The 288,358-nt window shown below is 42.1% G+C and overlaps 2 protein-coding genes, 1 non-coding gene and 1 pseudogene across 3 annotated transcripts; 2 read left to right on the plus strand and 2 right to left on the minus strand.

Moving 5' to 3' along the window:
• Nucleotides 1–11,909: 11,909 nt before the first annotated feature.
• VSNL1 (visinin like 1) lies at nucleotides 11,910–146,212 on the minus strand. The gene is made up of 4 exons (XM_075555819.1): nucleotides 145,989–146,212; nucleotides 77,256–77,422; nucleotides 19,365–19,580; nucleotides 11,910–12,873 (listed from the first exon to the last, which is right to left on the minus strand). The coding sequence occupies exons 2-4, from the start codon at nucleotides 77,415–77,417 to the stop codon at nucleotides 12,676–12,678; spliced, it is 576 nt and encodes a 191-aa protein (XP_075411934.1). The 5' UTR covers nucleotides 77,418–77,422; nucleotides 145,989–146,212; the 3' UTR covers nucleotides 11,910–12,675.
• A 17,237-nt stretch (nucleotides 146,213–163,449) lies between these two features.
• LOC142455833 (small nucleolar RNA SNORA4) lies at nucleotides 163,450–163,603 on the minus strand (annotated as a pseudogene).
• A 14,156-nt stretch (nucleotides 163,604–177,759) lies between these two features.
• Nucleotides 177,760–183,583, plus strand: RAD51AP2 (RAD51 associated protein 2). The gene is given in 3 exon segments (XM_075557264.1): nucleotides 177,760–181,003; nucleotides 181,728–181,811; nucleotides 183,408–183,583. Coding segments are annotated over 3 exon segments (3,504 nt in total).
• Nucleotides 183,584–188,090: 4,507 nt separating this feature from the next.
• On the plus strand, nucleotides 188,091–188,223 carry LOC142455817 (small nucleolar RNA SNORA31). Its single transcript, XR_012785940.1, has one exon. It is a non-coding gene; the product is annotated as a small nucleolar RNA SNORA31 (small nucleolar RNA).
• The last annotated feature ends 100,135 nt before the right edge of the window (nucleotides 188,224–288,358 follow it).

Below are 288,358 nucleotides of genomic sequence, written 5' to 3' on the forward strand. Positions count from 1 at the left end.
CTAGCACTAAGTGTTAGAACAAATATTGATGAAACTGAAGGAGGCAGTATTTTAACAGTATTTTCAGAGCCAGGCATTTGTAGAGTTAAAAGTAGGGTTTTTTTTAAGTGGGAGCAGGAAGGTCGGACTTGCCATGTGGGCAGAGTAAAGAAAGAAGATGGCCAAAAACATGCTTTCTAATTTAAAAATACACAGAAGGAGAAAAACATGACCGTTTTACACACTCACCCACCGACCTTAGAAAATCTGACTTTGAAGTTACATTCTCAGGTCATCTGTATCGAAACTACTTTAAAATGTGTGTGGCTTTTCAAATACACTGAATAGACATAGAAAATGCGTTGTCGTCATTTTGGTGTCTGGGCTTTTGTGATGGTATTGGGTGTTGTCGATAATGCAGGGTAGAAAGTGCCGCCTCAGGAGTCCCTGGGGCCCTGTTGAATGGAAAAAAGTGCTCATGTTGCTTTGATTTTAACTTTCAGAAGCAAAAAAAATTTTTTCATTTAATATCCTAATGAGTAGTAATAAGAATAAAATAAAAGTTATTATCCTTTAAACATATGTCTAACTCACAAAGAACAGGCTCTAGATGTCCTAATGTCATGCTTGATAAATCGGGGGAGGTAGTAACGCAGTGTCACCTGCGCGTGACATACGCCTAACTTCTCCAGTCCCTGGCCTGCTCTCGGGTGTAGCTACTACTGCATTGAATCATGAAGTCCCAGAACACATGCAAGAGTTCTTTGACCTTTTTTAAAAAAAATCATTTTATTGGGGGCTCGTACAACTCACCACAATCCAACTGCTCTTCCTGGGGTTAGCAGTTGCACACTGATCCCACAGTGCCGCCAGAGCTGCTTTCTTGGAACTCCTAAAACTCTTCCCGCCTTACATCATGGGGCGGAAATTATTAGAGTAAGTAATCTCAACAGAGCAGAGGCAAGGAGTTTTAGTAAACGAAAATACAAACCATGTGTTTACCCAAACTGACAACACGCGCTAATGACTCAGGCATTGTCTTAAAAATGATTTCCAAGTTTCTACATCTTCAATCCTGTATACCTCTTTTTTTTGGCGGGGGGTGCATGGCTTTAAGACAAGTGACTGAGTTGTTTATAGCAGGAGACAACACCACTTAAATTCTGTGTAAGAAACTTAGTGCTGGGACTCATGAACTGGATGGTAAATGTGGAAGACTGATGGAAACGAAGTGGCTCGTGTCCCATTAGAAGTTCTGAGTACCAATGAGACGCAGCAAGGAAGGTGGAGAGTTTATATCATGTAAAGAGGTAATCCGATTTATGATGACCTTGAATATGGCAAGGATCATGAGATGGTAAGGGAGTAGAGAGAGTCAACTGGACCACAACTAACTGCAGGGATGCTTGCTCTGACCCACCCAATGGCTTTCAGAACTGGCTTGCGATTCGCCGTCCTTAGGCAGTTACTGATGTTTCATGAGGAGCCCTAGTGGAATAGCGAGCGGTAACTCATTGGACCGCAGTGCTCAAGGTTGAAGCCACCAGTCAGCTCCACGGAGAACAGAGTGCCAGTCTGGTAAACCCACAGGGCAGCTCCGTGTGCGCTGCCCGAGAGGGCTGCTGTGAGTCGGCGGCAGCTCTAACAGGCTTTTAACGTTTCATAGCTTGAGCAACTGTGTGAGTTGGAGAGGTATCAAAACTATATTTAGCAGGGAAAGTTTAAAGAGTGGTGATGTGTAATGTGTGTATGAATTAGTTATTTCTTTGAGTCAGTCAGAATGAATACTTTCTTAAATACATGTTCTATACCAACTAGCCTCAAATCCCTTTCACTCACCGTGCTCCCCTACCACCCCCATGTAGGCCTGTGCTCCAGTCTTCAGGAGCTAGGTTTTACAAATAGAGTACCAGGCCTTTCTTGTGAAGGTAACATTGGTAAAAGCCTATTAAATTTGGCCACAGCATCTGTGAAGATTTCAGGGATTAAAGGCACCATGAGAATATTTGCTATATAATCGTAGCAAGATTTTTTGTGTGTGCCTAATTTCCCTTCATGTATGAATGTGATTGCATTAGAACAATTCCATTCTGCCACATTAATAGCATTAGGAATGTACTGCAGTGAGCAACACCATCTCCCATCAAGTAGCTTATAGTCAAGTTGCTCATTGACTTTCAAGACGATTTGACTCACAGTTCCTCTGGGTGGGTTGGAATTTCCAGTCTTTGAGGGAGCAGTGGGAAGCATACCAGAGCATGTGTGCCATGCAGTGGGACCCTAAAGTCCACCACCCTGAGATGGAGGTAAGGAGACAGACAACCACCCTGTCTGATTTCAGGTCCTGGGGATTTCCCTGAAGACCAAAACAGGGTAAGCAGTTGAGGCTGGAGAGGAAGACTCCAGAGGGGAGGCCTGAAACAACCGAGAAGGAGCTGTGGGGAGTTAGATAGGGAACAGATTCCTGGCAGAAGAAAGGGGTGCATGGGTTTCGAGGTAAAGAACAAACTGTCCAAGAACCGTAAGGCCAGTGCGGATCAATTTACTGAGCAAAAGGGAACGAACATCGTGGGTAGGAGATAGGTCCAAAGACCGGGGAAGCAGGATCATATGGGTCCCTAAAAGCAGGTAAGCAGGTTTCAGACTTGGCCTGAAGCACGCTTAGAAAGCAGTCCCTGTGGCCGCTGGGCTACTCCCTTGGGGTGCGTGGGCAGATACAGTCCGGCCTTTGCAGTGGTCCAGTATCAGGCCAGGGTGATGTCGGACTGGAATACAAACCCAGCAGGACTGCTGATGATAGTTCTTGTGAGAGGTATCCAGGCTAACGTCAAAGGATGCTGGGTCCTAATACACTGGATGATGTTAAGAGAGAATGGGGGAAAGGTGCTGATGGGGGTGGTGGGGGCGGGGAGGAGGGGCTGGAACAGCTCAGATTTGAAATGCAACGTTTAAGATGCCTGTCTGGACTTCCTTGGGAAAATGATGGATAAAACCTTTACACGGATGAGTGTAAGCACTTGAAAAAGGTGAGTCTAGAGATTAAGATCTCGCCTACCAAAGACTGGGAGAAATCCAAATTGCATGTCTGAAATATTTCAGAGACTTAATTGCTTCAAGAAAATTGCTAAGGGAAATAGCATTTTATTTAGAAACTTAATTGACTGTCAGTTTCTGCTCGATCCCTACACACGATTTCTTATCAGGCTCTCTGAAGCCATCTATTTTAAGTCTCAAAACTTTCTTGACATGGTTTCTAACAAGATGGAGAAAATATTCAACTGGCTGCCTTAAGAAAATAGTTACTATAGTTTTGGAAACTCCTGGCAGTTCCAACCTGTCCTAAAAGGGCACTATGAGTCAAATACTTCTACCCACTTGATTCTAACTACCCAGTAGGACAGGGTGGCACTGCCCCTGTAGATTTCTAAGACTAACTCTACATGAGTAGAAAGTCTTGCCTGTCTCCTGAAAGCTGTTGGTGGTTTCAAACCGCCGACTTTGAGGTTAGCTGTTAGCAGCCCAACACAAACCCACTAAACCATCTGGGCTCGCTGCTTTCGAGTTGACTCATACTGACCCCACAGGACAGGGTAGAACTGCTAGGGGTTTCTGAGGCTGTAACTTTACAGGAGTAGAAAACCCAACCTTTCTCCTCGGAGCAGCTGGTGGTTTCAAACTGCTGACCTTGCAGCCAGCTAGCAGCCCAACTCGTAACCCCTACAACACCAGGGCCAGGGCTCCTCAGTGGACAGGAGACAATCAATTAACTTGACCACCAAAATAGCGGCTGAGTTCAAGCGCGAACCAGTGGCCATCTGTATGATTGCTGGATGCCTGCTCTTGGCAGAGATCATTAGAGCTAGCTGGGTATTGAAGTCCGTGAAGGGACTGGCTGCTGAGGAATGTTTTTAAATGGACTCAATTGAAAGACCTGCGTTCGCTCGTGGGAAAATTCCATGATATTTTCATTCCATTTTCTCGCCAACGTAAATGGGAAACAAAGCAAGCCCACCGACATGGGGTCTCCGAGGCTGTAAATCTTTACCAGAGCTGATTGCCCTCTCTTTCTCCGGAAGGGTTGGTGGGTTTGTACCACTGACCCCCACCCCCTGCAGCCCAGGGCTTCCCAACAGAGCTACCGGGATTATTTTTAAGAAGTACCGTCATAATCCTTGACAGCCGGCTCCGCATCACAGTCCTTGTATTTATTTCCTTCCCTGTGGCAGATTGCATTTTCCAAAGATGGCCACCATAAAGCAGCAGCTAACCGGAAGTTCAGTGACCCGGTCCCACCAGCCCTCGACAGGAGAGAGATGTGGCAGCCCTACAGATGCCCCGCCGTGGAGGCAGACTGGACAGCTCCGCTCTGGCCTCCGGGGGAATAGCAGTCGGACCGACTCGCTGGCAGTGAGTGTGGCTTGATGCTTTGGGGTGCCAGAACGTTGCCTGGGAACTCTAACCCCCTTTTAAATCTGGATAGATTTCGAAATTACTTACAGAAGGCTGCAGAATTGATTGTGTGGCTTCTAAGACCGGGTCAGAAAAGGCACATAGTTGTCCATCATTCCCTCGGGGATCCTCTTCTGCCCTGGAAGCATTCTGACAGTGAGGCAGCCTAAACTAACCTGAGTGGAAACGCTTCAGGAGGCCCCAAAGGTCCACCAAGAGGGAAAGATGGGTAGTCAGTACTCAGCTGTCAGCCCACCATGGTGGTCAGGGTCCCCTGTCCCCACATGAACGACTCCAAGCTGGAAGTGCCCCACCACAGACCCACAGATATCATGAGAGATCACTGTCGTCGTTTTAAAATTACGGCATGCTGGGAGGATGTGTTGCGTGGCACTTGTACCCGGAAGAGATTTGAGTATATGGCAGTTGTTAGTAGGTGCCCTTAAGCCACTTCCAACTTGGAGAGCCTCTGGGGGACAGAGTGAAACTGCCTGGCCCCACACCGTCTTCCTACCACCGCCAGGATTGAACTCACTACTGCAGTCACCAGCAAGCCATCTCACTTTCTTATGTCAACTCGATACTCCCAGGTGAAGGTCGGGGGCGCCCCACTTATCAATCAGGTAACAGCTGGTGACACATCCTGCAGGTGTGACCTGTTATAGAAGAGAGAGCCTAAGCAGAGCCGATGTCTCTCTTGCCCTTTTCCTTCTGCTGGTGCTGGCTTCTGCACTGGGTTTGCCCAGCTCCTGCCATGTCTCTTGCCAAGCCCAAGAGCTGTCAGCAGATTGCGGACTTGGCATTCATTTGGCCGACCTCAGATTCATTCACCTCTGCATCCACCCACCTGTGGCCCTCCTGCGTCTCATCCTGCTTCCTGTCCATCAGCTTCCGGAGCCACACAAGTCAAGAAGCCTTCAGCTCACCTCTCATGGACACACTGAATTCACCTACCCCCACAACTGCGTACGCCATTTCTTCATGTAACTTTCTTTCTGTGTGGCACACATGCTCACATCACTGGTTTAGTTCTCTAGGGAAACCCAACCGAGCACACCGCAGGTGGTGTCTTTCTCGGGGACCGCTTCCTCCTGAGAACAGGTTGAAAGCCAGGATAGTTGTCTTGCAATCAATCCTCCCTCTAAGAAGCAAGCATTCTGGCTCTACTCCTAAGACAGACTGGTGTGTTGTGGCAGTCCACGGCATACCGTGCAAGTTTTTTCACGACCACTCAAATGCATCGATTATTCGCTGGTCTTCTATATCCATTGCTCAGCTTTTGCACGCATGTGCAGCCATTGAAAATACCATGATTTGGGTCATGAACACCTTGGTCCTCAAAGGGATATTTTGGCTTTTTAACGTTTTAAAGAAGTCTTTACATGTTGTTTGATTTCTGGACTGCGGCTTCCCTGGGCCTTCATTGTAGATCCGGGTAAGATGAAGGCTTTCACAACGCTGATCCTTTCACTGCCTTTCATGATCTTGTTTACTGGTTCCGTTGCGAGGATTTTTGTTTTTCCTTACATGGGGGTATAATCCGTACCGGAGCCTTTGACCTTCATTAGTAAGTGCTTCAAGTGCACTTCATTTTCAGTGCTCCACATTGTGTCCTCTGCAGATCACAGTTTATTGATAAGCCTTCTTCCAATCTTGATGACGTACGCTTCTTCATGCAGCCCCGTCTCTGGAATTATATGCTCAGCATACAGATTGAATGAGTATGATGAAACGATACAACCCCAACACATACCTTCCTTGATTATAAACCACGTGGTCCCCTTGTTCTCCTTAAATAACTGTCACTGGATGTGCAAGTTCCTCATGAGCCTGGTTAAGCATTCTAGAATTCCCATTCTCCACAAAGCTATGGATAAGTTGTCACGATTCACACAGTTGTATGCCTACACACAGTTCACAAAACACAAGTACACATCGTCCTGGTTTCCTTGCTTTCCATCAAGATTTCAGTCATATTCCTCAGTCCACACCCTCTTCTCAATCCAGCTTGAATTCCTGGCACTCCCCTGTCTACTGGGGCAAGCAACTAGATGAAGCAAATTGTAATACAGATATAAGCCAGGTGGCACTGACTGGAAGACCTTCGAGGAGATTGCCCAGGAAGCCCAAAGGGGGTGCAGCCGAAGTGTCCAGAGCGTCAAGAATGTTTTCGGTGAGGCCGAAGGAAGGAAGGAAAGTGTAATTCCAAGTTGGCCTGCTGTAGGCGGAGCTTGGCTCATGTAAGCAGATTGCCAACGTTCCAAGCAAAAATGAAGACTCCTCACATTAAGCCTCATCAAGCCTAACGAGGTTGTGAAGGGCAGGCAATTTAGAGATTTAAAATGGGGGGTGATAAGGACACGAGGTGACTGGCTTACAAACTCTTAGAAGGGTGAAAAAAACCCAAAAAGATTTGGAGAGGGGAAGTTAATCCTTCAGTACGAAAGGGACCAAAGCCAGAAGGTGGCCTGCAGAGCTGCGAATCATCCAGTGTGGCTCTAACTCCCACCCTCTGGTAAGAAGGTGGGGGAGATACTGGTCCAATTCACCTGTGAGCAATTACAACCAGGATTCCCTGGAGCGCCGTCCTGCTGTGGATAAAATGAGCCCTCTGAGAAACAGGAGGGAGGGATTTCACTACTGCGAGAGCCAGGAGCGGAGTGGATCCTCTGGAACCCGAGATCCCTGCGCAGTGAACCTCCTGGATCCAGATGACAACTAGACTTTCGGAGGAGCAGCAGCAGGACCAGGAGCCGGCCCGTGGGAAGCTCAGCGGAGTGGGTGTGTGCAGGAGGCTGACCTGTGGAGGCGGGCCTCTGGGCGCTTGATGCAAGGAGCCGGATGTGCTGACCCAGGGCCTTGAACTGAATGCGTTTCGGTTGGGACAGCAGCAGAGTGGTTTGCCCCTTTGGGCCATTTGTTAGCAGGCCAGAACGAACTTCGTAATGTGTCCTGAGAAACCACTCAATGCTGAGCATTCCTCACTGGCACTGCAGCTTGTTAACGCTCTTCATAAACCCCTTCGTCCTGCAGGGGGTGAACTCGGGGAATTACACTCGGAAACTGATGAAGACGCAACATAACCGAAAGGAGCGAAGACTGCTCCGTGTGGCTGGATGCTTGGCAGCACTGCCACCTGTGAGAACCCAAAGGATCGGGCGTGGACCTAATGGACCAGGAGATCAAGCCAAGGAGATTTCCCAGTTGAATATGGAACGCGTCTCGACATTTTTCTTGATGCCTAAAATGATAGGGAAGCAGGTAAGTGTAAGGACATCTTGATTCCCAGGCTGACTTCCAAATGGCAAATGATTTTCAAGTTGAGAAGTGGCTTCTATGTAAAAATTGAATCCAGGGTCAGACTATAAGAACCTTTAGAATAGTGGTTCTCAACCTTCCTAATGCTGCGTCTCTTTATCACAGTTCCTCACATTGTGGTGACCCCGTATGTGGGCAGACCCGCCTGGAGACGGATAGAGGAGCGCTGTTTCGGTTCCTAAGACCATCAGAAAGAGGGCCTTAGGTGACCCCCGTGAAAGGGGCGACCCACAAGTTGAGAACCACTGCTGTAGCAGCTGTAAGGCAGCACCTTTCAGAAAGACGAGAAAAGGCCTTCTGCTAAGAGCGCGCCTTGCAAATCTTCTCCTTTGAATAACAGGCCTCCCCAAAGTAGAATATTTTCACATCGACCTTATAGTCCGCTCCTGTCTGACAATGGACACATGTACAGTGATACCTAAGAGTCCTGGTTAGGTGTTGGCCTGCTAGCACCCAGCTCATCAGTTCAAGGCTACCAGCTATCTCCGTGGGAGAAAGAAGAGGCTTTTGCATCATCTCCAACCTCGCCGGCTAGTTCTCCCGTGTCCTATAGGATAGCTGTGGGGGGGCATCAATCAATGGCAGTGAGGGGTAGTGCAGGCTGACACACCAGAAGCCCACGAGGATTTAAAAATAATATCCGCTTCGACTGATAGGGCCAGAGACACGACAAAAATAAATAAGTCTCTGGACTCCTAAACTTGTATGGGTAAGCTGAGAAAGCGACTCAGCCCTGAGCACCGACTGCTCATTTTATACAAAAAGGAACAAAGTTCAGAAGCCAAGCCCTCACCAGGGAGCAGGCCAGGTGGTCCGGACTACATTTCCGACCTGCTATGGACAAGGGACTGCCCTGCGGTTTCTGAGTCTGCCCTGTTGTGAAAAGAGTCGCCTGTAATTATAATTCAGCTTACCTGTTCCACCATTGTGTGCTGAGGGGAGAGGGCAGGAAGATAAACTAGTCACAGGTCTCACTGGCTTCTGAATTACAAACAATCGTGATCGGATAAAAGAAATAGTGCTGTGCTGGACGCAGCTTGTTCGGAGTGTTCTTCGCGGGGGACCTGGATGCTCAAGTCTTCTACTAAAGCCCTTGCAGTCATATTTCTTTGGGGCTCCTAGGGAGCGGTGAATATATGGTACAGAGGGTTGCTGAGCGTCCATCAGCCTTTGATGGCTGGGAGGAAGGGCTGGGAATTGTGACCAGAGGGTAGGCTGTGTTGTCCAAAGATGGTCACAGCGATGTTTTCCCTGCATTGTCTTTCTAGAACCTTGGCAGACCCCATCCAGAGATGGAATATCATTCCCCCTCTTGAAGATTTGTGACTTGCTTGTGACCAGAAACACTGAGGAAACTTCTGGCTTCTCTGAAGGAATACTTGTGCTAAAATCTGGAACTACCAGGTAAGTCACATCACCGCTCGGAGGTCAGCATGTTGTGAAGTCCACACTAGTGCCCCCTTCCCACCCCCCACTCCTAGGAGAAGTCCTGAGACGACAGGAAGAAAGCGATGCCCACTCGACCTCCTGTGCTCTTAGGCCTGTTTCAGCTCCAGCTAAAACTGCAACATCATGAATGCCCATCAGGCCACAAAGATACAGGCGATCCCTGCACAAGTGCTCGTCCCATGAAATCGATCACTACGTTCTACGGTGGGTTTCTATGGAGACATAGTACCTGGTCCTGTCCCATTCATACCCAAGTCGAAGTAAACCATTCCGTGATGCTGTCTTGAATGGCATGCATCCTTAGAGAGCATGTTTGCTTTGTGAGAATGCATTCTCCGTTCTATGTTACTGTGTAATAGTGTGTCTCCCCTGCCCACTGATGGCGTTCACACGTCAGTGTCACTGTGTGCACATCAATCTGTTGTTGCCAGCCTGTGTGTCATGTGCCTGAAGATATGTTTGCATAGTTTACTTTCCCACCTCTAACCTCAGGAGCCTTGGTGGCTCAGTGAATTACTCCAAGGTCTGAAGTTCAAACCTACCAAATGGTCCTCAGGAGAAATAGGAGGCTTTCTGCTCCCATAAAGTTTCAGAGCCTCAGATGTCCTAGGGAATCATTGTATTTTGCCCTTCTGGATTACTCCAAATTGAAATCGATTCAAGGGCAGTGAGTTGTTATCCCCTAACAAAGAACCATGAGATCATTCCCAACACTCACAAGGACCAGGAGCTGCCGAGGGCACCTTGGGCCATGTCCTTGATGACTGAGTTAGTTAGTTTATTGTGCCAACCTGGCCGGTGAACACGTGGGATTAATTGAAGGGTGGAGAGATAAATAACTCAGTGAGACTCGCCTTTCTAGTTCTTCGGTCTCTTGCTTTGTGATGGTTGCACCAGGGTGCAGCTGCCTTAGCAGTTCCCTGCTACAGCTTGCAAGGCTGACTTCCTGCAAGACATCCCCAAGGAAAAGCTTCATGGACGTACCCTGATGCAGCCTTGGGTGCTGGAGCAGATGCATGGAGACCCCTGTCAGCGCTGAGATGCTTACACATTCACTGACTTGGCTTTCCTCCTGCAGCCGGCATTGTTGTGTCTGTTTTGTGAGATGGAGGAGGACTTTGTGGATTGGTGTTGGACATGTGGGTTGGATGTGTGGGTTTTGGCAGCACTGGGGTCGGTTGTTTTCTTGATGTGTACTTAATCTTTACATCAAACTCTTATACATGAGTTGCTGTGGATTTCTTTCTCTAAAGTACTCAGACTAACACAGTGACCCTGTGTGGGGCAGCATACCCAGGGGTAGAAATGGTGGGTTAGGGACCATGTGTATACTTATACTAACTACTAATAGCTGTATCAGCATATGGAACTAGGGAAGAATATTTATGTACACATTGCCACTGCGGTGCCCTCTCACTCCCTGCCACTCAGCCCGCTGTGCTTCCTGTCTTCTTTCTTACAACTTAATGTTTGTGTTTGTTTATTTACGATCTACCCCCCCCCACACACACACACACGCCAGAATGTTGGGTGCATAATGCATGCTAGGTAATCAATGAAGGTTTGTGACGAAGGAAGTGATCAGATCCTGAGCAGATGCCATTCTGAAGGGACTCCAAGGGCACCCCACCCCCACCCCACCCCTCTATCCAAGTAGAGAAGGAGAGAGTCCTGGGGGGCATTGACGCTCCCCGATCTTCTCTTCCTTGCATCTTAGGCTTTTCCATCATGCCAACTCCGCGAGCCCAGGGTTTAAGGTCACCAAGACCTTCCATGACCACCGGGGCTGTGCTCCCTGAGTTGGAGCTTGGGTTCTGTGATTCAGGTACCACTAAGGCAGGAAGTGTTTGTGGTGAATCGTGTTTGGTCATGGCTTCTTGCCGAATGAATGACCGGAATCATTAGGGCCGGATCCCTGGTCTCATCTCATGCCAAAACAGACAAAGGAGATGTCATTAGCGAGAAAGCAGCACTCCGTTAAAAGTACCAGAATGCATAATTATGGCACATTTGTTGTCTGATATAATAGTTAATAGCCTAATTTAAATCATGCAGAGATTTCAATGAAGTGAAATTAAAAATCCAATTGCCCTCTAACCACATTTGGGGTGCTCCATTGTCTCATGCAGTCAGTGGTCAGAGCAGAGGGAACACATTCCCCTCATCTCAGCAAATTCTCTCGGTTAATACTCTGTAAAGAATCTGAACTTCCCCAGGGAGGGAGGTTTTGAAAATACAAACCTTGGTTTGGGAACAAACAAGTCGTCTTTCCTTCAGGTTTCTTCACCAAAGTCTATACTCGTCTATAAACTGAGTTTTCCAGCACATTTTAAATGCAGTTTTTATGGTAAAATTAGGTACCTTGTCTGATATTCGGGCCAGCTTATACTCGAGTATATACGGTAAGTTGTCCTAAATAAGTCTGTCTTCAGAAGGAGGGCGTGTGATGTTTTATTTAAATGTCACATGCTAACTGTCCCATGTCGTCACTCTTGTGTGAACCATGCTGGAGAGCCAGAAAGCCTCTGCGTCTCATTTCCTTTCTTTGCCACCAAATTTGTCAAATTCCAAAGTTGTGTGTTTTAAGGATAGATTTAGTATATTGTTAAAAGCAACCCTTGATAATTATGAACACCTGTCGTACACTTCAAATTACACAATAAGAGTTGGGGGGGATGTCAAATGTTATAAATTTATTTGAGATATATATATATTACAGCCTCTTTGGGAGCCTCTGAAAATTCAAGCAGAAATCAATACATCACCATCTTACTTTTCCCCCCACTTCCAATAAATAATATCTTTGTGTATATGTATTGATAGATAGATTTAATTAGTCATTTTAGCAGGGTTTTAAGGTTTTATACTGCATTCATCCAACACAGCTCTTTCCAGATTGATAGGATGCAAATGAGGTAAGAATTAAGGCAAACCTAAAAGGCATGCAAATGTACATTTCTAGTCACAGCTAATACAAGCTCTCGGGTGTGGACCAGACCCAGGAGCCAAGGGCCCCTCTGTGCCCAGCACTATTGTACAGGAGCATGGTGACGCAGCTGAGCAGTTACATGACTGGGGAGGCTCGGTGCCCACTAACAGTATGGCATCAAGGAGACACGAGCATTAGCAAAACATGAACAAGAAATCAGAAAACTTTTTGCAGCACATTTCTGCCCAGGATTTGGAGAAAGAGGGTTGGTTTTGTTTTGTGTTTTTAAATGAAACGATCTTACACATCACATTGTGGCAGGTTGTTTGTTTGTTTTATAACATATGCTTTTAAAATTCATTAGCAAATGACATTCTCATGCACACAGTGTTTCAAACACAAGAAGCAAGTCCATTTATAGGTAGTCCAAGCATATTGTGGTGTGTGTGTGTGTGTGTGTGTATGTGTGTGTGTGTGTGTGTATGTGTGTATAGCTGCAGACTGAATGGAACATTGAGACGTTTTGTGAAGTCCGTAGCAGTGACCTCAGCTCACTTCTGAATGTCACACTGCAGAAGTAATACAATGGAAGGATCGCTCTTTGCAGCTTCTTTGAATTCATCCAGGGTGATCTGGTCGTCTTTGTTCTTATCCATCTTGCTGAAAATCTTGTCCACTCGCTGTTCCGGGGTGAGCCCGTCCTCATTCATTTTCATCATGATGACTGTCCCCACCATTTTGTAGATGGCCTGGGGGGGGGGGCAAGAACATTATGCACAGGAGCATCAGAGACCCAGTACGACAGACAACTCATCTGGCTTCCCTGTTGCATCACTAGATCCTGATCATCTTCCAAGCCTCAGCAGACAGGGCAGCTCTAGAACGGTCTCTTCTCCCCTGAGGAAGGTCACTCTCTGGGCTGCCAGCCCCCGAAGCACCCCATCTCACTGCACTCATAAGAAGACACCTCATAGGTTTTTTTTTTTAGAATAACTGGTTTGGCATCCCCAGTAGAGTGTGTTGTATGAAGCTGAGAGTTAATGGGTCTTTTGCTCACCCCTAAAACTTCGGAGGTTTGGCCCAGTACCCGGCACATAGTAGGGCTTCAGTCACAATCTGTTGAATGGGGATAAAAATCCCCTGAATGTGCTTGGGTGGTAGAAGCAAGAGGAGCCGGTCTCCTGAGGTGCTGATGAGAGGCGAGGGTGGAGAGAGGGAAACAATTAGACCATCAAGGCCTCCTCTGTTGTGATCAAGGATCTACATGTAGTTGGAAGGACTCCTTGAAGGATGTTAAATAAGAGAGGGATTAGTCAAATATGTGTTTCAGCCTTGTGTCCAATTAGATACACAGGCGTTTTGAATGACCCCTCCCACCCCAGGTTTCTGCCTAGAGGAAGTGGGCGGACAGAGTAGCCTGGCCGAGCGATGAAGACGAATGGAGTCGATTCGGGACGGGTTCGGAGAGAACATGGCGAGTTCCCTTTTGACCACTTGTCGTTGGCGGAGCAGAGGACAGGCCATGAGCACTCTGAAAGAAGCAGACCATGGAAATGTCCAGTTTGTGGGACACAAGCAGATAGGGTCCACGTTGACCCTCTGTGGAGGGCAGGGACTAAGCACAAAACCTGGAACTCAGTCAAAAAGACCAGCGGAGCACCTGTCTGTCAACTGCCCCTTGAAAGGGGAACAATCCCCGGGATTACACGAGACAAGGCTAGAAAGCCAGCCAGTAATGCGGACACACGAATTACACAGCCCGAGTAATAAGACCCGCAAGCCCGAGAGGCCCGACTCTCGCCAAGCAACTCCTGGTAGTCTCCTTTATCCTCAGGCTCTGGGTGATGGGAATGGGAACACCCTTGACCACTAACCGAAGAGTCAAGGCTTAGTCCACACGGAAACTCCGGAAGACAGTCTGGGTGCTGCACTCCACACTGTCAGGGCTTCAAAGCCCTGCGATACGACTACCTGAAAAGAGGTCTTTGGTGATTGACTTGCAAAGCAGCTGGCTCTGTAAGATTTATTGTGACCAAATCACAATAAAAAGAGAAAAAAAAAACCCACCAAACCCTCTGCTCTAGAGTTAGACATGCATGGGCTGCCACGAGCAAGAACTGACTCAAGATCCTGACATGAGGCAGGGTTGTCAGGGGCTGGACCAGGACAATAGTCCAGATGCCGCCTATATGCTCTCAATGCCATCTCAGGCCATGGCCACACCAAACTCAGAAGTCAACATGTACAGCCCCCCCCCCCAATCTAAGGAATCCCTCTCGGCACTATGGGGAGCTTTAGCAGGTTCTCAAACATTCAGTATTATCCCCTCTGAAAATCAAACCCGTTACTGTACATGCTTTCCTGAGCCGCTTAAATGAGGCCTTGAGGAGCTACCATGATGCCTCTGCTCGGCATGTCCCTCCGGGGGCCAGTGACCCAGGGAGGGAAATGACATGCCAAGGAGAGGAAGCCAGGCCTGGGGTGCTCTTCTTCCTGCGACCCGTTCTCAGACAGGTCAGTCTCATTCTCCTAAAAGACCTCCCTCAATGGAGTTACAAGGAAACCTTTGCCCTTCTCACCTCCCCCTGGCCCCTCCCTTGTTATCTCTATTGTCGCCGCCAGTTTACTCAACGGGACACTCTCCTTCCTGGCCGGGGAGCCCCTCTAGGGACCGCCCAGGTGCCTGTTCATGTGTGTCTCCCAGCACCTTCAAGCTAGAGGAGTTTAAAAGGGGATCCCTCTGGAGGGCATCGAGAGGAGAAGGTGGCTTGCATGCCGTGAGATGACCTAGGCCTTGAAGGGTGTGAGGACTTGGACACAGGGTCAGGTGACAGGATTCCAAGCGACAAGAATGATAGGTAGACCATGGCCCTGTGGTGGATGTGCAGGGGTGAGGAGTCAGTGGCGGTACACACTGCTAGTGCTAACGCCAGCTGGGTCAGCTGGCTGCCCACGGACCATGGTCCCTGCTTGTTCCATTAGCAGAGAAACCATCTTAAGGACTTTAAGCACGGGGCTGGCAGTGGCTGTATCACTTCAAGAGTATTGCTCTGTGGACCATGAACCAGGTGGCTCCGAGGTGGGGAGCTTGGTTGCCGGGATGAAAGCAATGGTGCAGGTGACAAGGGGCCAGAACCTAGTGACAATGATGGAGGTAGAGGCACAGAAACTGTACCAAGAAGAGGCACAAGGAGGAAAGGGGCAGAACCCAGGGTGGGCTGATCCGCTGGTGAGACACTGAGTTGCATGGATGATGCTTCCAAGGGGAAATATCTGACAGAACACTGAAGGGATAAGACAGAGCCCCAAGACGTAGCTGCCATGTATTGCAAACTACTCTGAGAGTCCTAAATATGTTACACACCATCTCACATCATCATCACCCCAGACTGGTGGGATAGGTATTTCTGATCCTTATTTGCTTTTCATGAAAACATGGCAGCTTGTGTGCTCAAAGTCCGTGCCACAGGTGGACCCTTAAGGCTCCCCAGTCGTGGTGGGCGGCCTTGCCGGGGACCCCTCTTCCCTCTGCAAACGGGGATACTGGGCAAATAATGAGGCAGCGGCTGCTGGCAGACTTCAAAACTGGGCATGAAGCACTGTGGTGCCTGAGAGAAGAGAATCACTTCAGAATGCTCAGAGCAGGGACCTCCCCCCTCCCCGCAGCTTTCTGCCTGACCGCAGTGCAAGGAGGGGGAGCCCAACAGGGGTCTTGTGGACGGAAGCAGACAAAACCCAACGTTTGGGAAAGCTGAGTTCGCTAGCACTGGCGGAGCAGACGGGCGGGGAGCAAGCAGGAGGGAAGGAGCGCAAGGAGCCTGTGTCTGGGGCTGGAGACAGGATGGTGTGTGCCCGGGCGAAACTCCATGGTGGGGCTTCTGAGCAGGATGCTGAGCATGTCCTGGAGTTCGCACCGGGGGTGGGGGTGGGGGGTTAGGGGGGGGGGGTTGGGGGGGCACCTTCTCGTTCAGCTCGGCTCCCCTGGGGCGGTTTCATGGGTTAGCTGGGGCACTCACAGAAGGACGACTGCCCTGTTTCTCCTCCCGTCCAAGCAAACCTCCAGGAAGGAGTTCTGTAGACCGCATTCCTCTCAGGCTGCTGCAGGGATTGCTCCCACGACCACTCCCCCCATTGTAAGGAGTCCCGGCCTGGTGCAAGCATCGCACAGGCCCAGTTGCTAACCACAAGGTTGCTGACAAAAGTCCACCCAGAGGTACCTTGGAAGAAAGGCCTGGAGATCTACTGCTGACAAACCAGCTCTTGAAAGTGAAGTGAAACACAAGTCTACTCTGACATACAGCGGGGTCACCATGAGTCAGAGTGGGCTTGCGGCCAACTGGTTTACTCCCCTGGAACGAACCAACTTGGTTAGTTTGAATGGTCTTCAGGTTCTTAGATTTAATGGTCAAATACTGCTGCTAATTTTACCTCCTCTAGCCTTAGTAGTACTTAACAAAACTGTATGCTCCCTTCTCCTTTGAAACATTTCTAGTCTCTCTCTCTCTGTCTGTCTCTCTCTCTCTGGCACGCAGGCTCTCTGTCCCTGGCTTCTAAACACTACGATCTCTAGTGTTCAGTGCTCTGGAAAGGTCTATTGTTACCAGCTCATTGGTTCAACTTCTCTCCTGTCCTTGGACTACGCACCTGAGTGATTTCCAGCACAAATGGGGGTAAGAAGCATTCAAGGTCCCACCAGTCAGAATGCACAGACCTCACTGGGAACTCAGTGGAGACCCTGGCCTGGCCGCACCTCTGTGACAGGACTGACGAAGCCTAAGGTCCGGTGAGTCTAGCTGTACCCTAACAAAGCCCAAAAGTCAAGCTCAGCCACACACCACTTACCAGCCTGTAATGTCAAATTTCAGCACTCTTCACAGGCAGCAACATGTAGCTGCTGTACTGTCACCTCGTTCAGCGTGTAGGAGGCAAACAGGACATCATGCAACAACATGCCAGAGGCAGGAGGAGGTGACCATCCCCAGGTGAAGAGGCAGGCACAAGGGCCTCGCTGGAGGATCCCCTCTCGGAATGGAGAGCGGAAGAGCAAGTTGAACCAGGTATATCCTCAAGGAAGAGGGAAAGAAACACAGCCCCTGGGGTGGCTGGCAGCCGGCCTGGCAAAATTCTCCAGCGGAAGAGATATGGCTTTATAGCATTTCTGTCACCAAAATGGAATGAGGTAAAAATACGACTGTTTCCGTGAACGTGTTGGATTGCAGACACGGCACTTTCTGAGCTGCACGAGATGAAACATCCCCTCCTGGCTGAGAGAAGTGGCCACTGCTCTTTACAGACGACAGCCTCAGTCTCAATCGAGTCTGCCTTCCTTCCGGACCAGGTGTCCTGAGCTACCCCATCACGGAATGGTTCTCATGCTGAGAACACCCGGCTTCCTTGACCCTCCCCACCTTACCCTACGCCACCTCAGACCAATGGCCACTAAGTTGACTCCAACTCGTGGCGAGCCTATGGTGTCAGAGTAACACTGAGCTCCGTAAGGTTTTCGGTTACCGCCAGGCCTTTCTTCTGAGGGGCTCCCGGGGGTGCCAGTCTCACATAAGAACATGTTCACTGTTTGTATAACCCAGGGACTCCAACCAGGGACTCCAAGCCCAAATCCTGTCATCAGCCCTTTCTCACATCCTCCTACCGACCCCCCAGCACTGGAGAGCACTAAGGACGTTGGAAACACTCAGCACGCATCAGCTGCAGGGTGTTCTTGGGGGTCTCCGGCTGAAGGACACAGTCAAAGGGTGGAGGAGAATTTGGGGATGGACTGGTGATCACGGGGAAATGGCAGGCAGGCAGAGGAACACTGTCTAGGACAAGCCTCTCATAGGAAAGCCACAGGGACTTTGGTCAGAGTCCAGTGGCGTGTGGCCGATGGACCAAGGGGTCAAGAGCGAGGAGCAGACCATGGGTGCCGAAATTGTATACGGTAGCTCTTCTCAGCAGCTGCTTGGAAGCATGTGCTTGACTGAAGGAAATGCAAATAAATGCAAAAATATTAGTTTCCGAGGCACGGGCACCCGGGGGGTGGGTAGCTATTTACACATCAGGGTGTTCGCTGCAGGTTTCGCTGTTACTCAGGGGAAAGATGATGCTGTCTGCCCCTGTAGAGGTTTCCCATCCAAGACGCCCCCCCCCCCCCACTGCCATACAAGGGTCAAAAGTCCCTCAGTAGCAGGGGGTTAGGCATGCTTGGGTGCTTAATCCGAGCGGAGCTGACTGGGTTGGGGAGAGGGAGGAGGAGGAGGAGGAGGAAAAAGGTCTTTCCCAGAGGTAGTCGGGAAGGGAGAAGTCCTGTGCAGGACGTGGGGGGTAGAGGGCTTGCTCGTTTGTTTGTTTGTTCTAATTGCTTGGGCTTTGGGACCCCCTTCCCCAAGTCTCCGCCCTTCACAGCGACTCTGGGCCAGAACACCGAGCTCTCAGCTCACTTCTTTTCTCAGCGGTTGAAGCCAGGGCTGGTCACATGCCCTCAGCGTCCCACCAAAGGCAAGCCATGGACTCGAGTGCCCGCCCCAGGCTGCAGGCACTATTCTCCGAGGCGACAGCAGGGGGCAGCATGGATGAGATCATTTGGGGCAGCAGGGAATAAACCTCCACAGGAGCTGGCTGGGCACTGCTAGATAGGGTGTGAGGGCAGGGCGGTGTGGCCCGAAGCTAAGCACGGGCCAACATGAAGAGAGACAGTGGGCCCAGGACAGGAAGCGGAAGAGGACCAGGCATTAGAAGCAAGTCAAGAAGGCGCCATTTTCTGGAGACTGGATGTGGTGAATTCAGAGCAACGGGACACAGGAGGGCTGGGCCATGACCTAGAATGGAGCCTGTGAGCTGTTCCTCACCCCACAGCCTCTCCAGGGCCAAGCTGGTCTGGAGGGGAGGATGACGGAGACCACCGCAAAGGGAGGCTAAACCAGAACCAGGAGAATGGGATCCCCCATCCATAGAGGCCAAGATCTCACTGGGGCTACCGGGCAGCTTCAAACACCCACTGTCAGTTGTCAGTAAGGGGCCAATCGTCAGCTTCTGCGCCTTCCCAAGGCTGCACTGGAGTGGGGATGGGGGGCAGAGAGAGGAATACAGAAGGGTGCAGGAGCTGGTGTGAAACTAGCATGGATCTCGCCATGGGCCCAGAAGAGGAGGCCCTGAGGAGGAAACTGCTGTGTGGAATTTGCACCTCCGGGCCGCCCACCACCCAGGTCTGGGGTTCACGCCGGTTGCCCCGACCCCACCTCACCTCGATGATCTCCAGCATCTCCACACGTGTGATCTTGCCGTCGCCGTCCAGGTCGTACATGTTGAAGGCCCAGTTGAGCTTCTGCTCGAAGCTGCCCCGGGAGGTGATGGACAGGGCGCAGATGAACTCTCGGAAGTCGATGGTGCCGTCGCCGTTCTTGTCGAAGGTCCGGAACGCGTGCTGGGCAAACTTGGAGGCGTCGCCGTACGGGAAGAACTGCAAGGCAGAAACACACACGTCCGGCGTCAGGTGGGGAACGAGTCGGAGGCCCCTCTGCAAACATTCCTGGAAACAATAGAAGGCTGTGCACTTGCCCAGCGTGCCTATAGACATGACAGTGGGGCAGGCGCCCCCTCGGGCACTGTTAGGGGTGTGTGCGGTGCTCACCGTGTGCGCACACACAGGCACCTCACCCAGGCTGGGGACCCCAGGCTTTGGGGCCTGGTTGGGCCTGGGATCCGGGCAAGCAGACTGACTGAGAGACCTGTTGGTGCTCCCAGTGTGTGGCTTCTCAGGGCACCCTCTGCCAAGGACCAGGGCTGAGGCCAAGGGCAGAATCCTCTCCCCACACCGGCTGCTGCTGCATGAGCTTCCATCGCGTTGACTGGAGAGCCCAGGTCTACCAAGCCTGCCCCCCAACCCACACACATACACCCCACCCCAGCGCCCTTTCCAACACACATTCACTGGCCTCTGCGGGAAGCTCCGCTCTGACTTCTTTTGACGGGAACCTTTTCTTTTACAGAGCGGACCTTTGAAACCCATTAAACATAGAACAGGATGGAGGTTATTTTGGGGAGACATAAAGGGATTTCTCACAGAGCCAAGAGTCGCCATGGGAACTGTGAGAGGTGCAGAATGGAAACAAGAAAGACACATGGGGAGGTAGGGCCATGGAGAACGGCACCTGGTGGCAGCGGTCTAACCCAGTCACCAGCCACAGGAAGGGGAACATAATTGGGATGGAGGAGCAGCTGGCTACTGATATCAAAGCCACAGCCAGCCTCCTCTCCTCCCAGAGCACGTGTCTCTTCTGTAGGGCTCAAGCATGGAGTCCTTGGGTGGACTCAGGTGTTCTAATATGTCCACTAGGCCACCAGGTGGTTCTAATACACTGCCTTCTGTCTGGCCCAGCAAAGACAGACTATTTATTTTTTTGGTAAAGGGCAGGTAAACAAAACAAACTGCCCAAACAAGGAATACTGAAGTCCTGCTTTCAGGAAGGGAAGGTCTATGGGCGCCTTGGGTGAACTAGCTCAGCAGACTCAGGATCTATAGCAGGTGACAGCACATGCCCTCTGAGGTCCTGATTATTGTGTGTGTGTGTGTGCTCTGCTGCTTGCTAAGTAGCCCAGGCAGGCTGGCCCCAGACGTGGACTGGTGGGTGGCCCCGCTGGACAGGCCTCCATTGGGAGCTGCCCACTTGAACTTCCTCACTAGGCATTTGTTCCCTGCTGAACTTTGTAGAGAGAGAAGCCCCTGCCCACCGCCCGGGCACCTGGAAGCTTACTGTTGTTGGACCCCATAAAAACTCTCTGTCCCATGAAAACTCCACTGCCCTGGAGTCCATTTTGACTCAGAGGATCCTTGGGGGGACAGGAGAAGGGCCTCTTGTGGTTTCCAAAGCTGTGATCTCGGTGAGAGCAGATAAGCCTTGTCTTTCTCCTGGGAAGCAGTCAGTGGGTACGAGCTGCTGCCCTTGCAGTCAGACTCATCACCTATGACGGCAGCAGCACCCCCATAAGATGGAGTCAACTCTGACTGATCGCAGCAGAGGTGACAGCGTGGACCTGCCCCCATAGGTTTCCCTAGAGCAGTGGTTCTGAACCTTCCTCATGCCGACACCCTTTAATACAGTTCCTCATGTTGTGGTGACACCCAACCATAAAATTATTTTCATTGCTACCTCATAACTATGTTTGCTATTATTATGAATCGTACTGTACACAGGATGTATTAGGCAACCTCTGCGAAAGGGTCGTTCAACCCCCAAAGGGGTCGTGACCCACTGGTTAACAACTGCTGCCCTAGGCCATGATCTTTTAGGAATACAGACTGCCAGGTCTTCACCCCAGCAGCCCCTGGGGCATTCCAGTTGCTGATCTTGCAATGAGCCCTTGGGAAGGTCAACAATTGCCTCCAGAAGTAAAATGGGTTTTCCAAGTAAGGACTCAATGCAGGAGACCTAGAGGAGAGATGGTGTTCTGGGAGGCGGGAAGGCTGGCTGAGGATTTGATGTCAGTAGCAGCCAGCTCCTCCATCCCAAATCTGTTCTGCTTCCTGCAGCGGTGAAACACCTGAGCCCAACTCCCTGTCTCAAACCAGCAACAAGCATTTGGTCATCTGAGAGAACACGAATGGGAAAACCATTTAAAAAAAAATGAAAGTACCTTCTCCTTTATTGCCTTATTCCCTGCACGCATTATTTCTCTCCGCCATCCCCGTTTCATTATTCATTAGAATTCTCTGGGGCCTCTTTTGTACCAGGCCCTATGTTGGGCCCAGGGAACACAGGACAGTGTTAAGGGGGAAAGACCACTGCATGGACGCTGGCTGTGATTTCTGGTGAGAATGAGCCAGTGGGCAGTGGCTCCTGGAGATCAGAAAATGAACGATTCCGAGCAGGGGGCACAGAGGTCAAAGCACCACCCACTGTCACGGGCAGAGTTTGACTCAGGGCAGCTCCAGGGAGAGCTCTGCTCTGGTGGGTTTCCAAAGGCTGTAACCCTACCCTAAGGAGCCCTGGTGGGTAGGGCTTACACACTGGACTGTTACCCACACGTTCAGAAAGACGAGGCTCTCTAAGGGCTGCCGCCTTGATCACTCCATAAAGGGGTGCTGTGAGTCAGAATCAATTCGCAGCGGTGGGTTTCACCTTACTCCGGGGGATACATATGGTTAATGGTAAGGGGTGGCAGTGGTGTGCAAAGCCTAAAGGGTGGCGGTTTGAGGCTACAGACAAGAAACCCCCCTCCCCCGCCCCCCGCACAGCAGTTACAGCTGGGGGTGGCCACGAGTCCGAAATGACTGGATGGTTTTGATTTTTTAGATTTTATGGTTAGTCAACTCAAACCAAGCTCACTGCGCGTCAGTGCTGATTCCTAGTGAGCCCCAGCCCCGGGGATGTCCGAGACTGTAACTGTTTACAGGAGTAGAAAGACCAGTCTGGCTCACAGAGCAGCTGGTGGTTTTGAACTGCTGGCCACGAGGATGGCAGCCCAATGAGTAAGCACTACGCCACCAGCGATCAGTAACTGAGTGAAACCATTCACGCCACCCAGGGGAGTACCAGTCAGGGGAGGGTGGAAGGAAAAGTCTCCCTTCCTCATTGCCCTGACCCCCATCTCTCTTATCCACCTGAGTACCGGAGGATGGTGTGCTTGAGCAATTTTGAAACTTTCAAAAATGGACAGGTTTTAATTCTGTGCACGAAGATGAAGGCTGCTCCCCAGTGCATCCACCGGCCTTGTGGGCAGTGGGTTTGGCTGGGCTGGTGCCAACACAGGCTTCTCTGGCCTCAGAGCTGAGCAGCCCCGCTGGGCCAAGGCCCAGCTCTTGGCAGGACTGCGTGTCCACCAGACTCTCTGCGTGCAGTGACATGAGGCCACTGGAAAATGGTCGGTCTCCACTCATTTAAACGGGTTTCTGGCAATGTAAGTTTTACTTATCCCCCGAATCACAGCATCCTTTTAAGTTTAGAGCCATCTGGCTTAAAAAAAAAATCTGAAAGGCCCTAGCCACCTTAGACAGCCTGTTCAAAGATCAGTTTATATCTAAAAGCCCTTGGGGAGAGGGCCGAGTGATGGTGAATTTTGAGATCTCAAAGTTACGTTGGCCGTACAGAGGATGCGCTGGTTTTACAGCCTCCCCGTTTGCCTCCCAAGAATGGCTGGAGCGCAAGTCCATGTGCACCTCTCTGCGGGGCCTGCTTCCGCTAGAAAATGCACCCTGTGCGGTTCGGAGGGCTGTTTGTCTAAGCACTCTTTGGCTAAAAATAAACTCCACTCTGAATGGATCGCCACAGAAATCGGAGCCACGCTCCTTTCCTCCAGTCGCTTAGAAAGAAGTGAGGGTCTTGAACTCACATTGTCCTCGTTCAAAGGCCTGGAGACCAGCGGAAATGGTGCCGCTCCGACACTCTCTTGATTGCTCTCTCTGATGCACGTGGGGCCTGATACGGTTTTCAACATTTTCTATTTTGTCTTGTTTTTCATAGTGGGGTTGTCACAGATGTATTTTGTCATTGGGGGTGACCCCCTTAAATTTTGGTTACCAGTTTTCTGTTTTTCACTCTATGAAACCCAGAGTTGATGAACCTATAGCGACAGCAAGTAGAAGTAGGGTTCCTGGGGGTACAGTGGAGGGCGGGGCTAAAGGAGTTCACGAAGGAAGAGAATGTTTTGAAACCGATTGTGGTAGCAATTGTGATTGTACAAGACTGCTTCCTGTGATTGAACGATGGGATGATAGGTTATCGGTGTTCATCCCAATAAAATGGTTTTGGAAAAAAGTAAAAGGTTACCCAAGGGGGGGAATATTTATTTTTTAGTTCAATATATTTTACTTTAATTTGTGCTTGTATTAAATGCTGACACAGAATCACTTTTATGTAGCTGTGATTGTCTAAAACAAAGACAGAAAGAAAAAAATATAGAGGTTTAAAAATATGTACATGCCTTTCACGTATTATATATTGGGCAATGTGTTCTATAGTTTTACTTGTTGGAAAGCAGAGACACATCGGCGACAAGCTTTAGAAATGGTATTCTGTGATTTAATATATAGCTGGTTTTCAACACACATCCAGCCTTTCTGCCTCGTCCGTAACCTCATCACCTCACTTGGGATTCTTGCTGTAGCCTCCTGGTTACCACCTGCCTTTGGTCTCCTCCAAGTTCAATACCCAGAGACAGAGTCATCTTCTGGAACTGTCTCTTTGCTGAAACACTCAGTGGAATAAAACCCCTCTTGCTCAGTTCTACTCCTTTCCTGTCATTGAAAGAGAAGCCATCTGCTCCGCAATAGCTCCGCACACATGTCCCACCGTCAGCTACTCTCAACCACACCAGCCTCAAACATCCTGTCTCCTGCATGGTCTGGCTGCTCTTGGACCTCAGATCTCACAGGCTCCTTTAACTAAGAGCATGAGTTCTGAACATCCACCTTGCTGTACACATCTTTAACCTACTCACAGGGGTTCCGGGGCGATGGAGCTGTGCTCCCTGTGCCACATAAGTGCCCCTTGCTTTATATTCCACAACCTTCTCTCTCTCTCTCTCTCTCTCTCTCTCTCTCTCTCTCTCTCTCTCTCTCTCTCTCTCTCTCTCTCTCTCTCTCTCTCTCCATGTCATCACTGCACTGAATATTGGTCTGGCTCTGGTATCCACAGTCTTTGTAACTCCCACCAAACAACTGGGTAGAAGCATGCAAATAGGGTCTTTGAGATAAATATGAAGGCATTGGCCAGTTTTGCCATTCTGTTGGGTATAAAGGGTGTCATTCTAGAAGCACGCCAGGAGAATCCCACTTCCAAGAACGAAGAGCCATGAACAGAACACATCCAAGGTTCCTAGGTGGAGAACAGGAAGGGGTGACAGAGGCCATGTGACAGAGCAAGAGGCTTCTCAGCCCACGACATGAGTCAAGCTGTGTGTCTTTGGGTAGGAATCTGGCTTGCAGAAGTGGGGTGCCCTTTGGGCTTTTATTGGTACTCAAGGAGCTTTGTAACACTTGTGAGGTGGTTAGTTTATTGTGCCAACCTGGCGGATAAACACGTGTGGGGTTAATTGAAGGGCGGAGGGAAAAATGGCTCCATGAGCCTCACCTTTCGAGTTCTCGGCTTTCTTGCTTTGTGATAGTTGGATGGCCAGTTCCCTGCTTTAGCTGGCAAGACTCACTTCCTGCAAGACATCCCTGAGGAGAAACCACATGGACCTACCCTGATGCATGCCTGGGTGCTGGAGCACCCATGTGGAGACCCTGGCCAGCGCTGAGATGTTTACACATCCACTGACTTGGTTTTCCTCCTACAGTTGGCATCATTGAATGTGTTTTGTGAGATGGAGGAGGACTTTGTGGATTCGTGTCGGACTTATGGGTTAATGTTGGATGTGTGGGCTTGGGTAGCACTGGGTTGTGATATTTTCTTGATGGGCACCTACCCTTTATATAAAACTCTTATATATATGAGTTTCTGTGGACAGACACAAAAACTGTACCCTTAAGAGTTCCTGATCCTGACTTGTAACCTGTTAGTGTTCTTAATGAACCCCATAATCATGAGTATTCTCTGTGAGTTCTGGGTGGTCACTGTAATGGATTATTGAACCCAGGAGCTAAGTAGAAGGTCCTGGGAGAGATGGTTGGGATCAGGATAGAATTAAAGATGGTGGCGGGTGGAGACATGCTTGGGAGAATTGGCCTTAGGATGGTGTAGCCTTGGATCCTCTTTCCTCTTTGTGAAGCTGGAAGAGGTCAAGCATGGGCCCGACTCCATTTCCCCATTGGCCAATCACAAAGTCCACCTTTCCTTGACGCTCAGCTTAAAGACTTCCGTGAACACTTGCACTGGTTTCTTGACGGGAGTAAATCACTGCCTCTGGTATGAAGGTCTTGGCCTTTTGCTGGGCTTATTTCTGTAGGACCCTTTCCAGACGCTCTGCCTCAGACGACAGTCATTCTGATACATATCGCTGTCCCCTTGGGGTTCCGTACAGTCTGCAACAGCTGTCCATCCCTGCACCCCACAGATGGTAGCTTAGCATCTTCCCAAAGAGAAGCTCAAGAAATTCCTGGTGAGCCCAGGGTCCGCGACCCACACCGTTTTCTGTTTGCCATTAAGACACTTCTTTAAGCAACCCGTTCTCAATTGTAAAATGGGACCTCTATTCAACCTATGCTTCAGTGAAGAAAAAAAAAGGATCTTCAACATGATCTAACTGTGATTAAAAATATGAAATATTACTACTTAACATGCAGTGAAGTGAAATGACTTCTCTATCCGTAGTCTTTGTAACACACCGTAGGTGTGCGAAACGCGAGTGCAGGGGACTGGTCAGTTTTGCCATTCCACCGGGTGTCAGAGAGCCCTCTGAGAAGCAGGAGCTGAGAGAGCACTCCAAGATCATCAAGAGAGAAGAGCCTCCATGGAGCGCATTGCAGAGCCATCTGAAGTGGCAGAGGCAGCAGAGGCCACAGTGAGCGAGCTCACGGGACAGCAGAGGAGCCGCGCTAAAATCCCTGGGACCGTGAGCCAGCACACCTTAGTGCTCAAAGGGACACTTTAACTCTTTAACACTTACAAGAGGGGGTTTGCGGTAGATTTACTCAATGTAATAAGCCTTTTGGTTTCTTGACTGCTGCTTCCTTGAGCGTTGATTGTGGATCCAAGTTAATGGAAATCCTTGACCATTTCCACATTTTCTCTATTTGCCATGATGTTGGCTACTGGTCCAGGTACAAGGAAACACTTTTATCTTTTTGAATTAATTTGCAATTCACAGTGAAGTCTGTGCTCTTTGGTCTTCATCACCAAGTGGCTCAAGTCCCCTGACTCTCAGCAAGCCAAATGGTGTCCTCTGCTGTCACAGGTTGTCGAGGATCCCAGGCAGGACTCTTCTTCAGATCATCCGGCATTGCTGCATTACCACCGGATACAGGCTGATCAGGTGTGGTGGAAGGGTACAACCCTGAGAAGCATCTTCCTGGTTTTAAATCTTGCAGTGTTCCCTTGCTCTCTGACCAAGCAGAGAACAGTAGGGCTAAAGCAAATCTTGCTGAAGGGTTGAACGTGAAGGGCATTTTCAGTGCCAATGCAAGGTCACCAGGTAAACCAAGGCTGCTGCTTTGGACATGTATTATAGTCTAGCCAGCTCTGTCAGGCACAACTTCCTGTGATGATGGAACTTGTGGTAGTTACATAATCTGTTGTCAATTTGAGACTATTAAGAGTGAAGGGGTGGAGGTTAGTCTTGGAATCAGGTCGCAGCTTGATGACTTCATTTGGAGGCACTAGAAAGATAAAAGCTCACTGGAGGTGGGACACAGGCTTACTCCCTGTGAGACATTCCTACGGACAAGACACATGGAGCTATGCTAGAGCCCTGGAGCTGCAGGAGCCACATGGAGAACCCTGCCAGCACTGAGGTGCTTCCACTGCCACTGGATCCACAAGAATTTCCACCCACTGGCCTGCGATCTTCCTGCATTCAGGCATCATTGCATGTTTTGCGTGAGTCTGAAGAGGAATTTATATAGTGGTATTGGACATATGGGCTCATATTGGACTTATGGACTTGATATGGACCAGGCTTGGATGTTTCTCAATGTGCAATTGCTTTTTTGTCTAAAACTCTTTCTTAGACACATATGAGTGGCCATGACTTTGTTCCTCTAGTCAACCCTGACTGACACAGAAGTATTGTCCAAAATGATAGCCATTAGCCGTTCATGGCTGTTGAACCACGGAAACACTCCCAGTATGACCGAGGAGCTTCAGGTTTTAGGACAATGTACTTCCCACGTGAATGTGGAACCTGCCCCCCCCCCCCATGGAAGGCCTCAGTGAGCGACATCATCCATGTGCAGCCCACAGCCCGGCACAGTCTTCCTGGTGAGTGGGTATTAGCAGCCCCTGCTCAGAGATAAGGAAATGCAGACTCAGGAGGATCCAGAAGACTCTTATGCAAATTCTCTTTCCACCAGCACCATGCAAACCTGCTGCAATGTTATGCAACAAGGCAGTAGGGACAGTTCACTCACAAAGCAGTCCGAATGCTGTGATTAGGGAAACAGACTTCCGAGGGTGTCTGGGTGCCTGGGTGTATGAGACAGAGAGAGAGAGAGAGAGAGAGAGAGAGAGAGAGAGAGAGAGAGAGAGAGAGAGAGAGAAAGAGAAGAGGGTTTGTGTGGAGGTGGGGTTTGTGTACAGGTTTGTCCCAGGACCCACCCCAGTGGCTGATGTCCCGGGTAGGGAGGGAGCTGCTTTGGATGGAGAATAGGCTCTCAGGGCTCCACCCAAGCTCTAGATCCGGAATAGATTTGTCCATTCCTCTGCCCAAAATAGAGCTCATGGGGGGATCAAAGATCTATTCTGGGACAGCTCCAGGCTCACAGCTCTGCAGAACCCCCGGGAAGCATCGCCTTTTAAATGTTCTCACTCTGGTCACTGCTGTGTTCTCTGTGTCAGAGCTTATTGAGGAAACGGATCAAGCCCCATCCGACCTTCCCTGGCTTCAGGAGGGAGGAGAATCCAACTCTACACCAGCTCCCGCTGATGGCCTCAGGCAGAACTCAGACAGGTAGGTCTCCATTTGCCGTCCTTTGTTTGCCTTATTCTGACACCAACTGTCCCTCCCAGGCAGTCTACTCACCTGCTGGGTTCGATCACCTGTTTACAGTGGCCGCACGGGACTAAGACACTCAGAATTATGGGGTTAATTAGGGAACGTAACAGTTTACCGCAAGCCAGGGCCAAGAACACACTCATTTGGTTTCAGCAGTGTCTCTACTCAGTTAGCAGCCAAAATGTCTCTCTGGTCTTCAGCCCGTCGGCCACACAGTCCCTTGGCCTGCCACTCAGCCTCACCACGGCGTGGCTCATCTCTCTTGGAGGTCATGGGACTCTCTCTTCCAGTGTCTGAGATGGCTCTCTCCGACCCAGGGGATTAGAAAACCTGACCAATCCCTGAGCTAGAGGCCTCACTGCATGTCGTAAGGGGGCCGCGTGGAGGAGGAGACCTGGCGAGGGGAGTACAGAGCAGGCCGAGGGAAGGCAATACATGGATGAAGGATATGCCCTTGGAGTGATGACAGCAGTGTCGCGACCTGAAGCCATCTGTTGTTTTCCTGGTTGGCAAGCAAAACGTCAAGACGATGGACGATGAGGGGCTAGCTAGGCTTGCTCTTCACTTAGGATGCAGGTTTTGTCAAAACCGTTGTTGGTGCCCCTATGACATGTCTCCAGAGCAACGAGCCGTCTGTTCTACCAGGAAGAATGTGGTCTCTGGTCCCTGGATGGTTTGCTATATGACCGGTGTGCGGGAATGTCTCTGGATGCAGTTTTCAACCAGAACGAACTGGCTGGGAAGATGGGTGAAGGCGGGACCTCATAGTGGTTCTCTGATGAGCCGAATACCACTGTCACGAAAATGTTAAGTTTAAAGGACCTTTTTTTTATTGTTATTGTACGGTCCATCCAGTCAATTAAAAAAATTTTTTTTTTCCATTTTGTTAGGGGCTCATACAACTTTTATCACAATCCATACATATACATACATCAATTGTGTAAAGCACATCCCGTACATTCTTTGCCCTAATGATTTTCAAAGCATTTGCTCTCCACTTAAGCCCTTTGCATCAGGTCCTCTTTTTTTCCCCTCCCTCCCCGCTTTCCCCTCCCTCACGAGCCCTTGATAATCTATAGATTGTTATTTTGTCATATCTTGCCCTATCCAGCGCCCCCCCCCCCTTCCCTGCTGTCCATCTCCCAGGGAGGAGGTCACATGTGGATCCCTGTAATCAGTTCCCCCTTTCCAACCCACTCACTTTCTACTCTCCCAACATTGCCCCTCACACCCCTGGTCCTGAAGGTATCGTCCATCCTGGATTCCCTGTGCCTCCAGCTCCCATATGCACCAGTGTACAACCTCTGCCCCATTGAGTCCTGCAAGGTAGAATTCAGATCATGGTAGTTGGGGGGAGGAAGCATCCAGGATCTGGGGGAAAGCTGTGTTCTTCATCAGTACTACATCGCACCCTGACTGACCCATCTCCTCTCCTAAACCCCTATATGAGGGGATCTCCAGTGGCCGACAAATGAGCCTTGGGTCTCCACTCTGCACTTCCCCCTTTATTCACTATGGCATATATATATATATATACATACACACACACACATATATACACATATTCTTTTTTTTTTTTGCATGATGCCTTATACCTGGTCCCTTTGGCACTTCGTGATTGCACAGGCTGGTGTGCTTCTTCCCTGTGGGCTTTAATGCTTCTGAGCTAGATGGCCGCTTGTTCACCTTCAAGCCTTTAAGACCCCAGACACTATCTCTTTAGATAGCCGGGCACCATCATCTTTCTTCGCCACATTTGCTTATGCACCCGTTTGTCTTCAGCGATCGTATCATGGAGGTGTGCAGCCAATGATATGATTTTTTGTTCTTTGATGCCTGATAACTGATCCCTTCAGGACCACCCGATCACACAGGCTGGTGTGTTCTTCCATGTGGGCCTTGTTGCTTCTGAGCTAGATGGCCGCTTGTTCACCTTCAAGCCTTTAAGACCCCAGACACTATCTCTTTTGATAGCCGGGCACCATCAGCTTTCTTCATCACATTTACTTGTTCACCCGCTTTGGCTTCAGCAGTTGTGTTGGGAGGGTAAAGGACCTTTCTTCCATTGAAGAAATTCTTGGGAACCCTTTGAGGACAGATTTGGTTGCAGCAGGGGGTGGGGGGTGGGGAATCCCAAGAGAAGAAGGTGGCAGGAGAATCAGAAAGGGTGTAGGACTCCAGCCCTTCGAGGAGAGGGGTGAAGCCCCAGGAGCGGACTGACAGGAACGTGAGCTGGCCCTCCAAGTGAGAGAACGAGTGCAGCGGGAGGCACATGAGGCTGGGCTCCTGAGAGCCTTGCGGAAGATAAACTGGCAAGAGCGGTGGACTGGCGAAGACTTACAGCCTGCTGAAGGAAGGGCAGCTCTTGGCTCATCCGTCCTTGACGAAGACGAAAGTTCATTGCCACGGAGGAAGGAAAGAGACGGTCCCGAGGAGTGATAATCTGCAGAGTCCACTACTCGACCTCCCAGTGCAGGGACCTGAAGGAAAGGTTGGCTGCGTGCTCCTCAGCGGTGTGTACGTTTAAACCCTGTGAGCTCGACTGGACAGAAATCATCCCTTAAGCACAGACCTCCTGGCCATGCACTAGTCTGGCAGAGACTGATGGTCCAACGCTGTCGCTTTAGACACTTGGTGTCATGAGCGATGCCATTGTACGTGCAGTACTTACTGTGAGTTGCCTTTGGGGGTCCTCAGCAACCATTGACGGAAATGCCCCCCTTTCCTTATTCCTTTTTCACTACAGTGAGCCGACCCTCGTCCTGGAGGGCTAGGTTTTCAATTCTCTGTGTGATTACTACCACCAACAAAAGATGCCACATTCTCGTTGCTGAGAGGGAAATCGCATTAAGTCCTAAGAGAGGCACTTACTGAGGAATTTCCAGTGTCCAGGGAGTGAGCTTACAACGGTCAGGTTGAGATTGAAGCCGGAGGCCTGAAAGGTTCTCGGGCTTCTGAGAAATCTTCATGGGAGACAAATGGGTCACCATAACCTAACATGTGGTAAGGATCCCACGGCTCTGTAGGGCCAACCTACACCTCCATTGCTGCTATATCTGCATGGTTTGCTTTCCCCTTTCCGTCTAGGGAACAGTGTATGTTCAATGCACTTGGTTTTAGAGTATGTGAGCTGTCGGGTGTTTACCCACCTTTTTCTTAAAAGAGAGAGAGAGATCTTTCATTTAAAAACAAAGCAAAACAGTTACTGTCTAATCAACTCCAACTCAGGACCACCCTGGGTGTGTCAGAGTAGAACTCTGCCCCTTAAGGGGTGGGGGTGGGGGTTCAATGGCTGGTTTATCAAGTAGATCCACAAGTCTTATTCCCAAGGCACTTCTGAATGGATGCAAACCTCAGCTCATGAACTCTCCCCTCATGAACTCTGCCCCGTCCAGGAACTTTGAGCCAGGAATAGGATCCTTCTTTCCTTGGCCTCCCCAGCGGCCTAGTTAACGTTACCCATTCCCAGGCCTCTCCAGTCCAGCCTCCCCATAATTCCAGAGGGAACTTTTCAAACCCAGGTTTGATCATGTCCATCTTCCCAGACTCACCAACAGACCCCAGGTCGGATCGCCTGCCTCTCATTTCCTGCTCCTTCCTCTCCCATCTATCACTGGACCTCCATCTTTACGTACCATGGACCCATCACAGTGCTATTTGGCTACAGTCGTGGGGCTTTTGCCTGTGTGGACCCTCGGTCTGCAGTTCCCTTCCTGTTCTGTTCTTGGCCCAGTTAACTCTCGATGACTCTTCAGAATAAGAATCAGATCCACTGCTTCCTCCCGCCAACTACCATGATCCAAATTCTACTGTGCAGGACTCAATGGGGCAGAGGTTGTACACTGGTGCATATGGAAGCTGGAGGCACAGGGAATCCAGGGTGGATGATACCTTCAGGACCAGGGGTGTGAGGGGCGAGGCTGAGAGAGTGGAGGGTGAGTGGGTTGGAAAGGGGGAACTGATTACAAGGATCCACATGTGACCTCCTCCCTGGGAGAGGGACGGCAGAGAAGGGGGGGAAGGGAGACTCCGGATAGGGCAAGATATGACAAAATAACAATCTATAAATTATCAAGGGCTCATGAGGGAGTGGGGAATGGGGAGGGATGGGGGAAAAAAAGAGGACCTGATGCAAAGGGCTTAAGTGGAGAGTAAATGCTTTGAAAATGATTAGGGCAAAGAATGTACGGATGTGCTTTATATAATTGATGTACGGATTGTGATAAGAGTTGTATGAGCCCCTAATAAAATATTTTAAAAAAATCAGATCCACTCAGTCTTCATTTTCTCAGAAAAGCCTTCTCGTAGAATCTAGATCACAATGCAGCCTTCCTTGCTAACATTTATCACAATTCGGAAGAAATGTTGACAAGATGGCTTGTTTAATATCTGTTTCTCACAGTGAACTGTAATTCAATGAGGCCGAGGAAGGGCTGCGTTTCGCCTACCACTCTAATCTCTCATGCCTGGTATGGAGCCAGGTACTCAGGAAATGCTCAAAAAATATATATATCTGCTGAAAGAACAAGTGAGCCAGCACAGCAGTTCCATGGGTAGATGTTGGGTAGGCAGTAGCATATCCCCCCAGTGACCAGTAAACAGGTTAGAATGTGTTCTGGGGGTGGCCTCAAGTCAGCTATAGCTAAAGAAAGCTTATCATTTGTTCTTAAGCCTCTTCATTCCTATTACTACTTTTGCTGATAATTCACAAGGGGTGAGTCATCTTCAGAGCAGTACAGGCACTTGGTCACGTGGGCGGGAAATGGAAAGAGACATTTCCCCTTAATTAGAAGTGGTGCGTCCCAAACCTGTTTCCTGCCAAACCATTCATTCAACAGATCCTGGCAGAAGCTTGCTCAGGGCCTACCTCGAAGCTGAGCTCTGGGTGAGTAGGAGGAGGGGCGGGCGAGGGAGGCATCGCAGAATAAGAAGATCCAACTATCGCACTCAAGCAGATGTATTACATCAAAGGTAGATGCAGCCCAGCATGCAATGGCCTTCCATAGGGCATGCTCACAGTGTGTCATCCCATAGTGGTCACCCTTGATCCTGAGGTGACTGCCTAGAGCCACTTGTTGTTATTGCTATCGTTCATTGTCCTCGAGTGGATTTAGATGCCTGGTGACCCCAGGTGTTCTTGGCTGTAGTCTTAGTGGAAATAGAGTGATAGGTCTTTTCCTCTGGGGGTCTGCTGGTTGGGTTCAAACCACTTGCTTCTAGGTTTGCATCAAGCACTATGTAGATATGTTTGATCCTTCACTCCTTCTCTAGGGGAACATATTGGCTCCCTATAGTTAATGTTCCCTAAGCCCTGCTGTTGTTACTGCCAGTCAACCATTATTAGTTCATGCTATGTCTATAACAGCATCTATCTGAAAAGAAAATTTATCTTGATTTCACATCCGAAGTGAAGAGGGACCTCTTCTGCCCCTTGGAGCAAAGCAAACACCTTTCACTTATGTTTTAGACCAAGTTTTTTTGTGTACATATTACATCCTCCATCCCTGGAGAAGGACATCCTGCTTGGTCAAGTAGCGTCAGGGAAAGGGAGGAATCTCCTCAATGTTCCTCTTCCTCCATGGAAAAGAAGATAAAGGCAGTAGAAATCTAGACACCCCACAAATCCCCAAATCTTCTTCACATTAGCATAGACTCACATCTACTTTGAGGGAAGGGCTGCATCTGGTTATTTCCTGTCCCCTGGCAGTTACCATATATACTCCAGTATAAGCAGACCCGAATATAAGCCGAGGCAACTAAGATTACCACAAAAACTGCATTAAAAATGTGCTGGAAAACTCGGCTTCTACACGAGTATGTAAGGTAACAGATTAGGATCTAGTCTATAGTAGGCGCAGTGTTAGCATGGCGCAGGATCGGGCAATGTTACATTCCTTACACATCAGGTGGCCATGAGTTGACGACACCTCTCTAGCAATGAACAACAGAAACACCCACGTGCAGTAGGCGATGGCCCCCGGAGGAGCAAATGGCAAAGGACTTGGCTGCGAACCCAAACGCTGGGTTTTGAGTTCACAATGGGCACCTTGGAAGTAAGACCTCGTGGTCTACTTGCGAAACATCTGGCACGAGAATCTGATGGAGCACAGTCCTGCTGGGGCACCCAGGGGATGGTCAGGAGCGCGAACAGCTCAGCGACTGACTTTTACACATTTTTATTACAGCGCTAAAGTAGGGGCTTGGGAAAGAGGCCCATGATAGGTCTCTGTGAATTAGAGTTGATGCCGCTGGCTTGGGTGGGGGCTGCACGCTTTGTAAACACTGCTTGGATTAGAGGAGATGCAGGGAGCAATGCGTTACAGGGGAAAGGACGCTGATCGAGTGGCAGATGTCTGAGTGGGAAAAGAGCCATCTTAGGAGCGACAGGGAGGGGTAAAGTAATAGCTTATGTAAAGCATTCTATACGCTGCCAGGCACACACAACCAAAAAAGAACCAAACCCACTGCATTTCCAATTCATATCCACCCGAGAAAAAGCTCCCAAGGCTGTAAACCTGTATAGATAGAGGCAGACAGGCTCACGTTTCTCCATGGGCGAGGCTAGTGGGTTTGAATGGCCAATCTTGTGTGTGGCAGCTCAATGCACTTAAAAACAAACCAACAACGCGGTAACTTGTCCAGGTCCCTAGGTGGTGCCTACGGTTTGTGTTCAACTGGTACCCTAAAGGTTGCCCGTTCAAACCCACCCACCAGCTGACCCACTGCCATCGAGTTGATTTCTATGCATAGCAATCCTACAGGGCAGAGTAGTCGGGCTCGCTAGGGTTTCTGAGGCTATACAACTTGACGGGAGTAGATCGCCTCATCTCTTGGGAAGATCGGCTGGTAGGTTTGAACCATCAACCTTGCAGTTAGCAACGCAAGGTGCAACCAACAAGAAAGCCCTATGGCGTAGCCCTGCGGCTCCCATCAAGGTGTCCTGCCTCCGGAAACTATCGGGAAGTTCTGCTCAGAAATACAAGCTTGCGGTCAGTCGGCCTCCACTAGATGGCAATGAGTTTTTAATTTAAAAACTTTTTTTCCTCATTCCACGTGTTTTAATTTAATTCCGACAGCAGCCCTATGACGCAGGCTTCAGGGATGAGGACACTTAGGCGCAGAGAAGTGAAGTCATAGTCTCAAGGCCACCACAGGAAAAGGCAGAGCTGAGAGGAGAATGTGGGACAGGAGGCTCTCCCAGAGATGTGTCACCTGGCGGAGGGTGCTTCTTCTGACCTGTCGTTCCAAAGGCCAGTACCACACACCAGGGTGGACACTTCGGGGGTGGCCACAATGACCTGAACCAGATCTGACCCAGCCGAATCCCATCAACAGATAAGTAGGCACTTTCACATTTTGCCTGCCCTTGCTCCCAGCAGTCCTGGCACTTCCCCACCGCCCACGCCCCCATCCGTTGGGGATGCTCCTTCCTGGCGCACAGCCCTCCCTGCAGGCTCCAGAGGGCAGCAGGCACCCCTCCTGGTCCAGCCCCAAAGGTACTGTCTCAGAAGGGCCCTCCAGAGGGGCCGCGCACCCCTGCCTCGCTGCCCAACTCCCTCACGTGGACCCTTCCGCTCCCCGGGAGGGAATGTGCGTTTGCCACAGGCGCAGGAGACATACTCAACTGGTTGCTAAGCAGCTGGTGCACGCTGCGCTGTGTGGCAGGAAAGCCTCATGGTGACAAAAACAAAGCCTCCTGTGCCCAGACTCTCATGTGTTTAAAGCAGCGGAGGGGGAAGGGGGTCCCTAAGATTCCCACCGCCCACTCAAGCGCAGCTGCCAGCCAAGGCCCCACGGGTGGAACCAGCAGAATCGTGATTCCAAGCTTCTGAGCCCCAAGGGGTTAGGAGGCTGGGGACAGGAGGGGCACATAGACAGCTGTCCCTCAGCGATTTGACTTGGGGAGCCAGGTAACTTGTCTCCACCTTCCCAGCTGTGCTCCCAGAGAAACAAAACCTAAGAAATACACAAAACGGACGCGTGTTCCTCCTTCCCCAACTCTTATTGGAGAACCTCTTCTTGCCCAGTGAATTCCACATTTCACATGCTGGAGAAATGACCGAGAAAAGGGGCAGGGAGGGGCCCCTTGAGACCATGCCTAGGACTGAGTGTTTACCCCTTTTCATAGCAAGGCCTTTGCTCTGACTTGGGGAGATGTCACACGTTAGAAGTCTTGTTTCCTTTTACCCTGGGTAAGGAGTGTAGAAAGAAAAAACAAAACACAAACCCACTGCCGTGGAACAACGGTCCTGACTCATTGCAGCTCTCCAGGACAGAGTAGAATTGTTCCTCAGGGGACCTGAGCTGTGAATCTTTCCTGAGGCAGACAGATTTCGTGTTCAAATAAAAGAGAGAAAGAAACCAGACCAGACACACTGCCATTGAATGTAACTCCAACTCACACACTTTGTAGGACCGAGTGGAAGCACTCCTTTGGGCCTCCTAGCGAAGGCTTTATCTCTTTAGAGGAGCCAAAAGCCTCTTCTTTCTCCCTCGGAGAAGCTGATAGGCTCTAACTGCCGACCTTGTGGTTAACAGCATAATACGGAGCCCACTACCCCACCATGGCTCCTTTGTGTTCAAAAGCCACTCAAGTAAAAGAGCTGTGGTGAGGAGAGACGGAAGCCCTATTCACCCCTCCTCCACTGAACTACTCTCAGACATCTGCTTCCACTCTTGCCAGGACCCCTTCATAATTTGTGGGGCTCGGTGCAAAATGAAAAGACCGGGCATGTGCTGCCAAGATTACAAAGGACAGTGGTGTCAGAAGGTCAAGTAAGTATGGGGCCCTGTTGGAGGGCCTGGGCCCTATACCCACAAAGCCCCAGTCTTGTTTCCATGTAGCTCAGAATGAGCATGTGCACATCTGCTCTTGTCAGCACTCTACCGAAAGGTTTGTTCACCCTGCACTCCCATAATCCCGTGCGGCAAGCCACCCAGCTTAGTGCAGTCACCCAGGCTTGCAGGCCCTGGATCCTGCAAACCTCCGCAGCTTCATCTCTTACCACCACCCCTCCCCCAGGTCCCTTGGGCACTCCGAGCCCACACTGACGTCCATATTGAAGACTGTGCGTAGGGGCCCTGTGAACTCTGCCCAGACACTCCCTGGGCCAGGAATTCTCCTTCTCCGCATTCTCGGCTCAAAAGCAAAAAGAAAACGCACTGCTTTTAAGACAATTCTGATCACTCAGCTCCAGGGTCATCTCCCGTGAGCTATCTTCCCAGACTGCTCTTTCCTTTCCAGCTCCAAAACTCTCGCTTTCCCTCTCCCTGTAAGAGATAGTCATGTCTCTTCTGAGTCATTTCAGTGCCTGGCATTGATAGACTTCGGACTTATCACCTCTCCTGTAATTCTGTTTGTCTATCTGTCTGACAACTTGCCTGTGAGGTCCCCAGAGAAGGGTCCTACCTGACTCATGTATATTCCTAGTGCCTGTGGCACGTGAGGGAGCCAGACATGGTGCAGGGACGCCCTGGGCGAAGGTGCTACCCAAATTCTGTTGGTTAGTTCTGTGGAGCATCCTTCTACTCTGACACACGTGAGGCCATTTGAAATGGGCTCACGGACACCTGCTTTAGTGCCTGGAGCACAGTGGGTGCGGAAAACGTAATTCTCGACCAACGTCCTGGGTGAGGGAGGCCCTCCATCGGGCTGTCTTATACAGTTATCTTCTTGCTTTCAATATTAATCAATCATGAGATATTTGCACCTCCTAATGCCTGCATTCTTCCATAGGTTCTTCTCCAGAGGGGGACTTTTTCTTTTTTTAAATTAATAAATCTTTTTATTGGGGCTCATAAAACTCTTATCACAATCCATACATACATCAATTGAGCAAAGCACCCTTATACATTCGTTGCCCTTGTCATTCTCAAAATTCGCCTTCCACTTGGGTTCCTGGAATCAGCTCATATTCCTTTTTTTCCCCTTCCTCTTCCCTCCCCGCTCCCCCTTTCCCCCTGGTCCCTTAATAGTTTATAAATAATTATTTTATCTTATCTTACACTGCCCGACATCTCCCCTCACCTGCCTCCCCATTGCCCATCTCCCAGAGAGGACGTTACACACAGATCTCCAAGATCGGTTCTCCCTTTCTACACCCCCTTCCCTCCTGGTGTCGCCACTCCTACCGCTGAGGGGTTTGTCCATCCTAGATTCCCTGTGTTTCCAGATCCCTACTGCACCGCTGTACATCCTCTGGTATAACCAGGTCCGCAAGGTAGAATTGGGGTCATGATAATTGGGAGGGAGGAGGAGTTCAGGAACTAGAGGAAGGTTTTGAGTTTCATTGTTGCTACACTGAATCCTGAGTGACTCATCTCCTCCCCACTACCCCTCTGCAAGTGATGTCCAGCTGTCTACAGATGGGCATCGGGTCCCCATCACGCACTCCCCCTCATTCACGGTGATGTGATTCCCATCACCACCTCCCGCCTTTGTTGTTTGAGACCTGGTGTCCAGAGGGGAACTTTTCAACATGTCTTTTAAAGAGGTTCATTGTTAATATATTTTCAAAATCACTTGTATTCTCATTTAAGCACAGTGTTGTGGTCACTGGGTAGGTCTGATCGTGTCAGAATTGACACGAGAGAACCCGTGTGATAGAGTAGAACTGATCTAAAGGGTTTTCAAGGCACCCCCCCCATGTTAACTCTATAGATAAAATGCATTATTTAAAAGAATATTTAAGAACACGGCAATTGAAGAATACATATCCCAAAACCTACAGCCCAGAGAGAGCTAGCACTGCTGGTGAATATTTTTGCAGACATCCATTAAACAAGCATGTATTGAACACGTGACTATGTCTCATGCTTTGGCTATATAATAGGAACCCATAAAAACCAATGAAAACTCTTACTTTCATATTTGAAAAACAACAATCAAACTCATTGCTGTTGACTCAATCCTGCTCAGCGACCGTGTAGGCCAAGGAGAACGCTGTGTGTTTATGGAAGTAGAAAGCCTCATCTTTTTCCCGAGGAGCTGGTTGTGGTTTCAAACTGCTAACCTTGTGGTTAGCAGCCCAATGCATAACCAATACACCACTGGGCTCCTTACCTTCACATTACCCCTTTTTTCTTTAACTTCGAACTTGTCCTCGAATAAATGTTTCCTTTTGATCTTTTACTGGAAATATGTTCACCCAGAGGAATTTTAGAATAATTAAGGTCAACTTTGAGCTTTTTCATTCATTTACGGAGAATTGGTATCTTAGAAATGTGCAGGCTTCCTATTCAAGAAGGGAGGAGCCCTGGTGGTGTGTGGTTATGCGTTGGGTTGCGAGCCACATGGTTGGCAGTTCAAAACCACCAGAAGGTCCTCAGGCTGGGCTTTCTACTCACATCTCCAGTCACAGGAAAGACCTGAAAACAGGTCAGTGAAGATGCAAAGAGAACTCCCAGAGAACGGGGAACTACATCGGGGGGTTCTGTACCTTCAGACTGTGAGTCCCACATCGAAGGTAGGCCCTGCCTTGGAGTTTCGAAGTAGAGACAAGAAGAGCTGATGCCTTCTAACTGTGGGGTTGCAGGTATCAAAGCAAATGGCAGAAGGAGGGAGCCAAGAGAAGCTGGGTGTCCTCTACCAGCTGAAAGCCGCGAGAGCATAGCCCCTGACTGCCGGCTCTTCTAAGATCCTGCAGGCGGAGGCTGAGTTCTGGTGTTCAGCTCAGAATCCAGTCTGCCTCTAGACTCTAGCCAGAATTCAGAGCCTTCTCTGGCCAACCTTTCTACACCCAAGGGCATTAGGTGAAGGGAATGACGGCCTCCCTTTGTACCTCAGAGTCTGCCCAAGGTGCTGCGAGGTTTCTAACTTCTCTTCAGGACTGTCAAGCAAGGAGACCGCATGCCAGCAGTCTGAAGCCCACACTTTGATGACCACAGCCCTCCATTCCCGGGGACAAACACTTCCCATGACCCCTGCCCTTAACCAGCATCCGTGCCATTGACGGGGACTTTTCTAAGACAGATATCTCACAATGCTACTTTTCTCTTCACCCTTTTATTCCTCCCTTGCTTAGAAAAAGCAATGTCAACTCCTTAGCATGGCATCCACGAGCCGACCTCTTGTCACACCCCGCTCCTCCCCCACTATGCACCAGACATCATGAGTGATGTGTTTCCTTCAAATCCCCCACATGTTTGCTAATTGAATATGTTAGCTATGCCATGTGGGCCAGAGATGGTGCTGGACTTAGAAGAACACACTCAGGAATAACGTGCAGTTCTTGTCCCCAGAAACTCAGTCTCTTAGGCTTTGTCCAAGCTAGAATCTCTATGCTCTGTTAGATAGATAATCTCATTACGGAAAGCCTCAAGGTTCAGTGGCTAAACACGTGGCTGCCAATTAAAAGGTTGGTGGTTCAAATCCACCATTGGCTCTAAGGGGAAAATAAAAGGCTTGGCCATCTGTTTCTATAAAGATGACCCCTGGGAACCCCACAAGGCAGTTCTACTCTGTCACGTGAAGTTAGTCACATGCCCTTAGTTGGAATTGACAGCATTCAGCAACATCTCTTCATTGCTCTCTCTTAACCTTTTATTTGATGGTGGAGCCATTGTTCAAGCCCACCAGCCAGCCCTCGGGATCAAGCTAGGGTGTCTGCTCCCGTGAGGGTTTGCAAAGCCTTGGGTGTCTCATGCAGAGTTGCTATGAGTAGGAATCAACTCACAGGCAGTGGGATTGGTTTGGACTCTTTTGTTACAACTTGTAACTGTTTTAGGGTACTTTTCTATTGTGCCTTGTGAGGTCACATAGTAAAGGGTAAAAACCATTTCTTGTCTACCTTTGGGTCCCTCAAAGCACAAAGCATCTTGTGTCAGTCGGGTAGACTAGAGAAACAAATTCACAGACACACTCCCATGTATAGGAAAGAGCTTTATCTACAAGAGTAATTGAATATTGAGAAAACACCCCAGCCCAGTAAAGATCTAGTCCTTGAGTCCGATATTAGCCCATATGTCTATACCAATCTATAGTCTTCAGACTCATGAAACACATGCAATGACACCAAATGCAGGAAGATCACAGGCCAGTGAGTTGCAAGTCTTGTGGATCCAGTGGCATTGTAAGCATCTCAGTGCTGGTAGGGGTCTCCACGTGGCTCTTTCAGTTCCCAAGGGCCCGGGGTCTGTCAGCATAGTGCATGTATCTTGTCAGTGGAGCCGAGAGGCAGTGAGCCATGAGAGAGTGTGTCTCCTACCTCCAAGGAGGAAAATACAGGAAATCCCAGAATCCTCAGGGGAAGGCCATGCCCATACAGAGGCTTCATTGGCTATAACCTGATTGACAGACTAGACTCCACCCACCTCTTCACTCTTAATCCTCTCAAGTCCCAAATTGACACCAGATTATGTAACTACCACACACTGAGTAGGTACCTCACTGAATGAATAAGCAGGAGCAGTGAAGCAGTGAGCCTCTGTCTACATGTAAATAGGAGTCCCTGGGTGGTACAAAGCATAAACATGCTTGGCTGCTAACCAAAATTGGGAGCTTCCAGCCCACCTAGAGGTGCCTTGGAAGAAAGGCCTGGTGATCTATCTGGAGATAGACCATTGACAACTCTTTGGAATCCCGTTCTGCTCTGATGAAAATCCGGTTGTCATCAAGAGGTGGAGTGGACTCTGTGGCCCCTGGGTTTGTCAGTGCTCTGAGACCCGGTAGTGGACTCGGAGGGTTTGAGATGTGCCTGTCTTCTCCCCGAGCCTGCCTGATGCAGCTCTCCATCGCAGGGTGTCGTGGAAGGGAGAAGGGCTTGGAATCCGAGGGCCCTGGCCTGCCTTCTGGCCACTAGACTCTTTGGATCTGGTGGGGTTGAGATGGGTGGGGAGCTGCTGGGACAGACCAAGGCCATGGACAAGTTCGTTCCTCTATTGCTCGCCCCACGCTGAGTCTCGCTGGCAAGTATGTGGAGCTCAGTCGGCCCTGGCTGTGGTGAGAGTCAGTTGGAAGTGGGGCTGGCTTGTAAGAGTCGTCATTCTTAACTGTATCAATATGTAAGTGAATTTTTCCAGTGCCGCTCCTATGAATTCATGTGAAAACTCTAGCTGGTGAAACAGACCCCACCCCCATGTCCTGAGGTTGTTGGAGTCAGGGTCAGCCCCCAACTAGCCAATGGACAATAAACTGGATAAGAAGATCAGCGCAGGCACAGGCTAACTAACCCCTCACCTCGTTCAGCCACAAGATAGCTTTCTTTTCTATATTTTCTTCCTGCTCCAGGACAGAAGCTAGTCAGTAGTAGAGGAGAGAGGAGTGGCGTGTTCAGGCTGATCCTTGACGTCATCCCACCCACTCCCGGCCTCTGACTCTAGAAGATGTGAAACGGCACTGCACACAGCCTAGCTCATGCTGTGGGGACGGAAGGAGGGTTCTGAATTGGGTGTGACTTGGAATCCTGTAAAGCAGCACTTCTCAACTTGTGGGTCACGACCCTTTGGGGGGTGTCGAATGACTCTTTCACAGGGGTCTCCCGATTCATAACAGTAAAAAAATGACAGTTATGAAGTAGCACCAAAAATAATTTTATGGTTGGGGGGTCACCACCACATGAGGGACTGTATGAAAGGGTCACGGCATTAGAAAGGTTGAGAACCACTGCTGTGAAGGTATAGGGCTTGAGGCTTAAGTACCTGAAAGGAGAGACTCATCTAACAATTGGAAGTGACTGTGAATTTGTGGGAACTTGCCAAGATGCTATCAAAACAAAGGCTACTCAGGGCAAGGCAGTTCACCATATACTGGTTGCTAAGCCACTTCCCAAATACCATACCACTGACATCCAGTTGATTCTGACTCATATCGATCTGATATTGGATTTCTAAGATGGTAAATCTCTATGGGAGTAGAGAGCCTGATGTTTCTGCCATGGAGCGACTGGTGGGTTTGAACTGCTGATCTTTTAGTTAGCAGCTCAATGGCTTGGTGGCAACATATGTTAAGCACTGGACTGCTAACCCATAGGCTGGTGGTTTGGAACCACTGCTGCTGTGTAGGGGTAATAAAATGAGGCAATCTAATTCCATAAAGATCTACAGCCTCAGAAATCCTACGGAGTTCCATCATGAGGGTTGGTACCAGACAATCTTGGGTTTGGATCTTTGGTGTGGGGGTAATCGAAGTCCCGGGAGGCACAATAGTTAGGCACTCAACTACTAACCAAAGGGTTGTGTCACCCACCCAGGGGTCTCAGGAGCATTTGGCGTCTCATATGTCACAGTCTTAAACACCGTGGCTCAGTACTCTGCACACACAAGGTCACCATGAGTTGGAATTAACGCATCAGATTTTGTGGAATTACAGGAGGAAAAAATATTCCACATTTACACACCAAGGAAAACTCTTTTGTAAATCTAGTTACCAGTATTGACTCCCACACAATGATCCCTACTGTGATGATGTCCTTTTAATTGAGCACCTGTGTGCCAAGCACTGTAATAGGCATTTAACATACACTCATTTAATTATACATTTACATATTATTTGACATAATTGACTTACTGTTGATGACATAACAAATTACTATACCTCAATCTTCATGGCTGACAACAACCCAAATACATGGTCTTACCGTTCTGATGGTCATAAGCTTGACCCAAGTCTCCTTGGGCAGGCAGGGCTCCACCTCCTTCTGGATGCTCTAGAGGAGAATCTATTGACTTGCCTTTTTTAGATTCCACCTATATTCCTTCATCTAAGTTCTTTCTTCCACCTCCAAAGCTGGAGAGCTAAGTCCTTCCCACATGACACCACTCTGAACTTCCCCCTACCTCCTCCTTCTCCTGTGAGACATGTGTGATGGCATTAGACCCACTGGATAACCCAAAGAATGTCCTGATTCGAAGCTAATCAGCAACCATGGTTCATCAGCTTTGCCGCATCATATACTATTACTTACAGGTTCTGGGCATTCCGAAGGAAGCATCATGGGGGTGGGGGTGGGCTGGCATTCTTTTGCCTATCACATTTGTTATCGCACACATGTGACAGAGATAAAGTGACTCACTCAAGATTACCCTGCTAAAAGCTGTCAACCTGTTGACAGTCAGACAAATAGGCTCTGCTCATATCAAGCCCTGAAAGCATTGGGCCTGATAGTCATCCCTGGCTTTTCTCCCAGAAACCAGCATGGGACTTGTGTCTTCCTTTCCCTTAGAGTTGCTTCATGGACATTGATTTTGCTGATCAGCTTCTTTGTCCTGGTGGCAGTCTCCCACTCCAGAAAGTTCTAGTGCAGGATTTCGGTTGGTTGGTGGCCTATCAATTTGGCTTGTGGACATAGCGGCTCTGGTAATGCTGTTGGGTAAGCATCTGACTGCTAACTGCATGGTGGGTAGTTCAAACTCACCAACTGCCAGCGAGATTATCTGCTCCCTTCAAGATGTACAGCCTTGCAAACCCTGCACACAGAGTCACTGTGAATGGGAACAGAGCGTTGGCTTTCCTGTTTCATAGAGCTATGCATTTATTGTTAAGTATTATTTCACTGAAGTAATCAGCTGTGTACTGTAAATGACATGACAGGCATTCAGTATTTGGTTGGAGAGACTCTTCACTTATTCTCTCTCCACCGGAGCCAACCGGATGCCCCAGCAGTTAACTGTTCTACGAAGATAAGTAACAGTAGAGTTACTAGGTCTCTCGTTCCTGGAAGTACAGATTGAGGCCAAACAAAACATGCTTAACACGCCTCTGTGGTCAGCTTCCTGCAGACAAGTTCTCTCGGGGATACACTTGCCACAGTCTCATTGGGATGCCATTACAATTGTTTATTTTTAAGGTCCGTTTTGTGCTGTGGAGGAGGGGAAGCACGATGATGAGATCAGACGTTAAAAGAAAAACTTGAACAAAACTCGAGCTTTGAAACCTTGATGCTTTGAAGCAAATTTTCAGACACGCCGCCCCACATAAAACTCTGGCATTTCAGACGGGTCAGTTATTGTTTAGGGATGGTGGAGAAGACCTCAAAGATGAACTCGGAGAGGTCAGCTCCGAAGGTTACCGCAGCTGTTTCCTGAGACTTCAAAGGGTCCACCTTCACAGATTGTCTCGAAGGACACAGGAGATCTTGGGGTCTCATTATGAAGAAGTGATAAGAAAATGGAAGACTGCACTTGGTGAGAAAAAGGCCACGAAAGTTAGGCCAAGGAACCCCCCACCCCCAACCCCCCATCATAACAGTGCACCTGCTCAGTCATCACAGGTAACAAGGGCTGTCCTCTGGGAATGACACTGAGGAACCTTACCCTGCAGCCCTGATCTTGTCCTTCCAGACTTCCTTTTGTTCTCACTGCAAAGGGGCCACGGCCCTCCTCGAGGTTGATGTGGTGTAAGTCAAAGCATGAAGGGTGGGGGTGAGAGGTGAGAGAGAGAAATGCGGCCTCGGAAGCGTGCAGACCGAGGTGGAGGCTGTCGGGCAAGAAGAGCTGCACGTTTGGGTGTTTTTGTTTGAAAAGGTTTCACGGTGTTGTGTGTTGTAGCAACACCTTTGGACTTATCCTCATATTCATTTCTTAGGTGTGCTAGAAGTTGTCCCGGTATTGTTTGTATTTTCCCCCGCTGTGGTATTAGTACCATACTTGTTTTAATTACTGTAGCTATACAAACGTTTTCATCTCACCCACTTGCTTAAAAGGTAGTTGGTCTTAGCTATTTATTCTTTCTTTTTTCTCCTACTTATTCTTTCACGTGCACCTCAGAATAATTTTAAATGGGTGTTTAATCCCATCTGAGAATCATTAATTAGAGGAGAATTGACATTCGTATAAAAGCTACCCTGCTAGTTTTCACGTAAGTCTTTTTGTGTGTGTCTCTTAAAAAAGATGTCTTCTTGTAAGCCCCGTACCTTGTTTTCTTAAAGTTGATTCTCTCTCTCTCTCTCTCTCTCTCTCTCTATATATATATATATATATATATATATATATAGATTACTTTATTGGAGACTCTTACATTTCTTATAACAATCCATCGCATCAAGCATATTTGCACATATGTTGCCATCACTGTTTTCTAAACATTTACTGTCTATTTGAGCCCTTGGTATTAATTCCAGGTAGTTCTTATGAGGCCAGTACTGGTTCCAAAAAACAAACCTTAAACAAACAAACAAAAACCAAATAGCAGACCTTTCTCAAATGAACAATCATTCTTCAGTTATTAGGTAGGAAAGGGTTGTTTTTTTTCTCGCTTAGATGCTGCTGCTATTATTAAATGCATCTGGTCAGATGATGATATTTCTTCTTACATGCTGACACAATAAGCGGTGTGTACAGCTTTTCTAATGACCTTCTATCCGTCAGTTCCGCTTGCTGTGGTGAATGATTGCTGTCCTATGCACTAACTGTGGTTTACACGGACTTAGTGATGAGCTTTACACCTAGGCTCCGAGGTGGGACTGCACTAGATTGAGAGCTGAATGACAGACTGGAAGCTGCTTAGGAAGCCTGTGTGTTTATCTCCTTCTGAATAAGGGAAGGGGAGGGGCTGAGCAGAAAGACCGAGGACAAATTTCCCTCTTTCAGTATGGCTCTTCAGGGATTTCTCAGCAACACAGAAGAATCCATCCAGAAATCTCTCCAAGCTTCTACTTTGCACAAGCCTGCCTGTTAAGTGGGGTTTGCGCTACAGTGAGATGCAGGCTAGTGCTGCAAGCCAGCGATCCTTCATCAGAAAGCACCCTGGCCGGCAGAGTGGTTAAGTGCCTGGCTGCCAACAGAAAGGCGAGTGCTTCCGACCTGTCAGTGGTTCTGTGGGAGAAACGTTGGAGATCTCTTTCCATGAAGGTTACAGCCCACGAAATCCTAGGGAGCAGCCTGACTGACCCATGGGGACCACCTGGGGCCGCTAGGAGTTGGACACTGACTCGTTGGTGACAACAGCATGTTGTCCTTCCGCTGGTTCCCCCTGGTCTACAAAAATGACCAGGTTGCTCATGACTCACCATCAAGTAGCACAGATCTATTAGAATTTTCCAATCAATGTGCCTCATTCTGCTCATTAAGCTTTTGATCACACAAATATCCTCTTATGGTTTCATTATCTTTGAGTAAGAGAGAATTTAAATTACATTCCCGAGAAATCATGTGAGATTCAAACTGGCCTTCCCAAGTGAGTTTAAATTTAACATTTTCATTCTACTTTTCCACCCCTCACCCCACCTCTGAAATGAGCAGGATTTACTGTCTGTGATTTCTAACACAAACACGTGTGGATCTTTGCTGTTTTTTTGGTCTTGTTTTGACCATACATTCTTTTGGATCTCTGCGCCTTGGAATTTGTGGGTGAAATCACTAGCTAAAAGGCAATTGTGACAATAATACAGGTAGATATGGATGCTGGTATGTGCATGGAAAGGCATATATGAGTAAATGCATGTGCATGTATAGATGTATGTGTAAGCACATGTATTTAGATCTGTTTGTGGGTGCCGCACGTATATCCACATACATAACAAAACACATAGGAGGGAAAATGTTGGAAGCCCCCCAGACAGATCTAAACAACTGGTAGGATTTATTTCCTGGCTCAAGGGCCTTAGGACCATAGTTTCTCAGGGAACAGGTGAGTGGCCTGGCACCGTACAAGTCACAAAGATCATGTCTACATTTGAGGTTGGTGAGGAGCATCTGGGGTCTTCAAGGTTTGTAAGTGACCATCTAAGATATAAATACCGATACCTACTTGCTTGGAGCAGAAAAGAATGATGGACAACATAGATTAAAGAAGAAACCCATCCAGGAGACTAACAGCCCACACAAAGGACCACCTCTTCTGAGACCAGAAGAGCTAGATGGTGCCGGGCTATCAGTGCCAACTGCTCTGCCTGGGGGCGTGATCACAGTATGGAAGAAAACTGTAGCACAAAACTCAAATTCCTAAGGAGGCCAGACCTACTGAACTGAAGGAGACTCGAGGAACTCTTGAGAGTATCACTGTAGATAACTTGTGAGCACGGGACAGAAGCATCACCCATGAGTCATGTGCTTCTTCAAGCAATTGGCTATTTGAAACTCCAAGGCAGAAGTCACAAAGCCGGGGGGGGGGGGGGGGGGGGGGGGAAGGGAAGGGAAACCAATAAATGGAAACACAAAAAGCAGCAAAGAAACAATGAGAATGCTGACACAATGTGAAAATTGTAACAAAGTGTATGGAAAATTTGTATAGCAATTGTTCAAAGGGAACCTAATTTGTTGGGTAACTTTTCACCTAAAGCACATTAAAATATTATTTTAAAAAAGAGACAATCGTGGGTGTGAAAATCTCTAATGCTAATACCACCAATAGCATGTCGCTCCCCTTCTCCCTCCCACTCACAGGGCAGTAGGGATGGTGCCATTTTAGGGATGGTGGCCCCTTCGGCTGATTTGGGAGGAAAGGAAGCTAGGGCCTCTGCCGACCTTCCATCCTGAAAAGCCTTCCACACAGAGCAGTTCTGGAAGAGAAGCTTGTCCTTGCACCACCCAAATGACCTCCGCAGTGGCCTACCGGCCTTTGTCACCACCCCCTTGCCCAAACAAAGCCTACCAACAAGTGCTGACAGAAAGAACCACTTAAAAGGAAACTCCATGGAGCTGCCTGACTCAAAACCCTTCCGTTATTTCCCACCCCTTCCTAGACTATTGAACTTGGGGATTGGCCCCTGCGTGCCTCTCCAGCAGTGCCCTCCCTACCTGATGGGCACCGGGTCTCCTAGCAAAATGAGCTGCCTGTGCTTCCCGTTAGGCACATGGGTGAAGAGAGAAAGCCATTCTAGCTGCCTGCTTTGTGCTCAGTGAAACGACCGCATTGCCCTCATTTGTCAGGTGGGACATGCACACCTGGAGAGGTAGTGAAGTGACCACTGGGTTGGGAGTCGTGACTGTGGGTTCTGATAATGTCGGTGACTGGCTTCTTGGCTTGCCTGCAGAGAGATGGTGTCTTCTAAAAATGCAGAGGAGAAAATCTGCCTAACTGAGCATGCTCAGGTCCAATACCCAACCCCCTCCACCAAAGCACTCTTCGAAGCAGAGGATGCTGGGACTCAGGGCCTTGGGAACTTCTACATAAGATTTGCCTTGTGCCCTCTAAAATACCTAAAATACCTCCCTTCATAATTGAAGCATGGCTACAATGACCCTATTTATATGCAAATAACTTCTCTTATGTGTAAATGCACTAGGCTGTCCCTCACACGTATGTAAACGTCAGGCTAATTTTCTAACAACAATGTGTTTTCAACAAGGCATAATGGCACTTAGACAACATCTCCCAGGGAGAGGGAGTGGTTGGCAAACAAACAGTGAGGGTGGGGGTGCTGTTATTTGGGTTCAGAAAACAACACCCCAGTGCTTACCATTTGTTTGAAGCAGTGGTAGAATTTTTTGCCTCCTATGAGAGAAACTCAGGTTCTATCCTCAGGCAGCAAACCTGACCCGTCTGTGATGCTATGATGATGAACACGTTTTTCAGACTATGGTGGGCTAGGAAGAAAGGCCTGCTGATCTACTTCTGACAGTCAGTCAATGAAAGCCCAATGGGTCTTAATGGTTCTATCCTCAGCCCGTCATGGGGAAGGCCCAGTGCTATGGCTGTTGTACACAATGTCACCTGAGTCGGGGGCTGACACGATGGTGACAAGAACACCACCACTAGCTGGCTAACACAGGAACTGTTTCTCAGTCTTTGAGTAAAATGGTTACGTAGTCTGAGAAGATAGACCACAGGGATCCTCTGCTATGCTGGATTCACTAGCATGTGGGCTACTTGGATTGAGATGTACGAAGAAAGAAGAAACACAGATTCTGGATTCAGAAAGGCCTGGGTAGAATTCTACTTCTAACACTTAATTGTGTGGCTTTGGCAAGTAGCTTCACCGTTTTGAGCCTTAGTTGTCTCCTCTGTCAAACTGGGGTGATGGGGATGTCCTTCTCCCTCCAGAGTCTTGCACGGAGGCAGTGAGACAGCCTGAGGAAGTACTGGACACCACGGAGCAATGCAGGAAGCATGTAGGATAAGCTGTCGTGTCACCCTGACCATCAAGCTCTCTTGAAAACCTCTGCCATTTACCAGAACTCAATTCATTGCAGCCAGTGACATTTTTACTCTTTAAGACTTTACATAAGCTTTGGGACGCAGATTTAATGAGTGCAACACTTTGATTTAACTGCTGCTTCCATAAGCATCAATTGTGGATCCAGGTAAAATGAAATCCTTGACATGTTTTCTTTCTTTACGAGGATGTCATCTATGGGTCCAGTTGTGAGAGTGTCGTGTGGTGGTACTGCGTTGCTGAAAGAATTGTTGTTATTACTCAAACAGCAATGCTGCACCTGGGTATAGTAGAATGACATGCTCAACGCTGCACACATCCCAGTCCCTAGGACCATTGAATACATTCTTTTACATGGCCAAAGGGAATTGGCAGCTGTGACTAAGGATGGAGGAGTTTATCCTGAATTCCCTGGGTGGTTCCAATGTAAATCCAAAGGGGATTGTGACAATGGAATTAGAGGCACAGAGAGATTTGAAGATGCTACAGTGTTGGTTATGAAGATGGAGGGATAAGTCATGAGACAAGAAACGCTGGCAGCCGCTAAAAACTGGAAAAGGGAGGGGAATGGATGTTCCCTTAGAGAAACCAGATCCTGTCAACACCTTGGATGTAGGTCAGTGAAACCCATTTGAACTCCTCCTCCCTAGCGTTATAAGATAATACATTTATATTGTTTCAATTCACCAAGAGACCTCGGAATTAACTACCTACGGAGATCAGGATGGGGTTTGAGGACATGTTTGCGTGTGCAGCGCTTTGGATCCAAAGTCTTCTTGTAAAGCCCTTTCCATCCTCTGAGCTCAGCTTTCTTCTTTTTTTGTGTGTGTGTGTGTGTGTGTGGGGGGGTGAACACGGATTGTCTAGGATGTCCCCTGAGCATCCCTCTAACAATTGTGAGATTGAGTTCATGGACAATCACCACCTTGGAGTCAAGAGCAGGGTCGAACTACAGAGTGGTCCAGCTGACAGCTATTTCGCAGTGTACCTGAACACCAGCCTTTCCCACTACAAGGTCAAGCCCCACACCACAGCAGTTCTCTGTGATATGCATAATCCCCATCCTTTCTCAGAGAAGAGTCCTCTTACAATGCAAATGGGTTAGGAGAACGGACAATGAGTCCATCCCTCTGAAGTCTGTCCATAGAGGGACTCACTGACGCTGACCTTTGGGCGTTGCTTCCGGTTTGGTTTCCCAGGGACCATAGATAGCATACTGGTAACACATTGGGTTGCCATCTATAAGGTCAGCAGTTTGAAACCACCGGCTGTTCCATGGGAGAAAGATGGGGATTTCTCCTCCCGTAAAGAGTTACAGTCTTGGAAACTGACAGGGGCAGTTCTACTACAGGATTGCTACGAGTGGTCATCAACTCAATGGCAGCGAGTTTGGTTTTTGGTTTAAGTCTTTATACACTGCTACTGGTTGAAATGAACTCTGAGGCCCAGTTAGCTCAAAGCCAGGAGGACTTCCTTAAATCCATCCTACTAGTGAGTTACCTTTCTAAAGAATGTGCAACTAGTTCCTGACCTTGAGGAGCACACTAGGGAAGGCGGGTTTACACACAAAAGTAACTACAATCCAGGTTTGCACTGAGCCGGTCATTCTCAGCCAAGCCTGCGTCTCTAGAACACAAACCCGCTTCCAGCCATGCCAGCCTCGTGCCACCATCTACTGCTCCACGAATCAGCGAGGCATGTTTGCAGAAGAACGTTTACGATACTAAAAGCCACACACTGCTCAATCCCTTCTTTGCAGGATTTGCCACAGAGATGCAGAGACGGGTCATGGAGCTGCAGCGTTGAAGGGACAAGTCGGCACTAGGCCACTTTAAAAAACTTTAACCTAAATAAAGTCACCAATATTCTCAGGATGAGTTCATTAATTAAACACGAGAGCTCAACAGGGGCCACTGAGCTGGCTGCGTGGCCACCTGGAATCACGGGGAGCATGTCGCCTGCTGAGCTTTCCTCCTCTGACCATGTTCACAGTATGTGAGTGCCTTGTTCCTGTCACGACTGCCTTCTGCGGGAGATGGCCACATGTCGAGAACACAGTTGGAGTTCAATATGAAAAACGATTGTTGACTGTGAGCAATCCGTACTAGTGAGTTCTCGGAGGCATGGAGCGAGAAAGGATGTGGCAGTAATTGAGTTCCTTAGTCGATGTGGTTGGTCACCTCCCCAAAGCACCTCAAATTTCCTTCCTGAAACAACTCTGCAGCGACCCCAGTCCCACGCAGTAGATGACGGATGACTAGACTGAAACGCATCATGGACATACTCCCCAGCCCGCTTGTCCTGGTTATGCAATCTAGTGTAGGCTAAAGAGACAGAAGACAAAGCCAGCTGCGGTGGGCAGGTAGGAAACCCTTGGATATTGTGTTAGGTTGGGTTCTCCTGCGAAGCAAAATCAATGACGCTTGTGCTTGTTGTAGATAGAAATTCAGATCAAGAAATGGCTTATACAGTTGTAGAAATCGGTCACTCAGTCTGGTTCTAATCAGGCTTCTCCTGACTTATAGAAGCTGATGAACAGGAAAGCAAGATGACGAAGCAGAGGCAGCCAGGGGTCATGGGCTGGTGGATAGAGGCCCAACGTTGGCCAAATGAATCCTCTGTTGGTAGTCTCTTTACAGTGCCTGGGATCAGCCAGTGCCGCAACAGGCACTGACGACCCAGCAGAAGGCGAAGGGCCAGAGAGGATGTGAGGTCTCTCTGATATAAGAAGTTGTAGTCCTCAGGCTCCAGCCCAGTTGGTGGCAAGGCTCCTTACTCCGGCATGTCTGGTTGACATCACATCATCTCTCACCATCACAGATCTATTGTGATTCCTGATCAGAAGAGTCTGATACAATCAAGCCCCCTTTCTGTTTCTCTGTCCGACTTGAAGGGTGCTGGGGGGCTCAGAGCCACCGTAGTAATCTTGCACCTCTGACGGAAAGTAATTCTGGACCTCTAAATCTCTCAGAAATACAGTCCAACTCTATACCATTGCTTATTGCCAAATGTCTTTTTATGCGAGGAAAATAAACTCGTGTCTGTTAAGTCACTGCTGAAATTTCTGTGACTGGTAGTCAAGTGGCTTAGACAGTTCCACAGCAGGCACAGGGAGCCGTAGGAAGGGCTCGTGGTGGTTATTTAAGGTAAGGGGAGGGGTAAGCATGACGGCCCCTCTCCAGTTTACCAGTCCCCGGAGGAAGACACCATGCAGACAGAGACAGAGGAAAGGCTGTATTGCATTTATTCAGAAAACCAGAAAGGGGCCAGCTCTCTTTCTGCCTAGTGTTCCACGATGGATGTTTCTTTCATTTCATGATGTACCCTGTACACAATAGGCTTTTAAGGAGAGGTAGGACCACAGTAGAAGTTCCAGGTGAGGAAAATGAAGTTGGCGTTCATTCCGTAAGGCATAAGGAGAACATAAGCAGACCCAAGGGAAACCTTCTCTCCCTCTGAAAAGAAATGGGAGCGACGAAGACATATCGGTGGTAACTTCTTAAACGCAGGCCCCATGCTAGGTCCCGCTTCATGAGATCATTCTCGTTTTACAGATGAGGGAGCAGACTCACTCAGAATTGGATGCTAGTCCTAGCTGATCTCCAAACCCTTCGGCTTTGCGGGGTGGGGGTGGGGGGTAACCCCAGCAGGTCTTCCTGCTGCCAAGTGCAAATATTCAAACTGCCTTGGAGGCAAGGCATAATTCAACAGAGAGAGCTCAGAGAGGATCTTATGACTGGGGTGGATCCTGCTTCGAAAACAAATACATTGGACCCAATCCTAAGGGATAAACACCCCCTTTGGTGCTGGCCAAAGCTGAGTGAGCGAGGCAGGGACAAATTGGCAATGGGCATGGCAAAAATGAGGGACAGGACAAGAAAGCCAAGGAAGTGCCATGGGGAGCCCATCAGCCTCCCCTGCTGACGGTTAAGCAAAGGCACTTCCAACCCTCTTGGGAACATGACAGTTGGCAAAACCCAGATAGAGGGGTAATTATGCTGTCATGGGCACTCTGGTGCTAAGGGGGAGGGAGTTCTGCCAACAGGAATCATCGTGAATATGTAATTGGCTGAACATTATGAAGCCAATGCTTTCCCTAAAGGGGAAGTCTGTGAACAAGGAAGCGTGATTTTTAATATCCTGCCCAAGATCTTACAACAAGAAAGGTGTGGAAAGGGCCATCAAGCTTCAGCATGCCCTCAGCACTCTCCCAGAGAGGCTCTGCTCTGCTAGACCCAAACCCACTGCCAGTGAGTGGATTCTGACTCGCAGGGGCCCCGGCGCATCGTGCCGGAGACTGTCTGTCTTTATGAAGCAGGCGGCCTCAGCTTTCTCCAGGGGGAGGAATGGCTCGTGGGTTGGAACCTCTGACCTTGTGGTTAGAAGTCTAAGGCTGAAACCACAGCACCACCAGGTCTCCTGACTTAGATAGAAAAGCTTCCTGAGATGATGCCTTCTCCCAAGTCCTTATGCTGAAATCCTGCCCTGATTCAGAGCTCACCCCGACTCCTACATGTGTCCCTGTTCCCACCCCTCTTTCCCAATCGTTGGAGAGTTCCCTCTTAGAGAGAAGGGCGTGCCCTGTGCCTTACAGATGTACAGATGCAGCTCGCTCCGCCCTGGTGTTCTTTGGATCACACAGAGCCAGTGAAATGGCTGAAGCGACTGACGTTTCTGCCGCATCTGCTCAGGGAGGACGCTTTCAGTGTTTGGTTGGAATGGAGCGTGTTCAACACAGAGGGATTATGGGGTGGAGATGACTCAGTCTCGGCGACACTGCCGATCTTTTATCTCAGACACTGTTCTAATACACGCATTACATAAGCCCTTGCTGAGAGGTCACTGCTGCAGCGCCTGCTTGCACAGCTTTGCCTCTGAGCACCCGAGAGGGAAGACTAGCGTCCCGAGCAGGAACCCCGGCCTCCTGGGATAGAGAGAGAGGGGAGAGGGGACGCCAGCACCAGGGGGAGTGGGGATTTGGAGAGCAGGGAAGGAACTGGCAAGTGGGGATAAAGGAGGAGGGACGGGCCTCGGGAGTGAAGGGAGAGACGTGTGGAGTGGCGATTTAGCATCACTCGGTTATGAGGACCTCAAAGCATGGTTTGCTGTCTCGGTCATCTTGGTGTCCCAAGAGGTAGATTCTTTGTGTTCCCCTGGCCCCTTCGGCAGGTGACCTGGAACTGGCTGTCAATTTATCTTCTTAGTGAGTGTATCTGGGGTGACCCATTCGGTAACTTGAGGACTAAGCCGTAGGCCTGGCTTAGAGAAGAGCTTTGGAAATCCTTGTTGAGTGAATGAATAAACTGCAGACCAGGTCAATCCATCTTCTGGGAAAGGAAACTGTCGATACGACAGAGCTCTCTGTTCACCCTCAACGTCGTGAAAATACCCCGGGGAAACTTGGGGTGCACTTAAGTCAACTTGTAGCTCATTGATACTGGTCTCATCCCCTTTGCATGGAATGGAATTATTGAAATGGAAAGGGGAGGAGGAGTCCCATTGCTGTCATTGTTGTGAGGTGACCCTATGCAAAACAGAGCAAAACATGGCACGGTCTTATGCCATCTTTTTAGCTGTTTCTAAGCCTGAGTCCCTTGTTGCAGCCACGTTGTCAACTCATCTCCTTGCGGGCCTTCCTATTGTTTGCTGCCCTTCCACATTACTAAGCCTGATGTCCTTCTCCAGGGACTGGCCTCTCCCGACAACATGGCCGGAGTATGTAAGATGAGGTCTGGCCATTCTTGCCTCCAAGGAGCACTCTGGACCAACTTCTTCCAAAGCAGATTGGTTTGTCCTTTTAAAAGTTCTAGGTATTTTCAATATCCTTCTCCAGCATCAAAACGCAAGTTCATCGATTCTTCTATGGTCTTTCTATTCAATGTCCAACTTTCACACGCATATGAGGCAGCGGAAAATACCATGGCTTAGGTCCGGTGCACCTTAGTCCTCAAAGTAACCTCTTCTCTTTTCGACACTCTAAAAAGATCTTGTGCAGCAGATTTACCTAATGCAACTTGTCTTGATCTCTGGACCATTGCTTCCATGAGCACTGACGATGAGCCCCATTAGGCGGGTGCCAATAAAAGCATGCATCCTCCTGTGATTAAGAACTGCTCTCTTAGATTCTTTTTGTTTCCCTGGCCTCTTCTTGAGCTGACCTCAATCAAGCTGTTGATTGATCTTTGTAGTGAGTGTATCTAGGGTGACCCATTCGGTCAAGTTTAGTGGGGGCGGAATGCCCGCTTGAATCTTCCTGGTTACTGGAGCCATTACGCAGGGGCTCTCCCTCCTGTCCCACCGGGCCTGTGATGGGAAGTTCAGGGAAGGAAGAGGACTCCGCATGAGAGAGCACTTTGGAAGGGGAGCTATTGCCCAGCAGTTTTGCTGGTTAGTCCTCCTCACCACCCACAGGGAGCACACAGGGGCCAAGCATCTCCTGGGGACACCCTCTTCTTCTTTTCTCAGGTCTGAGGGGCTGGAGCCCCCAACCAAGAAGTCTATATCTTGAAAAGCTCCTTGTTACAGAAGCTACCTGGTATATGGAAACTGCTATGCAATTGTCAGTGAGTTGGAATTAACAGTAGAATTTTCATGTATTTGCAAATACGATTCTCATTATTGTTAGTATTATTTTTAAATACTGATTCCAAGGGGAATCCTACAGCATCTGATGGACACATCATAGGATAATAAATATTTGCTCCCTCTTTCTCTCTGACAACTTGCACAAAACCAAAAAGACCAAAGTCACTCCCATTGAGTTGATGGCCCAATAGTGACCCTGTAGGACAGGGGAGAATTGCCCTTGTGAGTTTCTGAGACTGACTGGTTACAGGGGTAGAAAGTCCTGTCTTTTTCCTGAGGAGCAGCAGGTGGTTTCCAACTTCTGACCCTGCAGTTAGCAGCCCAAGGCATAACCACTATGCCAACCAGGGCTCTTCGCTGACACTAGGACCAGAAAAATGTCACAACTGCTTGCATTATTGAAAGGTTTTTATCTTTGCTGGAAAGGGGGCCGCCAGTGCTGGCATCGGGATCAAAGCATCAGCGCTCAGGGCCTTGAGCTGTGGCTCTCACTTGGCCTGAGCTCAGAGGGAGAGTCCTTGGAAACAGACAGCGGCGACGCAGAACCAAGCTCCCGGCAGCCGGATGCTTCCCGTCTCCTATCACGAACACATTGTGATCTAACCTCACGCTCTCGGTTCCCGGCAGAGCTGTTCTGAGAAAGGGTCGGAAGGAGGGCGCCCTGCCAACGTGCTTGTTTCCATTAGATTGTGGATGTATTTTTAGAATAACGGAGAAATATCTAGGAACTTGTCTCGCCAGATGAGTTTTGTGGACTCGGATGGAGGAAGTGCTAAATCCTAGCAAGATCAAAAATTCAAAAGGTTGCAAATTCTTTATGCTGTCAAGAGTCACTTCTTATCATCTCCCCCTGATTCACTGTTAAGATGTGCCTCCGGTATGATTTCTTCCGGGAAGCCTCTCTAGAACCTTTTCCGAGGACTGACCACCTTTCCAGTGCTTGCATCCAGCACCACGCTTCCCTACGACTGTATCATCCGGTCCAGTTTTCTCAATGTCGTCCACCTCCATGGAGCGCCTTGAGGGCAGGTTCCATGGCTCCTGGTTCACATCCATATCCAGTTCTTCATTCAACGCTTGAGTAGAGCAGAAGCTCAGAATGTGTGATGAATACACAGATGGTTGGGTGGCTGGATGAAATAATAAACCCTGAAGCTCATCCGGCAGCTACAACAAACATCTCACTGTGAGTCTCATTACAGGTCCCAGCCACAATCCCTCAATGTCTCTTAATAATTCCTAGTTACAGGTCCCTCGTTTGATGCTGTGGTTTTTCTAATGCCTCCATGGGTGCACTTGTTATGTAATATCCAAGTCAGGCGTCTTTGCTGAGAAACTGGGGCAGGGAGAGAAAAAGAAGTACTGATCATGGAGTGCAAACCCAGCCAGCAGCTCACATGGGCTCCCGGGTGGGAATGGAGAGGATAGAGCGCTCTCCCACCCTATCAAGTTAGAGACACGAGCCTCCCATGTCATAGAAATAAACCCCAATTGTCTGCATCATTTGAAGAAACCTATCAGTGGGGCCATTTTAGTCAACTGTTTATCCTGTTTGGATAAAGTTACCATGAGACCCCAGTACCTCCACAGAACAAAGCCCTGGAGAGGCTGTCAGAATAGGCAAATGGGGTATGCTGACCCCCATCACTCTTAATTAAGCAGAATCACACACAATGTGAGTCCATTCTTGCTTGCCAAAGCCTCAGATCCTTGCCATGGAGAAGCCCAAATAATTGAATGTTGTGCACCATCAAAGTAGAAGAAAGGTTTCTGGCAGAAAGGAGTCCACCGCAAGCAGATGCACTGGACAGAAATGACTGGCTATCCGCCATTAACTTGTCTCCTCTCCTGCCTTAATAATGAGCTTTTCAGGGGGGCAGAAGGCCCCTCCACATCAAGGTGATTGTCTCTTTACCCCTCGCAGCGAGGTGCTGCCCTGAGACTCAGTTCTGATGTTTGCAATTTCTGGGTCTTGTCCTTAAAAGAAGGGCATGCTCCTCCACCTTTTCTTCTTCCTCTTAGCAGATATGGAGTGAGCTGCTTGGGGTCAATGCGGACCAGGACAACATCCTAGAAGGGTCACCAGGAAAGGAGGAGTCCAAGTCCCTGATGAGTGGCAGAAAAGAACCCGTTTGGACAGTCCAGTACAAAAATGACCATCTGTCATGCTTCAAACATGTGGCCGTCACACTCAGCTGAGCAGATCCCTAACTACCACTCCCATGTCCATGAACTGTATCTGTGCATGGGTCTGTGGGGATGTGAGGGGACTTCACAGCGCCCCTACAAACAGAAGGAATCAAGAGACCCTGCCATCTTCCCACCAGCTTTTCGAAGCCCTCTCATGAACGCTGACCTTCATCAAGTTGATCCTGACTCACAGCGACCCCAGGTGTACAGCGTGGAGCGTTTCCAGAAAACACACCACAAGCCTTGTCTACGGAAATTGCTTCAGTACGGGTTTACACCTGCAAGCTTTGGGCTCATCATCAAACATTTAATGAATTGCACCTCTCTAGGGTAGACGAAGTAAGGTTGCCAATGAAATTCATGTAGGACAGTCCCTGCTACCGTCAAAGAGTAAGAGGGTGCATGGTTGTGATGGAAAACATGTCTCAGTGCAAATTTCCTGGACTTTTCCCCATCAGTGTAGTTTTTTCCATGTTGTTAAAGCTTCTTCCTAATAAGTCCCTATGAAAACCTGTGTCCTTCTGGAAAAATATATCAAGATTACCCATTTGGAATCACACAAGGAGCCTCACCATAACCTTCAGAGCTTACCATATGCCTTGGAATTAAGTAGCCAGTAGATCTCCTTGAATGACACTATTCTGATTGAATGGTTTTTTTGAAAGCTTACTAATGATGTCATGAGACTAAGGCAAGTGCATTACTGAGAGTCCTTCCACAGATCACAGAAATGTGTTTAAATGCATTTTATTGGCATCTACCCCTGTATGTATTAATTGGAATACTTTTAGACATATCTATATGTATATATATAAACATATATCACACAGATTATCTGCAATACAGTCATATGTTCTCTATAAGAAAACTATAAATTCAATGATGTTTCTGTCCTTCAAAGGACAATAAACATACATTAACACATATCCCTAATACCAGATGGCAAGAAATCTTCAGCATCCTTGAAATCTTGGGGGAAAAACATGGTAAAAGAGACTCTGAGGAAAATAGTGACTACTGCCTGATATCCATATATCTATATTTATATGACCCAAACTCTAGTTACCCAGAGCAACACTTCCTCCTCCAGTCTGGTCACCAAGATCTTTGGGTGCAGGTAGCTGATGTTTCCCACTTCACTTGTGATGCTCTCACCGTGTCCTCACCCTGAAAGCGGAGTGGACAGCAGTCCCCACCCTTTTTTTTCACCTCCTAAGGCTGGACTGTTGTTTCTTGTTGGTCTTGTCTTCCGCAATTTCTCCAAAGCTGGCTTGATTCTCCTCTAGCGAGTTACCCTGGCAACGCAGCTCTGTCATCTTGAAAGATGTCTCCGGGCACCAGCATCTAGTCTCGTAAGAGAAGTGACTGGAGCTGAGTCCTGAAGCCACAACATATTCATGCAAATGCGATGTCACCATTTATCATGCTCCTGGTAGACAGGTCACATTTTGGTTAAAAATCAGCCTTTCCTTGATCTACTGGGACACTTTCTGAGAGAGCAGACACCACTGTCTCTTTTCAGAGACAATTTATGTCTTTTCTGGCCTCCTTACAATTTCCCCTCCCAAAAAGAAAATCCTTTCTGTTTTCACATTTTTCTCTGACAGTCTCACTACAAGCTCAACGGTCAGCAGATGAATTGTCAAGCCTTCAGGTAGCCCCTTTACTGGCCATTTGAGGTTTACATTTGATCCTTTCATTTTGTCTTTGGGAAAACAGCTCAGTCAGTCTCTTTTGCTAGTAAGTGCCTCACATAATAATAATAATAATAAACAATCATTTTTAAATGACTTCACTCCAAGAGTGGAGATGCTATGTTGTTCCATAATGGTATAGTCTTCTCATTTAAACTATCTACATGAAAATGGTTCGGGTGAAACTATAAAATGTTTCGTGTTCTCTTAGAATTGAATTTCAATTGAATTGAAGTTTGTAGCTAAACTTTTGCTCACTAATACGCTCTTTCAAGCCATTGACATGACTTGTATCGATTTTTATTATTGAAATTAAGTTATTGATTTTATTATTATTAGAGATGAATAAGATGTAGTCCCTGCACTTGCAGGCAGTTGAACCAAGGAGCAGACACGATGGCGAGTGAGCTAGTGGGCAGGGACCTTGGTGGGCAGTTAGCAGAGCAGGAATGTAGGGACAGCTCCCTTTGCCTCCTAGGATCTTGGCACTGGGAGGAGCTTACTTCAGAGGTCCTCTTGTGTGACGCCCTCGTTCTACAGAGAGAGACATTCAGGCTCTGCTTGCTTCTGTGACTCATCTTCTACGATGCATCCCCTCATCCCCTCTGCTCCACCATACCGAGTTCTTTTCTGTCCCAAGAACATGGAATTCATCCCATAACTGTTTTGGCAGCATATTTTATTCCCTGCTATTATTAAAGAACAAGCAGGAGCTGGAAGGATTGAAAGTGCTCACTGAGCCTTTTAATCAAGTGTTCTGAGAAGGCGGAAAGGCAGGTATCACTAACCCCTCTCAGTCAGCTGAGGCCCTGTGACCCACAGAGGTCTGTACGTTGCCCAGAACACCCCAACTTATAACCAGGAGAGTGCTGACCACGCAGGGCCTCCTGACTCTTGGATCCTTTGTGTAGAGTAGAATGCTTTCTGTCGCCAGAACCAGAGATCCAAGTAGGGGCGGCCTGCTCCACAAAGTGCTCATTCGCCAGCACCACAGGAGTGTTCCACCCAGCTCAGGGCTATGACCGGGGTCTAGCTTTGTTCCATCTTTTCACTTTACCATGTTCCTCCTGGAAGCCCAGCTCCACTCCCCGTCAAAGAGAGCCACAACGGCTCCATGCACCACGCGCAGACACGACCCAAGTGAGCGTGCTTGCCTTTTGAAGAGAGCAGAAATCTCTCCTGGAATTCCCCTCATCTCCACGGCAGACATTTTGTCAGGTCCTTTTGGACCAGGATTGGTCATGATCTAGATACAAGATAGAATGGGAAAGTGCGCATCTGGGATTTTCGCTTCTATGGTGGAAGGCAGACCATTGCCAGGGAGGAGAGAGGTGTGGGGAGAGCAGAGGGGTGTGGGTAGCCACTTGGTTTAATCCAGTCACTCCTCCGCCAGTGCTGGGTAATGACCCATGTGATCTTTTAATGTGTGGTCTTTGATTCTGCTTGACTAGGAAGCCATCGTGCCTCTTGGTGGGCAGGAGGCCACAACCTTCTACACACCATTAGCTCATCTTGGGTTTGTTCCTGCCTCTGCTTCAGCACTGTCAACAAGAGTCCCCAACACGGGAAAGGTAGACACTCTCAGACCCTCTGCCTCTTTGGGCCTCGCGATGACTCTGGGAAATATATAAGGCAGACCCATTCCATGGGTCCGATGGGAAAATCTGGGTGCAGAGAGGCAGAGTGAGTTGTCCACAGTCAAACACCAGGTGAGGGGCACAATGCGCCTTTGGGTCTCATGCTTCATCCAATCCCTTACACTGAAACAGACTCATACTAGCCACTGTCACACCATCTTGTTGACTGCTCAATGACCTGCCTCCTGTCCCCTCCCATCTCGGAAAGCCCCACTCGTGATTGATTTTAGAATGTCCTCTCCTGGTCTCCAGATCAGAACATTGTAATTAATAATATTATTCCTTTTGGTGTTATAACCAGGTTGTTATAATCAATGCTGTACCCCATTACACTCACTAACTCTAAAGAATATCAACGTTAGTTTTGTTTTCTGCTTCTGTCTGTGCTTGCTTAAGTCTTAGACAGATGAGAGATGAATATTTGCCTTTAAAGGTGGACGGGAATGTCCCCATGGGACTGCAGTCAAAGAATGGCTTTTAGATTCTAGCCATCCGGTTATAACCGAATAAAGACTCTTGGACATGATCGAGACATTGTAGTGGCTCTCATTCATTTGAAGTCGCAGCAATACCCCATCCCGACACAGAAGCACATGGGCATTTATCTGTGTTTTGGGGATACAAAGCGTAGATGACAATGTGTGGCTAAGGATCACCTGAGATTTTGAAGCAAGGATCTAAATAAAGCGTCTGACTGCGAATGGAAAGACTGACAGTTCAAATCTATTCAGAGGCACTTTGAAAGGCGGCAACTCTGGCCAGGGCTCTGGGGCACAGGTCTACTCTGCCGCCTGGAATCGACTCCCGGGCACTACTGTGGGCTAATCAGGAGCACTGACAATAGAGCCGCCGCCCCCGCCTGGTTTTAAATGTTGTGTGGGAAAGCTATGCTCTGTCTCAGTGTCTAAAATGAGGGAACATCATGAAGTCTGGCTCCTACACGGTTTTGAGAATTAAAATGAGTTAATCTATGCTGAGTGACTGGAAATGTGTCTGACACACGATATAAAGCCCTCGATTAATGTTACTTATTATTATCATCCACCTATCAGTCATGCATCCATCTAGTGCTCCGTTCATTTATTCCAGGATCCGAGAGGCTGGGTTTTCTATTGTGAAGCAGAACCAGCCCCCTCTACCACCTCCAGCTCCTGTGAGTGACAATTTCCCTGGAGCCGACAGTAAACTTGAAGAAGGCACAGAGTGGAACAGAGCACGCCCCTGCTCCCAATACCTCCTGTTCAGGATGCTTTGGTGACTCTTGTGCAGGTTGTCTCCAACGGGGGATCCTGGCCCCTTTGATCAGCCTGCAGAGGGCGCTGCGCACATGCTTCAAACACCCTGCAAGAGCGCCTGGGGGAGAAGTCCTCTTGGCTGTCTTTCTCACCAGGGAGTGTAACACCCTCCAAGCTGTTACTGTCTGCTGCAGAGGAGCTCTGGGAGGGGAAGGCTTGTCCCTCTCCTGGTTCCTCCCACCTCCATGGCAGGAAGGATTCCTCTGACACCTGAGCCTGGGGTCCCGCTTTCTCCTCTTCCCTCCTTTCCACACGTAAGCAGCAGTGGGCAGCAGGAAGGAGTGCTGGGGAAGGCTGGGAACCACAATGCACTGGAATAAACCCAGACACATCCTGTCTCCCAAGAGAAGAACGGCCTGGGAGCAGGTGCTACCTGAAGGCTACGTAGAGACGGAGCTCTCTCGCAGGGTACAGAGAGAGCACAAGGCCAGCATCCTCAGCGGCACCTAGGCCAGCCTGCCTCTAGGGCTGCAGGAATAAAGATCGCTACTGTACGCGGACGAGTAGTGCCCCTTCTTCCGAGTTTCTGACCACCCAGAAGCTCAGGATGTAATGGTACTTGAAAGCACTTTTTGTAAATGCTCTCAGTGTAAGAGTGAATAATACTGAAGCTCTCGTGTGGCAGCCTGTCAATTCTGACTCCTAGAGACCACGGACGACAGAGCACATATGCCCCTGTGGTTTCTCAGACCGGAAGCAGAAAGCCTCATCTTTTTCCTGTAGAACGGCTGGTGGTTTCGAACTGCTGATCTTGTTGTTAGCAGTCCAACACGAACCCCCCTATACTACCAAGAAGGGGGTGTATGTCAACAATTCCAATGGCCAATGAGTTGCTTCTGGCTCATGGTGACCCCATGAGAATCCGAGGTAGCACTGCGCTAGATTACCAGACTTGTCTTCTCCGGAGCTTGCTGGATGACTTGAACTGTCACCCTTTCCTGGAGTAGCTGAGTTCAAGCGAATTTTTGCTCATAGACACCTACACAGGTGTAGAGTGAACCTCGAATCCAATATGACTGGTGTCCTGATAATAAAAGATGCTTCGACACCGAGTCTCAGACACATGGGGAAGAAGGTCACGGGAAGACGGAGGTCCAGATGCCTCCTTCAACCAAAGAGCACCAAGGGTGGCCAGAAACCAGCAGCAGCTAGAAGGGCCACAGTAGGCCTTTTCCGGAGAACCTTCAGAGTTAGCTCACAGTAGGTGTTTTCCTGAGAACCTTCAGAGCTAGCTCAGCTCTGTGGAATAACCTGCCCAAGAGCTCTCTACTGGCATCATTTCGAACAGATGTAACTGATACTCCAGGACTGCTCTTTCCACCAAAGCAGCTGCCTTTTCCACTATCCGTTTGCACACATTCAAAGCAGCTCTCTGTGCCTGAGAGGAACTAGGATACAAGCCCTCAGTGTAGATTTACAGAATGCCGCCTCACATCCTGAGCCCCTTTGTGACTAAAAAATAGATAGACAAAAGCACTGGACTGCATCTGCCTTGTACCACTCCAAGAAATAACCCATTGGCCTCAGATTCCACACCAAGACCTGTTGAATTACTTTCCAAGGGAAGGGATTCCTTCTGCAGAAGAAGGGTGTGGGGCACCAACTGCATGGGCATTGCCTGGAAGGGCCAGGCCCCAGCCGGTCTTCACAGGGACAGCCAGTGTTACCGTTCTCACCCGGAAAGGCTTGGTAAAGCTGGCTCTTTCCTAGCACACCGCGACCAGTTCCTCTCTGTGGAAAGCAGCAGGAAACAAAGGCGTCCTCCTTCAGAAAGGGGGAGGCTCAGAGCAGGCAGTTTGGCTGGGAAGCAACGTAGGGTGCTAGACCAGGACGGAGGTCATGGGTGGGGAGTCTGCTTTGGTGGTGGTAGGGGGAGGTGGGGATAACAGAGTAGATGGACCATTTGAAGGACAATTCTGACATGTCCTGAGCAGATTCTTGCCTGCCTCCTGCTCTTCATGTTTAGACCACCTGCCCGTGAGTGTTTTACCCTCTCTCTGTCTCCTAAAATCCTCCCAGAGGCCTGAGCCCCAATGAGGGGAAGCACTGGGGAGGGGCTACTGTGAAAACCAGCAGCTCATTCCATCGGGTAAATTGCTTTAAAGAGAATATCAAGCCAGGCCACCCCATGGACACCTAATACATCTGGACGGATGATGACTGGAGAGAACAAACAATGGCTATGTTTTGTATAAAGTCACCATCTCTTGGCACTGTCGCAACATTCAGGACTTTGAGGATTCTTCTGGCATCTGGTGCCTCCTGTGATCCAGCTCCATTCACAGCTCCAATCTTCTTTTAACCCTGATTCTTTCTTCCATGGCTGTCTGACATCTCAGCCAACAGAACTGCTTGCTCTGCCCTCCTGCCTCCATGCCCAATCCTCCCCCCCGCCACCCCCATCTTTGGCCCTGGCTTCTGTCTTCTCTCCAGTTTTGGAGCACCATCCCCGCAACTGCTATTTATATTTCAGGGAATCTTCGCATCTTCAGTGAAGATTTTTATGTAAAAATCCCCAGCTGTTAGAGTACCTTGCACCTTCCTGGGGGTGGAGGTGGGGGTGGGGAAGCTCTTTGTCTTATTGTGTACGACCAAGAACTTAGTTCAGACAGCCTGTATCTCTGGCTTCTGGGAAATAACCCTTCGGATTCTTCAGCAATCAAGGTGCCCTTTTGTTTTCTAAACCAGCTGGGCAGCACTGACCAAAAACTCAGTGGCTATCGAGTTGATGACGCATGGCTACCCTACAAGAAAGAGCAGAAGGCCCCTTGAGGTGGCCAACGCTACAGTCATTATGGAAGCAGACAGCCACAGCTTTCTCCCTCGGGGGAGCTGGTTGGTTTGCACTTTAACCCCTTTACGAAGGTGTAAAAATAGGAGGGGCTGGCCAAGCCCCTCAGAAAGGGAGGGAGGCAAGATGGGAGCAAGGGTACCTATTCATTGATTTTGGCATATGTATTAAGACCCTACTCATGCACACTCATTGGGGTGACAGCGACTTACAAGGAGCCTTAAATCCTGGAACTTACTCACTTTAAGGCTTCCCCAGATTGGTAACAAACTCTGTATAGGAGAGGGTGTGGCAAGTCCTTGGGGACAACGGACACCCCACGCTGGGAACAATCCCAGGCCTTTCCTGATGTGTCTCTACACTTGTGCCTTTTCTGGGTATAACTGTGGGTAACTAACTTTAAGTAAGCCTTTGTGAATTTTTGTGAGTCCTATAGAGAATTACAGAGTCCACATATGAAGACCGACTTATATTGGACAAGTTAATTCAGAGACAGACCTCACAGACAGGCTTAAGGATAGAATCCTAACGTTATGAATCCGCTCCAGGGGGCTGGTGGACAGTCAAAAGCGGCACAGGCAGTTGATGAAGAAGAATCGAGTCCATATAGCTTGTCCCCTAGTCCCAGGAGCTAGAGGAAGAGAGACAAGCTGCTGGTGTGAAGTGCAGGGAGCTGTGCAGCCTCCTGAGCCTACAGATGGTGTCGGATGCCCCTCTCTGGGGAGGTCTGGGAAGTCTCATCTAACTCAGGGAGGTTAGCATGGCGAGTGCTGCAGGAGGAGTTGGCAAAGAGGGTCATAGGGAAGTGAAAAGGCAGAGCCATCTCAAGATAGCAATTGGATTCAGGCTGATTCTTACCAGATAAAAGTGGGGTTTGCCTCTTTGTTGTGCACTTAGGCTGCTAACCACAAGGTCAGCAGTTTGAAACCACCAGCCACACCTTAGGAGAAAGGAAAGGTTTTTCTACGCTTATAAAGCTTTACAGTCTAGGACACCTTCAGGGGCAATTCTGATCCAGTCTACCAAGTTAATATGAGTCGGAATTGACTTGATGGCAGAGAGTTTCGAGTATCTTTGAGGTATTTACATAGATTGCTATACTTTCTTTTAAATTGTTGGTCCTCTAAAGAAGTATGAGGCAAAAAACCCCACCAAAAATAAATAATAAATAAATAAGTATGAGGCTCTGATTCAAATAACACACCCCCACAGCTTTTGCCTAATGACTTGTTATACAGACATCACTTAGCTGTTGTTGATGGTGGATGACTGCTAATAGCTTTTCTGGATTACTATTTATAAAGTGATTCCCCATATAGCTAATGAGGCCCTTGGACATTTCAGATACACAGACTTAAGTCTATTTTAAGACTGACCTCCCCCACGTCTCTCCCAGTTATGACAGAGCCAAGTCTCATTTCTGACAGGAAAGCAGACTCAGAGCTCCGTGCAGGATCAGATTCACAGCAAAGTCAGCGGAGATGCAATGATGGGACCACAAGTTCCCCTGACAACCTTCAGAGAGAAGCCTTCAAAGGGGACATCAGAGAGAATCATCAATAATGCAGAGGGCTTTCGGCAGCCAGACGCTCATTGGGCTACAGGAGAGGAGGGTGGCAAAGACTCGCACACCAAGGGGAGACAGTCTGCCCCAGCGACAACGCAAGGTGGTCTGAGATGCCAAATCCAATTTCATTTCACAGATGGCAAAGGGTCAGGGAAAGTCAATAATGAAAAGCAACTTTCTATTTAGAGATCCAGGACAGAGTTTATGTCTTCAAGGCCAGTCCTGTGATGGAAATGAGGCCTTCTTTCCTCTTTGGTTCTATTTCCAATTTGTAATGGCTCGTTCTTCTAATAAACAGGAGAATAAGACTACTCCCCCCCCCTCCTTGTAAGCCCCTATGTGGTAGTTACATAATCTTGTATGAACTTGATAATACTAAGAATGAAGGGGTGGCGCTTAGCTTGTCAATCAGGTCACAGCTTGATGACTTCATTTGGAGGTGCAACGGAGATAAATAGCTCACTGGAGGCCAGACACTCTCTCTCTCTCAGACATTCCTGTTGACAAGTACATGGAGCAACAATGATGCAGCCAGAGCCCTGGAGCTGGAGGAGCCACGTGGAGACGCACGCCAGTACTGAGATGCTTCCCCCACCACTGGATTCCCAAGACTTTCCACCCACTGGTCTGTGATCTTCCTGCACTCAGTGTCCTTGCACGTGCGTGAACCTGAAGAGGAACTTATACACTGGCTGATATCGGACTTATGGACTTGAGCTGGATTGGGATGGGGTGTTTTCTCAATATACAATTACTCTTTATAGAAAGCTCGTTCTTAGACACATATGCGTGACCGTGAATTTGTTTCTTTAGTCCACCCAGACTAACACCCTACAAGCAGACTGTTGAGTAATTAAGTGAGGCAAATGATTAATGAGCTTGGCTGTTAACAGAGACTTGAGGTTGGAGGTCACACGGAGACAGTCTGGACAAAATGCTTGACAACTTACTCCCCCCAAATTAGTCATTGACAACTTTCTGGAGCAGGGTGAGTGGAGCCTAACGCAGCCCAAACCCATTGCTCTGGAAAATTCTATTCTGTATTACTACATAGCCTTGTCATGAGTTTGAGTCAATTGGACAGCAACCGGTTGGGTGTTTGATTTGAGTCAGGCTGGGGCAGGCATAGGAAACAACTCTTGGAATGTTTATTGGAGAAAGCAAGGAACGGACCAGGCTGGACAACATCCTCTGCCCCCAACACACCCCCCTGCAGGATTCCGTTCCTAACCTTATCCTGAGGACAAAGAAGTGTCTTCTAATAGCAGTCCTTTGGGGTGTCATAACTAGTGGCCATTGGTGTCCCTCTAACTGACCACTTGCCCTCTCCTGGGAAAGTAAAATCCCAAGGTGCGAGAGCCATCCCAGATCATTCCACACCCTTTCCGACAGGGGAAGGTTATCACTGTTCACCCCACTGCGGTGAGAGCTAGGTTTCCCACACAAGCTAGCCTGGGAGCTCGCTCCTCCCCGAGGCAATCTCACTGGCATGAACGAACTTCCTCTGGAGAGCTTCACTTTGAACTTTCTTTCCCCAGAACTGTGAGTTTACTGTCATCTTCTCCTCAAGATTTTAGAATCCTGCTCTGGATTTCCACATTAATTCAAATTGAAGTGCAGTTACTACGCTCATGTTGGCAAACATCCCGAATGGAAATGAATTCCCGGGTTCTCACTAAAACTTGCAGACGTCCTCGCCCGCTCAATCAGGATGACATTTTCTATCTTATGTAATGTCTGTTTCCCTAAGGAATGAAAATGCTTCCGTATATAGCGCTGCCCAACAGATTTCTAATAACACCTATTCCTAAATTCCTGTTATTAACAAGTCTAATCTGAATCCCTGAAAACCCATCCTTCAGAAATCTTTTTGTCTGAGCCAAGGGTTTTATTTTCAAAGTGGATTCGAATCAGATGTTGAGAAGAGATAATAGCCCTGTCTGTCACAATGGCTTTTGATAAAATGTTTGATGGGAAGCAAACTCTCGATGCCACAGTCTGAGAGCTAGGGCTGCGTCGCTTCCAGAAACCCTCTCAGGCCCCGACGCCTGAGAGCAAGCAGCTACACCTGGGCAATTGTTCGCTGTGCAGAAAGGATTGTCACTCCCACCCCTGGTGGCGCAGGGGGTTACATGTTGGGCTGCTAATTACAATTCAAACCCACCAGCCCCTTTACCGGAGAGATGCGGCATCCTAGTCTCCTAAAGAGTCACAGTCTCAGAAACCCAGAGAGCCACTTCTCCCCTTTCCTATAGGAAATTGTTACGGGGGTGAGATCTTTCTGCTGATATGTTGCTGTTAGGGAAGAAAGGCAGGCTTTCTATACCCGTAAAGAGTTCAGTCTCTGAAACTCAGAGGGGATGTTCTACCCTATTCTGTAGGGTCTGTATCGGGTGGCTATGAGTAGGCCTTGACCGGTGGCAGCGAGAGTTACACGTAGCTCTTGTGACTGAAGCACACTGCACTCAGAAAGTACCTGCAGGAGTGCACAGCTCTCTGAAGGGAGCAGAAATGATTCTCCCTAGTGAGGAAGTGAGAAAAGCTTACAGAAAATCTGTGCTTAAAGGGGTCCAAACTAAGGTCATGGGAACTCAGAGGAAGAAGAGGCTCTTCGGACTTTGAGAGTTGAGATGGTCAAGGAAGACTTCTTAGGAAAAGAAGGGTGGCCGGGATGGAGCACCAAGATCACATTCACTGCCTTCTGCTTTCCTATAAAGCACACAATGGAAATGATCGGCTGCCGAAAGGGGGACAAAGAACTCAAGAGGCACAGAAAGGTACAGAGAACTATCAGAAATTCAGGCCAGTTTTGGAAGAGGATGTAGAATATCATTGCCAATATCAGATTGAATATGAAGGAAAACAGAGAATTCCAGAGAGATCATCATCTGTGTTTTCCTGACTTATGCAAAGGCATTCAACTTTGTGGGTCATACCTAATTATGGATAACATTAGAGAAAATGGACATTCCAGAGCAGTTAACTCTGCTCCTCTGGACCCAAAACATAGACCAAGAGGCAGTCATTTGAGCAGAACAAGGAGAGAGATGCTGTATAGTTTAAAATCAGAAAAAGCTTGTCATCGTTGTCTACTTTCACCAATTTAAGTTGAATTATATGAGGAATGCAGCATCCAGATTAGTGGGATACTCATGACTGCGATATGCAAATGACCCTTCACTTACTCAAAGTAAAAGGGCTGCATAATTGATAACTAGAATAGATTACAGTTTTCAGTATATATTATACATCAACATACAACCGGAGCAATGAGCAACAGGATGAAAATCAGAAACAAGATTGAAGTTGTCCGGAGTTAATTCCGCTGGGGTTCACTGTCTAGCACATGCACTGGTGGAACTACCCAGGGGCGGACGATGTCCACCTCACAGATGTCGTCTATTGCAAGGCTGAACGACTGCTCAAATACGTAGAAGTCCACTAAACTATACCATGGGTTCCATACTTCCGGAATGACTAGTCGGTCCAGGAAAGTACGCTGATATTTCTGAGGGACGAAACATTTTCATTTTCCCCTTTAGTTTCAGTAATGTCTGTTTCCCATCTCGGTGAAGACATCTTCAGGTTTCATCCCTGGTTTTCATGGCTGTTACATAATTCGGCGCCTGGACCCTGAGTCGGCAGGATGTGTGTGATGCTCGGAGCTTCTGGTCTTGAGAAGGAGGGCCTGAAGGAGTTCACGGCCTCTTTCAACCCAAGACCACAGAGAAGGCTCATCATTCTACTTCAAGGAAGACAACAGGCAGTGGATTCCAATGGAGACGACGCACAGCTGTGTGATCTCGTGAGAGCTAGCCTATTCTGTTCTTTAATGCGCATCAGCTGTTTACTCTTTGCTATGAGGTTGGGAAAATTGTCTTTTCTTGGGTCTCAGTTTACACACTTTTAAGCGGAGATCTAGGGAAGGAGTACCTTTCCATTTCAGATACATAGTGACTTCTAACGCTGCCTTGCATGGGGGATGCCAAAGGGCCTCCGCATTACTCTCCGCCAGCCATCCTCCTCAGAACGGGACTCTCCTGGAGTTAGAAGCAGCTTGGTGCACCAACCTCACAGGAGGGCGGGCGCAGGCAGCCTTGCAGCCTCAAGCGCCATAGTGAAAACGAAGGGAACTGCGGAAAGTGCGTCTTCACCGGAGAAGGATCGTCTTGCTGAATATTTGCATTTCGCAGGAGTGAAAGAAATTGTTCCTATTTCCATAGGGTCCTATTACATAACCCACACCTTTGCCGGTTTCTCCCTTCTCAGCCTATAAAACTGCTCGCTCCTTCCTTCTTTCCTTCCTTCCTTCCTTCCTTCCTTCCTTCCTTGCTTCCTTCCTTGCTTCCTTCCTTCCTTCCTTGCTTCCTGGCCTATGTACATGGAACATGGCCTCTGTGGCTCTCCTTTCTGTATGTCCTTAGACAATTGGAAAACAGACGAACACTGTCCACTTTCTGGCGCTTTGACTCAAGAGCACAGGCCAGGCAGACACGGATGGTTGCTAAGAGGCTGAAAGATGAGGCGGCCAGGAATAGAAACTCAATCCAGAAAGTCACATAGCCTCTGCTCGAAACAAAAGTTCGTTTCTTCATTTCTGGGCTGTGGTGGTGAGGTGAAGGGCCGGGTGCTTGTGACGCTCATACGGCCACTGGGACATGCAGTGCTAAGGCACGCACAGTGTTTACATGGTCCCCCATGTGGAGGTCAGTGTTTTCGCAGCGCCAATATTGCCAGTATATACATGAAAACCTCATTTCCTGCATTTCAGCTCTTGCTTCAAAGGAAAACGCCTCCCATTTTAAACACAAAGCAAGGAATTCGGCACACAGAACTCTCTCAAACACAGAGTGACAGCTTGCATGACCTTTGGAAATATCAACATGGCACTGACAAATTTCATTTGTGTCGACTCTCCTACAGGCAGAGAGTGAAGATGGTTTTGAGGGGCAGGCTGATTTCTGGGCGATACAATGGCAGAATATATGACTTTGAAAACTATAAAGAGAGGTTTAATAATCTGGGAAATACAACCTCACTTCTTTGAATAGGCAATTTGTATGCATTGAGAAATAGGTGCATTTCTTAGCATTTCCATATAAAAGATCTCGACACTTAATAACTAAGCATTCTAATCATCTTAGAAAGTCACATGACGTTATCAAATGCACATATGCAACGATATGTGTGCCTGGCATGCACTCAAGAACACAGCGTCACAAACACCTGTGGGGGATTTCAAGGACACAGCACTGGCTAGCCATCATCCTGGGGCACTGGCACCCATCAGTGGTCAAGGCAGGACCTGTTCCTTTATTGACTGAGTTGCTTGGTCAGGTTTTAAGGAGACACTCAGCACAGGAAAAGCCACCACCCAAGTGCGGTCATGAACTTGAAAACAATATACAGCTTACCTATTCCATGTTCTGTCTCTTCCCCAGGGGCCTCCTTCAGGCTAAATTCTATGTTCCTCATGGCTTTGTTTTTATTGCCTTTAGTTATAAGCCTATAAATGTTATTTTCACCTTATTTGTATTTAATTGAAAATAGTTTGGGGCACATCTTTTGCACTTCATGTTTTACTGTTACCGTACTTAATCATTTCAACTACTGCATAGCTCTTTATTGTGGGAATAGACCACCAATTTCTTTTCTTTTTGATTGTGTTTGAATGTTTACACTACAAATTAGATTCAGTAATTCATGTGCAAATTGCTTGGTAGCACTGGCTACAGTCCCTGCAATATGTCAACATGCTCATCATTGCCACCTACCTGCCCTGATCCTGTCCCTCCAGTTTCCTTGCCTTCTTCTCTTTGTTTTGGTACAAATGTTGACTGTTCGGTCTCATATAGTTGATTCCTCATGGAATAATTGTTTATTTTATAGACTAATCTACTAATCTGGGAGTGATTTCAGCTCCAGGTTAAAAAGGTCTATTTAAAAGAACAATGGTCTTAGGGATTCCACTAGTCTCTATCAGTACAGTGAGTCTGGTCTTTTCTTTTTAATGAATTGGATTTTTGACTACATTTTGCTCCCACCCTTACTGGGACCGTGTGCTGTGTTTCTGGTTAGAACAGTTGGTAGTTGTAGTCGGGCACCATCTACTTCTGGTTTGGGGCTAGAAGAATATGTGGTTTACATTGGCCAGGAGTCCACTTGACCAATTTCTCCTAAGAATTTTTGGTTTCCTTCACTTTTCTTCATTCCAGACAGGAAGAGACCAGTAGTTGTATTTTATATGGCTGCTCACAGGCTTTATATGGCCAGTAGTTGTATTTTATATGGCTACTCACAGGCTTTTACTCACTGTTAAACACACTAAGATGCAGACCATTAGCTTTGTGAACTAAGTTATGCCAATTGACTTAGTTGTCCTATGTGACTATGACCCTGAGCCTTCAAACATAGTAGCTCAATTCCTCAAAGTGGGATGGACTACGAAGTGCCCATTACTGTGTCCTGTATATGTTATATATACATGAAGCACATATACTCATGAGTGTACCCTCTTACTCCTTCCCACATCCATATAGTTTATACCTTATTGGTTTGCTATTCCTGTTATTGCAGAATTGTGCTGTCGTATGGATTGTAGCTTTGCCTTATTCCTGGTACTGCTCAGTGTCTTACTGTTGGTCAAGTTGCATTGGCCTCCCCATATTGTAAACTGGCTAGTCATCAACAGAATCATCATGTATCTACTAGCTAGTAAAAGACCACCCTCCTTCCCCTCCTCTTCCTGGTAACCATAAAAGACAAACAAATGTTGTTTCTTTGTGTATTCCTATTATTGTGACAGTTTATAAAAGTGGGCTCATGCAATATTTGCCTTTTGTGTGTGACTTATTTCCTCCTTGGCATAATATCCTCTAGATTAGTTCATGTTATGAGATGCTTCATGAACTGAGCATTATTGTTATCAATGCATAGCATTGCGTTGTACGTATGTACAACAATTTGTCTATCCACTCAATCACTGATGGGCACTTAGGTTGTTTCCACCTTTTGCTATTAAAAACGCTATTACAATGAGCACGGGTATGCATACATTCATTTGTGTCATTACTTTTGTATCGTTAGGGTATAGGTATCCGGCAGGGAGACCATTGGATCTCAAGGTAGTTCCAGTTCTAGGTTTTTGAGAAAGCACCATGCCGTGTTCCACAGTGGTTGTACCATTTTGCAATCAAACCAATAGTACATACATTCTAATCTCCCTACAATCTCATGAGCACTTGCTGTCTATTTTTATCATTGTCATTTTCACTGGCGTGAGATGGTATGTCATTGTGGTTTTGATTTTTGTATCTTTGTAGAGGCTAATGATGCATGCGTCTCTCTTCGTGTGTTGGTCAGCTGCCGGAATATTTTCTCTGTAGTATCTGCTCATATGCTTGTCGTTTTGTTGTGGAGTTACTGGAGTTTTCTATAGAGGTTAGACCCTGTCAGCTGTGCTTTTACCAGATTCTCCCCAATCTGTAGGTTCTCTTCTTTTACTCTTTGGGGAAACCATAAGGATGAGCATACGTATTTAATTTTCAGGAGGTTCCAATTATCTAGTTATCTTCTACACGTGTGCATTTCTAGTTGTGCTTGATCCAAAAATGAGAACCCCTCGCTTCACCCTTCTTTATAATTCCAGGAACTTTGTAAGTTTAGTTTGACCAGTTAGAACTTTGATACATGGAGTGTATTTGTGTGTACAGTGTGAGGTATGGATCCTCTATCATTTTGTTTATTTATTTTGCAAATAGATTTCCACTTTTACTAGTACCATTTGTTACGAAGTCTCTCCACGGTTTCTCTGACACTCTCTTTGATGAGCATTTGGGTCATTTTCAAGTTTCCCAATTGTAAACAGTACAGCTATGCACATTCTTATACAAGTTCCTTCTTGCATGTGAGCAAGAGTGTCATAGAAATGTTGAACTTTAAGAGAGCATAACAATGCTCAACAAGCTATGCAATCCCCTCCCCTCCCACATATGGCTGCTTATATTGCTCAAAGGGACACTTGCTACAATTAAACGAGGAAAGCAATATTTTCTATTTTTAATATTAGTGATAAAGTGTACTCCTTCCACAAGTGTAGGCAAAATGAAATATCGTATAGCGTGCCAAATCTAGAACCAACACAACTTGTAAATTCACACAAACAGAAACAATGCCATTGCAAGCTAATGTTGGCCTTTTAAGGCCTGGCTTTATTTTAATACCGGGGGCTGGGTGGGGGTGGGGTTAGCTAACACACTGCTGGGCTTGCAATGCGGACACTGATACCCAGATATCCCAGAACACCCTTCCAAATGGGTTGGTGTGGACATTTGGGATCTTATCAACAGCTGGGAGGGCATTTCATGGGCAAAGGCCCTCATGCACGCTTTCTCTCTAGCTGATAGAGATGCAGACACTTTGAACAAGCCAAACCCCATTGCCACTGAGCCAGTACAGACACACAGCAGCCCTGCAGGACAGAGTTTCACCAGAGGCCGTCATCCTCCGGACTGTGTTCTGATGTAACAATCGCTCTTGTGTTAACTCTAAAATCAAAATGGTTTGGCTGATCTCTGCAGCAAAGCTCATCCATGTGACTTTTGTGAATGTCCATGTTTCTCCTGTGGGTGGAAACCCGCCAGAGTTCCAATAAATCGGTTACTTACTTAGAGTTATCCTTCCATGTGAAACTACATTTCTTGACGACGACTTTCCCTACCCCGAGGGAAAGGCAAAAGAGATGGAGAAACCACCTACCTTCACGTAGAGCTGCTGGAACTCCTCCAGGTTCAGCCGCCCACTGGGGCAGTCCTTGAGGAAGCCCTTGTACCATTGCTTGAGCTCGTGCTCGTTGAACTCGGTGCTTTTCACCAGGTCCTCCATCACTTCAGGGGCCAGTTTGCTGTTCTGCTTCCCCATTCTGCCTGGAGAGAAGCAAATGAATGCAATTAGCTCCGTGGCTGTGATCAGTTCCAACCTGATGAAGAGCCAAGTGGGAGTTCTGAGCAGTCCTTGGTTGGCAATCCCTCAACTGTGTCTGATCAAAGCCTCCCCACGTTCGCTTCCTGCTCCTTGAACTTCTGGTGGAGGATGAGAATGACTGGCAGTTCAAAGGCTGGAGAGCTCATCCTCTGGACCCATTTTCCACATGGCGTTGATGCCCAGATGGAGAGGCAAGCATCTCTTTTCATACCCTTCCTATAAAGTAAATGGACATGCTTTCTGCTTCCCCTTGTACGAGTTACAACACATTGACACCTCCTGCACAGGCCCCCGGTTCTACTTGCCATTCACAAAGATATGAAATGAGATGATTAATAAGAAATATAGTTTTCTAGCCAAGGGATATGAAAATGACTTGGAAAATCTGATCAGCCGCGGGCTCTTGGTTGATCTAGATCTGATGCTGCAGTTTTGTTTAGAAATGAAAACATATTGTTTATTGTTGATTAGTCATATCAATTCATTCTACTCTCTCCTCTCACTTTTTTTTACAACATCCTGTAATGTGGCCTTCAGAGTTGACAAACTATTTGTGTCTTTTTATTTTTAGTGAGCATCAGATGACACAATTCCAGGCTACTCTTAAGACTGAAAATAAGTAAGAATCGAAGCACAAAGAAGAACTTTACTTACACTCATTGCGTCCTAGGTTGTATTGCCAACAGCACAGGAGCGTGTGGGGGAAAGAGTTTCGGGTTCGAAGTCATCCCTGATTTTGCCATTTAGTAAGTGTGTTACCCAGGCTATAGTAATGGATTTCTTTATGCTTCCATGTCTTTAACAATAAAGCAGACTAGGATAATAGAGCTACTTCAGCTTTACTTTGATGCCTAATTAAGAAACAAGTAGACAATAAAGACTAAAAAGAACACTCAGACATGAAAATAGTTGTATTAGTACAGAGGAATAAAGAATTTTAAAAAATGTTGCCTTTGTTGATAATAGTAAAAAGAAGAATTGAAACAAATTAATTGCTAATTGATTACAGATGCTCTGTTGAAGTTGAAAACGGACAAGACTGTTAGATTGAGGACAGCGCCAGAAGCTTTTACAATCTTGTCAGAGGAGACTAAAGGATGGCGGGCAGGGCCCGTGTCCAAAGAGGCCCTTGAGGGAGTGGGGACACCAATGAGAAGCTTCTATTGGCCGTGGCCATTTCCACTGCCAACTGTGAGATCATTCGGCATTTCAAAACTAATTTGCCGCAGGCACTATGTTCTGTAGGCACTCCGCTGGAAGACTGAGCTCGGTTTTGAAGAATGTACCCACGTGGCCTCAGTCCTTCCATGGGCTTGAGGCACAAATTCTCTCCCAGGCTGTAGGCAAGTCTACACGTGAAATAGCCAGAAAGGCAATCTCATCACATACTTTCTTATTAAGACTTTTTCATCTTGTCCTGAAAAAAGATCCCACACCCTTTGTCAGCAACCTGCCCTGACATTGAACAATTCTTTCACGGAAATGAAACCAAACCCCTCCTGCCACTTCTCGGGCGAGCTCTTGCCTGGGCACGGTTTCAGCGGCCATTTTCTTGCCTGGTTCTTCTGTTTGAGACCAGAAGCAGAGGAAAAGCAACGAGGCCATTCTCATCAAGCACCTCCGCATAGTCTTGCTCTTACTTTCGAGTTCCAAGACTCTGATTAGCTAGCATTCTCTTCATTCTAATTTATTCTAATTCATTCATTTCTCTTCATTCTAATTCATTCCACAGCGGGATGTGGAAATCAGAGGGCACTCAGGTGTGCGGTTTAAGGAATCTGGGTAGGAAAACTGCCATTCTGGATTATCCTGGTACCGAAAGATATTTATACAAGTGGCCCAGTCCTTCATTTTGTTCTCTTCAGTGGAGGTGCGCACACTTTGAAGATGAATTAGTAAACGATAATCTCCCCCAGTAAGTGTTTCAAACCCTTGCTGATGAAAATGCAAAACTGCAGCCATCAGTATGGATGGCACTCAATGTAAAAAAACCCAAATCCTCACAATTGGACCAATAGACAACATCACAATAAACACAAAAGATGGAAGTTGTCAAGGATTGCGTTTTGCTTGGATCCACATTCAATGCTCATGGAAGCAGCAGTCAAGAAATCCAACAACACATCGCATTGGACAAGCCCACTGCACAAAACCCCCGTACAGTGTTGAAGTGCAAGGAGGTCACTTGGAGGACTAAAGCGTGCCTGACTCAAGCCAGGTTACTTTCGAGTTCCTCACATGCAGGTGAAAATTGGACAATGAATAAGGAAAACCTTGGAAAAATGAATGGATTTGAATTATGGTGTTGGGGAAGAATATTGAAAGTATCGTGGGCTGACAGAAGAACAAGCAAGTCTATCTTGGAAGACGTACGACCAGAATGTTCTTTAGAAGTGAGGATGGCCAGGCTTGTCTCAAATAACTTATCAGGAGAGGCTAGATCTTGGGGGGTGGGGGGACCCTTATGCTTGGCAAATGGAGGATTAGCAGAGTAGAGGATGATCCTTAATCATATGGATGGACACAGTGGCTGCAGCAATGGGCCCAAACATAGCAACAATGGGGAGGAGATGTTTGGTTCTGTCGTACAAAGGGTTGCTATGAGTCAAAATTGACTCGATGGCGTCAATCATCCTTAACAACAACAGCCTAACCTAATAATGATAGCTACTGAATAGTGACTTTTAGATATGGGCTGGGCATGTACTCAGAACGTCACCACTTTATCTCTATCCCATCTGACAACTCAGCAGTAAGGGTTATGGCTACCAGTGAATAGAGTTGAGGCTGAGTGCTTCGGCCGCTGGCACAAGATCATACAACTAAAGACTGGCTAAGGTGCAATTTGAACCTGTATCCATAAGACTTCAAAGCACCACGATAGACAAGAGGGTGGAAGGCATTTCAGGAGAAGGAACAGAAAGAGCAAAAGCATGGAAGTTTGAGAAAATTGAGTCAGTGCTACTAAGCTGTGAAAGAATGGATAAAAGAGATGTCGTTTACTCTGCCAGGCTGGCTACCTTATTTGAAAAACAAAACAAAACAAAAGAAGGCTAGATTTACCGAAATCCCCAAATTCAGAAGTGAGGTGGTATTATTGGGAAAAGAGATGATGAGGTGATAGAAAACCACCTTTCCTAAGTGCCTGGAGAAGCTCAGCAACGTTTCAGCTTCTCCGCGGAGCAAAAGAGCTGAGATGAATGTCTTGGTTCCAATTGACTGAAAAGCGGGTGGCCTTTCACACACACGGGAAAGGATGTCAAGACCATGAACCACAGTTTTGGAGACTCAGGTGTATTACCCCGTGCTTCTTGGTTGTGGTTCATGGTTAGCACCATTGCTCAGGTGTGCCTGGTAATGGGTGACTCATGCAGAAAATCCAGTTCTGGCCTGGATCACCGTGGCACTGCCCTGCCTCCATTGGGTCTCGCCTAGATTCATAAACCCCACCCTCCAGCCTCCATGAACTCGAACCTGCTTGAGTGAGGCTTCTGAAATACAAACCTCATTGTCTGGTGCGCCCCTTAAAACCCTCAGTAGTTGCCTGCTGTGGACAGGACACATGCATATCCCCATCTCAGCTAGAAGTCCCGCCAACGCACTATCTTCTTTCTATTCCATCCATCTGGCTTTCCACTCCCCATGCTAGGAAAAAGCAAGTACTTTACAGAGCCCGGTATTGGACTTCTTCCCTCCAGCATCGTCCGCTCAGGCTGCTTTCTTTCCCTTGAATGGCCTCCTCCTCTCTCTGCTCAGCAAACTTCTTGCCCTTCTTCAGTCTCAACCCACCACCTTTGGCACGAAGCCTTAAAAGATTTCCCAAGGCCGTCTTGGACCCCTAAGAATCTGACTCACAGTCTTCCAAGATCACTGTTCATTTCTCTGTTGCACTGGTTTCTGGAAGGAAGGGACTGCCTTTCACTTCTCTTTGCATCCCTGTTTTGAACATGATGCAGACTCAGTGCTCAACAAACACTTTTTTTGAATAAATGAGGGACACTGAGCCACTCTGAAATGGGTGCTTTGTCATTGGCCTTCGTCAAGTTATGGTATTGTCTATGTTTCTTTCAGGGACAACCAGCCTCACAATAATCTACACATAGGATGGAGGCAGCCGACAGAAGGAAGGCCCGCTCCCCTGGATGTCGGTAATTTGTCTGTGGCACTAAAGTTTCAATACTTTGACGGTGGTCCCGTCATCTTGGATCAGTATCCACGGTGGTGCTTAGTAGCATCTGACAAATGAGTGAAGCTTCCTATGGGTTGACACGATCCACTTATATTCCTTTTGTTCCGTAACCACAGTGACCTAGGTCAGGTAGTATCTGTCAGGCAGAGGGACAGAATGTCGGGGTGGGGAGGGCGGGTCAAAATGACAAAGCTCATGACATCCCTAATAAGAAGATCCAGTGACATAATGTGAAAGAAATTCATCCCAGTGACATAATGTGAAAGAAATTCATCCCAGATCCGTCCCTAACATGCGCGGTGATTTTGTGTCTGATGCTTTACTTGTAAAATAAGTGAATTGAATGAGATGCTCTGTAAGGTCTCCCCAACTCTGTCATTCACTACTTCATACCCCAGGTTTTGTGAGTACGAAACACAGACTTCAGTTTGGCTTGTCTCACAAGTGTCAGTGCTTGCTGCCTCTGGGCCCCTGTTGGGACTTGAATGAGTGTGACTGAAGATGGGAGGCGACGGAAACCTGAGTGTATTACTTTAAGCTGGGTGCTAAGCACTCAGATTAGGAGCATGTCCCGCTCCGCAGGAAAGAATTTCCCCACAGCTGGAGCTGCCGTTCTCCTCTCTCTTCCTCTAGGGCTGCCGTGAGTCAGAATCAACTCGAAGGGAGTGTGTTTGGGGTGAAGTTTCTGCGATTTGTTTTGATTTTTTTTTTAGTTGCCAAACAACTACTTTACAGAAACCCTTGAGTAAATCACTTCTCCCCAAACTCTGGGATCCTAGCGGCACTGAAGTAATCGGAAGAGATGGCCTCCCGTTTGGCTCATGCTTAGACACCCACCTGGAAGGCCCTTCTTTTCCTTAGCACCTGTCTCAATTTCACCCTGCGTGCAGAACTCAGTTCCAATTCTTAACCGTCTCCACCAGTTTTCACTGCTCTCTCTTCCCTTTGTACTCGATGTTATGGGTTTTTTTTTGTGTGTGTGTCAGTAATGACCCCTGGCCTGCTAACTGAAGTGGGCAGAAACCATCTGGAAATTCACTCCAACAAGCGCTTCTATGCATCTCCACGAGAAGGGTCCATACTGGGCATGGTGCGCTGGGAATAGATGGCATGCTTCCAACCTTGAAGGGCTTAAAATGAGATGCAGGAGACCTTCCCAACCCTCAGAACAAGGCACGATGAAACGAATGGTCACAGCAGAAAGCACGAGGGACAGTGGCACACTCCCATCTGATCAGGCATGTGTCCCCTGTCCCTGGGCTCCAGATGGAATAACGCAGGCAGCGTTTCCCAAGCTCACCTAATGATAGGGGTCACCTTTGGTTCTGCTGCTAAAAAATGCAGATTCACTGGACACTTCCCTCGACATTAATTTTGGTAGGTCTTAGGCAGGGCTGGGAAGATGTACCATGCAACTCAGGTAAATATGATCAGCAGTTAATTGGGGAAACATTGATGCAAAGCATCAATAAAGTGTTAAAACAGGCATTTTAAGGAAAAAACACCCCAAACAACATTGAGCATATCACAAGTTCTCTCTCATCCCCCGCCGATCCCAACTCCACATCCATGCATCTCTGATACGGTTTTGGGGTCCTTTTTATTGGAATTGACTACCATCAAGACTTTAAAAATCAAACAAATGAAAAAAAAATCAAATGAAAGTTTAAAAATGTTTCAAGCACTTTAGTTTTAAGTTTGGCATCCCTGAGTAGCACAGATAAGCACTTAACAACTGTGCTAGTTAGGTTTTGAGTCAACTTGGTGGGACCAAGATTCTCAGTAGTTTGGCAGTTGAGCCTCGCCCCCGACCCCCCACTTCCCTTGGTGTGACCTAATAATGTACTCAATTTCCTGATGGGATCTGCTGTGAGCAAGCAAGCCATTGGACGAGGATTAGAGAGGAGCACAGCCTCCTTTCTCAGGTCACAGCTCGGATGCAATTGAACGGAAGCGTCCTCAGAGGTGTGGGTACTCCTATTTAAGCAGAAGCTGTGGGAAGACTTGACCTTCTTGCCAGGCTGAATACCCCATAGCCTCATCAACCTCTGATTCTTTGGACCTGAGCCAATGGCCTACCATATTACCTGCCTGTCTTGGAAGCTGTTATTGGCCTACTTTGGATACATTCGACTGCGCAGCAGTAACCTGACCAGTGAGCTTTGGATTCATTCACTTTTGCCTCCATCTGCCTGTGATCATCCTGCTCTTGCTTAATTTTCCTGCTTCCTGGTCTGTCAGCCTCCGCAGCTACATGAGTCAAGTAAAGCATCCAGCTTAACAATAGACCCACAGACTTGAACCAGATTGAACTCAACAAATTCTATACCATGGTGTGAGCCATTTTCTTGATATAAATGTCTATCTATGTATCTATCTATGTATCTATCTATCTATCTATCTATCATTGATCTATCATTGATCTGTCTATCATCTATCAATATCATTGGTTTTGCTTCGCTCAAGCAGGGCTTTGTAAACTTTTTACACACAGCACGAGCAAGCACTGCCTGAAACACCTTGAATGCTTTCCTCTTTGATTTTGAATTAATTTTTGGGTATTGCATGCTCAGAAATCTTTTCTGGTTGCGAAATCTTACAATCCCCACCTTTATTTACCCCATGTGCTTACCCAACTCAGCTTATGATGCTTTCCTCTAGAGCAGCAGTTCTCAACGTGTGGGGTGTGACCCCTTTGGGGAGGCTCAAATGACCCTTTCATAGGGGTTGCCCAATTCATCACAGTGGCAAAATTTAAATTATAAGGTAGTAACAAAAATAATTTTATGGTTGGGGGTGGTCACCACCACACTAGGAACTGTATGAAAGGGTCGCAGCATTAGGAAGGTTGAGGGCCACTGCTCTAGAGAACCCAGGCTAACACAGATACCAGCCAAAACGTTAGAAGCGTGAGCCCACCCAGAGGTAACTCAGGAGAGAGGCCTGGCAATCTGCTTTCAAATGGTCACAGTCATGAACACCCTATGGAGTACAATTCTACTCTGAACTCAAGGGGTTTCCAGGAGTCAGAATTGACTTGATGACAATTGGTCTGGCTTTCGGTTTTAGGCTGGAGAGTTTGAGGTACAGGATGATTAGGAGTTCTCCCAGACCAGCTGGGCAACAGAGCCAGAACCCTCTCTTCTGACCCAGCTCAGCGGTCTCATCTACGAGGCATGTTTACAAAAACAAGAGATCTCTGTGAAAGGATGTTGAAGCAAAACCCATCCCCACTCCGCCTGGAGTCTGTAAACAAATGACATTAGACTGCTGGTTTCCAGAGACTGTTAAAAACAGCCCTGAAAACTATGCCTCCAACTTGCCCGAGCACATTTGGTATAGTTTTGTTTTCCAATGAAGGCAAGTAACTAACAGCCTGGCTCTTTCTGCCCCTTTGTCCTTCACCCTCTGCGCTGTCAAGTACTTACACGCCCCCAGTGGCATTCCCCAGGGGGCCGGGATACGGTTGATCACAGGTTGGTGTTTCACCCTCTCCCTGGGGACCAGAGCAGCTTCAGGAAAGAAGAGAAATCCTTTCTCACAGCGTTCCCTGATGACATTACCTCAAAACCAGAGCCCTGTGGGATTAGAGCAGAGGTTCTGGACCACAAGCATGACACAGGTGGGGGGATACCGATTGCATCCTCAAGAGATGCAATCCTTGATCCATAATAAATGAGGAAACATGTTTTGATGGTAGTGGCATTGTTAGGGCAGGTGGCAGGGCTCAAGTTCAAGAAAATACCAGAAATACAAGAAGGCGAGAGCAGAAACGAACCCCAGGGACCAATCGTCTCATCCACCCTTTGTTTTCTAGAACAGGCCCGAGGCAGTTAAGAGACTTTCGCCAAGGAACGTAGCACTTGGTAACAGAGCCAAGAGGCAGGCTGAGCAATGCTGAGACTCTTGAGCCTCATCAATAAGATTCAGGGGCTGCTCCAGTGCTCAGGCCTTTGGCCCCTGGGCAGCAAGATAGGCGGAAGGTTCTGCAGGATTGGGAAGAGCCATCTCTACAGGTCAGGTGTGGAGAGTGGCCTCTTGCCCTGGACCAGCCACCGCTCTGCTCCACAGATGCTTCTACTCGAGTCTTCACCAGGCTGCCCTTCTATCTAGCTCAGAGGCTGAGAACAGCGGGGTAGGGCGGGGTAAGGGCTTTCCTGGACGACCCAGCCTTGACCCTGAGTCCTTGGAGCTAAGTGCATGGCCCCAGGTTCAAACTGGTCTGGAAACTTGAAGGCTGAAACCAGGGCTCTGATCTACATGACGACAAAATGGCTTGAGCGTCCCTCAGGGGTCTGACTCAGCTGCCGCCGCCCTCTGTTTCCTTCTCCAAGGCACAAGAGCCTTTCCTCAGAACCCGGACATGTGACTGTGACCAAAGGCACACTAGGTGACCAGGAGCTAGTCTTTAATTCTGGAAGAAATCCTATCCAGACTCCGTTTCTCTTTCACCCCATTTGTGGGTTTCCCTCTTTTTCCCATCAGAAATCTCACATAGATTCGGTTCAGAGAGAAAAAAAATTGTACAAGTGTGAGGCTCGGTGTTAACTCTTGTTCCTGCTACGTCTGTGGCGCAGGCCTCTTGGTCACTTGCATAGCCCCTTGGGGTGCCCGTTTCTTTGTGTGCTAAGAGGAAATGATGGGATGTGCTCACAGGGTGGCTATGAGGATAGATGAGATAATATATTGAGTCCCTTCCAACACTGCCTTCCTCTTAGCAGGTGTTCACCAAACACTATTATTATCCTCCTCACGGGATCCGACAACTGGCCTGCCAGAAGAGAGAAAAACAAAACAAGCCGAATTTAAAGATTCATCCTCCCCCGAGATACCAGTCGCCAAATCTGGGAGATTCTAATTCTTGTGTATAAGGAGGCCTCAAGAAGTTTGTGAAAGATCCCATTACTTTTACTTCAACATTTCCACAAACATTTTGAAGGAGCCTCATGCCACTGCCCTAACTCTCCTCAATCTGAGCATAACAAACAAACAAACAACAAAACACTTGTCACAATGTTGATTTCAAGTCAAGGCCACCTCCACCTCATATGTTGCAGAATAAAACTTAGCTCCATAGGATTTGCAAGGGAGTGACCTTTCAAAAGCAGATCCTCCGGTCTTTCTTCCAAGGTGCTTTGTCAATTCAAACCACTCATCTGGAGATTAGGTGACAAGTTGGGCTGCCAACCAACAAGGCCGGCAGTTCAAAACTACCAGCTCACTGAAGGAGAAGGATGAGACTTTTGACGCCGATGAACTGCTGCAGTCTCGGAAACGCACAGGGGCAGTTCTATTGATGTGGATTGGAATCAACTCGATGGCAGTGAGTGAGTTCTCTTTAGGTTAGTCAGGTGCCTAACGATTTGTTCCACCCAGAGACTCTGAGTATGTAACCGCCCCCCTATTTGAAAATATTCCAGTGTCTCCCTTTGTCCCTCTCTGGACAAAGCTTAATTTCCTTTGAATTACACATAAGGTCTTCTCTGCTATTTTGCCCTCATGATTCTGATTGTACTACCCTGCTAGCTCATCTGCTCTCTCCATTTCTCTGCCTGCTCAATACTTAGCCACTTACCGTATATACTCGTGTATGAGCCAAGTTTTTCAGCACATTAAAAAAAATCATCTTATTGAGGGCTTGTACAATTCATCACAATCCATACATACATCCATTGTGTCAAGCACTTTTATATATTTGTTTCCCTCATCATTTCTCAAAATGCTTGCTTTCTACTTGAGCCCTTGGTATCAGGTCCTCATTTTCCCCCTTCCCTCCTCTCCCCCATGAACCCTTGATAATTTATAAATTATTATTATTTTATCATATCTTATACCGTCTGACATTTCCCTTTACCCACCTCTCCGCTGTCCATCCCCCAGGGAGGAGGTTATATGTGGATCCTTATAACTTGTTCCCCCTTTCTCCCTCACCTTCCCTCCACCCTCCCAGTATCGCCACTCTCACCACTGGTCCTGAGGGATTAATCTGTCCCACATTCCCTGTGTTTCCACTCCTATCTGTACCAGTGTATATCCTCTGGTCCAGACGGATTTGTAAGGTAGAATTGGGATCATGATAGTTGGAGGTGGGGTGGGGGGAGGGAAGCATTCAAGAACTAGAAGAACATTGTATGTTTCATCATTGCTACGCTGCACCCTGACTGGCTCATCTCCTCCCCATGACCCTTCTGCAAGGCGATAACCAATTGCCCACAGATGAGCCCTGGGTCCCCACTCTGCACTCCCCCTCATTCACAATGCTATGATTTTTTTCCAGCATATTTTTAATGAAGTTTTTGTGGTAAAATTAGGTGCCTCGATCACGAGGTGACAAAGGGACCAGGTATAAGGCATGATGCAAAAAAAAAAAGAATATGTATGTATATATATATATATATATATATATATATGCCATAGTGAATGAAGGGTGAAGTGCAGATTGGAGACCCAAGGCCCATTTGTCGGCCACTGGAGATCCCCTCATAGAGGGGTTTAGAAGAGGAGATGGGTCAGTCAGGGTGCGAGGTAGTACCGATGAAGAACACAGCTTTCCCCCAGATCCTGGATGCTTCCTCCCCCCAACTACCATGATCTGAATTCTACCTTGTAGGGCTGGATAGGGCAGAGGTTGTGCACTGGTGCATATGGGAGCTGAAGGCACAGGGAATCCAGGGTGGACGATACCTCCAGGACCAGGGGTGTGAGGGGCGATGCTGGGAGAGTGGAGGGTGAGTGGGTTGGAAAGGGGGAATTGATTAAAAGGATCCACATGTGACCTCCTCCCTGGGAGAGGGACGGCAGAGAAGGGGGGGAAGGGAGACTCCGGATAGGGCAAGATATGACAAAATAACAATCTATAAAATATCAAGGGCTCATGAGGGAGGGGGGAGCGGGGAGGGAGGGGAAAAAAAAGAGGACCTGATGCAAAGGGCTTAAGTGGAGAGCAAATGCTTTGAAAATGATGAGGGCAAAGAATGTACAGATATGCTTTATACAATTGATGTATGTCTATGTATGGATTGTGATAAGAGTTGTATGAGCCCCTAATAAAATGTAAAAAAAAAATTAAGTGCCTCAGCTGATGTTCGGGTCAGCTTATACTCGAGTATATACAGTAACTGGATTCATCTCAGGACCACCCTCAAAGAGAAGCCTTCTCTAGTTTCCAGAAGGGCAAGGGATGTTGTCCTCTGCACTGGTGTGGTGCGTTGGGCTAACCTCAACCATGGCTCTGCCGAGAGTATAATAAAAAATAATGTTCGCGTGTGTGCTGCTCCCACCAAACGCTGACTCCTTGAAAGGGCAAACCTCATTCGACTCATCGTTGCACCACCGAGTGGAGCGCTGTGCCTGGTTCAGGGAAGCAGAACCCTGCTGATTCTGAAACATGGGGAACTGCGCTGTAGCCCTGTTGATTCTCTCTCCACCTGAAACAAGAGCATTCTCGGAGGCCCCATGGGCCCAGCCCAGCATCAATCCACTCCCCTGGCACATCCCGTCTCTGACAGTTCTGTGTATTCCTGAAAATGGACTTCTGTGAAAGGAAGGAAGTAGGCCGTTGCAGGCAGCGTCTGAGCCAGACTTCGATCTGTGAGGTAGCGTAGGGGGGCTTTCATTGGTCACCACAGCCTTCTGTCCAGCAGATTGTCTTCTGGGCTGTGCTACCAAGTCCCAGTGGGAGAGGACCTGGGCCCTCGTCTCAGGGCAGCGGTGAGCTGCGGAGAGAGCAGCTCACCCCCGGAGCGCCTACATCACCTGCAGGTCCTGGGCCCAGCCATGAAAGAACCTGGGGCCTCAGCTGTGCACCCCCTCCCCGTGCTCTCCGAGGGAGGACTTCCAGCCAGCAGGGGCGGGGCTCATCCAAGCGTCTGCAGTGGGTGGTAGAATCAGCACTAATACTGGATTTCCTAGCCCTTGCCCGGTGCGCCGTCTGCTTTGAGCACAGTTTGTGCCGAGCGTGTTCCTAAACTGTGCTCTCTAAATTATGGGAATTCATGCGACTCTAAGTTACGTGAACTCATGTGTCTTAAGTATGTTGTTGGCGCTGGCTGTCTTTGGCTCAAGTCCAGCTCAGAGTGATTCCAACTCAGACAGTGGGGTTGCCCCAGAGGGTCTCCTAGATTGTGATCTCTATGGAAGCAGATTGGTAGGGCTTTCCGGTGAGGAGCAACTCCTGGATTTGAACTGCCGAGCATGCGACCACTGCAGCACAGGGCTCCTGTCTTAAAAGCAGAGGACCAGCGCTAAAGGAATAACATGATCTACTTCAAGGAACATGATGTTCTGAATTCATTCATTCAGCAAGCTGCCTCTTGCGCTCCACCTTGCCTACGTGCATTCATCTGCCTGCCCAGGTATTTCTACACAGAACATACCATCCCCAAGGGAATTAGTGTTCTTCCCTTGCTCCCCCGACTCTAAACCCCTTTTCTTCCACTGCTTCTCTTTGGACAAATAACTTCATTATGACCCTATAATAGGAGCCCTGGTGATTTCGTGGGTTATGAGTTGGGCTGCTTACCACAAGGTCAGCAGTTTGAAACCACCAGAGAGAAAGTTACCAAAAGCAGGACGCACACAGAGAAAAACAAAACTCATGGCCATTGAGTTGATACTGACTCACAGTAACCCTACAGCGCAGGGTAGAGCTGTCCCTGTGTACTTAAGAAAAATCAGCCCAATATTCATGACAAGGATTACATGTTTTCATTAGGAATGTAAAAAGAGACGCCCATGTATGACAGCATAAGCCGCAGTGAAGGCATTAGGCAAAGGCGAGGCTCCAGGAATTGATGGAATACCAACGGAGATGTCTCAACAAGCTGAAGCAGCCCTGGAAATGCTCCCTCATTGATGCACAAAATTTGGAAGACAGCTACTTGGCCAACTACCTGGAAGAGATCCATATTTGTACTCAATCCAATGAGAGATAACCCAACAGAGTTCTAAAAGTATAGGGTAATTTCATTACTATCACATGTAAATAACATTTTGCTGAAGATCACACAATGGTCGCAGTCGTGCATTGACAGGGAACAACCAGAGGTTCAGGCCAGATTCAGAAGATAACTTGGAACAAGGGATATCACTGCTGATGTCAGATGCATCTTGGCTGCAAGCAGAGAATTTCAGATTGATGTCTACCTGTGTTTCGTTGACTATGCAAAGGCTTGGGACAGTGTGGACCCTAACAGTCCGGGCATAGCCTTGGGAAGAAGGGGAATTCGAGGACACTTTTTGTGTTCATGTGGAAACCGTACATAGATCAAGAAGCGTGCTTTAAAACAGGAAAGGTGAGCATCAGTGTTGCATTCTTTCACCATACTCATTCGAACTATATGCTGAGCAAATAATCCGAGAAGTTGGGGTCTATGAAGAAGAATGTGGCATCAGGATTGGAGAAGGGCGCCTGTGATATGAAGCTGACATGACCTTGCTAGGTGAACATGAGAAAGACTTGAAGCCCTGACTGATGGAGATCAACGCTTGCAGCTGTCGGGATTACAACTCAATGTAAAGAAAATAAAAATCCTCACAGTCGGACTAATAGATATCACCAGGATAAATGGAAGATCAAAACTGTTGAGGATTTCATCTTGCATGGCTCCACAATCAATCCACATGGAGGCTGCAGTCAGGAATTCAATCAACGCACTGCATGGGGGCCATCTGGTGCGCAAGAGCTCTTGAACATGTTGAAAGCAATGATATTCCTTTGAGTACATCCTGACAAAATTCGTGGTATTTTCAATCGCCTCACATACAAGAGAGGTTGGATAATGAATAAGGAAGATGGAAGAAGAACTGATGCATTTGTATTATGGTGCTGGCAAAGAATATTGAAGGCACCTCGGTCTCCCCAAAGAACAAACAAATCTGTTTAGAAGAAGTATAGCCAGAATGCTCCTTAGAAGCAAGGGGAGTGAGACTTTGTCTCACAGAGTATGGACATGCTATCAGAAGAGAACAAATGTCCAAACCGAATTCACTGGCATCGGGTCAATCCTGACTCAGAAGTGACTCTGTGGGTCTCTGACCCTGATTTTTATGGGAGTAGAAAGCCTCCTCTTTATGCAGCAGAGCTGCTGGTGGTTTCAAACTGCCAACCTTGCAGTTAGCAGTCTGCCAGGGCTCCTTCAGGTGAGATCAGTCTCTCCCGACACTTGGTAAAGTCAAGCAGCAGCACAAAAGAGGAAGACTCGTGACAAGCTGGACTGGCACAGGGACTACAAAAGAACACTAGCGAGGATGGTGGGCCACCTGGCCGTGCGCTGCTTTGTCACCAACTTGACGGCCCCTAACAATCACGTATAGCACCGCTTCTGAGTGCTTAAGGGTGAGTCTAGAGCTGTCTGATTGGTGAAATCCAGAGGAAAGGTTGCTGTGAGAATATAGGAGAGTTCCAAGAACAGTAGCATCTCGGGGTTAACAATCTAGTTAATAGTAATTTATCTGATGGGAAAGCCCACAATCCTGAGACCCTAGACTGGAACTCTTGACCACCAAGCCAGCTGATGAGATCCATATAGCCTTAGGAAAAGTTTCTAAGGCCCACCCTAAAATCTGTGTAGATTTTCTGCGCTTTGATTGGTTTATGGGAATCATACCTTTCGTGAGAGCACAGAGGCACTTTGAAAATTGTAAAATTGTTCCTTACTCTTAGTGAGTGCACTCTCCAGGATGTCTCAAGAGAGAAAATGAGAGCCGGGTACATGGAAAAGAGATGGCTTTGTAGGCAGGGATGAAAGGAGAGAGGGAGTCTGGAAGACACGGTAAGAGCAGAAACAACTCCTGCTGATGAACAGCTTGCAGCAAGAAGTAGCTGAAGGCTAGGTTGCTGGGTAGAAGGAGAAAGGAAACCGAGTGGCCCTTGGGGGGAGCTTTGGGAGCAGGTGGAGAGGACATATTTACCAAAGGTCGCTAGAAGAGGTTTCTGTCTTTGTTGTGCTTCCAGCTCTGAATTTTGCTGACCCCGTCCTTGCTGGGTCTTTGTAAGGGATCCAGCAAGGCTGGAACAAAGCACTTTATTGTGGCATATGAAAAATATCTTGGCTGAAAGGGACAATGCCAAGGCTAGGAGGTCTAAAATTAGACCTTCCGGTTCTGTTTGAGTTGGCAGGCATGAGCACAGGCTGCTAACGTGGTATCCTCCACCCAGCCCTCTCACCGCCGGGGCCTTCTGAGAGCACAGGTGACATGTGCTGAAGGAGAGGAGGTGCTGTGCTTCAGGCGCCCTGCGGGCACGACAGATGCTCTGAGCCCGGGTCACTGACACCTGGAGCAATGCTGAGCAGTGTTCATTCTGAAGGGGCATGAGTCCATAGCAGCTAATTTGCATATTAAGATACAACCATCTAGATTCTTCCCTTTCAGTGATTGGCCTGCCATACTGAAAGGGAAAGGAAGCTTCAAAAGAGGTCATAACTTGGAATTTGACCTTTACCTACGGCGTCACCACCTCACCTGTGAACTCCCTGCAGCAGCCCGAGAAACAAGTCTACCACGAGGCTGCGGTGAGCTGAGACACCTGGTTGTGGTCCTTCTCTGAGCTGTTGCTTTTGGGAAAGCTGCTGACGTGTTCTTCCTCTGTTAACATTACATGGAGTATATTATTCCCCCAGAAGTTGAAATGAAATAGCAAATTTACATGGCCATTCTTTTAGGAGTAAAAACAATAGCTGATGCTATTGTCTCCAGTACCCACTATGCCCTGATGGCTTACCTTGCTTCATCTGTACAACAATTTTAAGATGTCGATGCCACCATGTCTTTATTTATGTTTGAGAAAACTAAAGCTAAGAGAGTTGAAGAAGCCTGGCCATCAGGAAAATATTGGGGTTTGAACCTTGGGGTGTTCATAGACAATGCCAGCTTTCTCAAAGTTTATTCAAGGAGACAGAGACAGACAGTGTTTTCCAGGGCAAAAACTGACGTTCGGTGCCAGGATGCCTCTGTCTTCTTCTTGCCAGGTGCTTCGGTCGGTATGTACTTATTTCCTTAGGCGAGCAAGTTCAGGTCCAGAGAGGTTTGGACAGCTCTCTCACATTGCCTGCCTTTCTTCCCAGTGGGTTGGGAGGACCTGGGATGCTAAGCAGAAAGGCAACATGAAAGGAACAGGGGCTATTTATTCTGGAGAGCCATAGACTCAAGAGAGGAAATTTGAGCTCTCCTCAGATAAGTAAAAGATTTATTGGCATAAAAATAGAAATATAGATCAGCATAATGGAATGGAGAGTCTAGAAATAGATCCAGCAATGCATAAGCACTTAATGAATGATCAAAGAAGCCTTTCTGAATAAGAGGGAGGGGAAATATAATTTTTCAAGTGACACTATGGCTCCTGGATAGCAATTTGGTGAAAAAGGTAGAACAGAGTAGCACCACATGCCACCTTTAAACAAATCAATACCATTTAAAACAAAGACTTCAGAATAAAATATTAAATAAATAAAACTTTAAAAATATTTTAGATAAAACATTAATAGCTCTGGGTATGTATATATTCACATACAAATAAAATATGAATCATCGAGGAAAACCAGACTCAAAAGAGATGAATTATCAAAGAGTATGAATATGTCATTCATATCAAAGCAAACACAAAGAGTAAACACATTCAGAGAAACGTGTCATATTTAACCTATTTATTAAGGTCAAGATTGGCTTTCAATTATAAAAGCAAAGGTAGAAATAATAAAAGATAAGATTGCTACATAGAATTACATAAATATTGACAGTTTAAAAAGCCTAAGTATAACAGTTTTTTTCAAAAAGGAAAAAAATATCAGCAACATAAATGAATTTTATCTATTAAAAGTATTTAGGAGCTGATACCAAGGGCTCAATGGAAAGTAAATGTCTAGAAAAGAATGAAGGCAACGTATGTACAAACATGCCTGATTGAATCGATGGATGGATTGTGATAAGTTGTATGAGTCTCCAATAAAATGATTTTTAAAAATGAATGGGAAGAGGATTATGTTAGAAAATTGAGGACAGGGCATGAACAGGAATTCACAAAATATGAAATATAAATGGCCAAGTTCAATCCTAAAAAAGGGTTGACACAACACTCTAGAAAATATTAGAAATTAAGAACTGTCAACATTCTTGATTTTAGTTGAGGATAGCTTAAGATATAATCCAAGAGAAAAATTTATATCGGAATAAGTTTATTGCAGTTTCATTGAATAGTAGTAAAAACTCCAGAACCAATGTCATTTCCCTAGGGAAATAGGGAGGTAAATTAGCTCATGGAATAGACAGTTATGAATATCATGTTTTAACCTAGCAAATTATCTATGATATGCTAAGTGAAAAAGAAACCCACAGAAATACAGAATTGAATACATGCTCCCATTTCAACTATATAGTATTTTTAAAATGAAGTAATTTGTTTTCTTCTATAAGAAGAAAATATTTCAGACTATGTTCAAAGTGCGTGCTTTGTATCAGGATACAGAAATGAATAAGACACTGTTCATTTTCTAAGGAAATTACTGACCCAATGGGAGAGGCAAATACTATGGAAAAAAATTAAACACACATTACAATATGTATGAAAGGGCCTTCCAAGAGTTAGATAATGGACTTCAACACTCATTTCCAATAAAATCACTCAATCAAATAAGAATAGGAGGAAAATTCCTCAACATAATAAAATCCATATATGAAAATCCAACTACCGGTATTACACAAAGTCGGGGTAAACTGAAAACATTTCCTTGCAAACAGGAAAGAGACACAGGTATCCCTTTAACACCACTTTTATACAATATTTTTACTGGAAGTCTTTGGACAACAGGAAGAGATAGAGACCTCAAGGACTCCACAAAAAGACTGTTGAAAGCAAGTGAGAGAGTTGGTAAAGTAGCAGAACATGAAATTAACACACAGAAATCAATCAGCTTCGTATCTATAAGTGAAGAGAGAGCCATAAAAGACATCAAGAAGACAATACCATTTATAATGCCACACAAAAGACGGAACACTTAGGAAGAAACCTAACCAAATAAACATAGGGCCTGCACAAGGAAAACGACAGACTATTACAACAAACCAAAGGAGACCCACACAAATGGTAGAATGTTCTGGATAGGAAGACTGGATATTATGAAAATGTCAACACCCCCTAAGGCAATCTACAAATAACATGCAATTCCAGTTCATATTCTAAGCTCATTCTTTAAAGAACATGAAAAACTACTTATGGAGAGGTTAAGAGGCCCAGGATAAGCAAAATACTTCTCAAAAAGAACAAAAAGAGGTCTTGCACTATCCGACCTTAAAACCTACTACTGTCATGGTAGTCAAAACAGCTTGGCACTGGTGCAATGATAGCCACAAAGACCAAGAAAGAAAACTCAGAAATAAAAGCATCCACCTACAGGGAACTGAATTTTGACTGAGTTTAAAAAAAGAATGAAAGGGGCAAGGGACACCCTATTCAACCAATGGTGCTGGAATAACTGAATCTCCGTCCGCAGAACAATGACCAGGACCCATACCTCGCCACACACGCAAAAATGAACTTAAATGGATTCAAGACTTAAATGTAAATCCAAAAGCTATACGGATCATCGAGAGAGAAACTTGAGAACAATTTAAGGGCCCTGGTGCAGGGCATCCACGAACTACCAAATATAATAAAGGAAGCACACACAGTGGACGACAACGTAGCTGACTGGGACCTATTTTAATAGAAGACCCTTGTGCACATCGTGCAGCTTCAGCAGAAGAATAGAACAAGAGTCCAGGGTTGGGAGAAAACATTTAGCACCAACACAATGGACCAGGAACTAAGTACCAAAACCGATTGAATTCTCCAATACCTCAATAAGAAAAATACAATCAAATTAAGTTGGGTAAAGGACATGAACAGGCAATTCACAAGGAACTACGCTCAGATAGCTAACAAACACATGAACAAATGCTCACAATCACTAGCCATCTGAGAGCTGCAAACCAAAACAATGATGAGAAATCACCTTACACCCACAATGATCTCCCAATTGAGCAACAAAACTGAAAGTAAGACATGGTGGAGAGGGGCTGGAACACTTATACAATGCTGGTGGGCTTGTAAGCATGTGCAACCATTGTGAAAAGTGATTAAGACACTCCATAAAACAACTGGGGGTAAAAATACCATGCGATATTGCAGGGCACATATCCTAAAGAAGTAAGCGATAGAACAGGAGCAGACGTATGCTCTTCCATGTTCATTGTAGCACAGTTAACAATCGCAAGAAGTTGGAAACAACCTAAATGCCCATCAGAAGAAGAATGAATAAAGAAACTGGTGTATACACAATGGAATACTATACGTGTGCCCCCAAAACCGTTAAGAAACCATGAAACACCCATGACTTGGGTGGACTTGGAAACCATCGTCCCGAGTGAAGTTAGTACATCATCAAAGGGGAAATATTGTATGAGTCCACTACTGTCAGGAAAAAAACTAAGACAAAGGCAGGCTTCTGCTCTCAGGTCATGTAATCTTCTAATCCAGTCTCCCAAGCAATGAGGTGGCGAGTCCGTCTAGTGCCCATGAACCATATGTCAGACCCCCTTAAGTGTGCATCTTAAAAACCATGTCACACCCCTTCATATGTACATCTTGAAGACCGTATCACTGCAGCCGAAGTCAGTTTCTCAAGATGGGAGGAGAAGGAGGAGATCATTCCGTCGCTGCCATACAACTTTGTGTTAAAGTCACCCCAAATCAACAGACACAATTAGAGTGATAAGCGACCCTTACTGGAAGTTCAAGTCAAGAAGGGGGCGGGTGGGAATGTCCCCGCATGTCTCAGAGAAGGCCAAGACCCTCTGTTGGTGGAGCACCCTCCTGTTGCGGAAAAACCAAACCAATCAAAACGCTTAACAATATTTACATAGACCCCAAGGGGAGAACACGCCTGCCACTGTGTTCCTAATCGGACACTTTGACCTAATTCCAATTCAGCTCTTTTTGACTCACACCATGCCCAGGGGCACGGCAGTGGAAGATGGGGAGGGGTGCCGGGGGTTTGCGGAGAACTAAACGCAATGAGTATGAGAAGAAAATGTTCTGAGATCCGTTGTGATGATTGCTCGGCTCTTCTGAATAAGATTGAATTATTACATATGATATATGGAGTACATGCCAATAAAAATGATTATTAAAAAAGATATGGAATGATTCCATAATCTTTTTGAAGTCACCTCATATCCCTGTAATGTACAGAGGCGCCCCGATGGCCCAGTGGTTAAAGGTCTAACTGCAAGGTTGGTTGTTCAAAGTCAGCAATTGCTCTGTAGGAGAAAGATGTCACTGTCTGCTTCTACAAAGATTAGCGACTTGGGAAATCATATGGGTTTCCCATATGATTCTAGAGATTCTCATATATGAATCCCTTATGATTCTAAAGAAACATAAGGCATTGGAAGACATAGAGTGAAACTGTGGTGCTACTGTCTGATATGGTTGCTATGAGTTAGAGTCTACGTGGCAGTAGGGGTTTGGTTTGGTTTTATATTGTTCAAGTTTCTATGACAACACATTGGTGTTGACGGTGGAGATCACCTCTGGATTTACATACAACTATTTAAAATTAAAAGTGTCATAGTAAAATTGCATTAATCTTCCCTATTATGTTGAAGGACATTTGGTGGTACAATGGTTACACACTTGACAGCTAACCAAAAAATCTCTTGTTCAAACCCATCAGCTAGAGCAGTGGTTCCCAACCTTCCTCAGGCCGCGACCCTTTCATACAGTTCCTCATGTGGTGGTGACCCCCAACCATAACATTATTTTCGTTGCTACTTCATAACTGTAATTTTGATACTGTTATGAATTTGGAGATCCTTGTGAAAGGGTCATTGGACCCCCCCCCCAGAGGGGTCGCGACCCACAGGTTGAAAACTGCTGAGCTAGAAGAAGACCCGGTCCCTTAAAAGACTGCAGCTAAGGAGGCATGGGGCAGGTTTACTCTGTCATATGGGCAGCTTTGAATTAGAATGGACTTCACAGCATCCAACAACCGGTAGTTCTTGCGTTTTGTGCAAATAATAGATGTCACCTTAGTTCATTTCCTTATAGGATTTGTCATTACCTGAGGAATCTGAAATTTTTTCTCTGCTTGCCTTCCAGCTTGTGAGGTGGCCAGAAATAGTTTTAAATTCCCCATTCCTTTAGCTAATCAAAAGAAAGGGTGAGTCCTTGGGTAGCTCCTTCACTAGTTCTGTATTTAGTGAAATAAGGAAGTCGTCCAGAAGTAGCAAGACTTTTCTCTCCCAGAGATCAACAGTCTCAAGCGGGGAGACTGGGTGGAGTGTAAATGATTGGGTATCTTATTGATGGACCCAAGGAAGATATTTTTTCTTAAATTATTGAACAATAATATAAACAATATTTGATTGCTGTTTGAAAGAACCAACTTTTAAAACACACTAGGGATTTTCCATTGGAGAATTAAACTCTGATCAAGAAAGGCAAAGGTAAATGTTAAATGTGTTACTTCTAGAGGATGGCACGTTCTGAAAATGTTCGGGGGTGGAGACTTCTGAAACTGTGATACAGGAAGGGGGTTGGTCTTCAGGAAAGAACACAGTGGCCCAGAAAGGAGCTTGTCACAGGGGTGGCAGGGCTAGAAGAGCTGTCATTGGGTCTAAGAATGAGGAGAACTCATTTTCAGAAACAAAGAAAAATGTTCAATTAACCAAGCTCTGCTGATCCTTTCATGAAATGTAAAAATAAGGGAAAGATCTAAAGAAACCAGTAATTGACTGGCTGTGAATCAGTTATAACTTAAAGAATGATGTTAAGTGGTTTAAAAGTCTAAGTCAAGTAGAACCACTAGGGACATGATAGACAAGCACAAGCACAGTACATCGCCTACTTGATATTAGAGTTAGCTTGATGGCAGGACAGTTCTTGAGAGCCACATTTGACCATCCATACCAATCCAAAGCAGAATCCTCGGATCTCTAAACTGGAAAGGAGCACGGAGATTCTAAATCTCGATTATTCTTTCCATTACTAGATGAAGAAGCGAGGCCTAGAAAGGACATGGTTTCTTTCTTTCCCCCTTTATTTTAGAAGAATAGAGAGAGCCTAAGTGGCAGATCTCGTTCCAAAAACAAGGTTCCAACCCAATGTTCTCTACAAACGCAGTCTTCACCCAGAATCTGTCTGCAAAAACATCCAAGAGGCAGCAGAAGAAATAGGCTTACTCATCTTCAAAAGAAACATAAGAAATTGGAAGACATAGTTGGCAGGGCCTCCTTTTTGTCCCAATGAATCAAGGGCGAATCAAGTTTGTAAACCGAGTCAGAAATGTGGGATTCGGCCTATGTGCCTCCATTCCCCTCAGGTTGTTCCCGTCATTCCAAGCTGTCACAGATCCTATCATTTCTAACCACGGATTCAACTTCTTTCGATCTCAATTGACCTTATCTTACCTTAGACATAGCTTTTTCTATTTTTTATGTTTTACAACTATCAGGCTCCCTTCCTGCCTGTAATCTTTACCATTTATTCACTTTATTATTCACATGGCTGCCATACTTACTTTACTAGAAAACATAGTCCTCTACGAGCACTTCTAGTCTCCAATTTAACCCTTCAATATGTTCCTGTTGCTTTCAAAAGGTCAAGTTTCATATTGTGAGGTGGGTTTTATGCCAACTTGCCAGGGGGTTGGCATTGAGGCTGGGCATTCCCCCATGCTGTGGTCTGTGTTATGCAACCAACTCCAGGATGGGATCTGCTGTGAGCAGCCAAGCAGTTGTAAGATTAGGGGGGAGTACAGCCCCTTACTCAGGTCGCAGCCCTGATGCAAATGAAAGGCACCGTAATTTCCTTATGGCTGTAGGCTACTTCCTATATAAATAGAAAGTTTGCTTGGTTTTTGCTCTGTCTGGATCCTGCATCTGGCTTGCAACTTCTGGTTCTTTGGACTTGCCCTACTGCCTTCTTTGGGCCTACCATACTGCCTGCTAATGCTAGGAGTCATCATCAGCCTGTCATTTGGCCTATCATGTGACCTGCTGACCTTAGATCAATCTCCCTCTGCAGCCTGTGGTGTTCCTACTGATCCTGGATTCATCGCCCCAAAGTTACTTGAGACAGGAGAAGCCTTCAACCTAACATGTGACCCACAGACTTGAAACAGGACTGCAGTTACCTGTTCCTATAACTGCATGAGCCACGTCTTTGATATAAATCTGTCTCTCATACACATGGTGTTGTTTCTCTAGAGAACCCAGTCAAATACATTTCTCCCTGCCATTGAGTGCGCCACGATCTTGTTGAGTCTGCCTCTCCAGTTTCCTTTTTTCTACTACTTTCACTACAAACTCCCACCCACACTCATACTTACACTTTCCAGAATGTTCCATTCTGAGACCTCTGGGAAAACACTAGGCATTTTAAAAGGATGGATGAAATGAACAAATAAATGCCATTCAGGATGAGCATTGAGCTGCACTAAAACATCACAAAAAGGGTTTAATAAAGATATTTTTAACGATACTGATTTATTTGCTAGTTAATCCTCTCTAGAAGCCCTGGTAGTGCTGTCAGGTAAACTTTGGACTGCTAACCTCAGGTTAGTTGTTAAAACTCACCAGGTGCTCCTTGAGAGTAAGTTGAGGCTGTTTGATCGTGTAAAGATTTATGGCCTCAGAAACCAAATGCAGGTCACTATGAGTCAGAATCAATTCAATGGAAAGGGGTTTGATCTGGGGTTTATCCCTAATTTTAAGTCCTAAATTATGTGCTTAGCTGCTAATATAAATTCTGGCAGGTAGAACCTACCCAGGTATTCGGCAGGAAAAAGACCTGTTAACCTGCTTTATAAAGATTAAAACTCAGAAAACAAAACCCACTGCCATCGAATCAATTCGGACTCACAGAAGCCCTGTAGACAGGGTAGAGTCACCTCTGTTGCCTTCTGAGACTGTAACTCTTCATGGGAGTAGAAAGACTTGTATTTTCCCCTTATGGAGATTATAGGCAAGAGAATTCTATGGGGCAGTTCTATTCTGTCACCTGAAGTTTCCATGAGTCAGAATCGATTCAATGGCAACCAACATAATCTGACGGTCTATGCAGGTGGGTGCTATGTGTATCGTGTTGCCTGTCATTTTTTTAGTGTTTATTAGTTGAATAAATACATGCCTGGATTAACTGATTATGCTTAGAAATTTGCATGGATGTTATGGAAGGACAGAGAAGGAGTCAATCAATTATATTTAGGAGAGCTAAATAATGTTCCACAGGTGAAGCAACCTTTGTAAGAGATGAACAGGGGTTTTAGGCAGAAATTACAGATTCAAGGAGGTCCGTGGGCTGGGACCACAGCTGGATAGAGGCTGGAAGCAGGATAACCTGGCAGAAAAGATGTCATTGGCGCTCGATCAAAATGCCAGCACTAATCCTTACCATCTGTATGGCTTTACCAAGCTAGTTATCCTTCTAGCTGACTTAAAAGAAGCTGTGGATTGGTAATTGCCCAGGGGACGGGCAGGGGAGGAGGCCTGTGATGGGGCCTGAGGAGCTAACCACAATGAGGACCAGAAGAAAATGTTCTGAAATACATGGTGACAATGGCTGCATAATGCTTCTTAATTGAATCGAAGGATTAAGTCACATGATATGTGAAGTATATGCTAATAAAATGATTTAAAAATAATAAATTAATGATATTGAGAAAAAGTGTGGAAGCAATAGAGAATATATAAATATAATTGTGAGATAATATAGAAGAGGACTGAATATTAGCAGCAGAGAGTAAGAAGCTATCCTTCTTCCCCCTCACACTTATTAGAGTTAATTCTTTTGCTAAGGAAAAGTAGTTTGGGGCTTCATCGGCCACTTTTTATAATTAGAGAACCTCTGTCTGATCCAAACCTAAAAGCCTCTCCAAAGATTACTTGGTGAGCAACCAGCTCTTGCCTATGTAGCTCCTTTACCCTGCTGCGCACATTAAACCAGCAGAGAATAAATGTTTGGCTTCAACTCAGATGAAAATGGAATGAGAAGAAATACTTTTGGCAGTAAGTTTCTACTCCATATGTACATCTTTCTAATATTACCTCCGTAGGGATAGCAGATAATCTGTTATCCAAGTAGGATATCTTTGAGAGTGAAAAGTAAGTATTATTAGTTACACCAAGATAATACGGCATCAATCCGGACTGCTCTAGGAAAACTGGGGGTTCTGTTTTATTTCCCCTCTAACTTTACTTCGATCACTCTTCCCTTCCTTTGCTGGTTCACCAGGCAGACTCATGGCCATTTCTTAGTAATGACAGCTTTGATACCTAATATATGAACATGTTAATCTCAGATGCCAATTCAAAGAGGCTGTCTCTGCCGTACTGGTTGAAAGGAAGGTCAGAGATGCTACAGTTAGTAGGGTTCTTCATTACTGCCAACCTCATAAGGAAAAACATTTGTTTATTTCCAAACAGCCTAAAATTGGGAGCTATGATGTTGTTTAAGAAGAAGTATGATTGATTAAGTTAACTTAGATCCAGGCAGTATCCTAGGACTCAGAAAGAAGTGAGATTTGGTTTCCATGCAAACTTACCTAAACCAACTGTAGCTAAAATTGAGACGTCTAGTGAGTGTTTTGGATCTTTAAAAATTGTAAATCAATGTCTTCCTATGATGCTATTGCAGAATGGTGTCTTTTTTGGGGGGTGGTAACAGATGGAGTGGAGGCTTTTATAAAACAAGGTTGAACAATATAGAGACACAGATTAATTTTGGGTAAATTAGTCTTGTTCTTTGGGAAATTGACTTTCCTACGGCTCAGTTTCTAACCTGCAAAATTATGATACTATGACCTGACTGGAAGCTTTTGTGAAATTAAAGGAAGCATAAAAAACAACACAGATACAAACACTGAGATACAGTAGATGCTCTGTAAACACTCTAGACTTTTATGGCTTATCTTAACTTATCCAGAATGAATTGATGGATACATGTCATTGCATTTTGAAGAAGTTTTGAAAGCATACTGATGTATAGATAATGAGTGTGAATACCCAAATATGGTAAGTCCTTGGTATTAATAGGTATAATTTAAAATTTCATTTAGTCGCTCATAGGTCTTAAAACCCATTCAATGGACATGATTTATAAGGCTCTTGTAATATGAATTCCAGAATGTTTGATGTACAGCTGGTGTATTGGAGTAAAGCACCCAGTTAATGAATGATTCTAACCTAGCATTGGCACCTCACTGGCTGGGCCAACAGAATTTTACTTTCTCATAGTCGGAGGATAGAAGTCTGAATTCAGGGTGTCCACGGGGCCATGGCCCGACTTTCTCTGAATGCTTTAGGGGAAAATCCTTCCTTTCATCTTCTAGCTTCGTTGAGGCCCATGGTTGCTTGGCTTATGATGCTGTAACTCCAACTTCCTCCATCATTACAGGGTGGTGTTCCAAGTGCACCTGTCTGCTACTCTTCTCTTTTTCTAAAGACACATTGGATTAGGGCTCATCCTACTGTGACATCAAGTTAACTGAGTGCATCAACAACGATCCTATTCCAAACAAGATAATATTCATAGGCACTGAAGGGTTAGGCCTTAAATGTATCATTTTGGGCAACACAATTAGCCTAAAAAAGTGTCTGTTCTTTTTTATGCAGACCAATTTGAAGGAATTGGTAAGGATGTACTTAAAGATGAAGGAAACCAAGACTGAAATAATGACATGGATAGCAGATAAATGATAAGGAATGAAACATGCAAAACAAGTTAGTAAATCGAAATACTTATTCATTTTTAGAAATAACGCTTAGAAACATTTTTTTCTGAGAAAAATAAGTCCATTTCAAAAGTGTGGGGTACAGCCCCCACAATTGAATGGGTCCAAGGGGAGGTTTTGTAATTGAGGGGTAAAATTAAAAAAAACGCCAGACAAGCTAAAGCATGTAAGTGCTCACCTCCGAGACTGCCGTGACTTCAGGAGCCAGGTCTGCACAGAGCGAGAATATATTTCCAACCCAGGCTTACATACACTGAGGGGCATGCAAGCTCCCCTAATTACAGGTAACCACATAGTTAACAAAGTGGGCTGTGCCCTAACCCTGAAGGTCCCTGAGTATATTGGAGGAGTAACCTAACACCATTGCCAGCAGAAAAGGGCGAGTGGCTGTCTTCAGAGCCTGGAGAACAATCAGCCATGTGCTTGTAAGAGGTAACTTTAAGGGAGCACTATTATGGGAGAATAGAATGGGGAATAATATTAATTATGAGAATGTGATTGGGACTCACACCCAACTCACAAGGGTGAAGGCCTCCCTCCACCCCAGCAACCCAGAGTACCAAGCTTCTTAATATATGAGAATAAAGGATTCATCCGTGTACACTCTCCTCCCACTCTCTGCTCCCCACACAAAAGGATAAGATTTGTATAGTCTCACTGTTGATGAAAGCACATGTATAGAAACTGAAGATTATTATTTTTTAGATTTATTTTAATTTATTATTAATTGGGAGCTAATACATACATTATATCATTCCATAGTTAAATCACATGAAGCAGTGTTGTACAATTGCTACCACAATCAGTTGCCAAACATTCTCTTTCTTCCTGAACTCCTTGACTTCATCTCCCCTTTACCATCCCCACCTAGGTTTATAAGGGAGGAAAAGAGAGACAAATGGAAGTTTTTGTTTAAGGAGCTTTGTGTATAAACACAAATTAATGGTGATGGAATTAGTTGGGAAAGGGTAGAGAGAAAGGCTCACAACATGATGGATATAATTAATGAAATAATCAATGCCAAAGAGTTATTTATACATGTAGCAATTATTGAATTTGCAAATGTTATGTTGTGCACTTTTTCATCACAATAATAACATTAAAAAAATAATTGAGGACTAAAAACATTATGTAAAAAACCTCGAACAGCATCGATATGGATGATCCCAACCTCCAAACGTGCTGCCATTGAGTCGAGACAGACTCAGAGTGACCCTATAGGAGAGGACGTTTTGGAGCTAAAATATTCTTTGTTCAGGAAACAGATTAAAATATTGATTAACCCTTAGAATGCATTTCGCATGTATATTAAAAATATAATAAAATAACAAAAATAATGGAAATAAAATACATTACTTTCATATCAGTAGCAAAGAGGAATAACTAAACCTTAATTCAACAGACAACAGAAAAGGGAACCAAAAATAAAAATTAAAAGAAAACCCTAGTAAATTAAAAATATATAAAATAAGAAGGTATAAATCTAAATAGGCTCATACTAGTAATAACAACTCGTGTTAACTCAATTAAAATCAGACATTAAATGATAATGATCTTTAGAATGAATTATTTAAAAAAGCTAGCCATATGCCATTGACTAGAAACTAAAGAAAGGTACAGACTAATCTAATTTATGAAAAGAGAGCAAAATACTTTAGAAAATAGCTAGTTGAATTTGGAAATGTAATATCACGATCCAGTAGGATTTATTCCTAGAATTCAAAGATGATACATATTACAAAATCTATGGCTGGTTTAAAAGAAAACTCTCAGTTTATTAGTAGTAAAACTAGAACAGGCTGACATAATTAAGTAAATTCAGATGCATTTGTTTCATTAAAAAAGAAAGAAAAGTCTGATCAGTACAGCTCTTATCGATACAACAAAACTACCAACTTATAGTAGGTTAAAATGAGAAATATGACTTGAATGGTTAAAACCTTGTCACTCAATCTCAAACACTTGATCTAGTTTTCAATATTATCTGTTTTATTTTTTTTCATATTGAAGTTTATCTCTGATGTAGTTTGTCCTTGTAGGTAGCCTTCTTGAATCTTTGTTGTGTATTTTTCTGTTTCAGGCATGTGAAATCCAGGATTGGCATGAGAGTGAGATCTAATTTGGAGACCTCTATAGGTCTCGAACCTGTAGAGACAGCAAGTAGAATAAGGGTTCCTGGGGGGTTGGGGGGAAGGGGGGTAAAGGGGAGCTGATACCAAGGAGTTCAAGAAGGAAGAGAATGTTTTGAAACGGATTGTGGTAGCAATTGTAGAACACTGCTTGATGCTATTCAACTATGGAATGGTATGTTGTCAGGATTAGCTCTTAATAAAATGGCTTTTGGGGAAAAAAGACCAAGTTAAAAAATAAGATGAGAGAGAGAAAAAGAGATGTAGTAAAAGACTTGAAAGAAGAGAGAAAGTTGATAAAGCATTAGTTGAGGTTATGATGTTTTATGGAGAAAAGACAGAAAATTCTCACAAGTAGTAGGACAATTCAGAGAGTTTGGTACATATCAAGATCATCATATGTAAACATATTTTTCTTATCTAGGGGCAAATACCACATGAAAAATTTTAGTGAGTGAGATACTTAATATGAATTATATGTAACATGAAAAGGTATTTAGGAATAAACCTCATAAGATTTCTGGAGAAAATTATAGAACTCAACTGGAACAGAAATTAAAATTATACAAATTAAAAATAAACCATTGTTAGTTCACTAATTCTCTCTTCATTAATGTAACCACGCAATTAAATTCTATTAAAACCTCAAAAGTATTTCTCATGAATTTTATTGATAAAGCTATCTTAATCATATGAAACAAGCAAGGATCAAGAATATTTATAACATGTTTATAGAAGAACCAGGTAAGGGTTCTGCTTTACCAAATATCTCTGCTTATTTTAAAGCTCTAGTGATTAAGACAGTCTTGTGCTGATGCAAGCATACAGAAATAAGACCATATGATTTAATAATATTAGGACTTTACCTCTGGCAGTGATGCATAATAAAACATCAGAGAAAAAAGTCAACTCAATAAAATCAGATCTCACTCTCATACCAAATACAATAATATATTTCAGATGATAGAAAACGCAATGCATGCATATCATAGCAAATGATTGGTAAATCTGGCTCCTGCAAAATTTAAAATTTTTCTTTTAAGACATTATCAACCATAAGCAAGGTTTAATTAATGACAGGTAAAGGGAGAATATCAATTATATATAACTATATATATATAATTATATATATAGTTATATATATATGGAATTATATTCAGAATCTATAAAGAATTCCAAATGAATGAGAAAGAGACAAAGCATATGAATAGATCATTGCTACAGTAATAAGGAAATGGAAAATTACGAAGTAACATTTTTTTCCATCAGTTTAAAAACTATGTCCTAAAAATGCTGATGCCAAGTAGTTACAAAATGTGAAAAAGTAGGAACTCTTTCTACCATACTGCTGGCAGGAACAAAACTGGTATATCTTCTTTGGAAAATAATTTGGTAACATTTAAGACAACAGGTGATGCATATAGTGGCATAAAAAGCTCATCACTCAATAGCCGCGAAAAGGTTGCTGGGCCAAATACCTAGAAGGGAGCCAGAAGACGGGCTTGGTAGTCTGTCTCAGAAAGGTCACAGACTCACGCACCCACACGGAGCACTCTACTCTGCACCCACGGGGTCACTGACTCAAAGCAGCTAAGGACATGTGGAGATGCAGGGTAGCCACTCCCGTTGAACATGTGCACGGGGCCTTCAAAACGTTTGCAGGAAAGTCTCATTATCTTTTCATTCAGGTTCTCCAAGAACTTTTGGAAGACCTCCCACTGATGTCAGAGAACCCTCGCTCTTTTATCCATGGAGATTGAAAAAGCCAAAAAAAAAAAAAAAAAGACAACAGACTAAATATATGCCACGTGGGCAGACATTTTTAAATTGTGGTGTAGTTGTGTTATTAAATCACATACATAGTAGTTAACATTAATGTAAATGTGAGTATAACTGAATGATCTAAAAAGTAGTGTTTGAGAAGAAAAACACTAGTGTTGGAGAAGGACATGACAGTATGTCACTATCTACTTGATCTAAAAAATAGCACTAAAATACTCTACAGATACAAATATTTATGCAAGAATACCAATTTTCATGAGAAAATGCATGCCAAGGACATCAGAGTGATTGCTTATAGGAGGAAGGGAGGAATGTCGAATGAGGCCGAGAAGACAAATGAAGGCAATTTCACAATACGAGAAGGCCATATTTGCAAGTTCTGAGTGGTAAGTCAATGTAGACTCATCATCTCACGCAGGCAGTCCCTAGGGCAGGAACCTCCAACTTGTGTATAACCCTTTGAAGTCTAGTTTACTAAAAATCTGAAGCGCTTCCAATGGTCACAATGATAAACATGTGCTGCTTTTCAAGCACATCAACACACTATTATCATCACCGCGATTATTCTATTAAAGATGTTTCCATGTCCTTTGAATTATTTCTTTGTGTATATTATTATTATAATAAATCATTTTATTGGGGGCTCTTACAGCTCTTATAACAACCCATACATCAACTATATCAAGCACATTTATGTACAAATGTACTTTAATTTCTTTTTTGATATATACAAAGTACACTATCTCAGACAAACATTTCACAACCCAAAGTCAGATACAAACCATACCTAATTATTCCAACATATATACAAATTACACACACAGACAGATTTAGTCGAAGAACTCACACCCGCGCCAGAATCGGCCTGTAATCAAAGGCTTGGGTGCCAGCAATGATTGAAGATAATCCTATTTTCCTCTAGCTCTGGTCAGAGAGTAATCAAGCTCATTGAAAAGGGAAAAACGGTGCCATGACGCTAAGCATTTTACAGACCAATTTAAAGCATGTCTAACTTACATGGAGGGGGAAAGCACACTTCTCTGACACTTCATTGGGAATGCGCAAATGGTTTCTTTTATGTGATATACAAATTGGACATCACAGAGCCGTTTAGAAATTCGAGGTAGCTCTCACAGTCTTATAGCTGCTTTTTTGTTCTCCAATTGCACACACAGGTGATTGCTTAAAGGCAGTGGTTCTCAACCTTTAATGCTGCACCCCTTTTAAACAGTTCCTGATGTGTGCTGACCCCCCCAACCATAAAATTATGTCATTGCTACTTCCTAACTGTAATTTTGCTACTGTTATGAATCATAATGTAAATATCTGATAGGCACGGTGTATTTTCATTGTTACAAACTGAACATACTTAAAGCACAGTGATTAATCACAAAACAATATGTGATTATAGGTTGTGAAATATTTATTTCTAATGACAAATAAATGAAATTTTGTCTTGAAGCATGGTGTCACCTGAGAAACAGTCTTAATATAACAACAGTAAACGACATTGCTACATTTTGTGACAGTGTGCGTAAAAAGCCAATGTCAGTGTGAAGGTTGAGATAGAGCTGTGTTCCTAAGACCATCGGAAATATGTGCTTTCCGATGGTCTTAGGCAACCCCTGTGAAGGGTCGTTCGACCCCCAAAGGGGTCACAACCCACAGGTTGAGAACCGCTGTTTTAAGATATTCATTCATTCATTTTGGTGTATTATAATTACTTGTTTACCTGCCTGACTCCAGTTAACAATTGGAATACTTTGAGGATAGAGACCCTGCCTTATTCAGTAATGCCCAGCTACATAAGGGCATTCAATACGTCATTTTTCAAAAATGATTTAAGAAACTTTCAATTTTCATCTTTGAATAGGGAGATGATATCCACTGTAATGGTTACATTTTATGTCAACTTATGTCAACGTGTGCGAAAGGAGGGGCGGCATCCAATATATCAATCTACCTGATGATGCCTGCTTCAGGGTGTGGCCTTTTTAAAGAGAGACACAGAATTTCTCTCTCCCCTGGTCTTTGACTTCCTACTTGACTAAGTATAAAACTTGGCCCATCATCCTGTGATCTCCCAACTTCCTGCTTCATGTAAGGGCGACTGCGTGAGTCTGGACTTGAGCTGGATTGGGTTCAGTGGCTTTCTTGATATAAAGTTCATTCTTATAGCTATTTGAGTATCACTGATGAGTCACTGGTTTGTTTCTCGAAAACCTCAGCCCAACACATAGCAATGAACGAAAGTTTTGTCCAGCCGCTTGCAACATTCTGATCTTTGGACGTTCTGAGACAGAATCAGTAAAATTGGAATAAGAAGAATTCTTTCAATCGTCTGGTTTTCTGCATTGTCCCAAGCACAGATACTGAGTATGTAATCGCTGGCGGTTGCCGCTGTTGGTGGTTTTGCTCCATCCTGAGCACAAATGTTGGAATGATTTCCTAAGGGCCACTCATTGAGCATCCTCATGAGATAGTGTAATAAAAGTCCACTTAATGATAAATATGCATTTCGTTGCCAAAATAGAACATAATCCTTGGCCAACCACCTATGTGTGGTTCCTTTTAGCTCATAGGCTCTGGGTAAGAGCTCAAGGAGGTAGAGAAGAGGTTGCCAGGTCTCCTATGAAAAACTTATACTCAACACCCAGGACACAGCAAGTTAAAACAACAATTAAAAAAACCCTACTCTTTCTATTTATTTTTAAATCCTCTTTCCAGTTTCTTTTATTTCATTATATTTTACTGTATGTCATATATTTTCTAAAACTAACTGAAACTGTTCTAAAGGAAGGAAGAACGCAATAGAAAACAAATGTGTGCGTCTAGAAAAATACTTGATGTTATTAAATAAATTGTTTTTTTAAAGTCATGTAGAAAAGCAAGATGGTATATGCTATCTTTAATGTAATCACAACTATGTAAACGAAAAGTAGGCACATACAAAAAAGACCAAAAAGAAATTTGCGAAACCAGTCTCGGTAATTAAATTTGAAAATCAGGCTGATGATTTTAGTATCTCTCAAATTCTTTATTATCGGCAATACTGTCCTACACTTTTTGAAAATAGGACTTATAAATTTAAATGGTACGCAGCCATTCAAAGGTCAAATGTTTCGCAATCGCCTTTATAATCAATATGTTCATTAGAAGCTGTCTAGCCTGACTTAAACTGATCCAGCTTGAAGGGTGAGCCTGTGCTCTTCAATTCACTATCAATCAGAGAGTCCGATTGGAGCAGATCGTCCTGAAGACCAGCACAGACTCCACACTCCAGGTGACTGAGATTACAAACAGCTCACGCTCTGAAGTCGAGCAACTTTGCAGTGGTGACAGGATCAAACACCTTATTCAGCAGCTCAAAGTCTCGCTGTTCTCTTCTGTTGAAAGGGGTTGTCGGCTGAACTTGAAATCAGGCAAATTTATGTATGGTCCTGAGTTATGTTTGACATTGTTATGAAGCAGTTTGTTCCTTTTCCTCTATGCCCAATGTAGTAGACTATCAGTAATGACTACATTCCATCTGCTTTTAGCTGAAATAGCCCTACTCATACTTCATGCTCAGGCAAGTAGTATTATATACGGTTCTTCTGGCAGAAAAGGCCTAAAGATTAAACCAAAATTAGGGCATTTGTCCAAAAAGTGGAACAACACAGGTAGCAAGAGACGAGGGAATTAACTAGTTGGGAAAAAACAAAGCAAAAGCAAACCTGTTACCATGAAGCAGACTTGAACTCCCCCCCGAAGAAGTCCCTGCCATCAAGCCGGTTCCGACTCATAGCAACCCTAAAGGACAGAGTGGAAATGCCCCTGTGCGCTCCTGAGACTGGAACTCGCTTCAGGAGTAGAGAGCCTTTTCTTTCTCCCGAGGAGGGGCTGGGGGTTTGACCTGATGACTTTATGGTTAGCAACCCAAAATGTAACCCACTACAGCTCAAACTGCCTTACCGATGCGCCGTCACCGTGTAAAGCCTCAAGTTACTGAACCTAGGGCCAGACTTGTAAGTGAACAGAAAGAGCACCTGTCTATATGAGCTCATTGCCCTGTCCGAGATGCCACCATTAGGAAGCTGCATTCATTGTTCTAATTTCTAAATAAAATGGAATTTTAAAAGAGACCATAGTACCATTAGCTCTACTGTTTGTTTTATTTCAAAGAAAAATATTTATGATCACCTGCAAGACAAAATTTGGTCCATGGACTGCTGGGGTGAAGTCACAAGATGGGAAAGCCTTTAAGTTATTGAGAAGTGTTTGGATTGGATACCTGTAGCCCTGGCAAGTCGGACTAGTGTGGGACTGTGAACTGCAAGGTCAGAACTTAAAACATGCCAATACTCCATAGGAGAATGGCGAGTCCGGCTGCTCCCATAAAGGTTTGCAGCCTAGTCGAGCATAGGTCAAGCTATGAAACGGAATCAACTCATTGGCAGTGGCTTTGGTTTGTTGTATCTGAATACATATGAACACTAAGGCTGGGAAACAGAATAACGGGCCTCTCTATATCATCACATAATTATCTATTTGTCTGTTGAAGCTACTGCTAAAACAAAGTAGTGGATTCATTTCTCATTCACTGCTGAATTTATGGTAGCTGGCAGTTCACACACTCGGCTACTAACCAAAAGGTCGGCAAGGTTGCAGGTTGGAGCCCTCAGAAGAAAGGCCTGCATTCTAGTTCTGAAAAGCAGCCACGGAAACCGGTGGCGGACAGTTCTAGTCTGGAATCACCGGCCCAGCATGAGTTAGAGTTGACTCAGCAGCAACTGGTGGGGGCAGACTCGGCTTGGCATGGTCTTTCACTCAACTAATAATAAAATGACAACTACGGATCTTAGTGAACGGAAAAGGCTGTGGATGCTACGCAAACATCCTAGACGTGCACATTGTTGGAAAAGCTTGAAAGCACTGCCCTTGACCAAGTTCAGAGCTCTGAGGAAACCTCATGAGAAAGGGCCAGTCCATTGCCTGGGGGGATGTCAGCCCTTGTTGGCTGGCCCAGAGCATTTGGCGAGTCCCATTTTTATCCTGTGAGTGTTCCTGTTTAGAACGATCCAGGGTGATTCCTTTTCTGGGCAAACTTCTGAACGGTGGTGTTGACTATCACAAAAAGAAAACACAAGAGGTATAGATCCTCCATCGCAAAGAGCCATGCCACCAAATACCCAGTTGTCCACAAACACAGTCTCTCTCTCTGTTACCCATGTTCTCCCCACCTTTACAGAGTGATCACTACCCTGTTTCCCTGAAAATAAGACAGTGTCTTATATTAATTTTTGCTCCCAAAGATGTGCTAGGTCTTATTTTCAGGGGATATCTTATTTTTCCATGAAGAAGAATATGGTACGCATTTATTGCTTATTTTTTTATTAAAAGAGACCTTGAACTTCCTGTCTGTTCCGGCTGCGCTGCGGCCAACAGTGAGCTTCATGGTGGTGCAGAGTCCAAAGTTATAGTAGCTTGGGGGGGGGGGGAGGCTTATTTTCGGAGGATGCCTGACATTTCAGCGAGAGACAAAAGTGTACGTGGGTCTTATTTTCAGGGGATGTTTTACTTTCAGGGAAACACAGTACCTGCATATCGCCCAGACATGTGCACTTCTCTGAGTCTGTGCTGCCTCGCTCCAGCCCAAGCCAATGTCCCCTCCCTTTCACCTGAACAGCTGAACCTGCCTCCCCAATGGGTCTGTTTCACGCCTAGCTCCTTCCTAGTGTCCTTCTTTGGAGGGACCTTTTTGAAATGCAAGCAATCAAGCCTTTAATAGTGTCTTACTCACCCTTTGGCTGCAGTTCAAACCTGGAACCTACTTGCTACCTCGCTTCAGTCTCATCGACTACCATTGACGCAAGTCCTTTCTAGAAGTTCCAGGCGCTCCCCATGATCTCTCAAGCGCAGCCCTTTGCCTGTCTGGAATACCCTTTCTGGCCTCACTGACTTCTACCTTGACGTAAGATCTCAGCACAAATGTCACTTTCTCTCTGTTCCAGATTCCTTGGACTCAGTTGTTCTCTTTGTTACAATGCCCACTTGACCGTATTTTTATTTTCTGTCTAGGCTCATCCGTGTGTAGCCATCCGTTTGTTCTGCCTTTCCTGCCTTACGGAAGTTCCACAAGGACAAGAGGCACATCTATCCTGTTTTATTTTTTTAACTTCCAAATTATTCCAGTACAGTGGTTCTCAACCTGCCTAATGACGTCACTATGTAATACAGTTCCTCATGTGTGGTGACCCTCCAACCGGAACATTATTTTTGTCGCTACTTCATCACTGTAATTCTGCTACTGTTATGAATCAGGCAACCCCTGTGAAAGGGTCATTCGACCCCCAAAGGGGTCACAACTCACAGGTTGAGAACCGCTGATCTAGAACGAGAATTGGCACTTACTAGGCACTCAATTAGTATCTGTTTTGGTTGGGACTACTGAGGTGGACTGTCATATTCTCCCTGAAGAAATTTTGAGGCCAAAAGATGCAGCTTGAGAAATCTCTTGAACCTAGATTCACTCATTTCTAAACTTTCTTAGTGCACAGTCTAGTCTTCTTGTAATGACTTCTATCATGGTGTATGTAGTCTGCTTTGTATTGTTATTATGATTATCTGAATCTTGGATATATGCTAGCACTGTGTCCCAGAAGATATAGAAATTACCAGAATACAGCAATACTCTTGATGTCTTGAGGACTTTTTTTGATATAATGTAGTTTATCATTTTTTTAAAATAAAATATGTCTATTCTTATACAGTCACTCCTCTGTATTATGGTGGTTTATGGTATTTCAAATACCAGTAGGGTCACCCACAGGAGTAGTTTTGAATGGAGCTTCCAGAATAAGAAAGTCTAAGAAAGATCTGACGATCTACATCTGAAAACAAATTGGCCAAGGCAAACCTTATGAATATCAACAGACTATTGTCTGGCAGAGTACCAGAAGATGAGCTCTGTATGTTGGAAAGTACTCAGATTATGACTGCAGAAAAGCTGTTACCTCAGATTAGAGTCAGCCTTCATGACATAGCTGCAGTAAAGCTTTGGGGACCTCTATTTGTTACTGCAGCACAGTTCATGACAAGAAAGAGCTGCAAATAGCCATTCATAATCAGAACATGGAGTATATGGAGTATAAATCTAGACAATTTAGAAGTTGTCAAAAATAGAATATAATGTTAGAAGAGTGATATCCTAGGTACTAGTGAGCTGAAATAACTCATATTGGCCATTTTGATTCAGATAACCAGAGGGTTGACGCTTCTGGGAAAGACAAACTGGCAAGAATTGGTGAATCTATGCTGGAGTGAAAGGCCTTCATATGGCGCTTCTACCCAAGTCTCTGTAACTCCCACCAGCTGATTGGGTAGGACGAGGGCACAGTTAACAGGAATAGAAGGCATTGGCTACTTTTCATTACCAGTGACCCTCCCTTCCCCAGCTATAAGGAGGAGCCACCTTTGAAGTGGGAGCTAAAAAGAGGAATCCCTGAGGACCTGTTGGAAGAGCATGTTCAAGACCTCTGTCTGAAGTGGTTGAGGCCACCCAAACCAGACACATCACAGATTGTAGCAAGGAGCAGCGCCAAGGCTATGGGGTACCTTCTTATCTGGCCCAAGGTTATGGAACTGTGGGACAGAGTGACAGGTAGGCTGGATTCCTGACACATGGAGGCAAAAGCCAAGGGACTACAAGGCTACAGACTGAGAGCTGGAGAGAGATTGAACTACCACATGGCTAAGAGTCTGAGAACTGCAGAGACTTGGCTACTAAGAAGATCAATGACTGTATCCCTATCATTTGCTAATTCTGACTTGTGTTACCTATTAACTCCCCTAATACACCCTCCTAATTGTGAGTATTTTCTTTGAGTTCTGTGTGATCATTGTAACATGTTATTGAACCCATCACAGATGTAGAATTTCATGAGAGGAATGATTGGTGTTAGAATAGTCATGAAGGATGGGGAATGCAGGCAGGTCTGATTCTTGCTTTGTGGGAACAGGGAAGCCAGAAGAGGTCAGGGACAGCTACCTTGACTGCCATTTACTGCAGTGACGTTCATTGTGAAAGAAGACCATTTCAGGGTGTATTTGGAAGTACAATGCTGTCATTGATATCTATAAGCCTACAAGGAATCCCAGTTTAATAAAACTATATTATTCAAATTTGTGTACCAACCACTAATACCAAACAGGAAGACATTAGTTTCCATCAACTTCTGCAGTCTGAAATTGATCAAACCTGTAATCAAAATGTGTTGATATATGCTGGTCATTGGAATAGGGCATCTGGAAACAAAGAACTGGAGCTCTCCAGTTGGGAAAAAGGCAGTAATGATAGAAATAATGCTCATAAAAGAGTTTTGCAAAACCAATGACCTATTTCATTGGAAATATACTCTTTCAACAACAAAATGGGTAACTATTCAAATGGGCCTTACTAGATGGAATACACAGGAACCAAATAAATTACATCTGTAAAGAGAGACAATGGAGAAAATCGATATAATCATTGAAAATAAAGTCAAGGAACCTCTGGGGAACAGGCTATCAATTTCTCATATGCAGGTTAAAATTGTAACTAAAAATTATATGAAGTCCAAAAGAATCAAAGTATGACCTCAAGTATATGACACCAGCTCAAGAATAGATTTGATCTACTGAACACCAAAAGAGTTGTAGGACAACATCAAGAATAGAACACACAAAGAAAGCATGGGTCCTTCAACAGACCGGAAAGAACACAATGGATGACAAAAGACAGACTAAAGCGTACGATGAAATATGCAAAGAACCGGAGCTAGAAATCAGAAGGGAAAACATACTTACCAATCCTCAAGCTGAAAATTTGAAGAAAAAATACAAGCCTTGAGATGAAATGTTGAAGGATTCTTTGGATCAAATATTGAATAATCCAGAAAGCATCAAAAGAAGATGGGAGAGATACACAGAGTCACGGTACCGAAAGGAACTGGTAAATATTCAATCATTTTAGGAGATAGCATATGATTAAAAAACAGATGGAAGCGAAGGAAGAAATCCAGGTTGTATTGATGGCATTGAGGAGAAATAAGGACCCAAGAATTGACAAAATGCCAATTGAGGTATTTCAACAAATGGATTCACTCTTCTCTTGAACTGTGTTCTTGGCTACCTAATTTTGAATTCTGTGGTCTACCAAATAAATATTAACACTATATTAAACAATAAGAAACCCTAATGAGATTATAACTGTAATAGCTATACAAAATATATGTGTAGTTGTGTATACAATTTTAAATTAAATATCTCTGAAAATTCTGTTTTCCCATTTTTACTTATATTTTCTGTTCTTCAATTAAGTTTTATAGCTACCATCCATAGGCACTTGGCCTTTCTTATAATTTTTAAACAAATAAATGTTTTAGCATTTTGGTTGCTATTGTGCATATAGCATTTTTTCCCCAATATCTATTTCTGAGTGCTTTAAAAATATATCATTCATAGAGTTTCCAAGTCAGATTTTATTAATTTTTATATTTACTTGAGTATTTGGATTTTGTACATAGATAATCACCTTAAAACTGATCATTTAATCTCTTTTAAGTTCACTCAAATTATTTAATTTTTATATAATGTTTTTGCATAAATAAAAAATCATAGAAGTCTTTAATCATTCTGGGAGTAGACAGAGCATAAATATATGATGAAACTATAGATATTCTTGATAAAACTGACTTGGGGTGGGGGGAGGTAGGGAGGTAAGGAAGTGGTGTTAACAAACACAGGGACAAGGGAACAACATGGGACCCAAAATGGTAGTGAGGGGGGAGTGGCAGGCCTGGTGGGGAATGATCAAGGGTAAGATTGCGTAGAGAAGAGGTATAGCTGTAGCTCAGGTGGGGACGGAGCATGGTAGTAGGGCAGGAGGAAAGTCAAGGGAGATGGAGGAAAGAGCTAGGAGTCAAGGGGCATTTATGGAGGTCTAGACAAAGACATGTACATGCAAATATATATATATATATATATATATATATATATATATATATATATATATATGGATGGGGAAATAGATCTATGTGTCTATATTTATAGTTTTAGTATTAAGGTGGCAGAAGGACCTTGGGCCTCTACTCAAGCACTCCCTCAATGCATGAATACTTTCTTTTATTAAATTGGCACTCTACGATGCTCACCCTCCTGACACAACTACTGAAGCCAAAGCGGGTGAACAAGTAAATGTGGTGAAGAAAGCTGATGGTGCCCGGCTATCAAAAGAGATAGTGTCTGGAGTCTTAAAGGCTTGAAAATAAACAAGCGGCCATCTAGCTCAGAAGCAACAAAGCCCACATGGAAGAACACACCAGCCTGTGTGATTGCGTGGTCCCGAAGGGATCAGTTACCAGGCATCAAAGAACAAAATATCATATCATTGACTGCACACCTCCATGATAGGATCGCCGAAGACAAACGGGTGCTTAAGCAAACGTGGAGAAGAAAGCTGATGGTGCCCGGCTATCGAAAGAGATAGTGTCTGGGGTCTTAAAGGCTTGAAGGTGAACAAGCGGCCATCTAGCTCAGAAGCAATAAAGTCCACGTGGAAGAAGCACACCAGTCTGTGCGATCACAAGATGCCAAAGGGACCAGGTATAAGGCATCACCATAGTGAATGAAGGGGGAAGTGCAGAGTGGAGACCCAAGGCTCATTTGTCAGCCACTGGAGATCCCCTCACAGAGGGGTTTAGGAGAGGAGATGGGTCAGTTAGGGTGTGATGTAGTACGGATGAAGAACACAGCTTCCCCCCAGATCCTGGATGCTTCCTCCCCGCAACTACAATGATCCGAATTCTACCTTGCAGGACTGGATAGGGCAGAGGTTGTGCACTGGTGCATATGGGAGCTGGAGGCACAGGGAATCCAGGGTGGATGATACCTTCAGGACCATGGGTGTGAGGGGCGATGCTGGGAGAGTGGAGGGTGAGTGGGTTGGAAAGGGGGAACCGATTACAAGGATCCACATGTGACCTCCTTCCTGGGAGATGGACGGCAGAGAAGGGGGGGAAGGGAGACTTCAGATAGGGAAAGATATGACAAAATAAGAATCTATAAATTATCAAGGGCTCATGAGGGAGGGGGGAGCAAGGAGGGAGGGGAAAAAAAGAGGACCTGATGCAAAGGGCTTAAGTGGAGAGCAAATGCTTTGAAAATGATTAGGGCAAAGAATGTACGGATGTGCTTTATGCAATTGATGTATGTATATGTATGGATTGTGATAAGAGTTGTATGAGCCCCTAATAAAATATTTTTTAAAAAAAACAACTGACTCCCTGTTAGATTTTTGTCCTATAACATATATACTTCAAGATTCTGGCAAGAAAATGTACGAGATGCATAGATCTCAGTCTGTGATCGAGGTACAGCTGCAGAGATATTCGAGGTATTCTGGTAGGCCCTCATTCATTTAACATGTGATAAAAACAAAGGCTCCCAAAGAAATATGTGAGCAAGATAGCAAAGTCCAAGAAAAAAACAGTAAGATTTCGTGACTCCTGGTACAATGTTTATTGTAAAAAAATATGCTTGACTTAAACCTTTCAAACGTAATTTTGTCTCTGCCTGGGGTAGTATCCTGTCATTGCCACTTACTGGCTATGTGACCATGACCATGTCACTTACTGAGCCTCTGTTTCCTTGTCTGTGTAACACAAATACTTACATTAAGAGCTAGCAAGGAATCGTGTAATAACATCAGCCTAAATTAGCCATTTGCAGTAGTACAAGTGTTATCATTCAAATAATCATTACTGCTACTGCTGAAGGTCAGGCACAAGATTTATTACTTAATCATCTCAATAATAAAGCCACATAGGTATCACCATGTAATTTCATGGGCAGACTGGTTCATAAAAGTTGGAATACGTCATGACAGAACTAATCTGGAAACTAGGCCTGATGTTAATATCTACAATGTTTTCCATGGTACCATGCTCCTGTTAATTGATAATGACTCATTAACACTGGCTAACACAGATTGTGGTGCCTCCAATATTAGAGTTGCTTCTTGGTAAACAACCTGCTGATTCCCAAAAGGGTAGCGGCTTTTCCTTTTCAGCTCTAGTTCTTGAGAAATAGAACATATCCTATATACCGCTCTTCTCTCTTCTTGCCCGTAAAAAAATCAGGATATTTTAGTGGACTGCAAGCTCGCCTGAAGTAAAGGAAGTACACGCCAGGTTTAGTTCAGGCAGTTTATACTAAATATTTAGGTACTAAAATAATTGATTTGTACTAAATATTTAGGTCAAGTTATACTTCACATGGTGCCCTTTGTTAGAAAACTACATTTGAATAGTGAAAATTACATGAACTTGGATTTCCCCCAAGAATCACTTCTTCTTTATTAGGAACTGAAATTGTTATCCAAAAAAAGGGCCAGAAATAAGAATTACTTTACAATAAATAAAGAGTACAGATATGTAATGGGTTACGTATGTGACTGGTCACCACAGGTCAGCTGTTCAAGCTCACCAGATGTTCTTTGAGGGAAAGATTAGATTTCTGCTTCCATGAAGATTTACAGCCTTAGAAACCCACCAGAGAAGTTCCACTTTTTCCTAAAGTCATAATCAACCTACTCTTAGTGGATTTGGTACAATGAACAGAGACAGGTGTTCTGAAATCTAAAATGGGTCTGCTCCAATGGGCGTTCAAATTCCTTTATTCAAATTAAAATGTTCCCATCTTGTTAGAAGATGGCACAACTTCTCCACCCATGCATGGAAATTCTTAAAAGATAGTTTCTCTTATAAAGAAGTTTGCAGTCAACCTCATCTCTGAAACATTTAGCATGAATTATCCACTGACTTGTGTATATTTAAATGGTTCTGAAATGTTCACTGCATCTTTTGAAGAAAAATTCAGATTTTTGAAATATTTATGGAATATTTTGCAATGAAATTTTACATTTTCTACCTCTAAATGGCCCGCATACCTTTCTTATAGGTTCCTTTGCAAGTTTCTTTTTTATTTTTCCCTCTTCTCAAGTTGTAGTATACAATGTGTAGTCTCTGTATATATTGGCTCCCATACCAAAAAGAAAAACCTGCTTCCATTTAATAATAGACTGTAACTCACAGTGACTCTATTGGACATAGAGAGAGCTGCCCCTTTGGGTTTCCAAACCTTTAAGGGCAGCAGAGTGACTGGTGTGTATGAACCACTGACCTTATGCTTGGCAACTCAATGAGGAACCAACTAGTCTCCACACAGCTTCCCCCCGAAGTCCCTTAATACCTAATTCTTTTCCAAGTAGTTCTTACCTTTGTAGTCTACTCCTATAATTTGTGGATCTGAAGTCTTCTCATATTTAAAATGTGGATGATAAATTCATAGATTAGTGTAACTCAATAGCTGAAAACATTGTGGCATACTCTATCTAAGAAACTAGAATGGATGCAGTCTACCCAATGTCATTTTCTGAATTAGCACCCAAACCCCCTCAAGAATAGGCCTAAACACCAAGACACCAAGACAATAAAGCTTTGTTGTGACCGGGCTGTGTTTAAACACAACGTCAGAAAACATGCATTTGAAAGTGTCTTCTGGCCATCACTGCATGCTTTGGATACTGCTCTCTCTGCTAACAGCTTCTTTGCTTCCTCATTCCTTTTGTTTGGCTAAGGACGTGACTGTAGTAACGCGGCCAACTCAGTCACCTAGACAATCTGACTCATATCGAGTGTAGAGTGTCACAGACTGTAAATCTTATTGTTTGTTTGAATCATTTTATTGGGGGCTCATACAATTCTTATCACAGTCCATCCATCCATCCATTGTGTCAAGAACATATGTACATTTGTTGCCATCATCATTCTCAAAACATTTGCCTTCTACTTGAGCCCTTAATATTTGCTGCTCATTTCCCCTCCCTTCCCACTCCCCCCACCCCATGAACCTTTCATCATTCATATATTATTATTATTATTTTGTCATATATTACACTGCCTGATGTCTCCCCTGCCCTCTTCTCTGCTGTCCCTCCCCCAGGGAGAAGGCTATACATAGATTTGTGTAATCATTTCCCACTTTCTACCCCACATTCTCTCCACCTTCCAGGCATGGCCACTCTTATCACTGGTTCTGGAGGAGTCATCTGTCCTGGGTTCCCTGTGTTTCCAGTTGCTATCTGTAGCAATGTACATCCTCTGGTCTAGCCAGATTTGCAAGGTAGTATTGGGATCATGATAGGGGGGGACAGGAAGCATTCAAAAACTAGAGGAAAGTTATATGTTTCATTGTTGCTACCCTGCACCCTGCCTGGTTCATCTCCTTCCCACAACCCCTCAGCAAGGGGTGTCCGGTTGGCTACCCTTGGGCTTTGAGTCTCCACTCTGCACTCACTCACATTTTCAATGATATGATTTTTTGTTCCTTGATGCTTGATACCTGATCCCTTCAATAGATCGTGGTCACACAGGCTGGTGTGCTTCTTCCATGTGGGCTTTGTTGCTTCTGAGCTAGATGGCCACTTGTTTATCTTCGAGCCTTTAAGACCCCAGACACTATATCTTTTGATAGCTGGGCACCATCTGCTTTCTTTACCACATTTGCTTATGCACATGTTTGTCTTCAGTGGTTGTGTCAGGAAGGTGAGCACCCACTGATATGGTTTTTAGCTCTTTAATGTCTGACAATTGGTCTCTTCTACACTCGTGGTCAGCCAAGCTGGTGTGCTTCTTCCATGTGGGCTTTGATGCTTCTCAACTAGATGGCCTCTTGTTTATCTTCAAGCCTTTAAGACCCCAGACGCTCTATCTTTTGGTAGCCAGGCACTGTCAGCTTTCTTCACCACATTTGCTTATGCACACATTTTTCTTCAGCAATCATGTCGGGAAGGTGTGCATCATGGAATGCCAATTTATTAGAACAAAGTGTTCTTGCATTGAGTAAGTGCTTGAGTGGGGGCCCAATGTCCATCTGCTGCCTTAATACTAAACCTCTAAATATATGCACATAGATCTGTTTCCCCACACTCATATAAATATATTTACATATGTACATCCAGTCTTTGGGCCTCTATAAATACTCTTTGTCACCTAGTTCTTTCCTCTATTTCCTTTTGTTTTCCTCGTGTCCCACTGTCATGCTCAGCCTTCATTTGGGTTTCAGTAATTTCTCTCGGTTACCTTGCCCTTGCTGACTCCCTACCAGGCCTCTCACGCCCTCCTTGCTACTGATTTTGGATCACTTATTGCTCCCCTGTCCCTGGGTTGGTCAGCACCACCTCCCTGCCCCCTCCTCCCCCTCTCCCATATCCCCCCCGGAACCATTGGTTCCATTGTTTTCTCTTCCAGATTATTCATCCAGTGCATTTTATCTAGATAGATCTGTAGAGATAATAATATGCACCAAAAATCAAGTCATTGCAAGATAGGCAATGAGTGAGAACACAGCTATGACAATAAAAAGGGAACCAATTACCCATAGAAGAATACATTAATTAAAAGAAAAAAATTTAAAAAGAAAGAAAAGTCTGTAAACAGTTAAAGGTCTGATTTTTGATCTCTAGGCATATCCTTCAGTCAGGTCCAATGGGGTACTGTAAATCTTTACAGGAGCAGAAAAAACCTCATCTTGCTCCCAAGGAACAGCTGGTGGGTTTGAACGGATGACCTGATGGTTGGCAGGCCAATGATTAACTCCAGCACCATCAGGGCTCCTTTCAAGTAACTACCAGACCAAACTCACTGCCATCGAGGCGATTCTGACTCACAGTGGTCATATGGAATGTAGTAGTACTGTCGCTGTGGGTTTCCAAGACTACAACTCTTTACAGGAGGAGAAAGCTTCATCTTTCTCCCGAGGAGCAGGTGGTGGTTTTGAACTGCTGACCACGACCACCATGCCACGAGGGCTTCCTTCACTGACTGCAGGCCATGCCATTCTGCTTCTATTCCTGGAGTGTGAGCTCCCTGAGAGTAGAAACAAGCGATCTAGTTAGTCTTAATACATCATAACTATGTAAATTCAAACCATTTGTGGTCTTAGCAGGATTATAGAAGCACTGGGTCTATTTAAAGCCACACACCTCAAGGAAACACGAAAGCAATGGGGCTTGGGCAGAGTCCTGACACATAGGTGTTGGCCAATTTCTCTATTTGGAAACCACCCCAGGGAACTTTGCATAAAGAGGTGTGTTTCCCACTGGAAATACACGAGAAACCATAGTTCTGTTGTTGCTCTCTGTTGCTGGGGCTTCGGGAGGGGTGACTGAAGAGGAGCCAGGTCCCCTCTCCTCTCCTCTAAGAGAAAGAGCGTGGTGATCCTCTTTCTGGCAGTCTGGGGCTGTAAACATGTTTCCGTGGTAATCCCAGAAGGCAGGGTAGGAAATCAGACCTCGGTGGATTTCCCTGGGATCTATTACTTAAAGAGCCCGAAATAGGCCTCCTTATTGCATTACATCATCAGGTATTTTCCTTCCATGGTACTTAATCTGATTTATAATTTTGTGCTATTTTGTGACTATCCATCTGTTTCTCCTAGTGGACGCTCATCTCCAATGGGGAAGGGATTATGACTCGGTCCACCCCACACACAGAACACTGGGAAAACGGTTCCAAACCCAATGCAGTCAAGTTCATTCCATTTTGACTCAAAGGAGCCCTAGTGGCCCAGTGACTGTGCCTTGTGTTGCTATCACATTAGCTGTGCAAACCCAGCAGGTGCCCTGCGGGTGAAAGATGAGGCTGTCTGCTCCTGTTAGGATTTTAAGAGGCAGGGCCGTCCTGTTCTGTCCTATAGGGTCAAATGGTAAATGACCGGTCAGTACTTGTTGAAAGAAAGTCTTGATAAAATAGACAGCGTCACAAATGCAGGCAGCGTGGTGAGTCTAAAAGCATCAGCATCAACTGTGTAAGGAAGCATGAATTTAATATGGATCTTAGTGCTCTCACTTATTCATGTTGTGACTGTAGGCAAATTACTCAATCCCTGTGCTCATGCATGTCTTTGCCTGAAGTAAGGGTGCTGTCTCTTTCATTGTACTGTGAACAAAGTAAATGAGCTATGCGTGTCAAGCGTTTTGCAGAAACCTGGGTGCAGAGAGATGGTAGGTGCATCTTGTAGAAGAGTTGACAACGGTGTCCAGCTCAACTCTTGCTCTCTTCTCCCTACTTTGCTGGAGCAAATGTCACGAGTGCCGCCACACCTGAGTGGAAGGTGAAGCATGTAAAGAAATTGGGGAACTACACCCAGGAGGATATAGGCTTCATTTGTCATTGAGTTCCTCCCACCAGACATCCAGACATTCTCACCTACCTCTAATTTGGTGACAGAGCAACAATACAAATGTTAAGGTTTCTTTTTCAACGCGAGAGGTCTGGGTGGGTGTCTTTCTGTGAAAGCAGAAATCGGTGTGCACTGTGTGGCAGAGGCAGGTGCTCTGGATTCAAGGGATCAGTGGAGCGGATTCATCAGGAAAGCGGACCATCTCCCAGAGCAGCGCGTGGAGCTGACCGTGTGCACAGGATTTCCATCATCTTTTTGTTATGAGTCCAAAATGAATGCATTTGAATATTGGACGTTTTCTCTAAGCCTCGTTACAAGAATAAGTAATGGGCGCAGAGATTTTTTTTTTACATTTTTGTAATAATAATAGCTAACATCTCTCTGGTGGTGCAACTGTTAACCACTTGGCTGCTAACCCAAAGGTTTGAATGCACTCACCTGTAGCCAAGTGTTTGTCCATACTGTCATTTGATCCATTCAATGCATGTGTGTTAAGCATGCACACAAGCCAGTCACTAGACAAGGTTCTCGGAATACACTGTTGAAACAGAAGTACAAGAAGAAAAGGGGGGGAAGGGAGACGCCGGACAGGGCAAGATATGACAAAATAATAATCTATAAATTATCAAAGGCTCATGAGGGAAGGAGGAGCGGGGAGGGAGGGGCAAAAAGAGGACCTGATGCAAAGGGCTTAAGTGGAGAGCAAATGCTTTGAAAATGATTAGGGCAAAGAATGTACAGATATGCTTTATACAATTGATGTATGTATATGTATGTATTGTGATAAGAGTTGTATGAGCCCCTAATAAAATGTTTTAAAAAATATAAAGAATAAACTTTTTCAAAATGCTAAAAAAAGAAAAATAATCTGTATCTACATTGAATCTTGTTATTGTTAGATCCCTTCTCATCAGTTCCCCCACATAGAGCCTTTGCACAACTGCACAACACAGTGCCTGCCCTGCGCCAGCCTCACAACTGTTCCCATGCTTGAGCCCCCTGTTGGCAGCCACTGCCAATCCATCTCCTTGAGGCCCTTTCTCCTTTTCACTGCCCTCTACTTTACCAAGCATGATGTCCTTCTCCAGGGACTGGTATGTTGGACAACATGTCGAAAGTACGTAAGACTAAACCTCACCATCCTTGCTCTAAGAAGCATTCTGGCTGTACTTCTCCCAAGACAAATTTGATTGTTCTTTTGGCAGTTCATGGTACTTTCAATATTCTTTGACAGCATCATAATTCAAAGACAGCAATTGTTCTTCCGTCTTCCTTATACAGTGTACAACTTTCACATACACATGAGGCACCTGAAAATACCACGGCTTAAGTCAGGCTTACCTTGGTTATCAGAGTAACATTTTTTTTTAATATTCAGCACTTTAAAGAGGTCTTGTGTGTCCCTGGCAGTGTGGTGGTTACATTTTGGGCTACAATGTGTAAGGTGAGCTATTCAAAACCACCAGCCGATCTGATGGAGGAAGATGGGTTTTTCTAACGCCTGTAAAGAGTTGTAAACTCACCAGGGCAGTTCTAGCCTTTCCTACAGGGTTGCTATAAGTTAGCACAGACAGTGAGTTTTTGAGTTGAGCACAGCAGATTTATTCAACACAATGTGTCATTTGCTCTCTTACCTGCTGCTTCCATAAGCATTGACTGCGGATCCACGCAAGACAAAATCCTTGGCAACTTTAATCTTCTCTCTGTTTACAATGATGCTATATCTACCTCTTGGTGATTGTAAGGACTTTTATTTTCTTTGCATAGAGCTTAATCCACACTGAAGGCTGCAATCCTTGATCTTCATCAGCAAGTGCTTCAAGTCCTACTCACTTCCGCCAAGCCAGGTTGTGTCATCTGCTTATCACAGGTTATTAATAAGCCTTCCTCCAGTCCCGATGCCACATTGTTCTTCATGCAATAACGCTCCTTTGGTTATTTGATTAGCCTACAGATTGAGCAGCGCGTGCAGATTCCCCATGAGCAGATGGAAGTACTCTGGAATCCCCATTCTTCTCACGAATATCCACAGTTCGTTATGATCCACACAGCGCGTTATGATCCACACAGCGCGTTATGATCCACACAGCGTGTTATGATCCACACAGCGTGTTATGATCCACACAGGCGAATGTCTTGGCTAGGCAATAAAGCACAAGGAAACCTCTTTCTGGTATTCTTTGATTTGAGCCAAGATGCATCTGACATCAGGAATGATATTCCTTGTTCCACATCCTCTTCCGAATCCAGCCTGAACATCTATCAGCTCCCTGGCAATGTACTACTGCAACTGTTGTTGGATGATCTTCAGCAAAATTTTTCTTCAGTGTGATATCACTGATACTGTACTACACTGTTGGGTCACCTTTTCTGGGAATGGGCACAAATACGGATCTCCTCCAGTCTGTTGGCCAAGAAGCTGTCTATCCAATTCCCTGGCATAGAAGAACAGGCACTTCCAGTGCTTCATCAACTTGTTCGAACATTTCAGTTGGTATTCAGTCAATACCTGGACACTGGGCTTTGGCTAACGCTTTCAGTGCAACCTGAACTTTGTCCTTCAGTGCCATTGGTTCTCCCGCATAGTCTGCCTTTTGAAATGGTTGAATGTCAATTAGTTCTTATTGGTACAATGGCTCTTTATTACTCCCACCTTCTTTAGATGGTTTCTGTGTCATTCTTTTGCTCACAGCATCTTTCAATATTGGAACCCGAGGCTTGAATTGGTTCTTCATTTTTTTTCAGTGGAAGATATCCTGAGCATCCTTTTTGGTGTTCTGACTCTAGGTCTTTGCACATTTCATTATAATGCTTTACTTTGTCTTCTCAAGCTGCCCTTTGAAATTTTCTCTTCAGTCCCTTGACTTCATCATTGTTTTCATTTGCCTTATCTGTTTGTGCTCTGCTGCACGGTCTGGCGAAACAAAACCAGTGGCAATCATATATGTCTAAGAAGGAGCTTGCTATCAAGAAGACATCACAGCCCACATTAAGTCCATGTGTCTGCTGCTAGCTGGAGCCCTCTTCAGACTCACCTAGCCTCAGAGCGATGCTGCAGAAAGTGAAGTGGGATACAGGAAGGTCCCAGGACCACAGGTCCTGTTTTACATCTGGCAAAGTCCGCGTGCACAATCGCGGCTTGTGTTGTTGAACAAAGGTATTTGCAATGAAGTTATTGGTCTTGCAAGATTCTGTCGTGCAATCTCTAGTTTCGTTTCTATCGCCAAGTCCATGTTTTCCAGCTACTGTGACTTCCTCCTTGTTTCCAGCTTTTTCCTTCCAGATGTCAGTAACTATCAATGCACCTTGATTGCCCATTTCTCAATTTTAGACTAAAGATGTTAGTAGAATTCTTCAATTTTCGGCATCACTGGCTTTAGTAAGACATTGTTTGGTGAAGGACAGGGGAAATGAGAAAGAGGAGATGGAGTGACTCCGTGGCTACAATGGGCTCAAGCGTAGATCATGAGAATGGCATAGGACTGGGCAGTCTTCTTCCTTTGTACATAAGGTTGCTATGGGTCCCATCAACTCAATAGCATCTAACAACAGCAAGCTTTAGTAGTTGGTGTGTAAATTTGAACAAAGTTGTGTTGATTGTATTTCTTTATATTTGGATAAATAATATCCTATCACAGATAGCATTGTGCTTCAAGATAGATCTGAAAATACCCATTTTGATAATGAATGTGCCACTATTCCCTTCGATTCCATTATTACGGGCAATAACAAACCATATGGTTTTTTTATTCAAATGGCTAATGCCAGTCCATTTCATTTCACTAATGTCAAGGATATCAATCTTTATGCATTTCATTTTTGACAGCTTCAAATTTTCCTAGAGTCATATAATCCATGCCCCAATTACTAATTGATGTTTGCAGCTACTTCTTCTTTTGAGTCATGCTCCATCAGTAAGGCAGGTCCCAAAGGCTTTACTTCCTCAGGCTTTACTCTTTCCACATCATCATGGTCACTTGACTTTGAGCAGGCAACTCTTCCTCCGTTAGACTTTGAGTGTCCTCTGACCGGAAGAACTCATCTTTGGGCACCATCCCTATCCATATCCCTTTTCTATTTGTGACGTAGTCATTATCTGACATTGTTTCTCTGCTTTCCATCACATGTCCAGGGGCCAATTCCTCGCAATGCACAGTCTCTTCCTTCTTGGCACTCTGTTCTTAGTGTGGAAGTTCTGCTGAAACCTGTTCACTTTGGGTGGCCTGCAGGTATTTGAAATACTAGTGACATAACTTCCAGGATCAAAGCAACACACAAGCCACCACAGTATGATAAATTGCCAGATAAATGGTGGATATCTAATTGTAGACACCTGTAAAGTGGGAATATTTTCATTGCTACAATGAGCCAACCTCAATCTCCATGATGTCCACCCTTGATGTCCAAGCCAGATTCAAATTCAAAGAGATGACTCTCTTCCTGGTTATATCTCAGAGGAACCCAATAACTACAACATAGAAAAGCAGCCTGGGAGTGTAGCTCTCCTAGTCCATCAGCTCCCAGTGAGTTTCTTTACAGTTTATAATCTTCCTGATCGATTATCAAAATCCCCCTCACCAGCAAACTCAGGTTGGCATTTTAGGAAGTTGTTGCCACCTAACATGGATGAAACTGCTTACTTTACATTTCCTAAATAAACAGACATAAGCAATACAAGAGCATTATGCTACTAACTGATTTGTGCTCTGAGCCCTTATCAATAGTCTTGTGAATTCAAACACACTTTTGTAGATAAAGTATCCACTACCGCCCTAATGGTTTCATATGTCCTCCAGGCAGGAGACGGCCTTTCCAGGATGATCAGTTTCACACTTCCTGATTATGAATTCATCTAAGTTCTCAATTTAAATGAAAAGCTCTTTGAGAATGGCAACTATGTCTTCATTAAAAACTAGCGCTAACAAGGATTAAGATGCTTGACACTTGGTCCATGGAAGGTGGGTGCTAGGCAACATGTAGCCATCATTACTCCCTCCGATATGAAAACAGGGGTCAGGTACATATAAAACCAAACCCAAACTCACTGCCATGGCATCAATTCTGCCTCAGCGACCCTGGATGACAGGGTAGACGTACCCCTGTGAGCTTCCCAGATTGCTACTCATTAAGGAAGCAGGAAGCCCCAGCTTACTCCCCCGTTACACACAGAGCAGTGTCATCACAAATTGTTCTTGCTGAATGCCATGGGGGCAGGAGCCATGATGGGCAATGGGGCTATGTGGCCCACCAGCCTTTGTTACACGGGTGACCCACGTTAGGAGTTGTGGATAGACTGTCTCCAAACCAGGAAATGACAGGAGCCAGGAGAAATGGCAAAGGGCCTGAGAATCCCTGGATTTATGTTCATCATATCCCCCCAAAATAAAAATTCACTTTTTCTTAGAGGTTACTAGGTCCACACTCACAAATGGTTTCCTTTTATTTTAATTACTATGAGAAAACCCCAATAAATCCTATAAAGTGTATTGTTGCACGACAAGAGACTTAGCGATGTCATGGCATAATGTGCTTCGGATCTTCAGATAACTCACTCTGCTTTAAAGGATCTGGAAGGAGCTTTTCAACTGAGGAAACTCCTAAGATGTGGTAGATGTAATTACTATGTCAAGACCAGGAAATGAATTCCAAGACGGGACGATGAAAGGAGGTCCTGGATGTTTTTAAGTAAATATTTGGTTTATAAGGGGGTCATGGGGAGGGGACAGGAATGGCATTAAAGCAAACCACCGCCTCATGTGTTAGAGAATATATTCTGGGAAGGGCTTTACCTTGTGAAAGAGTCTTAAGCCATTCTTATATTTCTTGCAGGGAAGTCTTCGAATAAAAACTCTGGTAAAGAAGAAGAAAAAAACCTAGTGCTAATTGAATGTTAATTAAATGCTAGGGTTTAGCTAGGCTGAAATGTATGCCACCTCTATGTTGAGATATACATTTAACAAAGGAGAACTGAGGTCTGGGAGACTGAATTCTTTTCCCAAGGTCACCCAGGCATCGAATGATGGAGTCAGAATTTCAGTATCGTTTTACCTTATGGCTCAATGCTACTTCCATTTCCCATGAGGCTGACATATTAACTGTAGATTATTCAGAATTTCCATTTTTACATGCTAAGAAACAAGGATCCTGAGAAACGAAATGACTTGCCCACGGTCATGTGAAACAGGAAGCAGACTTAGCTCTCGATCAGGCTAACTGCCTCTATTTTTTTATTTTTAGTTATATGTCCTCTGAGACGTCATATTTTAGGAGGTTTCTGGGGAGTCTCATTCAGACGTATAGTGATTCCATGTGTGTGAGAGGAGAACGGTGCGCTCTTGGACATCAGTGGCTGAGATTTCAAATGCAGTTTGCTGATCCTTTCTACCAACAGGACTCTGCTTGTTCAGAATTTCTGTTTGCAGTTGAGATGTTAATCGTTAACCCCACTCTGAGACTCTGAAACACAGCGATAGCCTCCAGTACCTGGGCTGGCAATGCTGGATTGCCTACTCCAGAGAAAAACGCGGTTTTCTACTCCCATAAAGATATACAGCCTTATAGACGCACAGGGGCAGTTCTGTTCTGCCCTCCAAGATCACCCCAGTTCAAAATCGGCTCAATGGCACGGGGTTGGATTTTTGGAATACGATGTCAGGTCATATTTTGACATGCTTTTAATTAGCATGAAGTTAGAAATCGCTTATAATATTGTACACTGGCTCTGAAAATAAGAAACGTTTAAATCCCACATTTTGTTTGGGTTTGTTTTCCCTTTTGTGTGGAGAACCACCCAGCATCGTAAGCATGGGGAGGATCCAGAGCCATGGGGCCTTGGCCGCTTTGGCACCAATATAGACAGGTTTCCATCCAGAAACAAAGGCGAAGTGTTTGTGAGTGGTTGGAAGCCAAAGCACTCCAAGAAGTTTCCTCAAGCTTCTTGGCCTCTTGCTGAGTTTCTTCTTCCTCTCTCTCGTCTTATTTATTTAGGAATCATTCATTGAAGCCCTTGTACATGCCAGAATCTCTTCTCAGCACTTTCATAGACATTCTGCTACCCAGTTCTTGCCACTAATCTCAGGAGTATGACTTTCGGTTTCCAGTGTTTAGAAAACTGCCCAGAGACGTTAGGCTTGATTTTAAAGCCAGGTCCCTTTTATCCCGTTCATCGATCTCCTCGAAGGAGCAGTCATGTTTTCTATAAAACAGGCTCCTGTTTATTAGCCAGTTATGATACATAGATCCCCTTTGCACCCTAATGGAAATTATAAAAATATTCACGAGCATTGAACCTTGCCTATCTATTTGATATCAAGTGCTTCCATCCCCTCCACTTTTGGTGTGCTCACAGTGCTGTGGTTGAGTTTGTAAGAGTCCTCATGGAAACACACTTGAATAAGATCTTAAAATGCCTTCGTTTGCCTCAGCCTAATCCACTGGGCAGAGTAGGGAAAAGGTGGATGTTATCATGTGTGGTTTAATCATAGGCAAAAGGTGTGTGAGGATGTGTGGGGTTCGTTTCGTTACATTATTAGCTCCAAATATGTATGTTTCCTGTACTACAAAGTATTCAAAGATCCAGTGAAAACTGGCTCGCCACTTGATCACTTACTAGCTGCGGCTGAAGCCCTGATAGTGTGGTGAGTTACGTGGTGGGTCGCTGACCCTCGGGTCAGTGGTTTGAACCCATCGTCCATTCACTCCTCGGGAGAAAGATGAGGCATTCTGCTCCCGTAAGCACGAGCCACTTAAAACCCATGGGGCCAGCTCTGCTCTGTCCACAGGGTCGCTATGAGTCAGAATTGACTTGATGGCCGTGACTTTTGGACCGGTGTGACTTTGGGCATGTTATTTTCCTCTCTGAGACAGACTTTCCATGGCTATAAAATGAAGCACGTAACTATTACCTAGCAAAGTAGTAATGTGAAATACATGTGTATACATAAATGTAGCACAGTGCCTAGTACATCCTGAATGTTGTACAAGAACTGATTGCTGGTGTTGTCGTTGTCGTCGGTGGGTACTGGCCAGTCTCGTCTGCCCCGTGTGACGGAGCATCATTGCCGCTGAGGGTATCCTAGGCTGAGGTTTTCCAGAGGTTTATCACCATGGCCCTTCTCTCCTAGAATCAAAGAACCTTAAGGTGGGTTTGAACTGCCAGCCTTTTGGTTAGCCATTGGTGCTTAGCCATTACACCGAGATATTTTAGCTGTTATTGTTACAAGAGACACACGATCTCTGCTTTCAGAGCCTGTTGTCATATCATAAGCTGGCTTAGAGAAAAACTCCCATATCATATGCAATCAATTGTGGCTAACAACCACAACAGAAAAATGATGGAAATTCTGTGCACGCAGTCAGCTCTGCGCGCTGCTATGGACGAAGGCCAGCTTTCTTGGTTAATCCGCACCACTGGTCCCCTGGATCCACAGCACCTGCGTCTGCCACTCAGTGCACACCGATTTCTGCTCTCGCAGAACACCCACCTCAACCTCTCGCTTTGAAAAGAAACATCTTACATCCCGTGTGGTTCCTTATGATCACCAGTTGATTACACCAGCTGCTATCCCATTTGGGATGATCTTATCTTTTCAACGACTTTCAGGTTTCCATAAAAATCATTTTTGTTTTTTTCTTCTTTTAGACATTACAATGCTCAGTCCAAATGTTACATAGATGTCCATTATATGTCAATTGACTGTCTCATTTCTCAAATGAAACTTGACCCAAGATTTCACAGTCCAACAGTGAGGAAGGAATTACAATCTGCCCTTTTTTTGTCCTGTGACCTGCTCTGCTGCCCCCAGGGAGGGAGCGGGAGAGGGGCTTTTATAGGAAACGGGCAAACTCTTTTGTGATGGATGTTGGTGTCACCTGGCCATCAGAAGGCTTTGTGAGTCCGGTGCCCACATGAACTGTCTTATGGGGTGCATGGTGGACACCAACAAAATCATTCTGGGAGGGTTTATGCACGACACAGATCCAAGGACCGCTAAATCCTTCCATTTCTACTCCATTCCGTTATGTTGCCCTTCAGGGGGATGCCTGTCTAATGGGGATTGAGAATGTGGCAGGCATGGTATCATCTTCCAAGGAACGTACTTCTGCAGGGGCGTTGGTATGTTCATATGTGACTGAGTTCAGATGTGTTACTGATGACTGAGAGAGGTCACTGTAAATTAAGGAGTAATACGGATTGAATTAGCTATCTGTGATGTAAATCCTAAGGCCTATATCTGTGGTTATAATCCCATTTGTGAATGACTTTTCTTTGTTAATGAGGCAGTGTTAGTGTAGCTTGTGTTTGAAATCAATCTCTTTTGAAATATGACAGGGGAAATTAAGTCAGCAGCAAGCAGGCCAGAGATGGGGTGATAAATTCCATGCCACATGAAGGTGATCAGAGCGCCAACAGAGAGGGAAAACCTTCCCTTAGAGCTCGTGCTTGGAATCCAGACTTCTGCCTCCAAAAACTTTGAGAAAATAAATGTCTGTTGGCAGAAGCCCAACATTTGTGGTTTTCTGAAATAGCAGCCCTGGATAACTAAGATATGGTGGTCTCAGAAAGGTTCCATTCTAACAGAATTGTGGCTACCTCGTGAGACAATATTTTTACTGGCCTTGAAGAGACACCTTTGTCTCTACTGGCCTATACTGAGAAGACACACAGCATTTGCCAAGCAGCTTCCTGGTTACTTTATTTGTTTCTGGTTTGGCTCTTTTGCTTTGTTTTTGATCGATTGATTGTGAATGGAGTGAGGGGGGTTTACATTTCAGATCAAGGCTGCATTCACCAATTCAAAGAACTCATCAACAACACCCCCAGCCCCCTTTGCCCTCCCCTCCCCTCTCTTCTGATTTTCTTCTAATTTTGTGGTCCTCCATCACCCCTTTCCCTCAAGTCAACACCTGTCAACCCCAAGTCCGTTGCCTCTTCTTCCCTCCCTTGTCATGCCTCCCTCTCCCTTGGGAACCTCCCAACTCTGTTCCCTTTGGATGCAAGACTTTGTCCTGGTTCTTATCCTTGAAGTGGTCTCATACAATAGTTGGCCTTTTGTGATTACCTAATCTCACTTAGCATAATGATCTCCAGACCCATCAATGCCACAAAATGTTTCATCACTGTATTTTAAGGGACATGTATATATATATATATATATATATATATATATATATATATATATATATATATATATATATATATATATATATATATATATATATTATTCCCTGTGCATTTTTACCAGTTCCTTTATCCATTCTTCTACCCAAATTCTCACAACTGTACCGATAGGCAACATCATGATCAATAGAGAAAAGGATGGAGTCGTCAAGGATTTTGTCTTGCTTCATTCCACAATCAATGTTTATGGAAGGAGCAGTCAAGATATTAAAAGTTGAGCTGCCTTAGGTCAATCTGCTGCACAAGACCTCTGTAGAGTATTGAAAAGCAAGGATATCACTTTGAGGACTAAGGAAGGTCCGCCTCACCCTAGCCGTGGCATTTTCAATCACCTCATATGCATGAGAAAGTGGAACGTTGAATAGAGAAGACCGAAGAAGAAATGATGCATTTTGATTGTGATACTGGAGAAGATGATTGAAAGTACCATGGACTTCTCAAAGGACAAACTGATTTGTCTTGGAAGAAGTATTCTCAGAGTGCTCCTTAAAGGCAAGGATAGCAAGACTTCATCTTACATACTGTGGACATCAGGAGAGACCAGTCTCTGGAGGGTATCAAGTTTGGTAAAGTAGAGGGGCAGTGAAGAGGGAGAAGACCCTCAAAGAGATGTATTGACATTGTGGCTCAAGCACAGAAATCATTGTGAGGATGGCAAGAACCACGCAGAGTTGCAGCCTGTCCTTCATATGGTCCCTATGGGTTGGAACCAACTCAGTGGTACCTCACAACAATAACTTATGGCTGCTTGGGCTATTTCCAACTTCCTGCTTGTGTGAACTGTGCTCGGATGAACATGAGAGTGCATGTGTCCACCATACTATGTCTCTTACTTCTTTAGGGCATATACCCAGCAGAGGGATTGTTGGATCATATGGGATTTCCGTTCCCAGTTGTTTTCGGTGGTGCCATACTGCTTTCCACTCTGATTGTGCATGGGTCAGGTTCATTATTCTTATGTTGTTTTGGCCTATATGCACATGCTGCTTCGTTTCTTGGCAGTGGCTAGGTATTATTGAATAAATTTTCCACTCATACTGACCTCATGTGACAGTATAACTACCCCATAGGGTTTTCTAGGATGGAATGTCTTGGGAAGCAAATCACTGGGCCTTTTTTTACCTGCAGAACTGTTTGGTGGATTCCAATCGGCAGCTTTTTAGATTAATGGGGAAATATCATTTTGCCAGTTTGACATTCTCTGCCTCGTGATCATCAGTGTTCACCGTTTCCATCACTAAAAACAACCAAGTCCACTGCCATCACATTGGTTCTGACTTCCAGCAGCCCTAAAAGATGGCGTAGAAATGCTATTGATCTTTAAGGGAGCATATTACTCATTTCTCCAATGGAGTAGCTGGTGAATTTTGAACTGCAAACCTTGGGGTCACCAGTCCATTACTGGTAACCACTTGGCTCCTTTTCTCACCATCCTATCAGAAACCAAACTCCCTGCCACTGAATCAATTCCAACTCAAGGTGAATCTACAGGACAAAATAGAACTGCTCCTTTATGTTTCTGTGACTTAAAATCTGTGTGGGGGCAGAAAACCTCATCTTGCCCTGACAGAGAGAACACTAACCCAGGGCTCCTCATTACCATGATAAAACTCAAAACCAAATTCATTGGCATCAAGTGGACATTGACTCATAGGCCTCTCTTAATCCCCAAAGCCTAAACACTGCACTTCCAGAGCTTCCCAGCTGAAGCCGACCCACAGACAGGGCCATGGCTACCTTTCTTTCGGCAAGCATTCTGCTCCAAAGTGAGTCATGCTGCCTCTACCAGGAAACGACTGTGAGCCAATTTCTACAGATACACCACGAGAGGCTCCAAAGTAAATAAGGACAATACAGATGTATCTCAAACCTTCAAATAATTCAGGGTTTCCCTCCAGAATCATTTTACTTCAAATTCTAATTTTCCATCTTCCCCAATTTAACTACAAAGAGTTGGTTACAGCTATACATGGAACTGGTCATTTTATCTCGGGAGCCGGGGCAGCGGGGGGGAATGATAGGGAACTCATTTAACTTTATATAACTTCAGTGCAATTTGTACAAGGTCTCCAATTACCTTTATTTTTATCAAGGCTAAATTAAAACCATAGCGTTAAATAATAATGATAATTTTCTCACTCTCACATGGCACTGTGTAATCTGTGGAGTACATTCATAAGGTTTACCAAAAACTGGCAGTAACTCTGAAGTAGAAAGGAGAGGCAATGCCACCCTTATTTTCACACGAGGGAACTCAAATCAGTGGCGATTAGCTACGATTCAGTCTTGGAAACCCCCAGGGCTCCTCGACTCTGTCCTATCAGGTCACCAGGAGCCCAAACCAACTCCATGGTTTCATTTTTGGAATACAGTGTCATGTTTTTAATATAGTTTTAATTAGCAGGAAGTTGGAAATAGAATACAATACTGTACACTTGCTCTGGGAATAAGAAGCTTTTGCATGACAGACTTTGTTCTGTTTTCTGTGAGGTGGAACCGTACAGAAATATAGGCTTGGGGAGGATTCAGAGGCATTAGTGGAGTTACCTCGGCACCAGTCTAGACGATTTCCCTCCAGAAACGAAGTAGAGGTCTTCTCAAGGAATCGGTGGCCAAAGCACTCCAAGATGTGTCTTCATAGCAGAGAAGCAGCAAGGAGACTGGGAGACTGGGAGGCAGCCAGAGCAGCCAGCAGGCTTCCTGGTTACGGAGGCAGAGGCCAAAGGACCAAGCGGTTGAGAGGCTGAGGACCAGAGTGTCTTAGCTGCTGGCCGAGGAGGGTTGTTGCTGTGAACCAATGGCTTACAATGTACTGATCTTGATTTGTGGTAACCTAGCAACTTCCACAACATTGCGAATTATGCTGTGTGTGAGTTCGGTGCGGCTGTTGGCATGGGCTGTCAAATCCAGCACAGAAGTAGAACGCCAAGGGAGGAACCGTTGGTGTCAGAACAGGGTGAAGAAAGGTGTGGGGCAGCGCAGGCCTGCCCTCTGCCTTGTGGTAATAGGGAAGCTAGAGGAGGTGAGCGATGGTCTCTCATGCAGCTCACAGTGAAACACAGAAAAGGGAACGGCAATCGTTTCACTAGACCTTCTAGTGTCCCTTATGTGTGCACTTGTTAAAAAGCTACTTGCAGTTAAAGGTATGGTCTTGAAAAAATGTATTTGGTTACACTCAGTTTGCTTGTGAAGTTGGTACTGAGGCTTGATACCCTCATGTTGGGGTCGAATTCTGCTCCATAAGATTGAGTGGCCTTTTATATCTGTATCTATCTATAAGGTACCTCAGACTGGACTTGAATTGCCATCCTTAACTGTGTACCACTGAGAGACTCCTTTTTAGCACGTGAACATATGTGTGCATTTGCACGCTTCAACAAGTTCATGGAAAAAAATTCCCTTATCTTTCAATTCCATTTTTCCGTGAAATTTTTGAAGCCTCCATAAATATTTACCAGGATAAATCAAAAAGTATATTAAATCTCCAGTTCATATATGTATGAGTGGATGTCCAACAAAAGATGTTTACACATGTCTTTGTGATCACTGAATGGCTGCAGGCAAGCACACCTCGGGCTGCCACCACATGGTCAGCAGTTCGAAACCACCAGCAGCTCCTACTCCCGTAAACAGGTAAAGTCTTGGAAACCCACAGCGGGGTTGGTCAGAGTCGGCACTGGCTGCATGGCGGTCCATTTGGTTTTGGTTTGGTCTCACTCGGGTGCCTTCAGAAGACTAGCTTCTCCTTGGGCTGATCCAGGCCAATTAAATGCAAGACAGAGGGGTCAGCCCAGGTCTCTGCAATTGTTGTTGGGTAGTGTTTGTGTGTTTGCTTTTTAACTCCAAGGGGTTGATATTGATGGGTTCTCTCCTGAGATACAGAAAAATCACGGGGGCTTATTACATAAGCTGAACGAGTAAACAAAAACCTGCATTGGTGAGGGAAAAGAGCCGGGAAGATGCGCTGCCGCTTTGGACATTTTGTCCCTCTCCCGATGCACATTCTTCACAGGTACCAAGGGCTGTCCTATGAGAATATTGTTAGCGAGCCTCAGCACATTTTCCCGACAGCCCCTTCAGAGTTTCTTGTTCCCAAAACTTGGAGACAATTTCCAAGGAGCACAATTTTCAGCCTTCAGGATGCCCACGCTGCGGCCCTGAGAGAGTGGAAAGCCAAGAGCGGGGAAGGCTTAAAGCAGAGAAAACACCGCCTTCCGGAGAGGATAGACCTCGATGGAGGATATGTTGACAAACCATTTTGACATTTTTATTTAATGAAGGTTTTTATGATTTTACACCTATACTTTTTGACGTGCCCTCATATTATCTTCCATGTCCTGTTCAAGAACCCTGTGCATTATGATTTTAAGTGAAAACTGAGGCCCAGAGGCTACACTTACTCAGTCGCAGGTCTAGCTAAGTCTGTCCGGTTTGACATAGCTGGCTTGCATTTCTTCTCGTGATTTCCTGTGAGCCACCTGCAATCTGGGGAGGGCTGCGCTTTCTTATTCACAGACTGAGAGTGAACAGAGGCACGCTGGTGGCTTTCTGTCGCCTCCCAAGGGAAGGCTACCCTTGGTACCATTTAAAAGAAACCAGAATAATTTTGTACACAGAATTTTACGTTTCGTTCACAATTTCCTTTCATTTCTCATGAGGTTTCCCACTTGAACTTTGAAAATGAGAGAGGTTATTCTTACATGTAAATTAGCAATCTTACATATAAATAGCAAGCAATCTTACATATAAATTTCAGAAACACTGCAATTTCACGAATCAACATTTTAATGCCAAAGGCTTTCACCAACTGAAATTGTTAACTAACAATCACACCTGGACAGCACAGCTTGATACATTAAAAATAACATCGTACTCTAATAAATATTTCCATTTTAGTGATAATTCTGGAAGGACCTCCATCCAATAAGGCATTTGTTCCTAAATTCAAGGTTGCGTTTCAAGACACTAGCAGTAAATTCTTTAATTACACATGAACAAAACAAATGTAAAATACAAACGCCAGAGACCTCTAAAGTGCCAAGATCTACTATTTTAAGGCATGTTAAGCTGCAAGAAACATTTGAAAACCACAGAACACTCAGGTCCATTTACTTGCATTAGAGAATATTCATCCAGGTTTCAAAGTTCATTTAACATGTTAATGATTTGCAAAAAAAGAAACAAAAGCGATTTATGAACAGCACCTCCAAAATTTGTAGATTCTCAGGGTCTAGGAAGTTATAAGCAAGATCCAAAGAAGGGAAAAAAATTAATGACATATGTCCATATTTTGGAAAAGTCCCCAAATGAGGAAGAATTTAAATAAAAATAAAAGAATTTAAAGGAAAAAAAACCGTATATGAGCAAGAATTTAAAGACAAATAAATTCAGATCATTTGAAAATATTTTCCTTTTATAATCTATGCTTTAAATATTTTTTTAAATATAAAGTTCAGCCGTGGGTTTTGAAATACAGTCTACTTGAAGGCCCCTTGTGAATGGCTTCAAGCTTTAATTGGTTGTAATTTAGAACCATATGAAATAGATTGATCATCTGCAAATAACTCAACAAATGGATGGACCTGCTGTGCATTATCATTTTTAAAAATAAGTCATCGGTAACAGCATAATAGTTCATATATGTGGTGAGTACAGTGAAGCCAGACCCTGGTGAAATCCAGAGAAAATTGAAGAAGCAGGACAACTTATCTGCTTTCCATGCTTTAAGTTGGCTGAGAAGGGTAGAGCACATCTCTGTGATGCCTTCACAGGCACCTTCTTACAATGTCACATCTCTCTGAGGTCTCGTCAGTAATTTGTGATTCCATTTCGGTTTCATTCATTAGGTGCTTTTGAAAGAAACTCCGAGATCTTTCCATTTGGAAAAGTCTCAATGAATCAAGCTGAGAGCAACTCAGACTCCTCTGATTCACTTAAGAAAGCATATGTATGTGATCTTTAAGAACAAACCGGACATGAGAAATGCAGCGTCGCAGTCCCTTCTCTGTGTGAACAGGTGCAAACACCTCAGAAGGTTTATCATTAAATAAGTGGAATGCCACAGTCTTAGGCTTACTACTACCAATTCATACAAATAAATAAAAAGATATGTATATAGTAGAATTTTTATTAATGTAGTGTGCTTATAGCTCCACTAGAAATTAAATTACAGGGGACCATAGTCTTTTTGTAGAAAGATTCCATTTCCTGTTATAATGAACAAGACACCGTCAGCGGTTTCTTTTGGAATAGCTCTTCAGTTGATATAGGACAGAGTACCGACTCTGAAAGTCACTGCACTCGGAATGTGGAAACATTAAAATGGCTGTTAATATTGCAATCTCACGATAATTTTATGTCTTTAATACTTAGACATGCCTTTCATATAAAAATTTTTGTTTTGTATACGCTACTGACATCAGATTGGGTCATATATATGTGTCCCATCTGGCACACACATTCTAGTAACTATATGATTTAACCAATAGGATAGGCTGGTTATTCATTAATGTATCACTTTTCCATGTGGTACTTCAAGAATATTAATGTGTGTATATACTATATGTATCACTGCAACAGACACTGTCAATTTTAACCTTAGATCAATTGAATGTGATCCTTTCTATTAAAAGAACTTCCCTGAGCAGTGACTAATTTTAGGCCAATAGAAATCACTCAATAAGACATAGAGCAATATGAAAACACATTGCTTTCACCCATTAGGAAACCACACATTTGACATTGATATTGTATGGTCATTTTATGAAATCTGCATGAAGTTCCTGAGTGGTGTTTGGAATCCTTCCTGAGAGGTAACCTCTAGCTTGCCCAGAAAAACATGCCTAATCACGCAATTCTATGACAGAATGTGATTCATGTATCCTAATCCATGAAGGGCAAGTAGTAGCTACCACGGGTGTCTGGATATCTGCCCAGGTGTCCGGTGTCCAAAAGGGCTGTTTCCAGAAACCATTTACAAGACCAGGTGATGCCTGGGCTGAGATCAATAGGAATACAGAGTATTCAAGATAAAGCTTATTCCAATTCAGTAAAGTTTACCATGGGGTGGAATTAAATTAAATTGCTAATTGGTGAGTGTGCTTTGAAATTCACTGCTCCTTTTTCAACTTGCTCAACAACTTCAAGGAGTGTTCAGCTAGTCTTTAAGAAGACTCTGCCTACTTCTGGCCTGACCTCTCATGATTTAAGCCTCTCCTCAGACAGCTAACACAGGGAAGAATCCAAGTTAGTTCCCTAAGGGGAAATTTGATATGGTCTTGGTTTTCTTTCTGAGTACCTTAGATATTACTTCTGGAGAAGGAGCCAGAGTGCAGAGATTATCTTTAAAAGGCCTAGAAATTTATTTCATAGGTTCTTGGAAGGTATAAGGTAGAAAAGTAGGAAGGTAAGAAGGAACGAAAGAGAAAGACTGAAGGAGAGAAGACAGGCCAATGGGTAGGCTGGTATGCCCGTTTTACCGCCTCTGTGCAGTAAACGCAGCCCAACAAAAAGCTGTGTGTGTGTTTAAAAGCTCTAAAGCTTCCTAAAACCTGCACGATTTTCTTCTTCTGGTTAAACCAGTCAAGCATTCTTCTGCTTTCCCTCCCCCTTTCTCTGTAGGTGACTTTCTCTGAGGGAATTCCATGAAAGCCCTAGACAGGTAGATCTGATTAGGACTCTACCTTCTAGGGAGAGCTGGCAGGGCCTGTACTGTTTACACTGCAGCATGCTCGCTTGCTCCACCGGGTCCAAATGCCCGCAGTTGCATCAGTTTGGGAAGAGTGGCGATGGCACTTGCAGGATCTCGGAAGGCTGGATTCACTGCTGGATTCTGGTTAACAGAGCCTGGGGGCACTAGAGAAGAAGCCTGGCCTGGGCTGTCTTCAAGCAGGAGCTGCAGAATCCAGCTGGATGGAGAATTCCAAATCAATGGAGGTGCAGAGGAGACCAGGGAGGCCATAGTAAACAGCCACTGGGGGTGGGGGTGGGGGTTAGAGGTGAGGAGCAAAAGAAGCGACATGGACAGAGATCTTCAAAGGCAAGAGAATGCAGAGCATTGAAGCTTGGTGATCTTTAAAGGACCACTGGAGACCATCTCAAAGCAGGCACTTGGTTATATGGAGACTGCAGCAATGTCGCTGAGGATGCTGGAAAGGGCAGAAGGGAGGGAGGATTTTCTTTGCACATGATGTTTCAATGTCTTATTCCATAGACTAGAAGCCAACTGACTTTTCTCTAGCTTGATGGCTCTGGACCTCCGTTTCCTCCTCTGCAAAACTAGGGGATTGCCCGAGATGCCTTCTAATTTGACACGCTATTACCATCAGCCTATGCGTCAGGGAATCCAAGACCAAATATCAATGAAATGTAATACCAGACACCACCCCCTCTTTCCCACCACTCATTAACAGTGGGGTGCAACACCTGTACTAAGCATTGAACCAGTGCCAACTCCAGAGGGATGACAAGGAATATGGCTCAACCGTGACAAATGATGGGCATGTCCGCTTGGAGGAAGGAAGGAAGGAACAGAGAAGGCAGTGTGATTTATATTCTGGATTTCCATGGAGAGACTTTTCTCAAAATTTCTATTCAAATCTCATCCAGCTAAATAAATGATAAGTTCCTTTAAGAGGTTCCCATAAACAGTTAGACCAATAAAGGGGTAAAAATCTTGTGACTATCTGCCCTCTTTGATGATGTGTTTATTTCATTTCACCCCCTCCCCCCAGATTGACCCTGCTTCCCCCCCCCCCTAGAAATCCAGCAGCTATGGTAATACTCTCCACAAGTTTCTCTCATCTGCCTGCATCATTCCAGTCTACCAAGCTGTTTCAGGGCAGCATTTTCTGGGGTTATTAAACACTTGAAGCTCAATGAGCATGCACTAATGAGGAGAGTGTGCAGTGATGCAGGATACCTCCCTGCAGCGCGCACGGACACGTGGCTCATAAGGCGTGGAGGTGAAATGCATTTCCACAAGAGTTTCCTTTTGGGTGTGTTTCTATCGGAAATGGCTTTCATCAAAATTAATAAGCACCAACGAAACACCTGATGTGTTTCCCTCCAGTGGGAAGTGGCACACAGGTCTCAGGCAGCTTTTGTTTCCCACACCCAACTGCATTTCCATCTCTTCGCAGTCTCCAAAATATAGACAGGAGGGCAACTCTGAGGGAAAAATGGATTCCCCACACTCGCATAGGCGCAGCTCCGCGCAGGGCTGAGCACGCTCGCTCCTGCAGTATCATTTCCCCATGCCCCTCACCCCTTCCCTCCCCACCCACCCCACTTCACCAGCACCCCTGGAGGGTCTCAGCAATTTCATTTCCGCAGGGATGTGACCTTGCAGACACCCCCTTTCCAGTCTGGAGGCAAGCAACAACCCATTTTACGTGAAGACACAAAACGACCTTTTCTCCTCTAAAGAAACACTACACAACTTAACGCGTGGCTTCCAGTTTCTCAATCACGCATTCCAGAATGACAATGTGGAATGCAAAAGCAGGTAACTAGTTTGGGCCCCCATTCAGCCACTCAAGAGTCTCTGTTTCAACCGATGCTGATGACGGTGCGGTGCGGCGAGAACCAACGTTTTTCCTCATCTGCCCAAAGACCATCATGACGAAAACTGAAAAGCGAAAGACTGGGGCATGATTTTTTTTAAGACGAAGAGGGAATGGTGGTCCCGTGACGCCTACCTAGCTCCGTGGGTCGAAAACACTTCACATCCCTGTTTGCTACCATCGTGTCCAATTCAATTTTACTTAGCCAACCCCTCTGCTCCCCTTCCGCGGGGAGGAAAATGGTGCACCCACCTCAGGGGCGCCAGGCTGCTACTGGATTACAACCGCTCCACAGTTTTCCCCGCAACCAGAAAACTTCACAGCCGTCCAATTAGCTACTTCCATCTGTGGAAGGAACCCTGTCTATTTATAGAGAGATACGAAGAAAGCACCGCAGTCTCAGCTATCTCCTAGGCATCCAAGACAGCCCCCCAAACCGCATCTAAACACACCCCTTCTGCCCCCTCCACTGCTCCAAAAGGTCCCTCACGACGAAGAGCACATCTCGACGGCCAGGATGAACCGAAACCCTTGGCACGATGCATTTAGATGCATCTATGCGAAGCTGGTGGCACCAGCCAAAGCATCACCCTGCTACACATGCAAAAAGGCAACGAAGATGGTATTTTTCACTTACAGTTAGAGCGCTGCGCACGGTCACTTTAAAGCAAAGGAGAAAACTCAAGATCTTTGTTTTCCTCTTAAATATATATTTAATTGGAATAAACGGTTAAGCCGTCTCTGAGTGGCTCTTTTGCGCTCTTTTTCTCCAGAGCTCTAGGTGGCTTAAATCCCTCTCGAATCCCGCCGTGTCGGTCCCGCAGCCGCCGCCGCACGCTCCGGTAAATCTCTGCAGCAGTTTGGGAATCCCATAGAAAACCTTGGGTCCCTGGAGCTGGGTGCGCAGGCGCGCGAGCCTCCGCCTCTCCCGGCCCCCCCTCCCTCTTCCCTCCTCCCTCTTCTAGCTCCGCATCCGTTTCTTGGGGAGCTCCGGAGCCAGAGACCAAGAGCTGCTAGGCGCATGCTCAGTCGGAGGGGCTCGGAGTTACCGCGGATGGATTCCGCATCTCCGCATTTTAACAAAAGCTCTAAAGGAAAGTACGGTAGGTGGGAAAAGGGAGCTTTGCGGTAGAGGAAACCCGCACCTGGGCAAACCAGGGGGCGGGGCGGCCGGGCTAGACCCGCCCCGCCTGGGGGCCCACGGCCAGGTAGCCCAAGGCGCAGGCCCCAGGCAGAAAGTGGATCTAGCTTTTCCCGCCAGTCTCAGCCCTAGCCAACATCCAGACCAAATCCATTGCCAGGCTGTGAGGCAAAACTTGCCGCAAAAGAAAGGCGCCGTGTTTGCGCAATGGTTACACGCTCGGCTGCTAACTGAAAGGTCCCCACGTGGAAGAAAAATGTGCCACTCTGCTCCCTTAATGATTAATAGGCTTGCATGATACTCTATGGGCAGTGGCAGTCTGTCCCATAGAGTTACTAAGAGTCAGCCTCGCTTTCGACTGGATAGCAAATGGCTTTGGGTTTGGTTTTGTGTTCAGGTGAAAGAGAACTACAGAAATCTCTTTCTGAGAAGGAAAACTCCCAGTAAGCTGTGAGCACGTTCCTCTGACTCAAGAAGGAAGGGTTATGGCGCGTTTTTTCCTGCTGTGCACCATTTCAGCAGCGGGTTTAAGGTTGAGAAAACTGACAACCGTGTCCTTTAAGCATGGTCCAGCATGGTCCTGGCCCAGAGGAGACTTTAAAGAAGTGTGTGTTGAAGAAAACTGGGCCCGGAGTCGGCTGCTTAATCTGTGCGGACTTGAATAAAAGACCCATAAGCCCCTTCTGTATGCATTTAAGAAATACATATTTTCTGAATTATTCTGGTGATGTGTTGTAGGTGATGGGGTGATGGGCCAGCCTCCAAATCCAGAGTTGTTGGTACTGTGAAGCCAATTTTTAAAAGTCCTCTTTCTGTCCTTGGCTGATGCACCCGATTGCCAACCCCCCTCCCTCCTCCGCCGCTCTACACTGGTCTGCCAAAGCCTAGAAGACTTGGCAAGCAGTAGTGCCCAGTAAATGTTTGGTTGATTCCCTACCAGGAAAAAAAAAAAAAAGAGGATCCCAGATGTTTCCAACCTGATCAAACCCTCCCAGTGTGTGGTACGTACATTCATTCAACAATGATTCATTGAACACCTACAGAGTATCAGGTACTGCGCTAAGCATTGCGGAGAAATTCAGGGAGAGGGGTGGGGGTGGTAGAAGAACTCTGGGGTTAGCGATCAGGAAGGGATTTTATTTTGGGGGGAAGAGAAATCTTAGGGTGTCGTTAAGAATGACGTGCTCCTTGCGTAGTGCTTTACCATTTGCAAAGCCCCTGGACACCTACACACCTTAGCGCATTTAGGAAACCTGCAGAATTAACCTTTGTGTGCTGGGGGTGAGGAACCGGGCTCTAGAGGGTGCAACCTTCTAGAACAGGAGGTAGCTGGCTCTTGAACCCAAGTGGGAGAGTCCAGTTTTAGGCTACCTAATTCGTCTAGGAAAAACTCCGCTAGACGAGTTTGCCAATCACAGACGTGCTCTCTCTAGGCTGAGAGCCTCCGGTAGTGAGCCCAAGCCACGGCCTCTTTCTCGACGCCAACTTGCTTGTCCCAGAGCCCAGTCCAGGCTTCATTGGGTCAAACTCTTGGAGAAGGCTACGGAGTAAAGGCAAGCGTTCCCAAGACGCCAGGGATTCAGCCCGCGGTGTCCCCTCCCGCCGGGCTCCCCAACCGCCGCGTTCTGGTGAGCGCGGAAACCCGGAGCGAGGAGCCGCGCGGAGCCGAGCGCGCGGCCTGGGCGCTGCGGCAGCTGAGCGCGTTCCTGGGCGGCGGGGCTGCGGTCCAGCGCCGGCTCCGCGCGCCCGGACTGCAGACCGCACTGCGTAGCCTGCGGCTCACGAGCTGGACGGCGTGTCTTCCGACAACTGGGACAGGGTGCAATGAAGACAACCTCCCACGCTTTAATTTTTCATCTTTGTCGATTTTTCTCCCCCTCGAAAACCAGTTTACCCGAGTTCTTTCTTTCCAGCGATCAGCCTTCGCGCCGCAATCTGCATCAACTGTGGGAGTCACGGTGCCATTTCTCTGACTCACAGACACGTACCCCTGTTTGTCACCTTCCGGGCAGCGTCTGGGGTTAGACAAGAAGCTGCAAACTTGTGCCAAGGGGTGGGGGAAAGTCCACTGATCTTTTAAACCCTGATCTTTGCCTAATCGGGCAGGAAGGTTGATTTTAATTTTTTTTTAAGTTTCATTTGCAATGCAGTGTTGAAATCCTCAGTGTGAGAATTTAATTTTTAATCGCCAGCTCTTAGGTAGTTTTGTCCTTTTAAACTCTAATTTTGTTTTGTTAGCCCCCGCCCCCCGCCAGCCCCCTCCATGGTGCTCTTTAGTTGAATTTTACAGGCTGCATGAAGTCAGCAGGGATACAAATTCTTAAAAACCCTTAAAGAATGTTGTCACTTAAGCTGGCAGGAAAAATCGTGCCTCTCCTTAGTCTCACAGAAAGAATTTAAAAGCGGGATGTGATAGAGACACGAAAAATGGAGAAAATCGTTAGTTTCTTCCTTTCTTCAGACATTTGGAAATATCACCGCAAAGAAGAAAAGTTCACATGGGTAATTCCCAAACGCCCAGGGGTAGAGGGACTACACGCTGGAATACCTTCAGCCCCTGCAATAATACCTGAACACTGGATGGGTCCCCAGCACCTAGGAGTCAGCTTTGACACTATGGAGTGGGGGAGGGAAGAAAGGAGAGAGGAGGTGGGAAGAGTTCTCACTTGCCCAGAAACTGGGAAGGCATCTTTACATCCTCAGTTGAAAATTACAATTTTTTAAAAATTACATTCTTTTCTCATCTTTCTAGTCTTACTTCCATTTCACTCCTCAAACACACAAATAAACAAGAAAATAAACACAAGCCAGAATAACTTTTGAGGTGGACACCACTTCATAGAATATTCCCATTAGGTTTAATTGGGCCAAGGCAAGTGGCAAACTGAGAATGACGGTGAAAGTGTGAAATGCAGTAGTGTAACACTTCTACCATAAGTTTGTCGCCCTGTGAGTTCATTGTAATACTGTTTGTTAAAAGGGCATGTAAATAAACCCATACAACAAAGAAGAGTAGAATTTAAGGTACAGGGAACTTAGGAAATTGGAAGAAAAATTTAGTGTTTGAAAGCCATCATTAGAAAATGAAAATAGACAGGAAATGGAATATGGGTTGATACTCAAAATTATAGAAAACAATGAAAGTGGTTTTCTTGGAGGGATAAAAGGTCTGTATGCCTCAAAACCATGATTATTAGTTCTTATGTAAGAAAATCATCATTTAAGATCATTCCGTTTATCCTAACCTTTAGCCTATTTTGGAAAATAGATGGATAGACATAAATAAAATAACTTCCCTAACTTAAAACAAGAATCTACTTCCCAGAATAAAATTGCACTTTAGTTTTCCTAATACATAGTTTCACTGTATGCATGTTTTTCTACAACTCACAAGACAGCGATTCCCTGGAATTATAGGGTACGTTACACGTCTACCTGTGCAGAGGAGGGATATAAAAGCTCTACTTTAAATGTACAGAGTTGTTTCTTTCTATCAATTCACCATGGTTTATCTCTGTAATCCATGCCTAGATCTAAATTAAGTTTGAAGACCATACCCAAACTCAGTACCATTGAGTTGATTCCTAATATGGAGACCCTATATAGAGATTCAGAGACAGTGAGTCCTTTGGAAGCATCTAGTCTCAACTTTCTCTTGAGGAAACGAAGCACCTGGTGGGTCTGAATCTACAACCTTGAGGTTGGCTTATGCCATACCACCACCAGAGTGTCCTAGTTGGCGCAATAAACTATCACAGTCCACCCCTTGCCAACTACAAGCACTCAATTACTAGCAGAAAGTTTGGTGATGCCAACCCATTCAAAAGTGTCTTGGAAGATAGGCCTAGCAATCTGCTACTGAAAAATCATAATCTTGAAAACCATATAGAGCCGTTGTACTGAGCACACACGGGATTGCCATGAGTCAGAATGGATTTGACAGCAACCACCACCACAGCCACCAATGCTAAGCTGTATTCATTTTTGGTTGTATGAATTGCTGATACAAATATATTCCTATATAGACCATATATAGATTTGGCAGGGAATTTATACTTGTATATTTGTATGCATTATAAATATATCAATGTATATAATAAACAAAACAAGGGGCAGGACTGAACGATGTTTGTTCTGTTGTACGAAGGGCTGCTATAGTCACGACCAACCAGAAGCCACCTAACAACACTAAATCACCAAACCCAAACCAAATTCACTGCAATTACACACGTGCGCGCACACACACACACAAAACACTCACTCATATCACATTTTAAAATCACTTATATTCAGAGAAAGTTTTTCTCCTTTATTACTATTTTGGATATCTTGTATTTCTCTTTCTTACTAGGACTTACTAAGTCTGGGCAGGCACTTGGATACAATATTAAATAAGAATGATGACAAAGGGTGTCCTTGACTGATTTCAATTCTTAAAGGGAATACTTTCAGTCTTCTCCACTGGGAAGAGTGTTAGTTATTGACTTTTGTTATTGGTGTATGCTTTATTTATATTTATATATTTACATTTTTTTATATTGAGGAATTTCACTTCTGCTCATAGTTTGCTGAAAGTTTTATCAGGAAAAGGTGTTAGATTGTATCAAATGCTTTTTCTTTGTTGATTTTAAAAAAATGTATGTGATAGTCTGCCTTGAATGATTTTTTTCCAGTGTTGAATCATTCTTGAATTGTGCTTAGTCATGACACATTATTATTATCTTTGATATGTTGTTTGATTATTCTGGCTAGGATTTTGATGAGAATGTTTTCATCTATATTCATGAGGAAAATGAATGTATAATTGCCTTTTCTTTTGGTGTCTGTGCTTGACTTTGACATCAGAGTTATGCTTGCTTCATATATAAATCAAGAGATTTCTTTTTCTATGTTCTAGAATGGTTTGAGTAGAATTGATGTCAGCTCTTCTGTAAATATTTGGTAGGATTCTCAAGCGAAGCTCTCTGGACCAAGACTATTTTGCAGAGGAAAGAGGGCGTTTAATGACTTATTGAACTTCTTCTTTTGTTATGAGCCTGTTCAAACTTTCTATTTTGTGCTAGTTTAGGTTGGTAGTCTGCTTCATAAAATTTGTTTATTTCTTCTAGGTTTTTATATTTGTGCAGACAGTTCTTGATAACATCTGTTTATTATTTTTAAAATTTCAGTTATATTGGAATATTTTATTTTTTCACTAATGTTATTTGCATCTTTTCACTCTCCTTTTGCTAATTTGGCCAAAGATTTGTCCATTTTATTAATAATTTAAAAACTTCTATTGTTTTCTGTTTCATTTATTACTGCTCTAATTTTTCTGTTCTCCGGATGATTGTGCCCCACCCTGTACACACACACACACACACACACACACACACACACACACTGCTTTTGGTCTATTTTTTGGAGCTGTAAGTTTAAAGTGTTGATTTTGGCTATTTCTTCCTTTTGATTTCTGCATTTATTGCTATAAAATGACCTCCAAGCACTGATTAACTATTTTGTGTTTTGTGTTCATCCTCATTTAATTTCAGAAATTTTCTGTTTTTGCTCCTACATAACAATTTTAAAGCAGTTTTCCTTCAGCTTCTGTGTATTTGACCTCACACCCCTTCCCCATTCTGTTTGTTATTTAATTCTAATTTTCTAATATTGTGATATGAGAAGATGCTATGTATTATTTTGACATTTTGTAGTTTATTGAGCTTTACTATGTAGCTTAAAATTCTGCAGAATGATTCATATGTACTGGAAAAGAATGTATACTGTAATATTGTTGGGTAGAGTGTTCTGTATATAAGATCAAATTGGTTGATAACATTGTAATTTTTTATCTTTGTTGAGTTTCTTTCTAGTTGTTCTGTTCGTCACTAAAGTGATGTATTGGAGTTTTGCGGCTTAACTAAGGATTGTAAATAAAATTCAAGTTCAAAGGGGGGAATTGTATTAGAGCTTAAATTCTGAGCACCCAGTTTATAGAAAGCTATGGATGACAGTGAAAGTCCCCAAATCCATTTGCAGAGTCCCTGTAAGGATTAAGCCTCCATTGAATTTCCTCAGACCATTGACCAGGGATGTGAATATTCTTACCCTTGTAGTACATTGCTGAAAGCATAGTTAGGTTAAAATGCAAGAACTTATCATTTGATTTCTGTTTTTGACTCATTTTTAATTTATTTTATCCCTGATGGTCACTACTGGTCTGTCAGTTTGTCATACTGTGTTGGCTTGTTTGTTACTGTAATGCTGAAAGCTATGTCACTGTTATTTCAAATGTCAGCAGGGCCAACCAAAGTGACTAGGCTTCAGAAGAGTTTACAGGCTATGGATAGACAAAGAAGGAATCAGCTACCCGCGTTAGAGGAAGTCGCCTCTGAAAACCTTATGCATGACTTTGAAACATTGTCAGATATTGAAGGCTTTTTTTGCTGTTTCTGATAGTGTTCTATCCACCCACCTTCAAGGGATAGATACAGTCAATACAACTATTATTAAAATATATGTACCAACCACAAAAGCTAGTCATGAAGAAATTGAAGACTTCTACTGATGTCTTCAGTCTAAAATTGATCAAGATGCACTGATAATTATTGACCATTGGAAAGCAAGCATTGGAAAAAAGAGGAAGGAAAAATAGTTGGAGACTCGGGTCTGGTCATAGAAACAAAGCTGGAGATCAAATGATAGAATATTGTCAGAGTTATGACTGGTTCATAGAAAATACCTTTTTTCAACCACACAAATGGTTTCAACCACACAAAAGACTTTTAGGCTTCTCCAGATGGAATAATACATAGAAATAAAATTGACTATGGGAAGAGAAGTTGAAGAACTATAGTGCAGGCCAGGGGCTGAGTGGGCAACAGGCCATCAATTACTCTTATGTAAGTTCAGGTTAAAGCTGAAGAAAATTAGAACAAGTCAATGAGAGTCAAAATATGACCTTGAGTCTATCCCACCTGCATTTGACCTTGAGTCTATCCCACCTGAATTTTAAGAACATATCAAGAACAAATTTGATGCATTGGATACTAATGATGGAATGAATACCTGCTGAACTGTGGGAGAACATCAAGAACATCACTCTTGAAGAAAGCAAAATGTCATTAAAAAGACAGGAAAGAAAGAAAAAAAATATTTAAAAAAATAAATTAAAAAAAAAAGACAGGAAAGAAAGAAAAGATCAAAGTGGATGTCAGAAGAGATACCGAGACTTGCTCTTAATTGTAAAGTAGCTAAAGTAAATGGGGGGAAAATGAAGACATTAAAGAGCTGAACAGAAAATTTCAAAGGACAGCTGAAGAAGAAAGGGTAAAATATGATAATGAAATGGGCAAAGACATAGAGTTAGAAAGCCAAAAAAGAAGAACATGTTCAGTATATCTTAAACTGAAAGAACTCAAGAAAGAAATTCAAGCTTCAATTTGCAATATTGAAAGATTATCAGAGCAAAATATTGAATGATTCGGTAAGCATCAAAGAAAACGGACAGGCGGACCGTATAAGATATGACAAAATAATAATAATTTATGAATTATGAAGGGTTCATGAGGGAGAGGGTAGCGGGGAGGGAGGGGAAAAATGAGGAGCCGATATTAAGGGCTCAAGTAGAAAGCAAATGTTTTGAGAATGATGATGGCAACAAATGTCCGAATGTGCTTGACACAATGGATGGATGTATGGATTGTGATAAGAATTATATGAGCCCCCGATAAAATGATTTTAAAAAAATGAAGAAAGTGTTCAAAAATTTTTGAGAAAAAGAAAATAGGCAGAATACACAGTCATTGTACCACAAAGAACTAGTTGACATTCCTCTATTCTAGGAGGTAGCATATGAGCAAGAATGAATGGTGCTGAAGGAAGAAGTTCAAACTGCACTGAATGAACTAGTCAAAATAAGGCTCCAGCAATTGATGGAATACCGATGGAAATGTTTCAACAAGCTGATAAAGTACTGGAAGACCTTGCTCATCTATGCCAGAAAATTTGGAAGACAGCTACTTGGCCAATAAATGGGAAGAGATCCATATTTGTGCCTATTCCAACAGAATGGTCAGCCTACAGAGCAATATCATTGATATCACATGCAAGTAAAAGTTTGCTGAAGATACAGCAGGAATACAATGAAGCAGTATATTAACAGGGAGCTGCCAGAGGTTCAGCCCCCATTTATTACCCTCAAGTGTTGGGTCACATAGAACTGAGAACAGGGACCACACCTTGTAATGGTTTATCAGATTGATGACTTTCCCTCCATCTATAATTTATGAAGTGTTTTTATTGTTGCTGTTTTTTTAATCAGCAAAGGGTGTTCTATTTTTAAAATTGTCTTACTGGCATAGAATTCAAGTGTCAGCAAAGGAGAAGAAAGCCCTCGAGGAGATGGATTGACACGATGGCTGCAACAATGGGCTCAGACAGAGGAACGATTGTGAGGTTGGCGTAGGACTGGGCAGTGTTTCCTTCTGCTGTGCAGAAGCTTGCTAGGGGTCAAAACTGACTCGATGACACCTGGCAACTCACACATCATACAATTTAATAGTTTAACCATATTAACAAGAGTTGTACCATCATCATCACAATCAATGACAGAACATTTTCTTTTTTCTCATACTCAATGTTAGCTCTCCGTTTTCCCCAACACTCCCCACCCCATCATGTCCCTGGGTATTCATCCAGGAACTGTCTCTTTAGATTTACCTAACCTGAATTTCATACCCAGAAAACTACACAAGACACAGAAAACAAGCAAACAACAACAACAACAATGAAACAAAATAGAGAAAACACCTCTAAAGGAAGCAGATAATATTAAAAGCTGAAACAACTTTAAAATGAGTCAAAAGGGAGATCAAAAGATATGGTATTACATTTTAGCATATGCCAGAAACAACTTTACAATTCTCTGTCATGTAGCAGGGCTCTTCACTTCCCTGGACTATGGTCAGAGAGGATTCACTATGTGGGAATTTTGCAATGGATTTTGGGTTTTCATTGTCATCCATAGCCTTCTGTAAGAGGGTGTTCAGAACTTACCTCTGATATCATTTCATCCTTCAGATTTGGATTTTATTCATGCCAATCCTTGGATCACACAGGCTGGTATGCTTCTTCCATGTGCACTTAGTCGATGCTTACTTACGTAGCTGCTTGTCTGAAGACAAGCCTTTAAGACCCCAGATACTGTTCTCTCTGGTAGTTGTGCATCCCCTTGTTTCTTGCCCACACTTTAGTCTAGCACTCTGTATCTTTAGTGATCTTTCCTAAGGGTGAGCACCAAGCAGAGCCATGCCTTCAGAAAAACGAATTGTTCTTAGATTGAGGCTAGAGTTAATTACAAGAGCAGAATCCATGAATATACCTATGGTGTATATATGTATGTCTCTGGTTCACTTTGGATATATCATTATTGTTTTATTATAGAGAACATTATAAATCATCCTCCTGGAGCATAAATTAATCCTATTGACAGTATCATTAATTTAGCCATTGATATAGAATTTAAAACACTATTGAGAAAAGGAAATCGCACATATATAGGCTGGCTTTTTAGCCCACGATACATGAATTATTGCCTTGTACAGATTAAAAGCTTGTGACTGGACACTATTTAAACAAACAATGAGGGTTGGGGATAGGGAAAAACTTCAAATGACACTCATTGGCAATTGCAGCACCAGACCTCCTGGATGAATGCATGTCATAAAAAAGCAAAGAGTGTGTCAAAATATTCGCTATATGATATTCCTGAGCCATCATCTAATGGGTACCTTCAAAGTAATAGATCTGACCCAAAGTTCAGCGACCACCAAGTCCATAATCTTGGGGAAGCAGTCATCTGCTTCTTCTCACACTAGGCTTTTTCAGCCCTAAGTCTAAGGGCGTATGTCAGTTCCATAAATATGCTACAGATGAGTTTAAGGTAAAGCCCAGTTTTCTTTGTGCAGTTTCTACAACATATCCTTCTACTGTGGCCTATGAAAGTTGTCGGGTGCGTGGAATAGACAGGGTCTAAAGACCCGGTTGTCTATAGCACACTGCCAGGATCACCAAGGTCTGGAAAGAAACTAGGTTAAAAAAATGACCAATTAGAAACATAGTATTGTGTGTCTTCTCTGATTTGTCTTTATATAAATATTCTTAAGCATTAGCATCCCCCCCTTCCATAAATAGAAAGTTGTTCAACCTGGTTTACTCACCAACAAAAGTGAAATCAACTTCTTGCACAGGAATTTATACCTTCCTTTACGACCCCCCCCCCCGCCCCAAACCTCCAACCTCTCACCCCTGAAACCCTAGCTGGATGTGAATTTGCTGTAAGTTTCCCTTATCACTCTTTTAGGTGAGTCTGTTGTTTCAAAGTGACCCAATGTTGTATGGCAGCGTGGTCTTCTCTGCCTTCCTCCCTCAGCTGAGCTGAGGCCTCCTCTGACCACGCGGTTTGGAAGTTGCACAGATATAGGGGGTGGTGAATGCCTCATGGGCATATGTCTGAGTGTATCCTGACCGGTTTTCCTTTGTAGCATCTGTTCTTGTTTCTCTAGATATCCCCAGGAGCCTCTCATTTTCCTTTCATGCTGAGAGTTTGACTACCATACAGCACACTGACTTTTCTTTTTTGGGGGTCGGGTGGGGTGGTCTTTCGACTTTGAGCTTCTCTCCTTTTTTGAATAGATATTTTGTCCTCCTTTGTAATGTTGGAGAGATTTTCTTCCGTGATTTCTCATACTATTTATCTTTAGATTTCTTTTGTTTTTTTTCTTGTTCCAGGATCCTCTTGAGATGTAATTTATTTCTCTTGCTATTGTCCCACATTGTTCTCAGGCTTTTTTGGATTTCTTCACATGTTTGTCTATTGTTCCTCTCATTGACTGTAGTCAGACTGGTTGTCTTCTGTTCACTGATTCACTGTTCCCTTTCCTCCATTCGTTCCAGGCCTCAGGTCTCTGATCTCCTTGTTCATCGTCTGGGATTGCTTTTGGTTGATGGAATTTAGGGTTTCAATGTCTTTCACTGTTCTCATGAGTGTTCCCCACATCTCTGGGAGGGACCTGAGCATCATTCTCCTTAATTCTATTTCTAGTAGATCCAAGGCCTCTTTCTCAGAGTTCTCCATTGGGACTGGGTTGTTTCCGGTAGTTTGTGGGTTTTTTTAAGTGTGCTGACTTTGACTGCCATTTTTTCATCATCGTGGTGCAGTTATTGCGTTCTGGGTGTGTTGCTTCCAGCCTCCGTTTAGTGATGTGGGAAAGGTCTAACACTTATGGTGATGAGATAGAGAAAAGGGGAGCGAGGTGGGAAACTGAGGAAAGTGTGTGTGCGGTGGGGGGGAGGAGTGAGAAAGAATAATAAAAAAGTAACGATATTACAATGATCAGTTCTCTACATAAGCCAACAGATTTGTAAAAATAATGGGAACTGTATTTTTAAAGGTGTAATCAGAATGAATATGTTTCATGGAAATATATTTCATGAGAAAAGAGAAAGAGATAATGGGTGAGGCAGGAGGAAAGTGTAAGCAATAGGCAGACCAGGAGGGGAAGAAGATAAATCAAGAAAGAGAAAGAGGAGGAAAAAAAGGACAACAAAGTGCAGATGTTCAGGGTGGAGGACAGTGACCTCAGAGACTAAAGGTTGGTGAATAGCTTGGGTGTGGGTGCTGGGCTTCTGTTGCTATGGCTGTGAGAATGCGGCCAGGTCCAAGCACTCTGAGGCAAGGTTAAAAAAAAAAAACGTCTTCGTTTGAGTGCTTCTACCTGAATCTATGGGTCTGCTTGTTTTTGTTGGGGAGGCAGGTGTAGTCTCAGGACGAAGTGGAAGAGAACTAGAAAAAAATAATAGAAGTATCAAAATAGGTCAAAGGTACAGAACAAGAAGAGAAGAACATAAAATAAAACCATCTTGTCTGTGGAGATTCCTACTCCTCTGTTAGTCTTCTTGTATGTGCGTGTCTGCGCTGTAGGAAAGGCGGCACGCAGCAGGGGGAGCACCAGAGAAGTAGGGAAGAAGTAAGAGGGGAAAATGGTGAAAACGTTTGCTTGGGGTATCTGCTCCAAGCTGGTTGCTTCAGGGGCTGGGAAAATCGGCTGTGTGGGGATGTGTGGGGGTGTGTGGAGGGGGGGTGGAGGGGGTGCAGTAGGGGGTGGAGTGGCTGATGGCACACATATACCACTTGTGCTGCTGGTTACTGGTAAAATGGAGTCTGTCAGCAGCATTGCCGATCGTTAAGAAACCCTTTCAGAAACGTTGTTCTGTTAAGCTTTTAGATTCATTTTGCAGGATATCGCTCCTAGTGGAGACTCACCTGTAATTGCCAAAGACGCCTTGCAGTACTTGTGATATGAGGCTGTTGGATTTTGTCAAGTGTTTTTTCTACGTTGATCGAGATGCTATGTAGTTCTTTGTCTTCGTTCTATGCATGTGGTATATTAAGTTGTTTAACTTTCTAATACTGAACCGCTATTGCATTTCTGGAAAACATCCCATGATCATAGTGTACGGTCCTTTGAATATGCTTTTGTGTTGGGGTTGCTGGTGTTTTTCAAAGGATCTTGCACCTACATTCATAATGAATATCGGTCTGTTTTTGTTTGTGCTTTTCTTCTCCTTCCCGGAGGTGTCTTGGTCTGTTGCTGCCATCAAATAATGCTGGCCTCAAGGACTCAGTTGGGAAGTGTTTCAACCTCTTTTATTTTTGTGTGAAGCTTAAGAAAGATCACGTCACTATTCTTTAAATGTTTTTTAGAGTTCTCCAGAGAGGCAAGTTGACATGAACATTTTTCTCCCCTTTTGGAGCTTTTAGTTGACTGATTCAGTCTCTTGTAATAGTTAGAAGTTTACTGAGAGCTTCTAGTTCTCTTGAGGGTGTATCCGAAGCTTTGTGTTTTCCAGGAATCGCCCCATTTCATCCAGATGAACTAATCTCATGTACAGTCAGCCACACTATTCTTTTATGATTCTTTCTATTTCTGTAATGTCCCCGTTGCTATTTCTGACATTATATACTTTTGTTTTCTTTGTTAGTCTCGCTAGATAGAGGTCTGCCATTGATTACACTGGTTCTTTTTCTATTGTTTTCATATGGTCTATTTCAATGATCTCTGTTGTAATTGTTATTGTTTTGATTCTTCTGGGAACTTTGGGCTTGTTTTCCTCTTTTTTCTAGTTCCTTAAGTTGTAGAGTTAGGTTACTGGTTTAGATTTTCCATCATTTTAAATGTAAGTGTCTGCTCTTAATTTCTCTCTGAGCACGGCTCACGGAGTACCATCAGTTTGTTTGTTGCACTTTCATTTTCATTTAATGCTAAGCAATCCAATTGTTTTTTGTGATTTCCATCTTGCCCATTAGCTGTTCAGTATTCTATTATTTAATTTCCACATATTTCTTGATTTTCCATTTTATTTCCTTTAATCTCACTACAGTGTATTGGAAAATACTCTACATAATTTCAATTTTTAATTTTTTTTCAGACCTGCTGTACAAATCACCTCATTTGCCTGCTCTTCCATATGCACTGGAAAAGAATGTAATACTGTGCTCTTGTTGTGGGGTAGAATGTCCTATTTGTGCCTGCTACTCACTAATTTTTAAAAAGGTGCTCTCCAATGCACCAGAGAATCTTAGCATAAACTTTAAAGGAAAATAAAATAAGGAGTTTTACATCCCACCAGAAAAGTAAAACCTACATTATTTTACCAAAATATTTTCACCATTGGGTTTATTTTTGAGATTTTTTTTTTGTTCAGAATGTAAACTCAGTATCTACAAAAGTCTCTAGGAAAGTAGATGGTACTGATTTTAAAAATTAAGTTTTACAAATTAAGGGTTATGTCTAGTAGTAGATGTAAATTGAACTCCCTTTAATATTGTTTATTATTACTTTATCAAACTTTTTGTGCTTGGCACTGTATCAAACACTTTACATCTAACATGAATTTTAAATCCATATGAATGCATGTTTAAATTTTGAAGTTGTTTAAAGTTGGAAGCTTTTAAAAAAAATTTTAAGCCAGAGAAGAGGAAGTTACTTTAGGACAGTAAAGTTACTTCACAGCTGTAGTTCACGATTTAGGAAGGAGGGTAACTGAATTTAAATATAACATGAGGAAGTTAGGGTTCCAATAAAGGTTAGTCTAGTGAAGGCCAGTGCTGCAGATAGGAAAACATGTCAAGCTTTTCAAAGGCCTCAGCAATGGGCCACTTTTTCTCCAATGTGGTATCTCTCAGATGGGAAAACGCACCCCCCGGCAAACTTGCTGCGGTGGTGTGAAGAAAGCTTCAAGGAGCGCATGAGGTCATGTACTATCAACTGCGGGTGACTGCAGGGATCATGCTGCCATGATGAACACAAACATCACATTTTCTGAGAACAAATGGGAACAAAAAGTAGATTCCTCTCATACTCGATTCAGAAGGCTCCCATAGCAATCAGGAAACTAGCCATTTATGGCATGCTGCCCAAAAACCTTCACAGAAGAACTATGATGCTAAGGTTGCATCTTTTTCCAGATGAGGAAATTCCAGATGTTCTGCAAAATATAGTGGAAGGGCTTCCCCAACCCCCAAGTACCCAGACTTGTAGATGAATACACATAAGAAGAACTGAATGCTATCCAAGAGTGAGGTCTCTGGCTGGAAATTTTTGCCTGTAGCGAAAGGACATGGTTGAAAATAACCAGGAACTGGTTGCAACCTCTTCCTAATGTGTTTCTCCAAACCTGAGGCCCCGACAAGGAATGGCTGCATTTGACCAGAGACTTGTGACTGCTGATGACAGCCATGGGGAAAGGACAAGAAGAGGGCCTCCTGGGGCAGGGAACTGCAGTAAAATAAGATGACCATGCAGGGCTATTTTCTATGTCATCTAGTTTGAATGCTACAAACAATCGCCATGAAATTGCTGACTTTCTTTTTTAAAAAAGAAAAATACTAGTCAAGCATTGAGCCATTTAAAATAGAGGAGCTATTTTTTCTCTCTACAATATTGTCCTTTGTCTCGTTTTACCATATGAGAATCATTGGACTTTTAATGAAGAGAATTGGCCTAAAGACTCAACTTTCTCCTTACTAGATGTGGTCTTGGACACACCACTTAAGTTTTCTTTATGCCTCCAACTGGAGGGGCTCATCTACCTGTACTATATCTGCCAAGTTTTGCTTCTAATCAGAAGGTTCTTAGGGGCTAATCTCTCAGAAGTGGATTCCCTGTTCCTTCTCCGTAGTCTGTTCTTGTCTAGGAGTAGCAGAGTTCCACGGAGAGTCAATTACATTGCATTAGTTGATTTATATAACTCAAATGTTTTCAGTTTTTCCTCTAAGTTCTCATATATCTAACAATACATTATATATCCTTTATTAATTATTTTATGATAAAATTTCCATTATTTCAATTTTCAGTAAACTTAAATTAATAAAACAATAAATAATATCTGTCCATGCCACACAGTTCTCCATTAACATTTTTAATATCCAACTGTATGATAAAGATACTGATTCAGCTATCGTGTCTTACACTTGTACTATTATTTAAAATGTCAAACCCTTCTTCATAATAGAGCTCAGACATTATTTAGTTGATTAATTTCTTCTTCATATCATTAGTTTTCATTCTCAATGAGTTATTTTCCTGTAATTTTAGTCTCTAGAAGAATTAAAATTCAGTTGTGAATTCTGATAATTAGGAAGATTTTTTTATAGCTTAATAAATATCACACTTCATAATTGACACGGTAGGCATGGTGCACAACTCTCCATTTCAGAAACAAAAGCAGAAGAAAAATAGTTGCTCTTATCCTGTTCTTTCAGGATCCCTGGAGGTATAGTGGTTCTGATTGTCTGTCAACCTCAAGGGGAACAGCTGAAAACCACAAGCTGCTCCTCAAGAGAAAGATGGGCTTTCTACTCACGTTAAGAGCAGGGAATGTGCGGATGTGCTTTATACAATTGATGTATGTATATGTATGGATTGTGATAAGAGTTGTATGAGCCCCTAATAAAATGTTTAAAAAAAAAAGAGTTGCAGTCTGAAACTCACAGGGGCAGTTCTACCCTGTCCTACAGGATCACTATGAGTTGATATCTACACGATGGGAGTGAGTTTGGGTTTTGGTTTTACCTTGGCTTTAGGGAGAACATTTGACAGCTCCTAGAAAGTGAATACAGTTTGTATTATTCAATAAAGGTTTGTAGCAGATATATTGTAATATGTCTTTAAAGTATTCAAGCAAGATGTGACTTAATATTTGAGTTAATTTTCAAGAATACCATGTGATTAGATAGCTAAAAGAAAATTAATATTAGATGTGGCAAAAGGGATTTATTGGTCTATTTGACTGAGAAACAGTATTTACAATTGGCACGAGTCATCGATTGGCACCTAGTTTAATAGTTTCAAAGCCAATAAATATGTTTATACTCTTCCCTTTTATCTTCAATAAATAAAGGTTTTGCTAAGTTTTTTCCCCTCTCACAGTTCATTTGAAGCTTCTTGGAACTAATGGTAGCTTTTCAGGGTTTTGCAAAAGTCTAAATAATTTTCTCCATTAGAGTTTCTAGAGAAATGTCATATATTTTACTGCTTTGAGAGCAATCGACTATGTACAGATGCTGCTGTAATTTGTATGCTATTGAAGTAGATTCTTTACTGATCTCCCATTTTCAAGCTACATTTTGTGAATTATTTCCAGAATCAGCATATTAAAACTTCCCATATTAAACAATAATGCTAATATCTTCCAGGAGTTACTGCTTAGGAGCATTTTGAGGATGACATATTCTTATAAAAATTCTGTAATTCCAAGACTGTAAATCTTTAAAGGAGTAGAAAGCCTCATCTTTTTCCCTTGTAGGGGCTGGTGGTTTCCAACTGCTGATTTTGTGGTTAGTGGTCCACTGTGTATCCCACTATATCACCAGAGCTCTGTGCTAGTATATATACTATTGTAGTTTTTTTTCCTCAATGTAGGCCACAAAATAGTTGCGAACTATACTAAGTGGTATAACCCACTGTGGAGTGTGGTCTTCTCTTTTTTCTCCCAAACAGCCCAAACTGGTAAAGGTTACTATTATAGTTTTATATGTAACATATATATTATAATGCATAATTAGGACAATAGTAATTATAACAAAAAGAATTGGAAGGATCCACGTCTGATATTTCTGCTGTTCATAAACATACCAATTCATTTAAAACGCACACCGATGCAAAATTGTATGTCTTTATAGTCTTTACCCAGTGTTGCACTCCATTTCTACTTTAGATCATAAGCATTCTCTGTGATGCTTTAGCCCATTCCAATCCTCAGTAATGCAACTCATCTGAACAGAAATTCTATATTATTTAGAAAGTCTATCAACAAGTTACTGCATTTTTTACATTGTTAAGTGTTTGTTAATGTTAATGACTTGTCTTTATGTCACAATTTCTTTATTTAGCACCTGGTACAGTACTGGGCATATAATTTGTACTCAGTACTTACCGACTATTTCATTGAGTGAAAGCTATGGCTCTCAGAGTAAATGTCTTTTAGTGCTTAGTAATTAGCTCTTTATTTGGCTATATTTAGGAAAACCATGAAAACAAACCATACGTGATGACAACTGAGGCAGGAAATAAAATCAAGATGTTAATCCCAAAGATGTCTCAGTTAATAATTCTTAACTTCAGATTGGTGAAAAATACTGAATATGAGTCATATGATTATTAAACCTTTATAAAGTAGCATAAACTTCTGGTTCCCACTTAAACATTTCTAATTTGAATGTTGCCTGGTTCACAAGAAGGAAACAGAACTAATTGAAAAATGACTGTTCTTAGCTCTGTTAGAATGAGCTAAGATCACAAGGCAATCTGCTGTCAGCCAAACTGGAGAGGTAGGTGGATACTCTTAGTATTACAGTTTACTGGAAGCAGAAGACCAGGAGCAGAATTCATTGCTAGAACTAATTCTCCATCTCAAAAGAATTCAATCTCACAGACACGTTGAGTCAATTCTGACTCATTTGAATCATAAAGAATAAATTACTCAATGTGAGCTAGCTGGAGAATGAAAAACTGTGGGGCATAAACTTAAGGGAAACCTCACGTTTCCATGAATTTTACCTCCAGGAGGCCCAACAGGTTCTCATAATGGAGATCAGAGGAAAACCTCCTTCTTTCATCCTTCCAGAGCAGGTAAAAAGTAACCCTTTGGAAACAATAGTTAACCAGTTAATCAAATACATTCTGCCTCATGATGACCTCAGGTGTGTCCCAGTAAAACCATGCTCTCATAGGTTTTCAACGGCTGGGCTTGTAGAAGTGGATTTTCAGGTTTTTCTTCTGCTGGCTGGGCAGAGAGAGTGCGACCTTTCAGCCAGTTGCTAAGCATGTTTGTGTTTTCTTCAGCGTCATCCTGGTTTTAGCTGCTGATATTGAGCTTCTATATGGTCTCTTTCCACAGATGTAGTTAATTTGATTTCTTGTATTTCATATGAAGAAGTGTACTTGTACAGTCACCGTTTTATTGTTGAAGAATGGTATTTTCTGGGAACAAGCCCTTGGTTTTGCAACATTTTATTATGCATTCTCTAGCTATGTTTCTATCACCCAGACTATATTTTCCAACGACTATTCTTGCCTCCTACTTTCCAACTTTTGCATTCTAATTGCTAATAATTATCGATGCATCTTGGTTTCATGTTTGATTAATTTCAGACCGAACACATTGATAGGATTCTTCAATTTCTGCATCACTAGCTTTAGTAGTTGGTGAGTAAATTTGCAGAAGAGTTGTATAGATTGGATTGCCTTGTTTGTGGAAAGACACTATCCTATGTCGGTCACCATTGTACTTCAAGATATATCTTGAAATGCTGCTCTTTGAAGATGAATGAGAAACTATTCATCCTGATTGTACCATGCCTGTCATAGTAAACCATATGGTTTTCTGAGTCAAATGATCAATACCAGTCCATTTCAGCTCACTAGCACCCAGACTATCAAATTTTGTGTTGCATTTCATGTTTAATGATTTCCAATTTTCATAGATTCATACTTCGTACCTTCAAAGTTCTGATTATTAGATTTTTTGCAGTTGCTTCAGAAGAAGCATTTTGACTCATGCCGCATCAGGCAATGAAAGTCCCACAGACTTGATGGTTGATGGCTTTATTCTGTCGGCATCATTGTGGTCGACTCTACTTTGAGAAGGCAGCTCTTCTTCAGTCATATTTCAGTGCCTCCTGACCTGGGGACTTCATCTTCTGACACTGTGTCTGACAATGTTCTGCTGCTACTCATTAGGTTTTCAGTAGCTGACAATGTGTCGATGCTGTACATTGGGGTTTCAGTGACTAATTCCTCTGAAGTGAACAGCTTGTTTTTCCTTCGTAATTTGTTCTTAGTCTGGGAGCTCGGCTGAAACCTGTTCACTTTGGATGACTCTGCCAGTATTTAAAATACTAGTGATGTGGCATTCCAGAACCACACAAGCCACCGCAGTATGACCAACTGACAGACAAGGGGTGAAAGAAATTATAGCGACCCTGTAGAACTGGGTAGAATTTATCCTGTGGTGTTACGAGCTTTAATTCTTTATGGGAGTAGAAAGCCTCGCCTGTCTTCCTTCGAAGTGGCTGACGGTCTCAAACAGCAGACCTTCTGATTAGCAGCTCAGTGAGCACCAGAAGTCCTAAGTCACTAATGGAGGTAAACCCCAGAAATCACTAATAGGAACATGGCTGAAAAATCCCCAAATATCTAGAGCTCAAACAAATACACTTTTAAATAGTACATGAATCAAAGAAATATCAAGGTATTTAAAAATATTTTAAATTGAGTAAAAGTGAAAATACAATTTATTAAAAAATTGTGAGATACAGGAAAAATGGGATTGGATGCCATTTACACTGTTAAATGCAGGCATTACAAATGAAAAAATAAGAAAACACTCAAAGCTTTATAATCAAAAACAGGAAAAAGAAATAATGTATACAACTAAGGTAAGTGGAAGAGAATAAATAATCAAATTTGAGCAACACATAAGGAATGAAAAATCAGAGAAAAATCAATGGAAAAAACAATGCTTGTATTTTTTATCAATAGAAATAATAAAACTCTAACAAAGTCAGCCAAGAAAAAAGAGGGAAGTTACAAATTATTAAATCCAGACTTGACAGAGGATCTATCATTGTTGATTTCATGGGCATTAAAATTAATAAAGAAATGATATTATTAACAGTATACCACATATTTTATAACTTAACTGAAATGAAGCAGTTCCTTGAAATATAAAGGTTCGAAACTAACAGAAGGAAAAACAGATAATCAGTTGTAATTAAGAAATAAATTAAACGAATGATTATATCTTCCCAAACTGTATGCACCAGGCCCAGAATGTTTTCTAGTAATTTCTTCCAAACATTAAAAAAGAAATGATATACTTCCCTCAAATCTTTTCCAGATAATCAAGACAGAGGGAAACGTCTCAATTCATTTGTGAGGCTAGCTTTGTATGCTAGCCTTTTAGCACGAAAAACAAGTGTAAGAAAGAAAAGTATATCCAACATTTCCCGTGAGCACAACTACAAAAAAACCTTTACAAAATTAATTCAACAAGGTATACAAGTTCTACATTACTACCAACTGTGTTTTATCCCTGGTATGTAAGCTGATTCTGTAAGCTAAAACCAAATAGCATAATGGGCATCAGAAAGCTAAAGAAGCCAATCATATAATCATATCAAGAAATAAAGAAAGTGATTTGTCAGAATCCAACAACTATCCATAACAAGAAGTTAACCAACTTTCAACAGAGAAACTTCCTTGGCTTGCCCCACTTTTTCGACCTCTGCTGCTGGAGAAGCAAGGGAGCGGGAGAGAAGCCCACACCACCTGTCACCCCAGTCCTCCAGCCACGCCTCCCGGGAGACTTTGAGATGTTCGCTTGTGCCAAGCTTGCCTCCACGCTCTCACATCTGAGCTGGACCCAGACTTGCAGGCTGACCAAGGTCTGCATCCGAGTTATGTCGCCCAGAAGCTAGAGCTAGAGAGGGCTCAGCAGTGTTGAATGGGGCCCAGGCTGGTGTGTCTGCATTAATCTGAAGGGAGTTTCAGACCAGTGCAAGCGGCAGAGACATTGGTACTGCTGCCAAATTTATTGGTGCCGTTGCTGCAATAGGAGTGGCTGGTGCTGGTGCTGGTGTTGGAACCGTCTTTGGCAGCCTCATCATTGGTTATGCCAGAAACCCTTCGCTGAAGCAGCAGCCGTTCGACTATGTCATCCAGGGATTTGCCTTGTCCGAAGATACGGGTCTCTTGTATGATGGTTGCTTTCTTGATTTTGTTTGCCATGTCACCAAAAATGAAGAGCTAGAGATGTTGGCATTCATATTAATTACGGAATGGACATAACTCTATCTACCTGTGACTCTGAACACTAGCGTTGGTGTCATAAAATGTACGTTCTTCCCAAAGTCATTTCATTAAAAATGAAAACTTGAAAAATAAACCTGTTGCAAATATCACATTTAATCACAAGGAGCTACATGCCTTCTCTCTAGGATTGAGGATAATTCAAGGAAGACCTCTCTCATTACTTTTATTTGACATGTGTGGGCACTCAGCTAATTCAGTAAGACAAATAAAATAAATTGGGAAGAAAGAAATGAAGCTATCTTTAATCACAAATGACATGATTAACTATGTTGAAAAATCTCCCCAAATGGCTAGAAAATACACACACACAGACAAACAAACAAACAAAAAAATAAAAAACAAATCATCAAAACTCCTGGGATTGATACATGATTATAAGGACTAATAAGCAAAGTTGGAGGATATAAGGTCAATGTACACATGTTTATTACTTTCTTATATATCAGTAGTTAAAAATTGGAATTTAAAATAAAACACAAAACACTATTTACATAAGAGAACACCCTTACCCTGAAAAAGTTACTGAATAATGTATCTAGCTATGGTGATGGTGATGAATATTAAATATATCATGAACTGCCGGAGGAATGAACACATCTGTCCTGCAAAACATATCTAGAAGGGAAGATGGCAAAAGTTCATCTCCCGTAATTTGGACCTGTTTTTAAGAAAGACCAGTCCCTGGTAAAAGGCAGAATGTTTGGTAAAGTATAGGATCAGCAAAAAGAAGGAGGCCCTTGCACAAGATGAATTCACACAGTGTCTGCTATTGTGGTCTCTAATATAGCAACGATTATGAAGACGGCACAGGACAAGACGATGTTTGTTCTGCTGTGCATAAGTTTACTAGGAGTTGGAACTAACTCTGTGGCGCCTAACAACAAAACCTAGAACAAAACACAAGCGCTATCTGAGGAAAACGTAGAACAAAATGCAAGAGCTATCTAAAGAAAACTACAAAGGCATAATAAAAATAAAAGAAAGACTTTTCAGATAATAGAGTTTTCATGCTATGAGCGGAAAGGTTTAATATTTTTAAGATGCCACTTATTTCCAGCTGGATCTATAAATTCAACACAATCAAATTCAAACCCCCCAAAGCTTATCTTGCAAACTGATTCTAAAATTGATACGGGACAATGAAAGACCCAGAATAGTCAGCACACTACTGCAACCGGAGAACTGCCGCTACTCACATTTTACTGTAAAGCTTTCATAATCAAGAGAGTGTAGCGTTTGGGGGAGGGGGAATAGACTCATGGGTCTATGTGACAGAACAGAGTACTGCAGAGCCTCAGAAATATAGTCAACCAATCTCTGGCAGAAAACATAAAAGGCAATCCAAAGGAGAGTTGATCATTTTTCACCAAATGTCAGTGAAAAACTGGCCGTTCACCTACAAGGGAAAAAGGAGGATCAGAATTAGCAAAAAATGAATTATAGATGTGAATGTGAAGCACCAAATTATAAAACTTTCAAAAGATAACAGGATAGTGTCTGCCTCAGGTTTGACAAATTTTTGATGTAGTACTAAAAGAAAGATTCATAAAAGGGAAAATGGCTGAGTTGAACTTCATTAAAAATATATATTACTGCTCTGTAAAGGACACTATTAATAAAAAGGTAAGTTATGAACTGGGGAGAAAACATAGGCAAAACACACATCTAATAAAATAGTTGTATCCAAAATATTTAAAACTCAACAAAAACAAAATAAGCAAGCTATTTGAAACTGGGCAAGAGAACTGTAAATAAGACTTATGAAAAGATATTATCACATATCATTAAAAAACAAAATACCTGACTCACTGTCGCGGAGTCAATTCTGACCCATAGCAACCTGGCAGGAAGGAGTACAGCTTCCCCCATGACTTTCCAAGACTGTAAACCTCCATGGGATTATAGAGCCTCGTCTTTCTCCCCTGGGCAGTTAGTGGGTCTGAACTGCTAACATTGTGGTGAGCAGTCCAGTGGGTAACCCTCTACACCAATGGAGCTGTCCGTGTCATTAACAATTCTGATGGGTGTGTAGTAGTGTTTTGTTAGTCTTTAAATTTTACATTCTCTCATGTCATTAGGGAATTGAAGATTTTAAAAAGGACAACATTAAATACTGAAACCTATGTAGAGCAATAGGAATTTTCATTTATTTTTGTGGGGATGCAAAATGGAACAGTTGTTTTGGAAGACAGTCTGCCAGGTCCTTATAAGCTAAAACCATAGTCCTGCTTCATGATACAGCAAGCTCACCCAAATGACATCAAAATTTATGTTCACACAAAAAAACCTGTATGCAGATATTCATAGCAGCTTATATATATTAATTCCATACTGGAAGTTAAAAAAGATGTCTTTCAAAACGGTGAATAGATAAATAAACTGTGGTACCTTCATTCAGTGGAATTTTAATCAGTGATTAAAACAAAACAAAACACAAAAGAGCTATCATGCTAAGAAAATACGGTAGGACTCTTAAATGTATAGTGCTAACTGAAAGAAGCCTATTTGGAAAAAGCAACATACACACTGTGCGATAGCCAAGCTGGCCAATAGGAGTGTGTGGGATTAATCAGGTTGCAGTTTGATTGGAGAGCTAAGAGATAAAGGACCCTGCAAGGCCTGCCCCCATCTCTCTTGCTCTCTAGTGATCAGAGCATGTTGCGCATGCTGCTGCTTTAGCTAGTTCTCTGCCTCACCCTGTGAGCTATATACTACATGGGGGCCAGGCCAATCCGAGGATCAGGTTGCTACAGTTTGAGGCTCCTTCAAGACCTGCTTGGCCACGCTACTGGTGCATACATCACTTGAGCTTGAGGCTGGTGGCTCCTGTTGCCTTGCATTGCTGGTGCCCCATGATATCCCTTCCAGGCCTGCTTCACTAACTTCCTGAACTACTGACACTTGGTGACCCACCCTGCTGCTTGCTGCCTGTGGGCAGACTCTGCTTGCCTTGCCCAAGGGAGTACTCTGCTGTCTGCTTCCTAGATCTTGGACCTGGCAGCCCATGTGAGTTGAAGGACTTCCAGTATATTAACTGTTCCATGGAAGTGAGTTGAACTGAGCCCTCTGTGGTTTAATTAGCTGTCTAAATCAATCTCCTTATCTATCTAATCATAAATGTCCTGGTTTTGTTTCTCTAGAGAACTCTGCTCAACACACACTGTATATTTCTAGCTGTATGGCATATTTTAAAAGATGAAATGACATAGACAATGAAAAGGTCAGTAGTGTAACTACCCTGTATGATACTGAAATTGTAGATACATGGCAATATGGGTACAACTGGGTTTATCAAACCCAATGTACTTGTCAAAACCCATGTTGAGGAATGAACCTTAGCATAACCGATGAACTTCAATAATGTGTTAATATTGGTTATTCAATGTTAATAAATATATTATGCTAATGCAAGATGTTAATAATAGGCAGAATTGCTATAGGGGTTTATAAAAACTGTTTACTATATGTTAAATTTTCTCTAAACCTAAAATTGCTCTAAAATTAAGAACAAAGTATGAGTACCCCAAAAGAAAAAAATTATGTTTTGAAACTGTAGATGGCAATATTTGTACATATGCACTTAATATAATGGGTGTATGGACTGTTATATATGAGTCCCCAATATGATTTATTATTTATAAAAGTAAAATAATGAAAAACACAGTATGATAGCTAAAGACCAGTAAAGATATTTAATATATTTCAAAATACTTAATAATATATTGTAATATCTTTTTTGGTTTGCTTAATTTCTAGAGAAAAAAGGGCTAAGTAATTGACTCAAAGACCCAGTAAATAGTGTAACCAGGATTCCAATCCAGGCAGTGTGATCCCAGAATTTATGGGCCTTTTTTTCTTTCCTATTATTTTAATAGAATCAAAAATATACATTGTGCTCCTGCAGATCATGGAACAAGAGGCTGTCTTTCTAACGGAACAGAGAAATAGTGCATGGCTTAATGTCAAGAAAGGTGTGCACCAGAGTTGTGTCTTCTCACCACATTCATTCAATCTGTACCTAGACTATGTGCAGAAGAGCATGGCATCAGGTTTGCAGGAAACCTTATTAACAACTTACAATAGGCACAGGGTACAACTTTGCTTGCTGAAATCCAGGAGGACTTGAACCCTTGCTGATGAAGAGTAAGGGTTTCTGCCTTCAAAATAAGTTACAACTGTATGTAAAGAAAGCCAAAATTCTCACGTGGCAACACTATGATTAACAGTGAAAAGACTAAAGTTGCCAAAAACTTCATCTTGCTTGGATCAATAATCAATGTTCGTGGAAGCATCAGTCAAGGCCATCTAACAGAGAAGCAAAAAGCCCACATGGAAGAAGCACACCAACCTGTGCAATCATGTGGTGTCAACGGGATCAGAAAACAGGCGTCAGAATACCACACAAAACAAACAAACAAACAAACAAACAAAAACAAACAAACAAACATATTGTTGAGAATGACAGAGTTTGGAGCAAAGACCCAAATCCCATCTGTTGACAATGGGACATACCCTCACAGAAGGGTCACAAGGAAGAGATGAGTCAATCAGGGTGTGGTATAGCACTGATGAAACACAATATTCCTCTTGTTCCTTGAGGCTTCCTACCCGCCAACTATCATGACCCCAGTCCTGACTTTCACTTCAGGCTAGACTGGAGCATGTACACTGGTACAGATAAGAGCTCATGACACACAGAATCCATGTCAGCTAAACCCCTCAGGAACAGAAATGGGAGTAGCAATACCAGGAGACTAGGGGAAAGGAGGTGAGAGGAGGGGAGGAGGGAAAATCAATCTCAATGATCCTCACGTACCCACCCTCTCTACTCCCTAGGGGATGAACAACAGAAACCATGGGGGAAGGCAGACAGTGTAAGATATGAAAATAATAATAACAACATATATTTATTAAGAGATCATGAGGGTAGGAGTGGGGAAGGAACAGCAAATACTAAGGGCTGAAATATAAAGTAAACGTTTAGAAAATGATGATGGAAACTTATGTACAAATATGCTTGAAAAAATTGATGTATGGATTGTTAAAAGAGCTGTAAGAGCCCCAATAAAATGATCTTTAAAAAAAGAAGAAGAAAAAAGAAATCAAATGGCACATTTGCTGCATTAAGACTTGTTGAAGAGCAAGGATGTCACTGTGAGGAGGAGAGTGTGCCTGACCTATCTCATAGTATTTTCACTCCCCTCACCTGAAGGTGAAAAACGGACATTGAATAAAGAAGCATGACGAAGAATGCATTTGAATTACGGTGCTGGCAAAGGTTATTGAAAGTAACTCGTGCTACCTAAAACCAAACATTTCTGTTTCAGAAGTGCAGCCAGAATGCTCCTTAGAAGCAGGGACGATGAGACTTGGCATCACAGGCTTTGGACATGCTATCAGGGAAAGGACATCATGCTTGATAGAGGAAAGGAGCGGCATAAGGAGGAAGGCCCTTCACAAGATGCATTGATATAATGGTTGCTACAATGGAGTCAAACATAAGAACATTTGTAAGGATGGAGTAGGACCAGGCAGTGTTTCATTCTGTTGTTTATCTTCCCCCACCCCTATTGTTTATCTTTACAGATTATTTTTTTTCCTGGAGCAATGACTTAGCTGAGTTCATTTTTATTTTTCTTCCATAGAAAGCTACAGCCATTTCTTCATTTTCTTCATTTCTGAAAGAGGAAAGTACAACTTTTCTTCCCTTTTTTAAGAGATCCACTTTAATTCCCTCTCCTGTGAAGTGTTTTTAGCCTACTCTGTTTAGGAACTAATTTCATCCTTGTCTGAAATTTCTATAGCATTTATTTGCTAAACTGCCCAACTGATATCAAGTCAACAATTAAAAACTGTATTATTGTCTACTCTGTGGGAGGTCCAATGGAAAATATTGGAAATACAAAAGAGAACCATAAGTATTCTGAATCTGAAGGAGTTAATAATTTAGTAAAGGAAACAGTCTATGTATATAAGAAACTATTAGCTGATATCAAATAGAAAGTAAATGTTTAGAAATGGATGAAGTTAACAGATGAACAAATATGCTTGATATAATTAATGTATGGATTGCTATAAGAACTGTAAGAGTCCCCAATAAAATGGTAAAAAAGAGAAACCATTACATACTTTTATACATATTGCAGCAGATGTTTGCAATGCTATGAAACAGAGGAAAAATTGCTTAGTGGGAAGTAAAAGGGAATTTTACCGAAAATTGTAGGCATAAGGGAATGAAATGAATGAAGATCATTTTAATCATATAATAGTCAAATTGGGCATCATTTCAGAAGACTTTAAGTAAGGCCTGTTCTTACATTTTAGGCCAATGAACTCTCTATGTCCAAAAATGGAATTGTTTAAGAGCCAGGTGATGCAGGAAAATAAGCTGTGTTATGAAACTACACACTACAATTTGAAAACCATTTTGTCACTGGACTTTGAGGAACCCGTATACTGTAAGTATCAAAGAGCTTGTGACTGTTCTTATATAAGTATGTAGTACTATGATTGATTTAAGAAGAAAAAGTATTACAATAGTAGAGTGGAGTTTGAACAGAAGTTAAAGAGACAGATAAAAAGACTAATTGATTAGCATATTCTCAGTCACAGATATGAGGACCTGAACTGAAGCTGAATCATTAAGACTAAAGAAAAGAGGATTCATTTCATGATCATAAGTTGAAGTAGAATCAGTAAGACTTGATGAGTGTCTATAAGGAATTTGGGTGTTGGGAAAAGAGTATGAAAGAAAGAGTTAAAGAATAATTTGATTGTTTCTAACTTAGAAGATTGAGAAGATTATTAATGAAAATTGAGAACAAGATGTAATTTATAGTTTAAAGCATTTAAAGCACACACATTGTCTCATTTAAGTTATTTGTTATAAATTACATTTTTATTTACCATTATTGCTCTCCTCAAAAGTTAATTGCATATGTAAATATGGGCAACATCATGACTTTATTTCTCTGCATAGAATTGCTATGCGTAAGAATCAACTCTATAGCAATTGAGTTTTATTTATCACTAGTTTAGTGCTGATCATTGACTAAATAAAAATATGACATGAGTTATTTATAGCTATATTTGTTTTAAACATTTCTATTAAGTGATAATGTTTTCCTCTAGTCCTTTGTATTTGGTTCAATTATTTCTATTAGTAGCTCTCATTCAGTATTCAAAATTAATCTTATCTCTAAGTCTGAAACAAAGTTTTAGTTTAAGCTCATCTATCATGAACATACTTTATTAGAATTAACAAAAATAATAAATCACTGTGTGAAATCTGACCCTACCCAAACCAGAACAACTACACCAACTGCCATTTAGTCAATTCTAACTTATAGCAACCATACAGGACAAGAGCAGAACTGACCCACTGGGTTTTCTAGGCTGTAACCTCTTATGGTAACACACTACTAAATCTTTCTCCCATATAAATGTTTACATCTTATTTGAATTATATTTAGTTTGTGAGTATGTACTCCCAACAGAGATTTCAGAATCAAAATCCAAGAAGAAAACTTTCATGCAGTTTTATACCTTTATAAGTGAAAACCTTGCTCTTAACATCATGTTAATGCAACAATTATATCCATCTTGCCTAAGCAAATTCTGACACTTTGTGATCTTAGAGGACAGAGTTTAACTACCCTAGTGGGTGTCTGAGACTTTAACTCTTCACAGTAGTAGGAAGCCTCATCTTTCTCCTGTGGAGCACCTGGTGGTTTCAAACTGATGATCTTGAGGTTCAAAGCTCAACATATAACCACAACCCCACCAGGGCTCCTTCATGATAGTATATGTACTTTTATAAATAACAGTAGAATATATAATAGTATAAGGTATTTTGTTTTAATTTACTGGGACATAAGGTCACTATGAGCCATTCTATTTTTAAACCAAGTTAGTTCTTATGTATTTATCATAGCATAGAGCAAATTGAATAAGAGTGGGATGCAGATTTGTGGAAAATCTTGGCTCAGAAAGATGTGGAACATAAGATTGTAGAAGTAGAACTTTGAGAACTCACTGATGAGCATTCTGAACCAATGACACATTCCTATTACAGAATTTATGAAGTGTTTATGTGGCAAGACGTTCCACAAATTTAAGTGAACAGTTCTCTAGAGAGATTTATAAGCTAAAATAACAGCAAATACTCAGAATTGGGATCACGTTTTATCTATATTTTCATGACAGGAGTCTAATGAACATCTTGTTACCTAGAGTAGTATGCTACTTATATATTACTAAATATGCTCATATGGGAATTGGATTTGGAACCCTACTGCACGTTATTATAGTTTTTATCAATTTTATCACCAGGAACATAAAACATACCAACTTTGAAACAATCACCAAGGGGACTGAGATTTTAATTATCAAGCAGAAATATGTCTCCACCTGCCGTAAGTCAGTCTGCATGATGGAAACAAACCACAATTAAATGCCTCTTCATAAACATTTATATAATAAACATTTTGAAAATGATTTTTGTTATGATTCTAGAATTGACTAGAAATCATAAAAACATTCTCAAAGCAGAGGAAAAAATTAAATATATATTTTTAATCGTTTTATTAGGGGCTCATACAACTCTTATCATAATCCATACGTACATCAATTTTATAAAGCACATTTGTACATTCATTGCCCTCATCATTCTCAAAACATTTGCTCTCCACTTAAGCCCCTGGCAACAGCTCCTCATTTTCCCCCTCCCTCGCCGCTCCCTCCTACCTCATGAACCCTTGATAATTTCTGAATTATTATTTTGTCATATCTTGAAAATTAAAGATTTTACAATTGTTATTGGGTTTTAGTCATAACTATAGGGAGCCCTGGTGGCGTATTGGGCTAACTGCAAGGTCAGCAGTTCAAAAACACCAGCACTCTGCGAGAAAGATGAGGCTTTCCACCTCAGTAAAGAATTACAGTTTCGGGAACTGACAGGGGCAATTCTACCATGTCCTATAGGGTCGCCATAGACTCGATGGCAGGGAGTTCAGATCAAAATATCACAATAAATGGAATAGTTCACACATAAAACTTTTATTTTGAAGTGAAGTAATTTTACCCACATTACTATTTTTCACATTCTCAAGTGGACATGAATAACATCCATATAACATTTTCCACACACTTGTATCAACTTTATGCTGATGTATTCAAAGCGTGAAGTACCCACGCTTTCTTCCTCCCAGACACTCTTCACAAATGAGGTGGCAACCCGAACTTATAAAAACTACAGGACTAATTTAAAAGGCCAAGAAAAGGGCTTTCTCAGGGCAGAGAGTTTGGGTCGGACGTTTAGAGAAGTATATGATTTTATTGGACGAGACACTGGCACAACTGTGGAGAAGTCTCTTCTGAGGTAAACATGGAATTCTGAGGTAAACATGGAATTCTGAGGTAAACATGGAATTTTAGAATTTTCAAAACGAAGCGATTCACAAATTTTGAAAAAGGAGAGAGATTCTGATTTTCCTCTTTATTTTTAATTTTTTTTTACCAGAGGAAAGAAAATACTTAGATCAGCTAAAGTAGAGGCATTATCACGGGGCGCTAAAAACAGGCGAAGGACCCTCGGTCGCGGAAGCGCTGCGTGAGCGGAGGTGGGGTGAGGTGGGCGGGTCTGTGGGGCACGGGCGGGAGAGGGGCGGGATCGGGGCTGGGAAGGGGCGTGATCGGGGCGGGGCTTTTCGCAAGAATGATACTGAGTTTACAGTAGAGGGCGTGTGAGGGGCGGGGCCAGGGCGTGTGCTTAGGCGGGGGCGGAGTCTCTCAGAGCCTATTAATAGCCGTGCCTGGCAAGTACCTCGGACAGGTCCTTCAGACTTGCTGTCATGTCGTCCCCGCGCCCCTCACAGCAAGCGGCCGCCCTCTGTCAGCTTGCCTCCCTTCTACCGCCTCTGGGAGACCCTGATCCCCAACTTCCCAGTAGCAAAAGGCTCCGGCTCGAGGAGCCTGAGGAGGAAGTCTCTGAGGCGACGCGGAGGCTAGCTCTAGAGCCTCGCTTGTCTGAGGGAGAAGAAACGCGGGAGTTGCCCGTCAGGCCCTTCGAGGCGCCCCTCGTTTCAACTAAGGAGAGTTATGATTCTCCTGTGGAGAAATCAGTCAGCGGGAGGCAGAGGCGTCACCTGGAGTGCCAGAATAGCACATTCCAGACGATTCGCTCTCCTCAGTCGCCCCCCTCACAGCATTTCGAATCTGGCTCGAGGGCTTCAGGGAGGGCTTTGGGCGGGAGGAAGGTTGTCGGCGGGCACAGCCTCGATAGATCTAACCCAGAGGCTCTCCAACTTCTGTCCGACACTGCCTCACATGATATACCTGGAGATAAAAACAAAGAGGGAAAACAATATTTGGCACAAGGGAAAAGCAGTGGTCAGAAAGACAATAGCTATATAAAACAGGCAGAAAATCCATTTTTAGACGGTACCTTTGACAAGGACGCTAAATCAACACTTCATGAAATTAAGAACAGATGTAAAGCTGACACTGCTCCGCCATCAAATAAAAAAGAAAATAACATTCTACCATCTATACTAAATATATCAAAATCTCCAAACCAGCCCAGCTTGGAAATTGCTAAACCCTGCTGTTTCAGAGATAGCAGCACAATAAGTATCCTCAAGTTTCCAACGGATTTAAATAGCAAAATGTCCTCTAGCTATTTAAGGAAAAGAGCAAAGGAAAAAAATGACAAAGATGAGACATATGTGAAGGATTTCACAAATGTTTACTGTTCTCAATATAAACCCGATGTTAAGAAGCAAAAGTTACAGGATGATAATAAAATTGTGGATGTGGAAAATACTTTTTCTGAGTATTATGAAAGCAACCACAAATCACTCAGAAATCAAAATACTTTCAAGGTAAAAAAAGATTTGATCAGTTTCAATTGCACTATCCACAATAGTCTTAAGCAAGATGTACACGTTTCTGAAAAGAATGTAACTATGATATTAAAAAGACAAAAAGGAAAAGAAACAGAAAGATGGCTAGACAGTTACTTACCAACCAGGTTGGAAAAATTTCAAGGCAGAGGCTATACTACTAACTGTATTTTGAAGAGAAACAGGGAAAGTTGTTGGAATATGAATAACTGGACTACTAAGCGTGAAAATATGAAAATAAGTGGAGGAAAATTTAAATTGCAACAATCATTAGAAACAGGCCTTTTTAACAAGGAAGATGATCACAATACAAGAGCTATGAATATATGCAAAGAATATTTAAAGCATTTTGTGATAGAAACACAGGGTAGTAAAAGAGGTTTAATAAAAATTGTTTGCATAAGTGCTAAAAAAGAAAATGAAAATTTCCTACCATTCAGATATTATACTACACAAAAAGGCTTACATTTAAGCAAACTTTTTGAAAGTTTTAACACAGAAATCTTTTGTTTACAAAAATATATTTCTGTAAGTAAAAAAGATAATCGTATTTTTATTTGGCCTGAAGCTTTGAAGTGCAAAGAGAGAATTGATGTTCAAAATCCCATAACCAAGAATATGAATGTTGAAAGAAATAATAATGTTTTAAGTACATACATGCAGACCAATGTTGCAGAAATTCTAAATCTTATATTGAACACCAACCTGGATTCTTTAACAAAAATGGAAAATGAACTTAAATTTGGAGAGGAATGCATATTTAAATGGTTAGCAGATTTGAGTTATCAGAAAATTATCATAATGGAAAGTCATTCTTCATATCAAGTAAAGATTTTAGCTTTTTCACCTCTGTTAGAAGATAATATAAGGCCTGTGTTGAAGAAAAGAAAGCTATTTCAAATTGAAAAAATTTTTGAAGGAGCTAAGAAAGAAGTTAACAATAGATCCCTCAGTATGACTACTGAAAATAAATGTTTCCCAATTATTAAAATTAATGAAAAAACTCCTCTATTAATGGATTTTGATGACATGGATGGCAGTTTTGGGGCCAAAATAACTACTCACAAGAACAATGGTCTTGAAAGTGTCCTCTTGGATGGAGAAACTTGGGCCCCTGCTAGTGCTCTTACTATTGAAACAGATGCTAAGACTGGTCCTCAGTTTATCCAGGACTACCAAAGTTATATTAATGAAAACATTTATGAAATAAGAACATACAATCATGCGTCAGACATAGAAGGACGACAGGAGCATAAGATCACTAGCTTTAATTCTGAAGGCATATCAGAGGATTGCTTTCACGTCAAACCACGGAACACCCCGGCAAGCCACATAACAATCCCTGATCAGCAAACCAATACTATGACTATAAGTCAGGTACCAAAATTTGGGAACTTCTTAAGTGAAATTAAAAGTAAAGAAGATGAAAATTTGAAGGAAGAAATAAAAACTACAGAACAAAGTTTAATGAGTGGTTGTCACACTCATAAAAACATTAAGATAGAAAAGGAAAAGAAAGAGAGTTTCTCTTCAATGAATAGTATATTTTCTGTAAACTTGATTTCATCAATGAGTAAGAGAGTGAATGTGGAAGATGCTATACAGACAAAACAAGCATGTGTTAATCAAAATAATACTGACAGACATGAATATGAAAGCAGTTTTCAAGAAAGTGAGTTAGTTAATTCGAAGCATTTTCATCCGAAGGACTCTACAGAATGTGTTAATCATCAGTTTGAAACTGATCTGAGTACAGGAAACAATGAATGTTTTCAGAACTTAGCAGCCAAGTGTTTATCAACAGAAGCTCTGACAATAGGAAAAGATTTTGAAATGAAGAGCAAATTTGATTTAGTTCTTGAAGAGCTTCATATGTTTCATGAAATTAGTAAGGAGAAAGAAATTCTAAACACTGTCGAAACACACATTGGGCAAGAAAATTTCTTGGAAGAAAGCAATGATATTGAAGAGGTAGGAAAAGAGATAAAAAAAGATTTTCAAGTGTTTGCTGACACCAAAATGTGTGCTTCGTCTTCGCTCTGTGATAATAAAGCAGGCCTTCCTATGCATAAAAGCCACCAAAGTTCATTTAAATGGAAAACGCAACCCAATGATGGAAAGCAGGAAGTCCCTAATAAATATCGCTGCTCAGGGACGTCAAAGGAAGAGTTACTCTATTCTATTTCTGAAGAAGGTATGTCCGTTAGTTTTAAGATGTTCTTTCTGTAGGCCAAATAGAAAATTTTGGCAAAATGATAAAATGAAGATAATGGTTACTGATGCTTATTATGATCCCATAAGGTCTGTACAAGTATTAATTTGTTGAAGTTGAAGGCTTTACTTTATTCTTAAAAAGCACTCTGAAGGGTTTAGCTTTATTTCTTTAAGTATTACTAGCCAATTGAAGAAAATATTTTAACAAATAATGGGTTTATCTAAAAAAGTAATTGATGAAAAATATATTAGTTAATATGTCCCTATATCTGTGTACACACACACACACATTGATTTATTTGCTATAATAGGACCCTTAATGGTGCAGTGTCTAAGCCCTTGGCTGCTAACTAAATGGACGGTGCTCCCTGGGAAACTGCTTGTTTTCGTAAAGATGAAATTGAAGTAAACATACCAAACTCATTGCCTTTGAGGCCATTCTGACTCCAAGTGACCCAAAATAGGGACTGTAAATCTTTAAGTGAACAGACAGCCTCAGGAACAGATAACTTTATCTTACTTCAGTGAAGTACCTGGTGGATTTGAACACCTAACCTCCAATGCCACAGCGCTGAAAATCCTATCCAGCAGTCCTACTTGATGCGACAGGGTGGCTGTGGGTAGGAATTGACTTGATGGCACTGGGCTTGTTTTATTTTGGTATTTCTATAATATTTCTATAATATACTGACCTTTATTTTCAGATTGTGAAAAACCCTTACCTCAAAGGCCTGCTTTGTTTTGTGATGAATTTAAGGAAGAAAGACACAATATTGTACTGAAAGGAGGTAAGATTTTAAAGTTTTTTTCTAAGGTGACCACTGCATTATGGTCAGGAGGAAAACATGGAAATTCAGGATGTTTGAAAGTATGGTTACAATATTTCTATAACATACTGATCTTTATTTTCAGATTGTGAAAAACACTTACCTCAAAGGCCTGCTTTGCTTTCTGACGAATTTAAGGAAGAAAGACATAATTCTGTACTGAAAGGAGGTAAGATGTTAAAGTTATTTTCTAGATGACTACTGGGTTATGTTTATCATGAGGAAAACATGGAAATTTAGGATGTTTGGAAAATATGGCTATAATATTTCTATAATATAATGATCTTTATTTTCAGATTGTGAAAAACCCTTATCTCAAAGGCCTGCTTTATTTTGCAATGAATTTAAGGAAGAAAGATGTAATTCTGTACTGAAAGGAGGTAAAATTTTAAAGTTATTTTCTAAGGTGACCACTGCATTATGTTTATCATGAGGAAAACATGGAAATTCAGGATGTTTGAAAATATGGTTACAATATTTCTATAATATACTGATCATTATTTTCAGATTGTGAAAAACCCTTATCTCAAAGGCCTGCTTTGTCTTGTGATGAATTTAAGGAAGAAAGACATAATTCTGCACTGAAAGGAGGTAAAATTTTAAAGTTATTTTCCAAGATGACCACTGCATTATGATCAGGAGGAAAACATGGAATTTAGGATGTTTGAAAATAAACACAAACGTTTAATATATTTTACATATTTATGAATTTACTGATACATTTAGATTATTACTTGGAAAATGCACTCTGTGAAGTGGTGTTCAAATATTTGCAGTTCTGTGGTTCTGTAACTATGTGGTAAGTTAGGTGTCAAGACAAAATAGGTGTCCAATGTGTTCAATGTTAATTTTCACAACTAAGTGGCATTTTTGTAAGTTCAATTTCCACTGTAAGTTGAAATTCCACTCTACTTAGAGGTTTACCCTAAGTGTTACATTTTTAACTTTATACATGTCTCCACATTAAAATTAAAATCTCTGGAGCTTTTGAACAATTCTATTTTATTACAAAGGGTAGTCAGTTTTACCCATTTGGCTAATTCATTTAAGAATAGATGTATTTCCATTAAGTGCTTTGTACCACTTGGAAAATAATAGATGAAATGGTCAATGACATTTTCAAAACCAGAGCCTTTAATTGATATATCACAGAGGAAATGCATGTGAGCTCTATTAATGAAAGTAAATTTCTATTAGAAGGCAAACAGTCATTAAAATGTAGTATAGTTTAGCATTTAATAGGAAAATTACAAGATTTTTAACTGTTTAAAAATGATAGTTTATGTTTCTTTTTTGTTCAGTCTATCAGACTGGGATGCTAATTTTATTTAGATGTTATTTTATTTAACTTTTCTGTGCTTAGGTTTTCACATTTATTCATTGGGACAGGATTAGATAAATCAATAAATGTAAGGCACGTGGTACATGTCTGAGCACTTAGCAGATATCCAGTAAATATTGCTAATACCACGACTGAAAGTATGTTAACATTTTAAAGTATAAAATTATTGATAATTTTTACTCTTTTAAGTAATTTTCATCACCTTGTTTTTCTAGGCAACTCTTTTTCACATGGAATTTTAAGAATACATCCACTTAAGACATGTAGTCGACCAATGAGAATTGGTTTGTCAAGAAAAGCTAAGCTTAAACAGCTTCATCCTTATCTGAAATAAATATGCCACAAGAACTTAAAAGAAGATATTGAAATGATATATTTCAGAACATTTTAGAACACCTCAAAGTGTATTGTTGCTTTCTTTGAACAAATATTTTTTCCTAGTTTGGGAGTTTGGGCCTTTGTCTATTATAATGTATGGAGAGTTTACTTCTTTTGTGAATTAATCTATTAGTAATATATTAATTACAATGTTTTAAAGTGTTTCATTCATGTTTTCATACGATTATACTACAGTGTTTAAAATTATTAAATGTTTCATTCTTGTTTTCATTTCATATTCATGATGATATAAATATTATCTTTAATATTATCTTATGACATGTGTGAACTGGTTCTTTTTAATATGGCTGTGATTTTTCTGTGGAGAACATTGACAGCATTTATGGTTTCTTTGAAAATATCTATAATTGAAAAAGAAAGAATTACTGTCTAATACATTCTCCTCATTAATACAAGACATTTGAGGTGTCAGTAGGATGTCTAATTTTCTTAAATTCATACAGTTAGAATTGGGATAAAGGTTTTCTCCTCTTGCTTTCTTTTCTACTTTTCTTTTACTGATCTTTATTTTTTCCTTCAGAATTGATTTGTCTCTGGCTTCAGGGAAGAATTATGATCATATATTTAATATTTATTCCTCTATGAAACAAATGCATTTTCATGCACTTATAAGTAGGGTAGGCATTGGGTTAAGCCTGGTGACAGAGAAGCACAGATGAGACTTGCCTTCATAGAGCTGATTTTCTATCCTTTAAGCCCTGATGATGGAGTGGATATTCTCTGGACTGAGATCTACCTGCTCTGGAGAAAGACTGGGCTTTCTACTTCCATAAACAGAGTCTCTGAAACCCACAGGCAGCTGCGGTGACTCAGCATTAACTCAGTGGCAGTGAATTTGGTGTTTTTATTTTTAGGTTTGAGGTAGGTAGAGAAATAAGTAACATTTAACACTAACCATCAATAGAATAAAATATACTTTTCAAAACAGGCGGAGATGAGCCCTGTAGTGGAGGCTTGGCGACTTTTGTATTGCGCTGCTACATTGGACAGGGTTCTCTAGAGAAACAAGATCAACAGCCTCAAACCACCAGCTGCCGCAGGGGAGAAAGGTAAGGTTTTCTACTTATGTAAAGAGCTCCGTTCTCAGAAACTCACACGGGCAGTTCTACACTCTCCTACAGGGTTGCTATGAGTCGGAATTGACTCCATGGTAGTGAGTTGAGTGAAGGTGAGAAATAGCAATAAATTAGCTGTGTAGTTAAATATAAGTTAAGAAAATAAAGCTTCAAGAAAGCCTAAAAAGCAGACACCATTTAGTGACAGAGGTAACTTAAAACTACCAATCCACCAAATAAATGTGACTGGGTTCAATTATCCATCACAGTGAAAATTCTCAGAACCACTGAAAAACAAACAAACCTCTTAAATTAAACATCCACTCAGTAATTTCCACCATGCACTTTCTAATTTTAATACCCTACTTTAATCCCCTCCCCCACCCAGCATAATTCATCATCTACTCACATACTATATAATTAACTGCTTGGTAGAATGTAAACTCTCTTTTGAAGGCAAGCTTCATTGTATCTGTCTCCTAATAAGGACTCATAAAATATTCATTGAACAAATGCCTGAATACATTTCCCCCTGTCTCATAGTAATTACATCTTTTGAATTCTTCATAGCTCTATGACCTTGGACAAGTCCTCATTCCTAAAAAAAAGAGAATAATAATATCTCATGGGATTATTATGAAGAGTGACTGCGTTAATATGTGTTTTAGAACAGTTTTAATGTATAGGACTTTCTCAATAGTAACTTTAGGATGCCAAATCATTTATTGAAATTATATTTTCCCTGGCCCTTGGATTATAATGTTTTCAGAAGTGTGTTATTTTTGTGTGTCTTACAAAAGCAATTTTTTCCTTTACCCCCTTAAATTTGTTTTCTCTTCCTCCTATGTTTGTTCTCTTTATTTTTATTATTGTTAGCCCCATACTCACTGCCATCAAGTCAGTGTTGACTCATCGCCACACCCTGTGGGTTTCCGAGATGGTAACTGTTTGTGTGAGTAGAAAGCAAGGTCTTTCTCCTGCACAGCTGCTGGTGGTTTTGAACTGCTGGTCATTCGGATTGCAGTCCAACATGTAACCGCTACACCAGTTTGGTTAAAAAAAATCATACAAAGTAAACTTTATTGCAATTTGGATAAATATTTTCTGTTTTCTCTCACCATTTGTCTATGTTGACTTTCCTTCTAAGATCTACATCTCAAGGACAGTTTCATAAGCTTCCAGTTTTATTTTTAGTCCCTAAGAGGATATTGCAGGAGCCCTGGTGGCATATTGGTTATGGGTTGGTGTGCTGACCACTAGGTCATCAGTTGGAAACCACCAGCTGTTCCAAGGGAGAAAGATGAGACTTTCTACTCCAGGACAGAGTTAGTCTCAGAAATCACAGTGGCAGGGTTGCTATGAGTTAGAATTTCTTGATAGCAGTGAGTGAGAATGAGTGAAAGTGAGTGAAAGTGAGTGAGAGTGAGTGAGTAAGTACGCTATCATCCTTTCTCTGATAAATGGTATCTTTATTCCCGGCTGGTTCTCTCACACTCTCAACTGACTGATGTTTGTGATAACCTGAAACTAGCTTGCATGCGTTTCTGTGCCCCGGCCCCATTGTGTCTGTGGTTTATAGCATTTTTTTAGAGGGGTTACATTTCCCAACATGCAAACATGCATATTCCCATTGGTGTCATCACTCAAGATCCCCTCCGCTTTCTTCTTACCCAAAGACACAGAGCAAAAAAGGAAGCACTTCATTTCTCGCCTGACCAGGGTAGTGAGTTTCTGAATTTAGAGTTTGAAACTTGTAGGACACAAGGCAGGGGACAGTTTCGCTCTTGTAATTTCTTTTCTTCACCGTCAAGTTTGGAGAGGCTGCAGCGTGGCCTGGGTAGAATAAAATGGAAATGGACATGTATTGCCTTTACACCTTGCTCCGGTCTATGTTTATTTTTAAAATAAAAAAGCTGAATGCTTTCAAATCAGAAGATGAAAAAGATGAAAAAGATGAAAAAGCTTGTTTAAAAATATTTGCTATAATTCAACCTTATATAAAGCTCTGTGTTCAGTTTAAAGCAACACCTTTTTGGATGACTAACAAGGAGCATTAGAAAAGAAGCAGAGCCTTATATTAAATCAACGTGAAGAAGTCATATGATGTTGACAGCTACTACCTTAAATATACAAACCTTTGAGTTAGTATTAGTATTATCCATTTAATCTTATATTAAGCAAATTTGGTTTAAGCAAAAATAGACCCCAACATATGCAGGGAAGCTGACCCTTATTTCCATGTAAGCTGCCACATAAAATAATGTATATAGTGAATCATCATTTTGGGCAGTTTGCCTAATGACTCATGTTGCCATTATCATATAATAGTTTGTACATGACTTTATATTACTAAAACTACAATCTTTGGGGCTAAAGTGTATATGATATCAAGGCATCAAAAGTGTTACTTTCCCCCCTCATTTTCTCCTACTTTGTTGCAAAGCATACATTTGCGAGTATGGCTTTTGTGTATCTCTATTTCATGTTTCTAAGTACAGTCATGTATTCCAACAGCATATTCAGAAGATAAAGTCATGACAGTTATCCACACAACCACCCCCCCCCACCAAAAAAAGAAAGAAACTGTGACTTTAAGGTCTCTTTAATGGTGGCATGGCGTTTACGTGTTGGGCTGCTAACCACAAGGATAGCAGTTTGAAACAGCTAGCTGCTCCTAGGGTGAAAGACGGGCCTTTCTACTCCTGTAAAGATTTAGAAATCTCAGGAACCTACAGGGCTGCCATGAGTCAGAATAGACTTGATGGCAGTGAGCTTTTATTTTACTATTTCTCTAATTTTGCGAAAACTTATTTGGAGCAAAGGTAAATAAAACAACAGAAAACAAGTCTTGCAGAACTCTTGTACTTGTGATTCATATATGTAACTGTTCACTTATTATCTCTATTAATAAGTCTGATAGCCACTACCAAGTTTTACATGCTCCAAACTGAGCTCCTAATAACCCTCCCTCAAATTGTTCATATTGGATTCTCTATTGAGTGAACAGTAACTATTCTTTCAGTTACTTCGGCTACTAATTTTAGACTCATCCTTTCTTTTCCTCACAACCCATAGCTGGGTGATCAGCCAATTCCATTGGCTTTAGCTTCTTTTGCCTGGGGTGGTGGTGGTAGTGGTGGTGGTGGTGTGTGTGCAATAGAGTTTTAGCTGGTTTCTGCTTTAGTCCTTGCTTCCCTTCTGTCTATCCTGAACACAGTAGCCAGCACTATCCTTTAAAATACACACCATAGCTCATCACAGATCTACTCTAAGCCTGCCAATGGCTTCTCATTCCAAGTTGGCATTTAAGCCAAAATCCTTACTTTGATATAGAAAAGCGTTATAAAGAGCCAGTCTTCTATTTCCTCCCTGGACTCTTGTCTACCTTTTTCTTTCTGTTCTTAACATGGAGATCACACTGGAACACATTAAGTTTAGTTCTTTGAGCATCCTCTGATAGACCTGGGACAATTGACTTTTGCTTTTCTGGTTTGCACTAGGATGTGAAAGAATACAAAGTCCCCGTGCTCTCTGTCTGTCTTTGTGGCAGGTTCAGATTGAATGAGGGATTACATAGCAAAAAAAAAAAAAAAAGTTTAGTTCTTCCTCGGGCCTTTGCATGTGCCTGCCTTCTGAAGGACTTAAATGCCTCTTCTCACTGTCATTTCTTCATGCCAACTTTCATATTCCCCTTACTTGCTTTAATTTTTCCTCTTTAATAATTTGCTGTCCACATACAATATGTTTTACTTATTTATTTTGCTTATTGTCTGCATTTTTTAAGCTCCATGAGGCAGAATTCTTATGTATTTTACTTACTGTTGTATGCCTTTAAATTGGGCATTAAAGTATTTAATAATTATTATTTGAGTGCAAGAAGGAACCATGTAATCAGGAGTAGATATATCTTAAATACACCATGATGAAGAAGCTTTTCTTTGTCAGGCACAGAGTCCAATGCTTTCCTGGAATTTAAAGGTCTCTCCCACGCCCCATTCTCTGTTGTAATTTCTCCTTCAGCCAAAGTAGTGAAAAGAAAGTTTAAATCTACGTCTTCAGAAATCCGTTCATCTGCCTAACTTGTCAGAATTTTAAATGTCTTTGTGTGTGTGTGAAGAGGAAAAATGGGTAAGAAGGTAAAATAATTTATATAACTTTAATATAATTTTGAAAAATAAAAATACCCAAAATCAAGAGGGAAATTCAATTTCACTTAAAATCTTTATAAATGAAATCAGTATAGGTCAATTTAGACATCCTAATGACTTCTTTCCTCAGTATTAGTAAAGAATATCTATTGAAATTCTTAAAATTTTTCTTTAGTGTTACCTTTTCATTTATAATTTTAAATTATCTTTTAAATTTTATTTAGTTATTTCATTTTGAAAAGTGAATGCATAGATATAAAATGCAAAGGATAAAAAGTTAATATTACCATAGCAATAATTTCCCTTCCTGAAGACAATAAAACTGGTAAGCAATTCCTTGTCCCTATAAAATATATAAACATATTTCATATTTCAATACAATATTAAAGTGTTATAATTAATAAACATAAGATATCATCATTTAATAGATCTATGCACATATATTTATATGTTAAGTATTAAGGTAGCAGATGGACATTGGGCCTCTATTCAAATACTCCCTCAATGCAAGAACACTTTGTTCTAATAACCTGCCATTCTGTGATGTTCACCTTCCTGACCCAATTGCTGGAGACAAAATGGGTGCATAAGCAAAATGGATACAAAAGCTGATGGTGCCTGGCTATCCAAAGATATATCATCTGGGGTTTTAAAGGCTTGAAGGTAAACAAGCAGCCATCTAGCTGAGAAGCAACAAAGCCCACATGGAAGAATCACACCAGCCTGTGTAATCATTAGGGGTCTATGGGATCAGGTATCAGATATCAAAGACCGGGAACAAAAAATCATAGTGATATGAATGAGTGAGAGGGCAGAGTGGAGACCCAAAGCCCATCTGTAGAGAATTGGATATCCCCTCATGGAAGGGTGATAAGGAAGAGATGGACTAGTCAGGGTGCAGTATAGCACCAATGAAACATACAATTTTCCTTTAGTTCTTTAATGCTTTCCTCCCTTACTACCATGACCCCAATTCTACCTCACAATCCGGCTAGATCAGAGCATGTACACGGTTACAGATAAGAGAGCATAACACAGGGAATCCAGATAGACCCCCTCAGGACCAATAATGAGAGCAGCAATACCAGGAGGGTAGGAGGAAGGTGGGGGGAGGAATGGGAACTGATTGCAATGATTGGCATATAAACCCCCCCACCCCCAGGAGGACAAACAGCAGAAAAGTAGAAGAAGGGAGACAGTGGTTGATGTAGAACGTTAAAAAAAAATTATCAAGTGTTTATGAGGGAGGGAGGGTGGGGGATGGCGAAAATGACCTGATATCGAGGGCTCAGGAAGAAAGAGGATGGTTTTAGAATATGATGATGGTAAAACATGTACAAATGTGCTTGACACATGGGTGTAAGTATGGATTGTGATGAGCTGTAGGAGCCTCCAATAAAATGATTTGAAATAAATAAATAAATAATTTAAAATATATCATCATTTGTTATCTATTTAATGCTTACACTCTGTTGAATATGCATATTTGTCACTGTATCTTATTCTTACTTGTTCCTTAGTATGTATATGTTTCTTCAAATCCTGTAACTGATGCATTTCATTAAGTTAAAAATTTTAAAAATTAAAAATTTTAATAAAATGATAAAATGAAGTTTGAAAAATCAAAAGGATTTAATGATTTCAACATTTCCTTTAAAACTACATTACTTTTATAAGCAGCTTTAGAAATTCTGATGTTAAGCTTTTTTTCTGAGTCTTAATTTCACTTAAATATGGACTTCACATTTCAATAAGTATATTTTATTATCATGCTTAATTAGATATTTCATGTTTCCTTTTTTCTAAAATGTGTTTTTTGGTTTTAATCATTTTATTGGGAGCTCTTATAGATACCATTCCATAATTCAAATATATCAAGCATAATTGTACAATTGCTATGACAATCAGTTTTTACTTCTTGAACTCTTTGATATCCCCTTAATCCCCTTTATCCCCTCCACCACCCTTCCCCTAGTAACCCTTATTGTTATATATTGTTCTATTATTACTATTATATAAATATTTATATGAAAATGTTTTTGATTGGTTCTATTGCCTGGCTCATTTCTGTGCTTTATACCCTTTTGTTTTGATTTTTACTCCTTTTCTTGGCTTCCACCAATTTGGACACATATGTCTTTCTCTCTCAGAACCTTTACTTCTCTTTTTCCGTTGTGCCTTGCTTCTTGCCAGAAAGAAAGCGAAGAACAATTGTGGATGCTGTCAGTTTTTAATGTGAATACTCTGTTATTTCTTTGCATTATTAATTAGTCTTCTATTTTCAAAATCTTAAACTTACTTTTGTGAAAGCATCCTACTCTGTTTTACTTTTATCTTTCTGATCCTTTGGTATAAACAATCACCAAAGTTAGTCTGTAGTCTCACTTTTATTCTTTGTTTCCATATTTTATTTCTTTGACATCATATCAATTTTCATATCATATCAAATCACATGTTACCTAGTTTATAACTTTTTCATATTATATTTTCAAATATTTGTTGTGGGAAACAGAAAGATTTCTCCCAAGTTGTCTCCCACAAATATATGCCAAACTTAGCTGCTTGCTGCACATGGTGAATGACTACACTTGGAGGTCAACAAAAGTAGGTCAGAAGTTATTCTCCCTATGGGTTAGCAGCCATCTAGAGCAATCAGACAGTATAGTCTGTCCCACCCTAAGTAGGGCCCACTCCCTTCTGGTAAGGATAGTAGTAGATTGTTTCCTTGAAGGAGGACCCATGGAGGTCAAGCCCAGTCAAGGGTGACCAAGGTTAGGCCTCTATGATGAATCGAGGGTCTGCCCTTCTTGTCACATGTATACCCCTAGTCTCTCCCCTTCCTATTATGTGTATACCCCAGCTTATCCCCTTCCTGCTATGCATATGCCCATTGTATATCCCTCTCCTATTGCTTGTATTGCCTATTATACAACCCCTTCCTGTGACATATGTCTTTACCTGTAATTAGGGGGCATGCACACCCCTAAAGATATATAAGCCTTGGTTAGCAATAAATTGCTCTCTCCTGCCTGCACGTAGCTGGATGTTGAGATCATGGCCATCTAGGAGGTGAGCATGCTACCATGAAATGTGTCTGATTACTTTGTTTCACTCTCCCTTCTATCTCTCTGATTTTACTATAGTCTTTACATTATTATTGCTGTACAATTGTACCTACTGGGTCTGTGATGATTTGTTAGGGGTTGGCTCACCTGACAACTTGTTAATAATTTTAAAGGCCTTACTATTCTTTTAATAGCTATGTGTATTAAATCACTTAATCCTTTGCTAAGGAGACCGATGGCACAGTGGGTAATATATTGAGCTCCTAAGCAAGGCTGGTAGTTCAAACCTCACCAGCACCTCCTCTAGAGAAAGATAAGACTGTCTGCTCCTGTAAATTTTTATAGTCTCTGAAGTCCTATAAGGTAGTTCTACCAATAAAGACTTATATAGGGTTGCTGTAAGTCAGGACTATAACTCAATGGCTGTGGGTGGTAAGAAACCATGAAATAATTTTATATTCAGCTATTATTACCGTCTACATTTTACAATGCAAATTTAAATAACATATTTAAGGTTGTAAAGGAAGAAAGCCCTGCTGACCTACTTTCGAAGGTCACAACCATGGAAAATCTCATGCAGCAGTTCTAGTCTCACAAAAACAGAGTCATCCAGAGGCAGAAATGTCAGGAAAGAAACTGACAGGTAGTAGCGTGTGTTAGGCAGGGTTCTCTATAGAAACTAAACCAGGATACTTATGATGATATATAGAAAACGATAGGTTTATATAGTGAGAAAGAATACAACACCTAATTAGTCCACACAGCAGTACAGTCCAATTCACTTTGGCGGGGCAGTTGATATACTGAGGGTCCTTCCAACTCCTGCTGGCCGTTGGTCCAGTGATCAAGGAAATAGACAGCTAGAAGTAGCTGGCGGGAAGGTGCAAGATGAGCAGAGACAGCAGACACAACAAGGTGGGGCTGCAACAGCAGGAAGATGAGATATCCAGGCGGTTCAGAGGCCAGCAGCATGGCGAAGCAAGTCGTGATGAAGTCTCAAGGTGTAGCACAGTATGGTGACATGATCCACCACAATCCATGGATTGGTTTGGCCTGCAGGTAGCACAGCACATGGTGGGAGCAGAGCAGCTAACTCAGACATCAATGTGCTGGTCGGAGAAACCAAGGAGAAAGAGGAAGGGCCCAGCTTCAAAAGCCATTTATCTTGGTCGCCCTCTAATTAAGCTCCAGGCCTTTGCTCAGTTCATTTTGAATCTTTACTTTGTCTCCTTGAGCTGCCTTTTGAAATTTTACTTCATTGTTTCTTTTATTCACTTTTGCTATTTTATGAATAAGAGCATGCTTCAAAATCTCTTCTTACATGCACTCTGTTTTTTCTGTCTTTTTAATGCCATTTTGCTTTCTCAATATTGATGTTCTTGATGTCATTTATAACTCATATAGTCTTTGGTCAATAGTGTTCCATGCATAATATCTGTTCAGAGTTTTGCTCTCATAGACTTGGTAACCTGACATAGCATATGTGAAATTGATGGTCACTTCCACAGTTGATCTCTGGGTTTATTTTACCGGATGATATGGAGCTTCTCCATTGTTTCCTCACAGATATCGTCAATTTGATTCTGTGTATTACATCTGGTCAGGCCTATGTGTATAGTAACCATATATGTAATTGAGAAAAGTTACTGGCAATGATGAAGAAATTTATTTTGCAAAATTCTATCAAAATTCATTTCTATGAACTAGACCGGTGGTTCTCAACTTTCTTAATGCCTCGACCCTTTAATAAGTTTCTCATGTTGTTGTGACCCCCCCAACCAAAAAATTCTTTTTGTTGCTACTTCATAACTGTAATTTTGCTACTGTTATGAATTGGATGACCCCTACAGGTTGGGAACCACTGACCGAGAGCATGATTTCTAATGACTAATCCCTTCCTTGTTGTTTCCTATCATAATTATCAATGCATCTTACTTCAGCCTGAAGCAATTGGTCGAATTCTTTAACTTCTTCATCCTTGGCTTTAGTGATTGGTGTAAGAGTTTTATTAACTGGCTTTCCTTATAGGTCTATTGGCATTTTCCTACCACATGGAGCATTGTACTTTAAGATAGCTCTTGAAATGTTCTTTTTGATGATAAATGCGAAACCAGTTTTCTTGAATTTGTTATCCTTGACACAATAAACCATGAGATTGTTCAATTCAAAGTGCCCAATTCTTGTCCATTTAATCTCACGAATACCTAAGATATTGATATTTATACATTATACTTTATTTTTGATGATTTCCAAATTCCTAGACTCATCTGTTGGACATTCTGATTATTATCTGTTGTACATTCTGATTATATGCAACTATTTTTAATCATGCTCTACATAGAAAACGATAGTCCTGAAAGTTGGGCTCTCTGCATATCATTAAGGCCGACTCTACTTAGAGAAGGTAATCTTCCCCTTTGTGCTTTGACTGGGGTTCATTTTCTGGTATTTTGTCAGACAATGTTCTACTGTTATTTGTGAGGTTTTCAGTGACTAATCCCTCAGAAATGAGACACCTACTCCTTCTTAGTCTATTCTCAGTCTGAAAGTCCCCTGAAATCACTTTTGAAATACCAGGGACATATCTTCCATCATCGTAACAGCACACCAGCTACCACAGTCTGACAAACTGAGGGGTGACCGTGGAAATTACTGTGTAATAGGGCTCTGATGAGCACAATAACACAGACCAATAGCTTTAACTCAACTATCATCCATCCCAACTCATCCTCCTGACATTTATTTCAAATTGTGCTGTTTCCTCTTCCTAAGGATCTCTAGTCTTTCCATTCCTTTGAAAAATTTAAGTGGTTTTTCCAAATGAGTAAATCATAACTTTCTTATAGCTCATACCAGTTGACATAGTGTTAATTCTGACTCATGGTCAGTGGTGGGATTACATAAATTTACAACACCTCGGCAGAACTCATACCTATCATTTTTACCCCAACAATTTTATTGGCTTATAATTCACAGATCATACAATTCGATAGTTCAATCATATCAAGAAGGGTTGTACAATCATCACCACATTCAGTTTTAGATCATTTTCTTCATTCCTGTGCTCATCTTTATTAGCTCCCCAATTTTCCCCCAACCTCCCCTTCCATTCCCCAAGGAATCCTTAATACAGGTACTTGTTATATTTACCTCTCCTGAATTTCAAATATTAAAAAAACCCAAAACCCAAAACTAACAACAATAACAAAGTAAAACAGATAAAACTCCAATAGAAAAGAAAGTAGAAAATATTAAAAACTAGAACAAATTTAAATTAATCATGAGGGAGATCAAATGATACGAGTCAAACTCATTGCCATGGAGTGAATGTCAACCCATGTTGACCCTGGAGAACAAGGTGGAACTGCTCCTGTGGGTTTCTGAGGCTATAACTCTTTGTGAGATTAGAATGCCTTGTCTGTTTCCCATACAGTGGCTGATGGCTTTGAACTGCTGATCTTGTAGTCAGCAGCCCAACTTATAACCATAGGGTACTAAATTTTAACCTCACTATATCTACAACACTCCACTTTCCAATGTATTCCATATGATAACACGGCTATTCACATCCCTGTTCCATGGTCAGAAGGGATTCACTAGGGGCCAATCCACATGTATTTTCTCTTAATTAAAAATAAACAAACTGAAACAGCTTTTACAGGGGTAAAAAGGGAGATCAAATGCCAATTTTACAGTGTAACCTAATCTGTCTGTCACGATTGACTTCACAATGCTCTCTGTCTGATAACAGGACTATTCACATCCCTACGCTATGATCACAGGGAATTCACCAGAAGCTTAAACCATGGGTGGACACTTGAAATGGATTTTGGGCTTCTGCTATCATCCATAGCCTTCTGTAAACTAGGTATTGATCATTTAAGCTCTGCTACCATTCCTTCCTTTTTTGTTGGATATTATTTATAAAAATTGGATTACACAGGATGATGTGCTACTTCCATGTGGATTTAGTTGACACTTCTTTTAGATGGCTGCTTGTTTGAAAACACGTCATTAAATCCCCAGACACACTTCTTTTTTATAGCCGGGCACTATCTAGTTTCTTCATCACACTTTGCTATGGCACCCATATTTTCAGTTATTTTTTTCATGAGGTTGAGAGTCAAGGAGGGCCACATCACAAGAACTAATTATTCTTAGATTGGGGCTAGGATTAAGTGCAAGCCCCCAATCCATTCATGCATCTATTTTTTTCTGTATGTCTCTGGCTCACCTTAGAGACATCATTGTCATTTGCTATTGGAGAACATTATCAATCATCCCTCTGGGGTGTCACTTCCAGTGCCATCACATTACTGCTGACTCTTAGAGACTGAGTGGGGCAAGATAGAACTGACCCTGTGAGTCTCCAAGCTTGCAGGTTTCATGGGAGTAGAAAGCCTTATCCTTCCCCTGTAAGGATGGCTGGTGGTTTCCAACTGCTGCCCTTGTGGTTCCAGCAGCCCAGTGTGTAATCACTACTGGTTGTGAAGCCACAAACTGGTCGTTAAAACGACTCTCATAATCAGGTTTCTCTCTAAGGTGCGTGACTGGGTAAAATCACAATTTTACATTTCATACAGGTTTTAAATGTTAATCTATGCAATAGCATATTCTAAGCATCATAGCTATGAAAAACTAGATAGAGCTAGTCTTGTAATATTTATTTCACAAAACATTATAATTTTGAAGAAAGGCATTTTTATTCCATTGTGTTTGTTACTTCAGTAAACAACCATACATTGTAACAAAAAACAGAGCATAAAGGGAAAGCCAGAGGGTGACATGCTGTCATTCATTTCAGCTTTGTGTATGCCTCCCCCAAATCTTAGAAGATACTTCGAGTGAATTATACAATTCCTGAAAGTGTTCACAGAGCCCAAAATATTATCTGAACAATTGCTGTCTGTTCAGCAGTAGTGGAAAGATGAACAGAACACGTTCAGAGAAGAGAAGTCGCCTGTTTCTAAAAATCACACGCAATGACTATTGTCCAAGTAACCTACTTCTAAAGGAATGGGATCCTTCTCCTACAGGGAAAAGATGGTCAAGGATATATCACACAGCTGATGATGCTTGGATTAAAGCAAAGAATATTACAAATGACACTAATCAAGAAGCAATATGGAAATATCTTAAATAATAGTTTTGTGTTTTTGTCAGGTATTATTGAATATTTTTTCATTAATATTTTAAAATGTAAAATATTGTTTTCTGTATCTTTTTAATTGTTATTATTTAAGTTCTAACTGTGAAATAATGAACTACTTTTTGGTATATCTTAAAAATATTTAAAATGATTATCAGGACAGGGAATCAGTTGCTAAAATATTTGAATCAAACCACTGCCCATGGTGACCTATACTCCAAAGGGGTCTAAACGATTATTTTTCAGAAATAAATCACCAACCCTTTCTTCCAAGTTGCCTCTGGGAACACCATAATGTCCAACCTTTAGGTAGTAGACTAATAGTCAAATACATGAGCTGCATGTAACATCCAAGGATTTCCTCTACAAACCACTCAGTCTATGCTTTGTTTTCTCTCAACTACTGTCTTTCCATCTTTCTGGCATTCTTTCCTCAAGAGGTTCTTTTTTCTATTTGAATCCTGTCTAGCCTTAAACTCCCAGCTCCACTACGATGCTTTCTCCAACCATTGAGTCTTTCATTAGTGCTATGTTCTCTGAATAACAAGTGTGTTCTTTACATGATCACTCACCAAGCCTGTATTCCTCCTGCCTGTGTTATTTATCTCTTTACCTATGGAAGTGGTCCAATCTTAGAAACTTCTCCGTAGTCTTCAAAGAATGACTGAATGTTAATATGGCACCTATCTCTTGCTTTATGTTTCGCTATATATTTATGCTGGTAAATCTGATAGATTTATAACCTTTTTGACTTGCATAAAATATAGCTATATTCAAAGGGGATATGAGCATATTTTTGTCTCAAGTCCTTTCGTGCCGACTCTCCTTTTCTCTTCATTTTGATTCGCTTCAAAGCAGAATGTAACTTTTTTCATGCATGAATTTTAACACAGACAGCATTTACTCAAATTGATTTACACATCACTATTCTCTTACCTGGTAGTAATGATTTTCAGAAAAAACACTGGCATTATTTATATGTAATTTCATTGGTAGGCACAAGTGTATGTTTGGGAAATTTTGATTTTGTGTTTTCTTGTTTGCGTCACAAAATAATACCTGGCAAATCTACTGTTATTTTAATAACTACACCTGGAACGGTTATCACCACCATAACTATAAGTATTACTATCTTTCACAAAGTGTGTTGTCAGTAGTACAACTCACTAGAAGATATATGGCCAATACTCAAAATGGGGGTGGGGAGGGGGTAGAGAGAGGGGCTTATTTGCCATGTGACAGAGCCAAAGGTTCCTTTTGGGTAGATCAGTCTTCCAACTGGTACTTCACCGTCTACTCATTTTAGTCGCACATTACTCAGATCTCTTAGTATACTTTCATCAAACATTTTTGCACATTGCAGATTGCTTTTTTGGGGGTAATTGACAAATTACCAACTTATCAGCAAAAGTTTTCATTTGCACTTGGCAGTGTAGCATAGAAATGAGCTCAATGTGTAATTTTGAAGTCCATATGCTGGCTTTTTTTTTTAAACAAGCACTTCATATATATTTTTTTCAGGCTGTGCATTACAAAAAAACTAACAGGGACATAAATTAGTTGAAGTTTAGGCATTTTGCTTAGAAGACCACAAAGTGGAACTGTACATCAGAAATTTTTCGAGAATGTCTGTATAAAAAAAATTAAACAAAAAGGAACCCTTATGGTGTCATGGTTATATGTTGGGCTGAAATCTTGTGGCCAGCAGTTTGAAACCACTAGCAGCTCCATCAGCAGGAGAAAGACTGAGCTTTCTACTCTCATAAGCAGTTACCGTCTTGAAAACCCACCAGGGAGTCACTATGAATCAGCATTGACTCGACGGCTGTGAGTTTGGTTTTTGGTTTGGTAATAAAAAAAAAACAAAAGAATTTTGGATACTACTACCCCAAATTAAAATGTAACAGTATCAGTAGTTCATATATCTGCAAGACTATACAGTGCAGACTTGAAAATATGTTTATCTGAACAGTAACACTGAATTAAAAATCTGCTGAACTACATAAATATTCCATTCTTCAATAAAAGTCTTATCAAGAATGACAGGGCATAGTTTTTACATACCTTTAACATTCCCATAATACTAATTTTCCTAGGAATGCATCTACTTTTAATAGAATATTTATATTACAATTGTTTTGGATCTTAGCCTTATATCATTACATCTTCTTGTAGGGAAAAAGACTCATTGTACATTCTAAATAATAGTCATCCACTTACTAATTTCTAAAACTTTTTCACGAGTTTTCTTTATGGAGACTATCAGGGTCAAGGATTGCATCGCTAACAGCAACAAAAGCTTACCTGAGAAGAGAGACATCTCAAAGCCTTTTAGGAAGGACATAATGACAACAGAGAGGTTTTATCTTCCATTTTCTTAGCAGCAGGGCATCACTTAGGAGCCCAAAGGCACATAGACTAAACGGTCAACATCAAAATGATACTCTGAAGTCTAGGGTAGGCTCGAAAAATTCTCGTAAGTGGAAACCAAATTGCTAACCAATATTATGGATGAATTTTTATCATAATGAATGCAATATGATGTGCTCATGGGTATCTGAGTACTATTAGTGATTGCAATATTATGACTTACATGAATGTCAATGACCGTTAAGTGTTCATCTGAGCTCCAGTAAATGAAATGTCACAGCAGTTTGTTAATTACCTGAATATGCATATATCTTGGTAGCTGCTTTACATAATACACCACTTCAGTTGACAAAGTTTAAGAAGCAAAATCACTTAAACAACTAATAGAAGTTATAATATTTATACTTTTGTTCTTACTTTACATGACATTGAATGTGTTACAGCATATTGGAATCACTCAATAACTACTGATATTCTTTTGTTATTGAAATGAGATGTCCTGTGGGTTCCTAATAGGAACTGTAAGGAGGAATTACAATAGTGGAAGACATTTAGCGCAAATAACAAAAAAACATTAATACTTTGGGTAATTTAGTAAGTTGTGTTTATTTTTAAAGGTTGATAAAATAGGAAAAGAATAAAGACCAAGGTAGTTGTTATCATCACTAATGTTTCATGTATCTCAAATAGGAAAACCTGCTTTATATATTATATCACTCTATGATCCATTTATCTATGCCATTAACAGAAATTTATTGAGGACAGGTGAATACGGTATTGAACAAGTAATACATAAAATGTAGGTCATGTTATTTGTCAGTTTAAGAAATATAAAATAGCTTGTCTTTTGGGAGAAGTTATTAATAAAGTGATTTGGTTCTGTCTAGCTAATAAGCAACTCATTTGTAAATATATTTCTATCATATTCCATATCGGTCATATTGGGTGAACCATAAATTATGGTTGCTTGGTTTTTCTGCAGTCTGTTCTGAAGACAATCCTGTGAGCTGACTCATATCGTCCACCTTGAAAGAAGAGTGTCAGCATTTCTAATGTTTCTGGTTATGGAGAACTGGGGAGCGTACTAGAGAAGACTTGCTTGATCAACATTGTAAATGAGTGAAGGTTAGAGATACTATACAAGAAATGTCTAGCACACTGCCTAGTTCATAACAAGCAAGCAATCACAAGTATCTACCATTATCTTAGAAAAGAGCTTTCTCATCCATTATAGGTTAAAGATGAAAATATTACAAGAGGGTCTTCTACTTAAGGGATCCTACTTAAAACACTTGGGTTGAAGAATATGTAGGTAGTACTTAGACATTGGTGTTACCTGTTTTGGACACTTCATTGTTAGAAAATTGATTTTGTTATAGCACATTTCAAAGGCCATGCATGGTCACAGCTTTCCTTTAACATGCCTGATGCATTGTACTGGTTACCATAGAGTGTCTTTAATTTTTAAAAAGATATGTTACTTTTGAACTTCATTTTATTTACTAGGTAAATTCTTCTCAGCTTTCTATTTTAAATACCAGGATTAAATCATTCTGTCAAAAAGAGAGAGAAAACTCTTACTTGGTAATTATTTCTAGTCCTCAATCCGAACGGTTTACGCAGGATTCTTCTTAGTTATTGCTAACACATTCTTCTGTGTCTTTGGAAACTATTTATGAATTTATTAGAACTTGGATTTTAAGTTTCTTAGCTGAACAGTTCTTTTGCTTACAAAAGACAGTCACATACATGAAAAGCTTAGCATGGGGATAGAATTTTGAAAATAACTGAGATTATACTTGAAATATAATCACATTTATCTAGTGATCCTGAGGTGTAGAAAGATATTGTATTGGTGATTTTGAGAGAAAGCATGATATCTATATCATGATATAGCATGCTATAACCCATGCTATAACCCAAGATAGCATGATATCTTTTTAAATTGTATTAAAAAAACACAGCACATGTAGTTGAATTCCTTGAGAATTTGATATATGCAAGGCACTTTGCTAAGTATTGTGGGAGTTACAAGGATAGACAAGATATAAGAAACTAATTTAGAAATAATACAAGGCAGAATGAACAGATAGTGCTTTGAGAATGCAGAAATTGGGTTGATAAATTCTGGCTGGGACAAGGGAGAGACTTTAAGAAGTAAATGGTGTTGAGGCTAAATCTTAAAAAAGATTCTTGAAATTGTAGATCAGGATAAGGTAGGAGAACACTCTTCAGAACAGCATGGAGAGGATTAATTTAAGTTAGCTGGTGATTACAATTTTTTAATGATATATTGTTCATTTTATAACTTCATAGAAAATCATGATGGGTTTATAGATACAAAATAAAATATAGGAAGTATACAATTTATTTTTATAGTTAAATGTTTTATTTTTACAGTAAATTATGTTATATTTGAAGTCTCATCTATTAGTGTCTATGAATTTGTTTCTCTAGTCTACCTGGACTAACTCAATGCAGTACAGAGAGTAATTCAAAAGTCTGGTGGGAAGGATTTCCTTGTTGATAAAAGATATCGGTGGGGAGACACAGTGTTCCTTTTTGGGAAGTGGACCTCTGTGTTGGCGGCACTTCCAGACTGAGCTCTGTGTCTCTTCATTGTAACTCTTCTTCCTGCCATAAACTCATCTTATGAGGAAGCAGAGATTCAGAGGAATGAAGCCTTTCCCCAGATACACAGTTTTAGAAACGGGACCAGGCGATCAGGCACTAATAAAATGCAAAGGCTCTTGGAATTAAGAATGCAGGAGGTGAAGGGATGCTCTGTTTCAAAAGAAAGGTCAAATTTATTTTAAACCACTTTTCGAGACCAATAAAAATGTGAATATTGAAAAAAATAGTAAGTCATGATACTTATGATTAACTCCGCACCCCCTCCATTTTTTTATGTTTCCCATCTTGTCTTTCAATTCTGATTTAACTTCTTTAAAGATTTCATTTTGGTTATATTTTCCCCTAAGTAACAGCAATTAAAAATATTCCAGGTGGCTTATTATCTGTCTACACATTTACTTTCATACTGTTCTTATGGAAATTATTCACCTATGGAATTATAAACTGTTAGGATGGAAAGGGACTTCATAATCAGTAGTTCAGTGTAAGGACAACGGTTTACATGTTACTTGACTGTCTCTTACTGAACTCTGAGGTCATGGATGGTAGGGATTTGACTTTTATCTCTGAGATATTTTGCTTGAAACACACAATTATTAGTTGAGGAATACAAGATAAGTATTTCACACATATTTCTTTAGGCAATCTTATTCTACTTTGAGTCTTTTTATTATGAGTTCAGGAAATTTAACTGTATCTACTTATACAATCTTATTTAGTTACTCCTAGTTTTTTCTTCTTCTTCTGAGCCTTGGTAGCATAGTGGTAATGCATTGGGCTACTAACTGCAAGGTTGGCAGGTCAAAACCACCAGCCACTTTTCGGGAAAAAGATGAAGTTTTTTATACCTATAAAGAGTTACAGTCCTGGGAACCCATAGGGGCAGTTCTACCTTGTCTTATAGGGCTCACTATGAGTCGGGATCAACCCAATGAGAGTGTATCTTCTATTATATTTACTTGCAGAACTGTGGCTTGTTTATCATTGTGTGTATACACACAGTACTCTGACTCCCAAGCAAGATTGAGACTGCTTGGATGACGATCCCACTATCCAATTGAACTGGATCACACACAAAGTGTTGCCAACTGAAAGCTGTCATTAATTATAGAAAATAGACAGTAAAGAGAAAAGATTCCTTTTTCTTCCTATATAATCAGCAGAAAAAAATAAACATCAGCAACAGGTTTAAAGTGTATGGGTTGCTTCCATCTTCCTGCGCCTCACTGAGTAACTAAGCAGTGTAGGAGAGAAACAAAGGGGACTCTCTCTTTCTTTCTCTGAGCAGATGCATGGCCAACTCAGTCAGATAGAGTGTCCTCCCACTCCCTGCCTCTCCTCCCCATGACTGTTAGTGGCTGACTCTGCCTTTCTTTGGTGACTTGAGCTATGTGGCAGCTCTGGGCCAGTGCAAGCTTTACACTAGCATTACCACAGCTCTGGAGACAGAATGGGTATTCTGGCAATCTGTAGAGTTCCCAAGCCTCTGGAGGCAACCTCTGCCTAGGGTGTTTCCATGCTCAAAGGGTGGGCCCTTTTTCGTCCCGACCCGCTGGAACTTCAACGCAGACCCTGGAGGAGAGAGTGGGAATGGGGGGGAGGGGACAAGAGACACGGCAAATGAAGACAAGGCAATAGCCTGATCAAGTCTCGTTTATTGAGTGAGAAGCTACAGCTTATATAGGCCAGCAATGGGGGAAGCACCCGTCGCACATGCAAATTAGGCTACTTTGGGGATAGACCAATCAGGGAGTTTGGGGGAGCGCGCCCTGCCCGTGACTTCAGTAACGGCTTACGGTCTTCAACCAGGTCCACAGAGTGACATGCTTATGCAAATCACGTGCAGGCGCTAGACAGGGCGAAGACAATCTTTTACCCAATCAAGGGGAAGCAGGATATAGGTGCTTGAGAAGCGAGCTGCTTCCTGTGAGTGGAAGGTTGGCAAAAACAAAATGCCCAGCCCCTTCTCTAAAAGGAAACAGGCAAAATAGAAATTTATAAGGCTAAGGCAGAAAAGATCAAGGCTATGACCAGGCCTCCAGGCTATGGCCGGGCCTCACAGCTCCGGACACTTTTTTGGACTTCACTGGGCCACATATGGCTCAGGCAGGCTTCCTTTACACCTCAGGACACGCTTTCTTTTTCCAAGGGTTACAGCTCTGGTCACAGCCAGGGTATCCCATTTGCTCCATTCCGCCTTTCTTGCTGTCCACTCCATTGGCCTAATCTTGCCCACCTCTGCCATCCCTTCTGTGGGCCCACTTCAGCCACTGCTGTCCTTTGCTCTGTCCTCTCCGCCAGCCTGCAGTGTGGTCAGCTCACCCTTCCACTCATCGCTGGAAGTTCTCAGAACTGGGACTTCTGGGCCAAAAGTCAGTCTGTCCAGATTCTTATTGCTCAGTGGTTCCCTCAATCCTCTGGAATTCACCATTTATATCTAAGAGCTCTGGGTCAATTTCAAGGTGGAACTTTGCTCCTAGGATTGAAAACTAGCCAATCACTAGGCGCATCTTAAACTAATCAATTCTTTTAGATGGCTTTCAAGCTGATTAGTCATCACAGCCTAATCAGTCACTTGGTAGATTGCAACACAGCCAAACTTTTAAGGAAATTGAAAATCCAGGGCCACACGGAACCGACAATTATTACCACGGTTAAGACTCTGTACAGCTTACAGTAGAACCTTGGTATTTGATGCATCAGTACTTGACATAACGGATTCTGGCTCGAAAACGTGTCGAGGAATTTTGCATCGGAGCTCGAGTAAAACAACAGAATCCGCCCTGATGCACGTGATTCTTGTTAACAAAAGCAGTTCGTGTTTCCGTCACGCAGCGTTAGTTGGCGTTGTTGGTTCTCATTGTTTAAACCTGTTGGGGCTGTGTTCCAAGCGTTTTGCTGTAAGCTTCTTGTTTTGTAGCGTGTGTGGCTTTTTGTACTGTGTTTAGATAAAAAGCACGAGACTTAAGAAAGGATCATCACAATACGGAACTGGTTAACTGTGTTAGCGAATTTGTTGATGATAATTTAGTAAACTCTTTTAGAAAAGAGTAAGGAAACGCCAACAGCAGACCACATTAGAGAGATTTTTTTTTTTTTAAGAGAAAGCAAGCCAGGTCCTACTGAAAAAAGACAAAGAAGCACAGGGGGTGGGAACTCCTGAAAAGCAGCGACCAGTTGATTTGATGGAAGGCGATTCCCCTTCCAAACAGTGACTCTCTCTCCATCCCTCCTCTTCACATCCGTTTCCACGGATCTAGAACCCTCATCAATCTCAAGGTATGGACCATACTGTAGTTGTTAAAAAACTTTTTTTTAATATTGTGTTTCTTATTTAAATTATATAACTCTGAACTTATTTATTTTGAAATTTCTCTATAATGTTTTGTATAAAAAGGCAAGGTTAGGATAAAAACTTGGTGGTCGAGAATGGATTCATCCATTTTCAGTTATTTCTTATGGGAAATATTGATTTGGAACTCGACTGCATCGCATTTCGACACTGAATTAGCGTTGAGGTCCGGGGTTCTACTGTACAGTGTGTTTTGTATTTTGCTTCATGAAATCTTCTCACCAGTTTACTACCGTCCCCTTTTTCTGAAAGTGTAATAGGTCAAGTGACTTTCTCCAGTAAGCAGATTGTAAGGCTTTGGATTTTACATAGTAAGCAACTGTTGGAACTGTTACCTCTTTTCACTTTGTTCCCCCCTTCCCTTCCTCCCTACTAAACACTATTGTATACAAGACATCAGGTGAGCTGGCCGTAGAATGAGAGTAAAACATGGTCTATGCTTTCATGGGGCTGACAGCTTAGTTGGGAGACACAGGAGTAATATATAAAAAAATTTAGAGAAAAACAAAAGTTAATCTTAATGATCTTATTTGTTAAATCTCACAGACTAGAAATAGAAATGAAGACATTTTTCAAAATGGAAACATTTATCAGTCCATACCATGTATCTCAATTAACCTTTTAAATATTAAATCATGTTTTCTTTCATATTTACCATTATTTTCTTGAGACTGCATTGTTAATTCTCATAACTTACAACATTAGCGTAAATGAAAAAAAAGAATGGGAAAGTTAACTTAATTTACCCATTTGAAAATATTTATTTTTAAAGTCAAACATTAAAGGCATAGAATGATATTATGTGGTTTTAATGGATATCTATGTTTTTAATGAGTAAACTCTAACTTCTAGTGTATGTATTTTTTGATTATATATTCTTAATTAAGCACACATAATTTTCTTTTTAGAAGTTTAATAGTTTTACCAGGTTGCTAAATATCTTGTTTTGGTTTTACTTGATATTAACTTAGTTATTATTAACATTTTCAATTAACATTGGTTTCCAAAATTAACTTCTAGTATCTGGTTCTTCAAAATGAAAGTTTTTCTCAGTGTCAGTACTTCATCAAGCACTTAATAGAAACATAATGAAATTTTGAAGTGTACATACATTTTTTTATCTTTACTTCAGATAGATGTTATCCTATTGTATATTTATTTATCTAAATATTTTGCATTTCCATCTTGACTGTTCTTTCATTTGGAACTTCAATTAAATTGATGTTAAATTTCTTAATAGAATCTGCCTCTTAAACTTTCTAAGAAAACCTATTTTTTCTTTGGTGATTTGAAATATGGTAGGGAAGTATTCCTTGGCCTTCCAAATCATAAATTAGTTTTTAAATTATGTTTGGCCTTCCAGTCAGCCCTTAAATAGATATTTTTTTTTGCTGTTTGAACTTTTCCAGAACCTTTTTTTCTATGTAATTTGTGTAGCTTCCTAGTTTTACTCCATGTTTGCAATATTTGTTAAAATCCGTTAGATTTTCCCCACTCTATGTTTCTTCATTTATCTATGGCTTTGGGGAGCCCTGCTGGTGTAATGGTTACGCCACTGGGCTTCTAACCCCAAGGTCTGAAGTTTGAAATCACCAGCCACTTCTTGTGAAAAATGCAAGGCTTTCTACTCCTGTCAAGAGTTAAACAAACCCACAGGGTCAGTTCAACCCATCCTATAGGGTCAAACTATGGCAGAAGGTGGAATCTACTCAATGGCAGAGTGCATGGTCTTTTGGTATTTTTTGGTGGTTACTCTATTTCCCTAAGCAATTAATTGACATGGTGTCTCCTTTGTAGGCTATTGTCTCAAGGTCAGCACTTTGATCTCCCCAGTTGATCCTGGAGGGAAAGCAGAGACTGTTTGCTCCTATAGATTTACAGTCACAAAGTCCCATAGAGGGAACTCAGTTATGTTCTGTAACAGTTGTTCTCAACCTTCCTCACGCCGCGGACCTTTCTATACAGTTCCTCATGATGTGGTCACCCCAACCATAAAATTATTTTTGTTGCTACTTCATCACTGTGCATCCTGAAGACCTTGGACGAGCACATTCAAGATCTTTGTCTGAAGTGGGTAGTGGAGGCTGCAAAGACCAGATGCACCAGAGATTGTGGCTTGGAATCCCAGAAAAGCAGCTCAGAGACTCTGAGGCATCTTCTCTTTGTCTGGCCCGAGACTGTGGAACCAAGGGAGGGCACAGCGACAAGAGGCTTGGCCTCCTGGCTCCTGTAGACAAAGGCCAAAGGACCATGTGGCTGAGGGATTGAGGACGGGAGAGAGACTGCTGCTTGCTGAGGAGATCAATGACTATATCCTTACTGTTGGCTGATCTTGATTTGTGGTAACCCATTGATTTCCTGAATAAAACCCCTTCATTGTGAGTGTTGTCTGTGTGGCCATTGCAATGCATTGTCAATCCAATATAGACATAGAGTGACGTGGGAGGAACAATTGGTGTTAGAATTGGTCATGAAGGATGGAGCATGGAGGCACGTCAGATTCTTACCTCTTGGCCATGTGGAATCAGAGGGGGTCATATTTGTCTACTTTCCTCGCTGCTTATTGCAACTGTCTTATGGTTTATAACAAATACACATGACCATGTAGTCACCAGTCTATAACATTTTTGTCCAAAATTATTATTTTTCAGTCATCATATCCCAGTAGTTAGCTATTACAGCAAAAATATTTTTGTAAGCCCAATATACCTATAAGGCTCTTACTGTATGCTAATTTATTTATGAATCTTTTATTGAGCTCTGGTCAGAGATACCATTATTACCCAATTACAGTGATGCTTTGAATGACATCTTTTCATCTGCATGACAAAAATAGTGCTGGTAGATGCTGGTGTTTTTATAGTTGTCTATTTTGTATTTTGTTACATATATTCTATGTTATTGTGAATGACAAAATTTCTAAAGTAGAGATTATTGCCAACATGTTATTGTGACATTGAGTTAAAGAAAAGATAGTGAATAGAAAATTAGAATTTGACTCTAATTCTCTTCTAGAAAAAAAATCTATGACTTACAAGAGCGACAAAGTCTTCAACCTTAAAAGTTTTTAAAAAATAATTGGGAGTTAATACATATATCATTCCATAGTTCAAGCACATCAAACTGGATTGTACAATTGCTACCACAATCAGTTTCCAAAGATTTTGTCAAATTTTCTGGTGTTTGAGCTACAGTATTATGGTGATTATTATATCAGTAACTTTTTGAGACTGAAATAGTAAGTAAAGAAAAAAAGGAGAAAAATTTAAATTACTTCTACACAACTACTAATAACATGACCAAGATGAAATTAAATGTACAAAGATTTTACAAAACAATTTTGTTGTTAACATTCATATAACCTAAAAAATACTACATTTTAAAATGTGCATCTATTTCACCGACTGTTGTTTTTGTTAGGTACCATCTCTCAGTTCCGACTCATAGCAAACTTGTACACAACACAACAACACACTGCACAGTTCGGCACCATCCTCACCATTGTTATGTTTAAGCCTGAGCCCCTTGTTGCAGCCACCGCCTCAATCTGTCTCATTCAGAGCTTTCCTCCTTTTTTCTGAGCCAATACTTTTCTGAACAAAATGTCTTTTTCCAGTGACTAGTCCTCCTGGTAATATGTCCAAAGTACTCGAGAAAAAGTCTTGGCACCCTTGCCTTTTCCTTACTCATTTTCCTGCTTTCCCATGCATATGAGGTGACGGAAAGCATCATAGCTCTGATCAGACACATTCCATGATTAAAATGGGTAATAAATGTTACTAATGATTCTATACAGTTTGGTACAAGAGGGGGTTGGAGGAGTGTGTGGGACCATGAATGACTGTACTGGGTGACCCTAGAGATGCCACAGATGAACTCCTACTCACAGCAAACTGAATCTAGGCATGAAGTGCATCTTTCATAAATGACACTAACAAGGATAATAGATATAAATGAAAGATGAAAACTACACAACTGTTAGAAAGTTGTGACAGATACTGTTAGAAGAATGAAAAAAAGGGAGGAATATTTGGGAAACATGTATCTCGTAAAAGATGTATCCAAAATAAGCAAAGAACCCTTAAAATTCAACAAGAAGCATACAGACATTGAAATCCCCAAAAATGAGCAAAAGACCTGTAAAGACGTCAGAGAAGACACACAGAAGGCAAAGAAGTATGTGAACACAAATCCAGTGTCATAGGTTGTTAGGACATTACAAATGAAAGCAAAAGTGAGATACAACTGCACACTTACTATTAAAAAAAGGAAGAAGCCCAAACCCACTATTGTCAGTTCTTTGCTCAGTTCTAGCTATCCTGTAGGGCAGAATAGGGTTACCCCATAGAGAAGTAGTTCTCAACCTGTGGGGCACAACCCTTTTGGGGGTCGAACATCCCTTTTACAGAGGTCGCCTAAAACCAGCGGAAAACATATTTCTAATGGCCTTAGGAACCAAGACACTGCTCTAGCCGTCTCCTGGCTGATCCACCCACATGCAGATATGCTGATCTGGTGAGACAGAAAGTATCTCAACCTTCCCACTGACTTTAGCTTTTTACACATGCTGTCGCAAAATATAGCGATGTAGTTTATTGTTGTTGTAAGACTGTTACCCATGCTACATGATGCTCCAAGACAAAATTTCATTTATTTGTAATTAGAAATAAATATTTCACGATATATAATTACATATTGTTTTTGTGATCAAGCACTATGCTTTAATTATGTACAATTTGTAACAATGAAAATAGATCCTGCATATCTGATATTGATATGATGATTCATAACAGTAGCAAAATTACAGTTAGGAAATAGCAACGAAAATAATTTTATGGTTGGGGTTACCACGACACGAGAAACTGTATTAAAGGGTCACGGCATTAGGAAGGTGGAGAACCACTGCCATTGAGTTTCCAAGGCTGGAATTCTTATCAAAACAGCCTGCCACATCTTTCTCCCACAGAACAGCCATTGCGTTTGAACCCCGTGAGCAGAGAAATGCTTAAGCAATGGACATGATGGCTTCTTCACACAGTTCATCAGTTGACTAAAATCTGATTCTCAAGTACTGTCTTTTTTAGGTCAACCTTCCACAGTACACTTTGAGGGCTATTTAACCAGCTCTTCACTGTACAATCCAAACAAACTCATTGCAATTGAGTTGATTTTGACTCATAGTGACCCTTCAGGCCTGTAGTAGAACGATCCCATAACCTTTTTACAGCAAGTGATCACATCTTTGTCCCACAGAGTGGTGGTGGGCTTGAACTTCTGATCTGGCTTCTAGAACATACAGTCATCAAGGAACATATCTATTTCCATACATCTTCGTAACATTTCTTCTCTGGTAACTCTCGCTTTGTCTCCTCATCCAATATATTTTGATTCCTCATGTAGCTTCCTTGTTAATTTGCTCCATTATTACCTCTGATGTGACTTCTCAAAATCTCAATACTCTATATTTAAATCATTTGGTGATTATTTCTTGAAGCACTGACACAGAACTAGTCTTTTCATATTTTTTCTAGCAACATAATGCTACTGGAATTAGATAATCACTTTTTCCCGAGTACAGACTTACTCTGGTTAGAAGTATAGGTGATGCTGAAGAAGTTCATTAGTGGCATGTAGGGGAAGGTATACACAAACAGTATAGCTGACATATTGGCTACTCGACCAGGGCGTGTATGCCAAAATGGGTTAGATTCTGTGAACTTCAATCCAAGTTGCTCTCTTCCCACCAGATGAAATGGGTGTAAGGAGTTCTGGGAAATGTAGTTCAGAGGGTGAGATGTAGTTCACAAGATGGAGTTGGTGTTCAGTCTTTGAGATATTATCTGTATAAAATAGCGTTAAAGTTTTGTTACAAAAGCAAAGTCTTACTCTAGGAGCGTCTCTAAGCTCTCACTCAGCCAGAGAACACTCTTGCATTTGCTCTGGGTCCCCTGCTGGGCGTCAACAATAGGACCGTCCAAGGGAGGGGAAGTAAAGAATGCATAGGCTAGGTTCACTGTATTGAATTGCAAGTCATATCAAGTTATTGTTGTTTGTATAAATTGGAAGTTGGATGAAGTTATTATTGATTTAGTTATTTTTTGTTCCTACTACATAAAACCCAGAAAACAACCTACTTGCATTGATAATTGAACTTTGAGCCAGGCAATAAATTCCCTTTCTTTCCCTCAAATGTTTATGCCATTGTAAATAAGATGTTTTTTAACTTACTCTTTCAATCAATAATACTATCAACGATGGCAATGTTTTGGCATCAATCTGAAAGGTCTTTTTAAATTTTTTATACAGAGCTTAGCTATTGTGTTGGACAGGGTTCTCTAGAGAGACAAGACCAGATTGCTAGTAATTATATATAAATATATTTATAAAGATAGATATATATATATAATACAAGAAATGAACCGTTAAATTATATACAAATAGATAATACAAGAAATTAACAGTTAAATTATAAAGCAGTGAGACACTAGCAGTCCTTTAAGGCTTGAGAGCCTCCAGTTGCCAGTTCCTTTCTGTAGAGAGAGCTGGGCTATATATACCCAGGCAGCAAACAGCAAGGAAGGTCACCAACTGTTATCAACTGTCAGTCCCCAGCTCCAGCGATGAACATTCCAATCGTATGGGCTTAAAGGGACCCCAACTTACAGCGACACAGTCCACAGTCTAGGCATCCCACAGGTAGTGTACCACTTTAAATTGAGGCACAGAACAAGCAAAGCGAGGCTCACCGAGCCATTTATCCCTCTGCCCTTCAGTTAATCCTACTTGTGTTTATCGGCCAGGCTGGCACAATAAACTATCGCAGCTATGTAGAGCTGAACCTTGCTTTTGAAAGTTTTTGTTAAAATGTAGAAGTCTATTGGTTCTGATCCGAAACATTTCCATGGGCTTGTTTTGTAAACGTTCATAGACTCCAAATAATTCTACTAAATATATTGACTCTGATCCTTAGATTCTGACATTACCATCAACCTTTTTGTCCCAACTTATTCTCTTATATGGAGACTTGGCGACATACTTTTTACACATTGGGCTGCTAACCAAAAGGTTAATAGTTTGAGTCCACCAGTCACTCCCAGGAAGAATGTGTCTGTTCCCAGAAAAATTTATAGCCTCAGGTGCTAACGGGGCAGTTCCATTCTGTCCTATAGGGTCGTTATGGGTCGGAAGCTACTAGAAAGCTGTTGGTTTGGTTTTCATTTTAGCTTCTTATAGTCGTGATGGTGTATTTTTTTGGTGTGATAGTGGCTTTCATGCTCAGGGATAGAGTCAGCTTTCATAAGGGTCCTCTTATGTGGCCTGATCTATTTTAAATGCTTTTGGATAAAAAATTATGATTGTCTTTGTCTGCTAAATAAGAATATTGATATGACATTAAGCACTCTTGGTTAACTAACCAGTGTACGATTCCATTGTTTGTCCCAACAACAGAAGTCGAAATGTTAAATATTCTTTTGATTTCCATAGGCGTCCATGCAACTGAGTGTAGGGAAGTAAATGATCTCACTAGTGAGATATAAACATTCTGATGGTTACATCTAAGAAAACGTTTAATTTTCAGATTCAAGAGGCAGTATTTCTAGCTTTGCTTTTTTCTGGGGCTACAGTAGTTATCTTCTAGCCACAGGAAAAGAAATCAACGCACAAAGGATAAAGGTTTATAAAGACATTGTGGTAGTTATATAATCTGGCGTCAATTTGAGACTATTAAGAGTGAAGGGGTGGAGTTTAGCCTGTCAATCAGGTAACAGCTTGATAACCTCATTTGGAGGCGCTAAGGTGGTAAATATCTCACTGGAGGCCAGACCCACACTCCCTGCTTCGTCTTTCTGCTGTTAAGATACATGGAACTATACTGGTGGAGCCAGAGCCTTGGAGCTAGAAGAGTCACGTGGAGACCCACGCCAGCGCTGAGATACTTCCACTGCCACAGGATCCATACAACTTTCCACCCACAGGTTTGTGATCTTCCTGCAATTGGTATCATTGTATGTGTTGCCTGAGTCTGAAGAGGAATTTATAGACTGTTATCTGACATAGGAGCCAATATCGGGTTTATGGGCTTGATGTGGACTGGGCTGGGATGTTGTCTCAATATTCAATTGCTGTTTTAGATAAAGCTCTTTCTTACATCCATATGAATGTCTATGAATTTGTTTCTCTAGTCAACCCAGGCTAATACAGACAAAATTGAGGTGCTTTGCTGCATTTGATGATCATGATCAATAGTATATACTATTATAAATGTTATTTATGGCAGTTGAAGTATTTTAAAATATTACTGTCATTGTGAAATTTTCCTAAAATGAATAACTTTTAAGCACTGAAAAGGGGCGACTTTTGAACTACATTCAAGAGCAGGAAAACTACTCATGTACAATATATGCAGCCATCAGCCTTTGGTTAGTTGTTCCCTCTGATTCCAGACTACGTGGAGTATAACTTAGCGAGTGCAAATATGTATCTAGCTTCATGTTTGCCGACTAGGGTTTAGATACTCTTAACATAAATAGCTAATGTTTGGCACGTGATGCGTCTACCATTGACTTGAAATAATTGTATGAGAAATATACAATTTTATCCATCCAGGATAGTCAAACATGGCTTGTGGAAAGAATTCCCAACTCAGAGTTTGACTCCGCAAGTGAATCAAAGACAAGCTATTAAGACTTTGTTCTGAACAAAGTACTCAGAAGACTTGAACTTGGGTCTTTCTCATCTGCAAAACGGATGGAATACTTATGTCGTTGGTCTCATGTGAGCATTAATTTAGATAAGAGAGATACAGGGATGGATCAGCTAGCATTCCTTCAGGCAATGACTCACTACTTATGCCCGGGGTCCTCACTTCAGCTGGGATCAGAGTTCCAAGAGAGGAAGAGGGAAGACTGACCTCTTAATGGCTGCCATGTAAAGGTGTAATGAGGTTCCCTCAGACCAGCAGACATTGCTACCAGAGTGACAAGGGACGTGGATGGGAAAGTTAAGTCAGGAGAGGGGCAAGGGGGCATACATGCCTTGAACAAGACAAATCCATGTCTTGGTAGAAAAAGGGAAAGGAGCAACTTCCTAGGGGGTGGTGAGGATGGGGAGGAAGAAAGAAATGACTAATAATGCTTTTAAGGGCCCTAAATGGCGACTGTGCCTGGTGCTGTGCTCCTACTGGGCAACGTTGGTTTGAGTTTCTCTACGCCCCCGGGGGACCCAGGCTACATGCCGTAGAATACTGGGACATGGAATCCTGGGTCTTCAAGGCACAAAACACTTTGCAAAGGCCAGTTGAGAGGGATGTGATGTGGAAACCACACTAGGTGAACTATGCTTTACCTCAAACACATCTGTAACCCAAGGACTTAAGAGGGAAGCTACATGGTGTGCAAAGAAGCAGAAGACAGTCATCCCAAGAGTATTCAATTATCAGGAGGCAGACTAACATGTACTTATTACTTCAGTGCCCCACTTGCTGTATTGATATGTATTATTCTGGTATTCTTGTTGTGTCTGACATGGTCAGCGAATAATATCATAAGTTTGACCTAGTTACAAGTTCCCATTGTGTGTATAAACAGGGTCTGTTCATGCATTTACTTTGTACAAGTCAATAATCCATGTATTTTCCTTTGTAGTTAGCCAACACTTGTTAAATCTCCCTTTCTAAATAGTTATTTAAAAATTATTACCCTGGGCTAAATCAATAACACTGTAAACAGAAGGGCCTTATGCTCTAGAAAGATGATTGATACGATTCTCTACCATCAATTAAGGATGTCTCTAAGGTGAACCAGAGGCAGATGGAAAAAACAAAATCAGGAATGGATTTGGGCCTTGCACATAATTCCAGCTATAGTCTAAGAACGATTATTTTTAAGACATGGCCCTGTTGGATACTTGCCCCCATGAAGGAAACATGGAAGACATGGGTGCTATAGCAAAGTGTGGTGAAGAAATTAGATGTTGCCTGGCTATTAGAAAGAATAGTGTCTGGGGTCTTAAAGGCTTGTTTTCAAACAAGCAGCCATCTAAGTGAGATGTCACCTAAGTTCACATGGAAGAAGCACACCAACATCCATAAGCCAAAGATTGTAAACTATATAATCTAAATCTGAAGGATGGAATCGTATCAGAGCTTAAATTGTGAGATTCCGGTAAGTAGATGACTAAGGATGACCATGGAGTCTCAACATATATTTTCAGGACCTATACAGGGAATCAAACTCTGGCGATCTCCCTCTAACCATAACCGAGGAACGGAATAAACCCCATGATCGGACAGAGTATTGTAGAGACGACTATAATAGATTTAAATGATAAATCTGACTTGATTGGTTAAATCTTGTCATCTGATCTCCTTTTTGATATACTTTGTGCTTGATCTGGTTTTAAATCTTTGCTGTTTTTCTTTTCTCCATATTGGAGTTTATCTGAGTTGCATTTTGTCATTGTTGGTTGCCTTCCTGATTCTCTGTAATGTACTTTTCTATGTTTTTCAGCCTTTGAAACCCAGATGGATGAAATTATAGAGATAATAACTAGAATAAGGGTTCCTGGGGGTTATGGCAGGGGACGTGGGAGCTGTTAATAGGGAGCTGATATTAAAGAGCACAAGAAGGAAGAGCATGTTTTGAACCTAGTGGCCATTGCACAACATTAATTGAACTATGCAATGTTATGATGTCTGGATCAGGGCTTAATAAAATAGTTTGAAAGGGAAAAATGGGACATAATGATGTATTTTACAAGGGCTAGAGATATGATTTGTTTCTCACTAACTCTCCAAGTCCCACATCTGGGGTGGATGGCAGGGGGTGGTTTACCCTGCTCATCTGCAGCAGTCTGTCTGTCCCATCAGCACCCCTCTGCTGAGTGGTAGGTCCTGGTAAGCCTGCTGTCTCACTCAACCAAGGGCCCTGCTTGTGATGCCCAGGCGCCTGCTGCGGCTCCTCTCCTGGGGCTGTGTAGTGTAAGGGGAGAGAAAAGGTGGCCATGGTGGTGGACACCATGGCTTCAGAGAAGGAGGAGGGGGGGATGAAGCAGGTGAGGTTAAGAGCATGTAAAACCCCTTAGGGGAGCTGGGGAAGGGTGAGCATCAGGGGTGAGGCCAGCTGGTCTCTCTGCTGGAAGGTGTGTATGTGCTGTGGGCATGCGGGCCCAGTGGCAACCATGCAGGACCTGCAACGGTGGAAGCAAAGTATTCACAGAATCCTTTGATGTAACAATGCCCTTACAGGTTCCAATTCTGCATGCCTCTCTCTTTTACATAATATGCCGGTGTCACATAATATCCAAATCATACAGCGTTCTCTTTGTCAGAACATATCGTGGGCATTAAGTGACACAGTCCTGTGCATTCAGCTCACCGCAGTGTGTGTATATTTTGTTCATTACAAAAAAAATCCAGCGGCACAGTCGTTAAAGTGCTGGGTGGCTAATTGGTTGGGCTAAGAACTCATCAGCTATTCAGCAGGCGAAAGATGTTGCAGGATGTGGCAGACTTGGAAAATCAAAACAACAACAGCAACAAAACTCAACGCCATTGAGTTGATCCCGACTTGTGCAAAATTACAAATCTGGAGACCCTTTGGAACAATTCCACTCTGTCCTGTCGGGTTCTCATGTGTCAGAATTGACCACAAAGCAAGCAGTGGCTTTGGATTTTTGAAATATATAATGTAATATTTCTAAATAAATTATATCCTTTCCAGAGGGAAAAAAGTCAGAAAGAACATTAAACAATCCATTAAACAGGCCAAAGCTTGCTGCTGTCAAGTGGATTGCTACTCGTGGTGTGTCAGAGTTAGACAGATTTTTCAGTGGTTGATTTTTCGGAAATAGATTATCAGGCCTCTTTTCCCAGAGGATTATGTGTGGACTCTAACTATGAGTGAAACCCAGCCACTAAACCTGCTGGAAGCAGGTGAGTGTGCAGATCATTTGCATGTCTTAGGATGCCGATATGAAACACAGGCAAAACTAATATAAAGTAACTTTACTTTAAGGTTTATTTCCTTACACACTGTTCAGAAATTATCCTTAAATTTGTCCTGATATATGATAAAGTAGGATGTGTTGTCTAAAACAAAAGAAAATTATGCAAGATGAGTAAATACTAACTCTCTAGTGTGTAAGCTGTACCAGTGAATTGAATCCATATCCAGTTGAAATAGCATTTTTTAAATAAAATCTTCATGATACATGGTAATAATAGCAATGAACAAACAGAAGAGGTTCATTTATTATTATTGTTTATTTACTTCCCTGAAATGTCTTTGGCACAGGATATTTAAAAAAATCAATCAATCAGTCAATCAATCAATAATTATTTATTTTAGATCATTTTACTGGGGACTCTTACAACACTGTTACAATGCATACATCATTTGTATATGACATAGTAGCACATGTATTCCATCATTCTTTTCTAGATATTTACTTTCCATTGAGCCCTTGGGATCAGCTGCTCCTTTTTGCCCTCCTTCCTCCCCCAGCCCTCACAAATCCCCATGGCCCCTTGATAGAATATTAATAATTTTCAATTCTCATACCTACCACTGTCTCCCCTCCTTGTGGTTTCTGCTGCTCTTTCCCCTGGATGGGGTGTGTGGTTATATGCCATTCATTGCTATTGGTGCCCACCTCCCTCCCCAGGCCACCCCCTTCCTCCTACCCTTTTGGTATCTCTATTTCCATTTCTGTTCATGGATTCATTTTATCTCTTGTCTGTACCTATGTACATTCTCCCATCTAGTCCAGAGTGGGAAGCAGCACTGGGGTCATGAGAGGGGGGAGTGAGGAGGCCTCAAGGGATCAGAGGTATAATGTGTGGTCCACTGCACCCTGATGGACTCATCCCCTACCTCTGACCCCTCTGTGGGGGCACAAGGAATTTTTAAAACATATTCTTTCTTCATAGTTAAGAAAAAAAATGTGTTTGGGATACCTACTAATTATGGAGGTAAAAATAAGATAAAAAGCATTGGAGTTTCTCAAGAGATAGTGTGGTATAATTAGTTGCAACAAGGTTGACCCTTTCTTCCATGAAAAAGCAAAAAACAAAAAAAGCAAGATGAGTGAGTGCCTACCTCTAGCAATTGAAATAAATTTTCAGGACAGAAAGTGACCATAGACTAAACCCAGACAAGCCCTTGGTGGTTTGGCCTAGGTTAACCTTTTAATTGAATCTTAGTAAGCTAGACACTCTCTGAGTAACACATACTCTGCTGGTCTATGTAGAAAAATCAATCCTAACTGATAACCCTGCCCCACAGGAGAGTAACTCAAAATGAAATTAATTTTGAGGAAGGATGGAACACTGTTCTTCCCGTGGCACTTTCACAAGCTGATAAATGGACACTTCCAGGCCTTTCGCGTGTGAAAGCAAGCCCTAAGAAGAGATAGGAAGCTGCATTTATCTACCAAGTCTTCCTCATCTCAATGCCACAGGCATCGCTACCCATACCCATACTCTCTTCCTTGGCCCCTGAGGCGAGCACAAGAGCACCTTTTAGAAGCAGACCATCCGACCTGCCATACTAGGTGCTTCTGGGCAGGCCCAAGCTTCCATCCTTGCAGCCAGCAGAGGACTGCTTCACCCTTGGTGTCACCCAGGGTCTTGGTGGCAGTTCTTTGTGAGGATGGTTTTAATGAGACTACAGGTAGAAAACTGGGTTGGGACCAGCACTCGCTGGATTTTCCTACGGACAGCCAGCCCTGCCTATTGACTCTATGAAGCTCCAAGCATTCATCTGGTGCTCAAGGCAGATCTGATTCTTGTGGCTGTCTTTTCTTACCATTGCGACCCTAACCTTAATTCTTATTTCTGATACCCCTAGTCTTGCTCCTCACATGATTTCTTCCCCCCGAGATTTGGATTTTTGCCTCTTCTCTATGGACTCTGGCTTACCTATTAATTTCAGGGTCTCCTGTGATCTCAAGTAGGGGCTTTGTGCTTCACAGAACCAAAGGCCTTCCTCGGCCACCCCGCGGGGCTCCGCCTCTTTTACACAGCAGCGTGTCCTATAGCCATCGTATTTTTATACCTCTGAGAGATTATGAGTGATGATTCCATGCTTTTTACATCTGTGCTTTCCAAATAAACACATGTTGCTTCAAGGGAACTTTTAAAACAAACGGGGAAAAAGGAAAATAAAATCATGTTAAAAATTACCATAGAGGACTCTAGCCATAAGAGGGTCTTGTTGAAAGGTGTCTTGGTAGAATCGGTCAGGCCATTATTCTAGAGTTTTCCTCTATTCTGAGCATGTCCTGGTTTTCAGTTCTGCGCTTGCCGTCTTTAGGTCAGCACAATGCTTATCTATGTCCTTGGCTCAGTTCCTTTGTCCTTGAATGGCTTCATCCTACTAATCAGCTCTCCTCTTACTTCCCAGGGTCACAACCTAACTTTATGTCTTACACTCAGTCGGTTTCTGAAGTATCCATTCCATCATGTAAATTGTTTCTCTTGCCCTCTTTCCCATGATCAACTTTACACCACTGCCACGGCTTCTTGTTTTTCTTAGAATGTAGACTAAGGTTTTTAAACGAGATCTTAAAGAAAATGTGCTTCTTGATCTTCATTTACTTTACTGGCTTTCATTTGGCACTTTTGCTCTTTACTTTGCTTTCAACTTCCTCTGGCTCCCAAAGCTGATCACCACAAGACAGAGGTCAGAAGTGCCTCTCCCTTCCATCCCTCATGGTTCTATTCTGACACCACCATCCCTCTCAAAGCATTCTGCGTCTGTGACTGGGTTCGATACTTCGTTGCAACAGGCGCAAACAATTCACGGACAATGATCATATTGATGGGGTTTATTAAGGAAATTATCAAGTTGTAATTCATCTGAGAAATGCTCAGGATGCAGTTATTCAGTAAGGACAGTTTCTTATCTGCAGTAACCACAGGTGTCTGCTCCTCTCTCTGTCTCGTAGCTCTTTAGACTGGATATTAGTACCCAAAGGGAATGCCACTGTGCTATATGCCTCAACCCAAAGATACCCATCTCTAGCTCATTAGGAACACACAGGTCATTTGGTGGGAGTAACAAAGGGTATGACTTAGAAGAGTCATATTAAATAATTTACTGCATTGCCAACTCTAACTGCCTCTCCCCTCCCCTCCCCCAGCTTCCTTTTTCTATATAATTCTTACTCCTCTCTTCATTGCTCGTCATCTCTTGGGGAAATGTTCCCTGACTTCCCTGATCAAGTAAATCCTCTTATTTAGCTCTTAAATGGCACTAACGCCTTCTGCCTCTTTTTTAAAACTGGGAAAGCATTCCAGCTCACTACGACATAGTATGGTTTATAACCATCGTCTATTTAGATTTTGCTAAATAGATCAGTCATCTCTTATAACTTAAATGTGTTATCAGGAGATTCAGTTGTAATAAGTGTCATAAATGTGATTTGAATACAGAAATGACTGGCTTTAAAATTTATTTGAGGCATAGAGGAATAAGCGCCCTTCCTAAGGTCTGAGATTAATATGGACATTTGTGTTAAGTGAACAATGCATCCATAAAAATCAAGTGATAAAATGATTTTTGAAGATTATGTATAAGCAAAGGCAAATGTAAACAGAGTTATTAATAGGAATCCTTATGTAAGGCCTGGATAACCCAGCATAGTCCTAATAATATAGAAAGTGAGTAGAGCCAACACACAGTATAGGATCAGATTAGATCAGTATTACTCCCGAGGACACCTGACTAGTTGGCTGGGTTTTCTACAGGAGCATACCAGTCACACACACACACACACACACACACACACACACACACACACACATCCAAACAGCTTGTGGGGAAATGGAATTTAAATATTTGTTCAAGGAAATGGTTCATGCAGTTGTGGAAGCTGGCAAGTCCTAAATCTGTGGGTTGGGTGTCAGACTGGAGGCTTCTCCTGACTCATATGGTTGTAAGGGCTGATGACACCAAAAGCAGTGGCCAGGCTTCAGATTGCTTACTCACGGGGCTGCAGGAGCTGACAGATTCCCAAATCTGCAAATCAGATGACTCACTATTGACTCATGTTCCAAGAATAGAGGGCAGAGGATGAAGAACTGGATTCAGGATGGAGAGCAGGTGATATTTTCCAGAACATTTATATATATTGTCTGCATGTAGGGTACATCTAGAAGGAAATTCCCCTTTCGCATTATATAATAAAATGGAGAATGATGATACACTATCTGCAACACCACCAAAAATCATAACCTAGCCCAGTTGACCAATAACCAAAACATCATAGTTTCTTACCTCAGTAAATGAAAAAAAAAAAAGGGAGATTGAGGTCAGAAAAGCTTTTACTCATCACTGCATACAATTATGCCCAAGTGAGCTATTAAGAAAAGAAATAATATGAGTATCTATTTTTTTCAATCCTATTCAAGGATATGAAAGCCAATCTTGTGTTGCTAAGAACATAAGCAATCCTTCAGAAGGGCGTCATTTGAAGAGGAAAAGGGAATACTGTAGGGTCAGGAGTGGAGAAGGAGGTGGTGTCCTTTCACCTTACTTATTTAATCGGTGTGTTGAATAAATTACCTGAGAAGCTAGGCTATATAAAGAACAGGGCATCAGTATTGGAGCAAGACTTGTTAACAATTTTCTATATGCAAAGGACACAATACTGCTTGCTGAAAATGAAGAGAACTTCAAGTACTTACTAAAGAATGTCAGTAACTACATCCTTCAGTGTGGAATACACTTGAGCATAAAGAAAATGAAATTCTCAAAACTGGACCAATACACAACCACCTGGTACCAGTAAATGGCAAGGAAATTAAAACATTTCATCTTGTTTGGACCAACAGTCAAATGCTTATGGAAATATTAGTAAAAATCTCTTATGAACATTTTGCTGTGACTACCTCTGTCAAGTGTTGAAAAGCAAAGATGGCTCTTTGATTCTTTAGGTGGGTCTGACCTAAGCCATGATCCGGTTGATCACTTGAGATGCTACACAATGAAGAAGGAAGGTGGAAGGAGAATCAATCCAATGGGACTGGGATGTCAGTGAAGAATATTGACTGTGGCTTAGATCGCCAGAAGGATGGACAAATCCATCTTGGTGGAATTACAACCAGAATGCTCCTAAGAAACAAGGATGGCAAGAGTCCATCTTGCTGACTTTGGAAAGGTCATCAGAAAGGACCTGTCATAGAAGAGAGCATACTGTTGGGTGGAAAGTCTGAAAACATGAGAGAAACTCTCCGTGAGATGGATCGACACAATCGATAGCAAAGATTGTGAGGGGGCCCAGGGCCAGGCGACACTTTATTTTGTGGCACCCAAGGTTGCCATGAGTACGCGCTGACTTCATGGAAACTTTCAACCGCGAAGGAGTCCTTACCCTTTCACCCCTAGCAATGTTGCAGCCGCTCCCATGCAAGCAGAGGATACTGCTGAGTCTTGAAAGGAGGAAGAAGCCAGAGCATGAATGACAGAGAGAACTAGGAATATTTGGTTTTCTAAATTATTAAACAGCCTTGTCTGCTTAGAAGAGACACCACAGAAGGTAAAGTTGCACAGGCGTCTTGAGAAGAATGGCAAGGATCATTGAGAAGGGTCATTGAGAAGGGTCATTGAGAAGGGTCATTGAGAAGTCTTGAGAAGAAGTTATAGCTTAAGCTTGGCTGAGATCAAATATCCAAGCAACCAAAGTGGGCAGTGGTGGAGAGAAGGTAGATTAGAAGTAGAATTGAAAAATGATGGTAAATCCATGTGACCATTTTGTATCTTGGAATTAATGAACAAATATGAATACTTACTCCATGTATATAAACGATAGTACCTTCCAGCTTGTCATTCTAAATAAATTTTGTGTTCATTTTCATAAAGTGTTGGGCTTAAAAGCCTCTATTTATAGAACCACATGTTCTGATTAAGACTGTCTACCCATAGCAACAGAATGTTCTGGAATCTGTCACAGGCAAAGTCCAGGAAGAAAAATCCTTTCTGAATGTTAAAAAGTCAAAGGCAGCCAGAATGAATGAACCCATTTTGAAGGAAATACAGTCCTTGGAAGCAGGAACGGCAAAACTTCACTGTGCTTACTTTGGGTATGTTGACGGGAAAGTTCCATTATAGCAAAGTATATCGTCTTTGCTGCACTCATTTTCTATAATAATTTCTAAGTATCACTTAATATTGAGTCAGAAAGTGGCACCTCACATTCAACAATCAATAAAGCACATCTGTGTGCGATGCACAGTCAGAAGAACAAACATCTGCTTCGGAAGAAGTTTAGCCAGAAGCGAGAATGGCGAGGCTGCATCTCGCACATTGTGGGTGTGTTAGCAGGAGAGACCGTGTGCTGAGAAAGGACATGATCTTGGTAAAGTAGAGGGGCACCCCAAAACGGGAAGATCCTCAAGGAAGCTGGCTTGACATGACGGTTGCAGCAATCATCTCAAACATTGCAATTATGAGGATGACTCAGGACGTTTCCCTCTGTCGTGCATAGGGCTGCGGTGACTCAGAATTGACTCTGCTGTAGCTAACAACAACAACAGGCATCCTGTTAGAAGCTGGGATTCAATGCTGAGTAAACACAAATACAGTCTCTGCCCTTGTGGAGATTAGGCAGCTAGCTTGGCTAGTAGATTTTTGTTGTTGTTTTAATCATTTTATTAGGGGCTCATACAACTCTTATCACAATCCATCCATACATCAATTATGTAAAGCACGTCTGTACATTCATTGCCCTCATCATTCTCAAAACATTTGCTCTCCACTTAAGCCCTTGGCATCATTTTCCCCCTCCCTCCCCACTCCCCACTCTCTCAGGAATAACAGTCAGATGTATTTCATGAAGATCTCCAGAGGGTCTGGCACACCAATGGCCCAAAGAGGTATAATATAAACACACACACCCTTCTATTGGCTTCCCCTCTGTTTTGCACTTCTTACTCTTCTTTCTGTTCCTGGAGACCATTTCCCAAAGGAGCTGCTGTTTATTTGCCAACCTTTTTTCTAAGTCCAACTTCCAGGCACTTTGGGGAGTGACACCTCTCTCCCAACAGATAAGGAAATAGAGGCTCAGGGGGTGAGGACCTTTGTCAAGAGTTGAAGGTCAAAGGAGTACAGCAAGCAAAGCTAGAAGCAACGTGGCTGCACACTCTTCAGTGTCTTGGCCACTGCACCATAATTTCTCTTCCCATCACAGTTTGGCTCAGTTTACCAATGCTATTTATATGCTAAGCTCTTTGCTTATTATTGGGGATTGTTAGAACATGACAAGGATTGTATATGCTAATAAAACGCGTGGGCTTCTGGAATGCCAGCAAAAACTGCTTATGCCACGATTATAAAATTATTTAAAGATTTTTAGGTGTTTTGCCATCTGGGCTGTCTACAAAAATATGAAAGCACAACTCAAGCTTACGCAATACTGAAATACACTTACTCATGTAGCAGTGCTTGTCATAGAAGATTTGCATAAGGAGAACTGTTCAAACGTTTCAAAAACTCCTACAATATTTAGTATGAGACAAGATTTGTAGGTCATGTTAAGGCATCCAAAAGATGAAATTACCACTAAGAATGCTCAAAAGTATTATGAAAAAAGAATTTGGAGGCAGTGCTTGAAACCGAAAATCAAGCCAAACCTATTGCTGGGGAGTTGGTTCTGACTTATAGAGAGCATGTAGGACAGAGGTGCACTTTCCCCAGGGGTTCCCCGGGCCAGTTACCAGTACAGATGGTGACTGCCACGGCTGTCTCCCATAGAGCAGCTCATGGATTCTAACCCATGAACTTCTGGTTAGCAGCTGAACCCATTAACCGCACTACCAGAGCTCCAGTGGTTCTTGAAAGCATCTATAATAAATCTGACATATTACAAGTAGGCAGAATTATATTACTGTATTACTAGGAATTCCCTTGGCCTGTCTGTAGCATTACATTTGCCAGAAGTTGGAAAGAGCGTGGTGCTCTTCTACAGAGACACGTCGCCTGTCACAATTCAATTTGCAGTTGCTCTTAACAAATTATAAACTCATGCCAAGTGAGAGTGGAGGCAGTGATCTGTGTTAATATTTGTGAAAATGCATACGAACAGAGTGGGTGAGTCATCTTAGAGTCAGCAGTGCTGTGCTCACGAGCATAAATTTCGGCAGGGTTTCTGCGTCTAGGAACTCAGAGAAGGGTATTGCATCTAGTAAGCCTCACCTGCTTGCCTCAAAGGTGCTTGTCCCAGGATCGCTGGATCCGACTTTATTTACTCTCAATGGACAGATTTTCTTTCAAGTGTATTTGGAAAGGTAGAAATGGTTTGGGGGAACAAAAAGGATAACCATTTCTGGGGAGTAGGGACTAGATTGTGATATATCAGGAAGGAACTCACATTTTCTGCCCATACAGACCAAACAACCGGCGATTCATTTTAAATGTGTCTTTTGCAGTCTGAAAAGGTGTTGTCAATCCTAGGATTAAATCCATTGAAAGTTGAAATTATCCCGTGGCTAGGTTGAGAACTTGACAGAGCAAAGATTCTTTGCAGAGGTGCTCACTCACCCATTATCATGGGACTGCTTACCTTGTCTTTAAACAAAATCATACTCAGTCCCACTGAGTTGATTCCCTCTCATAAGGACCATCTATGGGGCTTCCGGGGCTATTCATCTTTATGGGATGAGACACTTTGCTTTCTTCCACTATGAAAGTCTGTTGGTTTGAACCAATGACCTTACAGTTAGAAGTCTGGCACCTAATTCTCAGTACCACCTGAGTCCCTACGTTTTTTCCTACGTGACAGCAACACTTGCTCAAGCAGCCAGCCTGGGTAAGCACAGCCCATTGGCATAGGAGACGAGGGGCATTAATCCAGTCTATTGTGATGGATTCATCAAGGCCCTCTCTCCAGTCCTTAGATGGTAACATCTCCATCTCTACCTTTAACAAAATAAATAAATCATTCGGAGTCTCTCTCATTTGAATGTTAACTATTGGACATATAAAACGTACACATGGGTGGAGAGGTGTATTTAGATGAAAGCAACTAAGAAACAGGGAAAGCAACGCATTCCCACAAACCACATTCAATAATATAGTTCTGCTTCCCAGGATAGAAATGCACCTCTCAGGAAGAGTGTGCTATCAGACTCAGATAGGAAGCTACTTGGTTGATCTTGGAGGATCATCTGTTCTTTATCACAGACTAGTTTGTGCCCTGTCCCTACCATGATTATGCCACGATTATAAAATTATTTCAGACTGCCATCTGGGCAGTCTACAAAAATATGAAAGCATAACTCAGGCTAACGCAATACTGAAATACACTTACTCATGTAACAGTGCTTATCATAGAAGGTTTGCATAAGAATTGTTCAAAAATTTCAAAAACCTTTTGGAACAATCTGTACATCTTACTAACCCATATATTCAGCATTGACATCATTTTCTTTTTTCCCTATGGAAGCAATGCTGGTAATAAACATCTGAGCCCTTGTGGTACAGTGAGTTGTGCATAGGCTGCTAACAGCAAGGTCAGCAGTTCAAACCCATCAGTTGCGCCACAGGAGGAAAGAAATACCTTTTGCTCCTGTAATGAATGATTTACAGCCTTCGACACCCCCAGGAGCAGCTCCACTCTGTCCTGCAGGGGCACTATGAGTCAGCATGTGAGAGTGAGGATGATTTTGTCATAACACTTTTTTACTTACTCAAGTCTTAAGAAACACTACTACCTAATGGGAACAAGGAACTTTGGGGACACTCTGGGATAAGTATTAGGCCATTGACTATGAGGTTGGCTGTTCAAACCTTCCCACTGGTCTACAGTAGAAAGATGAGGCTATCTACACCTGTAAAGACGGACAACCTTGGAAACCCACAGGGCCATTCTACTCTGCTTTAAGGGTTCCTGAGTCAGAGTTAACTTGATGGTAGTGAGTGAGTTGTAATAAAACTCTTTTTGTTTGCATATTGTCTCCTATATGTGTGTGCATACTTTCTAACAAAGATATCTAAAAGTAAGGAAAAGCACATTTTTCAATTCCTCATAATGCTGACCTCCAAGTAGATAGATGCTTTCACGTCGCAACCAGCACTGTAGGCGGACGCAGCTTTCTCAGAATTTGCAGAGACGGGGAGAAGCACATGTTCAAGAGGTGTGGATCTCCTCGGAGATAGAGACAGCTTTTCCTTGTTTTGGCGCAGATTTCTCTGATCAACGGAGGAAGTCAACATTTCTAACAGTTATTTTTTTCTTCTTGTTTTTATGCCTATTGGATGGTTCCACCAGTCTCTATCTGATTACTGAGCCTCACCTTTTAAAAGAGGTTTTGAGTTTTGTCTACATTCCACCCAGGACCTTTGAATGTGATTTCTTTTTCAGGACACTTGCTAGTGGAAACCCGGTGCTACCTAGTTCTGGTCCCATGGTCATGGAAACTGAGGTTCTTCTGTCCATTTTTCCATTGGACTAATTGTTTCCATGTGTCTTCAACAAAACAAAAGTCTGTTGCATATACACATTGACTTCCCTAGATGGAATATACAGAATCAAATTGACTAGCTCTGTGGGAAGACATGATGAAGAAGCTCAATATCACCAGCTAAAACCAGGTCAGGAGCCAACTATGGAACACACTATCAATTGCTTATATGTAAGGTCAGGTTGAAGCTGAAGGAAATGAAAACAAGTCCAAAAGAGTCCAAATAAGGTCTTGATTATATCCCGCCTGACTTTCAAGAACATCTCCAGACCAGATTTGATGCACTGAGCACTAACGACCGAGGACCTGAGGTGGAATGACAGCAAACTCTGAGATGGCATGAAGAACATTACACATGACCGAAAGGCCATTAAGCAGGAGAGAAAGAAAAGACCAAAGTGAATGTCAGAAGCGACTCTGGACCTTGTGTCTGTCATCGTAGGGTAGCTAAGGTAAATGGAAGAAATGATGACATCGAAGAAGTGATCAGAAAATTTCAAAGGGAAACTTAGGAAGACAAAGTAAAGAATGATAATGAAATGTGTAAAGATGTAGAATTTGAAAAACCAAAATGGAGATATCCAGCCAGGATATCTTAAACCGAAAGGACTCAACAAATCCAAGCTGTGAGTTGTGGTGTTGAAAGGTTCTATGGGTAAAATATCGATGCAGGAAACATCGAAAGAAAATGGGAAGAATACACTGAATCATTGTACCAGAAAGCACCAGTTGACATTCAACCATTTCAAAAGGTAATATATGATCTGAGCCAGTGGTACTGAAGGACGACATTGTAGCTTCACTAGAGATACTAGCTAAAAACAAGACTCTAGGGATTGATGGAAGACCCCATGAAATGTTTCAAGAAGGCGATGAAACACCTGGCTCATTTATGCCAAGGAATCTGGAAGAAAGAAACTTCACCAACTGACTGGAAGAGATCCATAGCTACACATCTCATAAGAGTATACTAATATTTTTTCATGAATAATCCCTTTTTAAAACTGTATACAGTTTTATGAAGCAGATTAAGGTATATATTTATATGCTTCAAATGTATACTTCATTTAGTGTTAACAACCACATGCAGTTATGTAACTATTTCTATAATCACTACAGAGAACATTTTAATCATCCCAAAGTGTTTCCTATTGCTTTTTGGCAGTCAGTGTTTTCCTTCTACCGTCAGGGCTTGAAATCCATGGATCTGCACTGGAACATGAAGGGATTATGTAATAGACAGTCTTCTGGGTACTGCTTTTTTCTCTTTGCACAGAATTTTGATATTGATCCCTGTTATTGTATGTTTTAGTAGTTTACTATCTTAGTTTCCTGAGTATTCTATTGTACAACTATGCCACCAGTTATTTATTAATCACTCCTTATGGCAACCCAGTGGTGAGTGGTTAGAGGCCAACAGAGAGGTCTGTGGGTTGCCCACACCAGCTACTCCACAGCAGAAAGATAGCCTGGGAAACTCTATTGGGCAGTTTTACTCTGATCTACAGGGTCATTGGAGCCCTGGTGCCATAGTGGCGACGTTGGATTGCAATCCTCAAGTTGAGCAGTTTGAAACCACCAGCTACTCGAGGGGAGAAAGATGAGACTTTTTATTCCTTAAAGAGTAACTGTTTCAGAAATTCACAGGGACAGTTCTGTCCTGTCCCACAGGCTCTCTCGGAGTCAGAATTGATGCTATGTCAGTGAGTAAAAACATGGTGCTGCTCATTTTTAAAATATGACTTCTTTTTCATGCTTGATAGAGTTCAGCAGTGAAGTCACGTATGCTTGAGCTTTTTGGAAGGATATTTTGAAGTAGGAAGAGCATATCTTTAATAGATACAAGTCTCCTCTGCTTTCTGAAAGTTCATTTTATGATACTTTGCTCTTGCAGGAGACGTAGAGTAGTGCCCTGGGAACTCTGTGGTGCAGCGTGGTATGGGTGGGGCGACTAATCTCACGGTCAGCAATTTGACATCAACTGCTCAGCTGGAAACGATGAGGCTTTTGATTCCAGGAAAGAGCTATAATCGTGGAAAGCCACAGGGCAAGTATAGCCTGTCCTGTAGGGGTAACTATCCTTTGGAATTGACTTGATGACAGTGAGTGTATTTTTGTATTTTACATTAATGCCTGTTTTGGGTAAAATAAATTCAGAGGACTTTACTGTTTGTGGGGGAGAAAAAGGTGAAAAATGAAAATAGAGGTCAGTGTTGGTTTGCAGCGAGCCATTAAAAAGGTGGTGCATGCCCTGAGGGCGGAGAGTGACTTCACTGAGCCTCTTATCCGGGACCCTACTCAGTATGTCACTGTCAAGGTGCCATGATTCTTACTGTGCCTGTTGACAGAAGATCTGTGACAGAACTGGATCTTTCTGCCATTTTAGGTGTCAATGGTATGATTCGGTAAGTTGTTTTTTTAGGTCTGGAAATATACCAGTTTTCCCTCATGTAAATCAGTGACTGGTGCTTTCGAACTACTTACCTTGTGGTTGGTAGCCCAAGATATTCTCCACCAGGATGATATGCAAATTAGAGCCCAAATGAAATATTTTTACACTGCCGTGGAGTCAATTCGGATGCACGGAGACCCCATAGAACAAGCTAGAGCTGCCCCGGTGGGTTTCCAAGACTAAAACTGTTTATGAGAATAGAAAGCCCCAGTTTTATTCCCAAGGAGCTGCGGGCGGTTTTGAACAGTTGACCATTGGGATCGCAGTCCAATGCGTAACCACTATTCCCCCAGGGCTATTGTGTGTGAAATAAGACAATAAAAGCGTTAGTCAAGGCATCAAAAATGTGAACCTACATACATTGCTGGAAGGAGTGCCAGATGTCGCTGCCACTTTGGCAAACCGTTTGGCATTTTCTCAAAAAGTGAGGCTTAGAGTGACAATATTGTCCAACAGTTTCAATCTTAGGTTCATATAAATGGAAACATATGTCCATATGTTGCTATTTAAATAGCATCATATTCATGTGAATAAATCTGTGAGTAGATGGGAAAAAATGCCCATGAATTTGTGAATGTACAGAGAAAGTGTAGTAGATCCATACAGTAGAATGGTGTTTGGTCATAAAAAAGAATGAACTACTATGGGTAAAAGTTAAGTGCTTCCTCCCCACCACTATCATGATCCCAATTCTAGCTTACAAATCTGGCTAGACCAGAGGATGTACACAGGCACAGAGAGCAACTGGAAACACAGGGAATCCAGGACAGATGACTCCTCCAGGACCAGTAGTGAGAGTGGTGAATCCTGGAGGGTGGAGGGAATGCAGGGTGGAAAGGGGGAACTGATTACAAGAATCTACGGCTAGCCTCCTCCCTGGGGGAGGGACGCAGAGAGAAGGCGTGGGGAGATGTGGGACAGTGTAACATATGACAAAATAATAATAATTTATGAATGATGAAGGGTTCATGAGGTAGAGAGGAGTGGGGAGGGAGGGGGAAATGAGCAGCAGATATTAGGGGCTCAAGTAGAAGGCAAATGTTTTGAGAATGATGATGGCAACAAATGTACATGTGTTCTTGACACAATGGATGTATGTATGGATTGTAATGAGAATTGTACGAGTCCCCAATAAAATGATTTTTTTAAAGAGAAAGAACCCAGACACAGAGGATTTACATTATATGATTTCATTTCTAGTAAATGCTCACAAAAGGCAAATTTATAGACATCAAAAGTATCTCTTGGTAACAAAGTGGTTAAAGTATTTGGCTGCTAACCAAAAGATTGGTGGTTGTAACCCACCAGCCTCTCTGCAGGAGAAAGACATCCAGGGTCTGTTTCTGTGAACTGCCTTGGAAATTCGATGGGGCAATTTTTGATTCCGTTCTGACTCATCTCCACCTGCATTGCTATGCGTGAAAGCCAAGGCCATGGTGACAGGTTTTGTTTTGCCTTTTGGAGTGGCAAAGGGTAGGAAGAGAGTTTAATTCAAAATGCACATAGTTCCCAAAACAAAAACAAACTCCCAGCCATCAAGTCGATGCTGACTCAACCACCCGGTAAGCCAGGGCAGACCTGCCTCTGTGAGTTTTCAAGACCGCAACTTCTTAGCAGAGTAGAAAGCCCCGCCCAGTGCGAAACCATTATCCAATCAGAGCTCCTCAAAATACACCGGGGCCATCCATCCTATTTAGATGAAAATGTTTAAAATGGATTTATGGTGCTATCACTCAGTCAAGTTATTTGTTTCTTTTAAATAAAAAACATTGACTCATAACCTTCAAATGGGTGAATTTTATGAAATGTAATAGTATAAAACTTAACGAAGTTGTTTGAAACGTACTGTGATCGCTTGGGGATGGCCTCTGACCAGAGTGCCTTTGAAGCACTTAAGAGATATGATATGCAGCAAGGGAGCTAATATAGCCAGAGTCAGGACATTTTATGAATAGGATTTGCTACATTCTTGGATAGCACAATTGCTTGGACTTTTATAATACTTTCTGTCAGTGCTTTTCCACAAATATGATTTAATGTGTTTTCGCCCAGACATTTATGTTGTGCATTTCTAGATAGCATTTGCCCAAGGAGAACTATGTTCCTTCGCTTTTCCAGAGGGCTAAGGGGGCCTGGCACACACAAGGTGGTTTCAGAAAGTTTGTGGATACATGGATTAATAATTCTGTTAATTGCGGATTTTCCCCCTGAGCTTTCTGAACGCCCCCTCCCCGCCCCACCCCCGTTTGTGCCTTGACGGGGTGCCCTCCATGGCTTTCCCTTAACCATGAGCTTCACTCAGTTCCGGGCCTGCCCACTTAGTAGTGAGAGAGTGTTAGCTCTGAGAGTGACCGAGGAGCTCTCGTTTGAATACGTTTCATAGACAAGTTTGTATTTTGATCATACTTCCCCATCTTTTCCCCTTCTGTACTTTTCCACGTATTTTCTTCATTCGTTAAGAAATGTTAATTTTTTTCAAAGCCTTATTCACTACACCAACGCCCCTCCCTTTTGCCACCCCCATTTTTTCTGATTTGTTTTGGATTGTTAAAAACTTTGTCCATCAGACTAGGCAGCAAGATGAGATTTTCTACTCCTGTAAGGAGTGATAATTTCGTCCTATAACAGCAGTTCTCAACCTGTGGGTCGCGACCCCCTTTGGATGTCAAACAACCCTTTCACATGGGTCGCCCGATTCTTAACAGAAGCAAAATGATAGTTATGAAATAGCAATGAAAATCATATTATGGTTGGGGCTCACCACAGCATGCAGAGCTGTACTAAAGGGTCCCGGCATTAGGAAGGTTGAGAACCATTGTCTTATAAGCTCCTATGAATCAGAGTCAGCCTGATGGCAGTGATTTTGTTGTTGTTTGTTTTATTTTGGTTTGATGGACAACTCTTGGAAAATGTAAATGCCGCTAAATAAAAATATTATGAAGAGAAATAGATTCCCAGGAAATGAATTTGCTTTTTTCACCTTCAGAGTCCACTAATCACAAGCTCAAATGAAAACATAAAATTTCAAAGTTACTAGCAAATATTTCTTGAATGCATTTTATATAAAATTTAAAAAAATTCTTTTTCCCTCCACAGTGACCATTCTTATTTGCTGCTGTTAATGACAAAGGGATATTCACTGTCATGGAGTCAATTCTGACTCATAGCAACCCGATAGGTCAGGGTCGAACTTCCCCTGGGGTTTTCTGCGACTGAAATTGTTTGTAGGTGTTGAAAGCCTCCTCTTTCCACCACAGACAAGCTAGGGATTGGGAATGGCTGCATTCATGGCTAGCAGCTAAACTCATAAGCACTACTCCCCCAGAGCTCTGCACTATGCCACCAGGGACCTGGACGGAGGGGTGTCATGCATTTATTAAGTCAGGAGAGCAATGAGTTGGCTTTTATTTTTCCTTTTGAAACCAGCCATGACTTAGATTCTTCTAAGGAAAGAGATGGGAATGTACCATGTGATTATGAAGAGCCCAGAGTTCACTTCACTCCGCACAGTTTGTGCTTTATTCACACTGGCAAGCGCTCTGCTTCTGTCCAGCTTAGATTCTAATTCTACTGGGCAAAGTATCATGGGATTCAAAGCAGCTAGTGTCTTGTTGGAATTAAATAAGCATCCAGTTGACATTCCTTCTTGATCTTCATAGTATATCTCCACGAGGAATGAACCCGCGTAGTGATATGATTACCTAGCAAAGTTGATTTCACAGTAGGAAGTTCCACTAAGTGATTCTCGGCCCAGGAAATCCTGGGCTAGTGAAGAAGCCATTCTTTTGGACTCAACCAAAAATACTTTTCACTAGTTTGTGTCAGTCAAGTCAAGTCTCATAAGAACACAACTAACAGAATGGACCACGATTGAGGCAAAATATTCTATAGACATTAGTGGTGTATTTATTAAAGCAGCTTTGAGTAAAGTCTGGCTTCTAGAAGCTTGCTCCTTGATAACACATGCTGAATGAATCTTTAATGATAATAGCAAACACGTAGTGCCTGCTATATATCAGCACATCCAGGATAAAATCAATTGATTTCTTCTGTTTTATTGTCTAGAAAGCCAAAGCAAAAGGGATGTTAGGACACTTGTCTGTCAAATGCTCGGAAGCAGCAAAGCTGGGTTTTGAAGTCAGGCAGCTGGGCTCCACAGAACACGTGCTAAGCCGATGAGTTTCTGTACGTGGAGAATAATGGGCATTCAGTAGATACCTATGGAACGACAAACTTCAATATGAAATACTGAAGACTGGACCTAGTAGAAGTTTACTATTGCAAGCTGGGACGAGAATAACCAAGGAAAAATATCTTTAGAAATCTTGTGTTAGTTTGGGTAAACTAGGGAAACAAATCCATAGAAACTCATATGTATAAGAGGGACTTTTAAATAAAGGGTAAGTGTATAATCAGAAAGCATCCCAATCCCATCCAGTCCAAGCCCATAAGTTCGATTTAGCCCATATGTCTAACACTGATCCATAAAGTCCTCCTCAAACTCACAAAACACACACAATGATGCCGAATGCAGGAGGATCACAGGCCAGTGGATACAATGCATCTCAGTGCTGGCAGGGGTCTCCACGTGGCTGCTCCACCACCCAGGGCTACATCAGGATAGGTCCATGTGGCTTCTCCTCAGAGATGTCTCCTAGGAAGTGGGCCTTGCCAGTGGAAGCAGCTAAGGCAGCCGCACCCTGGTCCCACCATCAGAGAGCAAGAGCCCCGAAAACCAGAAAGGCGAGACTCACTGAGCCGTTTATCTCTCTGCCCTTCAATCAATCCCACATGTGTTTATTGACCAGTTGGCAAATAAACATTAACGATCTCAAATCTAAAGGAAAATAATTTGCTTTTTAGCATCCCATTCCAAGTCAAACTTTTCATCCAGTGTAAAGTTATAAGAAAAACCACTTAGGTTTCAAACACTCAAGACATTTTACCTCCCTTGCATGCCTTATTAGAAATCTGCTGGAGGACAGACTTGTTAGCTGTCATTGAGTTGATTCCGATGCTTGGCCACTCTGCCTGTGCAGGGTAGAACTGCTTCAGAGTGTTTTCAAAGCTGTGATCTTTCCACAGCAGATTGCCAGGCCTGTCTTTCGACGTGCTCCTGGTTTCATTTGGTTTACCGACGTTAAGCTAGCAGCGGGATGCTTAACCATCTCCACAGAGACTTTTTCCCTTCCTTTCCTTGTCTCCATTCCCTCTGTCCTAGATCCTGGATATGATGGATCGACACAGTGGCTGCTACAATGAGCTCACACATAGCAATGGTGAGGATGGCACAGGACCAAGCAGTGTCTTGTTCTGTTGCACATAGGGTGGCTATGTGTTGAAGCCAACTCCACTGCACCTACCACTCACAGCACTACCATGGAAAGTAGGCCTGTCAGTCTGGTTCTGTAAAAACTACATAGAAGAAAGTCTTCTGGACCAATTCTGCTCTGCAGCCTCTGGAGTTGTTATGGATAACAAGGAACTCAATGGCAATTAAACACAGCAACAGTAGTCAAAGTCAAAGTTATTCTTTGTAGTATTTTCACTTGAGGAGTTTCAAGGACCAACTTGGCCTTAGATAGCTTATTTTCATCTCAAATGGCGTCTATATTTTTCTATGTATTTCTTTTTTTAAACATATTCAATATATTTGGAATACAGTATTTGAATATAAATGTGGACATAAATATAAATATATATCCCACTTTGAGGGTCTATGTATTTCTTAAGGAACCCTTGTGGCAGTGCCAGGGAACCGCTGGACTGCTAACCGCACAGGGGAGATGTTCAAACCCAACAGCCCTTCCACAGAGAAAGATAAGTCGATTTGCTCTCATAAGGATTTACAGCCTCAGAAATCCAATAGAGGTCATGGCAGGGGTATTTATTTGTTAGCTTATTATTACAGTATTTGTTTTCTAATTGTGATAGTTTTTATTATCTAATTTGTGATAATGAACAGCAGAGACAAGTGAGTCTCCCAAATGTGGTTCTTAGAGTCCTTCTATTTGTGTATGTTACGAAACGCTGCAGGCGCTCCTCCTACACATTCCACATTTTTATCAGTTTAGGATAAGGTGAGAAAGACATCACTTTAATGTGGAACCAAATTAATCAAGTCCTTTCTGTTTAGAGAATTCACAGAAGGCCCTATCTTATTCCATCCTTACCCATCTCCTTTGTTTCCTGGTGAGGTAGTTAGTTTATTGTGCCAACCTGGCCGATAAACACATGTGAGGTTAATTGAAGGGCAGAGAGATAAATGGCTCAGTGAGCCTCGCCTTTCTAGTTCTTGGGTCACTTGCTTTCTGGTGGTCAGAGCAGGGTGCAGCTGCCTTAGCCAGTTTCCTGCTTTAGCTGGCAAGGCTGACTTCCTGCAAGACATCCCTGAGGAGAAGCCATATGGACCTACCCAGATGCATCCCTGGGTGCTGGGGCACCCATGTGGAGACCCCTGCCAGTGCTGAGATGCTTACAAGTTCACTGACTTGGCTTTCCTCCTGCAGTTGGCATCATTGTGTGTGTTTTGTGAGACAGAGGAGGACTTAATGGATTGGTGTTGTACATATGGGTTAATGTTGGACTTGTGGGCTTGGGTTGGGATGTTTTCTTGATGTGCCCTTAACCTTTATATAAAACTCTCTCTTATACACGAGTTTCTGTGGATTTGTTTCTCTAAAGTAGCCAGACTAATATACTTGGTGTCCCCTTGAGGAAGATGTCATCAAGGGAAGTTATTACTTGTGCCTTTCTAGCTCCCCCCACCCCCTTCAGGAGTCCTGGATTGATTAGTTATCTCACTTTTCCTCTGGAAAGAAGGGGATGTATATTTGCAATTGCTTGCATTAACACAGGTACAATGTTGGATCAGAACAAGTCAATTCAATCACATGACCAAATAACAATAAGCATTTGAGGTTTTCTTTTGTTATTCTTTATTCTTCTCTAAAAATATCAGTGTTTAGATTTAAATATGTCATTCTGTTTTAGAGTTCTTTAGAGATCGAGAAGCAATGAGGAAAGGAGAGATGTCAAGGGACTAACTAGCTTACTTGATTGTATCAGACTGACAAGCCCATGGTCAGGCAACAAACTGGGGATTCCTTCAGTCTTGTGCCCCTAAATCTGCTTTATGTCAGACCAACTGATTTATCACATGTAGTTATTTGAAAACAGGACATTGAGTAGTGTTTCCTGGACATACAACCTATCCAAGTTGTCACATAGAATTAAGTATCACACATAGGTTGAAACCTTAAGTTGCCTTTGAGTTTCATTTTACTAGATCATTTCAGCAATGCATGCAATGTTTAATGTTTTATACTTATATTTTTGGCTCAAGCTGGCCAAGTGGGAATAGATATAAATATGCCAACATTTGCTTATAAAAAGAATTGTGCATTGTTATTTGACACACAAACTCAAATTAAAAACATTCATAAGCATATCCAAAAGGAATTATGTAGTTGGTAGATAATCTGGTTAATGTAGACACATGGATGTTTATTTGTTATATACTCAGTCTACTTCAGCTGTACATTCTATTCCAGCCGAGAAGGCATTTTGGAACCTGCTTCTTACTTTGTTCTTCTGACAATGAGAAGAAAATGTCTTTTGAGAAAATGGCCTTTTGTTGAAAAATTGGTTTGGAAGTGGCTACCTAGTCAGGACAGATTAAGTAATCAGTTCATTTAGTCTGCGAATTGGATGAGCTGTAATGTAGGGATGAGGTTTAATGAGAAGCAAGATTTCCTATCTAGGCAGAGATCAATACATTTGAATTTGAATGACTTTCTAAGTGGTTGATGAAAGAATTAAAAGGCTAAGCAAGATTATCTAACATTTTGGAGCTGGTTTCTTTAATATTTAAAATTATAGATAATCTTTTTACTGAATATGCTCTGAATTGATGGAAGTATATAGGATTCATTTTATTTTCTGTAAGGATTTCTCTTACAAGGAATGAGAAATACACATTTCTGGTTTCCTATGAATGCCAATGGGGGTAAATCAGGCATGCCATGAGTATATCTCTGTGCTTAATTCCCTGCCATCAAGTCGATTCTGAGTGGTGTTAATTGTTTAGGACAGTGTAGACTTCCCCTGTGTTTCCAAGGCTGTAAATCTTTACAGAAATAGAAACCCTCCTCTTTCTTGTGCAAAAGAGCTGATGGGTTGGAACTGCCAACCTTAGTGCAATCTCGACTGGTGCCATCTCTTCCGTAGTGAATAAGCACTGGGCTGGAATCTGCAAGGTCAAATTTAAACCCCCAGCTGCTCGGTGGGAGGATGACAGGTCTTTCTACTCCGGTAAAGAGTTTCAGAAACCCACAGGGTCAGTTACACCCTGTCCTATAGGGCTGCAATGTGTCATAATCCACTCCATGGTAGTGATTTTTTGAGTTATACTTCCCTAGTTGGAAAAATAATATTGACATATAACTGTGATAAGAGAGGGAAAATGGTAAATCAGTACTTATTGATTATTATAGATAACTAGAAGAAGATCTTTAAGAGCTGATTTGAATGTTCCTGTTGGTAGTGTCAGGGTCAGCCTGAGGCCTGGATGACCCATCCTAAGCTGCCTTACATAATCTGTCCCACCCGGAGGCCTGCGTGACTCACCCAACATCACCTCACATGATAATGAGGTGCACATGGTGCACAAGCTGTGGATTCGGAGATCCATTATGCGCCTTTGGTGAATCTGAAGTGAAAATGAGTCTTTCAAGATCACTTATCGGGTTGGCAGGTGAAGCTGTGAAATTGGAGCTTGAAAGAGATTGCGCTACTGATGTTAAAAGAGTAATCAAAGGAGAGTGTTGGCAGGATTCAGCTAAATCAATATTTGTAAACATGCAAATCAGAGCATGCCAAATACCCATATGCCCAGATGACTTCTCATTATTCTAAAATTCACATTCTACAATGGCATTCGCTTTCCTACCACATCTACTTTTGCTCGCTCTTTCCAGCCTGCAGATTTTATTTAAAGCTTTGGACCAGTTGTTCAAATCTTCCTCCAGACCTTTGCATGCTAGCTCCTTCTCACCTTTCAGCATCCCCATGGCCGTGGCACCTCCAGAAAATTCTTTCTTAACCACTTTCCTAAAGCCGCCACTGAGTCTCTTTCCACGTTGTCTGTCCCCCACAGCTCGTCTCTGCCACACTGCCACATTTTCTTTCGTAGCATGTCATTTATTCCTGTGATTATGTTCCGTCAAGGCGATTCTGACTCACAGTGACCCCGCAGCTTGCACAGCAGAACTGCCTTCTCAGGCTCTCGAGGCTGTGACATTGCCAACGCTCATCGTCAGGGTGGTTCTGCCAGGTCCTTCTGGGTGGGTTCCCCTGCCAATCTTCTGGTTAGTAGTTAGGTCTGAAAGCACTCGTGCAAGCATCTAATATTTTAAAAATTATCATAGGTGCAAAGATGATTAGGTCACAAGTCTCTGCGATTGTTTCTGCTCTAGGAGTGGAGACACAATGTCAAGTCAAATCAGCCATGCAGGACAGAATGTGACCAATGACTCCACCAGGAGAAGGTTCCCTCAGGGCAGGAGGGACGTGGCTAGGGTGAGGTTGGTGGACATAGAAGAAGCTTCGATTTCTTGATCTGGATCTGTTTAACTTACAATAATTCATCAAGCCAAACATTATTTGTGTGGCCTTCTATATCCATGTATCATTATACAAACAAGTAGATCATTAAAAGTGATTTAGAAAAAAAGTACAATCCTATAGTAAGCAGGAGAAAGAGGAGACCGTCTATCTATGATGGTCAGGAGGGCCTCGTGGCGGTGGCGACCCCCGAGCTAAGATGCACGTTGCAAAATGAATGGTATGCTTCCAAGAAGAGATGAAAGAGGACCTTCCTGAAAGGATAAAAGGAATAAAATTGCAGAAGTGGGAAAACAAAAACCTGTTTGTGTTTCCAGAACGGCGAATGATACACATAGGACCGCTCCCTCCCTGCCAAGCCCACCCCGTTGCTGTTGTTGATTCGGACTAATAACGACCTTCAGACAGGCTAGAAGTGCGCCTTAGGGCTCCACAGCTGGACATGGTTATGGAAGCCGCCTGTTACAGCTTCCTCCCACCGAGTGGCTGGTGGCTGAGCAGTACCTGTCTCTCTGTCGTTCCACCAGGCATGCCTCATGGGCAAGGGCCTCTAGCCCTTCTCACTGTCATCAAGCAGTGTTGTTTCACCTGCACATCACAGACCATGAATCTTAATAGGTGTATGAACTGAACTTCCCTGTAGACATATAGATATTATCCTATTATAACAGCCTTGCAATTCAGGACACATATTGAGATGTCTTTCTTGATGAATAGAGCACCATTTCTTTTGAAACAAATTTCAGGCATAGTAATCCATATGATTATCCGATTTAAAATGACCAATATCCATTCATTTTAGCTTACTAATGCTTAGGATATTGATATTGATGCATTCTATTTAGTGTTTTTGAGTTCCAATTTTCCTAGATTCATGTTTTTATATTCTACATTCTGATAATTAATTCCTCTTTGAAACTGTTTGCTTTCATTTTGAATAAAGTTCGATCAGCAAATGAAGGCTCCGAAAGCTTTGCATTTCCTACACCTTTCAATTGAACACACTTTGAGGAGGCAGCTCTTCTCCAGTGGTATTTTGAGTATCATTCCGTTTTAGAGGCTCATCTTTCAGAACTAAATCAGACAATGTTCTGCTGATATTTGCAAGATTTTCACTAGCTAATCCCTCAGTGGTGGATTTCTTCCTAATCTGTCTCAGTCTGGAAGCTTCACCCCAAACTGCCCACTATGGGTGACCCTGCTGGTATTTGAACCATCAGTCACATGGCTTCCAGCATAACAACACACACACATCACAGTATGACAATCTGACGGCAGTTGAAAGAAGCAATAGTATGCTTTTTATTAATACACATAATTACTGCGGTATTACTAACAGAATAATTAAAAATACTCCGTATGAGATTTATGTCCTTCCATCAGTGATACTACTATCTACTTTATCCTTATAATCTTGATTTTTCAACTTTATTATCTGCAAGATTGTTTACAAGCTTTCATCTCACCTGCCCAACATCCCATGATGGAAGGATAATCATGTGTTAAATAGTGAGGCTAGTGATTCCAATTTGGTTTTTGTGATGAAAACATCGTACTTTTGTTCATGGTATTCTTTCTGCCTAGAATATCTTTTTATTTTTATTTCATGAAGTCAGATAGAGTTGGCTTGCAATATATTCACCTTGGTGTTGGGATGTCTTTCCATATTTGAACTGAGTAGAAATAAGATTCCATAATTTTCAAACAGATTTATTAATATTTTGTTTTCCTTTAGTGGCCTGGCTTATATGATACCCTCTCTTCTGCTTCCAGATGGACTTTTGTTCACCCTTCTAAGCACTTCCTAAGCACTGTTATTGTTAGCGTTTAGTGCCAAGTTAGACAGACCCAGTGTACAATAAATAGTAGGAAACACTGTTTTTTCCTGCATTGTCTTTACAGTTGTTTGTTTGGTCCCATTACTACAGCTACTGTGTCAGTCATTGAGAGTCTTCCTCTTTTTCGCTGGTGCTCTATTTTGCCAAGTGTAACTTCCTTCTCTAAGGGTAGTCTCCCCTGACAACATATTCTATGAACACAACACAAAGTCTTGCATCCTCACTTCAAAGGAGCATTATGACTGTCCTTCAAGGCATATTTGCTTGTTCTTCTGGCAGTTCATGGAATCATCAATATTATTCACTGATCCCATAATTAAAATGCATCAGTGCTTCTTTGGACTTCTGTATTCATTGTTCAGGTTTCACATGCATATAAAATTATGGAAAGTACCGTGGCTTAGATCAGAAGCATCTGTGCTTTTAAAAAAGTCTATGAGGCCTTTTACAGCCAATTCACCTAGGACTTGCTTTTGTGGCTTCTGCTTCATTGACTATTGATCGTTGTGGTAGTCACCTAATCTGGTGTCAATTTAAGGATTAAGAGTGTAGGGGTGGAGTCTAGGCTGTCAATCTGGAGATAGCCAATGAGAATTCTGTGTGGGCCTGACCTTCTCCTGGGAATTCTTGGAAATCTGGTAATTCCTCCTTGGAGGCAGAAGAAATCTCTCTTTCTCTCTGTGACCCCCTGGGAGATATTGCAGAAGACAAGTCACATGGATGCAACCAGACCTCGGAAGCTGGAGAAGCCACAGAGTGACCACTGCCAGCACTGAGATGTTTCCAATGACACTGGATCCAAAGACTTTTTACCCACTGGCCTGTGATCTTCTACATTTGGTGTCATTTCATGTGTTTCGTGAGTCTGAAGAGGACTTTATAGATTGATATCAGAAATATGGTCTAATATCGGACTTATAAACTTTATCTGGACTGGGCTGGGATGTTTTCTCAGTGTTCAATTGCTCTTATATATAAATCTCTTTCTTATACACATATGTGTGTCCATGGATTTATTTCTCTTGCCTACCCAGACTAACACAATCGTGAAACCAAATAATATAAAATTCTTGATAATTCCAAAATTTTTCCCCTATAAACATTACTCTCCTATTCTCTATCAATTAAACCAGAATATCAGCAGGTGGGTCTGGGAAACTATTTTAAAATGATTCTCAGAGTTTTAATGTGCACTGAACACGGAGATTGATTGAATTAACCTAATAAAAAGACACAACAGTGATGCTGACCTAGTTTTTAGTAATTACTGTATAAATATCTTAAATTGGACCATCATTTGGTCTCTGATGCCAGGAATTACAAATGAAAGAGGAATTGTGTCACATTCATTCTCAAAAAGAACATTTCAAGATCTATCATGAAGTACCTCTCACTTTCCCAGTGATCTAATATAAGCTTATATACAGAAGCCTATAAGGAGGAGTAGATAATCCAACATTATTCAAATATACATACCAACCACTAATGCCAAAGCTGAAGAAACTGCAGATTTCTTTTAGGTATTCCTTTATCTAAAAAAACCCAAAAAACAAACAAACAACTTCTACAGCCTGACATGGATCAAACTGAAACCAAAATGCATTGATAATTACTTATGCTTGAGATGGGAAATTTGAAAACAAAGTATTGGTAGCTATTAAGATATCATTTGGTGATAGAACAAGGCCATAAATCCTGTAACAGACTTTTGTAAGTTCAAAGCCTTATTCATTGTAAATATTTATTTTCAGTCATATGAATAGTGCCTACATGAGGAGGTACCCAAAAAATCAGATATTTTTGAAAGCCAAGTATTTAATTTATAAGACAACTTTATCACCTTCAAAGTACTCTCCATTACACTTAATATATTTGTCAAATCTGCGATTCTATTATTGGAAACTTTTTCCAAATTCATCTGCTTGAATGGCTGACAACACCTCCCTCGTTTTTCTCTTCACCTCTTCTATGTCATCAAATCACGGTCCTTTCAAGTCTGTCTTCATTCGTGGAAACAAAAAGAAGTCATACAGAGTGAGGTCAGGTGAGTAAAGTGCATGGGGCAAGAGAAGAATGCTGTTTTTGGCCCAAAACTGGCTTATTGATATGGCTGCATGAGCAAGTGCTTTATTGTGGTGGCAAAACTAGTCCCTTGTCTGCTACAAATCAGGCGTTTTAAAAACACAGTTACACAATCTTTTCAGAACCTCTAAATAGAAAACTTGCTTAACAATCTGGCATGGTGGAACAAACTCCAAATACACTATGAATCACATTTTTGTCTGTTCGGGAAGTTGATGGACATCCAGAACAAGATTTGTGATCAACTGATATTTCACATTTTTTTGAAATGAGAAAATCATTCGTACAATTGAAATTTTCCCATAGCGCTGTCTTTGTAAGCTGTGTTCAACATCACAGCACTTTCTGTCACATATTTCCCAAGCAGGACACAAAATTACATCATGAAAAATGAGGTTTGAACAAAACTGCTTTTATGAAAAAATTCACTGTGATCAGAGAGAACCTTCCCAGGAGACGCCACTGGGTGCACTAACTAAGAATGAGATGCTCAATATTCTCCTAGTGGGAAATATGCATACTATGAAAGCTTTGCCCAGAGGAGCTACTTTTTCATTTTTAGGGGGGGCTACCCCTTCATACACATGGACTTCACTAGATGAAACACACAGGAATCAAATTGACTACATATGTGAAAAGAGACAATGGAGAAACTTACTAGTGTTGGTTAGAACAAGGAACAGAAGGGAACTGCAGAACACACAGCCATTACTTATATGCAAGTTTAAGTTCAAACTGAAGAATATTGAAACAAATCCACTCAAACCAATGTACAGTTTGAATATATTCCACTTAAATTTAGAGACCGTCTCAAGGATAGATCAGATGCAGTGAATACTGGTGATTTCAACCAGACAAGTTGTGGGATTCCATCAAAACATCACACCTGAAGAAGCTAAAAGACCCTAAAGAAACAGCGAATGGTGAAAGAGCCAAAAAAGGGTGAAAAAGAAGAGATGTTGAAACTTGTTCTTGTATGAAGAGTCGCTAAACTGCAGGGGAGAAATGGCAAAGTAAAAGAGCCAAACTGGATCTTTTAATGGGTGGCTGGAGAAGACAATGCAAAGCGTTACAACGAAATGTGCAAAGATGTGAATTGTGGAAGTCAAATGGGAAGGCCATACCGCACATTTCCCAAGTGGAAAATAACTGGGAAACCAAACGAAACCAAGCACCTCAAGCCTCAAGTTATAATAATGCATTATTTTTAGGGGAAAATATTGAACAAAGCAGAAAGAATTAAAATAAGATAGGTGTGATACACAGAACCACTGTGCCCAAAAGAACTTGTCGATGTTCCTCCATTTCAGGAGCTAGCATGTGTTAAAAAGCTACTGGTAGTGAAGGAAGACCCCAACCTAACTACAGGCATTGGTGAAAGATAAGACTCCTTGCTTCTAAGGACCGGTATTTTCACCCCCAAAGCAGACGTGTTTCTTCTTTTGGAAGTCCATGGTACTTTAAATATTCTTCACCAACACCATAGTTCAAATGCATCAATTTTTCTTTCGTCGTCCTTATTCAGTGTCCAAATTTCCTATGATAGAATATCAATCGAGATGCTTCAACAAATGATGCACACTAGCACAGCTCTCCTGTCTGTGCAAGGGAATTTGGCAGAAAGCTTCCTTGACCATTGACTGGAAGAGATTCATATTTGTGTTCATTCCAGTAAAAGGTGCCAGAATAGAATAGCTGAATTATGAAACAGTATTATTAATATCATCTGTCAATAATGTTTTGCTGAAGGTAAATTGAAATATAATTGCAGCAGGACATCATCAGGGAATGATGAGAAATTCCAGCTGGATTCAGAAGATGGGATATTGTTGTTATTAGGTTCTATTGAGTTCATTCAGATGATAGCACATTTTTGTACAACAGGATGAAACGTAACCTGGTCCTGTGCCATCCTCACAATTGTCCTTGTGTTGAGTCCATCGTTTTAGCCGTTGTGTCATCTGTCTTGTCAAACGTGTTCCTCTTTTTCACTCCTCTTCCACTTCACCAAGCACGGTGTCCTTCTCCGGGATTGGTCTCTCCTGACAACATGTCCAAAGTACATGAGGTCAAGACTCACTGTCTTTGCTCTTAAGGAGTCTTCTGTCTGTACTTTTTCCAAGACAGAGCCATTTATTCTTTCGGCCTTCCATAGTACTTTCAATATTCTCTGCCAACACCACAGTTCACATGCATACATTTTTCTTTGGTCTTCCTTATTGAATGGCAAACTTTCATATGCATATGACATATGCATCGAAAACACCTTGGGCCAGATGCACCTTAGTGCTCCAAGTAACAGCCTGGCTTTTCAATACTTCAAAGAGGTCTTGGGCACAGAACAATGGATACCATTGCTAACATCACACAGACCTTGGTTTAAAGTAGAGACCATGGTTTATAGCACACTTTATTGTGCTTATGCAGAAGTGGTATAGAAACCAAGAGGCAGTCATTCCAATAGAACAAGGGGATATTTTGTGGTTTTAAACCAGGAAAGGTGTGTGCTCGACTTGCATACTTTGTCCTCTCGTCTTACTTCTGAAGAATGGGTACCCAGCAGAGGGATTGCTGGATTGTGTGAGATTTCATTTTCCAGTAGTTTGAGGTCGCGCTCCATGGCTTTTCCATAACGATTGTGTTTATCCAGCACTTTGTGGTTTAGCAGTGCCTGGTCGTTTAGCCACTAAGGTAGGTGGGAAAGCTTCTATGTTGCTTTACTTTGTTCCATTATGATTTCTTATCCAGAATAATAAGCCCCTTATTTCAAAATTTACTCATCCAAATTTGCAACTATTTGCAGCGATGCTATGTTATCCTTTTCATTTCTAATTATTAATTGCTATTCTGAAAGAAAACAATTCGGGTTTGGGGATCAGGCTGGTTTTAGGTCAATTTTAACCACAGCACAAGCACTTTCAAATCGTGTATCTCTTAGCTGGCAGTCATGAGAATTAAGTACTCTTACGCAGATAAAAGGCTCTGGCACAAAGATGGCGTTCAAGACCGGCTACTTACCTTTCCTCCCTTTAAACACTGCTCCCAAAGCTGATGGAGACCATTGTCTAAACTTATCTTACCCTACACACAATGCTTTTACCCCCTGGATAAACAGATAATGATTATTTACATAAACATCTCTAACACAATTCAGAAAGAAAGAAAATATTATCCATGCTCTAATAATGATTAGAATTGTGTGTCATATAGACTGTTAAAACTATTTTTAATATGTGCTTTCAAGGCATTTATTGCTGATTATTATTATTTAAAAATAATTTTAGGTCACATAATAATGGAATAAAACCAGTGAAGTTTACCTCAAAGGTATATCTTAGATAGAAGCTTAAAAAAATCTCTTTGTTGTCTTTATTTAGAATATTTTCACATATCATACAATTCATATTTCAGTCATATTAAGAAGTTGCACAATCATCTCTACAATCAATTTTAGAAGGAAAATATTATTCTATTAAGTTCAGTCATTCAATTCTGTAGAAAACCTTCATCTCAGAAAATTGTACACCCTTAGATGTGTGTACATATGTATATAATAGCTCAAACAACTTATTATTTTAGGGAAAGATCAGAATGGGTGGAAACATTTAAGAAAAAGTTAGGTCTCAAAAATCGTAAACAATTGCACATTTCCAGCAGCATGCAAAAGAACGAAAATAATCTCAGTACCTAATTACAACGCATACTGTCTAATTATGCCTTAAAAAGTACATAATTAAAACATGCATATATTTAGTACTCTATTTTATTAAAGTGAAAAGTGTTTTATATAGGAAGTAAATAAAACTAGTTTAATTTGGACTGTTTCACCCGAGACTATACCAAGTCTAAAACTTTTTAGTAATTAAAGTAAATTCAATTAGATTAAATTCAATTAGATTAAAAGACTATATATCTTTTGTTAAAAACAAAACAAAAAACAGTTGAAGCTAAGAATATTCTTTGTACTGATTTATGAGGACTTTGGATGGATAATATCAATTTATGGTCTATTGTGAAGTTCTGTTTATTTAATGACAATCCATTAAATTTCATGACAGAAGCCTTCTTTTTCTCTAAGGTTTGGGCCTAAGACTGTGTTTTCCACTGAATGCCCTAGGAGTGGACTGATCTAAATAATTTGTACACCCATATCCTCTGGAGTGCTGAGTGAATCTGCTGATATGAATAGATACTTAGTTCATCAAACTACTTCAAACAGAATAACTCAGCCCCTGGTTCTTTTATCTCTGGATTTTTTGTTGAAAGGAAGGTTTTTAATTACTAAAGAAACAGTCTCTGGACCACAGACATAAGATTTTTGACTTCCATTATAAAAACTTTCAGACACAGCGGAAAGTTGGAAGAACAATACCGTTAGCATCCAGATTATTTTAATCTACTTGTGAGGTCCTTTTGGAGAAATTGACTCCCCAGAAAGCTGCAGCACGCGTATGGCTTCTGAAATTATGAACATTTCCTCACACAGGCCAAATACTGTTACGATGCGCAAAAGAAACGAATGGTCCTCATGTATCATTTAGTACCGGTACGTATTTACAAATTCCCCAACTCTCTCCCAAATGATTATTATTTTTCAGACCTGACATCCATTAGGTTTTACATGGCATTTTAGGTTACGGTTCTTTAGAATAACTCTCCAAATTAAAAAAAAAACTGATAATGGATTTTTTCAGAGACTGGATCAGTAGCATGAGCAGCCGTAATCTGAGGATTAGGTTTAAATTTCAACTGGATTCAATTAAAGACCTTTCCACAATGATCACTTTAGAATATATAAAATGTCTCTGTTAGTGATGCTGTTTCATCAGTTGATTATAGAAACGACCTGATCTTTCTTAGAGAGGCTGTTTTTCCTTTTGTAATTAGAAGATATTCTGAAGCATGAGACTTCCGTGCCGCATCAGCTGTGGCTCATCCACGTCTTACCTACTAGTCTTAGCATTTACCGATAGCTCTGTACCGATTTATTGTTTATTTCAATTTGTTTTTTAAATTGACTATTTCTTCAGCATTTATTGCACACCATTCTGTACAATTTTCAATCATCAACTGGTCATGAACTCCAGTTCTTACATAAAAAGCTGGGTAAATGGTTGATCATTTTATTTTAACAACCATATTTTAGAATACAGCATTGGAACAGCAGTTGCCTCCAGTCAGAACAAGCATGTTTCCTCCCTCTTTATTTTCTTTCCTTGGTTTTACCTTTCTTCCTTCTCATACCTGCTCATTTTCCTTTGAAGTATCAAAGTGTATTCATGAGTCATCACTTAATGTGTTTTAGTGAGTTATTGATTTTAATAACCACATTGTGCTAAATGTGTCCAAATGGGAGAACCTTCAGCCACGTATCATTTGATCTCATGATGGCTGCTTGCATGAGCATCGATTGTGGATGAAAGTAAGATGAAATCTTTCATGACTTCAAATGGAGATTTGGAGATTTATCAAGGTATTACAATCTTTCCCCCATTTAGCAATTTACAAATTGGTCCAATTTTAAGGATTGTTTCTCTTCATTAAGTTATAATCCATACTGAAGGCTGCAATACTCGATCTTCATCAGCAAGTGCTCCAAGTTCTCACTTTCAGCAGGCAAGGCTGTGTCATCTGCATATTGAAGGATATTGTTAGTAAGCCTTCCTCCAATCCTGAGGTCGCATCACTCTTCACATAATCTAGCTTCTCTGATTGTTTGCTCAGCATATAGATTAAATGAGTATGGGGAAAGAATAAAACCCTGATGGACACTCTAATTTGCTGTTTTCCCTTGATTTGTAGACTCCTTGTTTCCTATTAACACAACTGCTTCCTGATCCATGTACAGGTTCCACGTGAGCACCACTAAGTATTCTTGAATCCCATTCTTCTCAAGCCTAACATTTGTATAGTAAACACACACACATGTAAACATCTTTATGATATTCTCTGTTTTCAGCCAACAATCTATCTGATGTCAGCAATGATATGTTTTGTTCTATGACTTCTGAATCTAGTCTAAATTTCTAGTAGCTCCCTGTCAATGGACTGCTACAACTGTTGTTGATCTTCAGCAAAATTTTATTTGCCTGCGATGTTAATGATATTGTTCTATATTTTGAGCATTCTGTTAGATCACTTTTCTTTGGAATGGGGACAAATATGGGTCTCTTCCAGTCAGTTGGATAAGCAGCTGTCTTCCAAATTCCCTGTCATAGACGAGTCAGTGCTTTATCAGTTTGTTGGAACATTTCAATTGGTATTTATTCTATCAATTCCTGAAGACTTGTTTTTGGCTAATGCATTTCTTCCTTCAGCACCATTGGTTCTTGTTCATATACTATCTCCTGAAATGGTGGAATGTCGACTAGGTTTTTTTGGTACAATGATTGTGTATCCTTTCCACTTTCTTTGGCTCCTTCCTGCTTCTTCACTATTTTGCCCACAGAATCTTTCAGTATTGCAACTTGACGCTTATATTTTTTTTCTTGAGATCTTTCCATTTAAGATTTGCTGAGCACTTCATCTTACATACTGTGCTTATGTTGTAAGAAGAGACCAGCCCCTAGAGATGGACATCATGCTGTGAGAAAGAGGAAAGCCATCAGGGCAATGGATGGGCACAGTGGCAGTGGCTGCAACAATGGGCTCAAGCGCAGGAACAATGGTGAGCATGGCCCGGGACTGGGCAGTGTTTCCATTTCTGGTGCACAGGGTTACTGTGGGTCAGGACCAACTCAAAAGTATCAAACAAGAGGAACCACAACAATGTTGAATGAGGTGAATTATATATAATTCTGTTTAAAAGAACAGAATTTATATAAATAAATCTGTTGAAAAGAATCAATATGCATTATTATAATAGTTTGAATGGATAATAATGAAAACATATTTTGTGTTTTATTTTCAGTTAGAAGTATGAAATAATCAAACATCAAAAAATAAGTCAAGAGAGAAAGTAAATTACAGGAGTGACAAGGATACTTCATTTATTAAATATTTCTTATGCAATGAGAGAGAAGGGGGGAGGAGACTTATAAAAGGCACATTTGAGAGAGAAAGGGTGTGGAATGTGATGATGAATACAAATAGCAAAGGGGAAAATTCAGACTATTCAGTAGGGCCTGAAGACAGTGTGTACGTTTTAGTACGTGGACAAACCAGCGAAGCCCATATTAGGAGACTGGCTGTAGATTGAGTGATTATTTTGATAACTATGGTATCCAAACTTCTATTTTGACTCAGTCAATTGAAAAGAAATTAAATAGGATAAAAACAATCTAAATGCAATGTATTATGCTGTCTGAAATTTAAATCAATAAGGTAGCATCCAGTAGCTTGCTTAAGCTCTGTGAAAGTGTCCGCAGCACATTAAAGGCTAGTTTCACTTCACTGTGGATCCTATTCATGCCCCAAAATCTTTACCGGTAAGTAGGCCATCGTCTGAATATCCATCTACTCTGGCAGCTTTGTGAAGGCAGATGGCCACTCCAAGGGTTTCAGCCATGGAAGGGGTTGGGAGAGATCTCCTTACTTCTTTTGGCTCTGGTAGGATCTGGACTAAACTTTCCTGGGGTATTTGAATCAAATTTACATGTAGGTGAAACATTTTGACGAATACCAGATTGTATAAAGAAATAGTGGATAAAATAATAGAGACTTCCAAGCAAAGAAAAGCAGGCTGGAAAGCAGCGGGGATCCCCCTTTTTCAGATGATGTGATAAACCAAGTTGACTTTCTGAACTCAAGGAGATAACAGGAGTAGATGAAGGTTTTATGAGCTGCTTCTGCAAAACCAGCCATTGAAAACCCACATGGAGCTTAAACAAAGTACTGCATGTAACATCTTGATTTAAAGGTTGAATTGCCTTGTAGATTGCATTTAAACGATGCTGGAATTGATGGTATTCTTACTAGTTTTAATTCAGGTAATATACTAAATTGTATCGTCAAGGCCAAATTTTGTCTTAGCTTTTCACTTTGTTTTTAAAATAAGGATCTAAGCAATGAGTCATTTCTTAAGTTAGTATCAGTGGACACTGAGAGTACTTGGTCAGTAGATCTGGTCACTCACAGAAATATATTCAAACACAACCAAACCTGTGACTGGTCAGTTTGTTTAGACTCATGGCAATCTCGTGTGTGTTACAGAGTACAATTGTGCTCCAGAGACATTTCTTGGCATTGAACTTGATGGAAGCAGATTTCCACTTCTTTATTCTGTAACAGCACTGAGTGGGTTTAAACTGTCAAGGCTTAGGTTAATAATTGACTGAAAACAATTGGGGCCATCCAGAAATCATCATACAACATTTTTTAGGAGTTATGAAAGTTTTTGTGTGGGTATTAGTTTTCACCAAAATTGATGTGAATACATATGTCTAGTTTGATCTTTTATGGATCACGGTTTCCTCTTTTCAAATTTTTATCTGTATTTCACTTTTATTGTAAATAGGGCGAATGCTGACAGAGCAGACTATTCCATTTACATTCAATAATCCATACACATTTTTGTTCCCTCTCATTCATTCTATTAATATACCATCCTTATCCTGGGCCCCTCATTTGCTTCCCGCTTCCTTCCTTCTTTCCCGACCCCTCGGAAATTTATCCTTGGGCGAATACTGACCTTTTGATATAAAATAATTGAGTATTCTCAGGTATGCACACCTGACGAGTGTTCCTCTTCTATACCTGTCTACCGTGAGATTGAAAATTAAACCGCAGGCGTGAGTTCAGTTCCAGATTGAAGTGCGAGGAAGGCCACAGCTTAGGGATTCCACCAGCATCTAGTTGACCAGTCATCTTGGTATCTCTTATGATGGCGAGGATTTTCTCACATTTTCTTCCCATTTTATCCAATACCTTCTAATATGATCCCTTTCAGAGCAGTTGACAGTGCTAAGGTGGTATCATGTAGTTCTTCTTGTCTCGGAGTAGTGAACTAATTTTAACTTATTCTCTTTGAATGTGTGCTTACTTGTATATCTTTAATTCCAATTTTCAGGATTCCCTGGCTTTGATGATCCATTTTGATGAGCTTTTAGAGTCAGTCTTGGTACTCACTCTTACACAGTACTTGGATATATATAATTCCCTACAAACATTCATTTAGAGGTAAAAATTTTGGCCATCTCTGACTTCAGCTTTACCTAGCTGACTAAACACTCTCATTAATCATTTTCATCTGCACACAGTGTGGAAGCCAGAACATTGTGTGCAAGTACCAGTTTCCTAACAACCTATATGGAAATGATAAATGAGTTAATTACAAGTAATTAAAAATATTTGGCAGTCTTTGGAAAATTTAAGAACGATACTTCCTTGCTTCCTATCCCTGACAACAACTCTGATAATATCTCATAGATCAATAAAACTTTATCTTAAAAAAAAACCATTTTAGACTTAGGCACTATGTAGTGAGCCAGACAATTAAGGAAAAGTTTTGAGATTTATTACATAATGTAAATAAATCTTCTACCTCAATCTACTCCTTGACTTATTAAAAACAGGATGATGTTCTAATAACTACCTACAATAAAGCAGACCACAACAAAATGTCAATGCGTTTCTAAATGAAAATAGCATCAGCATTTTCACAGTGCTGATCATGGCCCAAATCATACTTCCATCTTATAATGGTCCATCAATAATGGTACTGTTTAGAATTGGCCTCCCCTGGGAGCGTGTTAGAAATGCACGATTTCAGCTCCCACTCCCAGTTCTACTGAGTCAGAATCCACTTTTATTAAGCCACCCTGAGGGTGTATATGCACATCAAAGTGCAAGAAACTCTGCTCTCAGTTGTCTAGCTTGGATCATTTGTTTTCCAACTTTTTGTGATCCAAGGGTAGTGACTTGGAATGACAATGTGCAATACAAACTAAAATGCCATGCAAGCTTCAAAAGGACAGAGTTGTCTAGATTTTCTAGAGAAAACCAAATCCCTTTCCAACAAAATAAATTCATACACATCAGTTCCTTCAGAATTAACAACTCAGAGAATAGACAGAATGTATTATCTGAAATATTTGCAGCCAATGGAAAAGTTGGTGTTACCTGAAAGTTTCTCTCTGAATAGCATTTGATAATAGGACAGCAATCCTATTGCAATAAATCAATCCACTTATATAAATTAGAGCTTACTACATACATTATGGATAGCTGATTCTAGGGTGTCGGGCATTTGGGAAAGACATTGTCATGGGGAAATTGGAATGGGGAGAAGCACACACATAATGAAATGAATCTTTCCATTCCAAAAGATATCCAGGTAATACAAGAATAGGTAAAAGAATTGCCACAAAATCATAGAAACCAATTTTAAATAGAACTATCAAGCATGTGAAGCGATTGCTTTTCAGCTGTCCTTTATTTAAGGTTCCACGCTTCTGAAGGTGGTGGTTCAATTTCTCAGATGCTTCTGGAAAAGTTCTGTGCTCTTCAACTTTGTCATGTCAAAGTAGCAGTTCGGGCAACCTCCAGGGACACTGGGGTTCTTTCTAAATGCTCTTTGAATTGCAGAAGTTTGAAGGGGCAAGATCAGGGCTCTAGGGAGAAGGCAGTCAGATTTACCCAAGAAATTTTCAGAAGACCATACTTGCTACCCTCAAAGAATGAATGAATACATTGGTATGGTTAAAAAAATTCCTCAGTGCAAATTTTTATTACTAATCCTTCAATTTTGTTCAACTAAAGTTTTCAATTTTCTTAGAACTTCTTCCTATTATGGCACATTATTGTCCTGTGTCCTTTGCTTAATGTGATTGAACTATGGAATGATATGATGTATGTATTCAATTCACATTAATCAATAATTATATATGAAAGTCTATCATGATTACTTGAACACTGGAAGAAAAACCCATTATCATTCAATTCCATTAACTTTCCACAAACTTTTTGAAGTCTCCACACATTTCGACACACCTTGGCCATGGTCATAGTACCAAAAACAGTGGAACAACTAGGATTAGAAGTCATGTCGTATCTTCAGTCTTTCTAAAACTGACCAACCTTCGGTGGTAGGCTTTGCCTCTCTAGCTAAGTGCTCCCATCCCGTGTTGTTAGGTGCCTTTGAGTCAGTTCTGACTCACAGCTCAGCAGGACAACCCACAGCAGACCTTATGTACAGCAGAATGACACAGCCTGTCCTGCACTAGCCTCACTTGTTATACTTGAGCCCATTGTTTCAATCCTTGTAACAATTCATCTTGTGGATGGCAGTTCCTTCTTTTTTTGCTGTCCCTTTAATTTACCTACTGTGATAGCTAGGTTTATTGTGCCAACCTGGCCAATAGGAACATGTGGGATTAATGAGGTCGAAGTTTGCTTGGAGGCCAAAGAGATAAATGGCTCTCTGGCGATTGGACCAGCATGCTGGTGCTTTAGCTAGTTCTCTGCCTCAACCTGTGTGCTACACTATCTGTTGGACAAGCCAACTCATGGATTGTGTAGCTAGAGCTTGAGGTTCCTTCTAGACCTGCTTTACCATGTTGCTAGTGCGTACATCTGCTTGAACGCGAGACTGGTGGATCTTGTGACCTTGTATGATTTGAGTTGGCTATCTCATTCTGGGCCTGCTTTGCTAAACTCCTGAGCTACTGCTTGTTGTTGACCTACCCTCCTGTTTGCTGCCTGCATGCACATTTTGCCTGCCTCGCCCAAGGGAGGATTCTGCTCTCTGCCCTTTTGACCTTGGACCTAGAATCTCACATGAATTGAAAGACTTCCAGTATATTAACTATTCCATGAAAGTGTACTTCTGTGTGGACTAATTAGCTGTTATAATCCTTCTGTATATATATATATAAAATCATATGTGTTCTAGTTTTGTTTCTCTAGAGAACCCTGCCTAACAAACATACCATGATGTCCTTTTCCAGGGATTGACCTCTCCTGATAACATTTCCAAAGTTTTCGAGACACAGTTTAACCAACTTTACTTCTAAAGAGCCTTCTGGTTTTACTTTTTTCCATGACAGATTTGGTTTTGCTTCTGGAAGGCCATGATACTGTCCACGTTCTTCACCGGCACCATAATAGAAATGCATCAGTTCTTTGGTCTTTTTTATTTAATGTCTAGTTTTCATGTGAATATGAGGCAATTAAAAAAAGAAAGTTAGATCTGGTGCATCTCAGTCTTCATAGTACCAGCCTTGCTTTTTGATACTTTAAAGAGGTCTTGTCCAGCAGATTTACATTATGTAACTCATCTTTTGACCTCTTGACTGCTGCTTCCATGAGCATTGATTGTGGGTCCATGCAACACAAAATCCTTCATATCTTCAAGCATTTCTCCATTTATCATGATATTACCTATTGGTCCAGTTATGAGGACTTTGGACTTCTTTATATTGAGTCATAATCCACACTGAAGGCTGCAATCCTTGATCTTCATCAGCAAATGCTCCTGGCTATCTTCAATTTCAGCAAACTAGGTTGTGACACCTGAGCGTATAGATGAGCCATTGACGGGGTGATGCACATCCAGCGCTTGGCCTCATTTTACCTGCTCATATTGAACTTTCCCATCTTGTCCTCCCACAGATGTAGTCAATTTGATTTCTCTGAAAAATCCATGTACAGTCAATTTGTGTTGTTGGAAGAAGGTATTTGCTCGGAAGAGGTTGTTGGTCTTGCAAAATCCTGTCCCGCCATCTCCACCTTCCTTTATATGATCAAGACTGTATTTTTCAGCTTCCATACTTTCCTCTGGAGAAAGATGAAGTTTTCTTCTGTAAAGCGTTACCGTGGTGGAGACCCACAGGGGGCATTTCTACTCCACCTTGACGGCCTTCATGAGTTGGAATCAAGTCGATGGTAGTGAATTTGGTTTCGTTCCTTTATCTTTGTTTCCAACTTTTGCATTCCAATCACCAATAATTATCAATTCATCTTGATTACATGTTGATCAGTTTATGACTAAAGACATTGGTAAAAATTCTTCAATTTATTCTTCCCTAGCTTTAGTGGCGAAGCCTTGGCATCATAGTGGATTATGTGTAGTGGTGCTTGACAAGAGGTCTGCAGTTCAAATTCACAGTTGGCTTCATGGAAGCAAGAAGAGGCTTTAAAGATTTTCACTTTCAGAAACCCACCGGGGCAGTTTTAGCCTCATCTACAGCATCTCTCTGAGTCAGAATTGACTTTATGGCCATTAATTTGGTGTTGGAACTTTAGTGGTTGGTGCATAAATATGAATAATAGTAATATTGACTGGATTTCTTTGTATTCAGATAGATATTATCCTATAACAGAAAGAATGGTTCTTTAAGATAGATCTTGAAATATCTTCTTTTGGTGAAGACTGAAATGCCATTCCTCCTGGATTTTTCATTCCTGGCAAAGTAAATCATATGATTGGCTTATATCAGCCCACTTCAGTTCACCAATGCCTAGGGTATTGATCTTTATGTGGTTCATTTTGTTTTGATGACATAGAATTTTACTAGATTCATAATTTGTACCTTCCAAGTTCCAATTATTAATAGCTCTTTACTGTTTCTTCTCCTTTTGAGTCATGCCTCATTAGTAAATTAAGGTCCCAACAGGCTGTACTCTACCCATGTGACTAGGGTTGACTTTAAGAAGGTTAATCTTCCTCAGTCATATTTTCAATACTCTCTGACCTAAGGGGCCTCATCTTATAGCAATATATCTGGCATCATTCTATTGCTATTCATGAGCTCTTCAGTGGCTGTGCTAGTCTGGGTTGATTAGAGAAACAAATCCAGAGACATTCATACATGTATAAGAGAGAGCTTTATAACAAAGAGCAATTGTATATTGAGAAAACACCCCAGGCTAGTCCAGATCATGTCCGTAAGTCCTTTATTAGCCCATGTTTTTGATACCCATCCATAAATTCCTCTTTAGATTCATGCAACACATGCAATCATGCAATGATGTCGAATGCACGGAGATCACAGACCAGTGGTGGATCTAGTGGAAGTGGAAGCATCTCAGCGCTGGTGCAGGCCTCCACTGCACTCTTCCAGGTCCAGGCCGTCATCGGCGTGACTCCATGTGACTTGTCAACAGCAGGGTGCAGCAGAGAGAGCATGTGTCCCACCTCCTGGGAGGAAGAGAGGAGTTCCCAGAGTCCTTGAGAGAAAGTCATGTCCACACAGAGGCACCACTGGCTATGACCTGATTGAAAGGCTAGACTCCTTTCCTTTGCTCAAGTTGACAGGAGATTATGTAACTGCCACAGTGGACAATTCCCCTGAAGTGGATAGCCTGTTCCTTCTTCTTAGTCTGTCCTTTTTCTGCATACTTTTTGAATCCGGTTAACTTTGAATAACCCTGATAGTATTTGAAACACCAACAACATAGCTGTACCATCACAGCAATATGCAGACCACCACAGGACAACAAACTGCCAGATGAGTGAGAATAATCCTGTGTAGGTTATGGAATATGTTCAGAGAACTGAGAAATGTCATTTCTCTAGAACATTCTATTTTGTTAAGTGTTGGAGGTATGTCTTTTATTATAAATATCACAGAATAAAGAACCTATGTTATTTAATTCATTTTTCATTATAAATATGAAATAAAATTGGGTGTTTATGTAATTTTAAAATTTTCTTTTTTATTCTAACCACCTAATCATTTCATTTTCATCTTAGATAGTGAAGATTAGGAGCACCAGTAGGTGAACCGTTAAGCAATGAGCTGTGTTAACCGTGAGGTTGGGACTTTGAACTCATCCCAGGGCTCACTGAGATAAAGGATTTGGCCGTCTGCTCCCAGAAAGCTTTCAGCTTAGGAAACCCTTTGAGGGAAGCAATTCTAATCTGTCATATGAACTTTCTACAAGTCAAACACCGAGTGACAAAAACAGAGTCAAGGTTGGATAAATTAGAATAATGTAATAAAATCTATCATTAACATTTAAAATGTTGTTATTTAAACATATGTACTTTTTAAGTCTAGGAAATTATAAGATACATGGAGACATAAAATAGAAAGCTTGTGAGTTTAAAGGTCTACAGCACTGTTCTTACTTTGAGTAATAGTTTAAAAGTAACTGTTTTGACTGCTGTAAAATCAGAATTGTGATACTTTATGCAAATAATTTTTAGGATGTTTTAAAGGCATGTTATATTTAATACACGCAGCATGGCATACAGCTTATGGGTGTGCTCAGACTATGACAACTTCTGCCAGGTTGTCATACTCTGGTGGCTTGCCTGTTGCTATGATACTGGAAGCTAGTCCATGGGTATTTCAATACAAGCAGCATCCCCCATGTTGGACAGACTTCAGCAACACATCTAAGAATAAGATGTATTGTGAAGAAAGGCCTGTCAATCTATGTCTGAAAATTAGGTTATCAAGACCCTGTGGGTCACAGCAGAACGCGGTCTGGTTCATTTTCTTTGGATCTATCACCAGGAGCAATCAATCGGGAGAAGGAAATCCTATTTGGTAAGCGAGAACACCAACAAACGTGTGTCTCAGTGAGATGCTCTCACATGACAGTTGCAGTGAGGGCCTGGAACATGTGGGCGATTGTTGCTAAGGCATGACCGGGCTGTATCCGTTTCATTCTGTTGACTGCCATAGAGAAGAGTCAAATTGGTGGCAGCAAAAAACTGTTATTTTTATTGCATTATTGTTTAGTTGCTTTTAGCAAGCATTTATTTTTTGACCAGAGGCCCTGGGAAGTGCTAATAGTTGACACACCCAGGCTGCTAACCAAAATGTATGAGGCGCAAACCCCTCTGAAGACACTGGAGAAGAAAACCCTGGTGATGTTCTTCCAAAATAATCAACCGTTAAAAATCCACCGTACTGAGCACACTCAGACCCCACCCCCACATGAGACCACTGGGAGTCAGAATCAAGTGAAAAGCACCTGGTGATCCAGACTGGGCGTTTTTGATCCCATGGGATATAGCTTTTCTATTTGGAGCCTTTTCTCTTTTCTCAGTTATCTTCTCATTTCAGCCTTCTCAGTAACTCAGCATAATATGATCGTGTGGTATAATTATTTCTTGATCAGATGAAGAAATTAAGGTACAGGAAGTTAACTGGCTTGTCTGCGGTCACTTGGGAATTAGAATATGCCCAGATTTTCTCATTTTTGGCCAGAACATATACTTGGCCATATACTGTATGTCTGTGGAGGGAAATATTAAATTAATTGATACTTTTAGAAATATAGTTTGGTCCCATAAAGAGCTTTTACTGTATTAGAAGAGATAAAATGAAAACAAGGAACACATCCACCTACGTGTGACTTCTACTAAAATTTTTCCAAATCCTAAATGTTAGGTGCTTGGCTTTGTTTCTCATCAACTTTAAAAAACAGCTCTTTAAAAACTCTACTACAAAAATAGTGTGAGTTCTCCTTTATTTGTATGTCTATTTCCTGTCTTCATCCATTAAGATACAACCTCTATGAAGACAGGGATACTTGTGTAGTCAGTGTTTTGACCTTGATTGGTGAATGGATAAATGAATGATATAAAATTTCATAAACACACTTAGGCACAAAAAGATAGCCTCCATTTAAAAATAACCACATGAGACTCCTCTGAGAGATTAATGTAAGTTAGGCCGCTAGCTGATACTATTACGTCATCTTTGACACAGGGTGACATTATGTAGAGCAGAGTGAACTGTTCTTGGTATCCTTCTTGTCTGGGTGGATTCTTGGGTCTTGGGCTAATGCATCTGACTGCGGGGCTTTTTCGCTCCTCCCCAGCTCATTACTTCAGCAAACACAATGTCTTCCTTCAGCCATTGATTCTTTCTGATGTGTCCAAAGCAAGTGAGTCAGTGTTTTGCTGGGATCGATAAGGTTAATTTATGGAAGTAGCGTGTCAGTTATTCTTCCTAGTCTGTCTTAGTCTTCTTAGAAGCTCTGCTGAGCACTCTCCACCATGAATGACTGCTAATATTTGAAGTACTTATTACATAGCTTCTAACATCGATATGTTAGTCACCACAATATGACACACTTACAGATGGTGATGAAATAGCTATCTATGTATTTATATAGTTATACATATATATGTGTATACCAAAACCTTCTGCCAGTGAAGTGATTTTGACTTATAGCAACCCTATGGGATGGAGCAGAATTGCTGCCTACTATTTTGAAAACTGTAATTAATCATGAGAGTAGGCAGCCTGATACATGTGTGTGTGTATACATATACGCACACACATATATACATTCTCATATACATAGGCATATATATATATATATATATATATGGCTCCCTGAATCCTTACAGGTTATAGCCTCAGATACCCTACATAGGGTCTCTATGAGTCAGAATTGACTATAACTGTAGGTAGATATACATACATGTGTATATATGTTCATATATGTATATAACATTTTTGTCTATGCAAATAAGGATGCCTCCAAAAGTTAATGGAATTTTTCCACAAACTTTTTGAAGCATTCTCCTGTGTGTAAATGTGTACACACACACTCACACACACATATATACATATATACACAGTTAATTTCATTTGTGGAAATTATGCTATATAAATCCATGGTGAACACCATCATGGCAAATATCTCTCCTAGTACAAATACAGAAACAGCTTCCTGTGAAGCATTGCTCCCAACATTTTCATTACCTCTCTCTCTTTTTAAAAAAATACTGTTATTGGGGGTTGTTACATCCCTGGTTGGTTTGTTTCTGCTTAAAGACAATTTACTGTATATACTCGAGCATAAGCCAACCCGAATATCAGCTAAGGCACCTAATTTTACCACAAAAACTGCATATAACATGTGCCAAAAAACTCGGCTTACCCACAAGTCCATACAGTATTTTAAACATATGCTAACAAAAGTAAGTCATACAGTATTGCAGGAAACTCATTGCCTTCAGGTGCTGTCGAGTCAGGCTTGACCAGTGACCCATGTACAGCAAAGCATGTCCAGTCCTGTGCTGTCTTCACAGTCACCTCTATGGGTAAGCCCCTTGCTGCAGTCCCTGGGTCGATCCATTTCCAGCTGGATCTTCCTCCTTTTTGCTCACTGTTGACTTTATCTAGTGGGGTGTTGGGCTGCCAACCAGGAGGAGGGCGGTGGTCCATACCACCTGTTGCCCCGCAGAAGGAGGAGAATGTTAGTACAAAGATTTAGTCTCGACGATCCTATGGTGCGCCCTGGGCCACAGTGGACTTGACGGCAGTGGGTTTGGCTTAGGTGGTTTCTTCTTCCCATGATGGTGCGCTTCTCCAGAAACTGGGGCCTCCTGGTGACATGTGACATGCCCAAAACCTGTGTGCCAAAATCTCGCCATCTTTGTGTATAAGGAGCATTCTAGAAGACAGATGGTACATTCTTGGCAGTCTACGGCGTATTTAATATTCTTTGCCAACACCATAGTTTGGAGGAATTAACTTTTCTCAGGCTTTCCTTAGTCACTGTCCAGCTTTCACATGCATGTGAGGTGAGTGACAATCCCACGGCTATGTCAGGTGCACCCGAGTCTTCCAAGTGCCATCTTTGCTTTCAGTACTTTAAGGAGATCTTTCGCAGCAGAGTTAGCCAATGTGGTATGTCATTTGATTTCCCACCTGCTGCTTCCACGGCTGTTGGCTGTGTGTGCAAGTGAAACGAAACCCGTGACAACTTGAATCTGACTGCCGATGTTGTTTATTTGTCCAGTCGTGAGGATTTTTGTTTTCTTTAGGTTGAGGCGTCATTAATATTGAATTCCTCATTTCCTGACCTTTGGCAGAGCTTCAAGTTCTCTTCTCTTTACCAGGCAAGATAAGTTCAATATTCTTTGCCAATATCATATTCACCAACATCAAATGCATCAGTGTGTCTGTGATCTTTCCTATTCACTGTCCAGATTTCCACGCTAAAGTAACATCTTGGCTTCTTAGCACTTTAAAGAAGTTCTCGGCAGCAGATTTTCCCAGTGAAATGCATCATCTGACTTAGTGACGACTGCTTCCACATGAGCCCTGGTGGTGTAGTGAGTTACGTGTTTGGTTGCTAACTGAAAGGTCCTCTCTCTCTCAATACACTTCTCCAAATATGCAGTTCAGCCTTTGTCACAGCATGGTGGCTTCTGGGTAGTTGAATTTATATGACAACTGGCTCCTAAGTATTCTAAGAGGGAGGGTGTAGAAATTTCAATTTCTCTTACAGGCAATACCTGAGACTGGCTTACTTCTATATCTGTTGTCAGTTATAACCTCAAGAGGTCACAGGCTCAGCCCAGACTTGGGAAGGGATATAAATAGAGCCCATCGTTTGGTTGCTTGGGGGTCAAAGTATTTATGGCATCTTTAATCCAACACAGATTGCTAGGAAGGTGGATGGGATAACATTCAGGCTATGTCTGAAATGAGAGATTGATAATTGTGACAGATAAAACTCAGCTAAGGAAAGGACAATCTAGCTAGAGAAAACTTCAATTAAAAAGAGAAAGGACAGGTCTAGAATGTTCCAGTTTCAGGGAGTGTACCAAGTGGAAAGTAAGTTGGTGAAAAATAGAACCAGGAATCATGAAGACTTGGAATATAATGTGAATTCTATGGAATTTCAACTCGAATCTGCAGACAGCAACTGCAGAAAGAACGCACCACTTAGACATCCAGCTTTTTTCTTATATTTTATTGAGAAAAGACTTTTGTTTAGCAGCACATACTTTTATAGTTTTTTTCCTATTAAGTTATTAAGTAAAGCAAAAGATAACTTGGACAGGGTGGTGGAAAAGGATCAGCTAACCATCTTTTCTTAATTTTGAGTCCTTATGTCGCACCCCATATGCATACCTCCTTCCATTATGCTCCTGTACTTTGCTCAGTCATAGCACCATGTTGAAGTCCAGGATATGATAAAATAGTGATTTTTATGTGTCTGTTGCTGTAAGGCATACTCCACAGGGCCGTTCTCATGTTGTGTCAACATATCGTGGATTGGATGATTTGGTTTAACATCTTAGGGTACAGTGCATTTTCTTTTTATCACTTGGTCAGATAATGAATTCCTCTCAATCTTCTCTGTAATTATTTAATATATTATTTGGTTTAGCGAATCATGTTTTGCCCCTATTTCAGTCATCTAGAAAGGTGGTGTTACTATAGCAGTCCTTTATATTTTCTTTAAAATTTACCCGTGGCTGAGGGTTTAAATGATAGTCTGTCCTGTTACATACCTGGATTTTATCTTTCAAAATGTCATTCTGTAAAAGGATTATAAAGTCATATAGATGATAGAACTTACTTAAATTCAATAAGCTTATGGCAATGCTATACTTAGAAATTGAGATAATCCGTTAGCGGATAAGAGCTCACAATAATGTTGAATATAATGTCATGTAAAATTAGATAGACTGGTAAGATAAAGTGTAGTGAAAGAAATATATTTATTTTTTTCCTCTGGAGACTAAATCCATATGCATCTTTGCAAACGTTTGTCCTTTTTACTGTCCAAAATTAGAAAAGCAAAGTAAAATGACAGCCATGATGAGCGATCTAGGAAAAGACTCATCGTAAGTAACAGAGCAAAGATTCCTCGTACATCTCACTATCTATCTCTGACGCACGTTAGAATGAGTACCCCCAGTGTTCACATCGGGGCCTTAATAAATAGATCACATCTCTTGTTTCTTCAGAAACAGCGGATTGGTGGGTCAAACACTCAGAAGTGAGGTCTTGGCAGCTTCAAATCTGAACTCTTTCCTCCCTTGGTGTGTCGGCACTAATACTCCAACTTAACCCCGTTGCTCTCCAGCATGTGTTTCTTTAAGCCAGAAGAGTCCTCCAAGGATCAGCATGCTATATTGAAGATCAGCTTTGCTAATAGATTTGGGGAATTTCAGTTACAAGTAAGAGAGAAGTTCAAGGTCTATTCTCCTTTTTAGTCAATTTAGTCAATTACAATGAGTGATGCTAACAATGTCTTCTCTAATTAGGAAAAAACCCAAATGCTTCCACAGTTGTCATCTTAACATAAACAGTCCTCCGCAGGTCTCGCCCGATGAGTGGCAGATGGGTTTGAACTGCTCTTTTCATCAGCATTCAAACACTTAACCACTGCAGCACCAGCAAGTCTTTTCTCTAATTGTTTTATTAGCTAAAAATGATCAACTTTCTTTTGTATCCCAAAAACTCACATGTTCTTAGGATCCTTGCTTTTTGCTGCAATTCAGAAGATTGAGACTTGATTAGAATGAGATAGATAATGTTAAACACTTTGATTGGATAAAGAAGTCGGCCTGTTAGCAAAGTTATACAAACTTCTTAGACATAGCCAAATATCTTGAGGGAATGATATGCTGAGCCTGAGGACTCAGGACTAGAGTCTCAGGGGCCACCAAGGTCAAGTAGCATCATCCACTCCACAAAAGACAGTATTCTGCAGCTTATTTTGGTGAGTAGCAAGTAGACCTTCAAAAAAAATCAGGCACAGCCTATCTACAGTGTGGCTCTGGTCTCTTCTTGTCGAGAGGAAAGAAGAGGACAGAGAATGAGAGACATATGGAAACAATTAATCCAATGCAATAATGGACCAATGGGACAGCAATGTGCTTGGCTACCACTGTTAACTGCTCTGGAAGGGATTCCATTAGAAGATCTTGCACAGAGTGTGAGAAAAATGAGGAACAGCACTTAAAATCATATAAGGAACAGACCTACCAAAGAGCAAGAGATTGATGGAACCTGCTTGGCTAGGATTCTTAGTCACTCTTGAGTTCTGGTACTGAACTCACTCCTGTGTCTCAACCTTCAGCCAAGCAATAAACTGGTCTATAAGGCAGATGAACCATTTGAGATTTTTAAAAATGGCAGCAATTACCCAAAGACAGAGTTCAGAAGAAGTAGGAAAGATGGAAACAGGAAACACAGGGAGGATGTGGGATAGCTGGTCTTACGTTGCGTGAATTGCAATGAATGAAAGGAAACAGAGTGTATATTAATTGTTGAATGTAAACTGATGATCTCTTATATAAACATTTACTCAATTCACAATAGAAAGTTGAAAAAAATCCAGCCTTTTCATGAAATTTGTGATATATATATATATATATATATATATATATATATATATATATGAGAGAGAGAGAGGAGTTCCAAAGTTGTCACTTAAGAAAGAAATCTCATAAGTATCTCCACTACACTTTCTGGGAAACAAGGATGGAGGGGTTTCAATACTATCAGTAGGGAAAATAATAACTGAAATATTAATGACTAATAAGATTCACCAACTCTGAGGGTTGTGAACAGGCTATGGTTCTTCACCGGGCAGGGTCATGGGTTCTGAAGTCCTGTGCGACTAAAAGTCTCTTTGGTAGAGGTAACAGTTCCGAGGAAAATTTCATTAGCCTATCATGGAAGAAATAGGTATTTTCTCAAAGGACCCTTGAGATTGATCCTTGAAGATCTTCCCAGTCTTCTGTTTCATCAGAACGTGCACTATGAGGCAGAATGATATTGTCCTTTCCCTCACAGCTCCCCCCTCCCCCCATTGCTGTAGAAGGGAGGAAGCATTTTCTCTACCTGCACTGATGGGAAAGGAGCCCAGGAGGTGCTACAGGTTATACATTGGGCTTCGGTTCAAACCCACTGGTGGTTCCGCAGGAGAAATATGAGACTGATAGTTTCCACACTGGTTTACAATTTTAGGAAGTCTCTAGAGGGTTGCTTTGAGTTGGAATCAACTCGCTACCAGTGCGTGTTAGGATAGTTGTGAGGAGGAGTGCTGGTGGTGTAGGAATTCAGGTCTTGGTTATTAACCAACAGGTTTGTGGTTTGAATCCACCAGCCACTCTGTGGGAGAAAGATGTGACAGTTAGCTTTGCTGAAGATTTACAGTCTTGGCAACCCAGAGGGACAGTTCTAGTACGGCTTATAGGGTCCTATGGGTTACAATTTAATTACATGGCCACAGATTTGTTGTTGTTTTCTATATTTGTGAGATTCCCTCCCCCACCCCCCAAAGATTTAGGAACTCATGCAGTTAAATGTAAGTCCTATAATATCATTACTGAGCACCAAGAGGGGAAGCACAAAAGGATGGCCATAGAAGACGACAATTTGAAATATGAAACAATAAAGGGCAGAAAAGAGAAAGTTTAGAAATATACCATAGACATCTGCTTTCTGTGGGTCTACCTGTTCAATTGAACAGCTCAAGCACTCAGGCACAGTGTTTTGCCTTTTCCATTCTTCTTTGTTGATTGTAATCAGCACGCCATCTTAAATTTGGATCTGTTTAAACTCCCTTTAATAGCTTATTTGCAGTGTAATACCATTTTGGTGAGAATATTTGTAATGCATCCTTCTAAGGCGATGTTGTTTCCAACATTTTATAAACATGAAGTTCTACATGTAAATGAAAACTCTCTCGTTTATGTTATTTATATTTCTCAATTCCCTAAAAGGCGGTATTGATGTAAATGGGATTTTCCCTAAATACAGAGTCACATGGAAACTTGTTTTCTACATGGGGCTTGGTAAGCCATGGATACACATGGCATTGTCAAGAGCACGGCTGGACGTCTGCTTACAGTGAGGGAGCACACTCCTCCTGTGATGGCTAAGGTGAAGGTCCAGGCTGCTCTCTGTGGAGACCAGGTTGAGGAAGCAGTCTAGACATGGCTTCTTTATTATAGAAGGCTGCTTGGGTTCCTGAGCTCTCCAAGTAGACGCATAGGACGAAGACGTTGCCCTGAGACATCCTCCTACATCCACCCTTTCACAGAAAGGCTGAAACTTTTCCTTATGTCGTCTTGGGAGTTTTTAAGACTTCATGCTACATAGAAAAAAAAGCTACAAAGTTCTCTACAAGGGCCACGTGTATGTGTGTGTTTGCGTATGTGTGTGTGCATGTGTGCGCGCGCACACACACATCTGGATAAAGCTCCTAATGCTGGCCTCCAAAACAATTTCACCATTCCGATGGCAACATCATTCAGAGACACGGGTCGATACGGCATTTATTCTGATTTAGGGCAAGTTCATTTGCTTAAGAGAAAAACGGTGCTTCCTAGGGTGTTCAATGTTTGTTTGGGTTTTTTTGAAGGCAGGTCTCCACATCTTTTTTTCTCAGAGCCTCTGGGTGAAAAGTGACTATCACTGCTCCATGAGCAGTACCAGAGGGGCAGTGGTGGGATTCAGCCAGTACACACCCGGTGAGCAAAACAGAACCTGCCTTTGGGTTGAGGTTAGGGAATCGGTTGCTAACATGGTACTTACAATCAAGGCTCCATCTAAGGTCCTCTCCACCCAGCTGTCCAATACGGAAATCAACAATGTCCTTACTCATTTTTAACGTTCTTCTTCAGAACAGCATATTCTCAGTCTGTCGGAATGCTTACTCCATCAGTAGGTATAAGAACAAGTGGAACAATAATACTTTTTATGAAACCCTACATTTTTTTCTTTTGCATTTGTTGCCTCAGTAAACAAACATGTAACATAAAAAGTGCCAAACAACCAGAGAGTGACACGCTGTCGTGCATTTCAGCTTTGTGTTACACCCCAAATACCAACAAGATATTATAAGTGAATCATGCAATTCCTGAAAGAGTTCAAAAAGCTAAAATATTTTCAAATTACTGTTGTTTCAGCAGAAGCAGAAAAGGGTTTTTCAAAGACAAACATTACATACTCAGAGAAGAGAGATCACTGTTTCTGATAGGTCAAACACAGTTACTACTGTCTAATTGGCCATGCGGTATCTTATTCCTACAGTGAAAAAATGATTAAGGATAAGCACACAGCTGATAATTTTCACATAAAATTGAAGAATGTTGCAAATGAGCATGTCAACCAAGAAGCAATATGGAACTAGCTTAAAGAAGTTTTATTGTTTTGGGTCAGGTATTATTTAATATTTTTCATTAATATTTTAAGTGTATAACATAATCTAGTTTTGTGTACTTCTTTTATTGCTCTTAATTAAGTATTAACTATATGTAATAATAAACTACCTTTTAGTATATCTTTTTTCATACCTAAACATTCATTAGGGCAGTTAACCAGTTGTTAAATTATTTGAATCCCCCCACTGCACAAGGGACTAATTTAGAGACATCGGTTGCTCAATATAAATCAAATACTCTCATTTCTCCCTCAGTTGAAGTGGGTAAGCAGTAATTCTGGTCAGTGTCATACTGGATTCATTTAGCTAAACTTTCCCCTCTGTAACTCAGACCCTGGATCCGGAGGGATTTCTTTTTCAGAGTATGTGTGTCAAGAGAAGCAACATTTAGAAACATGTCAGACTTGTTTTTTTATTGTATGTGTAGAAAAGAGTACAGTAGCAGAAGCTAAGTATAAGCCCATTACTTTGTATTCAGTATTTGAAAGTACATCCTTTGTTGATTACGATCAACGCTCCATAGTCTAACCATCAAGTTCAGCTGGAATAGCCCAGCAGTCAAAAGCACAGCAATTACTGGTTCGCAAACCTTATTGTTCGCAATGGTGAAAAAGAGTGGATTATAAACTCTTAATTGTATGACAGGTTTCAAATGAAGATGATTTTTTTCTTTAACAATTCTATTGGTACATAATTCACATAAGAGTACAGTTCAGTAGTTCAATCATATTAAAAAGAATTGTACAATTGACTGTAGAACACTTCATTCTTGTAGTCATTTTTATTTGCTTCCTATTACCCCCAACATCCCCTGACATACCTCCAAGAAACCATTAATACAGAAACTGTCTCGATAGATTTACCTATCCTAGATTTCATATACAGAACATCATGTAAAAATCACAACCCAAAACAAGCATTGCTCTATGTAAAGCAAAGCACCACTTCTGTGTCATCCTTCAATGCTACCAAGTTAGCTCATTGTCAATATTATGCCAAATTTTGAAATTGGTATTTTTCAAGATAATTTAGGAAAAAATAATCATTTGAATACTGTTTAGGAAAATTAACATTTGCAAGGATATTATCATTTTATAAAATAGTGGACTTTTTTTCTTTTGAAGTTTTTAAGGATCAATTATTTGAAATTTAGCACACGAGACAGTTCTTAGATAGCATTTTATATAAAAAGTTATAGAAATTTAAAATGATCAGTTGTCTGTGGAAGCACATACAAATGCACATACAAAAAAGTGCACAATGTGTGCTGCTTAAGAAATTTACATTCTCTAAGATCATACTAAAATGTACATTTTAAGATGTGATATGTACATCATTTACATGTTGCTACATTTTCTGTATATGCTCACTGTATAACAATATATACAGTAATCAAAATATCGAACATAGGTTTATGTTCTACCATATGGTTACATTTAGTGATTAAAAATTTATTATAAAAAAAATAAAATAGAGAAAAATTAAAAAAAGAAAACAGAAAATATTAAAAGTTAGAACAAATTGAAAACAGGTCAAAAGGGCGATCAAATGATAGGGTGTTAAATTATGACCTAACTGCGGGTACAGTCATCCATTTTCCCATTGCAGTCTGCATGGTATAGCAGGGCCATTCACATCCCTGCCCTATGGTCACAGGAGATTCACCAGGGGCTTTAATCCACATGCGCTTCCCCTTTCATCTTTTTTTTATTTCTGTCTGATAATAAAGCTACTCAAATCCCTTGCTGTGGCCAGAGGGGATCTGCCAGAGGCTTCATCTGACTAGATGCTCTGCAGAGGATTTTGGGCTCCACTGTCCACGATAGCCTTCTACAAATTAGTGCCGATATTTACCCCCTCATCATAGTTGGATTTTGCTATAATCATCTTTGGATCACACCGGCTGGTCTGCTTCTTGGATGTGGACTGAGTTGAGGCCTCCCTATCTGACTGCTTGTTTGAATATAAGCCTTTACGACCTCAGACACTATTCCAGTTGACAGTGGGGCCCCAGCTTCTTCTTCCTCACACTTTGCTGCAGCACCTGTATCTTCAGGTGTCTCTTCGTGAAGGCAAATATTGAGCAGCGAATATCTATGTGTATTTATATATAATATACATTATGTTATATATATTAATCATTAAATCATTTTCCATTGCAGTCTGCATGGTATAGCAAGGCCGGCCACATCCCCTGACTGTGCTCAGAAGGGAATCGCTGGAGGCTTACACCATGTGTGCACCCTGCAAATGGACTTTGACGTTCCACAGTCATTCCTAGCCTTCTACCATTCAGGTGTTCATTGTCTAAGCTCTGATAACATTACCTCCTTTTTCAGATTTAGATTTTATTATCGACAATCCTTGGATCAGAGAGGCTGGTGCGATTCTTCCACATGGACTTACGGTAGTTGATTCAGAAATAGTTGTTGCCTCTTCAGATGGCTATTTGTTTGAAGACAAACCTTTAAGACCCTTCCTCTGTTTGATAGCTGGGAACCATCTAGTTTCTTCATTACACTTTACCATGCACACATATCTTCAATGATCTTTTCATAAGGGCGAATGAAGGTGCATTTTTTTAAATGAGAATTTAGCCAGATCAGTTCTTGGAAAAGGTTAGCTGAAGAGTGGTTGAGGCATATACATTTTTTTTAGCTTGTGCATATAGAAGAATAGCAGACATGTATGTGAAGGCACAGGTCATCTCATCAGCATCATCTCACTGCCATGGTGTCAGTTCCAACTCAGAAGCAAACTAGATTCTAGTGAGGAACAACCCAGCAAAGCCAGAGCATGCTTACTTCCTACTGACAACCACCCCAGTGAAAGACGGCTGTCTCCTTGAATACTGGCTTCAGCCTCTTATGTGAACCAAAGTCAAAGTCATGGTTATAACCACTGGAGCTCAATAAGCCAAACTCACTGCCGTCGAATCAATGCCTACTCATATTGACCTCTGTGGGTTTCTGAGACTGTAATTGTTTACAGGAGTAGAAAATCCAATCATTCTCCTGCTGACCTGCTGGTGGTTCAGAACTGCCGACAGCTCAACCACTACAAAACCAGGACTCCGGAGCAGAGTACAATAAATGTTAAGAAAGTAGAAATGTTCTCTGGGCAGGGTAACACTTTTGCCATTTTCTCAACATATACAGAAATCAAAGAGAACACTTTCCTGGCTCCTTCTGTTACTAGACTGCATAGCCAGAGACCGGTTTCAATTTATTTCCTAATTAAATGAAATTTAAATAAATTTAATTTAATGCATACACACATATAATATAGTCTAAGTATTTTAATTAAGTGATACTTTTTAATACTTAGCATAATTACCTTATCCACTATTTTGTAAAAATGCATTCATCATATTTTGATTTTGCTGGCTTACTTTGAGTATTAGGAAGACTGATCATTCTATACACTGAGAAGAATACACATAGGAATTGTTTGGTGGCTATTTGTATAAAGGGACTTCAAAATGTTCATGGTATAATGGAATAAAGAGATGATGGAATTTTAAATGAATTTTTTAAAACTCCTTCATACTTTTCACCATATATATACACACACTAAGACAGACTAGAAAGTTAAGGCAGCTAATCTGCTCAGAAATCTCTCGGGGATGTGGCAGGCCCAGGCAGGCCTCCTTTTGTTGTGCACGAGGTCACTGTGCACCAAGGCTTACTTGAAAGGAGCTAATGTTTATACTGACGCTTTTCCTCACGTGTACTTTACGTTCCTGAGAGGCTTAGTGAGAATAGTTGTATCAGTAGTAGTGTCAGCACCTAACTGTAGGGGAATAATGGACATTAAGATGAGCCTTAGGCTGATTCCTAAAAGATAGAGATAAGACATACCTTCACTTTCCAACTCACTCAGTCCCTCTACCCATTTTTTTTCCCTTACAAATTCTGTTTCTGTTATAAAAGAGTGGGGCTGGCTACTTAACTACACAACGTCCTTATCAATGTTAAGGCTTGGCCCACTCACTGGGGCCACAGACTGACCAATCTCTTCTCAGGAGGTTATGCACACGACATTTTGACTGCAATAGGCATTACTTTTGCATAGTTTATTGACCAATGACTGTAAGGTATGTACTACAACTGCGTTTGCTACAGTTAACGACCAGACCAAAAGTACTGAGCTACAGATTATTTAGAGTTTACCCAAGAAGCATCAATCAACCTAGTGGAAAATAACAAACCCTCTCAGGGAGAAAACTGGGGCCAACGTAACTCATTAGGGATAAGGGGGGAAAATCCTCAAGCTGCTTGTTCAGAAAACAGAGACAAATGATCACATAATAGAATTAATTTCCTCACAAATTATTTTCTTTTCCTTTGTGATCTTTCATTTACTCCCTCCTTTTTTGTTTTCTCTCTGATATCTACTTTTATTTTGAATTGGTATAAACCATTACAGAAATTACTTGATAGGCACTAATTTCAGAATTATAGAAATTAATTAAACAAATAATAGGATGCTTAGTGTTGGAAATTGAATTGTTTTATAGTCAGCATGCTTAATTAAGTGTGATAAATTTAGCAGGTTTGGGTTACAATGTTTTAGAAGTTAAGTCCTATTTTTCTTATTCATTATCTAACATATGTGTATCACAATTTTAAATATTCAATATTGGACTTTTCACAACATGAAAATATATAATGATTATTAAAACACGATTAGAATGGATTATTAAAACGTACTTTGGAAAATCAAGGGGAAGAATTCTAGGATGTTTACTATTAAATCTATAAACAGACAAACTATACCATGCCTTTGATATATTATTTAATCATGATAGCAAAATATTTCATTTCCAGTAGTATTTGTTGATGAAATTAAGGATATGGTTGAGTGTTTATTTTATATTGATGGTTAAATTATTATTACCTACTATGTGAGTGATAATAGTAGTAGATGACTGTCAAAGAATCATGAATTCTTTTATCTGAAAATTACCTCAAATATTAACTAGAATTCAATCCTTTTGTTGTAGGATTGCAGAATGGAAGTCCATGTTGATTTATTTAGATCAACAGAGTATTAGTAATTGAACCGTGTCCTCCCCCTCCCTCCAAATATGTTGAAGTCCCAGTGGCTCCATGGGAAGTTACGCTCGGGGAACTGGGTTTCTCCTTACAGAGGCTATCAGCTACGTTCAGGAAAGACAAACCACCATCAGCTGGTTGACAGTCAAATAAAGTTTCCTTCAGCTGTTTCTAATTCAACTACATGCAGAGTTTTGTTTTTATCCGATAACTTTCATATACACCTAGTTTTGAAAACAGTCATTATTTTTTGGTGAGAAACAAGCCCTTTCTTGTTCAAAGCTTTACCATTGCTTCAGCCACACAGCGCCATATACCCGTATGCACCCTTAACTCAAGTTTTCCATTTCTGTCCTGGTCTCTCCTGCTTCTTTGTTCAATTTTATACACCCCCACCCAGTCAGGTAGCAGCATATAATCTCTACACCCCTCACATTTTATCTTTATATATCCGACTCGACTACATTCCTGCCACTTTTCCTTTTCCTCAAACGGAACAAGCCTATTCCCCAAACCAAATATGTAAATGTGTTGTTCTTTCTGTGGAAAGCCTTGAAAAGATTTATCATATCTGAAGATCCTATTCAGAATGCACAGCTTCTGTGAAGCTTTCCCACATCTCAGCCAGACAAAGAAAGTACCCATTTTTTAGAGCATTCATTGCATTTTGGGAAAGCTTTGATTATATATTTCTAAGTAACATGGAAACAATACTGTCTCTATATTCAGAAAAGCAAGACCCTTGCCGTGACCCGGTGCCTTTGCACAACAATTCCCTCCCTCTCTCCTTGAAGCTACACTCCTTTCAAATGCCGTCTTCCACATGTCCTGGATGTCATTGTACAGTATGGACAAACAGGAACAGGGCGATAAGAGAGGGCTACCCTGAACTGTTATCTGTACCCACAGAGGGCAGTTCCATCTCCCCCCCTTTTGGGAAGTTTCTCAACCAACTACCCTCACAAAAACAAAACTCACTGCCATCGAGTCTATGCCAACTTATAGTGACCCCATAGGGCAAAATAGAACTGTCCCTGTGGAGTTCATTGACTATGCAAAGGCATTCAACTGCACGGACCATCATAAACTGGATAACATTGAGAAGAATTGGAATTCTGGAATACTTCATTGTGCTCTATCAGAACTTGTACATGGATCAAGAGGCAGGTGTGCGAATAGAGCAAGGAAATACTGCATGCTTTAAAATCAGGAAAGGTGTGCAAACAGGGTTGTACCCTCTCACCACACTTGTTCAAACTTTATGCTCAGCAAATCATCAAAGAAGCTGGATTGAATGAAGAAGAGTGTGGTATCAGGAGTGGAGGAAGGTCTATTAACAGCTGTGTTTGCTGAAAGCTAGGAGGATTTGATGCATTTGCTGAGGAAGATCAAGTTGTACATCGATGCACTTGCTGAGGAAGATCAAGTTGTACAGCGATGCACTTGCTGAGGAAGATCAAGTTGTACAGCCTTCGGTGTGGATTGCAGTTCAATGTCAAGAAAACCAGAATCATTAGAATTGGACCAATAAATGACATCATGATAGAAGAGAAAGGATTGGACAAATATTTGTCAAGGATTCTATTTCACTTGGATTTCCAATGAGTGCTCATGGAAGCAGCAGTCAACAAATGACACCTGGCATTGAGAAACTTTGCTGCAGAAGACCTTTAGAAAGTGCTGAAAAGCAAGGCTGTCACCTTGAGAACCAAGCTGTGCCTGACTCAAGCTGTGGTCTTTTTAATCCCTTCATATGCATGGAAAAGTTGGGCATTGGCTAAGGAAGACCGAGAAAGAATTGATGCATTTGCGTTATGGTGCTGGGGAAGAATATTGAGAAGACTGCTAAAGGAACCTGCAGCGCTTATATGTCTTGGAAGAAGTACAGCTAGAATGTTCCTTAGAAGTGACGTTGGTGAGACTTGGTCTTGAGTACTTCTGACATGTTATCAGAAGGGACCAGTCTCTGGAAAAGAATATTATGCTTGGTAGAGTAGAAGGTCATTGGAAAAGAGCAACCATTGAAAGGAAGACTTAATATCATGGCTGTGACAGTGAGCTTGCACATAACAAAAATTTTGAGGATGACTCAGGAGTGGGCAGTCTTTTGTTGGTGTTTTTTGTTCATAAGGTTCCTATGAGTCAAAACTGACTCGATGGCACTTAACGACAACAACAACCAGAGCAACGACCTATTTGTTTGGCATAGTTTCTCCAACCCCCATTTGAGCAATTTTATTGGTATAAATTTCACATATTATGCAATTCAATAATTCAATCACACCAAGAAGAGTTATTAGCGATCTATTCCCCACCCCTACCCAATGTCCCCTGCCAACTCCCCCAAGGAACAAAGGAATCCAGTTAATGTCTCTATAGATTATCTATCCTGGATTTCATATACAGAAACGCTTTAAAACAGAAAGGAAAATAAAGCTAACAACAATAACAAAATAAAACAGAGATAAACCTCAATAGAAGAGAAAGCAGAAAATATTAAAAATTAGAATAACTTTAAAATAAATCAAAGGGAAATCAAATGATAAGGTGTCAGAGGAAATTCATTGTCAGAGGGAATCCACATGTATTTCCAGTTGTTTATTTTTTATAAAAAAAGTATTTAACTGAAACAACTTTAAAATGAGTCAAAAGGGAGATCAAATGATAAGCTATTACATTTTAATCTAACTATGTCTGCCATAATCAACTTTACCCGGCCCTCTATCTGATAATAAGGTTTTTCACATCCTTCAACTGTGATCAGAAGGGATCACCAAAAACTTAATCCAGATGTAGACCCCATACAGTAGAACCCCAGTCCTCATCCGCATCAATACTCGACATGATCAGATTGACGTGAAGTGTTGAGAAAATTTTGCATCGGAGTTCAAACAAAACATCAGAGTCCTACCCGACGCACGTGATTTTTGTAAACAACTGCAGTTCGCGTTTGGGTTCCTCTGGCGTTAGCTGGCGTTGTTAGTATGCGTTGTTTAAGCCAGTTAGTATGTTGTGCTCCAAGTGTTTTTGCTACAATTTTCTTAGTTTATGTGACCTTTTGTACTGTCTTTACGTTTAAAAAAACCATGGGTCCTAAGAGAGAGTTTTTTTTTTAAAGAATCATCATGATAAGGACTAGTTAACGGAGTTATCGATATGTTGATGATAATTTAGTAAAGCCAGTTAGAAAGCAGAAGGAAACACCAACAGCAGACCACATTAGACAGATTTTTTAAAAGAGAAAGCCAGCCACGTCCTAGTGCAAAACGGCAAAGAAGGGGAAACACTCCTGAAAAGCAGCTACCAGTTGATTTGATGGAAGGAGAGTCCCCCTCCAAACAGTGACTGTCTCTCCATCCTCCTCTCCACATCCAGATCCTTATCAGTCTCAAGGTACGGGCCATACTGTAGTTGTTAAAAACTTTTATATGTGTTTTTTATTTAAATTATATTATTTAATTCTGAGCTTATTTACTTTGAAATTTCTGTGTAATGTTTTGTATAAAAAGGCAAGGTTAGGGTAAAAACTTTGTGGTTGAGAACGGATGAATCTGTTTTCAGTTATTTCTGATGGGAAAAATGGATTCGGGTCTCGACGCTTCTTCTAGAATGGATTAGCGTCACGAGGTCTGGGGTTCTACTGTAATTGGTTTTTTGGCTTCCATCATCATCTGTAGCTTTCCACCAACCAGATGTTCACAAGTTTAGCTCTGATACCAGGTGTTAGCAATTTAAACTCTGATCCCATTCCCTCCTTTGGATTTGGAATTTGTTATTTATAATCCCAGAATCCCACAGGCTGGTGTGCTTTTCCCTTGTGGACCTAGCTGATGCCTTACTTAGATCACTCCTTATTTGGAGACAAGTCTTTAAGATGCCGGATTCCAGTCTTCAAACAAGCAGCGATCTATGGTAAAAGCACATCAGCCTGAGAATTTTAAATGATATAAAGCAAATCAGAAGGAGGGAATGATATAAACAGTGTAAACAATGAACATCCTGTTTTCAGAAAACTATGGAGGACAGTAGAAGTTCAAAATCCATTTTTAGGGTTCAAGCAAGGCTTGAGTACCCCCCAACCAGAGCTGAGGATTGTGAATATGCTTGTTATCAGACAGAGGGCATTGTAGTGACAATGATAGAAGATAGAGTTAGGTTAAAATGTAATATTTTGTCATATCTTACACTGTCCATCGTCTCCTTTCACCCACTTTTCTGTTTTCCATCCCCCAGGGAGGAGGTTATAATAATTTATAAATTATCAAGGCTTCATGAGGGATGGGGGAGCGGGGAGGGAAGGGGGAAAATGAGGAGCTGATGTCAGGGGCTTATGTGGAGAGCAAATGTTTTGAGATTGATGAGGGTTACAAATGTACAAATGTGCTTTATACAATTGATGTATGTATGGATTGTGATAAGAGTTGTATAAGCACCCAGTAAAATGATTTACAAAATGTAATATCTTACTTTATCTCCATTCTGACCCATTTTAAAATTGTTCCAGTTTAGCAAAAAAAAAAAAAAAAACGTTAAGGAGAATTACAAGTGGATTAAATCTGGTGAATTCCCTTTGACCAGGGACCAGGAGTGTGTCTAACCTTGCTATCACGCAGAGTGCACTGGAGAGTGGATTCTGACAGATGCAGTCAGATTAACATCAAACTCCTTATCATTTGATCTCCCTATCGATCCATTTTACTTTTGTTATACTTTTTAATATTTTCTGCTTTCTTTCTTTTCGATTGAAGTTCTTTTGTTTTCCTTTGTTATTGTTAGTTTTAAATTTTTATTTTAATAATTTTGGGTATGAAAAATCTAGGATGGGTGAATCTATAGAGCCTGTAACTAGATCTATAATTTCTCAAGGCTATGGCAGGGGACATTGAGGAAAATAGTGTAAGAAAGAAGAAAATGTTCTAAAGTTGATTTTGGTTGGTGGTGAGTGTACGACTCTTTTTGATGCGATTGAGCTGTTGAATTGTACAATATGCGGATTATGCACCAATGAAACTATTTAAAAAACAGAAAAAATTGGAATCTCTTTCCAAAATGGTATTAGATGTTAAAATATTTCTGGTTTAAAAAGAAAATCACCATTTCTTCTGATAGCCAGGCACCATCTAGTTTCTTCACCACACTTTGCTGTAGCACCCATATCTTCAGTGATCTCTTCCTGAGGGAGAGCATCAACCAGGGCCGTGTCATAAAAATAAATTGTTCTTAGATTGGAGTTAGAATTAAGTTCAAGCCCCAAATCCATTCATATTCCTATGGCTTATATATTTTTCTAGTTTTCCTTAGAAATATAATTGTCATTTTAAGTTAGAGTACATTATCAATCATCCTCCTGGGGCATAAGATGATTCTATTGATAAAGTCATTAATTTAGCCAATGGGATATACCCTTTTCCCCCCCAATAACATAAATGGTTACTACACACACGAACTTCACTAGATGGAATACACAGAAATCAAATAGACTACATCTGGGGAAAAAGACACTGAAGATACAGTATCATTAAGAAAAATAAAGCCAGGGTCTGACTGTAGAACAGTTAATTGCTCATAATTAAGTTCAAGTTGAAAAAAAAGAAAATTAGAACCAGTTTATGAAAGTCAATGTGTGACATTTAGGTATATTCTCCTTTAATTTAGACATGACCTTAAGAATAGATTTGATATATTAAACACCAGTGAACAAATAATAGAACTGTTGTGGGCTGACGTCACCCATGAAACAAGCAAAACATCATTAACAATCAGAAAGAAAGACAAAAATAAATGTTCAAAGACACTCTGAAACTTGATTTGAATGTATAGCTGCTAAAGTGAATGGAAGAAACAATGGCGTCAATGAACTGAACAGAAAGAAGAGCCTCACGGGCATCTCCAGAGGACAAAGTAAATGTAATGAACAGTACAAGGCTCTGGATTAGAAAACCAAAAGGGAAGACTATACTTGGCGTTTCTCAAGCTGAAAGAATGAAAAACGTAAGCAAAGTGTTCCACATGGACAGATTGTAGTGAATACAGAGCATTAAATGAAGAGGGCAGGGATACATGGATTCACTACAAAGAATTGCTTTATGTCCCACCATTTAGCAAGCAGTATATAATCAAGAACCAACGGCATCAGCAAAGAAGCCCAAGCTTCACTGAAGGCATTGGCAAGAAATCAAGACTCCAGGAATTGATAGACTGCTAATTGACACATTCATTTTAACAAACAAATCCAGTGCTGGAAGTTAATTTTCATTATGACAATATATTTGGAAGACAATTACCTGACCAACTGATGGAGAGAGATCATACCCTTTGTTGATTCCAAAGAAAAAAGTACAACAGAATGTAGATATTACTGATAAATATCAAGGAAGTAAAATTTTGAAGATGTAGTTAGACATGGAGTTCTCAGAAATGAAAGAGCATTCCGAAGAAGACATGGAGCCAAGGATATCATTGTTGATGTCCGTTGGGTCTTATCTGGAATCATAGAACATCAGAAGATGTTTACTTGTGCTTAATTGACTATGCAAACGTATTAAGCTGTGACTCACAACAAATTGTGAATAACATTGCAAAGAATTGGAATCCTAGAGCACTTAATTGTGCACATGTGGAATCTACACATAGGAAAAAAGTTGCTGTAATTTAACCAGGAAATCCATATGGTTGAAAAGTCAAGAAAGATACGAGTTAGGATCATATCAGTTCAGTGTACTTATTAAATCTGTATCCTGGGTAAGGGAGCCTAAAAGATTAGACTATATAAAGACCAATGTGTCATGAAGACGGGAGGAACACTCTCAGATGACAAACTTGCTGAAGATGAAGAGCACCTGAAGCACTTAAAGGCTAAGATCAAAATCTTCCGTATGGATTACACCTCTGCATAAAGAAGAAGATCCTCACCACTGGACCAATAAATCACACCGCGATAGATGGAGATGTTGAAATTGTCAACCTCCATTTTTCTGGGACCTACCATCAACCCCCATGAAGCAACGGTCAAGAAATCTAGTGTGGTGTTCTGCTGGATAAACATGCTGCAAAGATCTCTGTTAAAATAATAATAATTAAGATGTCACTTGAAGGGATAAAGTGCTTGACCAAAGTCAGGGGATTCTCAAAAGTCTTCTCTACCTGTGAAAGCAGGGCAAAAATTAAGGAAGACTGAAGAGTCGCTATGAGGGGCAGCTAGATTTTATGCCAACTTGCATTTGTGTAGGGGTGAGGCCAGCCTGTCAGCCAGGTCACAGCTTGGTGATACCTCCCAGGAGGTGTGGCCTTCTTATAAGAGACACTCTGGACGCCTCCTTTCTCTCTTGCCTTTCGCCATCATCCTCACGTCCACCTTCGGGACAGCCCTATGTGGGCTGCTGACCCTGGCAGTCAACCTTCCAGCTCTCTGGCCCACTTTTCCACTGACTTTGTTTTCACTCCACCGTCATGTTTCTGCTCAATTGTCATGTTTCCAATCCACTTGAACACCCACTGGCCTGTGGTCTCCCTGCGTCCTGCTTCACCTTTCAGTGTCGTTGGCCTTGGGCTATGTGTTTGGAAGAGGACTCCAGCTTACCGTCTGACACATGGATGAGTTGGACTGGGCTAGGAGACTTACTTGATATTCAGTTACTTCTTGATATAAAGTTCCTTCTTATACATATATGAATGTCCCTGGTTTTATTTCTCCAGACAACCCAGCCTCCTGCACTACATTAGAATTATAACATTCATGGAGAATATTGATTATACCATGGACTGCCAGAAGACAAACAGATCTGTCTTAGAAGAAGTATTGCTCCTTAGAATCGAGGATAGTAAGACTTTGGACATTTGACCAGGAAGTCCCTGGGGAAAGACATGGGTAATTGGTAATGTAACTGGCCAGCCAGACATAGGAAGACACCCTAAGAAATGCACTAACACAGTGACTGCAACAGTGGATTCAAACCTAACTTGATGTTGTGGGGGGCACAGGCCTGTACAGTATGATCAGCTCCTGCTCATGGCACTGAGTAGCAACAGAGACATCTCTAGAATATATCTCTATCTATCTATCTATCTATCTATCTATCTATCTATCTATCTATCTATCTATCTCTATATCTACATCTATCTATATCATCTATATCTATCTATAGACGTACACGTATACACACAAATTTTTTTTTGCTAGTAGAATCCTTTGGATTAAATAATTGCATATCAGTTGATTAAGAGCATGTTTTGTGGAGATCCATTTGATATCAAGAGGATTAAAAATTTTGTTTTGATAATCATGAAAGCAGAATGGCAAAGAACTCTCATATACGATAAACATGCTGTAATTTAATCTCTCTCCAAACATTTGCCTCAGTTAATCATTTGCTTGTTGATATTGTTTAGATTGAAGAAAAAAGCAAGCCAGATCTGTAGCAGTCCTGGGGATCCTGACTCCCGATGACTCCTGATGGGATGGGGGCCAGATCGGTGACACACAGAGCTCTCAAGGCCATGGCCTTCGGGAATCAGAGTGCCCGGCTTGTCCTCCAAGGTTCCTCTGGGTGGTTTCCAATCACCCATTTTGGGTGAATATTCAAATGCATAACTGTTCTCAACACCCATGTGTCGCTGCTGTTTATAATATGGGTCTTGTCTGAACTCTTCTGCATTTGACAGCTTCCTTACCAACAAAGAACCATATTATTTTCAGCATAGTCAATGCACACAACAATATTTTTTAGACCCAAAGAGACAGTTTCCACTCTTGGGAAAACTTCTGGGAGAACTATGTTTATTTCCCTCTTCTTAAAGAGACAAGGTTGCAGCAGAAAAATATCTTGATCTTTCCAGCTTGTTGTTTTGCTCTGGCTGGGTTCGCCTTCTCCCTGAGACTGGACTGCTAGTCTGACTTTAGGGACCCTTTGAAGCAGAACTCCTCACCTGGGGTCAGTTCTTTGAAAACATGCTGTGCTTTTACCCCAGATTTGAAGGACTAAGAATAAAAAGTTTATACTTTGCTCAATTCATTTATCTAATATTGTAAAGAATTTTCTGGTAGTGATGCTCACATTTCTTACTCATGAGATTGTCAGATATTATATATAACATTTTATATTTTATATAAAATATATATGTTTATAATATTTAGGCAGGGTAAATCTGAGAAGACAAAAGTATAAAAAATATATAATATTTTATTTAGGTAGGATAAATCTGAGAAGACAAAAGTATAAAATATATATGTATATAATATTTTATCTAAGTAGGGTAAATCTGAGAAGACAAAAGTATGAAATATATATGAATTATCTACTTTTGTCTTCTCAGATTTACCCTACTTAAATAAAATGCTAAAATGTAGATTACTGGATTTAGTTGCACCCATTTTGAATTGGTAGGCCTAGAATGGATCCTAGGTGAGTAGAGCGAACCTGCCAAAGCTGGAACTAGTGTTTACATTAAAACCTGCCAGAGAAGGAAAACTTAAATACTTTCCACTGCATAGAGAGCAACAGCTAAATGGTGGCTTCACCCTGCTAAAGGTTAGACTCTCGTGAGACCCAGAATAACAAGACCAGCCTGTTGGGTATTTTCAGTAAAGAACAGAACATTCTGAACATTCTGAAATCAAAGTTATTCTGAGAATTAAACTATAAGGACACCGTACTAACAAGATTTAATATTTTTATAATATAGACCACCAGGAATTAATAAAACTTATTAATTATGGATATACATTTATTAGTGTAAGATTACTCTGATAGCAATAATGGCAATAATAAGAGAATTGACTAAAGCGATAGAAACAGATGGTTGGAGGACTAGGTAGGAGGTGCTTGCAATGTCCTGCTGAAAGATGAGAGAGCACAGTCAGTGGATATTTCTGAGGAAAAAAATCCACAAGATTAGGTGATTGAAAAGATTTTGTGTATGACTGTGAAGGAAGAGCCAATGAGGCATCTCAGAGTGAGTCCTTTTGTATTTTGATAGCTGGTTGAGTTCAGAAACTTGAATTCTACTGCTCAAAGTTTCTATATTAAGAATCTTCTTTCTTTTTTATTTTTAGGGCATAGTAATTGAATATGCAATGAAAAGTACTCATGACATTTTCTAAAGAAATATGAAGCACATGCACATATAAGTGTCTATAAATAAGGAGGTGCTTTATGCCCTATCACCCGTGTGTCTACTTTAAGCGTGATATTTGTAAGGTAAATGTTATGCAACATCATTATAAATGTTTTCTCTCTTGGCATTTGTGAGACCCATAACAGATCTTTTTTATGAAAAACAGAATTAGAATAAGTCACACAACCAAATGTCATAACGGATCAAAAGCTTATTGGAACCTTTATGACTGACTGTCATTCATGGGGTAAACCCAGCATGATTTGCCGACAGTTCCTAAAATAGTCTGATGAAGAAGAAATATAGCTGCAACTACGCATGAGCAGTAAGCAGCAAAACACAGGGCAGTGGTTGCTATACTTTTTGTTCCAACTCTCATTTTGAGTTAATATATTTAAATCCAATCCCCGGTAAACGTGTTACAAGGAAATCTTCCGATGTAGGAATAAGTCAACGTTGGCATATGCATTAACAGCGAAAACCTGGTAGCCTCAGACATCGTGTTCCTACCCTCCCTGAAAGCACACTGAATGGGAGACTGAAAACGTCTGGACTGGAATCCCTTCTGGAATTTCACTCTACCCGAATGGGATGCCTTGTTTTCTCTTAACCCATCTATTCCCTGGAAGAAATGCCTCAAACTGGCCTCTATAACCCCTGTCCTTTTCAGGATCTCATAAATCCAAGGAGAGCTAAGTTCTTTATTTAGGAGTTTTAAATAATACCATCTTATAACACTTGCAATCCTCCTTCTCTTCTCAGGAGTTAATATGGAGTTTCAGGAGATTGAAAAGAGCAGTAGGAACGGCTTGACTTCCTCAACCCACCTTGTAAAAGAAAAGGACAGATTATAAATTGCCCCAAAAGTCTAGAGTCAGCTTTCAATTTATAATTTTTCCTTTTGAAAAGTCAGGAACAAATAGTCTTTCAAAGTTTTTCTTATGTGCTTAAGCTAGTCTCTTTATACATTTCTCACAATGAAAAAGACCTTTACTGTTTCTTTTTTTAAACTTATTTACTCCAAATTGTGAAAAACCAATGACATTCCTCAACAAGACACTACCAAAATAGACTAAGATGCTGCCAGAAGATAACTTCACTTGGCAATTGTTTCACACTGGCAGCTCAACAGTAAGGAAGTCCACCACTGCTTGGTATTGGAGGGAACTTTGGTGACAGGCATGCCGTTAATACTAGTTGTCAGAGTGTGCAACCTCTTCACACATACTTCCTAAGTTCCTCTTGGATTTAAAGATCTGATATAGGCAATGTTGCCCGTGTATAGTAACTTTCAGTAAAAGAGTCCTGTGATACTGTGTTAGTCTGGGTAGACTAGAGAAACAAATCCATGGACACTCTCATATGTGTATAAGAAAGAGCTTTATATACAAGAGCAGTTGAATATTGAGAAAATATCCCAGCCCAGTCCAGATCAAGTCCTTAAGTCCAATATGAGTCCATATGTCTGATACTAGTCTACACAGTCCTCTTCAGACTCATGCAACACATGCAATGATGCTGAATGCAGGAAGATCACAGGCCAGTAGGTGGGAAGTCCTGTGGATCCAGTGGCATGGTAACCATTGCAGCACTGGCAGGGGTCTCTACGTGGCTTTTCCAGCTCAGGGCATGATCATAGTTCCACGTGTCTTGTCAGCTGCAATATCTCTCAGGGTGTGAGCAGAGAGAGAGAGAAAGTGTCTCCCGCCTCCAAGGAGGAAATAGAGGAATTCCCAGAATTCTCAGGAGAAGGTCATGCCCACACAAAGGGCTCATCGACTATGATCCAATTGACAAACTATACTCCATCCCTTCTCTCTTAATCCTCTCAAGTCCCAAATTGACACCAGATTATGGAACTACCACAGATACATATTTCCCCTCCCTCCCAAGCATGATTGTGATGCAGATATTGATTATTCCATAGAGATACTTACCTCAAGCAGGCAATCCTGCTCCAAAAATGCTGAATAATTTTTGAAACTAAGATACTAGTCATTCTCTTATTATTTGCTTTTGATTATGATCTTCTGAACAACCAATGGATGGAGTCAGTAGTCCCTCCACAGGTTACCATATGGTTGCTGATTTTCTTCAGATGTTTTGAAAATGGATGTTCTGAATACTAAGTGGTTTACAGACCCCAATCATTTAACTTCCTTATTTTTTCCATTTCCCATGAAAATCCTGAAGCGCATATTAAGTAACAAAAGCAATACAGATTTTGGAGTCCCAGTGCTGTCATTAACTAGCTCTGTGTCAATTTTATTTCCCTAAAATTATTTACTCTTCTGGGAAATGGACATGAGGCTGTAAAGACTATATAAGATGCCCTATTAGAGGACTACCATGTTGTCTGACAATTTATGGTTAATGCTACTCCCTAGAAATTTGTTCAAGATTCCAGTCCTGGCAATATCAGTGGAGTGTCACACAATCCAGCTATTTTGATGCCAGACTACCATTTTTTTCATGTTAGTAAAAGCCATTGGGGTAGGTTCATTGTGGGTAACCATTTAGCTCTGTATAAATGTAAAATGTTATCAGTTCAAAGAACAGCCTGCCTTTAACCAGAAGGTCAATTGAAGGGAAAGGTTTGCATACAAAGGACTCAAGTTTGAATCTAAATTGTGTGTCAGATTCTATCATTAGGCTGGGGAATGCACCTGTTAGGGTAGAGGGCCCAGGAAGAAGAAGAAGGAGAAGGAGAAGGAGAAGAAGAAGAAGAAGAAGAGAGATTTGAGAAATGACAACTAGTGTAAAGGTACCTGTGTACGCATCAGAGCTGAATTTCTATGACAATTTTCAGGGAGTCTACCATGCTTTCATTACTCTGCACTAACTCCATAATTCAACGACATCAATTATGCTTCGATTGTCTAACGTGATCAAGAACAGCATGGCTTGGGTCATGCAAGACTTAATTCTTAAGGTGCCATCTTGACTCTTTAACACTTTAAAAAGATCTTGTGCAGTAGATTTTCCCAATTCAATACACAGTTTCAATTCTTGACAACTGCTTCCAAGTGTGTTAATTATGGATTCAAGAAAAATGAAATCCTTGTCAACTCCAATCTTTTCTTCTTACTTATCTTACTCAGACATTGTTTATTAGAAGCACACCAGCCTGTGTGATCACAAGGTGCTGAAGGGATCAGTTATCAGGCATCAAAAAACAAAAAATCCTTGTGCGCTCACTTCTATGATACAATTGCTAAAGAAAAATGGATGCATAAGCAAATGTGATGAAAAAAGCTGATGGTGCCTGGCTATGAAAGGATATAGTGTCTGGGGTTTTAAAGGCTTGAAAGCAACCATATAGCGCAGAAGCAACAAAGCCCACATGGAAGAAGCACACCAGCCTGTGTGATCATGAGGTGTCGAAGGGATCAGGGATCAGGCATTAGAACAAACAATCTTATCATAGTGAATGAGGGGGGTAGATGTGATCATTCAAATACTACAAGAAACTATGAGTCAATTATAAACTTTCTTTGAAGATATTTAATTTTCTTAAGGTTGACACAAAATCAAGATATAGTAAAGAAAAAAGTAGTAAGGAAAAATGTTAATAAATTTGATTCTTATGATTGAAATATTGTGGTAAAATAGATCATAAGTTAAAATGGCAAGTGACAAAATAGGGGAACATATTTGTAACTCATATGATCGAAAAGAACTTGCCAAATTACCACACTGGGTCACATTCACTTTTGTGAAATGTGAAAGTTAGACAAGAAATAGAGAAGAGCTGAGGTGAATTAGTGCTTTTGAGTCATGGTGTTGGTAAAGAATATTTAATTTACCATGCACTGTCTGAAGAACAAACAAATCTGTGTTGAGAGTGCAGCCGGAAAGCTCTTTAGAAATGAGAATGGCACGATTTCAGAGGACATCATATTTGGTACAGTAAAGAGGTTCAGTGAAGAAGAGGAAGACTAAAAGAGAGAAGTGATGTGGTGGCTGCAGCCTGGTCTGACACGTAGGGATGACTGGGAGGACAGGTGCAGGACAGTGCCCTGGCACCTCTTAGGCTCTGTATGACTAGCAACTGACTGGTTGGCACCTAGCAACAAAAAACAACCACCTTTTAAGAGATCCTGATCATTAACTAGAGTCATGTTAGTGCCATCTAACATTAAGGGATTTTTAAGACTAAAGCAAGAGTCCTAGTGGCACAGTGGGTTAAGCATGGGTGGATGTAAGCTGTCAAATCCACCAACTGTTCCCTGAGAGAAAGTTGAGGCTGGCTACCCCCATAAATACGACAGTCCAAGATACATTTATGAGAACTAGCTTGGAATTAAGCCTCTGGTGACCTCCCTCTGCCTATAGCAGAGCGATGGGAGCTAAGTGGTTACCAAGCAGAGGGCACTGGAGGAATGGCTGTGGAAGACCAAAAGGACACACCTGACTTGAACAGTTACGACCTTGCCAGTTGACCCCCCTCCGATTCTTGCTGAACCCGATCTGGTTTTCAACATTTTCTGAATTTTTGTTTGTTTGTTCCTATTGGGATTTATCTGAGATGTGTTATGTAATTG

This window comes from Tenrec ecaudatus, chromosome 8 (assembly GCF_050624435.1).
Source record: "Tenrec ecaudatus isolate mTenEca1 chromosome 8, mTenEca1.hap1, whole genome shotgun sequence".
NCBI lineage: Eukaryota > Metazoa > Chordata > Mammalia > Afrosoricida > Tenrecidae > Tenrec > Tenrec ecaudatus.

Excerpts from the sequence above, each read along its gene's own strand:
- VSNL1 (XM_075555819.1), bottom strand. The coding sequence starts at position 77,417 with ATGGGGAAGCAGAACAGCAAACTGGCCCCTGAAGTGATGGAGGACCTG. Across the intron at positions 19,581-77,255 it reads TCCAGCAGCTCTACGTGAAG|TTCTTCCCGTACGGCGACGC; the intron begins GTAGGTGGTTTC and ends TCTGCCTTGCAG. Across the intron at positions 12,874-19,364 it reads AGATGCTGGAGATCATCGAG|GCCATCTACAAAATGGTGGG; the intron begins GTGAGGTGGGGT and ends CCCCCCCCCCAG.